Source organism: Dendropsophus ebraccatus, chromosome 9 (genome assembly GCF_027789765.1).
Source record: "Dendropsophus ebraccatus isolate aDenEbr1 chromosome 9, aDenEbr1.pat, whole genome shotgun sequence".
NCBI lineage: Eukaryota > Metazoa > Chordata > Amphibia > Anura > Hylidae > Dendropsophus > Dendropsophus ebraccatus.
Window position 1 is genome coordinate 104,772,179 of NC_091462.1, and position 288,358 is coordinate 105,060,536.

Sequence of the window (288,358 nt, forward strand, 5' to 3'; positions counted from 1 at the left end):
CTATTACCAGAGATGAGTCCGACGTCCACAGAAAATGACTGGAGCCGTCATTTTCTATGGGCATTGGACTCATCTCTGGTGAGCAGCGCGCACAGCTTCCGACGGCGATATCTCCGTCCGGGGACCGGGTCCAGGAGCGGGACTTCCAGGAAAGAGTAAGTATCCAGGGCTCCACGGGGGGTCAGGCGGGCTCTGCCCCGTCACACCGCATGACAGGTTCCCTTTAACAGTTCCAGTAAACACAAGCCTGTATCCAAGTATTCTGTATTACAAAAGACTGTTCAGTTAAGCTATTAAATTTATTTTACCGGGACTCATTGCACCAGCACCTATACTCATCTGCTACACACGTTGGGTCATTTTCCCCTTTCTGTGGGTGGCGGTACCGATAGTCCGGGTGGGTCATCTTCCACTCAGGACTACCGTGATAGGAGCCCAAGGGACCCATCACAGCCCGGCAGGTCACCGACCATTGGGGAACAGTACAGCCAGCCCTAACCTAAAAGCAAGTGTAACACCAAACCTGTGTGCTGAACTAGCACTGGCATCACAGCATTACCATCACTGGCTGAGCAGTACAGCTACACCGACCAACCACCACAGAATTGGCGTCACCGGTCGATTACCACATTTCTGTATGGAAAAGCCTTCTATATAGTTGGGCCTATATGTCTACACAACCCTGAAAGGTGAGTGATGCTATACACCAATTCTGAAAGGAGCTTGATAGCAATTCTGTGGTATGCTACACCAGAAGGCGTCTTCCATTTGTTCTTCCATACATGACATCAGTGTATGACCCGACAGGGACTCGTCCAGTCCCATACACAGCAGACATACCTGATACTACTGATAAGACCAAGCCGCAGCACCACATAAGACCATAGCCAAGTACACTGAGCAGAATAGCTCCAATACAGAGGTATACCACGATGCATATGGATCTAAGAGGACGGTAAGATACATTATCATTGTAGGTGACAGCTGCACTGGAAAACTACTAACACCATGACATCCCGATGGGGCCGAGGTATCATTTCCCTACTCTGAGTCAGGACTGAGAGATACTGGCGATCCAAGGTATGCCGCAGACAGTGATACTACATACCCGAAATAGTACAGTATGAAACTGGGGGTCGGGATGCCTTGCTAGAAAAACATAGAGTTACAAGTTACAGGTACCAGACTTCTGGAGGAGAAACATTGATCCAGGGACTTATTACAAAATTTCGAGCCGGGAAGGAATTTTACCCCTAATATGGGGCAATTGGCATCTGCCTCTTAAAGAGAAGACATCACCTGTGTGAGTCACTAGATGTAACTGCACTGTAATCACTATACTATCACTACAAAGGGGTAATGCTAGACTGTACAGTGGTTTTTATTCAGTAGCAGTACTGGTGATAATTATCAGTCACGGTCAGGATGTGACGGTATTATTTTTCCCTTGTGGTAATATAATGGAGAACTGATCACTAAGTTTAGATTTATCGCTATCACTAGTTCAGTTCTGAAACTTTACTAAGCCCTTACAGGCAACATATTTTATCTATTGAGCAATGTATGATTTCCCATTGTGATTGATGCAATAAATTCCCCCATATCACTATCATGGGGGAACTTGCACAATCACAGCCCCACCCTCTGTTGTAATGGAATATATTACAGCAATTTCTTCTGTATTTCCTTTCTGACACATCAGACATAACCGATCCCCTGTGTTATGCCTCGTGCGGGATCTAAGGGGGCTGTCACTGCCAGGAACAGTGTAAAGGATTATGGTTTCTCTCTCTGTCCATGTCTATGGAGTGTGTCGGCTGGTGCCATGCCTACAGCTCCTCCTCCTCCCTCACAGCACACACCCTCACAGACAGAATCTGCAGTTGCATCTCCCTCCTCCCTTACATCCGCTTACACTTGATGGAATTCTTGATGGGTGTAAGCCATGTTAAAGTCCTGTCCATTGTTGTAGATGGGTCTAGCAGAGGATGGGGAACCAGCAGCCCTCCAGCTGGTGCAAAACTACAATTCCCATCATGCCTTTAGATGGTTTTCTACCTGGATATCTTATCTTGCATAAATAAGTGATAACTTCCCCACTGTGTATCAACTCTTTAGTTATTTAAAGGGAACCTATTGGCTGTTTCATGCTGCCCAAACCATAGGCAAAACAGACACAGCGATCTTCACCACACCACACTTAGGGCCCTATTCCACCGGACGATTATCGTTCAGATTATCGTTAAATCGTTCGAATCTAAACGATAATCGTTCGGTTGAAATGCAGTTAACGATTAACGACCGAACGAGAAATCGTTGATCGCTTTATAAGACCTGGACCTATTTTTATCGCTGCTCGTTCGCAAATCGTTCGCATTGAATAAGACGTCGTTCGGTTGTTCGCAGTAGATACGAACGCAATAGCGAATAAATAGCGAAGAAAAACTATCGCAATTACGATCATAAGTAACGATTATCGTTCCATGGAAATGACTGAACGTTTTCAGGTCTTTCACAATAGCGGTCGTTTGAGATCGTTAATCGTTAACGATTATGCAAACGATAATCGTACGGTGGAATAGGGCCCTTACTCTGAACCTGTCAGTCAAGCCCAGAGAGCCGCCTCCTTGACTTTAAACCAAGTTCCTGACTCACCTTTAAGGCCATGAATTCTTTGAATGGCTGCCACAGTTCACAGTAAATCATAGCGCACTGTTATGAGGGTGCCAATGCTTGTATTCTGGTCCCCATGGTTCGGGCAGCATGAAAGAAGCTGACAGATTGTCCTAAAGGCTATGTTCACACACAGTACTTTTGCTTACTATTTTGGCTATTTGCCATTAAATGACGACCAGCCACTTAATTTCAACTGTGTGAGAGCATAGCCTTTCTGTGTTTTCAATCCACTCCTGGTTCTGGTTGCAAAATACTGAGCAGAAATACTGTGTGGGAACATTGCCTAAGGGTGCGTTCACACCTACAGGATCTGCAGCAGATCTGCAGCAGATTTGATGCTGTGTTCAGTTATTTAAATGAAATCTGCTGCAGAAAATCAGCTGCAGATCCTGTAGGTGTGAACGCACCATAAAAGGGTATTTCCATCTAATAGAGTTACACTTGTAGGACTTGTCAAATTCAATATTTTTGCCAATACATTCATTTAGCAAACTTGTCTCCTTCACCTGTTATGCTGCTCTTTCCTTCCAACTGCTGACAGCTTGTTGTCTAGGTTACCAACCTCCACTCTGCTCTAAAAGCAGTGGTCTGGCTGGTATATACATAGCTATAGTATACATATTAATATACAGTATATTAAAAGGTATATATACACCATGGGGAAATCAAACTGGTGTTAAAGTAGAACTGGCTCAGTTGCCCCTAGCAACCAATCAGATTCCACCTTTCATTTTCCAAAGAGTCTGTAAGCAAAGAAAAGTGGAATCTGATTGGTTGCTAGGGGCAACTGAGCCAGTTTCACTTTATACCATGTTTGATAAATCTCCCCCTATATCCCTATAAATTGACATTATAGCTACTTATTCACCAGCCAGACCACTGCTTTTAGAGCAGAGTGGTTGTCAGTAACCTAGACAACAAGCTGTCAACAATGGGAGAAAAAGAAGTATTAGGAGGAGACAAGTTTGGTAAATGAAAGTATTTGCAAAAAGAATTAACACAATGAACCCTTCACGTATAACTATGTTGGTTGAGATAGGAATACGCCTCCAGGCTGGGTTCACACTATGTATATTTCAGTCAGTATATATCATAGTCAGTATATTTTAGTCAGTATTGCAACCAAAACCAGGAGTGGATTAAAAACACAGAAAGGATCTGATCACACAATGGTGAAATTGAGTGGATGGCCGCCATATAACAGTAAATAACTGCCATTATTTCAATATAACAGCCGTTGTTTTAAAATAACATTATATGGCGGCCATCCACTCAATTTCAACATTGTGTGAACAGAGCCTTTCTGTGTTTTTAATCCACTCCTGGTTTTGGTTGCAATATGAGGACCACAATACTGACTGAAATATACGTAGTGTGAACCCAGCCTTAAAGGGGTAGTGCACAAAAAAAAATTTCTTTCAAATCAACTGCTGCCATGAAGTGCCAGAGATTTGTAATTTACTTCTATTAAAAAATCTCAAACCTTCCAGTACTTATCAGCTGCTGTGTGTCCAGCAGAAAATTATGTTTTCTTTCCTGTCTGACACAGTGCTCTCTGTTGCCTCCTCTGTCCATGTCAGGAACTGTCAGAGAAGGAACAAATCCCCATAGAAAACCTCTCCTGCTCTCCAGACTGGAAATAATACCACTTCCTGCTGGGCATACAGCAGCTGATAAGTACTGGAAGGTTTGAGATTTTTTTAATAGAAGTAAATTACAAATCTCTGGCACTTCATGGCAGGAGTTGATTTGAAAGAAAAAATGTTTTGGTGCACTACCCCTTTAAGGTTCTTTGCTTACTGGCAGTGAATTAGAACACATGGGATTTATCAAACATGGTGTAAAGTGAAACTGTATAAAAAATGTTTGCTGAAGTGCCATAACGATATAACTTTAACTTTTCATATATCCAAGACGCATGAGTAAGGGGTCAGCCCCGAAACGTCGCGTCACGGCAGTAAGGAACGCCCACTCCGTTCTATGCACACCCAGAGAGCCCACAGCTACCAGCATGAACCATCATGTGACTACTACTGAGAATAAAACTGAAAAATTCAGCAACTGCAACGTGAGTCCATCTCTGTTCTGTCTTGGATATAAGAAAAGTTAAAGTTATATCGTTATGGCACTTCAGAAAACATTTTTTATACTGATGCACATGAACGGGCTTGTGGCAGCCTGATAGACTGTAGTGCACACTATACATCATTGGCTGAGAAATTTATGGGACATTACACTTGGTTCACACAGATAGTTCTTATTTGAGACGTAAAGTGAAACTGGCTCAGTTGCCCCTAGCAACCAATCAGATTCCACCTGTCATTTTCCAAAGAGTCTGTGAGGAATGAAAGGTGGAATCTGATTGGTTGCTAGGGGCAACTGGGCCAGTTTCACTTTACACCATGTTTGATAAATCTCCCCCAAAGTGTGTAAATTAGACATATCCGCCTCTTAATGAAAAACATTCACACAAGAGAGACGTTTTCTATGGGGATTTGCTGCTGCTCTGGACAGTTCCTGACATGGACAGAGGTGGCAGCAGAGAGCACTGTGTCAGACTGGAAAGAATCCACCACTTCATGCAGGATATAAAGCAGCTGATAAGTACTGGAAGTCTGGAGATTTATAGAGAATAAATTTACAAATCTATATAACTATATGAATCCAGTTGATTTGAAATAAACCTGCACATCTCAGGAACAGAACAACGTATCAAGAAACTAAACTGTACAAAGATGTGTGATCAGAGCACCCTAGTCTATTTAATGGCAGATTGGTTTTTGGGACTATAGTCCTCTTTAGGGTGCCCCTACACCATAAGGCCCCACACACCTTCAATAACTGACTGTCTGACCATCAGTTATATCTCCCGCCCTCCCTTCACATACACAGAAACGGTCCAGCCTTCCCCTGTTTTGGGGAGGGGTAAGCCGAAACAAGAGTGCTCTTGTTATGGCTTACCTCTCCCAGAACAAAGGGGTCGGCTGTGATTTTCCATCAGGCCTGACCCCTATCACCACTGACGTGGTTGTTCTATACACCTTATACCGGCAGCCAATTACATGGCAGGTTTGTCTGCTATAAGTCTAAGGTGTATACTAATGTCGGCCCAAACCCACTGGCGGGATCATTTGACAATATAAGGTGTATGAAGGCCTCCTGACTCTCCACTGAGAAATAATGATGATGGAGGTAAGGGTCAGGCATGATGGGTTTTGACTGTCCAACCCTTTTGTTTTGGTAGGTATAAGCCAGAGTCTCAGAAAACACAGGAACATTCTGCAAATATTCATGTGTATGGGTGCTTCTCTGATTTAAAGTGACATTTAAAGGGGTATTCCACTCAAACATAACTTTTAGGTTGCTGCCCATGGTGAGACTAACAATTCCTTCCATACTTGTTATTGCCTACTCAGCTCCCTTCCCCCAGTTCTGAGCTGCTACTTCCTGCTAAAGACACAAAAATCTGCGTGTAAGCTTTTCTCTCTGTCTCCCTCCTCCCTTCTGAGACAGCTGATGTCAACAAGTCCCTGGCTGGCTGTACCTGCAACATTGTAGCTTCTTTGTCAATCACAGTGAGTTTATTAGAAACTTGAACTCAGCATAATCTTCCCAGCATTACAAAGAAGATACAATGTTGCAGATACAGCCAGACAGGAACTTGTTTACATCAGGGAGAGGGGAGAAGTGGGAGACAGAGAGAAAAGCTCACACACACACATTTTTGTGTTTTCAGCAGAAAGCAGCAGCTCAGAACTGGGGGAAGGAGACCGAATAGATAATAAGAAGTATGGAAGGAATTGTTAGTCTCACTATGGGCAGCAACATATCCAAAGTTATGTTTGAGTGGAATAACCCTTTAAGCTCTATACATAAAAAATGAAAATCCCTTTAAATGAAGCAGCACGGCTCAGACTGCTAAATTGAGAATCAGACTTCCAGATTTGGACTCTATCTGGTCCCTCAGGTGATATTTATATCTGCATATAATTCATGAGCTGCTAATTCTGTTCTAGCTTTCAGAGGCATTGCTGACTGGGCTGATCCTCTGCGCCGTGTCCCATACCTGAACCCTGTGATGACTTGGTTGATAGGCAGGCTGGGTATGCCCTGGCACCTTGCCCGCCGGCTCTTGGGTTTCATTAGTGCTCTCCACGTCTGCTCTGTGATGAGGAATCTCTTCTTCTTTCTCCTGAACGACTCTTTTCCTCTCCTGAACGACTTCTTTCTTCTTCGTCTCCGCTTCGCTCAAGAGCCTATTCAGCCGTTCCATCATCTTCTCCACCTCATCTTCGTCCACCTGCAGGCTCTTGCCATCGGAGCTGACGGAGGCCCTGGAGGAGGAGGAGGTCAGAGATGACTTCCTGATGCTCTCAGGCACCGGCTCTTGCTTTGGTTTTATGGACAGGACAAAGAGGAAAAAGCCGAATATGGTGAGGCACAGAGACAGGATCCACACTTCATCCATTTTTTCTTCCTTGGCCGTTGACTTGAACGTCCTCCTCTATAGCGCCAAGAAATAAAATGTAAAAAAAAAAAAAAAAAAGCTGCCAAAAATTCACAATTTCTATGAACAAGATGGAGGTCAGATGTCGCCTTTAACCGACGGCATAAAAATATCTTGTAGAATATAAATCCAAAAACGACGTAACAGGTAGGTAAAGGGCCGATCCCAGATGGAGGGGAGGATTAGTCCAGGTTCCTTATGATGGTTGTCACTTTCCCGTGTGTTTCTTATCCAGTTTCTTATACCTTTCCTGTTAACCCCCTCTTCACACACTGGCCGTCTGCAGGAGACTGTGGCTATTTACTGCACATAGGGCAGGGCTTGTGGTACCCAGGGGCGGTGATTGGAAGGGCAAGCTAATACCCCCCACCTCCTTACATGAGGCCGGGCCATAGAAAAGACCAGATCTTGTTAGTGCACGCTATATATAACAGATGTTCGCTGTGTTATGGAACTACAACTCCCATCCTGTCCCAGGGAATTGTACGGTAGCTACACAGCCGTAAATCGTTGCATTCTGGTTTTAGGTTTATAAATAATTGTGGCATAATAATTTACAGAATTAAATATTGGGATGTATCAATCAGCCGTAACATTAAAACCACTGAGAGGCGAAGTGAATAACGCGGATTATATGGTGACAATGATGCCTGTCAGGATGGGAAATCACAGGCAGCTAGTCATCATTCAGTTCTTGAAGCAGGAAAAATGGTGAAATGTATAAAAATCTGGGGTACAATGATAAGGTGTAGGTGACTTGGGCAGAGCACCTTCAGAAGAGCAGGTATATAGTGGTTAGAGAAGAAAGAACGGAACCTTACATACCCAGATTCAGTACAAACTTTTTGAAAAGTTCGTGGCAAGTTCTTAAAGATGGTGGCAGCACAATTTAATACACAAAGAAAAAAGGGGCATGCTCACCTATCTGCGCTCCTCCTATGAGTCTGCAGTGTATCTTGCCGCCTCCAGCCCGCTCAGCCAATCACAGGACAGCACTGTGGCCAGTGATTGGCTGGGTGGGCTGTCACTCTTGTCTCAGTCAGGAAGTAGGGGGTGGCAGCTCGGTACATAGGGGGAGCACGGACAAGTAAGTATGATGAGCGAACTTGCTGAACCGCACTAAAACAGTTACACGACTGCAATTGTTTAGCTGCTTTAGTTCAGTCCATTTAAGGTACAATGAGGATGAACCTGAACTTTAGTTCGGCGAACTTGACGAATTGAACTTTAGAAGAGTTCGCTCATCTCTAGTTAGTACCTATCCAAGGAAGTACAGCTAGTGACTGGGGCGCCCAAGGTTGTTTGCTGTGTGTGTGGGTGGGGGTGAAGGCAAGCCCATCTGGTCTGATCCTACAGGGCTGCCGTTAAGTAAATTGCTGAAAATGTTTCTGCTGGCTGTGACACATTTGTATCAGATCACACAGGTCGATCACGCTTTTGTGTAAACTAAAAAAAGGATGCATTTTGATTCGTTGGAAAAATGGATCAAAACGGATGCATGTAAACAGATGAAAAAACGGCAGATATATCTTCCCTCCTGATGTAGATGAAGACATATAAAAAGGGAAAGATCGATTCACCAAAAGGTTCTCACCGCTAGGGTGCCTGGTGTGTGTAGTATGTTGTGAAAACCAATCCATGCCCTGTTTAGGGAAGTAATAGTGTCCTGCATAAAGTAGGTTTCCTGAATACTGATAATGGTAGGTAACTAGGAGAGGAGATACTGGAACATAGCTGTACAGCATCCGTACATCTCAAGATATATAAGTTACTTTATCAGCTAGCAGTAATCATAGGACCAACATTATTCCCATACACCCAACACTCCCCATCCAGACAAAGACATACGCAGTAACAGGACTGAGAGCAGTGTGCCAATAACTCAGAGAAGGATCCTAACCATAATGGCAGTACTTAGTGTGGTCACTGGATGGCAGCAGAGTACAACAAACTGGATAAATGTTCTGTATTCTGAGAAGTATCAAATGTAGCTTTAGGTGAGCAGGTGAGGACCCCAAAAAGTCTCCAAAAGAGCAACAGCCAAACCTTCTGACATCCGTCCAGATAAGCCAGACAGAGTGGGGGCACCAGCCCGCCATGGAGTCCAGATTTTAATGCAAGCAAGCAGCGGTATAGAAAATGGCCACCAAGCAGTGATGTACCTAACATGATGACAGACCACACAGCTGCTATGGGGCCTGAGCGATAAGGGGCCCCTGGCCCTGGCAAAACATGGTCTGCCCTTATGGAACGCCTCTTACCCCCTCCCCCCCCATCACAGCAGGAATGCACCACCTATCACCCCGGGAGGTGACAACAACCCTCCTGATCACAGCACTCACCTGGCTGGCGCAGTGTTCCTGCATTCTATTAACTTTCCTGGCTAAGTAGGGTTCAGGGATGTCACGGCACTGACAGCACAACCCCCATGGGGGCCCAATACAGTTTTTTGCTATGGGGCCCCATTCTAGCTACACCCCTGCCACCAAGCGCACATTGTCCCACATTTACTAAAGCTTAGACTAGACAATATCAAAATTTAGACGTATTAGGCCGCCCCCTTTTTTCGTACAAGGCCGGAAAGTGTCTAAAATGCACAATAAATGTGGAGAAAAGTCACACTTTGTGTGACACTTTTTCAGTTAAATTCTGCCAGACATATTAGTAAATCTGGGACATTGTTTATCCTTTACTCCTTCTGGAAGGTGTCAGCCTTAAACCCCTATGACACGGGCCGACATAAAGGAGCAAACAAGTGCTGTCAGCTCCTCGTTCCCCGCTCGCTGTTGCCGCTATTACGCGTGGCGTCCAGGGGAGGCCACGGGGAGCTGCAGGGGGAGGCTGCCCGTAGAGGATAGCGGCGGTCTGCAGCCTCCTATTCCATGGAGCGATGGCAGCAGATCGCTGCTATCACAGTCCTTTGTCTTAACATGTAACATGTTGAAAGACAAACGACAGCAACACTCAGCCGGCATCTCATGTCGGCCGATCGTTGCCTTCTATTACACGGGCGATTATTGGCCGTAACAGCCAAATACGTCCGATCTAGGCCAGGGATGGGGAACCACCGGCTCTCCAGCTGTTGCAAAACTACAATTCCCATCATGCCTGGACAAGCTAAAGCTTTACATGATGGAAGTTGTAGTTGTGTAACAGCTGGAGAGCCTGAGCCTGACCCCTGTGGAAGGTATCTGTAATGTACTGGCAGGCTGCTATGGCCACTGCATTATCAGGTCACCCATCCTCTCCCTTGTATAATCTCTCCCCTATAATAACATGTCACCCATAGAGATGCTAGGGGGGGTGGTCTCCGGTCCGGGCAGGCTGGGAGTTGTAGTTTCCCCCGTCCTACAGAGAGCCGCCCCTCCAGCCCTGACCCCCCTGTATTCCCAGGACTATGCCGGACTCTGACGGAACTGCCGCTCCGCTCTCTGTTTCCACACGGGGAACAAACGGCGCGGACTGTGCGGGGGAGTGAAATCACAGGCGCACCGCGGTAAGCATGCCTTGTCAGGAAGGTGCGAGTATGCCGGCCTGACATGTATGTATATAGTGTGTAATGTATGTAATGTATGGTGTGTGACTATAAGTGACATGTATGTATATAGTGTGTGTATGTAATGTATGGTGTGTGACTATAAGTGACATGTATGTATATAGTGTGTAATGTATGTAATGTATGGTGTGTGACTATAAGTGACATGTATGTATATAGTGTGTGTATGTAATGTATGGTGTGTGACTATAAGTGACATGTATGTATATAGTGTGTAATGTATGTAATGTATGGTGTGTGACTGCAAGTGACATGTATGTATATAGTGTGTAATGTATGGGGTGTGGCTATAAGTGACATGTATGTATATAGTGTGTGTGTGTGTAATGTATGGGGTGTGACTATAAGTGACATGTATATAGTGTGTGTATAATGTATGGGGTGTGATGATAGTGTGTAATGTATGGTGTGTGAATATAAGTGCCATGTATGTATATTGTGTGTGTAGTGTAGTGTATGGGGTGTGACTATTAAGTGCTATGTATGTGTGTATGTATATATATATATATATATATATATATATATATATATATATTAGTGTGTGTGACTGACTATAGGTGCCAGCATGCCGGCTGTAGTGGAGGAGGGGCCCCCAGCAGCTGTATACATCCTGTAGTGACTGCTGTATATAGATCATGTGATGTGGTTTCTCTTCTCAGCGCTGATATGAGGCGACGAGAGGAATAATACTACAGAGACATGGAGGAGGTGAGGAACTATAAGGACTATGATAGTACAGGGCTTCATAAGAGTTATACAGACACCCCCAAACTACCTCTAAGTACATACAGACCCCCAAACCACCTCTAAGTACATACAGACCCCCAAACCACCTCTAAGTACATACAGACCCCAAAACCACCTCTAAGTACATACAGACCCCCAAACAAGATCCCCTCAATACATTCACACCCCAGACCTCCCTATATAAACATACTCCCTGAACACGACCCCCTAAATAAAAATATACCCCAAACATGACTCCCTATATAAATATAGACCCCAAACAAGACACCATAAATAAAAATAAACCGTATAAAAACAGACCCTGTAAATAAATATAGTCTCTATAAATAACTACAGACCCCACACAAGACCCCCTAAATACAGTCACATCCTGGACCTCCCTATATAAATAAACTCCCAAAACAAAACCCCCTAAATAAATATAGACCGCAAACAAGACCCCATAAAAAATACCCCAAACCTCCCTGTATTAATACAGACCCAAAACAAGACCCCTCTAAATACCTTTACACCCCAGACCTTCTTGTATAAATACGGACCCCCTAAATAAATTCACATCCCATATCTCCCTTTATAAGTATATACTCAAAACAAGACCCCCTAAATAAATATAGACCCCAAACAAGACCCTCTAAATACATTCACACACCCAAGCCCTCCCTAAAAAAATACAGACCCCAGGACAGACGCGCGAAATACAGACAAGACCCTCTGAATTTGTACAGACCCAAAATATGACCCCCTAAATACTGTCCTTATACAAGGACCTCTGGAATATATACAGATAAGACCCCCCCAATATGGCCGTAAGTGGGGCACAGTAATGGCTGCATGCTATTTGAGTGCTGTGGGTTTCTATCCACATGTGTGAGATCTTTGTGATCCAGATCCCGTCATGTATTGTCCTGGCGGTCTGAGGATGTGCAGTCTACTGCAGCTCGGTCTGTGTATAGTCCTGTATATCGCAGACACTGGCCTCACACTGCTGAGTTGGTGACCTGCAGTCATAGGAACAGCTTTCCATGACCGAATCTCTCATATGTTCAACCCTCAGGCTCCTAAGGGGACGTTTGAAGATGAGCTGGAATGGTGTATCCAAAAGCTGGAAACTGGACTCCTGCGCCATAGTCCAACACCAACGCAGGGTAGGTGATCGGTGTGTGATGGGTCTCTAGACTCTGATAGAGTATCGCATCCTGCAGAGGCGAGAATGGGCTAAGAGAAGCTGCACTGATGGAACGACGCCCCCCTGTGGTCCTGTAAATGTAGTAGCAGAATACAGTGTGCTGTGTATGGTCATCTGTATTCTAGCTGTGGGATGGGCTGTCATAAAACAGCATATATGTCTGCTGATGGGCGACAGGGAATCAAGCAACAACATCCTGCATAACCCCTTTTAAATTTTTGAGTTAAAGGGAATTCATGAGATTTGCTGCCTTATTCTTCATAGAGTGACCCTCTAAAACTGCTGCGGCAGGAGGAAAGAGAATGATCTATTGATGATGTTATTTCCACAGTGGCAGAGGCTCAGCGTATACTACAGCTCCTACGCTCCCGGAAAGCTCCCTTTGTGAAGAAGAGGAGGGTGATGAGCCAAGTGTTTGGAAATTACCGTCTTAAGATGGCGGAGGAGAGACGGGCGCAAGAACAAGCAGGTGAGTGTGGGAGCTGGTTAAAGGGCTTGACTGAAATGTTTGCACGGTTTGTGTCCATGGCCGGGTTTTGGTGTTGCAGAGGTACAAAATTCAACGCTGCTATGGGCTCTTTGTGGAATAAAAGTAGACCCAATCAAAAGATAGGTTATATAGCAAGGCAGATGGAGGTTTAAACTCTGAGGGTGGCTTCACACGTACCAGATTTGCAACGGATTTCACATCTGTCCCGCTCAGCCAATCAATGCACAGCCTCACCGCAGTCACTGATTGGCTGAGCGGGAGTAGGGAGCCTCAGATGCAGCTGCAAGGTGGAGCTTGTATCGTATGCTGAATGAAAATTCCAGGATTCGCAGTGGATTTTGCTGCAAACTCGCAGCGTCGAATCGGCTGCAAATCCGGTACATGTGAAGCTACTTAAAAACTATAAATGTACCTTTCACATGAAAAACTAAACTCTTGATATGCTATAGAAACATCAAAAGTTTTGATCATTCAGGTTCTGAGTATTCAGACCCTGATCGATTGCTAGGAGAAGCTGAGAGAAAAGCACATGGATGAGCACACCTCTCTCTGCTCCTAACCAAGGCACACCCTTACACTATGAAACCAACTGGGTTGGCACAGAGCTGAAGAGACTGGTTTTAGCGGGCACTTCTCCCAACCCATCAGCTCTCTGACCATTTAAGGTTCCCATTAGGGATGGTACGAACCCGAACCCTCGGTAATGATTCCCACTGTCTGCCCGCTCCATGCAGCAGGCGGATCCAGCGGGAGGACCGCCTGGAAAACTGGGATACAGCCATAGCCTGTATCCCAGTTTTCCAGGCGGTCCACCCGCTGTATCCGCCTGCTGCACAGAGCGGGCAGACAGCGGGAATCCGATGCCGAGCATTCTGGTTCATCCAAACCCGAACCTCGGCGGGTTTGGACCATCCCTAGTTCCCATTGAAGTAAACAGGTTTATCTGGACTGCTTAGAGCTGTCGCTTCTGTGGCAAGAGAGCACCATGTGTGGCCTATACTCTCTTGGGGAGTAGGCCTAAAACGACCCCTTCTCAGTTTTGGATCAGACCCCATATGCTGTAAAGATGTACTCCGGGCAAGTAACTGACACACTGACACTCCAGTCTGACACAGTGCTCTCTGCTGCCACCTCTGTGCATATCAGGAACTGTCTAGAGCAGCAGCAAATCCCCATAGAAAACCTTTCCTGCTCTGGACAGTTCCTGACATGGACAGAGGTGGCAGCAGAGAGCACTGTGTCACACTGGAGAGAATACTCCACTTCCTGCAGGACATGCAGCAACTGATAAGTACTGGAAGACTAGAGATTTTTAAATAGAAGTAAATTACTAATATAGCTAATATGGCTTTCTGAAACCAGTTGATTTAATGAGAACCCATTTAATAAGGCTTATTTATTAAAACCTATAAATAGAAAGAGTAGTTTCATCCACAGCATTCACTTACTGGCAACTTCCTTTCCCTTTAAGCTAATAATCCCCCAGAAGCCACCATTCAACAAGTGACTGCTCGGGATATCCAAAGTGTTGCGTATAGAAAGAGTTCAAAGGATGTACAGAGTGGCGCTGGGCCCTGTATCACACGTTCTAGCGGTGATTTTACCTTCAACTTCTTCCCTGAGCAAGAACATCAGGATACAGAGGGTAGGCCTGAGGAAGCAATGGAAGGCCATACCAACCCACAGGTTAGCCAGGAAGGCAGGGCTGTATGTTTAGATGGCGGCCCAGAGTTCACCTTCAATTTCCAGATGACAGATGAGGCGTGCTGCACTTCAGAAGTTTCTGTTACTCCACTGTCCACACATGACTCCCTAGGTGACCACAGTGGCAGAAACCATACAACTCCAGCAGTTGCACATGTAAGTTTATCCCAGGCCTGCTCTAGCTCAGACAATGCAGCCAGAAACTCTAGGGATATGGCTGATCAGACTGATAAAGCTGTAGAAGAAAATACTGCAGAGTCTCCAAAGAAGAAGAAAAAGAAAAAGTCTAAGAACGTGTCTGCTCAGAGCAAAGTGGAGGAAGGTAGAGGAATCACTGAGCCAGGCCCACACCAAGAGGAAGAACCTAAGGGACTAGCAGAGAAAAAGTCCAAGTCTAAGAACGTGACCGCTCAGGCCCAGAGCAAAGTGGTGGAAGATAGAGGAAGCACTGAGCCAGGTCCACACCAAGAGAAAGAACCTAAGGTAGCGGCAAAGAAAAAGTCCAAGTCTAAGAACGTGACCGCTCAGGCCCAGAGCAAAGTGGAGGAAGGTAGAGGAAGCACTGAGCCAGGCCCACACCAAGAGAAAGAACCTAAGGTAGCGGCAAAGAAAAAGTCCAAGTCTAAGAACGTGACCGCTCAGGCCCAGAGCAAAATGGAGGAAGGTAGAGGAAGCACAGAGCCAGGTCCACACCAAGAGGAGGAACCTAAGGTAGGAACACAAGGGATTTAAGAGAAGAGCATGCATGGGCTGGTGCCTGTTGGAGCACTATTATTGGGCAGGATTGGTATAACTATGCCTCTGGCAGGAAGTATGGGTCCTGACCCCAAACCATAGCAGCCATAGTCACTAATACTAAGCTTGTTTCCAAATCTGCCAAACCCAAAAGGTTCTGTGCACGTGGCTGTATTCCAGCAAATGTTTAGTGCCAAGGATGACATCTGTACCTGGCACTAAATATACAACACCTGCCCTGCATTGGAATAGGCCATGAGCACAGAGGATTAGTGTGCAGGTCAGGCCATGTTCACACCTCGCCAGACTTTATAGCAAAAACGTATGAGAAAAGGATGCTGATGTTAGCCTGATGTGTTTCCGAGGGCCCTGTTAACTTGTATGGGCAGTACGTAGTAATTGTGTAGCTACGTTCTGTTCATTTCACAGTGTTTGGGCAAAACTAAAAAGTTTGGCAGACTATGCTTTTGAGTCATGCACAAAAAAACGTATGCGTCCGGGAAATGGATAAAAAGACCACATCCTGCCCATTCAAGTCAATGGGGCCATAGGCAACACCCTGGGCTAAAGTCAGCATCCTTCTCACATAGGTTTCTAATGTATTGCTTGGTGTGGGCCAGAAAACGAGGTGTGAACATAGCCTTATAGAGTAACCTCACAGTCACATTCCTAATATTGCTTTGTACAGGATAAGAAAAACATGGATGCCATACCTGGCAAAATAGGCAAATGAAACAGTGCCATACCTGTCTATAGGTTGCATGTGGAATTGCAGATTAGTCAATAGGGTTCGGCTGCAGGAACACACATGACTTGTGGCAGCTTTCTTCCAGAAACAGCACCTCTCCTGTCCTCAGTTTGGATGCGGTTTTGTAGTTCAGTTTCAATGAGGTGAATGGAGCTGGATTGTAATACCAGACACAACCTGAGTACAGGGGTGGTGCTCTTTCTGCGAGAGTGTAGAAGTGCCTTTACTAATCCTGAATAACCCCTGTAAGTAATGTTGTGCCTCTGTATCCCCAGTCAGGAGCTGAGGAGCTGCGGAGGGAGCTGGATTGGTGCGTGGAGCAACTTGAAATAGGACTACAGCGTCAGAAGTCTACTGCCAAACAGGGTGAGAGTTTACCGCCGCTCACACTAGTTCTACAGTAACAGCCTATTTTTAAATCTTTATTTAAATATTTTATCCTTACTTACATTTCAAGACAAGAAAAACGCCATATCACAATGTATTACAACAAAATTACCTCTCCCTTCCTCCCTCCCCCACCCCAAAAAAAAAAATAAAAATAAAAATAATAATAAAAAAAAAAATATAAAAGAATGAAAATAAATAAATAATAAAAATAAGTATATAAAAGAGGCAAAATCCAAACCACAAATATTTACACTTTAAATATCTTCCATTTTTCTTTCTAAACATTAACCTCTCAGATTTTCTCTCTGCCATTGATTCCCATTACATAGACATTGAGTTGATCTTTCATTGGTCTATTCCTATACTCAATTACCATAACATTGTACAACCTTCCAGAGACTGTTTCGGAGGCCCCCCCCCCCACTCCCCTAATTACCCCCTACTAGTTATTTACCCATAATGAAATCTAGACAACCCCAAAAAAGTAGAAAGAAGAGCACAGAAGAGAAAAACCCTCCTCTAATGAGAGAATCCTATCTCCCCAAGTTGGGCCGGAGGACGGAAGGACACGGACCCACAGGGTCGCAAGGTCAAGTCAGGTCACCATTCTGACGCCAGGTACCCCCAGTCACTTGAAATACACGTTATAACAACTATTAAACTAAAAAAAACAACAAGTACATATACGCATATATATAGGGGATCTTCACTCCGAGGCAGAAGTGCATATATAATGAACCACTAAACCCCGTTGTTACTCCCCCTTAAATCACACTCCAGCTTCTCATTATTAACCTTAACTGATATCAATAATAGTAAACTCCCAGACTCAAGGGCATCACTTCAAGCCCCGATCCATATATAATGAACCAACAGCTCTCAGTATCACCCCTATTATGCTTTAACCGGAAGTTATCAACTGATATTAAAACGTACTCATTATTTAAATTTCTTAGGTAATCAAGCGTCACAGGTCCATGGCTCCTCCCATAGTATTCCGCTCGACCTCACGCCTCCAACTAGGCCACTACCACCCCGTCCCCCTTCCCCCCAAAGCGGGACCAGACCCCTCCTACACCCCTTATCCCATCATTATGCTCTTTCGGGGGTCTCCGATCCAGTCTCCAGTTCACAATCACCAAATCCTTAAATCACTAGGCTTTACCTCTTTTCACAAAAAAACAAATAAATATAAAAATAAAAATAAATAAATAAATAAATTTATTTTTAAAGTAATCTCCTCTCACTCCCTCCCTCTCTCCCACCCCTCCCCTATTCATCACTTATATCAATACCCTCCTCATTCATCCATACACCCCATGTTTTTTTAAATTCCTGAACTTTCTTACTTTTGTTTGCTTTTATTTGTTCAGCAATTATAACTCTATACATCTCCCTTCTCCACTCCCCTACTACCAAGGGCTGTGGTGATTTCCACTTCCGTAGGATGCACATCCTTGCTGCAAAAAGAGCTTTATGCAATACCTTTTTTTTTTTTAACAGAACATTCTAATTTTGTTAGATCAGATAGCAGATATAGTCCGGGATCTTCACCGATCTCAATCTCTAGTTTGTTTTCTATCACACTTTTAATATTACTCCAATATCGGTGCAATTTCGGGCATCTCCACAATAAGTGTAACAAATCCCCACCTTCGCCATTACAACGATTACACACATCAGTTTGCCGGAATTTCATTTGGTATAATTTTTTCGGTGTATAATGAGCTCTATAAATAATAAATAACTGTGAAATCTTGTGACTAGGTATTTCACTACACCACCTAACTGCTGAAAATACATTATCCCAATTTACATCTTTCTGATCCATATCCCTTTCCCACTTTTCTTTAAATCCCATGTGCCTTGTGACTTTACTATTTTCATCATTTTTCTTTAATATCTTGTATATTCTCCCTGTGATTGCCTTTGTGGCTTTAGTCACATTCTCCCCAAAAACCCTGTGTTTTTGTACCAAAAAAATAGTTTTATCCTCTGTACAGTTTATCGCATGTGCAACTTGCATATATCTATATAAGACCAATGGTATATCCCCATACTCGGTAATAAGTGTATCTAGTGATTTCAACTCACCCTGAACATCAAATAATTGCGTTACTTTAGTCACCCCCCATCTCCCCCAAAATGTGTAGTCACGTATTTTGTATAGTTGTGCAATTTGTGGATTCCCCCATAGCGGAGTGAACTCTGTACTGTGAATTAAATTAAGCATTCTTTTTGTACCAAACCAAACTTTACTCATCATATACCATAATGGCTCAGTTCTTCTACCAAATCTAATTCCGGTCTCTAAAATAGTAGGCAAATCCGGTAGGAAATTATTACAAGTTCTCTGCCATTTACCAGTGCAATCAAACTTATGCCACCGAACTATATATGCCATTTGTGCAGCTAAGTAGTACTTATCAAACTCTGGTAGTTTTAGTCCCCCCTTGTCCCTATCCTGAGACAAGGCCGCATACCCAATCCTAACTACCTTACCACCCCATATCAAGGTGTTACACATCTTTGTTATTTTTTTAAGGTGTTCTTTATCTATCCATATAGGGCTGTTAGATATAACATATAAAATTTGGGGCAAAATCACCATCTTGACCAAACTTACTCTTGCGGCCATACCAATAGGTAGTCTATTCCAAACTCTGATCTTCTTATACAATTTATCTATAACAGGAAACAAGTTTTCTTCTAGAAATTGATTTAAGTCAGTCGTTATATTAATACCAAGATATTTACAAGGTTCACCCGGCATAATTACATTTAGTCGGCCGCATATACCCCTATCCTCTTCTGACAAGAACATAACCGATGACTTTTGCCAGTTCACTAAGAACCCTGAAAAGCTACCGAACTCATCAATTAAACTCATGACCCTAGCTAGAGATGACTGGATGTTAGAGACAAAAAGCATTTTCTCGTGCGTCTTATTGGGGGACACAGACACCGTGGGTATAGGCTGCTGCCACTAGGAGGCTGACACTAAGAAAAAACAAAACAAGTCGGCCCCTCCCAGCAGGCTATACCCGCCCACTGGCACTGAGCTAATTCAGTTTAGCTTAGTGTCAGTAGGAGGCAGACGCAGGTCTGGTTGCTCCAGACCAGTTTCTGCTTGTGTTTTTTTCTGTAAATTTAACTCTTTCCTTTTACAGGTCGGGGCACGGTGGGTCATTTAAAGACTCACCCTGATCCCCCCCTCATGCAACCAGGGCACAGACCCTAACTGGAAAGGGGCTGTTTACCCTAGGTTGCCACCGGCCGGACCCAGCGCCCAGGACACAGACTAGCCCTGCTGTCTGTTTGCTCCTTATGCGGACTTGCTCCGCCAGCCCCTGCCCGCCCAGCCCCCCAAAGCTGGGCGGGCAGGGGCTTCCGGCTCCCGTGTCCCCCGCGTCCTCTTGCGGCGTTCCGGTCTTATACCGTCACCGCATGCGGGGGTCGGGTCCTGGGATGCCGGTCTTGTAGTTGCCGGGTGCGGGGCCTCCTCTTCTCCTACGGGCCGCGACTTCCGGGGTCCGGCCCGTGACTTCCGGTTTCGCGGCCTCCTCTGTCCGCACGCCGCTCTTCCCGGTCCTTTTTTTGTATTTCCCGCGCGCGGTCTTCTTTCCCGCGCGGGCCGACGCCTGACGTCACCACGCACGCACGTGACGCGTCACTCCGCTCGTGACGCGCTCCTGTGCAGCCCGGTCGGTACAGCAGACTGCAGCTCCCCGGTCGCAAGAGCCCTCATTCTGTGGGACTACAGCCCCCAGCCTGCCGTTCCTGGCCAGCTTCTTCTGCTCATCTTGCCCTCAGCAGCCGTCCTGTGCCCTGACCGGACCTCGGCCTTTTTTTGTCCGGATTTGTCTGGTAAGGCCTCTCTGGGACTCTTATGCCTGGTTGTCTTTTCTATTACTGTCCTGAGTTTTTCACTGTATGTTTTTCTGTTATTCTGCAGGCTTTTTGGTTACTTCTTAGTCTCCAACAGCTGCCTGCCTGAAGGAATTCACTAGCTGGCTGGTTTTTCTAATATAGATATATATATTTAATTTTTTTCATTATGTCTGACTCAAGATCTGAATCCACACGCCGCCAGCATCCTCCTCCTTCCTCTGTTACCTACTATTTCTGTACGTCTTGTAACACTAAATCTGCTTCTGGCCACTCTCAGCCTCTCTGCGCTGCTTGCTCCATGCAGTCCTGTTCGTCTTTGTCCCCTACTCAGGACCCCCCACCGGAGTCTGAGGAGTCTGCCCCGGCCTGGGCGCGCTCTCTCTGCCAGTCAGTGTCGCAGATGGCTCAGTTGTCTCAGTCTGTGGCGGCCGCCCTCGACCGCCTGTCTGCTACTTCTTCAGCGCCCGCCCAATCCCGACCGGCAGTCAGTGGCGTCCGTCCCGGCAGGAGCCGCTCCCACAAGCGTCCTCGCCGTGCCTCTTCTCGCTCTTCCTCTGGCTCCCCTGGAACTAGCCTGGCCCCCACGCATCTCTCTCCTAACAGGCGATCCCATTCGCCAGGAGATCTGTCGGATTCAGAGTCGGTTTCCAACTCTGATCCTGAAGATGTTTCTCACGCGGCTTCCACTGTGGACAGCCTTGTGGCCGCAGTCCGCGATACCTTCCAGTTGAAGGATGCTCCGGACCCATCGCCTGCTGATGAGGTCTTTTTCCATAAAAGCGGCCACCGTGTCCGCAGCACTTTCCCCAGTCACAAGGAATTTGATGACCTGTTTTCCAAATTTTGGAAGACCCCAGACAAGTGTTTCTCTAAGCCTAAACACTTGTCGGTTCTTTATCCTTTCCCCGAAGACCTCGTGTCTCGCTGGTCAGGTCCGCCTTCTGTGGATCCCCCGATCTCTCGGCTGACCAAGGTCACGACTCTTCCGCTGGACAATGCGTCGTCTCTTAAGGATTCCACTGACAGACGCACTGAGTCCTTAGCTAAGTCAGCTTTTGAGGCCGCTGGCTCCTCTCTCCTTCCCACACTTGCTTCCACTTGGGTGTCTAAGTCCATTTCTGTGTGGGCTAAGCAACTGAGGGACGGCCTTACATCTGGCGTATCGGCCGAGGACTTGGCCGACCTCGCCCAACAGGTTCAGGACGCGGCTCAGTACCTCTGTTCGGCTTCTCTGGACGCTGCAGCCTGTTCGGCTTTTGCATCGGCCAATATTGTAGCCATTCGCCGGTCCTTGTGGCTTCGGGAGTGGCGGGCTGACAACGCTTCCAAGCGTTCTCTCACCAGTCTTCCTTTTGCGGGCTCTCGTCTCTTCGGGAAACGTCTGGATGACATAATTTCCGATGCCACGGGGGGGAAGAGTACCAATCTTCCCCAGCAGCGCCCCAAGCGTCAGGATCCCCGTCGCAAACCAGGCTCCTTTCGTTCCTTTCGGTCGCTTCCGCCGTCTCGCTCCGGAAAGTCGGCGGCCCCTCAGAACAAAAGGTCCGGTTTCTCTAAGAACCGTTCTTCCTGGCAGGCGCGATCTGCCGCCTCCCGCCCACCCTTTAAGCCTGGCACCTCCAAGCCCTCCTCCTCCTGAAGGTTTTCCTCCACCCGGATCTCCTCAGGTGGGCGGCCGCCTCCTGTTGTTCCGGGAGGTCTGGCTTGCTCATGTTCAGGACGCCTGGGTGCGAGAACTGATCTCACAGGGTTACAAGATCGAGTTCGTTTCCGTTCCCCGCGATCGTTTTTTCCTTTCTCGTCCTCCCAGGTCCCCTGCCCTGGCGGACGGTTTTTTCCAGGCCATTCCTTCCCTCCTCTCGAAGGGAGTGATTGTTCGCGTCCCTCCTCTTCAACGGTTCCGCGGGTTCTATTCGAACCTATTCGTGGTTCCGAAGAGGGACGGTTCGGTGCGTCCGATTCTAGACCTCAAGCGTCTGAATCGTCACGTCCGACTATCTCACTTCCGGATGGAGTCCCTGCGTTCTGTGATCGCATCTCTGGAGCCAGGCGAGTTTCTTTCTTCGGTGGATATTCAGGACGCGTATCTTCACGTGCCGATTTATCCTCCTCATCAACGTTTCCTGCGTTTTGCAGTAGGGGAAGAGCATTATCAGTTTGTGGCTCTTCCGTTCGGCCTGGCTTCGGCTCCGCGGGTTTTCACGAAGACCATGGCGGCTGTCATGGCTCTTCTTCGGGCTCGAGGTGTCTCAGTAACTCCTTACTTGGACGACATACTCGTCAAAGCCCCATCCAAGGACCAGAATTTAGAGAGCCTCCACATCACCCTGGATACGCTCTCCCGCTTCGGTTGGCTGCTCAACCGTTCCAAGTCCTCCCTGGTCCCTGCCCAGTCCATCGTTTTTCTGGGGATGCGGTTGGATTCAGTACAGGCCCGCGTTTTTCTTCCAGAGGACAAGTTGCAGTCCCTTCAGGCCAATATCAGAGCTCTTTGCAGCCACCGCCCTGTGTCCATACGTTCCTGTATGAGGGTTCTGGGGAAGATGGTGGCGTCTATGGAGGCGATCCCTTTTGCCCAGTTTCATTCCCGCCCCCTGCAGCTCTTCCTGCTGTCACGGTGGGACAGGTCACTCCCCTCTCTAGATCGGAGGGTGAAACTACCGGCTCGCCTCCGCCAAGACCTTCAGTGGTGGTTACGGTCTCCGAGCCTCTCTCTGGGTCGCTCCTTCCTTCCCGTTCATTGGCAGATTGTGACCACCGATGCCAGCCTGCGGGGCTGGGGAGGGGTTTGGAACGATCTGACGGTTCAGGGAACCTGGTCGGCCAAGGAAGCTTGCCTCCCCATCAACATCCTCGAACTGCGGGCGATTCGGCTCTCCCTTCTGCACTGGCAGACACAGCTCCACGGTCTCCCCGTTCGGGTGCAGACAGACAACGCCACTGCAGTGGCTTATGTGAATCATCAGGGCGGGACCCGCAGCAAGGCCGCCATGATGGAAGTGGCGCTGATCCTCTCCTGGGCGGAGGAAACCGTGCTTGCCTTGTCCGCTGTTCACATTCCGGGTGTGGACAACTGGATGGCCGACTATCTGAGTCGTGCACGGGTGGATCCAGGGGAATGGACCCTGCATCCCGAGGTGTTCTCCCAGATCTGTCGCAGGTGGGGGACACCGGATGTGGATCTGATGGCGTCTCGCTTCAACCACAGACTGCCGAAGTTCGTCTGCCGGACGAGGGACCCTCTGGCTCTGGCCTCGGACGCCTTGGTGATTCCCTGGCGTCGGTTCAGCCTCCCTTACATCTTTCCTCCGCTCCCGCTTCTGCCGCGGGTGGTGAGAAAGATAAAGTCGGAAGGACTTCCGGTAATCCTCGTGGCCCCGGACTGGCCACGGCGCGCCTGGTACACGGATCTCGTGAACCTCGCCGCCGACGTCCCCTGGCGTCTACCAGACCGACCGGATCTTCTCACTCAAGGTCCGCTCTGCCACCCGCGTTTAGCCACGCTACGTTTGACGGCGTGGCTGTTGAAACCTGGATTCTGAAATCACGTGGTTTCTCTGATGCGGTCATTAGGACCATGATCAGGGCCCGGAAGCCTGCATCGGCAAGGATTTATTATCGTTGTTGGAAGGCTTTCCTCCGTCACTGTGAGGCCTGTTCTGCGCCTCCACTTCCCTTTTCTCTGGCGCAACTCCTGGCCTTCCTCCAGGCAGGTCTGGACGCAGGCTTAGCTCTGAGCTCTCTTAAGGGCCAGGTTTCTGCCCTTTCAGTTTTTTTCCAGAGACCATTGGCGTCAGTTCCTCAAGTCAGGACTTTTCTCCAAGGAGTGGCGCGCATTGCACCTCCTTATCGGCACCCAGTTCCCCCGTGGGATCTGAATCTCGTCCTGGATGCTATGCAGTCCCCTCCGTTTGAGCCCCTCCGGGAAGTGCCTTTGGCCATCTTGTCCTTTAAGGTGGCTTTCCTGGTGGCGGTTACGTCTGTCCGGAGGATTTCGGAATTGGCAGCCCTTTCTTGCCGCCCTCCCCTGCTGGTGTTGCACCAGGACAAGGCGGTACTTAGGCCCGTGGCTTCTTTTCAGCCCAAGGTGGTTTCGCCTTTCCACCTCAACGAAGATATTGTTCTTCCCTCTTTCTGCCCGGCCCCCTCTCATCCAAGGGAGCGCGCGCTCCACAAGCTGGATGTGGTCCGCGCCCTGCGCATCTATCTCTCCAGGACAAAGTCTCTTCGACACTCGGACTCACTCTTTGTCATCCCTGAGGGTCCTCGAAAGGGGTCAGCAGCGTCTAAGGCGACCCTGGCTCGCTGGGTCCGCTCCGCCATCGCTCAGGCTTACCGGAGTAAGGGTAAGTCGCCCCCGTTCCTGATTGCAGCTCACTCGACTCGTTCGGTTGGGGCTTCCTGGGCCATTCGTCATGGGGCCTCAGCTCTTCAACTCTGTAAGGCCGCCACGTGGTCCTCGCTGCACACCTTTTCTAGGTTTTACCGTGTGGACACGTTTGCATCGGCCGATGCGAGTCTGGGCCGCATGGTCTTGCAGGCAGCAGTGGCTTCTTCCTCTTCTTAGCTCCACTCTGTCTCTTCCCACCCAAGGGACTGCTTTTGGACGTCCCACGGTGTCTGTGTCCCCCAATAAGACGCACGAGAAAGGAGGAGTTTTTACTCACCGTAAACTCTCTTTCTCGTAGTCTTCATTGGGGGACACAGCACCCACCCTCTGTTGTCTGATTAAGGTTGCCTGTTGGCCTGTGTTGTTTTTCAGATTTTGAGTGTGGACTGTTTTTTCTTTATGGTTGTTTCGGCTCCTCCTACTGCTTTTTCACTACTGAATTAGCTCAGTGCCAGTGGGCGGGTATAGCCTGCTGGGAGGGGCCGACTTGTTTTGTTTTTTCTTAGTGTCAGCCTCCTAGTGGCAGCAGCCTATACCCACGGTGTCTGTGTCCCCCAATGAAGACTACGAGAAAGAGAGTTTACGGTGAGTAAAAACTCCTCCTATATCGTCTGCAAACATAGACACTTTTTCTTCCCTATCCCCATATTGGAAACCAGTAAATTCCTTATTTTCACGAAGGGCAATGGCCAAAGGTTCCATAGCCACATCAAAAAGAAGGGGGGAAAGAGGGCAGCCCTGTCTTGTACCTCTAGAAAGAAAAAAAGCAGATGACATTTGGGAGTTTACTAATACCCTCGCGCTTGGGTCTCTATACAACAACTGAATCCACTTAATAAATTCATCACCCAAGCCCATCTTCCTCAGTACTGCCCATAGGTAATTCCATTCAATTCTATCAAATGCTTTAGTAGCATCGAGTGTAATGATGGCCTTACCTCTGGGAGACTGGCCACCCTCCTGAATATTAGTAAATGCTCTCCTTATATTCCTATATACCCCCCTCCCTTGAATAAAGCCAGATTGGTCTTCATGGATCAGCAGACTCATGACCTTATTCAAGCGATTTGCCAGAATCTTAGCTAACACTTTAGCATCAGAATTAATTAGTGATATGGGGCGATATGACTCTGGGCTCCGAGGATCCTTCCCTTCCTTGGGAATCAATGTAATGATCGCTTCTCTCATTGATTGGGGCATATACCCTACTTCCAAGGAATAATTAAAGACTCCCAACAACTCATCCACAATCTTACTTCCCACTCTTTTATAGATCTCAACAGGGATTCCGTCGGAGCCCGGAGCCCTACCATCACCCATACCACCCAATGCTTGAAAGCACTCAGCCCTAGTTAGTGGAGCATTGAGTATTTCACGTTCTTGTGGTGACAAACATGGCACCTGGAACTTATCTAAGTAGGCCATTATTTCCTCTTCACTTTGGTGACATTCTGATGAGTACAGGTTAGCATAATATTTTACAAAAGCTTCAAGAATTCCTTCAGTTGTTGTAACTATATTATTGTTATCTTCTATAGTGACAATAGAACGCTTATTTTTTTGGGTTTGAATAATTCTTGCCAGGTATTTACCTGGCACCTCCCCCTCCATTCTATATCTTGCCTGCAGAAACTGATTTCTAATTTCTACACTCCTAATCCTTTCTTGATCCCATCTTGCCCTCTCCAACATCCAGTCATCCCAACTCTCTTTTGTTTTTTCGATTCTGAATCTACTTTCCTTCTCATCTACTACCTTATATAATCCTTCGATTTTCCCTCTATTTTCTTTTTTTTTGGCCGCTATTCTGTGGTGTAGTATTCCCCTTAATGTAGCTTTATATGCATCCCAAACAAAATCTGGTTTTGATGATCCTTTATTAACGTCAAAATAGTTTTGGGTTAGTTCTACAGTAACAGCCTAGTTAAAGGGGACTTCCATCATTATATTGATTAGGGATTTCTAATATAAGAAATTACCTGATATATAATTTTTTTTTTAAAACCCCTCCCTTCCCCCTTCGTAATTTACTCAATAAATTATGTCCATTCTTCTTCCTGCTCGTACATCACATGACCCATCCCAGACTCTTCCCTCCACACCCAAAGAACATACAAGCAGGGATGACACCACTACAGCGTTGTCTGCAGTAGTGAAGGGGAAAGCCACTGCGCTCCCTGAGGATTTCATTGCATTTCCATAGATAATGGAGAGAATGGGTGCAATTTTGCATGTGCATGTAAAAAACTTTTCATGTGAGCAACGGAGGGAGGGGCTAACTATTTAAGAAAAAGTTCAGACAACCCATAAGAGGGGCGGGTGATTCAAGTCGCATCGTGGAGTAGCATTAACCTAATTTTCAGCTTCAGCTAAATAGTATTATCTTAGTATAGATATATGTTTATCCCAGGCAGGTTTACATTCACTTAAGGCCCTATTACACAAGACTATTATCATCCGTATTCGGCCGATAATCGTCTTGTGTAATAAAAGCCAACGATCAGCCAACATGAACGATGTCGGCTGATCGTTGCTGTTGTTTATCTTTCAACATGTTGAAAGACAAACGACTATGATAGCAGCGATCTGCTGCCGCCGCTCCGTGGTGTAGACCGCCGTTGTCCTCTATAGGCTGCCTGGATGATCTAGTGATCTGCACTCACCCACTCGCTGCTGACATGTGTAAAGCGGTGGAAGCGAATGGAGAAAGAGGAGCAAGCAAGCACGGACATCGCTCCATGTAATAGGGGCTTTACTCAACTACCTGATTACCCTAATATCCTTCTCCTCTGAAGTCTTTACTAACAGAACTGCTGATATGATACTCTGGTAAAGGAGTCCTTCCTCCCCAGTGCATTATTTTACGTATGTGTTCAGTTGCCATCACTAGGGCGGACCATACACTCCTGGCCTCCTATGCTAGCCATATAAAACATAGCTGATTACTTGTGCTTTCTTATAACTCATAGAACAGTAGATTTCCCTCTTTATCAAGGAATAAAAAAAAATGGCTGATAGGTATCATGTGTTCTTCTCAAATCCTACATTTTTAATGAATATTGGGGGAGATTTATCAAACATGGTGTAAAGTGAAACTGGCCCAGTTGCCCCTAGCAACCAATCAGATTCCACCTTTCATTCCTCACAGACTCTTTGGAAAATGAAAGGTGGAATCTGATTGGTTGCTAGGGGCGACTGAGCCAGATTCACTTTACACCATGTTTGATAAATCTCCCCCGTTGTGTTTTCCGCACAGTGTACTATATAATATAGTTTTTGTGTATGCTTGATAATCCTTCTCTGTACTTTTGTATATGTCGGCCTCATGGGCAGTGGAGGAAGCGTTACGCGCTATTAAGACTCTGCGTAGTGAGAAAGTGCCATTAGTAAAGAAGCGACAAGTCATGCGAGTAATGTTTGGCGATTACCGTCACAAGATGGAAGAGGAGAGGATCAAACAGCTGAGACTGATGCAGGCCGGTAAGTACCAGAACATGTAGTCAGATATGGATGAGGACTTCACCTGGTTACAGTGTCTGAGGTCTTCATTGTGTCTGCTGACACTATAATGGTGCATTTACACAGAGAGATTTATCTGACAGGTTTTTGAAGCCAAAGCCAGGAATGGATTTGGATGAGAAATCTCAGTCTTTCCTTTATGACCTGTTCTCTGTTTATAGTCTGTTCCTGGTTTTGGCTTCAGAAATCTGTCAGATAAATCTGTCTGTGTAAACGCACCATTACTGACTACGAGGTTTAGGCTGGGACTGGGTGATCGACAGCAAGGGGTCTCCTCCGAGTTATACAAACAAAATATCTTGTGCCACTTGCTATGTATTTTTTATTACAGATGAAACTCGGCTGTTCAGGAAATAGCCATGTTTTTTTTTTTCAAATTAACTGGTGCCAGATATTTGTTATTTACTTCTCTTTAAAAAAAATCTCTGGTCTTCCAGTACTTATCAGCTGCTTTATGTCCTGCAGGAAGTGGTATTCCTTCCAGTCTGGAGAGCAGGAGAGGTTTTCTATGGGGATTTGCTACTGCTCTGGACAGTTCCTGACAAGGAACTGAAATAAATTACAAATCTCTTTCTGGCACCAGTTGATTTGAAAGAAAAACACCTTTGGTGAACTACTCCTTTAAAATCAGTGGTAGCAAAGTCACATGCGAACTGCAACAAAATTCATAAGAAGAATTCCTTTTGTGATGGCCATGTCGCAGTTGCAATGCAACACCATTCACTAACATTACATGCAACCTCATGCAATCTTTGTATCTTATAACTAGAGACGCCATGTTTCCTTTAACTCCAGTGTCGCTGTCACCCTTCAAAAAAGTTGACATTTCAAAAGTTTTGATCATTTAGGATCTGGGTGTTCAGTGCATTTACTCAGTACTTTAGGTATAGACTTTCTATAGAGTCCATCTTGTGTAGCAGGACGAGGAGAAGTGCGAAGCCGGGCGCTCCTCCTGTTCTGTTTTAGTGATTGGTGGGCGTCTGAATACCTATGGGGACATTAACAAAGCGTACGCCAGGGAGAAGGTGGCCCCTTCTCCCTGGAGTACGCTCCGCTCGCCCCATGGGTGGGCTGGCGGAGCTTGCGGGGTTGTGATAAGGCGGGGAGGAGGCGTGGCCTCCTCCCGCGTCTCGAACAGGCGTAAATCATGATCAAAATCTACACCTGCTGGAAGCCTCTTAGTGAATCCTGCTGGGGAAAAGGGGTCGGGGCCTTATTTTAGACCGGTGTACTTGTACGCCGGTCTTCATAAATCACCCCCCAGACACCAAGTGATCAAAACTTTTGACGTTTTTTTTTTTTTTTTTTAAATTTAATTTTTTTTAGCGTGACATTTAGAGATGAGGGAGTCAAGGTTGGGGTTTGTACAAACCCGAACCATCAGCATTTGAATCACGCTGTCTTTCTTGGGAAGGTGGGAACAACCCAGGTCCTAACTGGAAAACAAGAATACAACCCATAGGCGGGACTCGAACTGTCTCCACTTTTCACACAGAACGGGAAAACGGCGGGATTCAAATGCCGATCATTTGTACTAACCTGAACCTCGGCCCGGCTTGCTCATCTCTAGTGACGATGACACTTCAGAGTTCTGTTCTGGATGATTCTATATACAGTGGTGCCTTGGATTAGGAGCATAATTCTTTCCGGGACCGTGCTTGTAATCCAAATCTACTCTTATACCAAAGCAAATTTTCCTATAAGAAATCATAGAAATGCAGACAATTGGTTCCACACCCCAAAAATAATGATTCATTATTCTGAAAAACCTGTAAAACAAATGAAACAAACATTCAGAAACAGCAGAATCTGTGATATTATAAGTTACTGTACAGTAATAGAGAGGATGGGAAACACAAGGGCGGACAGAGACTGCAGGGAGCATGAAGGAATGAGCAGGGCAGATGTGGGCACATACATGCAGCGCTCTCTGTCCGGGGAGAGAGGGGTTACAGCTATGGAGAGATTACCTCCACAGTCCTGTCCCCTGATGTAACCCCCAGCCTGAATTGGATCTGCTATGATTTGGAATGTGAGGGAGACTTCCTGGGTCAGAGTACACGACTGTACACGATGCAGAACATGCCCCTCCTCCACTCACGCTCCCACCCAGTATAGGGAGCTCTTACACCAAAGCAATGCTCTTAAACCAAGTCGCAATTTTGAAAAACTGTGAGCTTTTAAATCAAAACGCACTTAAACCAAGTTACTCTTAAACCAAGGTACCACCGTAGTTTCTTTATAAGGATTGGGCTTAGCTTTTTCTGACACAGAGATCTAAATCCCTTGTACAGACAGTAGGATTATTCTGTCATCAGCCACCGCTATGGGACGCATGCTGCATCTTCCAATTTAATAAGAAATCTGTATGCTGTAAGGTGACTGTTTATCTCCCTGAGAGTAAAGGAATCGGGCATGAAGACACACCTGACCATTCTCTCTCCTGACATCTGGGGAGAGTTGGGAGGCCTCCATACATGTTGGATGTTTGGCTGACTTCATGGTAAAGAATGGCCAGCTTTAGTCTTCCACAATACGTACACAATGAATCTGCAGCAAAATCAACGTGGGGATTTTGTCACAGATTTGCACAGGATTCCACATATACACCAAGGGTTAATTTCAGGGCCTAATGCACTTTGTACAATACTCCTGAGGCAGACTTATATGTGTTCCCTGATGTAAGCCCTGTTTGCCTGATGGGCAGGATTGTCCGGGCAGCCCATAAAAGATAGCTGCGGTGTGCTGCCACCGCTCCTATTCCACGGAGCGACTGCAGCAGATCGCTGCTATCAAAGTCGTTTGTCTTTCAACGTGTTGAAAGACAAACAACGGCAAGGATCAGACGACATTGTTCATGCTGACTGATTGTTGCCTTCTATTACACAGGACGATTAACGGACGATAATCGTTTCATGTAATAGTTCCTTTAGTCATACTGGCGTGAGGCATGGGGGCGAGTATTCATGTCAGACAGGTGTACTTGTACACTGGCCTTGATAAATCCCCCCTCTGTGTGATCACGGCTTTTGACTGTATTCTTATTTTCTACAGCTGCTAAATCGGCAAAGATGACCGAAGTGACTGCGACTGCGAGACAGAACAGCAGCAAGGTTTTCCGGAAGAGTAATCACACATCCTCAAGAAGTGCCGCACCTAGTTTGGCTGCTCCTGCAGACGCTCAGGGGTCCTCCGATACAACAACAGGACAGTCGCCTGCCACTCTGCAAGGATTCACCTTCACACCTTCCCAGGAGGCCTTCTGCTTTAACTTCTTCTAATTTGAAGAAGGGCTCCACAGGGCGGCCATTTTCTTGTGGACTAATTTGCACTTATATGGCCGGGGTGGGAGGAAATAATGTGCCTTCACATGGACAGCTGAACAATAAGCCAATGAATGAGAAATTGGTATTATTGGATATTACACAGTGTATTATATACATTTTTAGTTTTTTTTTAGCTATAAATGGAAGGTGTTTTTTTTTTCTGGATATAACGCCTATTTATGCTGAATAAAATGATACAGATATGAGCGTCCCTGAGTGTGTTTGTTTCTCTCCTGTGGGATTGGGCATTGGGCTCTGTTCACACCATTGTGATGGTTTATGTGTCTTACTCTGCACTATGCTAATAAGTCATCATGTAGTTCACATGAAGTCAGCTGACCCAAGACAGGCCACTACATCTAACACAAAGGTGTCAAACTCAGGCCCTCCAGCTGTTGCAAAACTACAATTCCCATCATGCTCGGACAGCCAAAACTAAAGCTTGTCTGTTCAAGCATGATGGGAATTGTAGTTTTGGAGGACCTGATTTTGACACCCCTGCTGTAACACATTAAAGGGGTTATCCAACATTAGAAAAACATGGCCACTTTCTTCCAGAGACAGCACCACTCTTGTCTCCAGCTCCGATGTGGTTTGCAATTAAGTTCCATATACTTCAATGGAACTGAGTTCCGAACATCACATAATCTGGAGACAAGAGAGGGGAAAAAGTGGCCATGTTTTTGTAGTGCTGGATAACCCCTTTAATGAAACTCCATTACCAAACCTACACCCATACTGGTCACGAGAGTGGCACTGTCCCTGGAAGAAAGTGGCCATGTTTTTGTAGGCTTTTAAAAGATATGAAAAGAGTCAGCCTTGTGATCACATGACCCAGTTATAGTAATGAAGCGCATGGGTGCTACCGAGCTGTACGACTAGTGATACAAGTGCATGATATAGGCAAAAAAAAACTGTAATGTCTTAAAGGGGTTATCCAGCACTACAAAAACGTGGCCACTTTTCCCCCTACTGTTGTCTCCAGTTCAGGTGCGGTTTGCAATTAAAAGGGGTTATCCAGCGCTACAAAAACATGGCCACCTTTTCACCCTACTGTTGTCTCCAGTTCAGGTGTGGCTTGCAATTAAGCTCCATTTACTTCAATGGAACTGAGTTTCAAAACCCCACCCAAACTGGAGACAACAGTAGGGGGAAGGTGGCCATGTTTTTGTAGTGCTGGATAACCCCTTTAAAATACAATACAAGTAGTATCCAGTTTGACCACTAGGGTGTGCTGTGTGATTAACCTTCAGCTATGGCAGACCTCAAGCTGTTGCATCGGAGCTGGCAGCGTGTTTTGCCAGCTACTTACCATCCATTCGCTCAGTTTTTTTCCATGGTATTAAAGCCATGTGCTGTCACATAAATTCGGGGATCTGCACTAATCCCTTCCAGACTGTTTGAATATCTGTTTTTTGTGGATGTGATTCATAATGGACTGGAAAACTCCTCCTGTTCTGTAGCAATAAATAATCAATCTGTCTACATAGTGTATACTGTGCCAAATGCAGTAACCTAAAGCCTGGTATAAAAGGGTCATACTGCAAAATAAGGGCTAAATCAGGTCTGTGGATGCCCCTTTAAGGGATTATCCAGCACTACAAAAATGTGGCCACTTTTTTTCCAGAGACAGGACCACTCTTGTCTCCAGTTCAGGTGCAATTTGCAATTAAGCTCCATTCACTTAAATGAAACTGTACAGAACCACACCTAAATTGAAGATAAGAACGGCCATTTCTGGAAGAAATTACACCATGTTTTTGTAGCGCTGGATGAGGGAACCTTGAGCATGCTCGAGTCCATCCGAACCCGATCGTTCGGTATTTGATTAGCTGGGGCTCCTGAAGTTGGATAAAGCTCCAAGGTTGTCTGGAAAACATGGATACAGCCAATGACTATATCCATGTTTTCCACATAGCCTTAGGGCTTTATCTAACTTCAGCAGCCACGGCTAATCAAATGCCGAACGATCGGGTTCGGATGGACTCGAGCATGCTCCAGGTTCGCTCATATCTCTGGAGAACCCTTTTTCCTTTCAGAACTAGAAACAGTGCCTCATAATGGCACAATACAGTATCATATCATATTGCCATGCAGCTGTCTATAATACTGCAATACAGTGTGCAGTGATACAATGCTTATGTATTCTGCAATACAGTGCTCAGAGAGTACAGTAATACAATGCCTATGTATTACTGCAGTACAGTGCTCACATAATACTGCAACATATGGTCCAGAGAATACAATGCCTCTGCAATACTATGTCCAGAGAGTACAGTAATACAATGCCTATGTAATACAGTGCCCAGAGAGTACAGTAATACTGCAGTACAGTGCTCAGAGAGTACAGTAATACAATGCCTATGTAATAATACAATACAGTGCACAGAGTACAGTAATACAATGCCTATGTAATACTGCAATACAGTGCCCAGAGTACAGTAATACAATGCCTATGTAATACAGAAATACAGTACCTAGAGAGCAAAGTAATACAATGCCTATATAATACTGCAATACAGTGCCCAGAGAGCAAAGTGATACAATGGCTATATAATACTGCAATACAGTGCCCAGAGAGTACAGTAATACAATGCCTATGTAATAATACAATACAGTGCACAGAGAGTACAGTAATACAATGCCTATGTAATAATACAATACAGTGCCCAGAGAGCAAAGTAATACAATGGCTATATAATACTGCAATACAGTGCCCAGAGAGCAAAGTGATACAATGGCTATATAATACTGCAATACAGTGCACAGAGAGTACAGTAATACAATGCCTATGTAATAATACAATACAGTGCACAGAGTACAGTAATACAATGCCTATGTAATACTGCAATACAGTGCCCAGAGTACAGTAATACAATGCCTATGTAATACTGCAATACAGTGCCCAGAGAACAAAGTAATACAATGGCTATATAATACTGCAATACAGTGCCCAGAGAGCAAAGTAATACAATGGCTATATAATACTGCAATACAGTGCCCAGAGAGCAAAGTAATACAATGGCTATATAATACTGCAATACAGTGCCCAGAGAATACAGTAATACAAAGTTTATGTAATGCTGCAGCACAGTGCCCACATAGTATACTGATACAATGCCTACAGAGTACTGTACTACATTGTCCACGTAATACTGCAATACACTGTAATATAACTGCTACATAATACCACAATAGCGTGCTCACATTGTATTTTAATACAACTGCTACACAACACATTGTCCGCATACTACTATAATGCAACCGCTACATAATACTGAAATACAGTGCCCACATAATAACACCGTATAATTTCCACATAATACCACAATATAGTGCCATCAAAATACCTCCGTACAGTACAATAACAGTGATGTAAATTGTGTTGAGAAAAGCAACCCTCTGTCGCCCTCTGCTGGGCCTTCAGGGCACAATACCACCTGGAGGAGGCAGAGGCCTTGGGGCAAAGGACTGCATCGTAAACCACAGAAGATGGCATCTATGAGTGACACCCGCCATCATCTCCACTTACCGCAGCGTTTGTTTTTTTTTTCCATCTTCTCCACCGATAAATAATCTAATAATGGATGAGCTAAGTGTTGCTAAAAACATGATGTCATGTGTCGGCCGTGGGGCCCCTGGGGTTCTACTGACTGTAAGTGTATGTATAATGCAGGAGATGTGGAGGTCCCTGGAGGGTGTAACCAGCTGGTCCTGCGGCCATGTGCACCATCACCGAGACCTCTCAGTGTCTACAAATGGATTTCACTGTCACCTAATGTCCCTGTGATGTCAACCAGGGTCCTCTGGGGGATACACAGGAGGTCACGTCTATGGATCTAGATGGGGCTGGATGCCATAATAGCCACCATTATAGAAAAATGTTGAGTGGAAAAAGTTGGCTGACAATAAGGTTGGATTGTGGTGCTACAGGGCTGTGATAGTAGTGCGGGTCAGGAATGGGTTAAGCAGCGGTGGATTCTTCTCCAGGCCATGTGTTTATTTTGAAGCGCCCAGGAATGTGGCGCACCTGCTCCCTCTATTGTTGTGATGGAGCAGTGCGGCCTACAGAGGGTTGGGTGTGTCTCCAGAGTGACACACCCGGAGTTTATATGTGCCTGGGGGGAGGTGTAATCACACTGACATCCATTGTCACATTCATGTGTAATTCACCAAGTGCAGTCATCTGAACGCAGTCATTGTCAGGACACGATTACAGGAACTAGCTGCGGGCACAGAGGTGAAACGTAAAGAACGGGATAAGCACCGTCTACACACCGTCATACGAGAACAGCTGTGCTTAGTGGAGGTCATCACCAGTCCTACCTGTACAGCCTCCAGCGTGTGTAGCCTAGTCTATAAAGACCCTTTCATTGAAGCCCATTACGCTAAACAAACCTATAATGTCTTAAAGATGACGCCTTGGAACATGAACATGGCCCGGTCCCATCAGGACCTTCTAATATCTCCCACCTCTAGGGGCTCCTAAGGTCCTCATTTTACCTACACGTTCTAAAACAACCGTATAGACAGACCACAGATACAACATCTAGACTGACCACAGACACACTTTCTCTAACATCACCTCTTCTTCCTAATGGTCTTCCACCATCAACTCTTCACCTTTTGATCTTCTAACATGACCTTCTCCAGCTCTTGATCTCCCACCATTACTTCCTCCACCTTAAAGTCTTTCAACATGACCTCTTCCACCTTCTGATTTGCTAGCATGAACTCTCCTACATCTCTATCTTCTAAATTGACCTCTTTCACCACTTAATCTTCCAACATAACTGTCTTTCAGCTCTTGATCTTCCACCATTATCTCCTTTACTTCCTTACCGCCCAACATGACCTCTTCTGCCTCTTGATTTTCACCATTACCTCCTTCACTTCCTTACCTTCCATGACCTCTTCTACCTGTTGATCTTCTGACATGACCACTTCTACTCTCTATCTTCCATTATGATCTCTTCAACCTCTCGACCTTCTCACGTGACTTATTCCACATCTTGTTCTTTGAACATGATTTTTCCACCTCCTAATCTTCCATCATGAGCTCTTTCACCCCTTGGTTGATCTTTTAACGTGACCTCTTACATTTCTCAATGTTCCAACAATGACCTCTTTACTTCTGGATTATGCAAAGTAACCTCTCCCCCCCCCCCCCCCCCCACCCTCCTTCTGTAGCCGCAAGCGATGGTTGGTACTCCTCATGTACTTACACGCACCTGCATATACAGGATACTAGTACAGAGCCAAACGAACATCTCATTTATAGTCACTAAGTACCTCATAATGTTTCATCATAGCAAAACAATGGGACCCACACTGTGTACCAGGAGTGTTACAGTAGATCTATTCATTTATATAGGGGCATTATTATAGTAGTTATATTTCTGTATATTGGAGCAGTATTATAGTAGTTATATTCCTGTATATAGGAGCAGTATTATAGTAGCTATATTCTTGTATATAGGAGCAGTATTAAAGCAGTTATATTCTTGTATATAGGAGCAGTATTATAGTAGTAATATTATTGTATATAGGAGCAGTATTATAGTAGTTATATTCTTGTATATAGGAGCAGTATTATAGTAGTTATATTCTTGTATATAGGAGCAGTATTATAGTAGTTATATTCTTGTACATAGGGGCAGTATTATAGTAGTTATATTCCTGTATATAGGAGCAGTATTATAGTAGTTATATTCCTGTATATAGAAACAGTATTACAGTAGTTATATCCTTGTATATAGGAGCAGTATTATAGTAGTTATATCCTTGTATATAGGAGCAGTATTATAGTAGTTATATTCCTGTATATAGGGGCAGTATTATAGTAGTTATATTCTTGTATATAGGAGGCAGTATTAAAGTAGTTATATCCTTGTACATTCTCTGTTATATTCTCTGTAAAACATCTTGGCTATGACATTACTGCACCCTGATGTTAGTAGCAGATGTGACTGGAGATGCCATTTAAATCTCCTGGGATTCAATAGAGGTTTGAGAAAATTTCTACAATTGGAATTCATGGAAGGAAGAAAGTTTTACTTGTTACTGATGTACAGAGGCTTCAGCTTCAGCCATAACTAGTATGATCCTAGTTGTAAAGTATCGGAGCAACATCTGCCTCAGCAGGTTAATGATTCCCCTATAATATCAGAGATCTCTCCATCCTCATCAGAGAATGCAGCCATTGTCATCACTATTGAGGGTTTTAATATTGTGTTTTGTTATGGCCAGACAATGAACCCTAGAACTCTGTTAACACTGAGATTCTTGGTTTGTGAATAGAATGGCAGCAATACAGTGACAACTGGCATACAGACAGTGACGGTCTTCACTCTGCACAGAAATACAGATCCATAATCACTGTCACTGGGTTTATGCTGTCTTAAATGAGGGCACCACAAACTAGTGACAGAAATACAGAACAGATCGGTGTATTACTTACATCATTCTGTTCAGCCGTTCTCCTAATATGCAGGAGAATAGGATTCTTGCCACACCCCTCTCCCCGCCCTCCAGCTGCTGATTGACAGGTGACTGTCTACATACAGCATGGATAGATAACTGCCAATCAGCAGCTGGTGGGTGGAGTTTTCTGCTGCTCATGAATATCCAGGACTACTGAGCTCATGCACATAACAGAGAGGACTACTTATTGTCCATGTTATTCAGGAGGAGATCTCTGAATCAGCTGCACAGAACAATGTAAGTGATACATCATTCTGTTCAGCTTCTCTGTCACTAGGCTTTCCTACCCTGAGATAGGACAATGTAACCTACTGACAGAGTCTCTTTAAACTTTCCTACTCGATTTGCTTATGTTTATAGGTCACAGATGGCGAGGGTGCGCTCCTATGCGGTGACAAGTGGTGTGAGAGCGCAGACACAAATTGTAGGCTGCGAGGAGGCGCGCCCTGTGACCGCTGACAGATGTCACCACACTGCTTCCTGTGGTTGCTCTTGGTTGACATGGTGAGTGATTGTTATTCAGCTAGATGCCTGGCTGCAGCAGTACAGGGGACCTCATAGCCGGCCTGGTTTTTATGCACAGCTTTATGGTGACTGATGGCAGAGAAGGACGGCGGTGACCCGCACACGTCCCTGGCTGCGGGGGGGACACATAACATGGCCTGACAAGTAGCAGGCAGCTGTCACCTCTGAGGATACAAGGTGGCTGAAGCTAAATATAGACGAGCACTTCACATGTCATCTGCTCTTTACTCTCCAGGACGGTGAGTCTTTTATTGGTATTAGCGCCATAGACCAAATCTGGCGCCGCCATCAGTCTCTGATCGCGGACAACCAAAACTTGTTATGGATCATTGTTTTAAGGCTCAATCACTAAAAAGCTCTTCGACTTTCTAAGACTTTGCATTTCGCTTATCACCATTTTTATTATCTCTTTTTTGTCGGTGAATTGGGACATTCGTGTCTTGTTTTTGCAAAGGTTGAATATCTTATCCTCCATCCAGACACAGCTGACATTTGTTACAGTGTATCAGAGCTCTCACCAGTAAGGAGTTCAGCTCTTAGGGCCCTATTCCACCGGACGATTATCGTTCAGATTATCGTTAAATCGTTTGAATCTAAACGATAATCGTTTGGTTGAAATGCAGTTAACGATTAACGACCGTACGAGAAATCGTTGATCGCTTTATAAGACCTGGACCTATTTTTATCGTTGCTCGTTCGCAAAACGTTCGCAAATCGTTCGCATTAAATAAGACGTCGTTCGCAGTAGATACGAACGCAATAGCGAAGAAATAGCGAAGAAAAAACAATCGCTAATACGATCATAAGTAACGATTATCGTTCCATGGAAATGAGTGAACGTTTTCAGGTCTTTCGCAATAGCCGTCGTTTGAGATCGTTAATCGTTAACGATTATGCGAACGATAATCGTACAGTGGAATAGGGCCCTTAGGCTGCATTCACACGTTCAGTGATTTTCCCGATCCGGGATTGTGGTCCGGTAGCTACATGTCCTATTTTTAACATAATGGATCATGGATCTGTGAAATCACGGAGTGTCTGAAAAGCCCAATAAAAAGCAACGGGCTGTAAAATTTTCCGTGAGCACGGACAACTTCCCGGAACGTGTGAATACATAATCTCAACTGGTTTAAAGGAGATATATAGGCTTAGAAAAACATGGCTGCCTTCTTCTAGAAACAGTCCTCAGTTTGGGTGTGGGGTTTTACAGCTCATTTCCATTGAAGTTAATGGAACTGTAATACCGCACACATAGAAACATAGAAGATTGTCGGCACAAAAAGCCCCCTGCTCTATCTAGTCCGCCCGTTTAGTATTTCCCTTCTTATTCTCTTCAGATAGATATATGTATATACCAGGCAGGTTTACATTCTGTTATTGTAGATTTACCAACCACATCTGCTGGAAGTTTGTTCCAAGTATCTACTACTCTTTCAGTAAAATAATATTTTCTCACTTTGCTTCTGATCTTTCCCCCAACTAACCTCTCACTGTGTCCTCTTGTTCTTGTGTTTTTCATTTAAAATATTCCCTTTTGAACCAATATTACTTATCACACATAATGTCACATTAGGTGTCACTATACTGATGCTGTCACCTAAAGTGATGTCACTGCACTGTGGATACACTGATGACATCATATTAAGCAATGTCACTGCACTGATGATGCCACATTACTGATGCTGTCACCTAAATTAAAGTTACCACAGTGATGATGTCACATTAAGCAGTATGTGTGTCCAGCAGTATGTGTGATACCACTGCACTAATGATTAGGTAATGTCACTAAATTTTTATGTTGTATTAAAGGGGTATTCCACTCAAACATAACTTTTGATATGTTGCTGCCCATGGTGAGACTAACAATTCCTTCCATACTTGTTATCATTTAATCATTTAGTCAAAAATCTGTGTGTGAGCTGAGGTAAACAAGTCCCTGGCAGGCTGTATCTGCAACTTTGTAGCTTCTTTGTAATGCTTAGAGGGATAATCACATCAAGTTAATCAGCAACTTGACCTCAGATTAAGCCTCCCAGCATTACAAGGAATCTACGATGTTGCAAATAAAGCCACTTGCTAGCATCATCTGTCTCAGAAGGGAGGGGGGAGGAGGGGGAGACAGAGAGAAAGGCTCACACATAGATTTTTGTGTTTTCAGCAGAAAGCAGCAGCTCAGAGCTGGGGGAAGGAGACTGAATAGATAATAACAAGTATGAAAGGAATTGTTAGTCTCATCATGGGCAGCAACATATCAAAAGTTATGTTTGAGTAGAGTACCCCTTTAAGTAATATCATGGAACTGATGATCTCATATTAAGCAGTATCATTACAGAGATAATGTCACTTTACATAAAATGATGTCACAACACTGATGATGTCCCATTTCATGTCATTATTAATAGACAGATGATGTCAGGATCCTGTCTAGTGATCAGAATGGGTTTCCAGCAAGCAGAGATCTTGAGAATGGTTATACACAGATGCTATCCAGTGCAGTACATAGTCTGGATGTCTGCGGCCGTGCTGCTATTATCATAGACACCACCTACATACTTGTGTGTTAGGCATGTGCACTTTATATAGCTACAAAGCCTGGTGCAGCCAATCAGACGATGGCACTAATATTATTCTATTAGGGAGACCTGTATCCTGAAAGCACCTGCACACAGATTCTCCCACCGCCACATAAATAGTATTTACCGCCATAGAACTATATACTGCTATTTTACTGCTTACCCATGCTATTCTGCTGGGGTCAGTCCTCACCGACTGCTGGTAAACTTGTATATACAGTGGAACCTTGGTTTAAGAGTAAGTTTTTCAAAATTGTGACTTGGTTTAAGAGCATTGCTTTGGTGTAAGAGCTCCCTGTACTGGGTGGGAGGGGGAGTGGGGGAGGGACATGGTCTTTATAGCGGGGTCTACAGCACTGTATTTTAACCATGGAAGTCTCCCTCATCTTCCAAATCATAGCAGATCAATTTCAGGCTGGGGCTCACATCAGGGGACAGGACTGTGGGGGTAATCTCTTCATAGCTGTAACCCCTCTCTCCCTGGACAGAGAGCTGCATGTATGTGCCCACATCTGTCCTGCTTATTCCATCACATATTCTGCTGTTTCTGCTATTATTTTCTGGGGTGTGGAACCAATTATCTGCATTTCTATGATTTCTTATGGGAAAATTTGCTTTGGCTTAAGAGTGGATTTGGTTTACAACCGCGGTCCCGTAACGAATTATGCTCGTAATCCAAGGCACCACTGTGTATATATGTATGTATGGATTGTCCTCATATTACATGTTCTTTATTAAGCTGCCATATATTCCCTTTAAGAACAAGCCCTGAAGTGATGTCACAGCCCTTATGATGTAACTGCACCACACTGATGATGTCACATTAGGTGTCACTACACTGATACTGTCACATAAATAATGTCACCGCACTCACATCACATTACGTATCTCTTTACTGGTAATGTCACATGTAATGATGTCACCACAGTGATGATGTCACAGGTGCCACTATATCGATACTGTCTCATATCGTGATGTCACCACACTGATGATGTCACAGATTCCACCATACTGCTGCTGTCACATATTGTGATGTCACCACGCTGATGATGTCACATTTGGTGTCACTATACTGGTACTGTCACAGAAAATGATGTCACCACACTGATGATGTCACAGATTCCGATATACTGATACTATCCCATATCGTGATGTCATTACACTGATGACGTCATAGATTCCACTATACTTATACTGTTATATATTGTGATGTCACCATACTGATGATGTCACAGGTGCCAGTACTGATACTGTCACATATTGTGATGTCACTGGTTTCACTATACTGATACCCTTACATATCGTGATGTCACCACGCTGATGATGTCACAGGTGCTACTATACTGATACTGTCACATATCGTGATGTCACCACGCTGATGATGTCGCATGTGCCACTATACTGATACTGTCACATATCATGATGTCACCACTTGATCTTTTTTATAAAATGGGATTATCATCAATAGGCAGTGGTACTTCTGTAACTATAAGTCCTATTGAGGCCAATAGGAGAGCATTGAGGTGTCATCATAGCGGTAGACGCAGGTGACATCATGTGAAAGCGGACGGACGCTGCACTACACAGAGATTATTGTGGGCTTTCACCGCTCATTCATGGAGGTTTCCATATGGGGCGAGCTGTAGAAAAAGGCTTCACGCCTTGCCAGCACAGATGGGGGGTGACTCATTCGGGGCCAGGTTTTTTGGAAGAGGGCGTCAGGAAGGAAGAGGGAAATAATAGGTCTTCCTGAGGCATCGGCGGGCTTCAGCCTTCCATTTTCCTGCACAGAATCTCTATAGATAAGCAGGCAGTGGACAAGAGACCGGGAACGCTGCCAGGACTGCCCACCATTCCTGGTTACGCCACAGGCTAATTGGGCATCTGGTTAATCTGTCAGAAGCCAAGGGCAGATCTGTAAATGCACAATTCATTAAATACAAGAGAAGGAGGAAAAGACCCAGGTGGGTGGCACACATATCAGACACATGAATGCTACGCCGCCTGGATGGAAAATTCCTACATTGGCCATGAATGCCCACCCGCTTATAGACTGCATTCCCAGACATGGGACCCTCGTCCAGTACTCTGGGGTGGCTTGATGCATTAAAAGGGTAGTTCATCCAAAAATATTTTCTTTTCAATCAACTGGTGTCAGAAAGTGCCAGAGATTTGTAATTTACTTCTATTTAAAAAAAAAAAATCTCCAGTCTTCCAATACTTATCAGCTGCTGTAAGTCCTACAGGAAGTGGTGTATTCTTTCCAGTCTGACACAGTGCTCTCTGTTGCCACCTCTGTCCATTTTAGGAACTGTCCGGAGCAGCAGCAAATCCCCATAGAAAACCTCTCCTCTCCAGACTGGAAAGAATACACCACATCCTGCAGGACATACAACAGCTGATAAGTACTGAAAGACAAGATTTTTAAATTTTAAGTAGATTACAAATCTCTGACACCGGTTGATTTGAAAGAAAAAATTAGGGGTGAACAACCCCTTTAACTTCTTACTAACCAGTAACACCACAAACATGGCGGTGACACAAGTGATACCGCCGCATACCTGGACATCGGAGCTGACATATCTGATCCTGATTTTGGCAGAGAGTCGGGGTGCCCCCATATACATTAGATCCCATTGAAATTATCCAGATGTAGGGTATGTTGCTGATTTTGACCTCCCTGTTGATTGGGAAAATCAGTGGTGTGTGAACAGGCTCCCAGAAACAGGAGTAATCTCGGTGCCTTTCTTCAGGTCGATCAATCTCCATTATTTCCATCTGATTGTATTACATGACTTTAATCTATACGTCGGTGGAATAAGGAGCTGACTGTGCGCAGATATACAGTACAATGGATGTGGTGGCAGGCCTGTCAAGATTAAAGGGATGTGATGACTTTACTGCAGGCTTTATCTATGGAGGATAGAGATGAATGGTGGGACGAGTAGATTAGGATTATCACCCAGACACAGCCTCCTCATCTACTATATGTATACAGCGTATACTGGCCGTGTCTAACCTCCTGCTGCTGGGCGGGGAGCAGGAGCCAATACATGACCCAGTTACACCTCCGCACCCATGCATTAGCAGTAAGGCAGGGGTCATAGGTGGTCCTGGCCAGTCCTAACATTTTCTATGATAATACATATATATTGCTGGACCCCTATAGCCATTATAGGGACCACTGGACACTGTTGTATACATTATAGCCCTGCTCGGTTACACGGCCAGGCCTGGTTTTCCTCTCACCGAGGATTACGGTAAAATAAATCCTATAGTGTGGAAAGAGGAACAAGAAGCTGCTCTCTAAACACAGGCGGGCCCTAAAAGGAGAGCTGGCATGTGTTAATCGAATGGCATGGGAGCGAAATGTAAATGATATGTCAGTGTCACTGTGGTTATAGCACTGATACTGCAGATAGGAACATGCAGCTGAGCTGGGCTTTCCTTTTCCACCCCTGCCCCCCTATTGGATGACTTCTGTTTAGCAAAAACATGTGTGCGTGTCTAAGGGCTTAAAGGGGTACTCCAGCGACAGTTGTTTTCTTTCAAATCAACTGGTTGTATTAAAAAAAATCTCCAGTTTCCAGTACTTATCAGCTGCTGTATGTCCTACAGGTGTATTCTTTCCAGTCTGACACAGTGCTCTCTGCTGCCACCTCTGTCCATGTCAGGAACTGTCCAGAGCAGTAGCAAATCCGTATATAAAACCTTTCCTGCTATGGACAGTAAATTAGAAATCTATAAAACTTTCTGACACCAGTTGATTTGAAAGAAATTTTCTTTTGCTGGAATACCCCTTTAAAGGATGTATTATTTAATTCTACTGGTTACATAGACATGGCCCTATCCTGGTATCTAAAGACCCACTGGGTGCACTTACCTCCATTTATGTAGTTTCCCCATAAAATAGGATGCCAGTTTACATGTATATGTATTTCTTGCATGTATATTTCATAGCCACAGACCTTGGGGTCTCAACATGTGTATATTGCAGACTGGAACACAAGGCCAGATCAAGTCTAGAGGCAAAACATGAGTGGGTATAAAGGAGGGGAATGAAGGGTATAAGGCTGCCCTGGTGCTTAAACTCTTCTGATACATAATCCAGTGTACATGCGCTCTGAATGGGAAGAGGGGGATAAAGCCGCTGCCAGACACCTCTTCCCAGGAACAAAAAGATGAGGGATTTGAAATCCAACATGTCCGATCAGTGGTATATTCTGAAGCAGCTCGGCCTCAATGCAAAGATCTGTGACAGGGCCCCAGCTATAATGCTTTAATTATAGTACTGGAGAGATGAGCGGGAGAACTTATGCACCCCTCCGAACCCTCTATAGCAGGGGTGGGGAACCTTCGGCCCTCCAGCTGTTGCAAAACTACAATTCCCATCATGCCCTGACAGCCGAAGCTAAAGCTTCAGCTGTCTGGGCTTAATGGCAATTGTAGTTTTGCAACAACTGGTGGGCCGAAGGTTCCCCATCCCTGCTCTATAGTCTATAGCATGGATGGGGAACCTTCGGCCCTCCAGCTGTTGCAAAACTACAATTCCCATCATGCCTGGACAGCCAAAGCTAAAGCTTCGGCTGGCCAGGCATGATGGGATTTGTAGTTTTGCAACAGCTCTAGGGCCAAAGATTCCCCATCCCTGGTCTATAGCCTAATTTGTCTTATAGCCAACTTTACCTCCACAATATGTGACTAGTAGTACTATGCCTAAATAATGCACTCCTAAATAACTAGATATTGCCCACCTAATAGTGCCATACAGTGCTGAAATAGTAGCGCCATAGTACTGGTACACAATAATACATCTGCACAGTGCAAAAATAATATCATGTCTGTAATGAGCAGCCAAGGAAGATATTTAGATTGGGCCGCATGTAGTGAGGAGTGGGTATGGGGACCACAAGGAAAGGAATATGTCTTGAGTTTTATTGTCCCTTAACACTATTCAACAACAAATTTATGTAAAGCAACACTTAAATATATACATAACCCTGCTGCTAGCCCTGCATCCTGTCTGCCATGGGATCCTGCAGGGGCACAGCTGTGTGATGAATCCTCCGGCCCCTGAGTGCCCCTCTAAGCAGATCACTTTATAACCACAACCCTTTTATCAGATTCTGCAGCGCTCACACTGTGCACAGTAACCGGGAGGTCAATGCGGCAGCTCCAGCTCCCTCCATCCTCCGCTGTCTGATTTTATTATATTTCCATTAGTTCAAACTGCTGGCGACATCTATTCACTGCCATTCTCAATTGTCTGGGCTGTGAGGAAATAAAAACAGGCTAATGATGGTTTGGGGGTCCCCCGAGAGACCACCCCCCTCCCCCCCCAGATAATCAGACTTGGCATTATCGCTTGGATTATACCCTTGTTATGTTCCGGTGAGTCAATTGATTGTTATTTGTCTGTCTGCTGTCAACAAATGAAGAAGAAAGGTGAGGAGAATTAAAGGGATAGTCTACCTCGGAAAGAAAATGTACAATGTCTCACAGTTAGAGTCTGCGTAAAATGTGCAGTGACTTTGTGACTACTTTTCTTTACTCGTCTTGTCGCAATTTTGAGTTATGTGTTGGTTTCTTGTCCATTTGCGCCCAAAGCTGAGCTCAGCTAGATTGCTGACATCAGAGAGCAATGTACTGTGACAGTTACAAATTAAAATTTTGACTGTTAGGTCACATGTCTGGCAAGGGGTGGAGCTTAAGCAGCAAAATTTTGAAGGCAGCTTTGTATGTAACTAGAGAAGAGTGAGAAAACCTAATGTTATATAGATGTCTAGCCATTGTATCCTAACTGGCTCCTGTCTTGACTGAGAAGGCAGCTAAATGCCTTTTCGCCCTCATTGTTTACCCAGGAAAAGCGCCATACATGTTTTGTGGCCATGCTTGGTACTGCAGCTTTCTATTCATTAGAATAGGACCGAGCTGCTGTGAACTAGTTGCAATAATTTTTCTTTAAGCTTTTTTGTATGTCTTTTTCAGACAGCCATTATACCTTGCAGAAGGGTTGTCACCCAGCTTTCCCAGACCCCTGAATGACATATATGCCTAGTCATGCAGTGATCCCATACAGTTATACTGGTACATATTTAGGTATGCCTTGGAGAACCTTAGAAAAAGCGGGTGAAAGGCAGCATATTGTCTGCTACCCAGCATTTCGTGAAACAAATACAAGGACGACTCAGGGCCCTATTCCAAGGGACGATTATTGTTCGCATAATCGTTAACGATAAACGATCCAAACAACCGCTATTGCGAAAGACCTGAAATCGTTCACCCATTTACATGGAAAGATAATCGTTACTTATGATCGTTCTTGCGGTCGTCTTATCGTCGCTATTGCGTTCGTCTCTACTGTGAACAACAGAACGACATCTTATTCAATGCGAACGATTTGCGAACGAGCAACGATAAAAAAAGGTCCACGTCTTTTTAAACGATCAACGATTTCTCGTTCGGTCGTTAATCGTTAACTGCTATTCAAACTAACGATTATCGTTTAGATTTGAACGGAATAGGGCCCTTAGTGACTTATATCTGGGTAGTATAAAGCATTAACATCATTTACATGTGCAGGTTGAGGAACTATTGCTGGCCCTGGCATAGTAGGCCTCATCTGCCTCACAGCAGGAGGCCTTGTTGCCCATGGCAACCAATCAGAATCCATCTTACATCTGTCCAGAGTGGTGTAGGAAATAAAAGCTGATCCCTGATTGCTTGCTAGGGGCAACAGGTTAGTTTATAAGGCCTAAAGATGGACTGGGTGTTGCTATAGGGCAGAGAAGGGAACCACCGACCTTCCAGCTGTTGCAAAACTACAATTCCCATTATGCCTGGACAGCCTTTGCATGATGGGCATTGTAGTTTTGCAAACCCATCCCCTACCATAGTGGATGCCAGAGTTAAAGTGACTGTACCACCAGGCCCAGGCTGAAGCACTGGAGACGGGCCGACCCACCCCCAGTGGGAAGAAACCCCAGCCCCTCCATGACGTGACTCCATTAGAATCAATGGAACCTTATCATGGAGGGGCTAGGGTTTCCTCCCACTGGGGGTGGGTCGGCCCACCTCCAGTGCTTCAGCCTGGGCCTGGTGGTACAGTCACTTTAAAGCTTGTATCCCTGGGCCCCACTGCCAAATCTATAAAAGGGCCCCTCCTATCCATGTGCTGCTTATAATACTGGTGCCGTTGACCTTCTCAACCCCTACAACTATGCTCCTAGGAAGTGTTCACACCCCAGGACAAGGATCTGATGTGTTGGATTTCAACATCACAATCCTTTTGTTTTCGGGGAGATAAGCCACCATCACAATTATCCGACTGTGGCTTTCCCTATCGAGAACACATGCACGCTCAAGCAAACTGAGCGTGCATGAAATTGCAGGTTGTTGGGAGAGTGAGGCTGAACGAGCATCTGGCTGACAGCTATTACATGTGTATGACCCACAATGGGGGCAATGTTCCTAGGTTCACTGACGTTGAAAAACATGTGATGGTGTCTCCGCTGTGTTTTGGTTGATCTCCCTGATTCCTTTATATGACCCACTTTAGACATTGATGATATAAATGTTCTCATTGTTGTAAAACCTCTTCCAGCCTTGTTCACACAGTGCGAGGGTATTTCACACATCATAATTGATTTTCTGAAAATTTCTGCAAAAAAAGCTGTAATAGCGGAGCACTTCCCGGCTATCTAATGTGAATTCTTAATTTCCCCTTTAAGTAAAATAAAGCAGGAGCAAAACCTCAGGGAAAATGGCATAAGTGTAGGCGGCCATTATCAGGGTGATGCGGGGTCACGGCCTGGTTTTATTGTATTTGTCACTGAAATAATAATCACATCAGGCAAAGGTATTGGCCTATAAAATGTGTTTGGATAAGGCAGAGTAACCTTGGTGAGCGATGGGATAGCAGATGGGGATTAATGCAGCGGGCCGGCCTGCCAGAGCACAAGCACGCACGGCAGCTCCTCTCAATTTAAAGGGACATTTAATTCTAGTGGGGAGGTTCCATGAGCCACTACAGCAGTGGTTTCCAACATGCGGCTCTTCAGCTGTTGTAAAACTACAACTTCCAGCAGGCCCTGACAACCTGACCATAATATGCACTACAGCTGTGGTTTCCAACCTGCGGCTCTCCAGCTGTTGTAAAACTACAACTCCCAGCAGGCCCTGGTAACCTGACCATAATTCGCACTACAGCTGTGGTTTCCAACCTGCGGCTCTCCAGCTGTTGTAAAACTACAACTCCCAGCAGGCCCTGGCAACCTGACCATAATTCGCACTACAGCTGTGGTTTCCAACCTGCGGCTCTCCAGCTGTTGTAAAACTACAACTCCCAGCAGGCCCTGACAACCTGACCATAATATGCAATACAGCAGTGGTTTCCAACCTGTGGATTTCCAACTGTTGTAAAACTACAACTCCCAGCATGACCTATCAGCCTGATACACTACAGTAGTGGTCATCATTCAGCAGGACTAACACTTCCTCATAATACATTGCAGTTGTCCCCAATCTGTGCTATTGCAAAACTACAAGTCCCAGCAAGCTGACAGCCTGCCCATAATGTAATAGAGTAGTGTTCTACATTCTGTGGCCCTCCAGCTAATGCAAAACTACAACTCCCAGCATGCTGACAGCCTGCCATAATGTAATAGAGTAGTGTCCTACATTCTGTGGCCCTCCAGCTGATGCAAAACTACAACTCCCAGCATGTCCTGATGACCCGACCATAATGCACTGCATCAGTGTTCTCCAACCTGTGGCTCTCCAGCTGTTGAAAAACTACAACTCCCAGCATGCCCTGACAGCCTGGATATAATACACTATAGTACTAGTCTCTATTGTGCCATTTAACAGGGTTAACTCTTTCCCATAAAGCACTATATAATAGTTCCCTCCAATCTGTTGCTCTCCAACTACTGCAAAACTACAACTCTCAGCATGTCTGACACTGTGCCCATATAGTGGTGGTCTCTATGATGTACTACATAAAGTTGCTGGGGGTTGTAGTCCTACAGTTTAGAGACTAGTGCACTACAGAATAATTCAATGTGAGGGTTCCCATCATTACAATAATATACACATACACATGCAACAATTGTCAGTTCTCTATGTAGATGGGCAACTTTAACCCTGGCAGTGCTGAGACTTATAGTTCCACAACAGCTGCCCCCCACTGCCTCCCTGTATTTACATAACATACAGAGTGCCCCCCCCCCCCCCCCCTATAATCCTCTCCTGTAACACCACAGTGCATTCTCTATACAATGTAACAGTTCCTGTCCAGTGTAGCCCTGTGAGCTGATACATTGTGGCTGGCACCCCAGGGGGTGTAAGGACTCAGGACCCCCAGCCCTGGCTCTCCCCTTCCTCCTCCCTGCTCTCTCCCCCTCCCTTCCTTGCAGGCTCTTGTTTCTCTCTCCCTCCTCCTCCCTTCTCTCCTCCCCTCATCCTTCCCTGGCTGCCTCACATCTCCCTGCCGCCCGTCTGGGGCTCGATAGACACCCGATCCCTTCTAACCAGTGGCCCTCTGAGGTCTCACCCTGAGCTGGGAGGGGTGGGGGGAGAGGAGCACCCTCCCTGCCCCCTCTGCACACACTCACAGGAGACCCTTAGCTTGGCACAGAGAAGACCCCTGCAGGAAGGAGAGGAGTCCAGTGGGGTGAGTGTGGGTGGCTTTTTCCTTTTTTAGGGTGTGTGGGTTTGGGGGGTGTTTACAGGCACATGAGGATATGTGGGGAGGGGGGCCCTTACCCACTCTGCCACCCTGCAGATGCCCAGGGGCCTGTTGCATGAGATGTCTGGAGGAAGAGGCCTCTTTTTTAGGGTGTGGGGATGCCCCCCTCCTCCTCCATCCTTGTTTATTATACATATTGATACATTGTATCTCTTTATTTCCTCTATGAACTTGCACACAAGGCCTCCCTGCACCATGCCCTTCCAGCTCAAGAATTCCAGTGGGCAGACTATGTTGGCATGTAGCTCAGGCTTGTTAAAATATCCTTCCCTCCCTAAAATACCTCCTGGCACAGTGAACTATTTGTGCTGGATGCAGTGCTACCTCTGCAACTTCTATATTATTCCATGGAACTTACCCCACCCTATGCCCAGAGCATGGCACCAGTGCCCACCCCCAGTGGCAGCTAATGCTATCTATATGGTGGGTACCATAAGGTAAACTCTAGTCAGTATTGGGGATGAGATTGCAGGATCCATCTTGCTCTGTAACCTTTTGTTCCCTGGAGGGTCTCGGTGCCTGCGGGTGGGGGGAGGTTGTGTGCAGGAAGTTTAGGTTGTGGCAGCACTTATCCCCTGCTATCAGATGCATTGTAGTCAGTGGATTGTTAGCAGAGGCTTGCACTTCTTTTCACAATTTGGGACTTCTTAACCATTGGCGCGCTGGACGGATCTACTAAGTATTCTGTATTGATCGCTTTATCCCTGACCGGTTGTAAACGTGTAAAATGTGGAAAAACCAGCTGTTATATTTTTGTATTTTTGTAGTTGTTGGTGGGGGTGTTGTTTGCTGTGTCTCGCTTTACGTGTAAACTCCTCAGCACTTAATCCTTTAGCCTAGAAGCCATGACGTCCGTGTAAAGGAGGAATCCGTTGTTATTTGTGTGCCGTAACGTTGCTTCACTCCGCATTATGATTTGCAACGCACACGTGTGGGCTGTAAACATTGGGGCGGATAGAAGGATTGTGGAGGATAGGGGATCGGGGAAATTTATCAAACATAAGAGAACATACAAACTTCATGGAGACTGGACGCCCATGTTGGAAGGGAAGGCTTGGTGACCTGCAGATCATCAATGTGTCCCTATGGGGGAAAGTGTGACAGGGGTCTGAATTCTTGCCATTGCTGTGAACAGTTCTCCCCCTCCTTATAGGAATACATTGCCTTTTACGCTAAAAGTGGAGCCTAATAGTGTCATCCCTATGGATGTATATATAAATGTATATATCGTGTCATATAGTTCCAGTGAGCAGTGATATCTTTATATACTGGATCTGTGGGACAAGTCTTGTAAGACAATTAGTGTCCATAGAGAGAAGCGTGAGACGTCACTTCTGGATGTATATATATATATATGTATATATATACAGCAGCTGAGATACGCTGTTTACCTTTCTCAGCTTGTGTCAGTAAAGCACCAAGGAGACGTACGCCCTGGAGGATTGTTCTCAGGAGCCTGATATTCCTTATTGTCATATTAAGTCTTCTCATCTGCGGTCTGGGCTTGTGAAGAAAGATGGGAAAACTCAGACACCAATAAAGTCTCTGTAAGGGTCGTCACTCAGCTTTTCCAGGCCCCTGAATTTGTCTGTATATGAAGAATGTTACGGCTATGGTTGAAATAACTGACCGAAAGACTGATGGAACAAAGCCTTAGGGTGCTTTACACTTAATGAACAAAAGCTGAGTCACTTTGTACATACATTACATATCCTGTACTGATCCTGAGTTACATCTGGTATTATACTTCAGAGCTGCACTCACTATTCTGCTGGTGGGGTCACTGTGTTCATACATTACATTACTTATCCTGTATTATACTCCAGAGCTGCACTCACTATTCTGCTGGTTGTGTCACTGTGTACATACATTACTGATCCTGAGTTACATACTGTATTATACTCCAGAGCTACACTCACTATTATGCTGGTGGGGTCACTGTGTACATACATTATATTACTTATCCTGTACTGATCCTGAGTTACATCCTGTATTATACCCCAGAGCTGCACTCGCTATTCTGCTGGTGGGGTCACTGTGTACATACATTACATTACTGATCCTGAACCAATGTTGTGTATTAGGATCCTTCTTTCTGCTCTTCTACTTGTGAAGTTTAGTTCTAAACTTCTGGGAGCGGATATACCTCGGGCCCTGGTGTAAAGAGGCGGTGATGTTGGGTTGCTCAGCAACATCAGACGTCACGGAAAGTAATCATGGCACCGGGCAGATATACTCATCATGTTCATTAATGAAAAAATGTGGAAAAACATTGCACAGTCTGGCCAGTGAAGGTATACAGAGCGGAGCCTGGTATATACAGCCATAGGTCACCTAAGCAGGTTTAGCTATTTGTGCTCCAAACGCTTCATTGTTTTAAAGAGAGATTCACCGTCCTGACATGTAGTAAGAAAAACACCGCCAAACCTCTCCACAATCACATGCTAAATATTTGTCTTAGACTGCAAACTGGGAATAATAATAATAAGCGTTTGAATGTACAAGGTTTACCTGTCTACAACACATTGTTGTCTAGACTAATAGTCACCTGATGCTTTACTGGCAAATAGGGGGCAGTGTTATAGTAGTTATATTCTTGTATATAGGAGCAGTATTATATTAGTTATATTCCTGTATATAGCAGCAGTATTATAGTAGTTATATTCTTATATATAGGGGCAGTATTATAGTAGTTATATTCTTATATATAGGGGCAGTATTATAGGAGTTATATTCTTGTATATAGGAGCAGTGTTATAGTATTTATATTTCCGTATATAGGAGCAGTATTATAGTAGTTATATTCTTGTATATAGAGGCAGTATTATAGTAGTTATTTCTTGTAAATAGGGGCAGTGTTAAAGTAGTTATATTCTTGTATATAGGAGCAGTATTATAGTAGTTATATTCTTGTGTATAGGAGCAGTATTATAGTAGTTATATTCTTGTATATAGGGAGCACTATTATAGTAGTTATGGTTCAGGGCAGAAAAAGAGCGCTGCACCTTACACCTAACACTGACACTAGTGCCTCTCAGCTGCATAAAAAACATCAGAATTGACTGACTGGCACAGTGTGGACTTAGTGTAGGGAGCCATGTGTATCAGATACCTGCACGCGGTACATGTGGCAGTGTGGCTTGATTAGTTCATACACAAAATTTTTATGTTTTTTATGCAGCCGAGAGGTACTAGTATCAGCCATAGGTGTGAGGTGCAGCACTCTTTTTCTTCCCTGAACCGTATTTTGTTTCTCTCTTTTCTCAGTGTTTTTGCACTCCTCCTGGAAGACCCACATGACTGCAATTAGCAGGAGACACCTGAGTGCATGTGCTTTTATCCCTCCTGTTTGCCCCATTCTATCTGCAGCAGCAATGGTGAGCGCAATACCTTATCCAGACTTGTGCTGTTTGGGGCAGTATTATAGTAGTTATATTCTTGTACATAGAAGCAGTATTATAGTAGTTATATTTTTGTTCAAAGCTCCTATAATGCAGATTTTAGAGGATTTCAGCTCTGAGAATTGTCAGATTGGGAATGCTGCTCTGGACCAATATACAGTATGTTCAGCGGCCCTCTTCGTCACCTCAGAATGCAGTTTACCCCTTTAGGTTTTAGCAGGCAGTAGTTTGGATGCCTCTGGGCACTATAGAGTGTATGTGCTGTCCTCTCCTGCTTCTATTAAATCTGTGACATCCTGACTTTGCTGCCAGTCTCCTTAGACTTTATCACTACGTCAGAATAAATTCCATGTGTTTGGACACGGCCCAAGAAAGTGTGTGGTGCTCTGCTGACAAGCGAGCCTCAGGAACCTGCTATGACTTGCCTTGTTCTCCTACAGGAAGCAGAACTGAGAGAAAATGTCCTTATAAAGACACTGTACTGATCGCCACACTGGGCCCATAAAATAACGGGACAAGGCCTAGGCCAAGGTGCTAGCAATAGATGTTAACTGGGATTAAAGGGATTTCCTAGTTTAATCTAAGTATAATGAAAACTTTATAATGCGATTCCATTCAGTGACAGTAAGCAAGATCAGCACTGGTTCCATGTGGCCCTTTGGGTGTTTGTGAGTATAATAATAATTCACATTGCATTGTGAAACATTGCCCCCCAGATTGTCTTACACCTGTCCAAGCTGCAAAGAATAACTCAACCAGCACTACCTGCAACTATTAAGAGGTTGTGCACCACAATGGAAGGTCAGGGAGAAGTAACATTTCCTTTATTTTATCGTACTGCCCGTATTCCACTCGGCTTCTGACCACAGTATAGTCATGGGGGAGCTGTGTGGTTTATTGCAATTACTGTAAGTTCCTCTTTAATAACGCTGGAAAAATGAACAACCGTAATAACATAGGGATGTGGGTTGGTTGTGATTGTGATTTACGTATACTGTGCATTATATGACGTATGTATGGTGTGAATCAGCTGAATACAATATAGTAGCCATATTCTCGTACATAGGAGGCAGTATTATAGTAGTTATATTCTTGTATATAGGAGCAGTAGTTATAGTATTTATATTCTTGTATATAGGGGCAGTATTAGGCTGGGTTCACACTATGTATATTTGAGGCTGTATTTGGTCCTCATGTCAGGTCCTCATAGCAACCAAAACCAGGAGTGGATTGAAAACACAGAAAGGATCTGTTCACACAATGTTGAAATTGAGTGGATGGCCGTCATATAACAGTAAATAACTGCCATTATTTCAATATAACAGCCGTTGTTTTAAAATAACAGCAAATATTTGTCATTAAATGGCGGCCATCCACTCAATTACAACATTATGTGAACAGATCCTTTCTGTGTTTTCAATCCACTTCTTGTTTTGGTTGCTATACAGCCTCAAAAATACAGCCTCAAATATACGTAGTGTGAACCCAGCCTTATAGTAGTTATATTCTTGTATATAGGAGCAGTATTATAGTAGTTATATTCTTGTATATAGGAGCAGTATTATAGTAGTTATATTCTTGTATATAAAAGCAGTATTATAGTAGTTATATTCTTGTATATAGGAGCAGTAGTTATAGTAGTTATATTCTTGTATATAGGGAGAGTATTATAGTAGTTATATTCCTGTATATAGGAGCAGTATTATAGTAGTTATATTCTTGTATATAGGAGCAGTATTATAGTAGTTATATTCTTGTATATAGGAAGCAGTATTATAGCAGTTATATTCTTGTATATAGGAGCAGTATTATAGTAGTTATATTCTTGTATATAGGAGCAGTATTATAGTAGTTATATTCTTGTATATAGGAGCAGTATTATAGTAGTTATATTCTTGTATATAAAAGCAGTATTATAGTAGTTATATTCCTATATATAGGAGCAGTATTATAGTAGTTATAGTCTTGTATATAGGGGCAGTATTATAGTAGTTATATTCCTGTATATAGGTGCAGTATTATAGCAGTTATATTCCTGTATATAGGAGCAGTATTATAGTAGTTATATTCTTGTATATAGAAGCAGTATTATAGTAGTTATAGTCTTGTATATAGGAGCAGTACTATAGTAGTTATATTTCTGTATATAGGAGCAGTATTATAGTAGTTATATTCTTGTATATAGGAGCAGTATTATAGTAGGTATATTCTTGTATATAGGAGCAGTATTATAGTAGTTATATTCTTGTATATAAGGGGCAGTATTAGTTATATTCTTGTATATAGGAGCAGTATTATAGTAGGTATATTCTTGTATATAGGAGCAGTATTATAGTAGTTATATTCTTGTATATAGGGGGCAGTATTATAGTAGTTATATTCCTGTATATAGGGGTAGTATTATAGTAGTTATATTCTTGTATATAGGAGCAGCATTATAGTAGTTATATTCTTGTATATAGAAGCAGTATTATAGTAGTTATAGTCTTGTATATGGAGCAGTATTATAGTAGTTATATTCTTGTATATAGGAGCAGTATTATAGTAGTTATATTCTTGTATATAGGGGCAGTATTATAGTAGTTATATTCTTGTATATAGGAGCAGTATTATAGTAGTTATATTCTTGTATATAGGAGCAGTATTATAGTAGTTATATACGGACAAGAAGAGAAAATAGCGCTGCACCTCACACCTATGGCTGATACTAATGCTTCTCAGCTACATTTAAAAACCAACTCCAGGATGTTGGTATATAATTTGATCAAACCATATTGCCCCATGTACCAGCGTGAAGGTCTCCTGGCTCACATGGGTCCCTACACTAACTCACCACCGTGTCAGTCAGCGACCGCCATCCCCGCAAGACGTACACAACCAGGGAAGGGAGGCCATAGAACGGCCCTGCAACCCCACTGTCACAGGACGAACACCCAGAGGCCCCCGTAAATCCCAGCAGGCACCGCCGGCGGAGAAAGCTGTCACCAAACAACACAAGTGTGTACTCCAGCAGGTAGAATGGGAAGGATAGGAGGTACAAGTCATGTGTGCACAGGTGTCTCCTGCTAATTGCGGTCATGTGGGTCTTACCAGGAGGAGTGCAAACACTGAGAAAAGGGAGAAATGTAAAATACAGACAAGAAGAGAAAATAGCGCTGCACCTCACACCTATGGCTGATACTAATGCTTCTCAGCTACATTTAAAAACCAACTCCAGGATGTTGGTATATAATTTGATCAAACCATATTGCCTAGGAGACCTGCACGCTGGTACATGGGGCAATATGGTTTGATCAAATTATATACCAACATCCTGGAGTTGGTTTTTAAATGTAGCTGAGAAGCGTTAGTATCAGCCATAGGTGTGAGGTGCAGCGCTATTTTCTCTTCTTGTCTGTATTATAGTAGTTATATTCTTGTATATAGGAGGCAGTATTATAGTAGTCATAATGTGAATCATTCTGCCAGTACTCTGTATAGGGTTACAGTAAAAGAGGTGGTACGTCTTGTTTGAAGATTGTATGAAGGTTGTATGAGTTAGCCCATTTTTAGATTGTTTTAGTATGGCTCTCTCTTGTACTTACCCCATGTTATAGTATTGCATTGCATCAGTCTTGTCTAAGGCCTAGTGTCCAGTATCTCAAGCAAGACATCTCCAAGACTTCTTTATATGACACAATGAACATATCCAGACAATGAGTGCGAGATAACTCCGAATATGTATATACTTCATCATTATAAAGTAGTATTGCGTTTCGGTCTCCCATCTTCGCTTCTTTCCTTTTACTTTTCTTCAACAGAAATCTAGACACAGTCTTCACAAGAGTCGGAAGTCTTCTTTGCCTTCATCCACAGGCAGGGCCGTTTCTTTAGTCCAGAACAGGCCATGAATGTCTCTATTTACAGCCACATGAAGCCTTCTCTGTCTCCTCGATGAAACAGTGGAGGTTGTATTCAGCATGTCCTCAATTCTTTACAATGCTCGCTTGTCTCCCTTCCTGTCAGGATTACATGAGAACGTAATAGAATGAACAATACCGTAACTTTAGGCCGGACACGTGTAGACAGCCACCTGTTGTACTGCACATCCCAGCAGGTCTTTGTGCATGCCGAGAGTCGTAGTTTGGCCAGTTTGGTTTTTCTCAGTGTTGCACTTATACATGTCTGAGAGAGCTCAGTGACAACCAACATGGCCACCAGTAGTGATCCTAAATAACAGATGGTGACATATCTCTAATCTATTAAGGTCCCCAAACACTTTCAGGAACTGATGGTAGCCAGTTATATCTCCCAACCGACGCCGGTCACCCCCATCCCTATAAATAGGAACGTTTGGCATGTTCAGCACTCTCGCTGTGGCTTATCTCTCCTAAAACAAAGGAGTTGGCCTTGATTTTCTATCACACCCATCCCCTATGTCCACCAACATCATCTGTCGGTGTAAGGTATACACCTTAGTTGACATCCGAATCTGCCACAAGCACAAGTCTAAGGTGTATGGGGACCTTTAAGTAAACAGATTTGATGGCTGGATGTCAACCCCTGTAGGATGCATAATGAGGGCCATATTTATAGAGTATCACTGATGTAAATTACGTCCTTCTCGAGATGCTCAACTTCTTACATAACTCAGCAGTAACCCTCAGGTCTTTCCTGACAACAGTGTTTAGTTGTATAGAAAAAGTTGTCAGAGGTCCGTAAACCAGTGTCGGGCAGGTATAAGATTTTCATGGAGTTTCATGGCCGCCTGTGAATTTCCTGTGCATTGTCTGTAAGCCCCATGGAAGATCCTGCACTTTTAATATAAGCCATAGCAGTCCTGTAGTTTCCGGTCAATCGGAACAATGACCATTGATATTACACATAGGCCGTACAGCTGCGGACAAGAGAACACCTACAGTGACAGGAGCTCAACTTAAGAGAAGTTAACGGGGTTTGATGCCCTGAAACGCATTGTTTTTTGTTGTTTCCGCCTCCTAACTTGACAAAGGGGTTTGACACCCTAAAACGCGTTGTTTCTGACACTAGGGATAAACAATCCTTTATGGTTAGGCCCTGTCGGATTCCCTAATGTTGCTTGATCCAAATAACAGTAAACTAGCAGATAGGCACTGGCTTACATTATTGATCCCACCGCCATCGGCCCATCTAATAGGACTCTAAGGAATAGGACCCTAAGAAAAAAGTAAAGGACCTTACATGTCTGCCAGAGCTTGGGCCACAGAAATAGATTTCTTCAGCGTATTTTCATCATGTGTAACATGAGTTGCCTTTCTTACACACATATTACATGCATTAAAATAAAGATTCCACTACAGTGCTTCCCTGTCTGTGGCTTCTTTGGAATATGGGACGTGGGAATAAGCCCTAAGGATAGATGCAAGGCCTCATATGTAGGATGTAAAGATGATGCCCCGTCTGTAACCCATCAATAGGGTATATACAGGAGGTACAGTCTATAGGGTATAAACACAAGGTCCTATCTATAAGGTGTAAACAGGAGGCCCCTGTCTATAGGGTGTAAACATGAAGCTCCATCTGTAGGGTATAAACAGGAGGCCCCTGTCTATAGGGTGTAAACATGAAGCTCCATCTGTAGGGTATAAACAGGAGGCCCCATCTATAGGGTATATACACAATGCCTTGTCTATAGGGTGTAAACATGAGGCCCCATCTGTAGGGTATAAACAGAAGGCTCTGTCTATATGGTGTAACATCAGGCCCCGTCTATAGTGTATATACTCAAGGCCCTGTCTATAGGGTGTAAACAGGAGGCCCCATCTGTAGGGTGTAACAGGAGGCCCCGTCTATAGTGTATATACACAAGGCCTTGTCTATAGGGTGTAAGCAGGAGGCCCCATCTGTAGGGTGTAACAGGAGTCCCTGTCTATAGTGTATATACTCAAGGCCCTGTCTATAGGGTGTAAGCAGGAGGCCCCATCTGTAGGGTGTAACAGGAGTTCCTGTCTATAGGTTATATACACAAGGCCTTGTCTATACGGTGTAAACATGAGGCCCCATCTGTAGGGTATAAACAGAAGGCTCTGTCTATAGGGTGTAACAGGAGGCCCCGTCTATAGTGTATATACTCTCGGCCCCGTCTATAGTGTGTAAGCAGGAGGCCCCGTCTATAGTGTATATACTCAAGGCCCTGTCTATAGGGTGTAACAGGAGGCCCCATCTGTAGGGTGTAACAGGAGGCCCCGTCTATAGTGTATATACACAAGGCCTTGTCTATAGGGTGTAACAGGAGGCCCCGTCTATAGTGTATATACACAAGGCCTTGTCTATAGGGTGTAACAGGAGGCCCCGTCTATAGTGTATATACACAAGGCCTTGTCTATAGGGTGTAACAGGAGGCCCCGTCTATAGTGTATATACACAAGGTTCCATCTGCAAAAACCTGAGTAACCCAATATCATGGGGACTGGTAATCCTCACTGTTTGGTCTCAGTATTTGCACTGCTCTGTTCTATGCAAAGAATCGTGGCTCACTGATTACATTGTATTTGCATGTCAACAAAAACAACTTTATTGCTTACCATGCGCCAGTTTGCATGGTGTTATTGTGCATTGCCTTCTAGGAATATGGGAGCCCTACTTTGTTATAATGATCAGGTGGTATGACGTTCCTTAGAGGGTATTTGTTCCTTCACACGTCTGTTGGGAAATCGTTGAGACGTGTCAGGTGATGTTATCTGAAGAGTCCGTGAGACTCGCAGGAATGAAGCTTCAGATACAGTCGGCTTCACCTAGAGATTTCCTTCTCCGTACACATCCAAAGCTAAACTCTGCTGGCTTCTTGTTAACAGAGAGCAATGCATTCTGGGAGCTCAGGTGACAGCTACATAGTCACATAATTCAGTGTTCCCCAACCTGTGGCTCTCCAGCTGTCGCAAAACTATGGGCCCTATTACACGGGATGAGTATCGTGCGAAAAATCGTTATATCGTCCAAATTTATGCTGGCAACGATCGAAAAATCGCTCCTATTACACAGAGCAATTTTTAACGATTGACGATAAATGATTGCAAACATAACCTGAAATTGTTCACCATATTACACAAAACGATGGTCGTTACTATGATTGTTATTGCGGACGTTACTACGATCGTTTACTCCTTGTGATCCCAGCAAAACAATGAACAATGTGCAATTACACTGAGCGATTAGTGAACAAATGCGGAAGTTGAGCGAGGTTCAGATCTAAACTAACGGTCAACGACGGGAACGATTTTTCGATCGTTGCCTGCAATTACACAGAATGATTATCATTTAAATTCGAACACTATAACGATTTTTTGCACGATTATTGTCCCGTGTAATAGGGCCCTTAGATCTAAACCTAAAATTATCGTTAATCGTTTGCTGTAATTCCACATTCGTTCGCTCAAGTTCTGCATTTGTTCACTAATCGCTCAGTGTAATTGCACATTGCTCATTGTTTTGCTGGGATCAGATGAAATAAATGATCATAGTAATGATTGCAACAACAATCGTAGTAACGATCATATCTAACGACCATCGTTCTGTGTAATATGGTGAACGATTTCGTTTTCAGTTGTTTAGTCGTTAGTCGTTAATCGTTAAAAAATCGCTCCGTGTAATAGGACCCTATGACTCCCATCATGCTCTGGGAGTTGTAGTTCAGCAACTGTTGGAGAGACATATTAGGATTTTTTTTTTTTAACGATAAACAATGGCAAGCGAGATTGTTTATCATTAACCTGAAATCGTTCACCATATTACACAGAACGATAATCTGATCCCAGCAAAAGAATGAACGATGTGCAATTACACTAAACGATCAGTGAACGAACATGGAACTACAGCGAACGATTAACGATGATTTAAGGGTCAGATCTAAATCAACGACACTCAAGTGATTTTTGCCTGCAATTACACAGGACGATTATCATTTAAATTTGAACGATATAACAATTTTACGCAAGATAATGGTCCTTTACTGCGGTGATCACAAGCTATACCTATAGTTTTTTATGTAGATTTTTCAGTAACTTCTCTTTTTTATGTGTTTGACTCCCCTGCAGTGCCACCACAGGGCAAATAGAGTATTACACAATTCTTATTAAAATCAGTGGGCTGTCCATGTAATACATGGACATGCAGAGTCCTCCAAGGCAAGAGACACAGGTTGTATATTTTGGTTGTTAGGTGAAGGTTCAGAATGGGGAAGGCTCCACATTCTCTTTTAACTCTGAATTCCACTATAGGATGTTCCATTTTGGATTTTCTAATTGCTAAGATCCTTAATGATCAGCTGTAATATGTGGGAAATCCAGGAGCAAGTGTTCAATTCCTTTGCAGCGCCACCACAGAGTAAATTAAGTATTACACTGCTTTAATTAAAAATGATAGGCTGCCTATGTTCTGCATTGACATGCTGAGTCCTCCAGAGCAAGAGACACTCTTTGGCAACTAGATGAGAATCCTGAACAGGAGCTTCCCACTCTATTAGCTCAGAATTCCATTATAGGGTATGCTTTTTCTAAATGCCCCCTTGACAGGATGCCCAGCGGTCAGCTGTAACGCTCGAGAATCTTGGTAGTAATTGTTTAATTCCCCTGCAGCACCACAACAGGGCAAATCAAGCATTACACCATTTTTATTCAAATTAATGTAACACATGGACATGCTGGGTCCTCCAGAGCAAGAGACACTCTTTGTAGAAGAATGATTTTGGCAACTAGATGAGAATCCTGATAGGGGGAACCCCCTTCCTTTATTTAAAAAAAAACCTTGCTGCCAGGATGCTCAGCGACCAACTGTGATGTGTTCAATATTAAGAATAAAAGAGTATTCTGAAGATTTTTTTTTTCTTGTAAATGTGCTCGGGGTATAGTTTAATAGAAGAAAAAGTATACTTACCCCCTATTCCCCCACTGTACTCATTAACTCTGTATCGATTTCCATGCTGCATTGCACTTTCTTGTGTCTGTGCCACACAAGGACCTTCCCACTCAGCCAATCAGGTCGAAGACAGGACATCGCTGTGGTCACTGATCAGCTGAGCAGGAAGGTCCTTCTTAGGACTAAGACATGAGTGCAGCGCGACAGGGTATTTCTTAATGTATTTTCTATGGTGCAATATTCCTGTTTTTTTGCTCTTTTATAGCTTCCCTGATCTGACATTTATTTCTTTTCCTTTTAGATTTTGGGATGGCATGATGTATATTGGCTGAGGAGATGCTTTTAACCAAAATTGGACCACATTTCTTGTCATGTGTGGAAATACCCAGTGACTTCTCCTTCAGAGGATTTCCCTGCTTGGTTTTTAACGTGAGGACCCGGGGTATCTCAGACTTTTTGTGATTGTTTTTTTTTTATTTTTTTTTTTTTATAAATTTGAGGTGTTTTTAATCAATTACAAAAATGACGACCTCGTCCATAAGGAGGCAGATGAAGAACATTGTAAATAATTATTCAGAGGCTGAGATTAAAGTCCGAGAAGCCACCTCCAACGATCCCTGGGGTCCCTCCAGCTCCCTCATGACGGAGATCGCTGACTTGACCTACAATGTGGTGGCTTTTTCAGAAATCATGAGCATGATCTGGAGGAGGCTGAATGACCACGGGAAGAACTGGAGACATGTTTACAAAGCCTTGACCCTGCTGGATTATCTCATCAAGACCGGTTCTGAGAGAGTGTCCCACCAGTGCAAAGAAAACATATTCGCCATACAGACGCTCAAAGACTTCCAGTACATTGACCGGGACGGGAAAGACCAAGGGATTAACGTGAGGGAAAAGTCAAAACAGTTGGTGAGCCTCTTAAAAGATGACGAGAGGTTAAAGGGCGAAAGAGCCCAGGCACTTAAGACCAAAGAGCGGATGGCTCAGGTGGCCACGGGAGTCGGGAGCAACAACCAGATTAGTTTTGCCCGTGGGTCTAGTCAGCCCAACCTGTCCACGAGCTACTCTGAACAAGACTACGGGAAATCTGGTGGTTCTCCGGCATCTTACCATGGATGTAAGTATCAGCATATTGAATTATAAATGCTTTTTATTGAATTGAAGGAACTCTAGGATTAGGATCACATGGTCACAGATGGTCCTCTGGTAGGCCCAGCCTCCAACAAGATAATGGGGTGCCAAACGTTCAGGAGAAGACAACCCCATTTGGTGGTCATTTTGGAGCCAGTTGCATCTATTTCTTGGGATGCTTTCCATATAACCTCGGTGATGATATGTCCTGGTGGACCCAAGATGGGGATAAGTTATAGACAACATAGTCACGATTCAGAGGGTGGTCTACCATATAAAAAAAACATGGCTGCCTTCTCTCTAAAACTGTGCCACAGTTGTTCACCGATTGAAACTGAGCTGCAATACTAGACACAACACGTGGACAGGTGCTTGTTGTTGATAGTTGTCACTTCCTCCTTTAAAGGGATTATTCAGGGTTAGAAAAACAGGTATTTTCTAACAAAAAATGCACCACACCTGTCTTCAGGTTGTGTGTGGTATTGCAACTCAGCTCCATTCAATTCAATGGGACTAACTTTCTGACACTTGTTGAGTTCCCTTTTAACCACATTTCACAGTTTTACCTCACAAGTTGTCACAGTCCTTTGCTTTACTGTTTTTGTGTATCATTATGTGTCATTCACCTCCAGAGCTGCTTTCATAATTCTGCCCGTTAAAGCAGACAGCTATTTAGCCCATTGTCAGTCATGTGACCTAAGCTCTTTGTCGTTTGATTTCCCATGATACACTGCTGTCTGGTAAGCGGGATATATTTGAATTTAGCTTTAGTGGTGGATAGAGAGGACATATATAATGTAGACATATAAGATATACTCGTGTTCTGCTTGGATACAGCTGTGACTCTAGAGCTGGTTTGATCACTGACATATTTATACGTGTAATGCGCCATTTCTATACATACAATGTCAAAATACCCAAATCCCACTCTCCACCCTCCTCCGCCATTATTACTCCTGGTTAATCCAATTTAGCCGCCCTTTGAAGTGGAGAATGGCGTTCTGCCGGCCGGCTCTCCGAGTCTAAATGAATTATCCCTCAAAGAAGTCACCGCTAAAACCGCCTCCCTCCTTATTTTCATCCCTTAGGGAGAAATTGGCTGCTATTTACACTCACTTTAGTGTTTTAGACCAGGGATAGGGGATCTTTGGCCCTCCAGCTGTTATAAAACTACAATTCCCATCATGCCTACACAGCCAAAGCTTTAGCTTACCAGGCATGATGGGAATTGTAGTTTTATAACGGCTGGAGGGCCAAAGGTTCTCCATCCCTGTCATAGATGCGGCTTTACCCAGCTTTCCCATGCTCCTGAATGGCATATTTGCCTAGTTATGCAGCAGGGGATGTAATACCGAATGTGAAACTAAGGCTGTGTTCACATGTTGTGGTAATGGTAAAAAAACCAAAAAAAAAACGCTACAGTCTTGATGCGATAGTGGACAATCAGATTACTGCAGTGTGTGTGAACACGGCCTTAGGGGCATGAAAAACTCAGGTGGGAACCAGTATGGTTACTGCTCATAGGAAGGATTTTATACAGCTTTCCTGTAGTCCAGAGTGGTAGATGTCCACAGTAGGTCATGTATCATTGCATGGTTAGATATCAGTTGTAAATGGCCATCGCTACGACTCACATTGGGGATTCGACCCAGCTTTCCTGTAATCCTGAATGGAAAATGATCATACTGGCACAGATAACTGGATAAATGTGCACTTTAGAACATGAGATGCACTCAGCATAAGTAAGGATGTCACCCAACTTTCCTGTAGCCCTGAAGGGAAGATGTACTTAGTTATACAGCAGGTGATGTAGCAGCACTGCGTTATTCGATAGATGTGCCATTCAGTAGCATAGGGATACTGGGTGTTAATTAATATGACCCACATTGGAGACTTCACTCAGCTTTCCTGTAACCCTGAACGGGAAATATACGTAGTTACACAGTAGGTTAGTAGGTAGATGTGCAATTCAGAAGAATCAGACTATGGCCACAGCAGGGATCTCAACCAACTTTCCCGCAGTCTTTAGTAATACAGCTGCTAATGGATCTCAGGATTATTAGGTAAATGTTCCATTCAGATGATTATTGTGTGCTACATTCATCCAATTGTGTCTTTGTTGTCTCACCCTACATCCAGTCATGTGTGATGTCCTATCAGGTGAGTGTGTCACAGTACTCTGCTTCAGCTGGGCTGCATGCTTGCTTGTGTAAGGCCGGGGTGCCCGCTGCGGGTGGGGGAGCTGCATGGTACATCCCCCCCCCCCACTCCCTCAATAAACAGACCCAGTCTTCATTAGAAGCTCGCTGATTCCAGCTCACATAGACTGCTGATTGTACCGGGACTGGCTGGGCCCGCTCCTATTGTGGCCGCCATGTGACTTGCCAAGAGCTGCAAAAAAACCCCCAAAAACAGCATAAAAACCACATCAAATACAAAAATCCTTTAATCCGGAAATTCAGAGTCTAGACTATCCGGAATAGCCCAGAATTTATTTATGTCATTGTCATCTGATTGTATAACATCTTCATACACTGGAAGCAGAGATTGGATTATAAAGGGATTGTGTCCCTGATCATCCAGAGAGGCCAGTTAATGCCGGATTAAAAGAATTTTAACTCCATTCTATGTTTGATTGCTTTGCATGGCATGACGTGGCACTTCCCTGTCACTACATTATTACCTATAGTAACCCTTCTTCTTTGTTTTACTGTATAATATATATATATAGTTTGTGCCTTCAGTTCCCATGATGTGGCCACCACCTGCGGGTCAAACCAAAAACATATAGCGGCCCATGACCTCACAAGTTGTAGTTATTGGCCACACAATGTGTATAGAGTGCATCTGTTTGCAGACACCATAGAGCTGTGATGTGTCCTGTAAGGTGTGAGGTGCGAACCCCATATCCCTGTGATGTCTCCTGTGGTATCAGCATCCTGTAAGGTGTGAGGACCCCACATCCCTGTGATGTCTCCTGTGGTATCAGCATCCTGTAAGGTGTGAGGTGCGAACCCCATATCCCTGTGATGTCTCCTGTGGTATCAGCATCCTGTAAGGTGTGAGGTGTGGACCCCATATCCCTGTGATGTCTCCTGTGGTATCAGCATCCTGTAAGGTGTGAGGTGTGGACCCCATATCCCTGTGATGTCTCCTGTGGTATCAGCATCCTGTAAGGTGTGAGGTGAGGACCCCATATCCCTGTGATGTCCCCTATGGTATCAGCATCCTGTAAGGTGTGAGGTGCGGACCCCATATCCCTGTGATGTCTCCTGTGGTATCAGCATCCTGTAAGGTGTGAGGTGCGGACCCTATATCCCTGTGATGTTTCCTGTGGTATCAGCATCCTGTAAGGTGTGAGGACCCCATATCCCTGTGATGTCTCCTGTGGTATCAGCATCCTGTAAGGTGTGAGGACTCCATATCCCTGTGATGTCTCCTGTGGTATCAGCATCCTGTAAGGTGTGAGGTGCGGACCCCATATCCCTGTGATGTCTCCTGTGGTATCAGTATCCTGTAAGGTGTGAGGACCTCATATCCCTGTGATGTCTCCTGTGGTATCAGCATCCTGTAAGGTGTGTGGACCCCATATCCCTGTGATGTCTCCTGTGGTATCAGCATCCTGTAAGGTGTGAGGACCCCATATCCCTGTGATGTCTCCTGTGGTATCAGCATCCTGTAAGGTGTGAGGTGCGGACCCCATATCCCTGTGATGTCTCCTGTGGTATCAGTATCCTGTAAGGTTTGAGGTGCGGACCCCATATCCCTGTGATGTCTCCTGTGGTATCAGCATCCTGTAAGGTGTGAGGACCCCATATCCCTGTGATGTGTCCTGTGGTATCAGCATCCTGTAAGGTGTGTGGACCCCATATCCCTGTGATGTCTCCTGTGGTATCAGCATCCTGTAAGGTGTGAGGACCCCATATCCCTGTGATGTCTCCTGTGGTATCAGCATCCTGTAAGGTGTGAGGTGCGGCCTCCATGGATTGGACTTGTTTCTCTAGCACATCCCAAATCTCATTTTAATTGATTCATCTGTGGGGAGTCTGGAGTCATCATATTGTACAATGGTTACGTAGGTGGTCGGTGTCACAGTAACATCCACGTGATGCCTGGACACAAGGTTTCCAGCAGAACATTGCCCATCACACTGCCCCCTCCATCCTGTCTTCTTCCCATAGTGCACCTGGTGCCATCTCTTCCCTAGGTACGTGACACACACGCACCCAGCCATCCACATGATGGAAGACGTAATCCATCAGACCATACGCCTTCTTCTATTGCTTCGCACTCCAGTTCTGGTGCCCATTGTAGACACTATCGGTGGTGGACAGGGGTCAGCATGGGGACTCTGACCTCTCTGCGGGGGCCCATATACAGCTGTCCTGTGATCTGACTCCTCTCTATCACAGTCAGCAGCTCTTCTTAATAATGGAACCTCAGATTATATGAGATTATTAGTTTATATAATACCAGATTACGGTATATGGTGGAGATTATTTGTCATTTTCCTACAGTCACTGTAGCAAATCTGTTTTTCTTGATGGGAAATGATCTGTAGCTCGTAAACCACCAGCCCACAAGTCGCAGTGAGGTTGGCACCTGACAGGATACAGCGAGGTCGTCACCTGACAGGATCAGGTCGTAGTAGGGTTGTTTCCTGCAGTCCCTGAACTCAGACCCCTGCAGATTAACAAATTAAAGTGACCTAAATTAATGGCTTGATATCATATGGTCACTGTGACCTGTTAGACGATTGAACAAGGATGGCCCCTTTAAGAACAGATTTGTTAATTTTATTAGAGGTTAAATCCATACATCTACACACATATGGCAGGAAATATGGGAAGCAATCCTACATAGAGCCCTGACCTCTTAGGATTTGAGTAGAATTGACTGTGTGACAGGTGCCCACATATGCCATCTCCCTGCTGGCTGGCCGGTGGCTGCAGCTCTGGCAGTACGGAGAATAGACAGATGGCGCGTTGGGAATCCTGCTTTAGCGATTAGCAGAATTTGGAAGTAATTTCTCATGTGCTGGAGGCGAGCGGGAAAAACCGGCCTGTGGTATCCATCAATGGGGGGCGGGGGAATCCCAGATACAGGGGCGGCCAGGACTGCCTGGTAACAGGTGGATGTTACTGAAGAGCGAATATTGCCCGGGCCCGTCACAATATCACAGTCCTATCTGTATCGCTGGGAAGCCCCTTTAAGATTCTCTGTCTATTTTTTATTGTTATATCTGTATCTGGGATATTGGGCAACATCCAGCATGGCCACCATTATAGCACCTACAAAGGCCGTCACCAAGATTTTTTACATATTACACATTTGAAAATTGTCAAATTTTCCAAAGAGAATGAAGGTGTCGTCCTTAGAGGGGCTGTCATGGCAGGACATGGCAGGTTGACCCTATTTTGGGTCCTTCTCTCCTCCCTGTATGTATTGCAGTGCTCAGGGGACACAGTCCGTATCCATTCGCCTCTTTCTGTCCCATCAGCTGTGTATGTCCTTGTCATAGGAATTCCGGGAATGAAACCTCCTGACCTTGTACATCCCATATCCCTGCCCTGGCTTCCTGTCTGTGGGGCGCTGTTGTATTTTAAGGAGATCTAAGCTGCACCATACAAGGGTCTATTCCTCACGTCAGTGCAGTGCCAGGCCGGACAGCTGTGTGTCTGCTGCGGTCTGTACTCCGTGTCTATGTGTCCCTACGCATATTCCCACGGTTTGGTGGACAGCGAGAGGCGGAGTTGGGGAGGAATACTTAATCCTGCTACAAATCTTTTTCCTTGTTTTATATAAGACTGGGAAAGCTGGTTAATAAACCAGTGCGGCCTCCCATCTTCCAAAGAGATTACCACCCAGCTTTCCCAGATTCCTGAGATATATAACTCTCTCACTTATCGACACGCAATGTTGATTTTCACGAACAGAAGTTGTACTGTGCACTGATCCATAGAGTCACTGTGCACGCTGATGCATCCAGGATACCGACCTGATGTGCTGTGTATGGCTCCTGGCCTACAGAACATGAGAAGTGGTACCATGCACTGGTCCATAGATGCTGATACATCAAGGATACCGACCTGATGTGCTGTGCCTGCAGAACATGAGAAGTGGTACCGTGCACTGGTCCATAGATGCTGAGTCACGGTGCATGCAGATACATCGAGGATACCGACCTGATGTGCTGTGCATGCAGAACATGAGAAGTGGTACCATGCACTGGTCCATAGATGCTGATACATCAAGGATACCGACCTGATGTGCTGTGCCTGCAGAACATGAGAAGTGGTACCATGCACTGGTCCATAGATGCTGATACATCAAGGATACCGACCTGATGTGCTGTGTATGGCTCCTGGCCTACAGAACATGAGAAGTGGTACCATACTCTGGTCCATAGATGCTGAGTCACGGTGCATGCAGATACATCGAGGATACCGACCTGATGTGCTGTGCATGCAGAACATGAGAAGTGGTACTGTGTAGCGCCACACAGTGCTTATAGATACCCTGCCGGGGTATCACTTGTAGGTACCCTGCCGGGGTATCACTTATAGGTACCCTGCCGAGGTATCACTTGTAGGTACCCTGCTGGGATATCACTTGTAGGTACCCTGCTGGGGTATCACTTGTAGGTACCCTGCTGGGGTATCACTTGTAGGTACCCTGCTGGGGTATCACTTGTAGGTACCCTGCTGGGGTATCACTTGTAGGTACCCTGCTGGGGTATCACTTGTAGGTACCCTGCTGGGGTATCACTTGTAGGTACCCTGCTGGGGTATCACTTGTAGGTACCCTGCTGGGGTATCACTTGTAGGTACCCTGCTGGGGTATCACTTGTAGGTACCCTGCTGGGGTATCACTTGTAGGTACCCTGCTGGGGTATCACTTGTAGGTACCCTGCTGGGGTATCACTTGTAGGTACCCTGCTGGGGTATCACTTGTAGGTACCCTGCTGGGGTATCACTTGTAGGTACCCTGCTGGGGTATCACTTGTAGGTACCCTGCTGGGGTATCACTTGTAGGTACCCTGCTGGGGTATCACTTGTAGGTACCCTGCTGGGGTATCACTTGTAGGTACCCTGCTGGGGTATCACTTGTAGGTACCCTGCTGGGGTATCACTTGTAGGTACCCTGCTGGGGTATCACTTGTAGGTACCCTGCTGGGGTATCACTTGTAGGTACCCTGCTGGGGTATCACTTGTAGGTACCCTGCTGGGGTATCACTTGTAGGTACCCTGCTGGGGTATCACTTGTAGGTACCCTGCTGGGGTATCACTTGTAGGTACCCTGCTGGGGTATCACTTGTAGGTACCCTGCTGGGGTATCACTTGTAGGTACCCTGCTGGGGTATCACTTTTAGGTACCCTGCTGGGGTATCACTTTTAGGTACCCTGCTGGGGTATCACTTTTAGGTACCCTGCTGGGGTATCACTTTTAGGTACCCTGCTGGGGTATCACTTTTAGGTACCCTGCTGGGGTATCACTTGTAGGTACCCTGCTGGGGTATCACTTATAGGGCATGTTGTGAATAGCTCCCTCATGATAACACAAAAAAGTTCTTGGAGAGAATATGTAATTTGATTTAAAGGGGGACTCCAGCAAAAATATTTTTCTTTCAGATAAACTGATGTCAGGAAGTTATACAGATTTGAAATCTTCCAGTACTTATCAGCTGCTGGATGTCCTGCAGGACGTGGTATATTCTTTCTAGTCTGACACTGACAGAGTGCTCTCTGCTACCACCTTTGTCCATGTCAGGAACTGTCCAGAGCAGTAAAACCTCTCCTGCTCTGGACAGTTCCTGACATGGACAGAGGTGTCAGACTGGAAGGAATATAACACTTCCTGTAGGACATACAGCAGCTGATAAGTACTGGAGAAGTAAATTAAAAATCTATATAACTTTCTAATATCAGTTGATTTGAAAGACCACTTTTTTTTTGTACCCTTTTAATTTTAAATCTACAAAAACATCTAGTATTTTTTTAAACAATTGTTGTACCATGCTTTATGTTATTTTCTACAGAGCTGCATTTAAAATTCTGCTGGTTGCCCACTTTAGCTCCACCCACTGTCAGACATGTGATGTAACAGCTGAGCATTTAAAGGAGCCATTACAAAATTAAAAAAGTTTGAACTCCCCCAACCCCCATCAATGGAATGGAGGTCAGTCATGTGACAATAGGATGAAGTGGCATTGGGAAGGCTCAGCCACCACAATAATATTCATCAGATTAAACAGGACACCATCCACATGTGTCACTTACCTTGGATGTGGTTACGTGTGTACTGATGTGATTTGGTCTCATAGTGATTTTTGTCTATTCCTCAGCTACCTCGCCCCGAGTGTCTTCAGAGCTAGAACAGGCCCGACCCCAGACCAGCGGAGAGGAGGAGCTACAGCTACAGCTGGCGCTCGCCATGAGCAGGGAGGTGGCTGAACAGGTGAGTGTGGATCCAGAATTACATGACGGTGGCACCACATGTCCCAGCACATCTGGTATGAGCCCAACAGGGGATTATGGTGGAATGAACACTGTTAACACTATATGTCCATAGGAGGAGCGCATCCGGCGAGGAGATGACTTACGACTACAGATGGCGCTGGAGGAAAGCAGGAAAGACACTATTAAATTCCCGAAAAAGAAATCGGTAAGATTACAAATGGCAGCTTCACCAGATGTGCTAGGCTGTGTTATGGTCTCTCCTCGGGCCATTTGCTCTACTGCTCAAAATGCAAAAGATAAATAGGCTGCATAACCTCACACCCAAACAGAGGATAGGAGAGGTGCTGTTTCTGGAAGAAAGTGGCCCCTTTTAAGGGTTGGCAATATTCCAAATGACACACTGCACAATCTAGTCCATGGGGCCATTCAGATATTGTAGCTCAGGGCAATTGTCATTTCCCATCCCCTTCATTGTAGTCAGTAGCTTAACTGAAATGTTTAAGAATGCATATAAGACTCATCGCTATTTTTTCTCATTCATAATGTGTTTTAAATTGACAGCAACCACAGACACAGACATCATTGTTGGATCTCATGGATGCTTTGCCTTCAGGAGCCCCAGCACCTCAGAAGTCAGAACCATGGGCAGCAGTGTCAGCAACAGCATCAAGTAACCAGCCAGACCCCTGGGGGGGATCGGCTGCCTCCACCACTGCCTTAGATCCCTGGCAGTCTTTTGGTATGTCCTCCACTGTCATTCTATTGGAGTGGACAACATTATAGCTATAATATACTGACTACTGTAATACTGCCCTTGTGTACAAGAAAATAACTACTATAATACTGCTCCTATGTACAAGAATATAACTACTACAATACTGCTCCCTATATACAAGAATATAACTACTATAATACTGCTCCTATATACAAGAATATAACTACTATAATACACGAACTGGAGAGAATGGAACGGCTGCACATCCCATCTATGGCTGATACTAATGCCGCTAGGCCTATATTAAAAATCAACACCAGAGTGTCTGTATATGAATTGATCAAGCCATATTGCCCCGTGTACCACCGCGCAGGTCCTCTGGTCCACACGGGTCCCTACGCTAACTCCACACCGTGTCGGTCAGCAACTACTATAATGCTGCCCCCTATATACAGGAATATAACTACTATAATACTGCTCCTATATACAGGAATATAACTACTAAAATACTGCTCCTATATACAAGAATATAACTACTATAATACTGCTCCTATATACAAGAATATAACTACTACTGGTGAGACCCACATGACCGCAATTAGCAGGAGACACCTGAGTGCACATGGTTTTAATCCCTCCTGTTTTTTCCCATTCTGTTTGCTGCAGCTATGGTGAGTGTAATACCTTATCCAGACTTGTGCTGCTTGGGGGCGACCTTCTCCGCCGGCGGTGCTGGCCGGGTTCTGGTGTGGTGTTTTTGGGTCTGGTCCTGTGGCATGGGGGTCGCAGGGCCGTCCCATGTCCCCCGTTCCCTGGCTGTGCACGCCTGCGGGGTTGGTGGCCACTGACTGGCACGGTGTGGACTTAGTGTAGGGACCCATGTGTATCAGATACCGGCACGAGGTACATGGGGCAGTATGGCTTGATCAATTCATACACAAAATTCTGATGTGTTTTTTATTTAGCCTAGGGGCACTAGTGTCAGCCATGGGTGTGAGGTGCAGCACTCTGTTTCTTCCCTGAACCGCATAACTACTACAATACTGCTCCCTATATACAAGAATATAACTACTATAATACTGCTCCTATATACAAGAATATAACTACTATAATACTGCTCCTATATACAAGAATATAACTACTATAATACTGCTCCCTATATACAAGAATATAACTACTATAATACTGCTCCTATATACAAGAATATAACTACTATAATACTGCTCCTATATACAAGAATATAACTACTATAATACTGCTCCCTATATACAAGAATATAACTACTATAATACTGCTCCTATATACAGGAATATAACTACTATAATACTGCTCCTATATACAAGAATATAACTACTATAATACTGCTCCTATACAGTATACAAGAATATAACTACTATAATACTGCTCCTATATACAAGAATATAACTACTATAATACTGCTCCTATATACAAGAATATAACTACTATAATTAGCAATTTGTAGAGCAGGTCTGAGTTAGCACCAAAGTTCGTATAGTATCTGCTGTATACCCATGAGCTAGGATCATCTACGTGAGGAATCTAGGCAATAAAGAGCAGCATGGAGGTGCAAAAAGCTTATAACAGGGTAAATTGAATCCAAACGAAGAGAAAAGAGCTTGCACTCACCAAAAATCGTTGCAAATCAATCCATTTATTTAGTCTTGACAGACATGTGTGGGGAGGGGGAGTGAAAGCAGGGGCGTCCTGCCATCAGGATGCCCCTGCTTGCACTCCCCCTCCCCACACATGTCTGTCAAGACTGAATAAATGGATTGATTTGCAGTGATTTTTTGGTGAGTGCAAGCTCTTTTCTCTTCGTTTGGATAACTACTATAATACAGTGGTGCCTTGTATTACGAGCATAATTTGTTCCAGAACCGAGCTTGTAATCCAAATCCACTCTTAAACCAAAGCAAATTTTCCCATAAGAAATCATAAAAATGCAGACAATTGGTTCTACACCCCAAAAATAATAATTTATTATTCTGAATAACTTGTAAAACAGATGAAACAAACATTCAGAAAAAGCTGGATATGTGATATTATAAGTTACTGTACAGTAATGGAGAGGATGGGAAACACAAGGGCTGAAAGAGACTGCAGGGAGCATGAAGGAATGAGCAGGGCAGATGTGGGCACAGTATAGCAGCACTGTCTGTCCGGGGAGAGAGGGGTTACAGCTATGAAGAGATTACCCCCACAGTCCTGTCCCCTGATGTAAGCCCCAGCCTGAAGTGGATCTGCTATGATTTGGAAGGTGAGGGAGACTTCCTGGGTCAGAGTACTGTGCTGTAGACCCCGCTATGCAGACCATTCCCCTCCTCCACTTGCGCTCCCACCCAGTACAGGGAGCTCTTAAACCAAAGCAATGCTCTTAAACCAAGTCACAATTTTAAAAAAACTGTGAGCTCTTATACCAAAACGCTCTTAAACCAAGTTACTCTCAAACCAGGTACCACTGTACTGCCTCCTATATACAAGAATATAAATACTATAATACTGCCTCCTATTTACAAGAATATAACTACTATAATACTGCCCCCTATGTACAAGAATATAACTACTACAATACTGCTCCTATATACAAGAATATAACTACTACAATACTGCTCCTATATACAAGAATATAACTACTATAATACTGCCCCCTATATACAAGAATATAACTACTACAATACTGCTCCTATATACAAGAATATAACTACTATAATACTGCCCCCTATATACAAGAATATAACTACTATAATACTGCCCCTAGTTACAAGAATATAACTACTATAATACTGCTCCCTATATACAAGAATATAACTACTATAATACTGCCCCCTATATACAGGAATATAACTACTATAATACTGCCCCTATATACAAGAATATAACTACTATAATACTGCTCTTATATACAAGAATATAACTACTATAATACTGCTCCTATATACAAGAATATAAGTACTATAATACTACTAATCTGAGGATTTATAAGACTATACTGTATTTCCTGCAGATTACAGGAGTAAGGGGGGTTGCGGTATAATGGGACTAGTTCGCTTCCAGTTCGTGTAGCTTTATACTCTGGTAACTAGTCGGCCACCTGCCCCTTCGGTTACTTAGATACAGAGGAGCTTAGTGTTGGAGTCGGCCTGACATGACATCATTCATTGGGAAAGTTTCTTGGCGATTCTGACACATTCCTCCATGTAAGGTCACAGTGTTGCAGAAGAAAAATATCTGGCAGGAATGTGAAGGAGTCTGCGTCCAGGATGTGCACACTGGTGTCTGAACACACGTCTGACTCCCTTAAAGGGAATGTGTCACAAAGTTAAAAAAAAACATGAAAGTCTTAAAATTGAATGTGTTATTTTTTTGCTAATTTATATGTGCATTTTTTTATTTTTTACATGTAAGGAAATATGAAAAATTAACTATCTAATTTTCCATATTTCCCAGTGATGGCCACCAGGGGGAGCTCCAGGAGGAAAACTGCTGGTAAAAGTAACCTGATATACGGCTGTGCTGAAAAAAGAGGCTGTCTCTGCTCATTTGCTCTGACATCATCACCTCCCTCCTCTTTTCACAGGAGAACAAAGAGGGGGAAGGTGATATGTGTACTGCTGGGCAGCACCATTTTGTTGTTGTCTGCACAGAAGTACAAGTGTGTCCCTAGCTTTTCATAATACACCTCAGCTGCTGCAGAACCTCATAATACACCTCTGCTCAACCTGCTGCAGAACCAAATACAGTTCGCCTGCCCACACTCACCTTCCTCACTGCTCATAATACAGGAGAGTACAGGGTATTGCTCTCTGGTGTCAGCAGTGTCACGCATTACACAGGTAGGGAAGATATATATGTATATATACACAGTGGTGCCTTGGATTACGAGCATAATTCGTTCCGGGACGGCGCTTGTAATCCAAATCCACTATTAAACCAAAGCAAATTTTCCCATAAGAAATCATAGAAATTCAGACAATTCAGACACCCCAAAAATAGTGATTTATTATTCTGAATAACATGTAAAACAGATGAAACAAACATTCAGAAACAGCAGCTGGATATGTGATATTATAAGTTACTGTACAGTAATAGAGAGGATGGGAAACACAAGGGCGGACAGAGACTGCAGGGAGCAGGAAGGAATGAGCAGGACAGATGTGGGCACATACATGCAGCGCTCTCTGTCCGGGGAGAGAGGGGTTACAGCTATGGAGAGATTACCTCCACAGTCCTGTCCCCTGATGTAAGCCCCAGCCTGGAGTGGATCTGCTATGATTTGGAAGGTGATGGAGACTTCCTGAGTCAGAGTACAGGGCTGTAGACCCCGCTATGCAGACCATGTCCCTCCTCCACCCGCCCTCCCACCCAATACAGGGAGCTCTTACACCAAAGCAATGCTCTTACACCAAGTCACTATTAGTCCACTACTAACTAATCTACTACTAATTAATCTACTCTTAATCCAAGTTACTCTTATACCAAAGTATCACTATATATATATCTATATATATATATATATATATATATATATATATATATATATATATATATATACACATACATACACACAAGAGTATAGGCTATTGCTCTCTGGTGTCAGCAGTGTCACACATTACACAGGTAGGATATATATATATATATATATATATATATATATATATATATATATACACACACACACACACACACACACACACACACACACACACACACACACACACACACACACACATACATACATACATACAGGAGAGTACAGGCTATTGCTCTCTGGTGTCAGCCGTGTCACACATTACACAGGTCGGAGCGGTATACCCTATTTTCCGGCGTTAAGGCGATTGGGCATATAAAACGACCCCTGACTTTTAAGCAGATTGTCAGGGGTTCGCCTTATATGACGGAAAATGTTAACCCCTGCCTGACCGCAGCCCTGCAGGGGTTAACTGCAGCTAAATTGAAAAACAAAACATTTAACTCACCTAGGGCCCGTTCCCGGCACAGGCAGTGTGACGTACACTACCTGCACCGGAGACTGAGATAGTCGAACCTCTCCCCGGTAGCCGAGCGTCATCGAGACGCTCAGCCGCCGGGAGAGCTTTGGAAGAATGAGAGAGGCTTCGGGAACTTCCGATGCCTCTCTAATTCTCCCGAAGCTCTTCCGGCAGCTGAGCGTCTCCGAGCCTCTAGTGTACGTCACACTGCCTGCGCCGGGAACAGTACCGGAGGCAAAGAACGGGCCCTAGGAGAGTCAATTTATTTTTTTTTATTTTTTTTTTTATAGTGGTCGCCCCATACAGTGGGGATGGGGCAATTTTTGAGCCCCACACCGTATGGGGCGACCATACGCCGGAAAATACTGTGTGTGTGTTTGTGTGTATATATATATGTACAGGCTATTATATACAGCCAGGACAGGGGGGGTTATATACAGCCAGGACAGGGGGTGTTATATACAACCAGGACAGGGGGGGGGGTAGTATATACAGCCAGGACAGGGGGGGGGTAGTATATACAGCCAGGACAGGGGGGGTATATACAGCCAGGACAGGGGGGGTATATACAGCCAGGACAGGGGGAGGGGTATATACAGCCAGGACAGGGGGGGGGGGGGGGTATATACAGCCAGGACAGGGGGGGGGTATATACAGCCAGGACAGGGGGGGGGTGGTATATACAGCCAGGACGGGGGGGGGGGGTATATACAGCCAGGACAGGGGGGGGGGGTATATACAGCCAGGACAGGGGGGGGGGGGGGGTAAAAACGGCCAGGACGGGGGGGGGGGGGTATATACGGCCAGGACAGGGGGGGGGTATATACGGCCAGGACAGGGGGGGGGTATATACGGCCAGGACAGGGGGGGGGGTATATACAGCCAGGACAGGGGGGGGGGGGGGTATATACAGCCAGGACAGGGGGGGGGGGTATATACAGCCAGGACAGGGGGGGGGGGGGGGTATATACAGCCAGGACAGGGGGGGGGGTATATACAGCCAGGACAGGACAGGGGTATATACAGCCAGGACAGGGGGGGGGGGTATATACAGCCAGGACAGGACAGGGGGGGGGGGTATATACAGCCAGGACAGGGGGGGGGGGTATATACAGCCAGGACAGGACGGGGGGTATATACAGCCAGGACAGGGGGGGGGGGGGGTATATACAGCCAGGACAGGGGGGGGGGGGGTATATACAGCCAGGACAGGGGGTTATATACAGTCAGGACAGGGGGTTATATACAACCAGGACCTGTGTGTGTGTGTTTATTTCCCCTTCTGACCTCACAGACAACACTGCAGCTCTGGTCACAGATCTCAGGCAGGAGCTTTTGCTTACCAGGCTGCACAGAGCTCCGTAGCAACACTCCCGTCCCTGCCGGTCTCTCCCATCCCCCAAGCTGATCCATGTGAGAAGAGGAGGCCGGCTCCAGAGAGGAAGGAGACTCTCTGCCCGGCTACTGACACACAGGTTAGGTTAGGCAGAGCAGCAGCAGGGACCTGGGGCAGGGGGCACCTATGATAAGAGGCTCCAGCACTCCTTACACTGTGAGGGGGAGCCCGTCCATCACTCTCCCCTTCTGCCTGCTCCCGCTGTCTGGCTGCACATAACGATCACCGGCACTGATGTCCCCCTCCCCTGCACTTCAGGACTGCCGGCCGCACACACAGGACTTTCTGTAAGTAGTGGACTTCTGTAACATGGCGCCCCCTCCCTCCCACAACTGTGTACTGCGCATGTCAGTACACAGCTTCTGAAACACAATGTAAGTGAACGGGACGGACTCCGTCCGTTCACTTCAATGTTATGTGTGTGCCGTACAGCATCTGTGTAAGTGTCGTGAAATGACGTCATACACAGATGCTGTTCAATATGGCAGCCCCCTGTGCAAGCATCACAGTGTTTTAAAACACTGATGACAGATGTAAATAAAAAAACTAAAATAACTAAACCACTTAACTTTTATAATTACATTTTGTTAATAAATAAAAAAAAAAGTGACACTGTCCCTTTAAAAAACAACAACATTGTATGGTGCAATCGAGAGCTCCTGTAATGAGCCGGCGGTGGGATGACTCGTCTCATCTTATATTACATATAGACTCAGTGAACAGGACCCTCGCCTCTGGGAACATTTTTGGAATTTTTGGGGGAGAGGGAGAGATGTGTAATGTCTGTTCATAGTGCCGCCATATCTGACATACTTCTCTATACAGCAGGTACAAAACCCCCTGATCCCTGGGGGGCAAGTTCGGCTTCTACAACGCAGTCTCTTCCCAAGAAACAGGATCCTTGGGCACCTCCACAGGGGGCAGGAACAGCCAGTTCCACAGCGGACCCATGGGGACCTGCTCCAGCAGTAAAGACAAGTACAAGCACAGGTAGGGACGCCAGGACTTTGTGTGCTGCTCACACCCTGACCCCAAAAGTCTCATGGATCCCTTCTGCTCCTTAAAGAGGCTTTTCAGCTTCAGGATGGAAACAAACAATGTTTCCATTCACTGACAACAAGCAGTAATTTGTGACTTCTGACTATACATAAGTGCTCTAAAACATAGTTTCACCCCCCACAGGAGGTTCCTCTTTTGACCCCTTCAGCAACTTAAACGGGACGGCAAAAGATGATTTCTCCGACTTCGACAGCCTGCGATCCTCCTCCAAAGTATCAGGTAAATCACTGACTGTGACAAGCCTAAAAAACAAAACACAAGGGCTGCCATGCATGAAGTGGTGCCGTCTTTACAGCCCCTCCTCCTGGCTCCACAGGCCACACCCACAATCACTCTTCACATTTTTTATGGTCTAATCTACTTTTTTGTTTAGTATGGAAAGTCCGAGCAGTTCAAGAAGTTCAATTTCCTAAAACTCCTGTCAGTACCGTGGACATTACTTTGTTAGTCCTACAGCACTGTGCTTGGTCTTTCTGTCCAATGCTGTAAAGAGAGTCCTGTTTAGTGTACTTTGTGAGTCCTGTTCATACTACTATAGCCAGTCTTTATGTGCTTAGCTTTAAAATGTCACTGTCGTTTAAATTTTTTGACGTGTCATAGAGACGTGAAAATTTTTGATTGGTCCGGGTCTGAGTATTCATGTCTCTAAGTAAAAAGTTTTTTAAAACCACAGTTACACTTTTAAGAGAGTCTTGGGAATAGTCCTTTGTGAGTCCTCTTGTTTATACTACTATGGCCAGTCTTGGTGCATAGCTTTACAGACAGTCCTGGGAATAGTCCTTTGTGAGTCCTCTTGTTTATACTACTATGGCCAGTCTTGGTGCATAGCTTTACAGACAGTCCTGGGAATAGTCCTTTGTGAGTCCTCTTGTTTATACTACTATGGCCAGTCTTGGTGCATAGCTTTACAGACAGTCCTGGGAATAGTCCTTTGTGAGTCCTCCTATGTACAGCACTGTCTTTCTGCGCAAAGTTCTGCAAATAGCCATGTGAGTAATCCTTTTTCGATTTCCTGTGTACAGTACTATGGCCAGTCTTGCTGTGCATAGTACTGGACATAGTCCTTTGTCAGTCCTTCTGTATAGTTATAGTTGTCTGTACATAGGTCTGCAAATAGTCTAGGGAATGGTCTTTTGTCAGTCCTTTGAACAGCACTATGCTCAGTTGTCTTCTGCACAGTTCTATAGATAGTCCCATATATAGTCCTTTGTCATTCCTATGTACAGCACTATGCGTGTCCCCAGTGTATCACCTTACAGGCAATTGTGTGAGTAGTGCATTGTCAGCCCAGCACTATGATCACAGCCCTAAAGGTAGTCCTATGCAAAGTATTATGACCAGTCCTCGGTGCATAAGCCCTACAGCCAGTCCTGAGAATATTGCTTAGTCCTTTAGCCATATGGCTGTTTTTCCTGGGCATAGCTCTAAAGATAGTCATGTGCATGGTGTTATAGTTAGTGCCCAGTGTATAGCCCTACACAGTGGCGTAGCTACCATGAAGGCAGGGAAGGCGACTGCTATGGAGCCCCTGCAGGAAGGGGGCCCAAAGAACCTTGCCCTGCCTTATGGTAGGTACTGACACTGTCATCCGACCACTGTGCCCGCTCCCCTAGGGGTCCAGTGGAAGAGGGACCCGCCACTGCACTGTTCAGCCCCCTCACAGTAGTGCCGAGTCAGCGGGCTGAACAGAGGAGCAGGACCTGCCAGGACCTGACATACTTCTATGTGAAGATCAGGAGGAGGAGGGGGAAGCCTGGGAGCTGTAAGTGCTGTGTATGTGTGTCAGTGAGTGTATATATGTATCTGTTGGCATATGTATATGTCAGTGTGTGTATAAATGTATCTGTGTATATATGTATATGTCAGTATGTGTATGTATCTGTGGCTATATGTGTGTGTGTGTGTATGTCAGCAATGTCTGTAGCACTGGTGTATATGTGTGTGTTTGTGTATGTCAGTTGTGTCTCAAGTGATTGACAGGTTTGCTCCCAAAGATGTTCTGCCGCAGCTTCTATTAATGCTGGGCTCTAATAAAAGAACCCACCATTTTCTTTTATTTCTGGTTGAGTATTTCTTATTACACTGAGATGATTTCCCTGTGTAAAGTCTACTCATGGTGTATACATATGCACTAGGGGGGCGTACAGGATTTATGGGGCCCCATACAGTTTTTTGCTATGGGGTCCCATGAATCCTAGCTACGCCCCTGGCCCTACATTTAGTCCTGTGAATAGTACTTTGTCAGTCCTCCTGTGTACACAACTATGGTGAGTCCTCCTGTATATAGTCCTACAGTCAGTCCTGTGAATAGTGCTTTGGCAGTTCTCCTGTGTACACAACTATGGTGAGTCCTCCTGTATATAGTCCTACAGTCAGTCCTGTGAATAGTACTTTGTCAGTCCTCCTGTGTACACAACTATGGTGAGTCCTCCTGTATATAGTCCTACAGTCAGTCCTGTGAATAGTACTTTGTCAGTCCTCCTGTGTACACAACTATGGTGAGTCCTCCTGTGTATAGTCCTACAGTCAGTCCTGTGAATAGTACTTTGTCAGTCCTCCTGTGTACACAACTATGGTGAGTCCTCCTGTATATAGTCCTACAGTCAGTCCTGTGAATAGTACTTTGTCAGTCCTCCTGTGTACACAACTATGGTGAGTCCTCCTGTATATAGTCCTACAGTCAGTCCTGTGAATAGTGCTTTGGCAGTTCTCCTGTGTACACAACTATGGTGAGTCCTCCTGTATATAGTCCTACAGTCAGTCCTGTGAATAGTGCTTTGGCAGTTCTCCTGTGTACACAACTATGGTGAGTCCTCCGGTATATAGTCCTACAGTCAGTCCTTTAAATAGTGCTTTATTGACTCTCCTTTGTACAACACACTGGTCAGTCCTCCTGTGTACAACACTATGCTGTCCGATGGGCTGTCCTCCAGTGCATAGCCCTATAGTATGACCTTTTGAGGTCTTCGCCTTCACAAATAACTTTACAGTCAGCCCTCCGTACAGTGCCCTGCAGCCAGTCGACTCATACACCTCCATTTCCCATCATGCTTTGGTGCCATCAGTCAGTAGCAGCTGCAATAGCTGATTAATTCAGCTAGTGCGTCCTTCCTACAAAGTTAAACACAACTTGTCTTGCATCCAGAACATTCCTCTGGCGGCCGAGACTCTGCAAGTATTTTCTGCTTGGAAAGTGCATGGTGAAATATGATGCATCCCAGGTGCCTGGGAGAGTCCAACATCTGGCAGAATGGCTGTCTTTCAGTGTACGGCAGCTCTGGATGGAGTGTGGGGTCAGAGGGCACACATGTGCTGTGTAGTTTTGGGACATTCAGAATGGAGAGGAAGAGGCCCGCTATCTGACACAGAACATTTGTTATGTAATGTGCTACAGCTGGGAACTTTACCTTAAATTACACGCAGCTTGTTCTTAATATAGCTTGTCTTAATTTAAGGTGGGGGAGGGGGGGGGGTCTGTGGTCTTGGCAGCTCTTGTGGCACCACCTCTTCTAGAATAATAAGGTCCTTAAAATATATTAAAGTAGGGAAAACTGTTCTTTAATATGTCACTTCTAGTCCGAGATATGATCACTTGAAGTTATAGGCCCAAAGCCTGAGGCTGCACTACTGAGACATTCCTAATAATGTCAGGTGCATACATGTCATTAAAGGGAAACTATGAGCAGGTTAGAAGCATGTAACCTGCGGATAGCTTCCTATAGGACATGGGGCTCTTAGTCCCTTACCTTGATTTTCGATGTTGTTTCCAAGATATTCTGAGTTTAATCCTTATGCAAACAGGTTGGTTTGGTGCCCTGGGGGCGGGGCTACAAGCACTAGTGCACCAATAGCAGCTCACCCCTGTTACTGAATATAAGCAGAGCGGGCTGGCCAGGGCAGATCGGTGCACTAGTGGTTGTAGCCCCTCCCCCAGTGCACCAAAACAACCTGTTTGCATATCTGAATCTCTCAGAAACAGCGCAGAGGATGAAGGTAAGAAACACCCTTTCATCCTCAGAATCCCGTGTCCTATAGGGCCATCAAATTAGATTAGGTTAGATTCTTCTAAACTGCTAATAGTTTCCCTTTAAGAGCTTGTGTAAATCCATGCGTCCTTACAGTCTTATGTTTTTTCTTCCAGCTGACTCCATATCAACTTTACCATCCCTGCGTAGCGGCACCACAAGTCCTGACCTCTTTGATTCGCAGACCACCACTACCACAAGTACCAGCAAACAGACCATAGCTCGGAAAACCCCAGAGTCTTTCCTGGGACCTAATGCTGCCTTAGTGAACTTGGACACGCTGGTTACCATGCCTGCTCAGCCTGCCCCTACGTTCAACCCATTCTTGGCATCAGGTAGGAGTCCAGTATTATGTTAGATGTAGCAGAGCTGAACGTTGGGACCCATCTCGGTGTGATATCACTTAAAAAGATATGATTTTTTCCCTTAAATTATACATAAATCTGTGCTGTAGTTGCAATAATCGATTTATTAGGCATCCTGAGTAGCAATTAGGTTAAAGGGTCGGAATCTCAGATTTTTTTTCTTATATATGTTTTGACACACAGTCGCCAAACGAATTCTTGCCACCTGCAACCACCACTAGGGGGAGCTAAATAAAGACAGATTTATTGTTGAGCTCAGCAGAATATGTCTCCCTTAGTGGCTGCTGCATGTACTACAGCTTTATATACAGTATATATATGTATATATATATATATATATATATATATATATATATATATATATAGCTTATGCCGTTTTTATGGATCACGGCATGTAGGAGTGTAAGGAGCCGGAATGCGTCTTGTGAATACTGATCGAGTAGAACAGAGGGGAGATTTGACCCTTGCACCAGTGGCGGACAAAGCCCTTCAGTGTCTGGAGACGGTCTATATAAGAGGGTGCAGCACTGTGTTGGTTTGTAGGGTCACCCGTCTCTTCAGTACTGAATAGTAAGTGAGTTCCTTTTTTTAATTATTCTGGAGTGGCCTGAAGCTCATGATCGGCCCCCGGCCCCCTGGGACGTCCATGTGGAGGAGGCTCCCCGGTTTCACTGAGACACTGTAATTGGCTCTGGCACCAGGCCAGGGACTCTTAATACAGGAGAAAGTTTCTTTCCTGTGTTTTTCCTGTCTGCCTGGAAATCGGAAATGACCTGTTTACATTGGGGATTCCTGAAATACCTTGTAAGCCGCCCACACTCCCTCCAGTCAGAGCGGCATAAAGAGGCCTCTCACAAGGCCAGGCCAGGCTCTCCTGCCACCCACAGGAACTTCTCAGGGGCGTCCCGCATCTTTTTCTCCTTCTAGAATAATTTAATCATTTCGTATGTCTTTCCGATTCCTGAGCTGCATGCGGCTCACACATCTCTTTCCCAGGCCTGTCAGAGTTATAAGAATATCTATAGGGGGTTCTTGAAGGGGCCTCTGCCCCAAAGCCCCGTGATAATGGTACTAGATACATCCGGGTTCTGTTATATGCTATAGATTTTGTATTGAAGCTCAGGAGCTTTCAGGTTACTCTTCAAGCAGTGGGATATTCTGTAGATGTGTAATTCTAGAGCACAGGCCCCCTCTGGGGTATACATATACTATGCCTCCTAGTGAAAAGAGGGACACATTGCAAGAGATTTCTTTTTTATTAAGCCGTACCTCTACCTCTTCATTCAAAAAACCCAATTTTGCTCAGCCTCTATGCACATGGCTCTAGAGGAACTTGTGGCTCTCCAGCTGTTGCAAAACTACAACTCCTATCATGCCTGGACAGCCACAGCCAAAGCCTTGTAACAGCTAGAGAGCCGCAGGTTCCCCATCCCTGCTCTAGGGCCTCTATGAGTGACCCTATGGACTCTTTTCCTGACATTATGGCCTCATTGACTAATTCTTTGGTCATCATGCACACACTGGCCACTATGAGTAAGGGCTGTATTAGATGGACCACTCGCTGTCTGTGCTATTACACTCACCGACATCGAGTGGGGGGCACCTCCCGCAGCCGCCCGGACGGGTGCCCATAGAAAGGAGTGACGATCCGCTGCTCCTACTCTGTGGAGCAATCTCCAGCAAACCCTCACTTTTGGGATTTTATGCATTGTGCGTGTCAACCAATCGTTGCCTTTAGACATGAGCTATTACACTAAACGTTTATCAGGCGAAATGGCTGGTAATCGGCCTAGTAGTGGCTAAGGCAGACATTATGGCCTCCAAGGCAGAGATTGTGTCCTTTATGCCCTAAGCTCTCACCTCTATGCAGAAGAATGTCCTCTATGGCAGACACTATAGTGGGAATTTAGTATACTACCATATGTACATTTTGCAGTAGGGGCGGACTCCTGGTTCTGGGACTTTACCATTAGATGGCCACGCACATTGACTTTCTTTCTCCTTTCAGGAACCCCTGCGCCGGCATCTACTCCAGCCGTCAATCCTTTCCAGGTGAACCAGCCGCAAGCTCTCACCCTCAACCAGCTGCGTTCCAGCCCAATGATGGGAGTCAGCCCGTCCTTCAACACAGTGCCAGCCATGGCTGCAGAGGGCGCCGTACCACCGCCATTACTGGGAATGTCCACATTACCGGCAGTACCGCCAACAGGACTTGGGATTAACATGAACATGGCAGCCACCTTGCCCCACCACAGCTCAGCCATCCCACCCTCCACAGCCCAAGCCATGAATGCCACCAATCCTTTCTTGCTATGAAGGCCACAGGATATTGTCTATCATGTATAGTAAACACTACACCGCTAAACTGTCGTCGTCTTCTTCCAGTGCTAAGAGTAATGTCTGGCGGTTTCCGTCCTGTGGGGTGTGGGAGATGTGGGCCCCGAGGGGCCAAGCCTCTAGCTAAGGATGAATAAACCGAAGCTTTCTATCACATCTAATGTTTCACGGACACCAAAGCTGGACGGCGGCCTCCTGTCTATCGCTTGTCACATGGTCTTCTTTTCCACCAAGGCTCCGTCACTCTCACCGGGATACAAGGCTTGGAGGAGGAAAAACACATACATGGATTTGTAAGATTTGTAAGAGAAAGTGTTGGGACTGAGTATTTCTAAAGACAGAGAGTTTATCCTGTTACATATAAGAAAAACCGCGCCGACGCGGACCTGACGAGAATGCATCGCGTGCCTATAACATGACTTACGCGGTTATGACCTGCGGGTTTTAATGCTGATGAAGACAGGTTTCTGATTAGAGCTTGTACTGTGCCCCCCCCCCCCCCAATCTAACAGCCAGACATAATGCAGTGTAGCGTAGGCAGCCATCTTGTGAATTAAAGGGGGATTCCAACTTTATGTACATAAAACGCCATCAGCTTTTTAAAAAAATATATATTTTGTTTCCTCTGCTCGCTGTCGGCCAACAAGAACCCTTCTTGTACATCTCACAGCTGAGGGTTTGGTGAAGTTTCAGCCTGACTAGTCTTGATCTAGACTGAACCGATACATTGTAACAAACCATCGGGACAGCAGAGAGATTTGTGTTCCGGATGGGTCTAGATCAGTGATGGGGAACCTTCGGCCCTCCAGCTGTTGCAAAACTACAATTCCCATCATGCCTGGACAGCCTTTGGCTGTCCAGGCATGATGGGAATTGTAGTTTTGCAACAGCTGGAGGGCCAAATGTTCCCCATCCCTGGTCAAGACAATTGTAACAAAGCCTGAGCTGTATCGGAGTTCAGCTCCTAGATGTATATAGTAATTTTTACTTTCACTGACAGCAAGCAAGATGGAAACTTCTTTATTGATATAAAATCGGAAATCACCTTTAAGAGTCATGTCAATGCAGCGTGAACATGTGACCTGAATGATTCTAAGCTATGTGATAGACTGAAACGTGTGGGTATAGGTGACGGCGAGGCCTGTACTAGATGGTGACATACTCACCCATAGGTGGCGCTGAGGACATACTTGCCAATAGTTTTGATTTTGGTGGCATAAACCCCGCCCAAGAGTGGCGTTCTTAGCCGTTCCTGGGGGCGGGGCCTAAATGTACCGATTTTGGCAAGTATGTGATATATTGTATCTAGCCTTGGACTCACTTGGCTGTCGCATCGAGAGCCGCATCCCTATGGAGACTGATGCATTCATGACTGTTTCTTCATCCGATAAAAAATGGCCGCCTTTAGAATAATAACCCATTGCTGCTTTAATCTTCTCTCTCCACTGACTGGTGCACTGGCGTTGTACATCAGGGTACAGTAACCCCCACAGAGGGGCTGGTATAAAAGACAAAATGGCGGCGCTGCCCATAGCAACCGGTCCTATGAAATGACAGCTGTTTGGTTGCTATGGACAGTGACGCTGGCAGCGTCCTCCCCTTCCCCTGCTCTCTTAGGATTTGGTTGTCACAGTGAGTCACTCAGTGCCGATCTCATCATACTTTTTGTTGGTTGTTTTTATTTTCTTGGAGTGAAATCTTCAGGGATTTAAAGTCATTTCAGTTTTATTTTTGTAGCCAAAAAAAAAAAAGTCAATTATTCAGGAAAGGGATTCCATTCCTCCATGTTTGATGGGGTAACATGGCCGCACAGGAATGAGTAGAATGGTATAATTCTACTTTACACCAGTTTGATAAATCTCCCTAAGGGTGCGTTCACACCTACAGGATCCGCAGCAGATTTCATGGTGCAGATTTAATGCTGTGTTCAGTTATTTAAATAAAATCTGCTGCGGATCCGGTAAGTGTGAACGTACCCTAAAAAATAACTGTATAGCAGCGGTTAGGCTGGGCTCACACTGCGCTTTTGCTGTCTGTTTAATGGATCAGTTTAATGGAAAAAATGGATGAAAAAACGGATGTATATGTGTGCAACCGTTTTGATCAGTTTTTTCCATTGTCTTCCATTATAAATAAAAACGGATTAAGGCTATGTTCACACAGTGTAAAAAATACGGTAAACTATGGCCGTAGTTTTTGGTCGTCGCACAGAACATAGCAGTCAATAAAACAACGACCGTAGTGCTGACACCTAGCGCCCACTATGGCCCTTATTCAATGCAGGCGTAGAAAAAAAAATAACTCGTCAATTTTCCACAGCTGCAGTTTAGCAACCAGCGGCCGTCTTTAACCCTCTGTTCACACAATGTATGGCCGTACTTTGCACAGGTGCCCACAATCCAAATAGAAATAAAATAACGGCCACTGTTTTACATTGTGTAAACATAGCCTAAAACGGACCCGTTTTTTTTTTTTTATTTATTGTAATACACATCAGAAAAACCCCCCGAATCAAAACGCTTTTGTTTAGCGTACACAAAAAAGTGGTCAACCACGTTTTTGACTGGGTTCACACTATGTTTTTGTAGTTCGTTTAACAGATCTGTTTTTAAATGGTTACTTAACCACGTTCTTGTGTACCCCAAAAAAATCCAAAAAAAATATTCCCTGTTTTAAAGGGAACCAATCAGCTCAATTGGCCTGTCAGTGTGCTCGGAGGGAATGATTGACAGGCAGAGAGGCCTGTTACTGGCCTCTCTGCCTGTCAATCATCCCACCGAGCATGCTGACAGGCACAGAGCAGTGACTACACACGGGCGTGAGCCACCCAGATGACTACCTGCCCGTCTCTTCCTGCCACGCTGGCCATGACAGGCCTTCACACCCCAAACAAACAGTAAAATTGCAGTGTAAACTGAGCCTCACCGCGCAGTTCTCCCGTGCACCGATTTATGTCCGAGAATCTGTAAGGCTCCTCAAGTGTTATATTCTCCTATGAGATCTGTGTCCTCATGACAATACTTCCTTTCCCTGTGCTATGGCTGCCCAGGAACATGGCACCTCATTACAACCTGGTTTCTAAAAGGTGGCCATGACCTTAGTGTTCCTATGATGACACTTACCTGTCAGAATAAAGGAACAGGAAGTCTTGTCATAGGGACAAGCTTGGGTTATCCTAAGATTGAAAAATATCCCCCTATACCCAGGACAGGTGATAAGTATCTGATGGTTGGGGGTTTCCCACCATTCACAGGAAGGGAGGTCAGTTATGGAGTAGAAGCGGCCATGTTTACGGGACTTCAGCCGTCATAGTCTGTGGGGGTCCCAGCAGTCAAGCCCCAAACTTTCAGGCAGTTATTTTCTATCCTGTGCATAGGGAGTAACCCCTGAAACCTCATATATGAACAGACTACGGTGCCACACCTGTCCATAGGTTATGTCTGGTATTGCAACTCAGCTCCAAAATCAGAAATGGGGAACTTTTGGCACCTCCAGCTGTTGCAAAACTACAATTCCCATCATGCCTGGACAGCCGAAGGCTGTCCAGGCATGGTGGGAGTTGTAGTTTTGCACCAGCTGGAGGGCCGAAGATTCCCCACCCCTAATTTAAGTGAACTGGAATGAGTTGCAATACCACGCCCAACCTTTGGTCATGGGTGGTGCTGTTTGTGGATAAAAGCAGACCTATTCTTTTGAATCCTGGACAACCCCTTTAAGACAATACTGGGTGATCCCTAACAAAAAGGCACCTACATCCCCAAATCTCAAAACCATAACATAGAATGCAATGTCGCCAACATATCAGGTGCACCTGCACTGACTACCTTTGTTACCCATGGCAACCAGTCACATCACATCGCAGCTTTGGTTCTCTTGCAAAGTGAAAGCTGCGTTGTGATTGGTGTTTCAGTCATCGCTATATGACAAGCAGTCACCCATGGCAACCAATCAAATTCCATCTCTCCTCTAAATAATGAAAGCTGGTTGCCATGGGCAACTGGTTTTCATATAGCAATGACTAAGATCCCAATCCAATTTCAGGACCTTAAAAAAAAAAAAAAAGAAAGCTGGTTACCATGGGCGACGCCTCCTCTTCTCCTTTGCAGCGGTCAACAAACGGCCAAAAAAAAGCGCCATTTTCTATTAACCCCTTATTTTTAACCCGAGCTCCACTGCGCCATGTTGGATTTTATGCCATCCCATATGGCGATACGTGATCTCATGCGCCCCCCACAGACTAATAGGTGCACTGCAATCTACCAAAATCGGGCGGTGCAATAATTTGCCACGTGGCGTATTATCATACCACGAAGTTGGGTAAAGAAAAGGAAAAAAAATTAGCCTGGGACCGTAATTTGTCCGATGAATTTGTGTAACCAGAAATTTTACATGTCCAAAATTATTATTTGAATTATTGTTCAATGTATTTTTAAAAAAAAAAGTTTTTGTAACGCTGGCTTCACACAGCGCAATTTGCTCAATTATTTGACTTTTTTTAAAAATCTAAAACAAAATTTTTTTCTTTATATTTAATCTAATTTTTATTTTTAAGCTGTGCGCTTATGGCGCTGTGTGAAGCCGCCGATGTAAATCTGACATATCGATGCATTGTAAAAGCAGATGATGGCGGACGCCTTGTCCCGCTGTCACGTGTTACGTGTACCGGTCGGCTCTGCAAAGTCTAAGTTATTTTTTTCTTTTGTATTTACCCCCCCTCCTTCACTTAAAGTCCTATTTTTACGACAAGATGGACTCTGAGACTTTTCTGTGAACGCCGATATAACGGCCGAATACGACTGCACCTATGGCGGACTCCTGTGGCTGCAGAATGAGAGTTGTAATCTCATGCAAGATAACACCAATGACCTCCCTGGGATCCGAGTGTCTGGTCTTTTTGTCTACATTACTGCAGTATATACTGTACACTGACTTATATGCTGATATAGCAGACCCGAGTGTGTCATATAAAGGGGCACTCCGAAGATAAACTGGTGTCAGAAGGTTATATAAATTTGTAATTTACTTCTAATTAAAAATCTTCCAGTACTTATCAGCTGCTGTATGCTCTACAGGAAGTAGTGTATTTTTTTCAGTGTGACACAGTACTCTCTGCTGCCACCTCTTTTCATGAGAGGTTTTCTATGGGGATCTTTTACTGCTCTTGACAGTTCCTGTCACAGACAGAGGTGGCAGCAGAGAGCACTGTGTCAGACTGGCAAGAATACACCACTTCCTGCAGGTTATACAGCAGCTGTTAAGTACTGGAAGACTGGAGATTTTTAAATAGAGGTAAATTACTAATCAACACCAGTTCATTTGAAATAACTTTTTGGTCTTTCCTTAGCACCCCTTTAATTCTTTACTGCCCGATTCATGCTAAATACATACTCAGCTCTGCTACATCTGTACATATTAGATATATAAATAAACCTCAGTGTAATTGCTGGTGGTCTATGCACTGAGGTCTACACATTTCTCCTATTCTCAAATTTACACAATTTTTTGGCAAAATTTTAAATTGCTAGATAGAAAAAAAAAAATACTACAGGTAAGAAAACCTGGGTGACTACAGTGTTCAGCAACAGCTCTACTCCACTATACAGCACCTTATATCTCAGCTTCCTGGACTCATTCTTCAAAGAGGTTATTCAGAATAATAAAAAACAAACAAACATAGAAACAGCGCCACCCCTGTCCTCAGGCTCTGTGTGGTATTACAACTCAGCTCTATTCACTTCAGTGGAACTAAGCTGCAATACCATGCACAATCTTAGGATAAGAGAGGCGCTTTTTCTGGAAGAACATAGCTAATTTTTTTTACTATTAGTGGATAACCACTTATATCTTAGAGGAGAATAGTCCGAAATACAAACCTCCTCTACCCCCATAGTATTGCCACCCAACATAAATGTACAAGTGTCACACAGTTTTTTGGGGGGTGTTGCGTTTTGCAGGTTGTAAAACACCATGTTTTTTTTTTTATATATATAGACATCTTTGGCATGCTTTTTTAAAGGCATTTTCCCCCTTTAAGTACGAGTACATGCTTTTTTTGTTGTCTATTACGAATCATGTGATTCATTGATCATGTGATTTGAGGATTTCTTCTGAATTAGATGTTTTTAAACAGGCAAAAAACAAAGTAGGTCAATGAGAGAAACTCCATGGCGGCAGCAATCCATGGGTCCTGCAGCGAGGGCTGAGTGCGGCCGCTCTCCTGTGTCTGCCATCAGCCGTCGCCTTGCCGCCTCCTTAGCCGGGGCCTATCGATTCATGGCTGCAGCAATTAGGAATCCTGCCGTGTAATCGTCAGTGATTTGTGTCCCGGCTGAGGGAGCGGTCGGATATAATTCACCACAATCGCCTCAAATCATTCATTTAAAGGATTGAGTGACGCCGCCACCGCTAATCCCCGGATTGTGAAAGGTTTGTGATTATATTACCTGGACGTGTCAGGAAATGCAAGAACTACCAACCGGTCTTGCAATTTTAGTGTTGACGTTACCCCCAACTGTGACCATTGTATGGCGGCACACAATACCGTCATATAGCACCCACCCAATATTGTATTACAGTGAGCGCATAACACTGCCATAAAGAGCTGAGATAATAGTGTAATATAGTACACACAATACCGCCATACAGTACCCACCCAATATTTTTTTTATACTTAACGCACAACACTGCCATAGAGAGCTGGACTGCCAGGATAACACTTACACAATACCGTCATATAGCACCCACCCAATATTGTATTACAGTGAGCGCATAACACTGCCATAAAGAGCTGAGATATTAGTGTAATATAGTACACACAATACCGCCATACAGTACCCACCTGATAATGTATTATACGGAACGCATAACACTGCCATAGAGAGGTGAGATAATAGTGTAATATAGTATATACAATACCGCCATACAGCACCCACCTGATATTGTATAATAGTGAATGCATAACACTGCCATAGAGAGCTGAGATAATAGTGTAATATAGTACACACAATACCGCCATACAGTACCCACCCAATATTTTATTATACCTAACGCATAACACTGCCATAGAGAGCTGAGATATTAGTGTAATATAGTACACACAATACCGCCATACAGCACCCACCTGATAATGTATTATACGGAACGCATAACACTGCCATAGAGAGGTGAGATAATAGTGTAATATACAAGGCTGTAGCGTCGGAGTCGTAAAGTCGGAGTCGGAGCTAGTTTTGGTTGGAATCGGAAAAAAAATGTACCGACTCCAACTCCAGCTTTAAAAAAATCTTTAAAAAATGTAGAATTGAATTTTGATATGAATTTTACAAATTTTGCTTATGAATATATATTATGAGCAACATTCTAATAAGACACTGGCCCTATTACATAAGGGTGGTCGGGGAATATATCAGTAATAGGACACTGGCCCTATTACATAAGAGTGGTCGGGGAATATATCAGTAATAGGACACTGGCCCTATTACATAAGGGTGGTCAGGGAATATATCAGTAATAGGACACTGGCCCTATTACATAAGGGTGGTCGGGGAATATATCAGTAATAGGACACTGGCCCTATTACATAAGGGGGGTCGGGGAATATATCAGTAATAGGACACTGGCCCTATTACATAAGGGGGGTCAGGGAATATATCAGTAATAGGACACTGGCCCTATTACATAAGGGTGGTCGGGGAATATGTCAGCAATAGGACACTGGCCCTATTACATAAGGGTGGTCAGGGAATATATCAGTAATAGGACACTGGCCCTATTACATAAGTGTGGTCGGGGAATATATCAGTAATAGGACACTGGCCCTATTACATAAGGGTGGTGGGGGAATATATCAGTAATAGGACACTGGCCCTATTACATAAGGGTGGTCGGGGAATATATCAGTAATAGGACACTGGCCCTATTACATAAGGGGGGTCAGGGAATATATCAGTAATAGGACACTGGCCCTATTACATAAGGGTGGTCGGGGAATATATCAGTAATAGGACACTGGCCCTATTACATAAGGGTGGTCGGGGAATATATCAGTAATAGGACACTGGCCCTATTACATAAGGGTGGTCGGGGAATATATCAGTAATAGGACACTGGCCCTATTACATAAGGGTGGACAGGGAATATATCAGTAATAGGACACTGGCCCTATTACATAAGGGTGGTCATGGAAAAGTTGTCGGTCACTATTGTTTCTGAGCTGGAAGAGTCCATTGTGTGGGGGGAGATCTGTGCTGTTCTCTTCCTGGATGCTGGATGACTGTATATGAGCAGCAGTGTAATATGAAGGTATCCTGTGTAATATAGAGAAGGAGGAGAAGATATAAGTAGTGTAGTAGTAACCCTCTGTCCTCAGTGTGGTGTTTTCTCTCTGGGAGAAGATTGTGTGTTTTTCTTAAAGGGGTAGTCCACCCAAAAAATTTTTCTTTCAAATCAACTGGTGCCATAAAGTGCCAGAGATTTGTAATTCACTTCTATTAAAAAATCTTAAGTCTTCCAGTACTTATTAGCTGCTGTATGTCCAGCAGGAAGTAGTGTTTTCTTTCCTGTCTGACCCAGTGCTCTCTGTTGCCTCCTCTGTCCATGTCAGGAACTGTCCAAAGCAGGAGCAAATCCCCATAGAAAACCCCTCCTGCTCTCCAGACTGGAAATAATACAACTTCCTGTTGGGCATACAGCAGCTGATAAGTACTGGAAGGCTTGAGATTTTTTAATAGAAGTAAATTACAAATCTCTGTCACTTCATGGCAGCAGTTGATTTGAAAGAAAAATTTTTTGGGTGGACTACCCCTTTAAGTGTTCTATGGCTGCAGCTGTGTGGGTGTGGGTGTGTGTGTGTACTATGACTACAGCAGGCTGTGTGTGTGTGCTATGACTGCAGCAGGCTGTGTGTATGTGTGCTATGGCTGCAGCAATCTGTGTGTGTGTGTGTGTGCTATGGCTGCAGCAGGCTGTGTGTATGTGTGCTATGGCTGCAGCAGGCTGTGTGTATGTGTGCTATGGCCGCAGCAAGCCGAGTGTGTGTGTGTGTGTGGTGTGTGCTATGGCTGCAGCAAGCGGTGTGTGTGTGTGTGTGTGTGTATGCTATGGCTGCAGCAGGCTGTGTGTATGTGTGCTATGGCTGCAGCAGGCTGTGTGTATGTGTGCTATGGCTGCAGCAGGCTGTGTGTGTGTGTGTGTGTGTGCGTGCGTGTTATTGCGTGCCCCCACAGTGACCTTCTATATCACTGTGTGACCTCTATATCACTATGTGTGACCCCTCTCTATATCACTATGTGTTACCCCTCTCTATATCACTATGTGTGACCCCTCTCTATATCACTATGTGTGACCCCTCTCTATATCACTATGTGTGACCCCCTGTATATCACTATGGCCAGGGCCGTTTCTAGTGGCGTGCGGGCCGGGAAACCGCACGGGGCGCCAACAGCTAGGGGGCGCTGTTGGCACCCCCGGGACCTTACTCCACTACCCCCCCGGCGCTCACCTGACCGGCCCGCCGCCGCCTCCCTTGGTGTTTACCTGACCGGCCCGCCGTCTCCGCTAACACCAAACCCCCCCCGGCGCTCACCTGACCAAATGCCGACTCCGTAACATTACTCCCCTCCGGCGATCAGCTGAGCGCTCGGCACCTCTTCAGGCCGCCGCCCGCATCTTCTCCCAGAGCCTGGCCGTGCACACTCCATCCAGCAGGCGCAGTGATATGACGTCACTGTTACTGCTGGAGGATGTGTCCTGCTCCGCACAGGCTGAAGAGAGAAGATCCGAAGATAGAGGGACCCACTCTATCAAAGCATTATGTGAGTATAATGGTTTGTTTTTTTTGTGTGTTGGGCAATACAGGGGGGATTATTATAGCGCACAGCACAGGGGGGATTATTATGGGGCACAGCATAGGGGGATTACTATGGGGACAGCACAGGGGGATTACTATGGGGCACAGCACAGGGGGATTACTATGGGGACAGCACAGGGGGATTATTATGGGGCACAGCATAGGGGGATTATTATGGGGCACAGCACAGGGGGATTATTATGGGGCACAGCACAGGGGGATTATTATGGGGACAGCACAGGGGGATTATTATGGGGCACAGCACGAGGGGGATTACTATGGGGAACAGCACAGGGGGATTACTATGGGGAACAGCACAGGGGGATTACTATGGGCAAAGCACAGGGGGGATTATTATGGGATAGAGCACAGGGGGGAATTACTATGGGGACAGCATGGGGGGGATTACTATGGGGCAGAGCACGGGGGGATTATTACTATGGGACAGAGCACAGGGGGAACTATTACTTAATGTGGGGGCACAGCAGGGCAGGGGGCATTATTACTATATGGGGGTACAGCAGGGGACATCATTACTATGTGGGGGTACAGCAGGGGACATTATTACTATATGGAGGGTACAGCAGAGCAGGGGATATTATTACTATATGGAGGCACATCAAGGGGCATTATTACTATATGGAGGGTACAGCAGAGCAGGGGACATTATTACTATATGGAGGCACATCAGGAGTCATTATTACTATATAAGGGCACAGCAGGGCATCCTATATACAGGGGGCAACCCACATACCTACTGACTTTACTGCCCATAACACACAAAAAGTGTAAGGAAGTTTCTGGAAAAGTGTGGAGCCTAAGATGTTTGTCTGTCAGGTTCAGAAGAGATGAATTGTTGCTGCAAGAAATCTTCCCGGAGGTCTGGGCTGGACGGAAAGAAAAGTGACGCCTCAGGTCCAAAAAGACATCACATGTGAGTGAATGAATGCCTTTTTTTTCAGCTTAAAAAAGTTGGGTAGCACTGCTTTATGCATAATACTCACACATCTTCTTCCTAGCCCCCAAACATCACTCATGGAGGGGGGGCACGTTTTATCAAGATTCGCCCTGTAGTCAAAATTACCTAGAAACGGCCCTGACTATGGCTGACCTCTATATTACAGGGATCTGGCATTGTTAGCAGTGTTTCTTTAAGTATGGTGAATATTTAGTTAGAAACATAGAAGATTGTCAGCAGGAAGAGACCACCTGTCCCATCTAGTCTAGTTGTGAGTAGTTCAGGACATGGAGGCTGGAGACTGGCTGCATCCACTGCACACACAGGAGAATCCGCTTTATATGTTTCCTTATTCCCTCAGAAGTCGCCCCAGGATCATGTAGGACATTAGGGAGAAGCTGCTGAGCCAGTGTGATAAATAACTCCCCTGGTATATGACCGGCCATTTATGAAGGAGCAGGAGTCGGGAGTCTGAGTCGGTCCTGATAAAATTCAGGAGTCGGAGTTGGAGTCGGTCCTGATAAAATTCAGGAGTTGGAGTCGGAGTTAGAGTCGGAGCTGCGGCTTACCGACTCCACAGCCCTGGTAATATAGTACACACAATACCGCCATACAGCACACACCCAATATGTGGACACAGAACACGGCTATATAGAGCTGACATAATACTGTACTACAGTGAGTACCTAAGGCTACGTTCACACAGAGCAAAAGGAGCGCATTACGCAAGGAAATATTTCCGCCTGAAATCAACTGACGTTGAATTCCGAGCAGAATATAAGCAGAATGTAAGCAGAATCCCTGCGTATTCTGCTAGGAAAGTGTTCAGCTCGTAATCAGCTCATGACAAATTCAGCGCGGAATACTCGAGGAATTCGCGCTGAATCTGCATGTATTCAGCGCTGAAATTCAGCGAGTATTTGGTGAGTAAACTAGACTATACCAGAACATATACTAGAATCCTCCTCCCCCCCTTTTCCCCATTTCCGCGCTGATTCAGCGAGTAATTTCCGCTTGTATTACGCTTGTATTCCGCGCTGAATACGCGCGTATTCCGCGCTGAAACAGAAAATCAGAGCCCCATTGGTTTGTATAGGCTTCCGCTAGTGGAAGAATGAACATGTTCATTCTTCTGGCGGAAAGCGGATTAGTTCAGTGCGGAAATTCCACTGTGTGAACTGCAGAGCAGAATTTCCATTCAACACAATGGAAATTAGCTCTGCACCTATTTTAACGGCTGAAATTTCAGCGCTGATTCAGCGCAGAAATTCAGCTGCTTTTGCTCAGTGGGAACGAGCCCTAATAGTCTAACACAGTGCACACAATACACTAATTTACAGCCCACTGATTTCTATTGGGCTGTTCACACTAGATTTACACAACTGCATTTTTTGCGGATTGCGGACGATTGCAGACATCATATACGGTCCTGAAAAACTACTGAATGTGTGACTGTAGCCTTATAGTAAACACATAACACTGCCATAGAGTGCTGCACACAATACTGCTATATATATATGGTATTGTACTAGAGTGAACAGATAACACTGCCATAAAGTGCTGCACACAATACTGCTATATATATGGTATTGTACTAGAATGAACAGATAACACTGCCATAAAGTGCTGCACACAATACTGCTAAATATATGGTATTGTACTAGAGTGAACAGATAACACTGCCATAAAGTGCTGCACACAATACTGCTATATATATGGTATTGTACTAGAATGAACAGATAACACTGCCATAAAGTGCTGCACACAATACTGCTAAATATATATACACTATTACATGGTATTACAGTGGACAGATAACACCACCATAGAGTGCTGCACACAATACTGCTATATACATTATATTACATTGTATTTCAGTGAACAGATAACACTGCCATAGAATGCTGCACACAATACTGCTATATATATATTACATGGTATTACAGTGAACAGTTATGTAAAATGACTACATAACAGTGCCATACAGTATCAGCACAGCAGGGCCATATAGTAGCTACAGCACATAATAGTGTCATAATAGATATCATAATAGATATAATTTATAATGATACTGTGTCAGCATAATAGTGCCAGTAGTAATACCATACTCTAAATACATGTACTGCCGTACAGTCCCAAATAATGTATATGTAGATGTGCAGGTACAACACTATGGTATAGGGAGAAAAAAGTGAAGTTAACATGCAGCTTTATATTTTTTCTTTGCATTTTCCAGAGAAAAATAAGCGTGGATCGCCACCTACTGGTAAGAAAATGTAAGTGAGATCATCATTAGACGCTTTGGTTCTGTGATGGCTACACAGGAGATTCCGAGTAATACAATCCTCTATGATCATACGCGGCTTTCTAGGAATCTAATTATAGTCTATGGTGCTCAGTGCAGGCCACAAGTGTGCTCAGATATGAAGCACAGCCCTGCCGCCCCCTCTACCATAGCCATCCCTGGATAAAAGTGCTGCAAATGGTACTGCTAAGTATCTAATCAAAGCACAGGAACGGTATAATATATTAATTGGGGGAAAAAAATGAATGAAAAACTAAAATATGCTGGAATCTCTATGTTTATCTGAAACACATCATTCTCAACCAACTGCCTTCTGCCCCACAGTGTCAGGTTTCCGTCCTAATGGGGTAGTACAAGTCCCAGGTCTCTGCTCTGGGTGGAGCTGGCTTATAGTGTCCTTCCTACAGAGCTGAGCGTCTGTCAGTAGAGAGCGGCTTGCTGACACTGTGCTCTACTGCAGGTCCAGTCTTGAGTTATCTGTCCCTTTTCTAGGGTGGTTGACTGTCCTGTTTTGGCACAGCACACAGCACAGGCACAGCACAAGTCCACAGCATAGGCAAGGATGAACCTTGTCTCCGTTTACCTTGTCTCCGGGTCTAGTCTAGTCTAGCAACCCATAGTGGTTGGGTAACTAGCTGCAGGAGCAAACTATGTACACATCCTGCCTGGCCTGTAGCCAGACACTAAATAACTGGGTAGTGTCTAAATACCGTACCGTAAAGGGACCTTGCTGGGCACACAGACAGCTCTCCAGGCAAACCCTGCCCCGTCCGGATTTCATTGGCTGCTCCACTCCGGGCTTCCTAGCAGCCAGATTTATCTGACAGATTTTGGAAGCCAAAGCCAGGAATGGATTTTAACAGAGGAGAAATTTCAGTCTTTCCTTTATGACCTGTTCCCTGTTTATAGTCTGTTCCTGGCTTTGGCTTCAAAAATCTTACAGGAAAATATGTCTGTGTAAACGCACCATTAGTTAAATTCCTAATGCACATTAATTATGGGAAATGCACATATACTGCTATTTCCCTTAATTTAGTAGATCAGGCAGGGTTCAGATTCTGTAAAAAACCATGACGTCACAAATCAGTTGTAATTCCTATGGAGTGTCCAGCAGGGGGTGCAGTATATGTAGAAGTCTATGGCACTGTATTGTGTCTATGGATGTCTATGTAAAGTAATGTAATGTAATGTACACTATGCTTTATTGATTGAATTCATTTATGGAATACTTTGGGGAGCAAGTGTCCTTGCTCCCCAAACTATTCGATAAATGTATTCAATCAATACATTTGGAGGACACTGAGAAGGGAGGGAGAGAGGTGCCTGTGCGTATAACTACCCCCCCCCCCTTTCCTCCCTGCTCGGTGCTGGAGGACACCTATGCACTGTACTCCTCCTCCCATCATCTGCTCATAGTATGAGCAGATGATAGGGGAGTAGTAGCAGGGCCATCCCCATCACCTCCCCCCACACACATATTCACTGTACTACTCTTCCCTCCCATAGTATGCGCAGATGATGGGGGAATAGTACCAGGGCTATCCCCACATCCCTGCCATCGAGCAGATGATGGAAGGAGTAGTACAGTTCATATGTGTCCAACACCGAGCAGGAAAGGAGGTAGTTAGATGCACAGGCACCTCTCTCCCTCCCTGCTCGGTGCCCTTCAAATGTATTGAATGAATACATTTATGGAACACTTTGGGGAGCAAGGACACTTGCTCCCCAAAGTATTCCATAAATGTATTCAATAAATAAAGCATAGTGTATATTACATTACTTTACATAGACATCCATAAAAACAAGACAGTGCCATAGACTTCTACATATAGTGCTCCCCCTGCTGGACACTCCATGAGAATTAGAACTGATTTGTGACATCATGTTTTTTTTTTTTTTACAGAATCTGAACCCTCCCTGATCTACTAAATTAAGGGAATTAGCAGTATATGTGCATTTCCCATAATTAATGTACATTAGGAATTTGTCTAACTTTCCATAAGTAATAACATATTAAAAAATACTTTTGGCCTAACCTCTCCTTTAATTCATATGTTGGTAGTAACCCAAAGCCGACTCCCAACCCTAACCCTAAAACTAAACGGCAGGGTCTGATTTTGGCTGCTAGGAAGCCCGGAGTGGAGGCTTGCCTGGAGAGCTGTGTGCGTGCGCCCAGCGAGGTCCCTTTATGGCATGGGATTTAGTCACTACCTAACTGACAACTAAAGGGAAGTACTTACTATAGAGGGAAGTGTGTGTGTGTATCTAGACCTAATGGTGCGTTTACACAGACAGATTTATCTGACAGATTTTTTAAGCCAAAGCCAGGAATGGATTTAAAAAGAGGATAAATCCCAGTCTTTCCTTTATGACCTGTTCCTTGTTTATAGTCTGTTTCTGGTTTTGGCTTCAAAGATCTGTCAGATAAATCTCTCTGTGTAAACGCACCTTGCGTTATCTACAGCTGTGCTGTGAGAGTGTGACATCTAGTGGTTGGAGTAAGGAACAGCGGCCACCTATCCTAAGCTACTTTTACCAAGGTGTAAGAGAAGAACAAAAACACGTAGTGGGACAATACAGTAGTTCCTAGTACTAACCCCAGTGGCGTAGCTACCAGGGTCGCAGCAGTCGCCGCTGCGACCTGGCCCACCACGAGGGCCCCCCCTTGCCACTGCACCCCCCCCATGGATCACTCTTGTGACCGCAAGCATTGTTTTGCTTGCGGTCACAAGAGCAGGCTCGTCCGGGCCCAGGCTGATGCGCAGCTGCCGGGGGTGTCCCATCCTATCCCCGGCAGCGCTGCGCATCAGTGAACTCCCTGTGCCGCCTGGGGCCCTGACTTCAGGCACAGGAAGCGCACATCAGAGACGCTTTTTGTGCCGGAAGTCCCAGTTCCGGCATACAGGGAGTTCACTGCGCGGCGCTGCCGGGGATAGGACGGGACACCCCCGGCAGCCGCGCATCAGCCGGGGACCAGACGGCGCCTGAAGAAGGAGAAGATCGCCGGGGGAGCGAGCTGTTAGGTGAGTTTGTGTGTTGTTGTTTTTTTTTTGTAATTCTGCTTAGCATAGAGGAAAGAGGGGGGCATCTCTAAGGGATGGGAGTGGGGGGCATCAATAAGGGATGGGAGTGGGGGGCATCTATAATGGGGGAGAGGTGGGCATCTATAAGGGGGGGAGAAGAGGGGGCCATCTATAAGGGATGGGGAAGAGGGGGCCATCTATAATGGGGGGAGAGAGGGGGCCATCTATAATGAGGGGGGCACCTATAAAGGGGGGAGAAGAGGGGGCCATCTATAATGCGGGGAGAGAGGGGGCCATCTTTAAGGGGAGGTAGAAGAGGGGGCCATCTATAAGGGATGGGGAAAGAGGGGGCCATCTATAATGGGGGGGAGAGAGGGGGCCATCTATAATTGGGGGAGAAGAGGGGGCCATCTATAATTGGGGGAGAGAGGGGGCCATCTATAAAGGGAGGGGAGAGGGGGGCATCTATAAAGGGGGAGAGAGGGGGCCATCTATAAGGGGTGGGGAGAGGAGGCCATCTATAAGAGGTGGGGGGAGAGGGGCCATCTATAAGGGGTGGGGGGAGAGGGGGCCATCTATGAGGGGAGAGGGAGCCATCTATAAGGTGGGGGGGGGCAAAATGCAGTGGGGACCATCTCTATATACTATAAGGGGGGTCACATAGTGTCAGGGCTACCCACTAAATGAGGGTGTAAAGGGGCCATTACAGATGTGCAGTGTGTAAAGAGATGAGGATGGTGCCAGAGTGAGGACACTAATATGTCTGTCTGGCAGATTCTGTGGATTCGTGGCTCGGAGAAGTTCTCATAATGGCCGAGGGCAGATGGAGAAGAAGAAAATGAAAAAGGAAGAATTCTGAGAAGACGTCTCCTGTGAGTTACTTGATATAACTGCACTGTAATGTATATGGTGTATACAACCTGTGTCGAGCTGCGTCCATCTCTATATGACTGGATGAGGTAAAAGTGATCTTTGTACAGTGGATCTTATTCAGTAGCAGCGGTGGGGTTAGTCAGTATGTGGTGGTGTTAGTCAGTAGCAGCGGTAGTGTTAGTATGTGGTGTTATTAGTCAGTAGCAGCGGTGGTATTAGTCAGTAGCAGCGGTGGTGTTAGTCAGTATGTGGTGGTATTAGTCAGTAGCAGCGGTGGGTTAGTCAGTATGTGTTGGTAATATTTGTTACTTGTTATCCGGTACTGTGTTTTATTGGTCTTAGTATACTGGATTTGGTCAGTAACAATATGGTGGTGATGGTTGTAGTGTGGCGGTAATATTTGCTCCTTGTATACTGGTATTATTGGCAATATTGGTCTCAGTATACAGGATTTGGTCAGTAATAGTATGGTGGTAATATGTATGGTGATAATGTTTTCTCTTCCTATATGCTGGTGTTATTGGTAATATCTGTCTTGCCGCATATATATATATATATATATTACATATATATATTATATACAGTGGTGCCTTGGATTACAAGCATAATTCGTTCCGGGACTGTGCTTGTAATCCAAATCCACTTAAATCAAAGCAAATTTTCCAAATTATAGGAAATGATAGAAATGCAGACAATTGGTTCCGTACCCCAAAAATAATTTATTATTCTGAATAACGTGAAACAGATGAAACAAACATTCAAAAACAGCAGAATATGTGATATTATAAGTTACTGTACAGTAATGGAGAGGATGGGAAACACAAGGGCTGACAGAGACTGCAGGGAGCATGAAGGAATGGGCAGGACAGATGTGGGCACATACATGCAGCACTCTGTCCGGGGAGAGAGGGGTTACAGCTATGAAGAGATTACCCCCACAGTCCTGTCCCCTGGTGTAAGCCCCAGCTTGAAGTGGATCTGCTATGATTTGGAAGGTGAGGGAGACTTCCTGGGTCAGAGTACAGGGCTGTAGAAACCGCTATGCAGACCATGACCCTCTTCCACTTGCGCTCCCACTCAGTACAGGGAGCTCTTAAACCAAAGCAATGCTCTTAAACCAAGTCACAATTTAAAAAAACTGTGAGCTCTTAAACCAAAACGCTCTTAAACCAAGCTACTCTTAAACCAAGGTACCACTGTATATATATATATATATATATATATATATATATATATATATATATATATATATATACATACATACATACACCTACCAGTAGCATCACTTGGTCGTGAAAAGGGGGGGCAAGTTGACCTCTCGCACCAGGGCCCAGGAGTAGAGATGAGCGAACCGGGTTCGGGTTCGAGTCGATCCGAACCTGAACGTTCGGTATTTGATTAGCGGGGGCTGCTGAACTTGGATAAACTGCAACTCAGAAAATAACAGAAGTCACCGGCAGACTCCAAGTGCGGTAACCTGGACATGAATCCGCAGAACATACATGCAGGAGACTCAGTACATGCTTTTGTACTCTGCTTCATAAGAACAGTTGAGTCATCAAGTACACAGTCACTAATTCAACGTCATAAATGTACCTCCTGTCCCTAAGAAGGTCAGTCCTAGGGGGCGTTTTCACAGAGATTTATCTGACAGATTATCAAAGCCAAAGTCAGGAACAGGCTATAAACAGAGAACAGGTCATAAAGAAAAGACTGAGATTTCTCCTCTTCTCAAATCCATTCCTGGCCGTACTTTACATTGTTGGCTATGGCTAATTAGAATGCAGGCACACTCGAATGCACACGCATTCTAATTTTAAAGAAGTGATTTTCATCCGCCTGGTACTGCAGTACGGTCCAGGGTGAACTTCACATACAACGGCCGTTCTGTGACACGGCCGTACATGAAGAACTGATCACTATTACAGGAAGGTCAAAATGATTACAAACTGTGAGTAACTAAAACCTAAGTGCGGAAAAATGATCAGATGAAAAGAGGGAGTGGCCTCATTAGGGAGGAGGCGTCATTGGATACACTAATGGTGTGTTTAAATTTTTTAAGCCAAAGCCAGGAATCAATTTGAGAAGAGGATAAATCTCAGTCTTTCCTTTATGACCTGTTCTCTATTTATAGTCTGTTCCTGACTTTGGCTTCAAAAATCTGTCAGATAAATCTCTCTGTGTGAACACACCATAACATACTAGAAAGGGGTAAAGTTTCTGACCTTACGATGGGCAGGAAAATGATGGATTTTAGGCCTCTGCTTACATGGTGTGTACTGCCACTTGAAGTTCACCTGATGTCCACCAGATGGCGCTGAAGTAATAGGAATTATGTATTCTCGTTCTAAAAATAGAGATCACTGTGAATAATCCCTTAAAATTTATACAGTTTTCAATGTTTATAAACTAAGCTGGGCTCCCCTGTGGTGAGAACAATAAAGTAACGTAACAATACATCCATACAGCATGTACTCCCAGTAGTGGTCTGGCGGTGATAGTGGCGACCAGCTGACAAGCGGGCACCATTCACAGCGGGGCGAGGAAGGTAGACTCGAAGAAATTAATTCCAACCATAGAGACAATTAGAACTGACGTGTGACGTGCAGGGCAAGGTAATGTATATGGTTAGCAAGATGCATCGTATTACAGTCTCCATCTGATTATCTTACAGTTTTTGCACCCTTATAATGGCTCCACCGAGTGTACAGAAGAGCGGCGGATTTAGTGACTGCCAGGCAGACAGCGACACATAAAATGGGTAAAGGCGAGGTGGTGAATGAAGGTTCCCCACCAGCACGGTACCGAGGACAAGCAACTGGCAACAACATTATATGACTAACCCCAACTGGGTGAACTGGAACATCATAATCACCAGGCATTATAGGAAGCTCCACCCGAAGACGCAAGATCCCTGGTTTTATCTGTCTCTAGGAAAGCTGGTTGACAACTGGCAGGACAGAACCATCGCCAACTCCATAGGTGGTCAACCTGCCACATCATGGGGGCCCAGGTGTAGCCACTGACTCCATCTCTATATAAAAAGTGCATCCACATACCCTGTACATGTGGTACTCGGCCAGTAGTTGGGCTAACCGTGACGCCAATTCTGTGGTGTACGGCTAGTGATGGTGGTTTTCGTGATGCTAGTGCTTGTCCAGCACATAGGTGTGATGCTGGTACCTGCTTTGTAGATGGCCGGTTTGTATCCCCAAGATGGTCGGGGACCTGCTCGGTTGTAGTGGGTCCTTTGGGCTCTTGTCCCGGTAGTCCTAAGTGGCAACTTACCCACTCGGAATATTGGTACCGCCACCCACAGAAAGGGGGAAATAACCCAAGGTGTGCGGTTAGTGTGTATAGGTGCTGGTGAGGATAAAGGATGACCAGTCCCAGTGATATAAAAAATAGAACAGCTGTGCTGTAAAGTCTTTCAGCGGTACAATGCACTGCAGTAGAATAGATAACTACCAGTGTGGCAGAACCGCACAGATACGGTAATACATTGTATAGACACATCTATATAACTTTTAATGTACTTTTAATAGAAAACTAATTTTCCTTGGGTCCCCTTTAAGGGCTAAAACTGGACAGAACAGGCCTCTTATAGGCTGAGGGAGTGGGATGTAGCTGGCAATCAATCTCTTACCAGCATAATGTAACACAACACATAAATAACATTAAACACATTAATATTAAATAACGACCAAACTATTTGAGAAGAAAACGGACTGTAACAAGACCTTAAGATATAACAGTTGTCATCCTCGCAGGATGATTCGCTCATAACCGTGCAGCCAGATGCTGCGTGCTAGACGTATCACAGAAAAGGACTCAGACCTAAAAAAAAACTTTTAAAAAACTGACTGCACAATTTAGTGAAAGGGGTTATCCAAGAGATCTACTTGATGAGTGCAGAAGGGATGTCTTGGATAAACCAAGAGAAGACACGCATACCATTTGTGAGTACATCCAGCCACTTATCCCCCTTCATTGGAAGGATTCTTAATAAGCACTGGTATATTCTTGGGAGAAATCAGTCTAATGTAAAAGAATTTAACAATTCTCCTTTACTATCATACAGAAGAGGTGATCATTTAAAGGACAAGTTAGTGAAATCAGCGTGATGGGCAGAGATACAGTATTTAAAGCGACTCTGTACCCACAATCTGTCCCCCCCAAACCACTTGTACCTTTGGATAGCTGCTTTTAATCCAAGATCTGTCCTGGGGTCCGTTCGGTAGGTGATGCAGTTATTGTCCTAAAAAACAACTTTTAAACTTGCAGCCCCGTGCCCAACGGGAGTATCTGTGCCCTAACTTTGCACCACCCCTCCGTCCCTGCTCCCCACCCTCCTCATCATTAGGAATGCCCCAGAACATTTTCTCCATGCTGAACATTGCACAGGTCCTTAACGATCCAGCGCATGTGCCGGCTGCCACAGGTGGGGAATAAGAGGCAATCTGCTTGGAGCATTCCTAATGATGAAGAGGGCAGGGAGGAGGGACAGAGGTTGTGCCAGCCTAATGCATACACAATCTAGGCCACGACCATTGGGCACGGGGCTGCCAGTTTAAAAGTTGTTTTTTAGGACAATAACTGCATCACCTGCCAAACGGACCCCAGGACAGATCTCAGATCTGGGATTAAAAACAGCTTTCTGAAGGTACAAGTGGTTTGGAGGGGTCAGATTGTGGGTACAGAGTCGCTTAAACCACAAAAAAAAAAACAGGCTCATACCCATGTCTGGGCTGTATAAATTGCAAGCTTATGGAGAAAGGTCCCAATTTTATACATCCGATGACTAAGAAAGAATATGACAATAAACATTCTCTGACCTGCAATTCTGATTTTATTATTTATACTTTGTGATGTCCATGCAGTTTAGTCTTTGTTGGTGAAACTTCCTATGATTAAAAAACTTGTTTAAATCACCACAGATATACAATAAGAAAATGCAAGAAAGACTGTTTCAAAGCACTTCTGGGAAGCAGGACATTCCGAAAAGGATTTAAAGGAGAACTCCAGGTAGAGTTTAAAGAAAAAAAAAAAAAAAAGTAAAAAAGTGTTTATTAATAAAAGGCTCCCTCCCCTAATAAAAGTCCAAATCATCCCCCTTTTTCCCATTTTATAAATATAAATTAATAAATAAACAAATAAATAAACATATTTGGTATCGCCGCGTGTGTAATCGGCCGAACTATTAATCACATTCCTGATCTCGCACGGTAAACGGCGTCAGCGCAAAAAAATTCCAAAGTGCGAAATTGCGCATTTTTTGTCACATCAAATCCAGAAAAAATTTAATAAAAAGCGATCAAAAAGTCGTATTTGTGCAATCAAGGTACCGATAGAAAGAACACATCATGGCGCAAAAAACAACACCTGACACAGCCCCATAGACCAAAGGATAAAAGCGCTATAAGCCTGGGAATGGAGCGATTTTAAGGAACATATATTTGTAAACAATGGTTGAATTTTTTAAAAGCCATCAGATACAATATAAGTTATACATGTTATATATTGTTGTAATCGTAATGACTTGACGAACATATATAACAAGTCAGTTTTACCATAGGGCGAACGGCGTAAATGCAAAACTCCCCGAAATCAAAACAAATTCGTTTTTTTTTTTCAATTTGACAGCGCAAATTATTTTTTTCCGGTTTCGCAGCATATTTTATGGAAAAATAATGCGGTCATTGCAAAGTACAATTGGTTTCGCAAAAAATTAACGCTCATATAAGTCTCTAGGTGAAAAAATGCAAGAGCTATGGAGTTTTAAACATAAAATGGAAAATGCAAAAGCGCAAAAACGAAAATTGGCTTTGACCTTAAGGGGTTAAACTTTTAATGTACTTTTAATAGAAAACAAGTTTTTCTTATCCGGAGTTCCCATTTAAGATTCATGTTGGTTGATAGGATCCTACCCCCAAAAAGAGGTGGGGATAGAATAACTATGTTAAAGAAAAGAGAACTCCAATGTATTTTCAAATTAAATTCTTTAAAGGGGTAGTGCGGCGCTAAACAATTATTCACTAAATAACACACATTACAAAGTTATACAACTTTGTAATGTATGTTATGTTAGTGAATGGCCCCCTTCCCTGTGTTTCCCCCCACCCATGCCACCTCCGGAAGTGTAGTGCTCTATACTCACCTGATGCGTGTCGACCCCCGTCCGCCATCTTGCGACAATGATGTAATCTTTGGGCGGCCGGCCAAACCGCTCCGACCGTCCCTCGTGCCACGGGGAAGATGGCCATTCACTAACATAACAGACATTACAAAGTTGTATAACTTTATAATGTGTGTTATTTAGTGAATAATTGTTTAGCTCCGCACTACCCCTTTAAGACCATCAGGTTTAAATGTTGAATATAAAACACCAAGTGCGATGTTCAAGTAGGTCAACCCTGAAATGGGATTTGTGGTACGTGAAACATCTCTCTCGGTGTACAACTCAAGGCCCTATTCCACGGGCCGACAGTAAGGAGCAAACGAGTGCTGTCATCGTTCGTTTGCTCCTCGTTCGCCGCTCGCTGCTGCTGCTATTACACGCGGCAGCAGCGAGCGGGTGAGTCCGAGGAGGGCCAGGGGGAGCTGCCCAGGTGATCGTTGATCCAATAGGATATAGCGGCGGTCTGCTGATCGTTGCTATATAAGTCGTTTGTCTTTCAACATGTTGAAAGATGAACGACTTCAACAATCAGCCGACATGAACAATGTCGGCTGATCGTTGCCTCCTGTTACACGGGACGATTATTGGCCGTAACCGCCGAATACGGCCCATGATTGTTCTGTGGAATAGGGCCTTTAGTGTATATATGTATATTATAATGATTAATTATATTGATCTAATCATACATTCTTTGTATTTTTGTATTATAGAAATTGAATAAGCAAAGACTGGATGACGGCCGACCGAGTGGACCAAGAAGGGAGCATGCAACAATTTTCTTATATCCCTTACTTTGAAATCGCTATGTGTGACCAGCTGCAAAAGATTTAGGAAGCGGCACTTACGTATGAAGGGACCTGGAGAGGTCTAGATGGGCAAAGGGTTAAACCAGCTGTACCTCAACTGGAGAGATCCAGGGGAGTTGAACGCTGGCGGAGCCTGGAACCCATAACGGAATGAAAGCCGCGGAGGGCGTATGAATTCCTACAGCAGCATGTGAATGGGAACACTAAGCTAATGCGTTATCTACAAGGTTGCTACTTATCTCAGTGCTCCGAATCCCCGGAATGGTTCCACAAGATAGGATCTGATCATCCAGTGATCTGCTTTTTTGTTTATATTTGAAGTTTTCAAGCTGTTTACTATATTTTAAATTTCACTTGATCACTAAGGGGTTAAACACTGAGAAACCAAAAAGTTACCACACATGGACTTTAACACATATGGACACTGATTTCTCCCTAATAAACAGGGGGAACGTACGAGATGGACATTTCACTCGACCAATGAGATTGGACTTTCACAATCATGGACATTTGGACACACCAATCTCGGTGGAATTGTATATTAAGTACATAGGTATAAAATGTTGTATTGCACTTGGTTTGTTGAGCTTGAAAAAGGCCGTGTGAGACGGATGAAACAGCGATTCTTTGCTGTGATGCACATTATGGTTATGCAATAAATTTTTTCTCAAGTTTGGGAATGCTGCTGGCTTCATTTTGGATATCTTTCTATCCATCATCCATTTATCTATCTATCTATCTATCTATCTATCTATCTATCTATCTATCTATCTATCTATCTATCTATCTATCTATCCATCATCTATCTATCTATTTCCTATCTATATATCTCATCTATCTACTATCAATATGCAAATTACACCTAGCAATGATCTGGTATCTGATTGGCTGTCTGCTTTCTTTATGACATCACAGAGTGACATCAGCCACACATGATGACATACATGAATGATAAGGTGCTGCAGATTTCGGAACTCTTCAGAGTTGGAGTAGGAGTATAGGTGTAAGTATCTCCCCCTCCCCTCCCCTCCCCCACCCTATGCTCCGCCCTCTGCCCCCGAGCCTGGTGTCCCCCAAATATCACACAATAGAAAACTTACATAGGTGAGTGATCGGCTAGATCCATAGAAACACCAAGAAGCCGCTCTAAAAATATTTCTTGTCTCTTCCTCAGGTTCTCTTGTTGTATGACAGAGATCGCTATGTTGGCTATGAATGTAAGGGCCTGTTCACACTGTCCCAGACTCTATGTATCTCCACTGCAGTCACCAGGACACCATGTGTCAGCCTGTAGGGGGCGCTGCACCCATCACAGCCACAGTTACTTCCTCCAATCTCCACAATTCTTCCTATTTCTGACCATGAAGAGAATTGATGGATTAGAGATTGGGGAGATTTATCCTGCTGTCCTATAGGAAGATGCTTCTCACTGCCCCTAGCAACCAGAGCTCTCATAGCAACCAATCACAACCCAGCTTTTATTTTACAAGAGCAATGTGAGAAATGAAAGCTGAGCTGTGATTGGCTGTTGTGGGCAACAAGGAGAATCTTACTGTAAGATAGAGCCATAAAGCTCCAGCAAGGTACCTGCTGTGTGTATATATATATTTCATCAAGAGTAACAGCTGAAATCTTCCAATGATACTAACTTGCTTTACCCTGTTTTATCATTACAGAAATGGTCTACAGTGTGCGACTTGCACTGTAAGTATCACCATCAACCCACCCCCCAATGTCCTACCACGCCACCACCCATCCTATGCCATCAACTCATCCACCACCATCCTACATCGCCCCACCCCCACCATCCTCTGTCCCCCGCCATCCCCCACCCTCCGCAATCCCCCCACCCCCACCATCCTTCATCCCCCCACCATCCTCCATCCCCGCTACCATCCTCCTCACCATCCCCCTGCCAGTCTCTCCATGATCCTCACCACCATTACCCCCCACAATCCTCCCCACTATCCTCTCCGCCCTCCCGCCATCCTCTCTGAACTCCCTCCACGCTCCCCATTTGTCCCCCATGTAAACAATAGAATTCTACAACCAACATGGGAGAGGGATTCAGTGTTTTACTTATATTCAACATCTCAGTAAATCTGTTTTTTTTTTTTTTTTTGTTTTTTTTTTACAGCTGAGGATCCAGATCCCTGGGTCAAGGACCCTGATGAGCTGTGAGTATCACCCCCCCCCACACACACACACACCGCCACGTATGGTAACATCACAATGCCCTGCCTCATGGGGCCGGGGCTTCTATCATTGTGATAGGTGTCCATGCTCTGGTATAGTAAACTGTGCGTTGCTGGTTACTCTTTGTCCATTAAAGTAAATGATGATAATGTGCATGGCCGCTTAATTTCATATCCCCTATGGCCACTTATGTCCTTATACCTTATGGCCACTTATGACCTTATACCCCATGGTCACTTTCTGAAATAAATATGGGAAGTTCTGTGTATCACTAGTTGTGGAAGACTTGTCAATATGTTTTTTTATTCTGGTTTCTCCTACAGATGGCTGTTGGTGGTCCCTCCATACTCTCAGGTTGTCAGGTATGTGTAGTCTTCCTTGTAGAAGGGAAAAAATTCAAAACATCTGAATATTTTATATAGCTAACCCTATATAGCTGCTAAAAGATATTACTAATCATCATTTTTCCCCACGTTATAACAGGATTGACAAATACAATATCGATGAGGACGAAGGACCTAATGAGGCGTGATTATCACCCCCCTTTCACACCTCACCCCACGGCCACTTATATCCTTATACCCCATGGCCACTTATCTCCTTATACCCCATGGCCACTTATCTCCTTATACCCCATGGCCACTTATCTCCTTATACCCCATGGCCTCTTATCTCCTTATACCCCATGGCCACTCATGTCCTTATACCCCATGGCCTCTTATCTCCTTATACCCCATGGCCTCTTATCTCCTTATACCCCATGGCCACTCATGTTCTTATACCCCATGGCCTCTTATCTCCTTATACCCCATGGCCTCTTATCTCCTTATACCCCATGGCCACTCATGTTCTTATACCCCATGGCCTCTTATCTCCTTATACCCCATGGCCTCTTATCTCCTTATACCCCATGGCCACTCATGTTCTTATACCCCATGGCCTCTTATCTCCTTATACCCCATGGCCTCTTATCTCCTTATACCCCATGGCCTCTTATCTCCTTATACCCCATGGCCACTCATGTTCTTATACCCCATGGCCTCTTATCTCCTTATAACCCATGGCCACTTATCTCCTTATACCCCATGGCCACTCATGTTCTTATACCCCATGGCCTCTTATCTCCTTATACCCCATGGCCACTTATCTCCTGGGTATTGTGGGTAGTTCTATGCATCACTAGTTGTGGAAGACTTGTCAATATGTTTCTTCTTCTGGCTTCTCTTGCAGATGGCTCTCCTTGGTCCGTTTGGCCCCTCACGCTTTCAGGTATGGTGGAGTCTTCCTTGCAGAAGGAAAAGTAATCCAAACATTTAAATATTTTCTGTAGATTCCATTTATGTTATGTTATCCTAACCTGTCTGATTAGGCAGAGAATGGCTGTGTGTTATAGGACAAATATGGTGTCAGGAGGATTATCCTCTATTAAATGATTGACTTATGGCAGTGCTCCCCAATCTGTGGGCCCCCAGCTGTAGCAAAACTACAACTCTTATGCTGAACTCACAGCTGCAACTACAACTCCCATCCTTGTCTGACAGCTGGGGGCTACCACACTACAACTCCCATTCTGGTCTGACAGCTGGGGGCTACCACACTACAACTCCCATCCTTGTCTGACAGCTGAAGGCTACCACACTACAACTCCCATCCTTGTCTGACAGCTGGAGGCTACCACATTACAACTCCCATTCTGGTCTGACAGCTGGAGGCTACCACACTACAACTCCCACCCTTGTCTGACAGCTGGAGGCTACCACACCACAACTCCCATTCTGGTCTGACAGCTGGGGGCTACCACACTACAACTCCCATCCTTGTCTGACAGCTGAAGGCTACCACACTACAACTCCCATCCTTGTCTGACAGCTGAAGGCTACCACACTACAACTCCCACCCATGTCTGACAGCTGGAGGCTACCACACTACAACTCCCATCCTTGTCTGACAGCTGGAGGCTACCACACTACAACTCCCATCCTTGTCTGACAGCTGGAGGCTACCACACTACAACTCCCACCCTTGTCTGACAGCTGGAGGCTACCACACCACAACTCCCATCCCTGTCTGACAGATAGAGGCTACCAGAGCATGATGAGGGTGATAGTTGTGAAGCTGCCTTACATGAGCAGGTTAATTAGGTTGCCTGCTAGGGTGTAACCTGGATGCACAGCTGTCAGGCAGGTCAGTGTTGTAGAGCTACTGACCTGCCTGACCTCCCCGTCCAGCATCTCTCCATCCCCCTGTGGTAACTCACCCGTCCAGGGGGTCCCAGGAGCAGCAGAGCACAGTATGGTTGGTGGAGGGGGAGGAGCCACAGATGACACCTACTCTCTGCACGGAAGGTTCTGGCAGGTAATGCACAGCCTGTGTGATCTCCTGTGTGCTGTGCAGACTCAGTGCTGGCGGCCACACATCTTCCTATATAGTTTTATGGCCCCATAACTATCTGTGCAGCCCACAGGAAGCCTGCCCTGGCATGACTGTCAAGGAGGTCCCATCAGAATGTATGGGCCCTCCTCCTCCTGCAGGTCCTGTCAGTAACAGGCTCTTCTGTATACAGAGCAGGCTGCCTGTGCCTGCAGCTCAGAGATCCAGCGGCCATGTTCCCTGAGTGGGGGCCGGCCCTGGGAAGGACCGGCCCGGGGGGCATGAGTCCCACTGCCCCCCAGCCCAGCCCGCCCCTGCCAATAGAAGACACTGATACAAAACCTGTCTGCACACACAGGCGCCATCTAGTGGTGCCAGTCATGGGACATATCCTGCTGCACAAAGATGCCACCTGATGTGAAATGCCTGCTAGAGAGTCGGTCAGTGCGCTCCTCCCCGGGGGGGGGGGGGGGGTCTCTAAACCTTCTTCATGTCAGCTTTCTTCTTGTTATTCCTTAGGATAAGATCGTTCTGCTGCTGCTACCGTCCGACCATCGTGGACTAAACTGTGAGTATACAAGATTTTTCTGTAGTCATTCCACACAATATGGCCCTTACCTACTGCTCAGAAATGTCAAAGATAGTAATAGATTTTGCCACCCACACAAGAGATGTGATCAGCCGCTGAGTGGGCGTTTCCCGCTCCTCGGCTGATTGCTGAAACCTTTACACCTGCCGATTATTGGCCGTATGTTTTTAGCAACACTCCTTGCCAATAATCGGCCCGTGTAAAAGGGGCTTAAGCTCAGCACATTTTCCTACACTTACACAGTTAGGCTATGTTCACACTATGTCAGACTACGGCCGTTGTTGCCAGGGCCGGCCTTTGGGGTGTGCGAGCTGTGCGGTTGCACAGGGCGCATCACTCCTGGCCAGCTAGGGGGCGCTCTGGCAGACAGACGTTCTGTCTATCTGCCAGAGCGCCCCCCTAGCTGGCCGCCTACCCTCCTTGCATAGGGGTTGGTTTGGGGCGCTCCAGAAGATAGACGGGCTAGGGACCTGACAAATTAATCTTCCGGGTAGGTCCCGGTAAGCTCCGCCCCCTGCCGACAAGCTCCGCCCCCGGCGCCCACCGCGGGATGATGACTCTTTACATGCCCCAACACAGCCTGCTGTGTGCCAAGATCCCATCAGTGTGGTGGCCTGTGATCTCTGCCCGGCCATGTGCCTCCTCCTCAGCAATTTGTGCAGCCTCCAGGATCCTGCCCCCCTGCTGTAAGTCTGGTGATTCTTCTCCCTCCAATCTACCTCTTTATCCTCCTATCTATCTATCTATCTATCTATCTATTATCTATCTATCTATCTCCTATCTATCTCCTATCTATCTCCTATCTATCTATCTATCTATCTATCTCCTATCTATCTCCTATCTATCTCCTATCTATCTCCTATCTATCTCCTATCTATCTCCTATCTATCTATCTATCTATCTATCTCCTATCTATCTATCTATCTCCTATCTATCTATCTATCTATCTATCTATCTATCTATCTCCTATCTATCTATCTATCTATCTATATCCTAACTATCTATCTATCTCCTATCTATCTATCTATATCCTAACTATCTATCTATCTCCTATCTATCTATCTATCTATCTATATCCTAACTATCTATCTATCTCCTATCTATCTATCTATATCCTATCTATCTATCTCCTGTCTATCTATCTATCTATCTATCTATTATCTATCTATCTATCTTCTTTTTCTTTCTCTCTGTGCAGAGTCTGTATACACTGTGGCAATCTTCATGTACACAGTTCTGACCCTGGTGCTTAGTATACATGTAGTGCCACAGTATATACAGACACTGGCATCTCTCCTTGCCTTCTAGGAGTTTTTTTTTTTTTTATAAATAAAAATGTAAAAAGAGAATTGTCCATAATGTTGTTTAAAAAACAGTGCATAACTACTACCCCAGCATACCCCAACAGCTGAAACAGTACATAACTACTACCCCCAGCATACCCCAACAGCTGAAACAGTACATAACTACTACCCCCAGCATACCCCAACTGCTGAACAGTGCATAACTACTACCCCTAGTATACCCCAACAGCTAAACAGTGCATAACTACTGCCCCCAGCATACCCCAACAGCTAAACAGTGCATAACTACTGCCCCCAGCATACCCCAACAGGTAAACAGTGCATAACTACTGCCCCCAGCATATCCCAACAGCTAAACAGTGCATAACTACTGCCCCCAGTATACCCCAACAGCTAAACAGTGCATAACTACTGCCCCAGCATACCCCAACAGCTAAACAGTGCATAACTACTGCCCCCAGCATACCCCAACAGCTAAACAGTGCATAACTACTGCCCCCAGCATACCCCAACAGCTAAACAGTGCATAACTACTGCCCCCAGCATACCCCAACAGCTAAACAGTGCATAACTACTACCCCTAGTATACCCCAACAGCTAAACAGCGCATAACTACTGCCCCCAGCATACCCCAACAGCTAAACAGTGCATAACTACTGCCCCCAGCATACCCCAACAGCTAAACAGTGCATAACTACTGCCCCCAGCATATCCCAACAGCTAAACAGTGCATAACTACTGCCCCCAGCATACCCCAACAGCTAAACAGTGCATAACTACTGCCCCCAGCATACCCCAACAGCTAAACAGTGCATAACTACTGCCCCCAGCATATCCCAACAGCTAAACAGTGCATAACTACTGCCCCCAGCATACCCCAACAGCTAAACAGTGCATAACTACTGCCCCCAGCATACCCCAACAGCTAAACAGCGCATAACTACTGCCCCCAGCATACCCCAACAGCTAAACAGTGCATACCTCCTATCTATCTATCTATCTATTTCATATCTATCTATCTATCTCCTATCTATCTATCTATCTCCTATCTATCTATCTATCTATCTATCTATCTATCTATCTATCTCCTATCCATCCATCCATCTCCTATCTATCTCCTATCCATCCATCCATCTATCTCCCTCCTATCTGTCTATCTATCTATCTATCTCCCTATCTATATCCCAACAGCTAAACAGTGCATAACTACTGCACCGAGCATATCCCAACAGGCCAAGTCCAAATTTGCTGTTTTTTAGTGAAGTCACATCTCAGAGAAAATTTCAAAAAGTGATGAAAAGGTCACATATATAACAGTTGGGGGGGGGGGGGGGTAGATGATAGATAGATAATAGATAGATAGGGGGAGATTTATCAATCATGGTGTAAAGTGAAACTGGCCCAGTTGCCCCTAGCAACCAATCAGAGTCCAGCTTTCATTCCTCACAGGCTCTTTGGAAAATGAAAGGTGGAATCTGATTGGTTGCTAGGGGCAACTGAGCCAGTTTCACTTTACACCATGTTTGATAAATCATAGATCGTACTACTATCGGGGGTCGGGTGGTTTGGGGGGCTGGGGTTTAGAGGTGGCACTCGTTGTAGTAGGATTTAGTATATCGTATCTAAATACTACAGCCTCCCGTCATGTTTGTGGTTTTATTGTGGGAGGCTGTAAGATTTAGTGTATGTCACCATAAGGGGGTATCAACAGGGGCGGGGGGGGGGGCGCCAGAAGAAAGTTTTGCACGGGGCGCCATCTTCCCTAAGGCCGGCCCTGGTTGTTGCCGATGGCAACAACGGCCGTAGTTTTTTGCGGGGTGGAACAATGCCTTAGTTTCAATGGGATCACGGCCGGAGGGTAGACACATCGTATACGCTCCGGCCGGGATCCCGTGCGGCCCCGCAAATAACTGACTGTTTTCTGCGGCTGCAATTCAATGAATTGCGGCCGTAGGAAACCCTGTCAGTTCACACTATGAAGCGAGCGGCTCCGGCCGCTCGCTCCATAGTGTGCAGGGGGAAGCTCTGATGTGGGCGCGCGCTGATGCGCCCACATAAGAGCTCTGCGGTCGGACAGATCATCCAGGCAGACATCGTATTTTTTCATTTAATAACGGCAGTTGTTGCAGATTGCAACACTGGCCCTTATCAAATAAAACAAATACATTGCATTGATTTAAATGGAATCCCAGCCGCAGTGTATACACTCTGTATACACTCTGGCTGGGATTTCTTGCGGCCGCACAAAAAACTGACATGTCAATTTTGTGTGGCCACTATTCATTGAATACCAGCCGCAAAAAAACTGACATTGCAGACAATATAAAGTTCAGCTCCGGACGCACTTTACATTGTCTGCTATGGTAAATTGGAACGCAGGCACACCTGAATGCGCCCGCATTCCAATTCAAAAGAAATTAAGTTCATCCGGCCGATACTGTAGTGCCGGCTGGGATGAACTTCACTGACAGCGGCCATTCTGTGAATTAGTAGATGGTGGAGACCGTATGGAGTGCCCAGAAATGGATGCTCTATAGTTATGGCTGGTTGCCCCCACATATCAGACATTACTGTGTTGTTAGAATTTGTGAAGATTGTTTACAGCTTATTCAGTTCTAGTCCAAGAATATTCTGTAATATTATCATTATTAATTTCTTCATCTCAATAAAGAGCCATTAGATGTGAGCTGTAATAGAAGTATAAAGTATCCTTCACCTCTTCGCTTATCATTATTGTTTGGTGTCTCTCTGATCCATACAGATTTATAGAAAAATACAGTAACATCTTCACCATCTGGCATCACCATCTGGCATTACCACCTTTAACATCTGGCATCACCATCTGCCTATAACATCTGGCATTACCATCTTACCATACCTGGCACCCTCCTCTCCGCATCTGGCAGGCACTGCTTATACTGTGCTGAATGTTCATTGGCTGGCAAGGACACACCACGGGCCCACGAATGATGACCGACAGACCTGGTACATACACATGTACTTCATCCTCTCTAGAATTCTTGCTGCGGTTAAACCTTATTTAAACAGAATTCTCCTTTAACAATTGGTTATAATAAATATTTATCTTTAGCTGTATCTTGTGTTTACTTCCATTGTCGCTGCTCATATTACAATTACTCTGATCATCTAAAACAGGGAAGGGGCAGGGTCATCTTTCCCATTGGGCAGGAGGGTAGGCGGCTGCCCGGGGGGCCATCACTCTTAGGGCTGTATTAGACGGCTCGATATTTAGGAGCAATATGAGTGCTATTATGGAGTGGGGGGGGAGTGGGGAAGCCGTAAGGAGCAGCTGAAGATCGTCCAGGAGGCCCATGGAAAACAGCAGTGCTCTGGGGCTGCCGCTCATATTACACGGAGCAATGGCCAGCAGACCGTCGCTATCGTTATCAAGACTTTGGTTCATGCAGAAAGGTAATGATCAGCTGACATCGTGCATATTTGCTGATTGTTGCCTTTCTTCATGAGCTGTTACACCAAACGATTATTGGCCGGAACAGCTGGTTATTGGCCAAGTAGGGCTGATATTCACTTAACGTAATAGTACCCATAGGGGGCCCCTCTGTGCTCTGAACTGACTGTAAAATACTGACTGACAGACAAAGCAGGGATAAGCAATTCGCTCCTCTGTCTGTCAATGTCATTCTCTCTTGTAAGAATGGGTCGGGTCGGGTCATGGAGATATCAGCACCCGAAGCCCGGCGCGCGCTGACAGCTGACAGAGTCAGATGCCCATAGAGAATGAATGGGGAGTCCGATGCTCCATCATTCTCTATGGGCATCGGACTCTCCTGTCAGCGCGCGTGCCGGGCTTCGGGCGCTGATATCTCCGTGACCCGACCGGCTCAGGAAGCGGGACCCAGCGAGTATAGGGGGATCTAACAGGGGGTCGGGAGCCTGTCACCCCGGCACGGGGGGTGACAGGTCCTCTTTAACCAAATTAACTAAGAGGAGGAGTCAGCACTGGCAAAATCACAAAGTACGCAGCGGCTATATAGCCCCCACAGTCAGCCGCTGAGCCGCGATTGACGTTTGGCACAAGATGGCGGACGCGTGTCGGCACGGATCAGGTATGTATAATGCACCACACTTCCGGGTACACGGGTGGGGGTGGTGGGACACGGGGAAGGGGGCCATTCACAGACATAACATACATTACAAAGTTGTATAACTTTGTAATGTGTGTTATTCTGTGAATAATTTTTTACCGCCGCACTACCCCTTTAAGTACCGGCCGGATGATCTTTCGGCCGCAGAGCTCTGATGTGGGCGCATCAGCGCGCGCCCGCATCAGAGCTTTCCATAGCCCAAAGTGAAGCAAGCGGCCGGAGCCGCTCGCTTCGCTGTGTGAACTGACAGGTCTTTCTGAAGCCGGAATTCACTGAATTCCGGCCACAGAAAACTGACATGTCAGTTGTTTGCGGCGGCATAGGGGATACGATGTGTATACTCCGGCCAGGATCCCATAGAACAACAGACATTGTTCCACCGTGGTAAAAGTGCGGCCGTTGTTGCCATCAGCAACAACTGCCGTACTTTTACATAGTGTGAACATAGCCTATAAGAGCAAAAACTTCTTAGAAAATCTTGTGTAATGAAAATACCAGATACTGACACACAATTATACCTCAGTAGGAAAAACTATTTGCCTAGAACTTATTAGGTTTTATCAGTAAGCTCCATAGAGAGGGAGAAATTAATCATCACGCAGATTTGTGCCCCATCCGTTGTGAGGGTGGAGCTGGGGGAAGGGAAACATCCCCATCAGGGTTAGTTACAGAATATAGAGGTGTGGTGATAGTTGCTGTCATGTTCTGGGCTGTTACTGAAAACACCTCTTTTCTCTAAAGCGGGGGAACAGGGGCGATAGAATGTGATCTGCAACTGTATTAAACATGATGGGATTTTTTTCTGTACTCGTGACATTTTAAGGCGGTGGCCGTTATACACATACATGCTATATTTATCAAAACTTTCTGTTCCACCACCCTGATGCAGGTCTCTCGCTAATTCTGCATCAGTTAGCTTTTACTCTCTCCTCTTTTTTTTTCCCCAAGACGTTTTGACAGCTTCCACCTGCGTGGAGACACATCTTACTTTTATGGTTGCTTTCTAATTCGCTACATGCTTTTTTTCTTTCCTATCTTCAGGGTCATATTCCCAATCACCTTCTCTCTCCATCTGATTGGCTATATGGCTCTAGGCCAAGGCCATGCTATCCCATCCGTTGTCCTCTATAACTCCCCCTCACTGGACTCTAACTCGATCCCAGATTTGGGGGTTGAGGGCATCCCTTCCTCAACATTTGCAAAGTTTCCAACTTCTACATCCTTAAACCTTATCCTCCCCTTTCCACTGACATACCATCTGCTTGGACATCCATCCCAATGACTTGTTTTCTTCCCTCCGCAGTCTACTCTGCACCTTACCCATCTCGACCTAGTTTCATATGTTATCCTCCCGTCCTAGTAGTCCTCTAGCTTCCTCTACCACTACGGGGTAGTGCTGTTGGGACAGTCTTCTAGGGTTCAAGGATACTCCAGAAACCCTTATCCTCCGGGTTCTGATAACAGATCCAGGGGGCCAATGCAAAAAATAACAAACATCATACCCTCCTTTTGGTTGTGATACACTATAACAGATCCAGAGGGCGAATACAAAAATAATCAACATTAGAAGGGCGGTGCAGAGTTCTGGTCCAGGTATAACTATACTGCAGGGTTCTTCCTAAACAAATGGCTTAACATGCACTTTTACTCTATAACATGCAACTAACCAGACCTTGGCGCCCAGGAACAGGGACACACAGAGCATTGTAAGAAATAAGCTTTCTTACTGTCAGGGCCCCCGGGAACACAGAGACACAGGACAGTGGGCCCTATGGCTAAGACCCCCCCACACTGTCCCTACCTGCTTGCAGAGCAGGCCTCAAATGACCGTCCGAAACTGGGCGGCGTTCCCTTTGCTGCAGTAAGTGCAAACACAAAACAAGACGAGACAAACTAACACAATAAAGAATAGTCGGCGGGCAAGGTTGGCAACAAACGGGCAGAAGAAGTACAGAGTCAGAATCCACAAGCAAAGTCAAGATCACGAAATCCAGGTCAGAAACACTAAAACACGGAACGGAGATACAAGGAAAGGTACAAGGAACTAAACCCAATAACAGACAGTAAATAAGGTACACGGTGAAACAGAAACCAGAGACAATAACCAGGTAACTAGAGGACAAGGCAAGGAACACTGAACCAAAAGACAAAGGCAAGAAACAAGCAAAGGGATCAGGAACTAGGAATACAGACAATCTGAGGAAAGGCTGGATCTAGCTGACAGACAAGCTGAACAATGCTATCAAGAGCTCAGAGTGAAGGGAGAGGCACAGGTATAAGGGATCAGAAGTCCCGGACTCCAAGCGGATAGGTGGAGCAGGAGAAACACACAATAAATAACAGAAAGCCAGAGGTGACGAGACCTGTCAATCACACCACAGCAGACACAATTATAGAACAGACCACAACAAGGAGAGTGCATGGAAAACTGAGAAAACATGGACCGGATAACAAGAGACAAGCAGAGAACATAACAAAACCAGGCACGGACTTAATGCCAAAAGTGCAATCTTTGGCGCAGCGGTCGGATCTTCACCGCAGAGGGTGGCACTAATGCCTTTTCAGGCACGATCATGACATTACCCCCCCTTTTATGAGGGGCCTCCGGACCCTCACCAGACAAACCAGACCTAGGAGGGAAAGGACCTCTTACAATGCATGTCTCAACATCGATAGAAATATCATCGTCCGTCTCCCACTCATCAGAATCAGACTCCAAGTGAGAGACAACCGGTCTCCTGACAGATCTCCCATAACCGCTCAAATCTGTACCAGTTCCAGAGCCAAATTCGGCTTTACATGAGGACACAGACACGGTACCATCACCAGGATATACAGAGCCAGTTTCCACATTGCATGAATTAGACATAGTATCTTCGGCGGGACACACAGAGCCAACTTCCACATTGCATGAATTTACAGATATAGCATTGGCAGGTTCATCAACAGGATAATGCACGTCAAAACCACCTACAAGTACCTGTGCGCCCAGATGACTATCCTGGTTGTCATCTGCACGCTGATGATCTGGCCTTGAGGGACGCTTGATACAATAGCTGATGAAATGTCCACTGTCACTGCAATAAAAACACAGTCCATTCCTTCTTCGGAGTTCTTTACGGGCCAGGGATCTTTTAATTTTGCCCAGTTGCGGAGGTTCCTCCATGGTCAACAGAGGACGAGACATAGTAGGCAAAGGTTTGGAGGGGAAAGAGGAAGGAACATCAACAACACAGGGGTGGTCTTGGCGTGGTCTTAACATGCAATCATTGGTTATCGCCAGGGAAATGGCCTCTTCAAGGGAGCTAGGGGTGGGGTGACTAACCCAAGCTTCTTTAAACGTTAAAAATGTGTTCAGGTCTCCTGAACACATGTCAGGCTCCTTGAGCGTGACCACTGGGGAGGCAGGCGTGGTAGCAGGTAGCTGCTGGGCCAATATCTGGACTTGTTTGGCCAGATCAAAAACAAGAGTAGCAAGACCCTCAAAACAGACAGATAACTCCTGTGCTGTGTCCATTACTGGCCACAAGTAAGGAGTAAAAAAGTTTATGGCTCTTGATAATATTAGGGCCCCCGGGAACACAGAGACAAGGACAAGTGGGCCCTATAGCTAAGACCCCCCCACACTCTCCCTACCTACTTGCAGTGCAGGTCCTAAACAACCAGTCCGCAACTGGGTGACGATCCCTGCACTCAAATAAGTGTGAACACAGACAAGACACAGGACAGACAAACAAGGTACAATGACAGCAGACAAGGCAAAGTCACAAAGACACACAGAAGGACAGGACCAAGAAAGCAGCAAGGAACGGAGGACCAAACGAACGGAGGAGGAAACGGTGAAGCCAAAGCCAGAACAGTGGAGCCAAAGCCAGAGAAGAAGCAAGAAGAACTGAGCACTAAGCAAGGTAAACTGAGGACTAAGGAGAACACTGAACCAAAAGACAAAGACAAGAAACAAGCAAAGGGATCAGGAACTAGGAATACAGACAATCTGAGGAAAGGCTGGATCTAGCTGACAGACAAGCTGAACAACGCTATCAAGAGCTCAGAGTGAAGGAAGAGGCACAGGTATAAGGGATCAGAAGTCCCGGACTCCAAGCGGAAAGGTGGAGCAGGAGAAACACACAGGAAATCACAGAAAGCCAGAGGTGACGAGACCTGTCAATCACAGCACAGCAGACACAATTATAGAACAGACCACAACAAGGAGAGTGCATGGAAAACTGAGAAAACATGGACTGGATCACAGAAGACAAGCAGAGAACATAACAAAACCAGGCACGGACTTAATGCCAAAAGCGCAATCTTTGGCGCAGCGGTCGGATCTTCACAACAGAGGGTGGCACTAATGCCTTTTCAGGCACGATCATGACACTTACCGTTTACAGCGCTGTTTTCACATGAGGTCTGTGCGTTCCTTCTAGGGTTGCCTTCGTGGTCCAGGTGTGCAGTATTCGATTGAGGTGTAGAGGCCACGCCCCACGTTGGGCACCAGTTACTGCTAGGGTGAGACTTAGAATAAAAGTCCCTCAGATATACCTGGGTCTTGCCAAATTGGTAGCAAAAGTAGTGTGGCAGCTGCAGTCTGCCGCGAGTATCAACCAAACACATGAGACCGCGCCAGTGTTCACGCTGATTCTGTTTATTATGGGAATAACCCTTAGTTTATATCTTAACAAGAAAACTTCAAAATGTAGGAGGAGGAGAAGAAGGAGGACACAGGCTTGTAGAGCGTTACACAAAGCATGTATACATTTTAAGAATATAACACATATAAATTAGACTCTCAACTCCACACTCCTCCATCATCCTAACCCATTCCTGACCTTCTAGTTTCACCAGGCAAGGTGTATGTGTGCGTGGAGGGTTTGCTCAACTTTTCTGTCAAAAGCAGAAACTGATCCCGGTAGAAGGAACAATCACCTGGGCCGCTAAAGGGCACACACGTACACGGCTGATAGGTCATCATGACAGGTTCTCTTTAAATGGATGACAAGTTTTTCTTCTTATTCTCGTATTACAGGAGATGGAGCGGTCACAAGGGCCAATACAGATGCCGGTCAGAGAAGCAGATGCCGGCAGGTCTGAAGCTTCTCTCCACTCGGCTTGTCCGTTGTTATTGCTCGTACGGCTCCGGTGGCGAATGCATCACTGAAAGGTCAGCCACATGCCCTATCAATAAAAATATATTGCAGCTGCTTACAGTAATTGCTTGGGCTTCCTCTGGGCTTTGACAGATCAGAAACTTCTATTTTCTCTGCGCAAGAAATTATTTATGAACCACACACTTCCTCCAAGACGTCTCAGCTGTTTCTATAAGTTGGCTCAATTTTTCACTGCTTTATCCTTGGGTCACAATACCTTGTAGCCTTCCTCTGGCAGCCGCCATTGGGTACACATGCCTCACCAGTCTCCTCCTGTGGTGGTTAACCCCTGGTGTGGTGTTATGTCGGAGGAGAGGCCGGAGGTGACTCAATGCCGGAGGTGGCTGGCCGAGATACAGCCAGACCTTGTAGTGTTATTTCGTGACGCCAGTGCCAGGTGGGCACACAGGTGCGATGGCACACCTGTGTTTATTTGACAAGGCCGCTTGTACCTTTTTCCCCTGTGGTCAGTGTCCTACCGGGCTGCTATGGGGTCCCTTGGGTTAGAGTGATCACAGATGGCCTGAGTGTTATAGTGACCCTCCCGGACTATCGGATCTGCCACCCACAGAAAGGGGAAGTGTCCCAAGGTTGCAGTGTGTGCTGTGTTGGTGGAAAGTGAGAAATCATAGTGTCTCTTTAACGTAAGGAAGGCTGTTTTACTAGTTGCAAATGTACATCAGGTCATACAGATTCAACAGTATGAGGTTTCTCTGGATAAAGCACTTGGTAACACACTTGACAATAGTTCTGGACAAATACTTGACAATACAGCAACCTGATCTGTAGTAGAAGTGCAGTGTAGGATATATATATAGTCACACCGACTGGGGAGTGTGCTGAGTGATACGAAGAAACAGAGTAGTAGAGAGGAGGATGCCGTGAGAGTCCCAGCCCAGGTAGTACTGTGCTCTGCTGGGATGTTGGAGGATGAGGTAGAATACTTAGAAGAAGAACAACACCTGTGCCCGTGTATTGACCTTGAATAGTCTTCACACCACCTTATGCCCACTAAACTCGGCTAAACCTTCCTAGAGGGTGACACAGGCCCCAGACCTAGTTACCTGGGATGAGCGGAATGCTGAGGGTTCCCTGCTGACACCTGCGCTGTGAGATAGAATTCCTAGGCTTACTGCAACTTTGCTCTATCTAGCTCAGTTCCTAGCTCTTTGGCTTTCGTGGATACTGTCCTGCTCTGTGACGTCTCCTTGTCCACGGAGTGGGTTGAGGTTGTCTTTGGCTTGTCCTCTCCTAAGAGGGGTTTAACAGTGCATAGTGCTGTGTAGCGTTACTTGTGAGAAAGTTGTTTGCAGCGTACTGTCTTGCGTCCTTCCCATACGGGGTTCTAGCTAAGACAGCTTTGAGGGTACGGGGACCTGGCAGAGGTCCAGGGCCCAGATAGGACCACTGTGGAGAGCTATCTAGCTTGTGTCCTTCCTCCACAATGCCTAACACGAAAGACCTTTGCTCCACCTTCACCCATGTGACTTACTTCCCTAGTGTAACTAATGTGTTCTGTGAGTGAGTGAAGAGTGCTACAGAAGAAATAAGAAAAGAGTTGATAGGAGAGAAGAAAAACAGGTTCCTACTGGTCTGCAGATTCAGGTGACACATAAAGAAACAATCCCTTTACATTCTTCAGCTGTGGGGCTTCCAAATACACATATACAATACAGCGACATCTAGTGGTGAACGTTAGTACTACTTTCATCACCACACAAGTACAATAAGTACAGACTTTTGCGATGGGTGTATATAACTGAAACACGCGTGGTAGGACACCACCCTTTCCCTAACCATGTCCCTGCTTAATCTAAGCCTCTTATCATATTTACTCACTTTACCAGGTATTTAATGGATTGGCTTAAAGGGGTTCTCTATTTCAAAACAATAAAGCTTGGTAGACTAGGCTTCCGATTTTTGCACCATCCAGTGACAACTATAGAAAGCCTGGTGATATAGATTCTGCTATTGTTAAGTAAGAACACTGGTGATTCCCCAATTTCAGACCCTTTGAAAAGTGTACTCTAATGTAAAAGAATTGTTTTCAGATCATCTGTTGTCAAAAAGTTAACAAGATCTGTAAATGACTTTTAAAAAAAAAAAAATCTCAATTGTTCCAGTACTTGTCATCTGCTGTGGTGTATTCTTCCCAGTCTGACACAGTGCTCTCTGCTGCCAGCTCTGTCCATGTCAGGAACTGCCCAGAGCGGGAGAGGTTTTCTATGGGGATTTGCTACTGCACTGGACAGTTCCTGATACGGACAGAGGTGGCAGCAGAGAGCACTGTGTCAGACTGCAAAGAATACACCACTTCCTGCAGGACAAACAGCAGCTCAGTTTAACATATCCATTTTATGGAAAAAACTTTATTAAATTAATTAAATTAAACATTATTAAAAAAAAAATCTAAATCTAGATCTAGATCTAAACATCCGTTTTTTAGCATACACAAAAATGTAGTTCACCAACTTTTTCTGTATGTTAAAAGTAACTATTTAAAAACGGATCGGTTAAGCAGACTCCATAAACACTGTGTGAACCTAGCCTTACTTTCTGTCACCAGTTGATTTGAAAATATTTTTTTTCACCAGAGTACCCCTCTATCTAACCTGCTGATATGTCCCTATAGAGCACGAGGCACTGACAAGGAAGGTCATTTTCTTGTCCAGATCTTGGCTGGGGCTGGTTGAAGGGTTCTGACTTGAGAATGGAGTGGGGGATCTGACAAAAAAATTACTCTGGGCTGGGGGTGGGGGAACATAGAAAAGAAGTTTTATTTACCTGTCCTTGTGCCCATGCAGAGTTGCTTCCCGATCCTGGACCCAAGCTGGCTGTCTTCTAACCCCCCCCCCCCCCCCCCCCCCCCCGGCTATTTCATGACTCAGTTAACAGATGCCTTGCTCGGCCAGTCAGTGACGGAGCAGCAGTCACTGATTGGCTGAGCGGGTTAAATCCCACCTGCTTGTGTCGTTCAAACTGGGTCATGACGTACCTGGAAACTGGGAGAAGAGGACACCCAAAGGGGTACGGGAGCCCAGCGATGCAGCGCTGTGCAGGCAGGGGAAAAAGGTGAGCATATTATCTTTTTTAACCCCCCCCCCTCCCTCCACATATAATGATTTTTTCCTTTAAAGGGGTTTTACTTACTCTCCCCCTACTCACAGGATAGGGGACAAGAATGAGACTGCAGCGCCCCCCCCCCCCCCCCATCTCTAGATTGCCGCCCTAGCTCCTTTGTTATAAATGGAGGGTTGGCCGGCAAAAAGCTGAGGTAGGACTGCCCAAAAATAGCCGAGGTCGGACCCTCCACGGTCTCATACTTGTCCTCTATTCACAGTATGGTCAAACTGTAAACCCCCTTTAAGGGTAGAGTGTGCAGGCTAACTTAAGGGTTGAGTGGGGGGAGTCTACAGTAGGGTACCTGTAGGGATCTGAATTAAAGTAGGGGTCACCTGGAGTCAGGTAGAAGACTGCAGGGGCATGGCCTGGGATGGAGTTGGTTCCCAGGAGTCCCCCTCTCCGTCTAGTCCACTGTATGAATCATCGCACTATTATTACTCATCCTATACAGGAATTCCCAGCTCTGGTATTCCGGTGATATCCGCATTATAAATAGAGATAAGCGGCAATTATTTTGGTTTGCTGTAAATTTTTAAATTGTCAGGAGTCATTCTGCCCGAGCGCCGTCCTTCCCAGAGCCAGACACTGAGAGCTTTGATCTCTACCAGAATGAGTCACATTCCTCACCATGCGAAGAGTAATGACTCATCGCTGCGCCTAGCGACCGCTCAGAACCACGTTCACCCTCCGCCGGGCAGGAGCCGCAGCCAGACCCCTCTACCTGCTCACACACCAGCCCCTCTGAATCCACTGCTGTACAGCTGCTATACATTCTGATCAGCCATGTCTTAGGGATATCTGTTCCTGGAGAAACTGCGCAATATATAATATAGAAACAATTATATTACAGTATCTTATCTTATCTACATTTACCACAATACATTTTACCAGCACCCAGTGCAATACAGCAATGGCAGCCAGCAGAAGATGTAGATGTGGCTATAGCTGCTTACAGAGTTATAAAGTCATGTTTGTAGGGATGCCTACATGGGCAGGAGCTTACTAGAGGGGGATACATACCGGTGCATTGCCCTCATCAGGAGCCTTACTACAGGATGGATTATCTTTATGGGTTGTAAAATTTACCTGGGGTGGAGGGTATGGAGGCTAACTACTAGACTAACTACCTACACGGGGTGAAGTGCCTACATGGATACTATCTGTTGGGCAGACTAACAACCTAAATACCATATGGGGACACAGAGGCGACCTTACTACTATATGGGGGCACAGAGGGGCTTTTACTACTACCATATATGGCTGCACAGAAGAAGCCTAACTACTATATGGTGGCTTAGTGGGACCCAAGTACAATATGGCTGCACAAAGGGACCTAACTACCATACGGAGGCATAGAAGGAATGTAAATAATTTATGGGAGAACACAGAGACCTAACTACTGTATAGGGGCACAGAGGGGACCTTAATACTATCTGGGGCACAGAGGGGATTTTACTACTACCGTATATGCCTGCACAGAAGAAGCCTAACTGTTATATGGTGGCTTAGTGGGACACAAGTACAATATGGTTGCACAAAGGAACCTAACTACCATACGGAGGCATAGAAGGAACCTAAATACTTTATGGGAGAACAGAGAGACCTAACTATTGTATGGGGGCACAGAGGGGATCTTACTACTACTGTATATGGCTGCACAGAAGAAGCCTAACTACTATATGGTGGCTTAGTGGGAGCCAAGTACAATATGGCTGCACAAAGAGATCTAAGTACCATACAGAGGCATAGAAGGAACCTAAATACTTCATGGGAAAACAGAGAGACCTAACTACTGTATGGGGGCACAGAGGGGACCTTACTACTATATGGGGGCACAGAAGGGATCTTACTACTACCGTATATGGCTGCACAGAAGAAGCCTAACTACTATATGGTGGCTTGGCTTAGTGGGACCCAAGTACAATATGGCTGCACAAAGGGACTTTCGGCTCTTTCTGGCGGCTCCATAGGAATGAAACAGAGCCGCGGGTCACAGGCTCTAATAAAAAGGAAGGAACCTAAATACTTTATGGGAAAACAGAGAGACCTAACTACTGTATGGGGGCACAGAGGGGGCCTTACTACTATATGGGGGCACAGAAGGGATCTTACTACTACCGTATTTGGCTGCACAGAAGAAGCCTAACTACTATATGGTGGCTTGGCTTAGTGGGACCCAAGTACAATATGGCTGCACAAAGGGACTTTCGGCTCTTTCTGGCGGCTCCATAGGAATGAAACTGAACCGCGGGTCACAGGCTCTAATAAAAAGGAAGGAACCTAAATACTTTATGGGAAAACAGAGAGACCTAACTACTGTATGGGGGCACAGAGGGGACCTTACTACTATATGGGGGCACAGAAGGGATCTTACTACTACCGTATTTGGCTGCACAGAAGAAGCCTAACTACTATATGGTGGCTTGGCTTAGTGGGACCCAAGTACAATATGGCTGCACAAAGGGACTTTCGGCTCTTTCTGGCGGCTCCATAGGAATGAAACAGAGCCGCGGGTCACAGGATCTAATAAAAACAAAGAAGCAAGGGGCCAATCTGGAAATTGCCGGGGGTACGGAGTTTGAACCCCCCGCAATCTCTTGTCCCCTATCCACAGGAAACATTTCTTTTGCCTGGACAACCCCTTCAGGGGGTTCTTTCTCCCAGAGGCCCGCTGATACCTGGAGTCAGCCCTGTCCCTCCCTCACCTCCCTGCCCTGTATGATTGATGTACAAGACCCAGTACTGAGAGCTAAATCATACAGGTGAGGGACGGTGGGGGAGGCAGGAGGCGTGCATGCTGCAGATCAGCCCAGCCTCTATGACACTTGAGCTGACATGATTTTATAATTTTGCAGGTATCATCAGCCATCCGGCGGCCACATCTGCAGCTCTGGGCCTGATATATGCAGACTCGGTCATCGATATAAATGTCCCGGACAATCTATTTAATCCCTGTATAATGAAAAGTACAGCAATGTTCACATATATATATTTTACTTTTCACCATATTCAATATCTTCTGATACACTGTAACAGCTCAGGAGAGAGACGGTGCTTCGGATGTGTTTAGCTCACAGAGCATTGCCGAGACTGGATGCAACTATAACAAACCCTCAGCTGTGAAAAGAGATGTGTGTGCAGGGTTTTACTTATATACAGGTAAAAGACACTGTTCACACCAGCATCGGAGACTCCGTCACAGATGACGGCATTTTTGACAAGAAAAATAACGCTGCAGTCGGCACTGCTATTCCTGTCAGGATGACACGCCGTGGTGGAACTTGACGGATCCTATCGTAAGTCAATGGGGTCCTCAGATGTGATGGATCCAGCAGAGTAGATTGGAGGTCGCAGCGCAGATGTGCACAGCGCCTTAGGTTGTCAGGTGACTGTCAGATCTGCAGAGCGATTCCCCTAAATGAACTGGGGTTGTGCAGAGCGGAGTGATGACGTCTGCCGCCAGTCACGGGGGGAGGGATGGAGCACGGCCCCCCGTCCACTGCAGCAGAAGTTTTTTCAGATTATAAGCTCCAGGGATCTTAATTTCCGTGTGACAGGAACGCCCGCAGCTCAATGACTTTTTTTGCCTTCTCTTCCATATTAATTTGGAATAATGTGAGAAGCGTTTTTCACGCTGGGCTTGAGTCATTGTTGCTCCTCAGACGTCAGTCCTAAAATCCTGTCTGTTTCGGCTGCAGGATCCTCCAGAATACAAAACAGTCCAGGAGCTGGCGCTCAATAGACTTATCCCGTACAGTGTTGTGTGACTCCTATCTATTATCACTGAGATTAACCATGTCCGTATACACAGGACTGGCCAAATCCACCCATCTAGCCATCTAATAGGGGTCACCAGACTCTGCCCTTACAGCAGATGTTTGGGGACGAAGGATTAGGCATGTTGGATTGCAACATGCCCGTTCTGTTGTTCACATGGGAGATAAGTCGCTGCCAAGGTGTCTGGCAATGGCTTACTCCATTCTCCCCATTCAAAAACACACTAAGCCGAGCCAGACATACATGTGTAGAGGGAAGAGAATAGAGAAATAACTGCTGGCTGAATGAGCGATCAGCTGACAGCCATATGGGCAGCTTCACTGACATCATCAGTGGAGTGACATCATAAGTCTGCTGTCATCTGAAAGACCTATAAACCATAGTACAGCGATCCATACCAATCTGTTTCTGGGAAATTAATATGCCTCCCATTATAATATACCCATCTTTTCTATAGTAGTGAAAGGCAACTCTACCCTCTTATACGGTATCATAGTGAACAGTGTGCTGTGTTATATGAAATTGCACACATAGTAAAGTAGTTTGTCAGGCAGATGAGTGATGGCCTCAAAGGTTATCTGGAAAACTGCAAATTGAAAAAAATGTGTTTTCTCCTCATCATTTAGTATTAATAATGAACTCACAAAACATCAGAAAAGGTAAAAAAGTAGTAAAATACTGCCTCCTATGTACAAGAATATAACTACTATAATACTGCCTCCTATGTACAAGAATATAACTACTATAATACTGCCTCCTATGTACAAGAATATAACTACTATAATACTGCCTCCTATGTACAAGAATATAACTACTATAATACTGCCTCCTATGTACAAGAATATAACTACTATAATACTGCCTCCTATATACAGGAATTTAACTACTATAATACTGCCTCCTATATACAGGAATATAACTACTATATTACTGCTCCTATATACAGGAATATAACTACTATAATACTGCTCCTGTATACAGCAGTGTAACTACTATAATACTGCCCCTATATACAGGAAAATAACTACTATAATACTGCTCCTATATACAAGAATATAACTACTATAATACTGCTCATATATACAGGAATGTAACTACTATACTACTGCTCCTATATACAGGAATATAACTACTATAATACTGCTCCTATATACAGGAATATAACTACTATAATACTGCTCCTATATACAGGAATGTAACTACTATACCCAGCAGCCACCCCCACCCAGCAGCCACATTCACATTTATTGTCTGGCTCAAGACCGATCCACAGATCCAATCCACATAGTGCACATTTGGAGCGGTGCAGGTCTCTAAATCTCACCACCCACAATAGTAACTACTATAATACTGCCCCTATATACAGGAATATAACTACTATAATACTGCTCCTATATACAAGAATATAACTACTATAATACTGCTCCCTATGCAGTGTCCCAGAACAGAGTTTCTTCTCTTGTTGTTTCCTTCAAAGTATTTCTTTATATCTGAGTCAGTGAAAATGTTATTGCCTCTGTTCTGGAAAACTATGGTCCACTGCAAACTGTATGATGTGTCACCCCTCTCAGTATTCAGGTCTGCTGTTTCACTAATTTCATGTATATTTGGTCCTATATGTCCTAATGGTGTGATGATGCAATGGCTTGGTGTCACGTGACTGTCCCCTGCTTCCATTGTAACCCCAATGGCCATCGAGCTTTGGCTGGGGATACCATGTGACTTCCTGTCCTACCTCAGTCTTCTCTCCACCTTTAGGGGAGAAGGGTGTGTTGCTCTGTTGTTCCTGAGTCCTATCTCCTACCTTCAAGGGGATAGGGTGTGTGTGACATCTCTCCACTGCCAGGAAAGCGATACGTGTGCTCTGCTGCTCCAGTGTCACAAGAAGTGTTCCGGTCCAGTCGGGACCTGGCTGTGTCTTTATTCTCAAGTCTCAAGATCCTCATCTATACTAAAGATCTGGGTGCCGTTCTTCAGTCATTCCTCTCATCATCTTCTCTAATCATCAACAGCAAGTATTCATCTCAGTTTCATTCCGCCCAGCATCTCAACTTCAGTATCACTACTACTCCCATCATCCAGCACGTTACTCTCACAGCCTATTGCAGCATCACCCATTACTCGGCCTTATCCAAGTCTGCCTTATTCCTGGTTGCATCCGGAGAGACTGTTGCTATGAGTTACCACCGTTATAATAAATATACAACTACCGTTGTTTCTGAACCTTGGCATTGGTGTAATTATTGGTGCCCTGACTAAGGACAATGAAGAATTGCTCGGCCTCCGCTTGGTCAGGTTCCCAGTCTACAGCTGCTATCACTCATGCCCATACCGTGACATACCATCAGGCAAGTGGCTAACCGGGTCCCTACCCAGTAATACCACCTACTACTACTCTCAGCGGAGTGGCCCAGCGCACCTATATACAAGAATATAACTACTATAATGTAAACAGTGAAGACAGAGGTCCGGGCACTCACCGATCTTCAGGAATCTTTATTCAGGCACAGTATACATCAGGGAAGGGAGGACAGGTGAAAGTGCGGGCGTACGCTACCCCAGGACAGCTGTTTCCCGGCTGATTGCCGCTTCCTCAAGCTAGGGTATTACCCTAGCTTGAGGAAGCGGCAATCAGCCGGGAAACAGCTGTCCTGGGGTAGCTTACGCCCGCACTTTCACCTGTCCTCCCTTCCCTGATGTATACTGTGCCTGAATAAAGATTCCTGAAGATCGGTGAGTGCCCGGACCTCTGTCTTCACTGTTTACATTACACATTCTTCTGTTGTACGGAGCACCCCGTTGGAATTTCTGTGTCACTGCATATCCTCCTGCTATCACAGCGTCAGTGGTGCCGACCGCATTCTGCTTTAGAGACTATAACTACTATAATACTGCTCCTATATACAAGAAAATAACTGCTATAATACTGCCCCTATATACAAGAATATAACTACTATAATACTGCCCCCTATATACAAGAATATAACTACTATAATACTGCTCCTATATACAGGAATATAACTACTATAATACTGCTCCTATATACAGGAATATAACTACTATAATACTGCTCCTATATACAGGAATATAACTACTGTGGGGAATCCTCTATCACATTCCCCCTTCCTATGATTCATGAATACTGGTGAATGGCTGTATATATAAGGTAGCAGCCCACTCTGCAGGATAATGTATGAATCTGCTGTCGCCATCCGTCGTTGCACCAGGTTTGGTCGTCACCTGGCATGGTAGCATGGAGGATGGGTGCTGTGATGCTTTGCCTTCCGTCTGCGGGCGGCTGTGGGGCTGTGTGCCCCCATTGGCTGGCTGCATTACACACTGCTCAGGATGACACAGAACCCTGGTTGTAGCTCAGTAGTGCAGTGATTGGAGGGACTGTGCAGGATTCATTCACAGAGAAGGAGCTGAGGACCAGAGGAGGCAGCATCCTCACAAGGTATGTACTGGGGGGGATTTGGACTTGTAGAGGGAACATATGTCAGACTCCGTATAGCAATTCTTTCTGAACATACATATAGCAAAGGCTCCAGGTACTCAGGGACTTGCTGGACTGACCCCTGAATGATAATGTAGAAGTTTTATGTGCAGTACTGTGTAAATACAGAAGGTCCAACCTGTGCCAAACATTCTCAACTCTGCTACATCTGTAACGGCGCGGTCTCTAGAACAAGTATAGAGCCTCAAAAGTTGTCATGTATACACAGGCCATGTTCTTATATCTGTATGAGAGCTATGGAGAGGTTATATGGTATAGTGCTATGTGTATGATGTTATATATGTGTATATTGTTATATGTGTATGTTATATATGTGTATATTGCTGTGTATAATGTTATATATGTGTATGTGTATAATGTTATATATGTGTATGTTTATATTGTTATATTGTTATATATGTGTATGTGTATGTTATATATGTGTATATTGTTGTGTATATTGTTATATTGTTATATATGTGTATGTTATATATGTGTATGTGTATAATGTTATATATGTGTATATTGTTATATATGTGTATGTTATATATGTGTATGTGTATAATGTTATATATGTGTATATTGTTATATATGTGTATAATGTTATATATGTGTATATTGTTATATATGTGTATATTGTTGTGTATAATGTTATATATGTGTATGTTTATATTGTTATATATGTGTATATTATATGTGTATGTGTATAATGTTATTTATATGTATATTGTTATATATGTGTATTATGTTATATATGTGTATGTCTATAATGTTATATATGTGTATATTGTTATATATGTGTATATTGTTGTGTATAATGTTATATATGTGTATATTGTTATATATGTGTATAATGTTATATATGTGTATATTGTTATATATGTGTATATTGTTGTGTATAATGTTATATATGTGTATGTGTATATTGTTATATATGTGTATGTGATATATGTGTATGTGTATAATGTTATGTATGTGTATGTGTATATTGCTGTGTATGTGTATATTGTTATATATGTGTATATTATTATATATGTGTATGTGTATATTGTTATATATGTGTATAATGCTATATATGTGTATATTATCATATATGTGTATGTGAATATTGCTGTGTATGTGTATAATGCTATATATGTGTATATTATTATATATGTGTATGTGTATATTGCTGTGTATGTGTATAATGCTATATGTGTGTATATTATTATATATGTGTATGTGTATATTGTTATATATGTGTATATTAGTATATATGTGTATGTGTATATTGTTATATATGTGTATAATGCTATATATGTGTATATTATTATATATGTGTATGTGTATATTGTTATATATGTGTATATTATTATATATGTGTATGTGTATATTGCTGTGTATGTGTATAATGCTATATATGTGTATATTATTATATATGTGTATGTGTATATTGCTGTGTATGTGTATATTGTTATATATGTGTATAATGTTGTATATGTGCATGTGTATATTGCTGTGTATGTGTATATTGTTCTATATGTGTATAATGTTATATATGTGCATGTGTATATTGCTGTGTATGTGTATATTGTTATATATGTGTATGATGTTACCTGCTCTATATAACTGCTCTCTTCTATATTATACTCACTGAGATATATGGAGCTGTTTACCAGTGACTTGTGGTCACTGAGGTTCGATAGACTTGCAGGGTAGAAGAGTCAGGCAGAGATTTTTTGGGGGTCATCACTAGTAGCCCCCATCCCTCCTAATGGCAGAGTAGACAGCCTCAATGTACAGAGATCCTTCCCTCCAGATGTTTCCCCTATTGAAGCCATATTTAGCATTCCCAATCTGCATATTCAGCCCATCACAAAGCTTTATAATGAATTCAGCAGCTCAGATCTACAATGAATGATGATCTAATACAGCCCTCGAAATCCACAGTAAACACTAAACTTTCTTAAAAGTAATGTCCACACAAAAATCTTATAGAAGAATTGGAAACATTGTCAATACTTTCTATTACCTGTCCTGCTCATTTCTCTTAGGGCCCTTTTCCACAGGACGATTATCGTTCGCATGATCGTTAACGATAAACGATCCAAACGATCGCTATTATGAAAGACCTGAAATCGTTCACCCATTTACATGAAAAGATAATCGTTACTTATGATCGTTCTTGCGGTCGTCTTGTCGTCGCTATTGTGTTCGGCACTACTGCGAACGACCAAACGACTTCTTATTCAATGCAAACGATTTGCGAACGAACATCGATAAAAATAGGTCCAGGTCTTATTAAACGATCAACAATTTCTCGTTCGGTCGTTAGTTGCTATTCAAACGAACGATTATCGTTTAGATTCGAACGATTTAACGATAATCTGAACGATAATCGTCCGGTGGAATAGGGCCCATAGAATAGCAGAGTAAAGATGAAAGCTATGCTGGTAGTGTGGAAAGTTATGCTCTCTGTGGAGTAGTCACAGCCCCGCCCACCTGTAGATCGGCATAAGATTCGGCAGAGTGCCAACACTACAAAGTTCTAAATTCTATTATATGTGATAATAATTGTGTACATCTGTCTTCTCCAACCTGTGGTTGCCCGGTTGTAAAACTTATGATGCATGATGGGAGTTATCATTTTGCAACAGAGAGTTATCATTTTGCAACAGATAAAGGGCCACAGGTTGGAGAGTACTGATATATATATATATATATATATATATATATATATATATATTTCCCATGTATCTCCATTTTTTTTGTTGTACTATGTGTAGTACTGCGGTTTAACCAGAAGAGGTCACTGTTTCTATTTAACAGTAGTGAAGAACAAGCACAATTGTAGTACAGACAATCTCAGCAATGGTAAAAAAAAAAAAATCATCAGTTTGTATCCAGATTAGGAGTGAGTTTAGACTCCACCAAGCTTCGATATCCTGGTACAACATCTCCTGATATAACTTGGAATGACATAAAGGAAACAGATAACAAAAATGATGTTGCCCTTTAAAATAACAAAATTGTGAGGAATCTAATTCTAGGAGATACAATGAGACAGACAGAGCTAGTGGTCAGCAAGCAGGGGAGGGGACCTGATCCTGAACCAGGACAGGGCTACCTATTGATTGATTCCTATGTATAGGATCATAATACTTAGATTCCATGTGTTATCTTGCAGGGCTCCAGAAAGATGGCGGAGCTGCAGAATTCGGTCCTCCTGAGCTTATGCATCTACAATGACTCCAATCTGACCGGCACAGGGACGCCATCTGCAGGTAACTCGCCATCATTGACGCCCATCTGTGAGAGTTGACATTGGATTGGTTTTTTTGACTTACAGGGTCTTCTGCTCATAACACAGTAATTCGGAGACCCCCCTATGATCCTTAAAAAGAAGAGATCTCAAGTAAAGAGTACCTAACGTTACACAGTTACATGATAGAGATCACACAGATTTATAAATGAATCCATGTATACATCTGTCTTCAGTAAGCTCCCCCTAGTGGTGGCTGTGAGTAGCTGGAATTGAATCAGATTAGTCTGTGTCTCCGCAGGGGATTTGGAGCTATAGCAGGAAGATGGAGCATTTGCAGCTATACGGGTGTATATCACATCGATCCGCTGAGAATTCTAGGCCTATTTAGATAAAAGGAAGGCCAATGATAGACGCGTTTTAAGGATGTGTTTATGTTACAGTATGAATGTCTGGCGGATGTATCGGCATTCTGCATTTGATCTCTTGTAGAGATTAAAGCCCCTTGATCAGGAGTGAGAACCGCAAGAAGATGGCATCCAATTTGCCTTAATCCCCATAAGATGCCGTCTCTATATCTTCCTCATTACCTCTCCTAGAAATGCATATCAAAGCCTGGATAACAGCCCGTAATCAGCCGCCAATGATGCAATACGGGAAACCGTCCAGATATTAACCAGTCACTCGGGGGTTAAGGAGACAGATGTCTATTAGTGTTCTCAGCAGGCAGAACGTCATCAAAGAGTGAACATGTATACAAGGATGGTGCCCTGGGGGGAACGCATGCTGCCGACAACCCTACCTGGGCAGGTATCCATCTGGAGAACTAAACTGCTATGTGGGTAGACGGGAGCGACAACCAGTCTGTAGTGCAAAGAAGAGGAAATCCTGCTCCCCTATATCTCTATAGCACACACAGGAGAGGAGATCCTGCTCCCCTATATCTCTATAGCATACACAGAAGAGGAGATCCTGCTCCCCTATATCTCTATAGTACAAACAGAAGAGGAGATCCTGCTCCCCTATATCTCTATAGCACACACAGGAGAGGAAATCCTGCTCCCCTATATCTCTATACCACACACAGAAGAGGAGATCCTGCCCCCCTATATCTCTATAGTATACACAGAAGAGAATATCCTGCTCCCCTATATCTCTATAACACACAGAAGAGGAGATCCTGCTCCCCTATATCTCTATAGCACACACAGAAGAGGAGATCCTGCTCCCCTATATCTCTATAGCACACACAGAAGGGGAGATCCTGCTCCCCTATATCTCTATATAACACACAGAAGAGGAGATCCTGCTCCCCTATATCTCTATAGCACACAGAAGAGGAGATCCTGCTCCCCTATATCTCTATAGCACACACAGGAGAGGAGATCCTGCTCCTCTTTATCTCTATAGCACCCACAGAAGAGGAGATTCTGCTCCCCTATATCTCTATAGCACACACAGAAGAGGATATCCTGCTCCCCTATATCTCTATAGCACACACAGAAGAGGGAGAGCTCCTCTATATCTCTACAGTACACACAGAAGAGGAGATCCTGCTCCCCTATATCTCTGTAGCGCACACAGAAGAGGAGATCCTGCTCCCCTATATCTATATAGCACACACAGAAGAGGAGATCCTGCACCCCTATATCTCTATAGCATACACAGAAGAGGAGATCCTGCTCCCTTATATCTCTATAGCACACACAGAAGAGGAGATCCTGCACCCTTATATCTCTATAGCACATACAGAAGAGGAGATCCTGCACCCCTATATCTATATAGCATACACAGAAGAGGAGATCCTGCTCCCCTATAATTCTATAGCACACACAGAAGAGGAGATCCTGCTCCCCTATATCTCTATAGTACACACAGAAGAGGAGATCCTGCTCCCCTATATCTCTATAGTACACACAGAAGAGGAGATCCTGCTCCCCTATATCTCTATAGTACACACAGAAGAGGAAATCCTGCTCCCCTATAATTCTATAGCACACACAGAAGAGAATATCCTGCTCCCCTATAATTCTATAGTACACACAGAAGAGGAGATCCTGCTCAGCTATATCTCTATAGCACACACAGAAGAGGGAGAGCTCCTCTATATCTCTATAGCACACAGAAGAGGAGATCCTGCACCCCTATATCTCTATAGCACACAGAAGAGGAGATCCTGCACCCCTATATCTCTATAGCACACAGAAGAGGAGATCCTGCACCCCTATATCTCTATAGCACACAGAAGAGGAGATCCTGCTCCTCTATATCTCTATAGCACATGCAGAAGAGATTACAAGCCTCTATGATGTCTTCCATACACTGCACAGACAAAATAGGAGAACCTGCTCCCTTATATCTTTAGAGTACAGCATCAGAAGCAGAAGCAGTGTGGAGGACATTATAGAGCAGTACTGAACAGTGCAACTGTGATACAGCACTGGGGTTAGGTATAAAGTGTCACTGTTGTTTGTAAAAACTTTTGGCATGTCATAAGTTTTGGTCGGTCCGGGTCTGAGTGTTCAGACCTGGACCGATTAGGAGAACCATTGCTTAGCTGTCTCCTCTCCCGATCTGTACTGGTGTGAACACTCAGACCCGGATCAATCAAAACTTATGACATGCCAAAAGTTTTTACAAACAACAGTGACAATTTAAAACTTACATGAGCATTCAGCCATTTCCCTGAGTGTATCTCTGCTACTGTCTCACTTGAGTGAGGCAGTGAGATTGATAAGGGACGATTCTGATAAGTGAAGGAGGCATTTTTGTCTAATAAGATACATTACACAGTTTCTTATATTTGGTTATATCACTGATCTATGCAAAGCTTGCTAAAAAGTTAGGGTACTATTACACAGGCCAATGGGGGCCCGATAATAATTGTAAACGAGCGCCGATCTGCTAAATCGACGTTCATTTACTGGGCCTATTACACGGCCCGATAATCGTTTAACAAGGGATGCATGGACATCGTCCTTGCAGCCCTTGCCTAAACTCCATACTTTACCTGTCCATGGTCCAGGGCTCCTCTTGCGCTCTGCTTCTCACCAGGTCCCGTACGCTGCAGCTCCAGAGCGGTGCGGCCAGTGGTTGGCTGAGCGGCCTGTTAGCTCAGACAGGCCGCTCAGGAGCTGCAGCGTACGGGACCTGGTGAGAAGCAGAGCGCAAGAGGAGCCCTGGACCATGGACAGGTAATGTATGGAGTTTGGAAATCGTCAGCCACTGGGCCCCCATGGTAGGCATCTCCCCTGGTATTCAGTTTCGGACTGGCCCACCAGAGGATCCTCCGGTGGGCTACCAGCTTTAGAACTTGCACTAACACTGACTGGCATGTCTTTTCTTATTACTTCTTCATTGGTAGACCCCTAGGATCATTTCCTCTGGTGGGTCCCAGATACCCCAGTCTGACACTGCTGGTATTCCCCTCCCTCAATAGAAAGTGTCTGCCCTGGTAGCCTTTTCCTTGGTAGTAATAGCCCCCCCCCTCCCCATGTAGGCAACCCCCAAGTGGAAAAAAAATCCATACTCACCTGGCTTGAGCTCTGCAGCACTTCTCCAGTTCCTTTTCTCCCTGCTCTGCGAGCGCACGAGCAGCCTCCTATGACACAGACCTGCCTGTGGTCACAAGATTGACTGGCAGGGCGGGGAGCCAATGGCTCCTCTCTCTGTCATCACAGCCCTGCATATAACCACAAGTGCTCATCAGGAGTTAAAGGGACATTTGCAGCTCGGCCAGTGGGTGCTGCAAATGTTGACAGCTCAGTGTATTGCAGGAGCAGGCCACTTGGCTCTCTGATGTGGAGGACCCCTTAGCAGCCGCTATGGATGCTACGGCGGTACATTGCCCCTGCCAATGACCTATAAGTGACCTATACATTTTCCGGTGGCATAGACAGTGATTTGACATATAGGGTCCCACAGCATGGCAGAGTGGGGGATGGGGTGGTCTGTGTCCAGCGTCCCCCACAGTGGTGGCGAGGCTTCTCTCCTCCTAATCTAGGGAGATTATTTCATCCAGAGAATCACTATATGAAATGACATTTAAGCCCCCGACGTGTTTTTGTTGTGATGGCTCGGGTAATCTTGTGACTTAATCGACCAGAATGCTGGGTACGTTTTGATGCAGGATGAGTCACCGTCTCCTTAATCCGTCCGTCTGATCCCTCAGCGCTGACAGCTCGCTATACGTCTCTTCCAGACAGAACAATACAGTCCGCACTCCACCGCCACGCGGCTTATCATTTCCTTATTAAACGGACCGGCGCTACAAATAAATTAAGTGGATAATGCGACTTTCATTAAAACTTCTTCCTGATTACAAGACGCCGCCACTCCGATCTGTAAAGAGTCTGCAGTGATGGGGGAGGGGGGGGCGACAAGTCCTGTTCATTTGATTAAGATTTGATGCTGAAGGACTCGAGAATATTATGTTAACCCATTTGTCCCGGGAAGTCAACAGAGAGATTCCAGCATGGTGGCCGGCCAATCGACCTAGAGAATGGAAGAGTGGACAGAACATGAGGCAGAGGGGCTGCAGAAGACAACATATATATAATCAAATTATATCACCATATAGTGCTCAAATAATACCAACATATACTTATAAAATAATACCCCCATGCTGTGCTTAAATAATACCAACATACACATAAAATAATACCCCCATACTGTGCTCAAATAATACAGCCCTGCAACGCTCAAATAATACCACAGTGCTCATATAATACCACCATATAGTGCTTAAATAGTACCACTATACAGCGCTCATATAATACCAACACATAAAGCTCAAGTAGTACCACTATACAGTGCTCATATAATACTAACATACACTAGTAAAATAATGCCATCATACAGTGCTCAAATAATACCAACATACAGTAATAAAATAATACTGCTATACTGTGCTCAAATAATACAGCCTTGCCATGCTCAAATAATACCACCATATAGTGCTCAAACAATACAGCCATACAATGATCAACTAATACCATCATGCACTGGTCAAAAAATACACCATAAAGAGCACACATAATATCCATGTACACTGGTTAAATAATAGAGCTATCCAGTGCTCAAATAATACAGGCTTAGGTTAAGTTCACACTACAAGATTTTTCAGCCATCATTGCTGGCGGCGGTCAGAAAGACGCCCGATATGTGCTGATGACGGACATCTATCATGACCTTTATAGTTGCCCATAAGGCCGTCGGCAATGACAGCCAAAAAATCCCATATTATGAACATAGCCTAACAATTTTCACATAATAACACCATACAGTGCTCAAATAATCCTACAATACAGTGCTCATATAAAACCGCCATACAGTGCTAAAATAATCCTAAAATACAGTGCTCATATAAAACCGCCATACAGTGCTCAAATAATCCTACAATACAATGCTCATATAAAACTGCCATACAGTGCTCAAATAATCCTACAATACAGTGCTCATATAAAACTGCCATACAGTGCTCAACTAATCCTACAATACAGTGCTCATATAAAACCGCCATATAGTGCTCAAATAATCCTACAATACAGTGCTCATATAAAACCGCCATACAGTGCTCAAATAATCCTACAATACAATGCTCATATAAAACCGCCATACAGTGCTCAAATAATCCTACAATACAGTGCTCATATAAAACCACCATATAGTGCTCAAATAATGCTACAATACAGTGCTCATATAAAACCGCCATACAGTGCTCAAATAATGCTACAATACAGTGCTCATATAAAACCGCCATACAGTGCTCAAATAATCCTACAATACAATGCTCATATAAAACCGCCATACAGTGCTCAAATAATCCTACAATACAGTGCTCACATAATAACACCATACAGTGCTCAAAGAATGCTACAATACTATGCTCAAATAATAACACCATACAGTGCTCAAATAATCCTACAATACAGTGCTCATATAAAACCGCCATACAGTGCTCAAATAATGCTACAATACAGTGCTCATATAAAACCGCCATACAGGGACCAAATAATCCTACAATACAGTGCTCATATAAAACCGCAATACAGGGACCAAATATTAGCTCCATATGTAACGTTATCCAATACTAATGCTTACAATGTCTAAATGATACTGCTGTACGACTATTACAATTTGTGGTAGTCGCAGCGAGCTACAGGTGCCAGGTTATCCATGACAGCAGATGTGTCCGCAAAGGTCGTAGCATGGACTGTTAGTGTCCATCGATTGACACGTCTGGCATAGCTGTCTGGGTTAAACCCTAAGGGTCCTATTACACGAAGTGATTTTTAACGATTAACGATTAACAATCACAAACGAGATTGTTTATCGTTTACCTGAAATCGTTCACCATATTACACAGAACGACGGTCGTTAGTTACGATCATTACTATGATCGTTATTGTGATCGTTATTATGATCATTTGTTTCTTTTGATCCCAGCAAAACAATGAACAATGTGCAATTCCACTGAACTATTAGTGACCAAATGTGAAAGATTGTGGAATTACAGCGAACGATTAACGATAATTTTAGGTTCAGATCTAAATCAACGCTCAACGACATACGAACGTTTTTTCGATCGTTGCCTGCTATTACACAGAACGATTGTTGTTTAAATTTGAACGTTATAACGATTTTTCGCATTATAATCGTCCTGTGTAATAGGGCCCTCACTGAGGCCAAAAATCAAACTGCTGGGAAGGCACACTGCTTTACTGCATTACCCTGTACAGTAATTATAAAAGCAGCACTCACTGCTCAGCCTGAGCCTCCTGCTTCAGGGGTAAAGTAATAACCCTTCACGGACCGTACTGTTCCTGTTGTCTCAGGTAAAAGGTTTTCTATCATCGTCTTTCCCTGTATATCCCTTGGGCATGGAGTAAAGGGTGTCTATACACTTCAGAGCAGATTCTATATACTCCTGTCAGTCATATTACACGCATCACGTCTTGCTGTATACTGCGCCGGCCGCTCATATACACACTGCATAGATCATGCTATTATTATCTAGGGTTATACACAATGTAGGGAATACAGAGGTAAAGAAAGAAGAATATATTAGAGGACTTTACCTGGTATAATCATATACATCTCCTGTATATAGTCATATGGCGCATGCTGGTATAACCTCGGTATCTCCTGTATATAATTATATATATACAGCTGGTATAACCTGGGTATCTCCTGTATATAATTATATATATATATATATATATATATATATATATACACACACACAGATGGTATAACCTGGGGATCTCCTGTATATAACGATATATGTACAGCTCGTATAACCTGGGTATCTCCTGTATATAGTTGTATATGTACAGCTGGTATAAGTTATACATCTCCTATATATAATTATATATGTACAGCTGGTATAACCTGGGTATCTCCTGTATATAATTATATATGTACAGCTGGTATAAGTTATACATCTCCTATATATAATTATATATGTACAGCTGGTATAACCTTGGTATCTCCTGTATATAATTATATATATACAGCTGGTATAACCTGGGTATCTCCTGTATATAATTATATATATATATATATATATATATATATATATATATACACACACAGATGGTATAACCTGGGGATCTCCTGTATATAACGATATATGTACAGCTGGTATAACCTGGGTATCTCCTGTATATAGTTGTATATGTACAGCTGGTATAAGTTATACATCTCCTATATATAATTATATATGTACAGCTGGTATAACCTGGGTATCTCCTGTATATAATTATATATGTACAGCTGGTATAAGTTATACATCTCCTATATATAATTATATATGTACAGCTGGTATAACCTTGGTATCTCCTGTATATAATTATATATATACAGCTGGTATAACCTGGGTATCTCCTGTATATAATTATATATATATATATATATATATATATATATATATATATATATATATACACACACAGATGGTATAACCTGGGGATCTCCTGTATATAACGATATATGTACAGCTGGTATAACCTGGGTATCTCCTGTATATAGTTGTATATGTACAGCTGGTATAAGTTATACATCTCCTATATATAATTATATATGTACAGCTGGTATAACCTGGGTATCTCCTGTATATAATTATATATGTGCAGCTGATATAACCTGAGTTATCTCCTGTATGTATGTACAGATGGTATAACCTGGGTATCTCCTGTATAAAGTACATATATATGTACAACTGGTAGAAGTTCTACATATCCTGCATATAGTGATATGGGGCATGCTGGTAATACCTGGGGATCTACTGGTTTAGGTTCTCTCTCTATACACACACACATATAGGACCAAATTTTACAGCATAATATACCGGAGCGGAGCCAATAACTTTACAATTTTGACATCAACTCAGTTGCTATGACGACGGCTGGAACGTGCCTGTTTGCCGAGCGATTGGTGTTGTGGACGGGGGGCCGCTTGTGTTCTCCGCCTGGTGCTGCGCGGCCACAATGGAGATTTATACCACAGCAGAAAATGACTGAATTCACATAATAGGAGAAGCAGCGTGGGGACTGGAAACCATGGTTATTATAAGACCCCGAAGCCATGATATAAACGTGTGCATGGCGGCTGGAGGGGGTGGGGGCGGCTACACATTTGTATAACAATAAAGAAGATTTATGCTTCTCTAGGACTCTACCGAATTTAGTCTATTTATAGCCAAGGCTGCCTATATACAGGCTGGCAGCTGCCCCCGGCTAACAATGCGCCAGCATGGCTGCCTCTACGAGTACTGGCCTGTTATGGTGCATCATGGTCAGAGGACCTTGGACCCTCAGCCATAATCTGCAGGATAACCTGGCAACAGGTCTTGAATTCCCCTACAGCGCCTCGATAGGTTAAATGAAGTATAACATGGTTCCCAAGACCCTGACTAGCTGAGAGCTGTAACACCTCCTCGCTCCCCCTGCCATACACGGGCCTGGTTGAGGCTCAACTTCCAGCTAACTGTCAATCAATCAGGGATAGGAGGGGGAGCAAGGAGGTGTTACAGCCCTTAGCACTTGGATGTCCTGGTGAAGGCCTGAGGAGCAGAAGCATTCTTCTATGTTCTGGAAGCACAGACAGATATATTAAAGATACCATAGGTCTCCGTACCCTAACAGCTATCTAACAGTGTCAGCAGTCTGGAACGTAAATTGCAGCCGACATGGCTGCCTATTTTCAGAAACAGCGCCACTCTGTCTTCAGTTTGTGTGTGGTACTGCAGCTAATCTCTATTGAAGTGAATGAAGCTGGGCAGTAATAGCAAAGGAGAGAAAGCCACTGCCAGACACCTCTGCTGGTGACCTATCTAGGATGAACAAGAGGCAAAAAAATCCAACACGTCAAATTATTCTCCTCCCAAACATCATCTGATGGGGACACCCTGTATACATTAGACAATGGACCGGTCCCACCAAAAGCAATGGGTTTTGTCAACACCTCTGTAATGTGTGTGTGTGGGTGTGGCGGGGAGTTTGATCCACAGCTGACATATACCTGTCCTGTGAGATTTGTAATGGTAAAAGATTCAATTAACCTATAGTCAATCCCCATTCCTGATCTTTACGTGAGAGCTGAGATAGCGTCTCCTGTTTCCTCCGCTTATATGTCAGTGTTACTGAAGAGGATTTCTTTTCTTTATCTTAAGGTCAACAAGCATAACATAACATGAAAGAAAGGATATATAAGACACATCCTCCCCAATACACTCAACAATACAAACACGTTTATATATATATATATATATATATATATATATATATATATAAGAATCTCGGACACGATTTTCAGGTTTTCTTGGCCTCTTAATGTATATAGATTACTCTATATAACAGCGGCAAACACTACAGAGTGCTACCCTGCTGGGAAATGTGCACTGTAATAATATAGTACACGGGAAATCTGTACTTTGTACTGCCTCCTATATACAAGAATATAACTACTATAATACTGCCCCCTATATACAAGAATGTAACTGCTATAATACTGTCCCTATATACAAGAATATAACTACTATAATACTGCTCCTGTATACAAGAATATAACTACTATAATACTGCTCCTATATACAGGAATGTAACTACTATAATACTGCTCCTATATACAAGGATATAACTACTATAATACTGTTCCCTATATACAAGAATATAACTACTATAACACTGCCCCCTATATACAGGAATATAACTACTATAATACTGCCCCCTATATACAGGAATATAACTACTATAATGTAGTGGGGAGAGAAAAGCGTCCGGCACTAGCTGATAATGGGAACACTGAGTAAGGATATACAGGACAGGGGATACGCGGCTGTAAGCGATAGTGTCCTAACCACTGAGTTGCGGTGCAGAGGCTAAGCAAAGGGGAGCAAATGACAATGTAGAGAAATAGAGTCTCGCACTCACCAACTTCAAAGATGCAGGTGGTTTATTTCAGACACATCGGAGCTAGTGCAGCAGGGAGAGGGAAGCTGGAAAGGCAGGTGCATTCACAGAGGAGCAACAATGTTTCACGCCCACTAAGGCGCTTCGTCGGGCTAGGTTCCTAGCCCGACGAAGCGCCTTAGTGGGCGTGAAACATTGTTGCTCCTCTGTGAACGCACCTGCCTTTCCACCTTCCCTCTCCCTGCTGCACTAGCTCCGATGTGTCTGAAATAAACCACCTGCATCTTTGAAGTTGGTGAGTGCGAGACTCTATTTCTCTACATTGTCATAACTACTATAATACTGCCCCCTATATACAAGAATATAACTACTATAATGTGAAATGGAGAGAAGAGTGCAGCTGCACCTCACACCCATGGCTGATACTAAAGCCGCTAAGCTGCTTTAAAAACAAACACCAGGAATTTGGTATACAATTTGATCAAACCAATACGCCCCGTGTACCACGTGCAGGTATCCTGGTTCACACGGGTCCCTACGCTAACTCTGTACCGTGTCAGTCAGCGACTGCCTCCCCCGCAAGGTGTGCACATGCTGGGAAGTGAGGCCATGGAGTGGCTCTTTTTCTTCCCTGAACCATAACTACTATAATACTGCTCCTATATACAGGAATACAGGTGTAAGCGCCCGCTATCCCATCTGTCCTCCCTCACCTATGGATTAAAGTCGCAATAAACTCAGCTTGGAAGCCTGGTGAGTGCCCCAGTCTCTCTTTTCTACTACTCGCATAACTACTATAATACTGCTCCTATATACAGGAATATAACTACTATAATACTGCTCCCTATATACAAGAATATAACTATTATAATACTGCTCCTATATACAAGAGTATCACTACTATAATACGAACTGGAGAGAATGGAACAGCTGCACATCCCATCTATGGCTGATACTAATGCCGCTAGGCCTATATTAAAAATCAACACCAGAGTGTCTGTATATGAATTGATCAAGCCATATTGCCCCGTGTACCACCGCGCAGGTCCTCTGGTCCACACGGGTCCCTACGCTAACTCCACACCGTGTCGGTCAGCGACCGCCAACCCCGCAAAGCGTGCACATGCAGGGAAGGGAGGCCATGGAACGGCCCTGCAACCCCAATGTCACAGGACCAGACCCAAAAAGCCCCACCAAAACCCAGCCAGCACCACCGGCGGGGGAGGCTGCCCCCAAACGACACAAGTATGGATATGGTATTACACTTACCATTGCTGCTCTCACAGAATGGGGAAGACATAAGGTCCAGACATGTGAGCACAGGCATATCCTGCTAATTTTGGCCATGTGGGTCTTATAAAGGAGTGCGAGCTGTTCAGAGAGGGAGAACTGTGAACTACGAACTGGAGAGAATGGAACGGCTGCATATCCCATCTATGGCTGATACTAATGCCGCTAGGCACGGTGTGGACTTAGTGTAGGGACCCATGTGTATCAGATACCTGCACGATGGTACATGGGGCAGTATGGCTTGATCAATTCATACACAAAATTCTGATGTGTTTTTTATTTAGCCTAGGGGCACTAGTATCAGCCATAGGTGTGATGTGCAGCACTCTTTCTTCCCTGAACATCACTACTATAATACTGCTCCTATATACAAGAATATAACTACTATAATACTGCTCCTATATACAGGAATATAACTACTATAATACTGCTCCTATATACAGGAATATAACTACTATAATACTGCTCCTATATACTAGAATATAACTACTATAATACTGCTCCTATATACAGGAATATAACTACTATAATACTGCTCATATAAACAAGAATATAACTACTATAATACTACCCCTATATACAGGAATATAACTACTATAATACTCAATGGCGGATTATAATGTAGGCGGTTTGGGCGGCCGCCCGGGGCCCGAGGCTCCGGGGGGGCCCATGCCTTGCCGCCCACATTATAATGCCGCCCGGGAGGCCCCCTCGCCACTGCACTTTTGTGACCGCAAGCATTGTTTCGCTTGCGGTCACAAGAGTCTCCGGCTGCCTCCGTCTGATGCGCGGCTGCCGGGGGTGTCCGGTCCTCTCCCCGGCAGCGCGCGCATCACACAGCTCCTAGTGCCGCCTGGGGCCCTGTCTTCCGGTACTGGGAGCGCACGTACCGGAAGTCAGGGCCCAGGCGGCACTAGGAGCTGTGTGATGCGCGCGCTGCCGGGGAGAGGACCGCCCCCCCGCGGCAGCCGCGCATCAGACGGAGGCAGCCGGAGAGAGGATCGACGGGGGAACGCAGGGTAGGTGAGTTATATTTTGTTATTTTTGTGTTATTTACTCACTGGGGGCATCTATAAAGGGGGGGCAGCTATAAAGGGGGGGAAAGGGGGGGGCAGCTATAAAGGGGGGGAAAGGGGGGGGGCAGCTATAAAGGGGGGGAAAGGGGGGGGCAGCTATAAAGGGGGGGAAAGGGGGGGCAGCTATAAAGGGGGGGAAAGGGGGGGCAGCTATAAAGGGGGGGAAAGAGGGGGACCATCTATAAAGGGAGGGGGAGAGGGGGACCATCTATAAGGGAGGGGGGAGAGGGGGACTATCCATAAGGGGGGAAAGAGGGGGACCATCTATAAGGGGGGAAGTGGGGGACCATCTATAAGGGGGGAAAGAGGGGGACCATCTATAAGGGGGGAAAGGAGGACCAGCTATAAGGGGGGAGAGGGGGACCATCTATAAGGGGGGAAAGAGGGGGACCATCTATAAGGGGGGAGAGGGAAGAGGGGGACCAGCTATAAGGGGGGAGAGGGAAGAGGGGGACCAGCTATAAGGGGGGAGAGGGAAGAGGGGGACCAGCTATAAGGGGGGAAAGAGGGGGACCAGCTATAAGGGGGAGAGGGAAGAGGGGGACCATCTATAGAGGGGGAAAGAGGGGTACCAGCTATAAAGAGGGGGGCCATCTATAAGGGGGGAAAGAGGGGGACCATCTATAAGGGAGGGAAAGAGGGGGACCATCTATAGAGGGGGAAAGAGGGGGACCAGCTATAAAGAGGGGGACCATCTATAAGGGGGGAAAGAGGGGGACCATCTATAGAGGGGGAAAGAGGGGGACCATCTATAGAGGGGGGAAGAGGGGGACCAGCTATAAAGAGGGGGACCATCTATAAGGGGGGAAAGAGGGGGACCATCTATAAGGGGGGAAAGAGGGGGACCATCTATAAGGGGGGAAGAGGGGGACCATCTATAAGGGGGGAAGAGGGGGACCATCTATAAGGGGGGAAGAGGGGGACCATCTATAAGGGGGAAGAGGGGGACCATCTATAAAGGGGGACTATCTCCTATAGGATTAGCACCCTCCTCTCCTGACATCCTCTGTGCTGCTGGGACCTCCCCTATAGATCAACATCCTCCTCTCCTGACATCCTCTGTGCTGCTCGGTCCTCTCCTATAAGATTAGCACCCTCCTCTCCTGACATCCTCTGTGCTGCTGTGACCTTGGGGGGGGCAACATCAGGGGACCAGGTGAGGTGGCGATATGTTTATTGGGGGCAGTGGAGGTGGGGTGGGCAATGCTTACTGGGGGTAGCAGCAAGGGACCAAACATTATGTTTATTGGGGCCAGCAGGGAGGGGAGGCAGGCAGTGTTTATTGGGGACAGTGGGGGGGGGGGGGGACGCAGTAGCAGATTATAATGTGGGCGGATTGACTGGGGGGGGGGGGCCCAGGTTGGGTGGACAGCCCGGGGCCCAGAGTACATTTAATCCGCCACTGATAATACTGCTCCTGTATACAAGAATATAACTACTATAATACTGTTCCTATATACAAGAATATAACTACTATAATACTGCCCCTATATACAGGAATATAACTACTATAATACTGCTCCTATATACAGGGATATAACTACTATAATACTGCTCCTATATACAGGAATATAACTACTATAATACTGCTCCTATATACAAGAATATAACTACTATAATACTGCTCCTGTATACAAGAATATAACTACTATAATACTGCTCCTATATACAGGAATATAACTACTATAATACTGCTCCTATATACAGGAATATAACTACTATAATACTGCTCCTATATACAAGAATATAACTACTATAATACTGCTCCTATATACAGGAATATAACTACTATAATACTGCCCCTATATACAAGAATATAACTACTATAATACTGCTCCTATATACAATATAACTACTATAATACTGCCCCTATATACAAGAATATAACTAGTCTAGTCTCTGTCGCTGTCTGACTAGCTTGTCTCGGGGTTGACAGCCTGCTCAGCCAATCAATGACTGAGATAAGACAGCACCGCGGCCAGTTATTGGCTGAGCAGGCTGTTACTCCTTGCTGTTACTTAAGCTCGTCTCAGAAGTAACAGCGGCTACACACAATGGGCGACACCAGCAACATAACATATTTGTTAGGTTTTCTTATATGGCAGCAACATTTTAAAATGTGTGAGCGCTGGATAATCCCTTTAAGCTCTTATGGCGGTGGTATTACTCCCTCAATATCTGCCCCAGGTCTGGATGGTTTTGTCGATGCATGCTCATTTTCCATGCCATGTAACCAAGGTAACTGTTCAATGCCCTCCGATCCTGGTTAACATTTATTTCGCCTTTCCTGACCGTTGTGTCAACACACTATGTCACCTCACAAAATTCCATCCAAAAAGGCAACTTTTCAATCACTTGAACAATGTTGACTTTGTTATATTAAACCAGATATGGGAAACCATGGCTCTCCAGCTGTTGCAAAACTACAATTCCCATCATGCCTGGACAGCCTTTGGCTGTCCAGGCATGATGGGATTTGTAGTTTTTCAACAGCTGGGCTGAAGATTCTCCATCCCTTAAAGGGGTTGGCCACTTCATAGTAAAATAGTTCGGTGTACAGTATTAGTAAGTGTACTCACTGTATATACTGACAGCAGCTTCCTGTGTACTCACTGTATATACTGACAGCAGCTCCCTGTGTACTTGCTGTATATACTGACAGCAGCTCCCTGTGTACTCACTGTATATACTGACAGCAGCTCCCTGTGTACTCACTGTATATACTGACAGCAGCTCCCTGTGTACTCACTGTATATACTGACAGCAGCTCCCTGTGTACTCACTGTATATACTGACAGCAGCTCCCTGTGTACTCACTGTATATACTGACAGCAGCTCCCTGTGTACTTGCTGTATATACTGACAGCAGCTCCCTGTGTACCTCATAGAGATAATATCAGACTCCCCTCATCCAGGCTGGGCTGCCCTGCTCTGTGGTGAGTTTTTCCATAAAATGGCCGACAAGGAGGAGCATGTGGAGGAGCAGTGTTCACCACTGAACCTGTTTATGCCTGGGGGGCGGGGCATGGTCACATGGTCCTCCATGTCGGCCATTTTAGAGCAGAGCAGGGCAGCCTGGAGGAGGGGAGTCTGGTTTAGCTCTATGACATACACAGGGAGCTGCTGTCAGTAAATATTGTGAATACACTTACTTTTACTTCCGAACCCAAGGGGAAAACCATTTACTGTCTTTTGTTCATAGTTAGCTACATAGTAAGATAGTTAATACGGTTGAAAAAAGACACATGTCCATCAAGTTCAACCAAGGAGGGGATGAATACAGGGAAGGGGGAGGGGTGATAGGTTTTATACAAATGCATTTAAGTTATTTTGGTCTAAGAACTTGTCTAGGCCGGTTTTGAAGCCCTCTACTGTTTTGGTTGTGACCAAATAAAATAACAAATAAAGTTTTTCTTTTTTTTAATTTCTCGGGATTCCTGTATATTAACCCCTTAAGGTCAAAGCCAATTTTCGTTTTTGCACTTTTGCTTTTTCGACTTTATAATTAAAAGTCCATAGCGCTTGCATTTTTTCACCGAGAGACCCATATGAGCCCTTTTTTTTTTTTTGCGAATCCAATTGTACTTTGCAATGACAGGCATTATTTTTCCATAAAATATGCTGCAAAACCGGAAAAAAATCATTTGCGCTGTCAAATTGAAAAACCACCGAATTTGTTTGGATTTCGGGGAGTTTTGCATTTACGCCGTTCGCCCTGTGGTAAAACTGACATGTTATGCATGTTCCTCAAGTCGTTACGATTACAACGATATGTAACATGTATAACTTTTATTTTATCTGATGGCTTTTAAAAAATTCAAACCATTGTTAACAAATATGTTACTCAAAATCACTCTGTTCCCAGGCTTACAGCGCTTTTATCCTTTGGTCTATGGGGCTGTGTCAGGTGTCATTTTTTGCGCCATGATCTTTACTTTCTATCGGTACCTTGTTTGTGCATATGCGACTTTTTGATCACTTTTTATTACATTTTTTCTGGATTTGATGCGACCAAAAATGCGCAATTTTGAAGTTTGGGATTTTTTTTGCTCTTACGCCGTTTACCGTGCGAGATCAGGAATGTGATGATTTAATAGTTCGTGCGATTACGTCCCACTAAACACCAGGGATATGAAGGTTTGACAGCTGCATTGAAGTGCTTAATTAGCCATCGTGGCAACGGGACCCGTTCCGGCTTATAGAAGCGCTCCCCGGCTGCAGATCACAGTCGGGAGCGGCGCCGTTCAGAGTGGGGTCCCGGCGGGACTCCTCTCTGAACTCCCCCCGCGGCACCATGATGTACCAGGTACATCATGGGTCGCTAAGGGGTTAAGGGAGGGTCCTGAGCAACAGACAGAAATTAGATGTAGGGTTAAATTTGATAAAAGGGGCAACATGCAAGAGCTTCCACCATTGACCGGACTCCATTCTACATCGCCTACAAAGTGTGGCCCAGCTGGTCAAATAGGCAGATAACAGGGTCCATATCTGTGGTCCTCAAACAACAAGATAACTTGGGGCCATGTTACCACCAGCAGATCAAGTCATTTAGATGTCATAATGTCTATATAGCAGTTTCTTTGTAGGAAAGTTTGGTGACAACCTTCATAATAGCAGCCATATTGGTTGTCACTAGCGATGAGCGAACCTGGAGCATGCTCAAGTCCATCCAAACCCGATCGTTCAGCATTTGATTAGCGGTGACTGCTGAACTTGGATAAATCATGGATATAGTCATTGGCTGTATCCATGTTTTTCAGACAACCTTAGAGCTTTATCCAAGTTCAGCAGCCCCAGCTAATCAAATGCTAAACGTTTGGGTTTGGATGGACTCGAACCCGAACCCGGTTCGCTCATCTCTAGTCGTCACCCATGTATCCTAGAAACAGAAGACGACTTAAGGGATAAAAATGTCTTTAAAGGGGTTGTCCAGCAAAAATCTTTTTCTTTAAAATCAACTAGTATCAGAAAGTTATATAGACTTGCAATTTTTTCCCCATACTTATCTGCTGCTGTATGTCCTGCAGGAAATGTTTTATTTTCAGTTGGACACAGTGAACTGTCCAGAGCAGGAGAGGTTTTCTTTGGGGATTCCCATAGAAAGCCTCTTCTTCTCTGGAGAGTTCCTGTCTCGGCCAGAGATGTCAGCAGAGAGCACTGTGTCCGACTTATAATAGAAAACATTTCCTGCAGGACATACAGCAGCTTATAAGTATGTGGAGAATTGAGATTTTTTAATAGAAGTTAATTACAAATCTATATAACTTTCTAACACCAGTTGATTTGAAAGAAAAAGATTTTCACTGGACAACCCCTTTAAAGGGGTTTTACACTCAAACAAAACTTTTGATATGTTGCTGCCCAGGGTGAGACTAACAATTCCTTCCATACTTTTTATTATCTATTCAGTCTCCTTCCCCCAGTTCTGAGCTGCAGCTTTCTGCCGAAGACACAAGAAGTCTGTGTGTGAGCTTTCCTCTCCGTCTCCCCCTCTCCCCTCCCTTCTGAGACAGCTGATGTAAACAAGTCTCTGGCACGCTTTATCTGCAACATTGTAGCTTTTTAGTAATTCTGGGAGGGATAATCACAGTAAGTTCATCAACAATTTAGAATAACCCTCCCAGTGTTACAAAGAAGCTACAATGTTGCAGATAAAGCCTGCCAGGGACTTATTTACATGAGTCGTCTCAGAAGGGAGGGGGGAGGAGGGGGGAGACAGAGAGAAAAGCTCACACACAAATTTTGTGTATTCAGCAGAAAGCAGCAGCTCAGAACTGGGGGAGGGAGACTGAATACATAATAACAAGTATGGAAGGAATTGTTAGTCTCACCATGGCCAGCAACATATCAAAAGTTATGTTTAAGTGGAATACCCCTTGAAGAAGTCTAATTTATTCTTTTTCATACAATAGAGAATGTGTTGCTTGTTCCTTCTGCCCATTGATAAGAGCTCATACACATTAGGAGTCTATGCTCAGATAAGTATCGACCTCCCCGAGGACAGGGATCAATGTCTCTGAGACACAGGTAATTCCTTGTGTGAATGAAGATGAATGGAGGGACGTCTGTTGCTAAATACAAATAAATTACAAAATTATGTTGTAATTAAACAGTTGAAATAGACACAATATTGAAAAATGGTGCCCAGGCAGAATAACAGACTGATGTCAAATAACAGACAGGAACGGGTATTGGGATCATGTGTATAGCAATCGAGTATGAGAGATGGAGCTTTGTATATATATTACTTATCATGTACTAATCCTGTATTATACTTCAGAGCTGCATTCACTATTCTGCTGGTGGGGTCACTGTGTACATACATTACATTACTGAACCTGAGTTACATCCCGTATTATATTCCAGAGCTGCACTCACTATTCTGCTATAAGGGTCACTGTGTATGTACATTACATTACTGATCCTATACTGATCCTGAGTTACATCCTGTATTATACTCCAGAGCTGCACTCGCTATTCTGCTGGGGGGGGTCACTGTGTACATACATTACATTACTGATCCTGTACTGATCCTGAGTTACATCCTGTATTATACCCCACAGCTGTACTCACTATTCTGCTGGTGAGGTCACTGTGTACATACAGTACATTACTGATCCTGAGTTACATCCTGTATTATACCCCAGAGCTGTACTCACTATTCTGCTGGTGAGGTCACTGTGTACATACAGTACATTACTGATCCTGAGTTACATCCTGTATTATACTCCAGAGCTGCACTCACTATTCTGCTGGTGGGGTCACTGTGTACATACATTACATTACTGATCCTGAGTTACATCCTGTATTATACTCCAGAGCTGGAATCACTATTCTGCCGGTGAGGTCACTGTGTACATACATTACTGATCCTGAGTTACATCCTGTATTATACTCCAGAGCTGCACTCACTATTCTGCTGGTGGGGTCACTGTGTACACACATTACATTACTGATCCTGAGTTACATCCTGTATTATACTCCAGAGCTGCACTTACTATTCTGATGGTGTACATTCATTACATATCAAGTCTTGATCCTGGACTACACTTCTTAGCATGCATATAACCAGGGTGAGGGTTGTTGAGACACTGAACAAGCAGGGAATGATGAAAGATTTCAGCTCTGAAGCCTGCGGGATTATGAATGCAGCTGTGTAATTTATGATGAGTGGGGTAGACAGAGAGGCTGCTCAGACCAGTTAGCCCAAGGTCCTACATACATAATCAGCAGCTTCATTACACAACACTCCTCTCCATTCTCCTATCTCTGATGCAAGCAGATAGCTGTACGATGCGGCAGATGTTACCGTCTCCTCGTGATGCGTGACCCTTAATAACGCATTTAATGGATAAAGGTTTGGGCTCCATTTCCTCCTCTCCTGCAGCGCACTGGGCCCGGGCCCTGCACAGCTGTCTCCCTGTAATATGTGAACACCACCGAGGATATAATTAGGCAATTACAGGAAAATATTGCGTGCGGAGCTGCCTGCCCGCAGAATGTACAGTCTTCTGTCACCTACACTCAGCGCAGCACGTGGATTGTGATCTGGACCGCTAACCATGGGCGCCAGTGTGTGGGATCACTAGCTAAACTAATCTTGTGGGATGCTTTAGTAATGCCCAACCTACTGCTAACCAGTACTGTACCCAAGGATCAGGACCTGAAGTGATTAAATGATGAGGTGATGTTATTGGGCCCCGGAGAGCCCCCTCCATGGTGCAGTTTTTCTCGTTTTCTCCATTTCGAGGGTGGGACCAGAGCTGGGATGTTTGGCAGTAGCACATACACCTGGACTTCCTTTCCCTTAGTTGCCTGGCCAACTAGAAAAGGAGTTTGTAAGGTGCTATGTAAGCATAAAGAAAAGAACCTGTAGCAAGACAGCAAGGAAGGGGTTACATCACAAAAGTCTAAGTTGTGAACTGCTGCTGCTGCTGAGGACAAGCTGAAGGGGGGAGAAGAGGGGATTACATTCAGGAGGCAGCTCTGTGTGCACAGAAAAAAAAGAAAACATGAGTGATTACACATGGGACAGATACCTAGAAATGTATTGCTAGTACAAGAAGGAAACATTGATTTACCTTTTAGGGATAGCATGGACCCCCTGTAGGGGGACAGGCAGGCTCAGGATACATGCACACAGCCCAGACTCACTCTTCCATCCATTTCTCAGGTTATTCATACATTTCCAGGAGTTCTAAGGACATGTGTTCCAGACTGATTTCATGGGGTAGCCAAGTATTGGATAAACAGAAGTACATAAGAAAGAGACAGTCACCGGCACTACTTAGTCTTTCTTTGGGTACTTTTTACCATATAAGTTAAAACAGGGGTGTGAGTTCAATACGGAAAAAATGCAGGGGGTGCTCACCGCTACTGTGAATGCAGATTACTGTAGTAGACATCAGAAAAAAAGAGAGAATTGTAGAGGGCACTCACCATTAAAAACTTCAACTTTTATTTAAAATCTTCTTAAAAGCGCCATAGCAGGACGAGCATAAGACAAGACGCTAACTCCTTCTAGTCAGTGCGGCTGCGTGACAGCTGTCTCGCGTAAAGAGACCCACGTAGCGAGACTCCTCTAGAAGGAGTTGGCGTCTTGTCTTATGCTCGTCCTGCTAAGGAGCTTTTAAGAAGATTTTGAATAAAAGTTGAAGTTTTTAATGGTGAGTGCCCTCTACAATTCTCTCTTTTTTTCGGATAACCAGAAGTGTGACAGGTCCCCGGGACTTGTACTGCTCATTACTATATATTTTGCATGATTGAGCAGAGCTGTCAATCATACTGCTCAGCATTGTAATCATGTAGTCATTGACTTCTGCTGACTCTGATTTCCTTTGTTTCTCTTTCCAGTGTTCAGCAGAAGACAGGACCACGACAGCATCGTCCTTCCCGTCATTTTTGGAATCATATGTTTGGTGGGCACCATTGGGAACTGCATCGTCATCTACACCATCACCAAAAAGCCAAAGGGAAACCACAACATTGCCGACATCTTTATCGTGAGCCTGTCGGTGACCGACCTCCTCTTCTTACTTGGAATGCCTTTCCTGATCCACCAGTTACTGGGCAATGGCGTCTGGCATTTCGGGGCAACCATGTGTACCATCATCACCGCTTTGGATGCCAACAGCCAATTTGCCAGCACTTATATCCTCACCGCCATGTCAGTCGATCGCTACCTTGCCACGGTTCACCCCATCCGATCTTCGTATGTGAGGACAACCTGCGCGGCCGCCATGGTGATCCTGCTGTTGTGTCTTTGTTCTTTGATCACCATCATCCCGGTCTTCATGTACACTCAGCTCATTGAGCTCCCAGATGGCAATGCCGGCTGTGGCATCATCCTGCCCAACCTGTCGATTGATATCTATTGGTACACGCTCTATCAGTTCTTCCTGGCTTTCGTCATTCCTCTCTTAGTCATCTGTGTTGTCTACATCAAGATCCAGAAGCATATCTCGTGTGTGGTGGTCCCTCTACCCCAAAGGAATTTCCGAGTCCGATCCAAGAAGATCACGAGAACGTCTGTGACTATCTGCTCTGCCTTCTTCATATGTTGGGCTCCGTATTACATTCTCCAGCTGGTGCACCTCAAGGTGGAACATCCCACCGTCATGTTTCTGTACGCTTACAATGTGGCCATTAGCCTTGGCTACGCAAACAGCTGCATAAACCCCTTTATATACATTGTCTTAAGTGACACCTTCAAGAGGCATCTGATTAAAGCGGTGTGCCCGGGGCAGCAGCAGAGAAGAGGGGAGCGCCATGCCACCAGTGAGGTCAGCCCCTCCGTCAGGATATGCTCCGTGCCAACCCAAGAGACTTCCTTAAGCATGATGTATTCCAACAACATAGACAATTACATATCTCTATCTGTTTCTGTTCCGTGAACCAACCGAACCGATATATAGCACAACGTGACAGCACAAAGGACAACTACTCCGGGGTGGAAGCTAAACCCATTTCTTAAGAGCCAAAAACATGCTGCTATAGTCAGTGATTACTAAGATTGTCTCCCTCTCTGGAGGACCCATGTGGTTTGGCATTACCTAGAGCATAGTGTAATTCCTCATTCCTCCTGTGGTGGTGCTGTAAGGAAAATGAACACTTTCTGCCAGATTTGTTAAAGATTTGCCCGTCTTATCAAGTAAGGATTGTCCAAGGTGTCAGGACAAAGGGGCTAATATGCCCCTCAACATTGAAGCTGTAATACCAAGAAGGAAAAGCTGTAGAGTTATGGAAATCACAGGATCAGTAGATATATTAAAGGGGTTGTTCACCCAAAAATTTTTCACCAGAGATTTGTAATTTACTTCTGTTAAAAAAAATCTCCAGTCTTCAAGTACTTATCATTAGAGATGAGCGAACCGGGTTCGGGTTCGAGACGATCCGAACCCGAACGTTCAGTATTTGATTAGCTGGGGCTGCTGAACTTGGATAAAGCTCTAAGGTTGTCTGGAAAACATGGATACAGCCAATGACTATATCCATGATTTCCACATAGCCTTAGGGCTTTATTCAAGTTCAGCAGCCACCGCTAATCAAATGCCGAAAGTTCGGGTTCGGATCGACTCGAGCATGCTCCAGGTTCGCTCATCTCTACTTATCATGTCATGCAGGAAGCGGTATTATTTCCAGTCTGGAGAGCAAGAGAGGTTTTCTATGGGGATTTGCCACTCTGGACAGTTCCGGACATGGACAGAGGTGGCAGCAGAGAGCACCGTGTCAGACTGGAAAGAATACACCACTTCCTGCAGGACATACAGCAGCTGATAAGTACTGGAAGACTGGAGATTTTTACATAGAGGCACCAGTCTTTCTGGCACCAGTTGATCTGAATGTAAAAGATTTTTGGTGAACAACCCCTCTAATGATATGTAAATGATGAAAAAAAAAATGCAAGCAAAATATTCAAAACTTGATTTGTTCAGTTACGCAGATGAGCGTGACGCACAGGAATAAACACGCACTTGGCAAGCGATCAAAGTTACGATCTGAGGAATGTTCTGCCACGGTGAATGCTTTGGACGCAGGAATCACCGAGATCGGCTGCTGGCAGTTCCCTTTATATCTGTTGACCAATGAAATTCCAGATGAGCTTGGTAGTACCGCGGTAGCATGTTTAGTTTTGTGTCTCTTGACTTCATGATTTGTGTGCCCAAGTACATTTGGTGTGCAGAACATTCCTCAAAAAAACATTAACGTCACTGGTTATGTTCACACTACGTGACCCGTGGCCGTGGCCGTGGCCGGGTCACGGAACGGCCGGTCTCTGCCCGGATCATCCCGGCCGGTACTTAAGTACTGGCCGGATGATCTTTCTAGCCGCAAGGTTCTGTTGCGGGCGCATCAGCGCGCAACCGCATCAGAACCTCCCACAGCACACAATGAAGCAAGCGGCCGGAGCCGCTCGCTTCATTGTGTGAACTGACAGGGTTTCCGACTGACATGTCAGTTATTTGCGGGTCCGCACGGGATCCTGGCCGGAGCGTATACGATGTGTATACGCTCCGGCTGGGATCCAATAGAAATGTAGGCAATGTTCCACACTGCATAAAGTACGGCCGTTGTTTTCTGAATACTATAGGGATCACAAGTCAATAGCTTGTCTCCTAGCTTGCTGAGCCAGAGTCAAGGTGGTAAAGTAAAAAAGTGAACCAGGCTCTGTTGCCCCTAGCAACCAATCAGATTCCACCTTTCATTTTCCAAAAAGTCTGTAAGGAATGAAAGGTGGAATCTGATTGGTTGCTAGGGGCAACTGAGCCAGTTTCACTTTACATCATGGTTGATAAATCTCCCCCAAGGTGTCCTCATTTCTGCCCAGGTTACAGAATGTACATGTCACCCCTGGGGCCGTATACACCGCTACAGCCGTTCCGTGCATGATGTGAATGTAAGCCGTGTGCGCCATTTATATATTGTGTCAATATATAGAACGTTTTGCAATTATATTGCAGTATCTACAGAATGTCTGACCTTTGTACATTGTCACCGCAGGTGTTGTACTGAACGCCGCCATCTCCTTTTTTTTTTTCTCTCGATGCCACAGTGTAACATTGCAGAACAAAGGATGCGTGAAGCGCGGGGCGAAGCAGCGGGGTCTTATTGTACGGCTGTAGCTTTTGTCTTTGGAAATGATAATTGTTTCATCTGTGAAACTCTGCTGCATAGTATTTTGTATGGAAATAAAAAAAAACAAAATGTGATAAATTGTAGATGGTAAGAAATAGCGCAAAATTTACGGCATAAGGGGGGAGGGTAAAGTGCAGTATCAGGCACCGGTGGCCATGCCTGGTACTGCAGCTCTGACCTTACATGGCACCATTGTGGAGACTCACTACCATGTTGTTATAAGTGGTTTTGTGTAGCGCAACCTGTGTTCTCTGAAAATAAGACATATCTTAAACTTTTTGGGACTTGTTATGCTCTGTCCCCACCTGCTCAACGCAAGCTGCAGGGGAGGCAGGAGCGGTAAGGCTCTGTTCACACAGAGTTAAACTGATGGAATGCCACCAGCCTCTGTGTCATAATGGCAGTGTATGGGAGGCTCGCACGCCTCCTTTTTTTGCGCAGAAGAATGGACATGTTCATTCTTCAGGGCGGAGAGAGGAGGCGCGCGAGCCTCCCATACACTGCCATTATGACACAGAGGCTGGCAGGATTCTATGGCGGAGAATTCCGCCGGTGTGAACGGAGCTTCAGAAGATGACGGAGGATAGAGGGCAAGGGGGCCAACTACAGAGGGTGGAGGGAGGTCTACAGTAAGGAGACTACCTGCAGAGGGGGAGGGAGGTATACAGTATGGAGACTACCTGCAGAGGGGGGAGGGAGGTATACAGTATGGAGACTACCTGCAGAGGGGGAGGGAGGTATACAGTATGGAGACTACCTGCAGAGGGGGGAGGGAGGTATACAGTATGGGGGAATAACTACAGAGGGTTATGTATACAGTATGGGGACTACCTGCAGAGGGGGGGAGGGAGGTATACAGTATAGGGGAACAACTACAGAGGGTTATGTATACAGTATGGGGACTACCTGCAGAGGGGGGGAGGGAGGTATACAGTATAGGGGAACAACTACAGAGGGTTATGTATACAGTATGGGGACTACCTGCAGAGGGGTATGTATACAGTATGGGGACTACCTGCAGGGGGGGGGGGTATACAGTATAGGGGCTTCCTGCAGAGGGGGGGAGGGAGGTATACAGTATGGGAACTACCTGCAGAGGGGGGAGGTATACAGTATAGGGACTACCTGCAGAGGGGGGGAGGGAGGTATAGAGTATGGGGACTACCTGCAGAGGGGGATGTATACAGTATGGGGGCTACCTGCAGAGGGGGATGTATACAGTATGGGGACTACCTGCAGAGGGGGGTGTATACAGTATGGGGGAACAACTACAGAAGTGGAGGGAAGGTTGTTCACTAAAACATTTTTTTCAAATTAACTGGTGTCAGAAAGTGCCAGAGATTTGTAATTTACCTCTATTAAAAGAAATCCAGCTTCCAGCACTTATCAGCCGCTGTATGTTCTACTAAAGTGGTGTATTCTCTCCAGTCTGGGGAGCAGGAGAAGTTTTCTATGGGGATTTGCTGCTGCTCTGGACAGTTCCTGACATGGACAGAGGTGGCAGCAGAGAGCACTGTGTCAGGCTGGAAAGAATACACCACTTCCTGCAGGACATACAGCAGCTGGAAGACTGGAGATTTTATAATGGAAGTAAATTACAAATCTATATAACTTTCTGGCACCAGATGATTTGAAAGAGACATTTTTTGGGTGAACTACCCCTTTAATGAACCAGGAAGCTTAGGATGAATAAGGCATAATATTTATAACAAGATGAAATGATATTTGAGTACAGTAATCAGTTTTCCTATCCAGGCCATAAAGGGTTTCACTTTGTTTATGTTGCCTGGAGAGGTAATGATAGCCCTGAAGAGGCCGTTCCTGGTATAGAGGGGACGTGTCACCATGCTGCCGCCTCGGTAATTACCTGCTGATTTCTATAGGTTTTGCTTCTATTGTGATGTATAAAAGCCACCAGACAACCGGCAGATAATTCAGGAACATCCAGAGCAGCTCTGAAGGCTGGAGACGACTATAAAGAGGAACATATGGATGGAAATTACATATATCACCTCACATATACCAGTCTTTCAGGTTTATCATATGCCAGACGCAGGGGCGTAGCTTGGATTCACGGGGCCCCATAGCAAAAAAAATTTTAAGGGGCCCCCTTCCCCAACATAAAGCACTGCGCATATATATATATATATATATATATATATATATATATATATATATATATATATATATATAGTATATGCTCTGTGATGTGGCCAAAAAAATAATATCTCTTGTGGACACAGGCAGAATCCTGGCTGCAGCCACAAGAGTGACTGGCAGAGCAGAGAGCCAATGGCTGCTTGCAATTACAGTCCACTGTTTTTACCTATAAGGGTCCATTAGGAGCCCTTATGGTTAAATGCATAAGTGCAGGATCGGCTTACCTTCTGCTTAACCCCTTATGTACTGCAGTGTGACCCAATGTTCAAAAGACAAGGAGATCTCTGCTTTACTGCTGGTGCACTGATAACCCCTGACCTCTGCAGGAGCTCTGCACATTTTTCTACTTGATTGCAGCAGAGGAGAACAGAGGTCAGAGGTTATCAGTGCAGTAAAGCAGAGATTTCTGTCTTCTGCTTGTTAACCCCCTTTTTTGTGTTGTAGCATGTAAGTGAACACTGGGTCACTTACACACTGCAGTACATAAGGGGTTAAGCAGTACATAAGGGGTAAAGCAGAACGACCTGCTCCCCCGGACTCCCCTCCTGCATGGGCCCAATAGCAACTGCCTACCCTGCCTCTATAGTAGCTATGCCACTGACCAGACACAGCGCCATGTTCTAGTACGCAAAGCTGTTACAGAGCCATAGCATTCTTAGTCACTCTGTCAGTAGGTTTATGGTGTCCTGTCTCTGGGTAGCATAACCTAGTGACAGAGAAGCTGAACAAAATAATGTATCACTTACATTGTTCTGTGCAGCTGATCCAGAGATCTCCACCTGAATAACCTGGACAATAAGTAGTCCTTTCCATTATGTGCATGAGCTCAGTAGTCCTGGATATTCATGAGAAGCAGAAAACTCCGCCCCCTCAGCTGCTAAATGGTTATCTATCCATGCTGTGTATAGGTAGTCAACTATCAATCAGCAGCAGGGGGAGTGGTGAGGCAACAATCCTATTCTCCTGCATATTAGGAGAACGTCTGAACAGAATGATGTAAATAATACACCGATCTGTTCTGCATTTCTGTCACTAGTTTATGCTGCCCTCATTTAAGGTGACATAAACCTCGTGAAAGATTCCCTTTAAAGGGATAATCTATCATCCACCATCCAGAAGGGGGGGTTCATCTAGTGTAAAAGGATATAGATTTGTTCTGCTGATGTATTAAGCTCACAGAGGATTGTCTAGACGTGTGATTTACTACCTGTGGCTCTCCAGCTGCTGCAAAACTACAACTCCTAGAATGCCCTGACAGCCAAAGGCTGTCAGGGCATTCTGGGAGTTGTAGTTTTGCAACAGCTGGAGAGCCGCAAGTTGTAGTTCACAGGTCTAGACTGATACATTGTAACAAACTACCAGAACTGATAAATTTGTGCAATGTTTAGCTCACAGAGGATTGTCTAGACTGGCTCAGACAGAGATGTCATTCGTTAAAGCCCCGGGGGCCACTTACTTATAGCCCAGGGTCCTTGGCCGTCCTGGCGTTCTATCCCCAGAGCCGTATGAGGAAAGTTAATAAAGTTACATGAGTGAGTTTTCTCCGTTTCATCCATCTTCCTCCTGGCACCTCGCCATCCTCCCCGCTCTTACTGACCTTCCGTCAGTGCCACAAGCCGAGAACTGAAATCTGAAAATCGGAGAATATTAGCATTTCTGTACGGAGCGGTGCGGGAGTGACATTTAATAAAGTGACAGGGCTAATCTGATTCTGCCAGTGTTAACGAGAGATTGTCGATGGCAAAGTATATTATTACTGCTGACTGGTACTGCGGCTTCTAGAGTACATAACACCTGGAGGGATAGCCGTCACTGACATCTGCAAAACTAGTCACAGAATGCCGCCATATATTGTTTTGAATATTTTTTCTTTCATTAATGCGCTAGGTCTTATTTTAAGAGGATGTCTTATTTTTCCATGAAGAAGGATTCACATGTCACATGCACAGTAGAGACAGAGTGTACAGTATGGCGGCTTCCGGCCACCAGGGGGAGCTCACCACAACAAACTTGTACAGCACAGCAGGGACAGCATACGGTATGGCGGCTTCTGGCCACCAGGGGGAGCATACCAGAGCACACTTGTACAGCACAGCAGGAACAGCGTATGGTATGGCGGCTTCTGGCCACCAGGGGGAGCACACCACAACAAACTTGTACAGCACAGCAGGGACAGCATACGGTATGGCGGCTTCTGGCCACCAGGGGGAGCACACCAGAGCACACTTGTACAGCACAGCAGGAACAGCGTACGGTATGGCAGCTTCCAGCCACCAGCTTTGGCTGTGCAGGCATGATGGGATTTGTAGTTTTGCAACAGCTGGAGGGCCGAATGTTCCCCATCCCTATCCCTGACATTGTCCATCATTACCACCATATATCCTCATACAGTCATATAGTGCCATAATGTCACCATATAGTGAATCATTACCACCATATATTCTCCTATATTACCATAATGTTACCACCAACCCCCATGTGCCCCTATCAGGCCGACCTTTCCCACCTGAGACCACAGTGTGAACACTACCATAACCCAACTTACTCGATTTCCTATCGTTTCCTAAGTTTTTACACCAGAAACAAGTTTGCGCAACAAAAACTCAAGATCTTGCAAGAAGAAGGCGCTTAATATTCTGTCCGTCAGGCTGAATGGGCAGATTATTATTTACGGCCTTTGTTCCCGCACACAATACTTGTCTTCAGCCGCCGTGATTTTCTGTGTGAATTGGGATAATTGCGGAGATGCTTTATGCACAGCGACACAATGGTGGAGATTAGCACAGGAGTATCGCTTCCCCGTCCGCAACCGAGGAGCGCAGGTGACTGTCCCCTGTGACAGGTCAATGAGGAATCCAAGTGTCAGATCCTCACAAGGGCCCTCCATTACTAACCCCCTCATGGCTGCCCCTCCTCCACTTCATAGCAGAGCACAATGCTGGGAGCTGTCCAGTGCTGAAGCCTGGAGACAAAGTATATACAGGAAAGCCTTATGATTGGAGATAAGCAAACCGGGTTTGGGTTCGAGTCCATCCGAACCCGAACGTTCGGTATTTGATTAGCTGGGGCTGCTGAACTTGGATAAAGCTCTAAGGTTGTCTGGAAAACATGGATACAGCCAATGACTATATCCATGTTTTCCACATAGCCTTAGGGCTTTATCCAACTTCAGCAGCCACCGCTAATCAAATGCCGAACGTTCGGGTTCGGATGGACTCGAGCATGCTCCAGGTTCGCTCATCTCTACTTATAATCCCTCTGGATGTGGATCTAGATTGTGAGAATAATAAGAAATATAAAATGTGTGTGATGCTGTGTAACAAGAAGCCGATCATTCACTATCAGACCCTCGGGATGTTTAGGCTGCTGGCGACAGCTGAAAATATGAGCAAAAACAACATAAAGGTAAGAAATGATACACAAAGACAACAAGACGTATCCAACAGGTAAGAATCAATAGCGGCAGCCACACAGGAATGTCCATGACTCATACTGCACAAATGTGATCAGTCCTCACTAACATAACAAGTGCCGCTATACCGCCATATACTCTGAGGAATAGAGTGTACAGCTTACACACAGAGGGGATCTATACAAGAGTCCAGTAATTATGTACCTTATCTGATACTACTCCACAGCTGCACTCACTATTCTGCTGGTGGGGTCACTGTGTACATACATTACATTACTGATCCTGTACTGATCCTGAGTTACATGTATTATACTCCAGAGCTGCACTCACTATTCTACTGGTGGGGTCACTGTGTACATACATTACTGATCCTGAGTTACATCCTGTATTATACTCCACAGCTGCACTCACTATTCTGCTGGTGGGGTCACTGTGTACATACATTACTGATCCTGTACTGATCCTGAGTTACATCCTGTATTATATTCCTGAGCTGCACTCACTATTCTGCTGGTGGAGTCACTGTGTACATACATTACATTACTAATCCTGAGTTACATCCTGTATTATACTCCAGAGCTGCACTCACTATTCTGCTGGTGGGGTCACTGTATACATACAATACATTACTGATCCTGAGTTACATCCTGTAATTCTTTTTATTAGAAAAATATAAAACTTAACAAGTATAACTACATAAACATAACCGCGGCTCCATCGGCCAGAACAAAAACAAATACAAAGCTTTCTGCTTGCAACAAAAACAACAAATCAATAAATTCTGAAATAATAATCATATTTTCTATAAGGGAAACATCCCTCACACCTGCCTCACCCGGCCAGTCCAGCTTCATAATAAAACACTACCCCCCCCCCAACTTACCCTTACTACTACTATTACTACCCCACCACCGCTACTACCTACCCCACACTCACACCTCACAGCACACAGAAATAATATAGTAAAGACACTCTGTCTAGACCAAAACCAAATTTTTTTTTTTTTTTTTTTAATTATAATGCGCACACACACACACACACACACACACACCATACCCTGCAAACCCAAGACACAAAGCCCCCCCCCACTCACACACATACACCCCAGCATAAGTCACCCACCAAGCCCCCCACTTCCAGATACATAACTCCCATCCAACAACACACACACACATACACTATACAACTTTAACAGTTATGAAAGTATCCCAAGAATACGAGGTCCGGCTGCCTTATAAGACACAAATACTGATAACGCAACTCATATAATAATGCAAATCATAATAATAATAATGCAAATGCAAATCATAATAATAATAATGCAAATCAATAAATTACAGCAACCATATCGCACATAAACCTATCTACTACACTAACTATAAGCCCCATTTCCCACACCCCAAATCTGGACATGAGTCTGGGTCCATGAGTTCAGTTTTTGTCCCTCAGTGACCCATGCCAGAACCCCAATACCCATCCAGGGAACCCCCCCCCATCACCCCACCCAACCTATCCTATACCCCAGAACTTATACAATAACTATAGAATGAAGTATACACCATAACAATATCCCATAACACCAACACATTATGACATAACAGCAAGGCTCAAGTTCGGTAGCCTGTAAGCCCTTTACTGTTTATTAATTGTTAGAAAACAAAAAGCTAACGTGTCATGCACAGCCCCCCACCAGGATCGGAGGATGGCAGACCGGGTACCATAATAATTTATAACCTATCCCTGACTATTCACCCTACCCTCTCCCTACTACTATCCTTAAATATTAATCTAACCCTCACACTCTCCCTACCTCTGTCCCTACCTGCTCTGTCCCTAACCAGAATTATGGTCCCTCACCCAGTGGGCTCAGTACCTAGGGCACAGCAAAAGAAAAACCCCTCCACAGGAGAGAAGCCCTACTTGTACCCAGCCTGCCATACTCCAAAGACCTGATCTTCCCAAGGTCACCAGTGATGTTCCTACAGACCTCCACCTCGGAGAGGACTCTACGCTGTGTAGATACTAGACACCGTGCGTTCCACGTGTGGTACCTAACCACTAAGCTGACTAGAAATAACGTGCAGCGATCTCGGCCACCCAGGTTCCTGAATGTCCCATAAGCCCACTCCGGATAGGTGAGGCTGAGTAACTGACTCCAACCTATGGAGGAGCCCACCCTGGTGTAAACCCCTATATTGAAGGGACAATGAAGCAGGAAATGATCCATGCTTTCCAGCGTATTTCCACACTCCTCTCGGGGACACCCCCGATCATCGGAGGTCCTGCACTTCAAATTGTCCCTCACATATAGCTTCCCCTGGAAGCAGCGCCAGGCCAAGTCCCAAAACTTCTGGGGGATCCTCTTGGAGTTCAAAAGACTTAACCCAACCCTCAGATCCCGACCTGGGCAATCCCTGAGCGCCAGGGGCTTCTGGAAATGGGTCAACAGAACCCTTTGGTCAAGGAATTTCCTCGACTGAGTCCTGATCTCCCACATTCCCAGACCCCACCGACGTATCATCTTCAGAGTCGGGGTAGCGTAAGCCGGGAGATATCCATGGGGTGTACGAAGGTCCTTCACTCGCCCTCCTGTCTCCCATTCCTGGAAGAAAGGCCGAAACCATTCCCTGCAGGAGAGTACCCACGGAGGAGCCCTCTCTTTCCAGAGGTTTGTGATGTTAGCTTTCAAGAAGGTGTTCACTAAGAACACCACAGGGTTCACCATAGACAAACCCCCAAGTCTCCTCGTGCGGTACGTAACCTCTCTCTTGACCAGGTTCAGCCTATTCCCCCATAACAACTGGAAGAACAGGCTGTAGATCCTAGTATAGGAAGCCTCTGGCAAGATACATACACTGCCCAGGTAGATGAACAAAGGGAGCAGGTACGATTTGATCAGGTGTACCCTTTCCCTGAGGGTCAAAGACCAACCCTTCCACTGGTCCACCCTCCGTGTGGCATCCTGGAGCCTACCATCCCAGTTTTTAGTGGGGTAATCACCCTGGCCAAATGTGATGCCCAATACTTTTGCTGACTCTTGGGGCTCTGGAAGGGTGTCCGGGAGATCAAACCTGGGATCTCCCCCTCCCAGCCAGAGACTCTCACACTTGTCCCGGTTGATCTTGGACCCGGATGCCTCCGAGTAGCGCTCCACTTCAGACATCACCATATCTGCCTCCCCTCTCGAGGATACAAAAACAGTGACATCATCAGCGTACGCCACCACTCTCAGGGTGGCTTCTGGTTCCTCCAGGCTCATCCCGACCCCTGCCAACGGTCCACAACCAACCCTCCTAAGGAAAGGGTCGATCGCGAACACATACAACAGTGGGCTCAAAGGACAGCCCTGGCGAACACCAGACCCAACCTCAAAAGAGCGGCCAGACCAACCGTTCACCAGCGGGAAACCCTCTGCCCCTGCATACAAGGTCTTAAGCCAATTGACAAAAGTAGCTGGTAGGCCATATCTCAGAAGGACAGACCAGAGGTACTCGTGGTTCACCCGATCAAATGCTTTGGCCTGATCCAAGGACAGCAAGTACCCCTTCCAAAGACCCGCACTACTCCGCTCCACTGCCTCCCTGACACTAAGGACAGCACTTAAGGTGCTTCGGCCTGGAACAGAGCAGTGCTGAGCCTCCGAAAGAAGCCGGGGTGCAAACTTCACCAACCGATTAAACAGTATCTTGGCCAGAATCTTCCTGTCCGCATTGAGAAGAGCTATGGGCCTCCAATTCTCAATACGGCTCGAATCTTTACCCTTTGACAGAAGAATCAGGGCTGACCTCCTCATTGACCTTGGCAGAGTGCCCGAGGAAAGACACTCATTGAAGACCTCGGTCAAGAGGGGAACCAAGAGGTCCCTGAAGGTCTTATACCACTCAGATGTTAAGCCATCTGGACCTGGCGACTTCTTCAGGGCAAGCCCTTCAATCGCCAGTCTAACTTCCTCTTCCCTGATCTCTTCTGCCAAAACATCAAGAGAGGAGTCTACCCCTGGCTCAGGAAAGGTCTCAGCCAGGAAACCCGACATCACATCCCAATCTAGATCCTTCCTCCCCAAGAGGTGTGAGTAAAAGGATCTGACGACCTCCAGGATCCCTGATCTGGACCGGTTCAGAGATCCCGTACTATCAACCAGTCCAGTCACGATCTTACTACTCACTGACATCTTACAGTTTCTGTAGGGGTCGGGCGAGCGGTACCTTCCGAAATCCCTCTCAAAAACTAAAGATGCGTGCCTATCATACTGACACCTCATGAGCAAGGCTTTCACTCTGGAGATCTCTTCTCTACTACCTCCAGTCGAGACGAGATGCTCGAGTTTCCTCCTCAGGCCCTGATACACACGATACCTATTCAGAGACCTGAGGCTCGAGAGCTGGCGGAAGAACCTCGCAACCCGCTTCTTGAATATCTCCCACCACTCTGACTTACTACTACATAGGCCCAGTAGAGGTACCTGACTCTGAAGAAAATCCTCAAAGGATTGTCTTACCTCTGCTTCTTCCAGGAGGGACGAATTCAGCCTCCAGTAACCTCTACCCATCCGGAGGGTCTCTGAAACATTCAGGGAAAACAAAATTAGACAGTGATCGGAGAACTCCACCTCAACCACGGACACTGCGGAAGAGACGGCTTCCTCCTTTAAATAAAACCTGTCTAATCTAGACCTGCAGCTACCTCGATGATAGGTGAAACCCACGTGGCCCGAGGGTGTCCGGATGTGGGCATCCTCTAGGCGAGCTTCCCTAACTATACTAATCAGGGCCATGCTATCATAAGCCAGCTTGTCTTTGGCGCCTCTCCTGTCCTGAGACCTCGTGATAGTGTTGAAGTCTCCACCAAAGATCACTTGCCGACTCGTAAAAAGAAAGGGCTTAATCCTCATAAAAAGGCTTTTACGGTCCCACTTAGTTTGTGGGGCATAGATGTTAATGAGCCTGAGCTCTTGCCCCTTCATGAGGACATCCAAGATCAGGCACCTCCCCATTTCTAACTCAATAACCCGTCTGCATTCTACAGGAGCGGTAAAAAGGACCGCCACCCCACTATACGGCTCAGCCGCAAGAGACCAGTGTGAAGGCCCATGCCTCCACTCTCGCTTGGCTTTTACTAGCAAGTCTTGGTCTGTCAACCTGGTCTCCTGCAAAAACAAAATGTCGGCGTTAATACGACCGAGAAAATCAAAGGCTGCAAATCTAGCCGTATCAGACTTAATGCTGGCACAGTTAATGGATGCCAGAGTCAATGGGGTGAGTGCCGCCATCATGGGTGATTGAGTTAAACAGCCTTACTTATTTACTTTTTCCCTTTCTTCTTACCCCCCTCCCCATCAGAGGATGACCCTTTGGACTTTTCTTTAATCCTTTTTAAGGATGTAGACAAATCCATCCCTGGATCCTCATCTCCAGACCCTGGGGCCACCTGACCTCCCGAGGAAACTGCCTCTGGAGAAGCAGGCTCGGCGCCCCCTGGAAGCTCCTCCACCTCCAAACCCCCTTCTCCAAGGGTCTGGTACCTATTGGATAGAACGATCAGAGGGGGGTTAGTCGGGTCTTCCTTAGACACATGGCCTGTAACACCAGAGGAGGATTTAGAGGAAGCACCAGACTTCCCTTGACCCTGCCTCCTTTTGCCACACTTAGGTCTTTGATCTTGCCCTTTCCCACCATCCTCATCCAAACTTTCATATTGGGAGGAACTTGAGGAAATGGCCCTCTTGGCTTCTTCCTTACGAAGTCTCCTTATCTCTTCGCCTAACTCGGTATCCCCCAGAGCCTCAGCTGTTCTCTCTGAGCCAGCGCCAGGAGCAGGACCACTGACTACTCCTGGCATCAGGGAACTTCCAAGGTCCCTGCTCCTTCTGCGCTTCTCCTCTCGCCTGAGCTTAGAGGGGCTCTTGTTTTTCACCTTCTTCACTGGCCCTGGTGCCCCTTCTCCTTTGCTGGTTCCCTCCCCAGGAGAGGCAATTTCAAGGCTCTCCCCATCCCGGGCGGCCACAGCATTGGAAAATGAGCGGGGACACCGGCTAAACGGGTGACCAAGGTCACCACACAGGTTACAGCGAATCCGGCCACAGCTGGCAGCCAGATGACCCTCCGCACCGCACAATGCACAAATCAGTTTAGTACAATTTGCGCTAAAGTGGGTGGGATCACCACACCTGTGGCACAGCTTCGGCTGCCCCTGGTAAAAGACTTGGATTCTGTCGCGACCCAAGAAAGCAGCCGATGGTATGTGTGTGACAGTGTTCCCTGAACGACGGAGACGGACGGAAAACGTCCAGGCCCCAGACCATATGCCATGCTCATCCAGATTTTTCTTGGGGACATCCGTCACTTCCCCAAACCTGCCTAGCCAGGTCATGATGTCATAACAAGAAAGTGACTCGTTACGTGTCAGAACGGTCACCTTCTTGACAGAACTCTGACGAGATACCGCCTTTACAGCGAAATCCCGCCACATGGGCTCATCCTTCACCAGCTCGTGATTAGACCAGAAGAGCTCAAGTCCCTCTGGCTTCACAAAGCTGATGTCGAATTCAGAGGTACCGTAGGGGTGGATCAGGGCAAAGATGTCATTCGCCCTGAATCTCATCTGGAAGAGAAGCTCCACCACCTTTGCCCTGGATGGGCACGCATCACTGCCTCTCCATACCAGAGGGACCACATTCCTACGGCCCACCTCCTGCCCATTTGTAGGGAGGGACCAGGTTACCTCCCCATTTTGCTCTCGGAAAGCCCCAAGCCCATGTCTTTCTATATAGAAGGACAGGTCGACCTCCCGCCCCTCTACTTGGAGCGTTCTATCCCCTTTACGCAAAGCCTCCAGGAGGCGTCGTTGTAAGTTACCTTCCCCAGGGTTTAGAGATGAGGATCCCCTAGGACCCCCAGCAGTGACATTTGCATAGCCCCTGGAAGGAGCGGCCACCGCTGGGGGGGCAGCCGGACCACCCCCACCCCCCACAGCAACATTAGCAGAAATAATATTTACATTTACAGAATCAGAACCAACAGGAGACACAACACTGGAAGTAATCTCCTCCTGCCTAGCTGTACTGGACTGACCCGGGTGTAATCTGGCTGGCTTTAGTATATTTCTGCTGCTGCTGCTGGCTGTCACACTGGCATCCCTGGCATCCTTGGGCTCATGGGACTTTGCAGCAGTCCTCCCTTTGGGAATTTTGGAGGAAGCTACTTTGTCACCGTGTTTGCCCTCAGCCTCAGCCAATACCCCTGCTTCAATTTCTTTAACAGCCAGCAGCATTGCTAGGTTGGTATCATCCGCACTATTGTCAAGTCCCTGCTCCTGCTGTACCAGTCCAGTAGCTGCTGAGGTGTTTTCATGTGAAACGCCAACAGTTTTTATGTTCTCTTTAGCTCCGCCCCCAACAGCCCCACCGCAGCACTGCAACTGAGTAGGGACAGGTACCGCGGATGAAGCTGCTGAGAGCGTCGCACCAGACGCCTGGACACTCCCCCCTCCGCCTGCAGAGGAGCATCTCTCAGCAACAGACCCGCTATGGGAGCCGCCCGCTCTCTTGTCTCCACTGCTGCCCGGCCGCCCGAGCTCCACACCAGCCCTTGGTGCCTGGGCACTCCCCTCCTTGCCTGCAGAGGAGTGCGGTACACCACCAAAGCCCCCTGGTTGGAGGCATGCCACCTTGTCCGCTACATTGTCCGGCCCCTCGGCCGTCCCTGCACTTGCACCAGCCTCACTACCTTGACAAGTGGGGCTGGCGCTCTCCGCCATCTTTACTGTTTTCTTCCCGGTTTTCTGGCCCCGCTTCACATTTGTAGAAGCAGGGACGGGCAGACCACTGGGGGCTGCTCCCTGAACTGACTTTGAAGTCGGCTCAGAGGGCGCAAAAGGAACATAAACAAGATTTACTTGCTGTGATGGTTTTCTTGGTATTTTCTTCTTTGCAATTTTGTCTTCTCCCAAGTCGTCTCCAAAACTGAAATTATCCAGGTGCACCGGTGACTCCATGCTGATAATTTGGGCCATCAGCGCACCTCCGCCATCCTCCTCCTCACCAGCACTTTCATCGGATGATGGTAACGCCACCTGTGCTGGAGGAATGCTGAATTGGGATGTGTTCACACTCTGTATTGGCTGTGATTCAGCTTCCACAGCTTCCCCACTTGCCGCCACAGAGACCTCAGCTGATTCAGCTTCCATGTCTTGCTCATCATCATCATCACTGCTCTCTTCATCCGCTGAGCAATCACTCTCATCCTCCTCTTTTTTGGGGGACTTCATTTTAGTAAACCTGTCCTCATTCAGCAGTTTTTCCCTGAAGACATCGCTGCCCTCCAGGATGGTCATCCTCTGCAGCTCCAGCTCTCTCACCTCCTGCTGCAGAGACTTCACTTTTGCTGTGAGTCCAGGCTTTTGCTTTTTTGGGGCTGAGCTGACTCTGTGTTTAGCAAACTTCAGGTCTTCTCTTAACCCCTTCAGTCTCTTTCCCAGCTGCTCATACTCTGCAAGCTTTGCAGCTATCCTGGTGCCATAGGTGGCTGCAGACTCCCTGGGCCCCCTGAGACCCCACTGCTCCACCACCTGACTCTCCTGGGAGCCCCTCCGTGCAGCTGCACCTGCACCCCGTCTTCCGCTCACCTTGCTTGCAGGCTTTTCCTCCACATTAGAAGCCTTGCGGCTTCCACCCGTCGCTGGAAGGGCTGGGTCCACATTGCTGCGAACCCTACTGGATCTTCTTACCCCTCCAGCCGGAGCGCTGGCCGGTAGCTTACACTCTACACCCCCCGCCGGCCTTGACCGGGAGGTGGAGGTCAGGGGATCCATGCTGAAGACTCTCCCAGGAAGCTGCCACCTTCCTGGGGAAGCAGGTGGTAAATCAGCCTCTCTCCTCCTGGAAGTCTGGAAGTGTGGAACTCAGCAGCAAACACAGACACACCCTGTAACCACACCCTCCAGAGCTGCACTCACTATTCTGCTGGTGAGGTCACTGTGTACATACATTACATTACTGATCCTGAGTTACATCCTGTATTATACTCCAGAGCTGCACTCACTATTCTGCTGGTGGGGTCACTGTATATACATTACATTACTGATCCTGAGTTACATCCTGTATTATACTCCACAGCTGCACTCACTATTCTGCTGGTGGGGTCGCTGTGTGACAGGCTTGCTCATGGAAAGTGACCTCTAAGCTGCATTATGTATAAACAAAACATTTTATGTAAATTATCCCCTCTAATACTTCTACAGAGAAGGAATCCGAGTCTCATCACTCCACAAAATCGATTTGTTTGCCAGTTGAGAACAATGGAGGAAACAATGTGACGTGTCAGGTTCACTGTCTGCGAATCCAAGGGAAACTAAATTGGCAAATAATGGTTCACTCCACTTATCCCTGCTGGGGGAGGGGGATATACAAAAATTATTTTGAGGAAGAAGAACACTGTATTCATAGAAAGTTTCCATGATACCCAATGATCACGGAGATAAATGGGTTTTCTATTACTGCAGAGAAATGAGTCGAACGTGTAAAGCGGCTTTTATAGCTAAAATTCTAAAATATTTTTATAGATTTTTTTCAAATACAATAATTATATCGGGGATGGATATATATATATCTCCTTGATATAATGATATACAGTATATATAAATAAATAAATATATGTATATATAAATGCCTTAGCACAGGGATGGGTTTTTTAAGCCCTGCAACAGCTGGAGGGCCAATGGTTCCACATCCTTTGCCTTAGCATGTACTGCATCAGTTTGTAACCTAAATACTGCCACCATGTGGTAGTATGACCCTATGACACACTGAGGAATTTAGATATGTGGGGTAATAAGGCAGGACTTGACATCTAATTGTTTACACTGTACAGGGAACTGTGGTCTGCACTCACCAGCCAGGTGTTGAGGAATAATGATTCCACTCCACTCCCTCACCAGTGTATCATAGAGCAGCCCCTGCTACACTCACAGTCAGCGCTTACACTGGAGCACTCTTTATCAAAGTACAAAACCAGCAGAGATCGGCTCCTGCTACACTCACAGACAGCGCTTACACTGGAGCACTCTATATCACAGTACAAAACCAGCAGAGAACAGCTCCTGCTTCACTCACAGTCAGTGCAGACATATGGAGTACTGTACAGCAATGTACAAACCAGCAGAGAGCAGCTCCTGCTACACTCACAGTCAGCACTTATATTGGAGAGCTCTATGTCAAACTACAAAACCAGCAGAGTGGCTCCTGCTACACTCACAGTCAGCGCTTACATTGGAGAGCTCTATATCAAAGTAAAAAAAAACAGCAGAGAGTGGCTCCTGCTACACTCACAGTCAGTGCATTCATTGGAGAGCTCTATATCAAAGTACAAAACCAGAAGAGAACGGCTCCTCCTACACTCACAGTCAGTGCCCATACAGCAATGTACAAAACCCAGCATAGAGTGAGCCGCTCTACACTGCTACACTCAGTCACTGCCCACACAGGAGCACTCTATTACAATATACAAACCAACAGAGAGTGACTCCTGCTACACTCACAGTCAGCACCCACACTGGAGCACTCTTCAGCAATATACCAAACCAACAGAAAGCGGCTCCTACTACACTCACAGTCAGCTTTCAAGAGTCAGGATGAAGATACACCAATTTTTTAAATCAGTGTTCCCCATGTGGCTCTCTAGTTGTTGCAAAACTACAACTCTCATCACGCCCTGACATCTGAAGGCTGCTGGATGAGGAGACTATGAGCAGGAAGGAGTTACTGGTAGTTTAAGGTAAAGGATACTATGTAGCTTCTTACTCTGTAACACGTTCTACTAAATGCATTAACCCTTTCTGCAGAGCTCTGGATGGTGAGTACCCTGAAAGGGAAGGGATGAACTGCAGATATGAGAGGTCTAATTAGGGAGAGGCCCTGGGGGGATGGGGGGTCTGGAGCTACATACTGTATCCTATGGCTTCTATATACACTCGTCAACATTGAAACTGCAATACCAAGAAGCAAAAGTTGTGGAATTATGGAAATCATAGGATGGGTAGACATGTTAATGATATGTAAATGATGGAAAAATGGAAACAAAATATTCAAAATATCTTGATTTATTCACAGACATACACTCGCTTACACACCTTAGCATAATATCAATGTGGTTATTAATGGTTGTCTGAGGAAAGTTCTGCCACGCTGAATGCACCTGGGCATGTAAATCATCAAGATCCGCTGTGAGCAGCTTCTTCTCCAATTGACGACCAACCACGTTCCAGACTTCTTGGATGGGAGAAAAGTGTGGAGGCCCTGCAGGCCGTGGTAGCAGGTCGAGGCCACTCAGGCTGCTCAGTGTCTCCTGGGACACGTTGGGGGCCGTACCACCAAATCAATGTAACTCCGAGCTGTTGGTGAACTTGGAACAAAGACTTGAGGGGTCCAGCTACCATACGTTAGGCCTCTCGACACCATAATCCCAGAGGCAGAACAACAGAGATGTCCCCTCATGAAGGCCTCTTCATGGTCTCCAGACCAATCTCCGGTTATCATTATGAGACAGAAGCAGGAGTCATCACTGAGGAGAATAGACCCAGCCTTCGCTGCCATCTTGCTCTGCACCATGATTGCTTGTAGGATGGTGGTGTGAGGCCAATGGATCCCCTGAGGCTGGACGTCTAGCTCGTAGCAAGCTAATGGGTTCCTCAACCACTGGGACTGAACAGTGCCGGATTCCTGTTTCCTATCTGCTGGAGTCTCTCAATTCAAGGATTTTTCTTTTCCTCGAAAAGTGGCAGTAAGTGAACAGGAGCTCAGGACCTGACATTTTATCATTTGCTGATCTAACCACACTTGCTACTTCCTAGATTTCCATAACTTTACGGCTCATCCTTCTTGATGCTGCAGTTGCAATGTTGAGGAGATTATAATAGAGGCGATGAACTCTGAGCCCCTTTAGTGCCCTTCTGTGCACCGGCCCCCATTCTGCACAATCGCCATTCATTGCTGCCACGGGGCTTTACATTGACAGACAGGTGCAAAATAGGCAGTAAACATCCTACGGGCACCAAGGGGGTACTGAACGGAAGGGTACTAAAGGGGCAAGGAAAGCATCAAGCCGTGATGCTCAGTAATTCTCTGCATGTAAAAAAAATAGCATCTAATAGAATAAAGATTGAATAAAACAAAGTAAAATTCCCACAGATCTTTATTTTTCCAGGAGTTTCATGTTGAACTTGAATGGTCCTTCCTGATTCTTTTCAACTTTGGCTCATCTGTCTCGCTGTCATGTTAATAGTGGTTGCCTAGGACACTGACCACTGTTATGAGCTATGATAGTGGTTGCTGGGCAGTGATGAGACTGGTGGTCGGGACCTGGTAAGTATGTTTTTACTATTCATATGATTCCCTCTGACATCTCACATGTGTTCTGCCAGTGGGAGACACAGCAGAGCGGAGGTCATTCAGCTTGGCACTGCCACCTCCTGTCCTTGATAGCCCTGTCCCGGAATCGAGGTAAGAGCGGGGCTGAGCTGAAAAAGGGGAGATGAGACAACCCCTATGAGTGGGATGAGCTGCAACACCAGATACAGCCACTACTGAATGTATGGAGCTGTGCCTTGTAGCAGGTGGAGAGGCTGCTGTGCTCTGTAGATCAGGTGATTGGTAAGATGATCGGTAGTTGGACCCCTCACCGATCACATAGTAATAGTCTGCCCTTAGGAGGGCCATTAATAAAATAATACCAGTATACAAGTGACAAAATCACCATTACAGATGAGCAAACCTTGAGCACACAAGGGTCCGTCCGAACCTGTGGGTACAGTGTTTGATTAGCGATAGCTGAAGAAGTTGGATGAAGCCCTAAGACTACCTGGAAAACAAGGACACAGCCATAAAAGAAATAGCTGTTATCGGAGTTGAGAGTTCATGTGTATGAGGGGATCAGAAGAATTGGCTTTTAGCCAAACCCAGTGGTCATGTATATAGGGGTATCAGCAGAGAGAGCTGTCAGACAGACATTCATGTGTGTGAGAAGAAGATCAGGATAGCTACCAGTCCAGATGAGGGGTCATGTGTATGATGGGATAGGAAAAGATAGAATTTGGCCAAGCCAAGTATTTATGTGTATGGAGCCATAGAGAGGTAACTGTCTGCTGACCTGAGGGTTCATGTGTAATGTGTATGGTGCCATAGAGAGGTAACTGTCTGCTGACCTGAGGGTTCATGTGTAATGTGTATGGTGCCATAGAGAGGTAACTGTCTGCTGACCTGAGGGTACATGTGTAATGTGTATGGTGCCATAGAGAGGTAACTGTCTGCTGACCTGAGGGTTCATGTGTAATGTGTATGGTGCCATAGAGAGGTAACTGTCTGCTGACCTGAGGGTACATGTGTAATGTGTATGGTGCCATAGAGAGGTAACTGTCTGCTGACCTGAGGGTACATGTGTAATGTGTATGGTGCCATAGAGAGGTAACTGTCTGCTGACCTGAGGGTACATGTGTATGGTGCCATAGAGAGGTAACTGTCTGCTGACCTGAGGGTACATGTGTAATGTGTATGGTGCTATAGAAAGGTAACTGTCTGCCGACCTGAGCGTTCATGTGTATGGGGGATAGAGAGATGTTGGCTGCTGGACAACCCTGTTAAAGGGGTACTCCATCGAAAATCTTTTTCCCAGTAATTGAAAAAGATTACAAAGTTATATAACTTTGTAATATGCTTCAATCACCTATCTGCCCCCCTTACCTATCTTTTCCCCCTCAATACCCCAACAGGAAGTGAAGTAAACTCATTCTTACCTAATGACTGTTGACCCCAGGCTGTTCTGTGGCAGCCATTTTGTGACAATGACATCATCAAGAGGGAGGCGGGTTTAAGCTCTGTTAGGCCAGCCTCCCTCTGTCAGATGACTCAGGCTGCTCAGCACTGATTGGCTGAACAAGATGTAAGCTATCTAAAAGTTTTACAGAGTCAGTTAGACATCGCAGGAGACAAAGTGCATCATGGGAAACCCCAAACCAGGAAGTGAAGAAACAATGAAGCCACCGACTGGAGCTTCAGGGACCTGCAAACAGCGGGAAATTCAAACGGAGTCAGGAGGCATAGTAAGTGGGAAAACTATGTTTATGACAGTGCCCCTTTAAACACAGTGAGGACTAAACTATAGTAAGTGCATTAATAGTGGACCTGATCCTCACATTTCTGGGAGTACCCAGGAAATCTTTTATTACTCCTTTATTAAGATAAGTTTTTCTAATAATAATACAAAAAAAACTGAAATGGTGACTGTACACAACAAATGACAAAGAGCAGCAACAAAAACAACAACGTAAACCGCAAGCTAAGAATTCCAATAAAAGGCAACAAGCTGAGAGAAATGATTTTAAGTATCAAAAAGTTGACAACTTAAGAATAAAATCCTCTGACGCTACGAGAAACCAAAGACTCCAAAGTCAACATTTATAATGATGAAAAATTGGGCAAGTAGGAATATAACGGGAAGGAAAGAAAAGAGAATTTAGGAAAATAAGACATAAGGAACGAGGCAAAGGAAAGATAAGAGGCGGCTAGCTGCTTACAAGTAAGAACATCATCTGATTCTGCTTCTAGAACACAAGTGGCAAACTAGCCGACCTCCAGCTGTGGCAAAACTTCTAGTCCCATCCAGGGCCGGCGTTAGGGGGGGGCAAGCAGGGCAAATGCCCAGGGCCCCCATCCCCCAGGGGCCCCCTCCCGCAGTTCCAGTAGGAGAGCGTCCTGCAGCGTCTGGGAGTGATCCCTGGCTGCTGCTATCAGGGGTCACGCAGAGGCTGCAGGACGCTGCTTGGTGTCTGCTCCGTGTGTGTAGCTCCCCCTCCCCCTCCCTCCAGCTCCTCTTACTGCACGTGACTTCCTCCTCTGGTGTGGAGCTGTCGGGACGATGGAGGAGAGGATAACAGCCTGCTGCATGGTACATGAGGGGGATTCACCACTACACCCAACATGCTAGACAGAGTAAGTATACTGTACATGTAGTGTGTAATGTGTATGAATGTAAGTGTATAATGGATGAATGTAGTGTGTGTTACATGTCCTGTGTATAGTGTATGGACTGGATGGTTTGTATCTGTATAATGTGTTTTCATGGATGTGTGAGTGTATATATATATATATATATATATATATATATATATATATATATATATATATATATATATATATATTAGTGTGTTTGTATTAGTACTGCTGACTCCCAAGTGTTGAGGTGAATAGACTGTGTATAGGAGCTGCAGCCATTCTCTGGCCTCATCAGTCCTATGTAATTGCTGCCGGTGACCACTGAGGCCGCTGATTGGCTGCAGCTCCTATGTATATAAGGTAATACGGTGTATTTTATTGAGAAAAATAATAAGGTGGTATTCAGTCCTTAGGTGGTGGTCACTGTATGCTGGTAATATTGGTCTGTATATAGTGTATATATAGTCATTACTGCCATAGATTGACTGCCACATAATGACACTATATACAGACCAATATTACCGCCATACAGTGACCACCACATAATGACTATATACACTATATACAGACCAATAGTACAGCCATAGAGTGATCGCCACATAATATTGGTCTGGATACAGAGTCATTATGCAGTGGTCAATCTATGGCGGTAATATTGGTCTGTATATAGTGTGTATATAGAGTTATGTGGCGGTCACTCTATGGCGGTAATATTGGTCTGTATAAAGTGTCATTATGCAGTGGTCACTCTTTGGCATTAATATTGTTCTGTATATAGTGTATATATAGTCATTACTGCAATAGATTGACTACCACATAATGACACTATATACAGACCAATATTACCGCCATACAGTGACCACCACATAATGACTCTATTTATACACTATATACAGACCAAAAGTACAGCCATAGAGTGACAGCCACATAATATTGGTCTGTATACAGTGTATTAAAGAGTCATTCATTATACAGTGGAAAGTCTATAGCGGTAATATTGGTCTGTATATAGTGTATATAGAGTCATTATGGGGCGGTCACTTTATGGTGGTAATATTGGTCTGTATATAGTGTATATATAGAGTCATTATGGGGCGGTCACTTTATGGTGGTAATATTGGCCTATATATAGTGTGTTTTCTTCAATAACGGTATGGAGGTAATATTTGGTCCTGATTATAGTGATTTTTTTATTTTATTTTTTTAAAGCAATTCATATAAATAGTTCTTGTGTTTATACCACTAGCGGCAGTCCTGGCATGTAGCGGCAGTCCTAGAATGTAGTGGCAGTCCTGGCATTTAGGGGCAGTCCCAGAATGTAGCGGCAGTCCTGACATGTAGCGGCAGTCCCAGAATGTAGGGGCAGTCCTGACATGTAGTGGCAGTCCCGGCATGTAGCGGCAGTCCCGGCATGTAGCGGCAGTCCCAGAATGTAGTGGCAGTCCTGACATGTAGGGGCAGTCCTGGCATATAGTGGCAGTCCTGGCATGTAGGGGCAGTCCTGGCATATAGCGGCAGTCCCGGCATGTAACCTTCTGAACTGAGTAAGGGGCCTAATACATGGAGCGAAAATAGTCCGAATCAGGACGCTATCGCTCTGTGAGGACACCGGGGAACATGATCAGGTAGTATATATCACAGACAAGGCCTGAGGGCACCGGGGAACGTGATCAGGTAGTATATATCACAGACAAGGCCTGAGGACACTGGGGAACATGATCAGGTAGTATATATCACAGACAAGGCCTGCGGACACTGGGGAACATGATCAGGTAGTATATATCACAGACAAGGCCTGAGGACACTGGGGAACGTGATCAGGTAGTATATATCTTTATTGTTTACTTTATACAGCAAGGATTGCACACACATCACTAATGATATACTGTATATATACACATAGGGGGAGATTTATCAAACATAGTGTAAAGTGAAACTGGCTCCGTTGCCCCTAGCAACCAATCAGATTCCACCTTTCATTACTCACATTCTAAGATGGTGGAATCTGATTTGTTGCTAGGGGCAACTGAGCCAATCTCCTCCATAGCTTTTGCTGCATCATAAAAGAGCCATGTAGTAGGCTCTCTAAGCGAGCTCCATTCTACCAGATTGGCGCTCACTTCTGCAGAATATCAGGCCGTGTAATACGGCCTTAAAAGTGGCCGTACACTTCCAATAACTGCTGGCTGAACAATCCTTCAGCTGACAATTATCTGTCCCATCCGGTCCCGTCCTCCCCATACACAGAAATTTGGCACATCTGAGTGTTTCTGTGTTCTCTATGAGAGGGGAAAGCCATAGCCATACAGATCTGATGGCGGCTTATCTCTCTGAGAACAAAGAGGTTGGGCGTTGATTTTCCATCAAGCTTGACCCCCTATGTCCACTGATATCATCTGTCAGAGGACTGTCCAGAGAGCCCCATACACCTTACGCTGATGGCCAAACCCACCAGGAGCAACAGGTACCACCAACAAAAGAGTAACATGTATGGGGACCTTAAATTGTTGCTAAAATATTTCAGCATTTGGGGCCCCACCTTCAACTTTGCCCAGGGCCACATCTAGTCTAAAACCGGCCCTGGTCCCATCATGCCTGGACAGCCAAAGCTTTAGCGTTGGCTGTCCAGGCATGATAGGAATTGTAGTTTGGCAACAGCTGGGGGCCTGCAAATTTGACACCTGTGTTCTAGGAAATCAAAAATACAGACGTCTTCCATTGTCGACTTTTCTTTTTACAACCAATCAATCTGACCAATCCATGTCGACTTGGGAATCCCAATGGAATTTTTAGTCTTGAAATAAAAAAAAATTGGTAGTGTGTATAGATCCTATTACAAAAACTGCTCATTTTTGTAAGATCCAACCCCATTCTCTTTATTCTTGAGGAAGGCAAATAGAGATGAAGTAGATCCTATGAACTCTTGTGGTATGTGTATCAGAGGAAGTTGGAGCTATGTCTCTAGGAGGTACCTGGAGTCTGCTAAGGCTGTGCCTTAAAAGTCATGTTTAAAGCTCAAGTGTCAAAGAGGTGTGGCCAAGCTGCAGCATGCATGCTTCCTCTCTCCCCCACAGCTCCCTGTCTTGAATGAGGTACAGGGCATATCAATAATTCAAAGTAGGGAGAGCATAGTGGCACTTACTTTAACATTGGCAACACATGGTAGAATCATAGCCTTGCTTTAGTAGGTTCTACAGCAGTGTTCCACAGGTGGTGCAAAAACTACAATTCCCATCATATCTGCAATATGTTGGGTACAGATTTGCACCAGATACAGCCACTACTGAATGTATGGTGCTGTTCCTTGTAGGAGGCGGAGAGGCTGCTGTGCGCTGTAGATCAGGTGATTGGTAAGATGATCGGTAGTTGGACCCCTCAGCGATCACATAGTAGGGGCCATTAATAAAAAATAACCCAACGCTGGCTGTCAGGGCATGATGGGAGTTTTATTCTGCAACAGTTGGCAGGTCACAGGTTTTGGATCCCTGATCTAAATGTGTCCGTCTTGGCGAGAAGACCCCTTTAAAAACCCTTTAATATTTTTCTATGTACTGTTGTAAATATTGTAATGATTGTGACTTCAAGAGGCTCGTCGAAGGAAAAATCTCTTTCATCCTACGAGACTTCTATGAAAGACATTAAAGAGGAGACCAGAAACAATAAAATATATTCAGCCTCGTTGGGAGAGAATTTAGCAGAATAAAGGCGGTATAATTACAGCGAGCGAGCGAGGCCGGCGGTGCCCCGAAACATCTTGTACTACCGAATAATAGAGACATTTTTCACCATTAGGACTGGAGCTTCAGTAAGAGCTATATTTTTCTTTGATTTTACAGGAAGGATTATTGGGGTCAGCTCTTTTTGTACCGACACGACAAAAATGACACAATTTTTTTTCCATTAACATAAAGGAAAAATATAATTATCATAGGTGCTTATTGGTTCATATAGAGCAGGGGGTAGGGAACCTTGGCTCTCAAGCTTTAGCTTTGGCTGTCCAGGCATGATGGAAGTTGTAGTTTTGCAACAGCTGGAAAGCCAAGGTTCCCTACCCCTGATATAGAGGATATAAGACCATGCGTGGCATCCAACAATATCATAGATGATTCCCAGATCTTGGAGGTTTCTGCAAGATGAGATAGGAAGCCAAGTGGATATGCCCATCGTAAAGCCAGTCAATGGAGAACTTCAGGCACAGGATCAGACGGTAGCCTGCTCTGGGGGAAAGTAAGGGGATCATAGTGGGGTCAGCTCTAGCTAATCATCAGAGGGGGTCTCAGGTTTTCCCAGTGGGTGAGGGCTGCATCTCAACTTCTTCAGCCACTGGTAATCAAATGTGGAACGATCGGATTTGAGCATGCTCAAGTTGCACTTATCTCTAGCGGTGACCATACTGTCATAAACAGGAGGAGGCTATGATGGTTTAGATGATCACAATGGATCACTTGGGTTCATGAACAGGGGGATGCAAAGAACAAGATGAAACTTTTTCAAAACTTTTGTCTTTATTAAAAAAATACATTTGCTTCAGTCTGAAAGACATTAAAATGTATAAAATATACAATAAAAAGCTAAATAAAAACACAATGACAAAGAATACAATGATATATAAATGAGAACAATATGGGATACGGTATATGGTACAACCATCGGCTGGTTAGGAGGAATTATTGACTAATTAAAATCCTGAAGCTGCTCAGAGAGCAAGAGGAAACAACAAATGAAAAAAGCCAAAAAATCCAATACAAAAAGCAGTCTTGTTACAACGCACCACTAAAGAGCTGGAATCTCAGGGCTGCATAGTGGGACTTCTCAATGCTTGGCAAGTATTATCATTTTTGCAACAGCAAGACACTCACTTCATATCCGAAAATTAATACTCCCCCCCCCCCCTTCCAGATCGATGGTCTGTGTCACACGTTGAATATTGAGTGTGCCCCACCTGAAGGGAGCTGGAGGCTAGACTTCTGACTTGACTGTGCAATGTGCATTATGGGTTAGATGTTACCACCGAGTTCGAAGCCTCGTTGGAGCTGGTGTAGCCGAGTTTCTTCAGGTCCTTGGTCACAACACTGAAGGAAAGAGTGAGGAATCCTTGCGAGCGGACCCTGGTGACTGCAAAGATACAGAAGAGTTGAGAAGTCAATATAAGACTGAGGCTAAACATGTTCTATAAAGCAGGTTCTATGGTAAAGTGACTGCACGCTGGGGTTGGGCTACTAGGACCACAATCATCAGCTGTTCTCTATAGTATTAGGCTGGATTCACGCTATTCTAATACAGATGCAAGGTTGTATATGTATAATGGCTGCAATTCTCAATTCGACTGGGATCAGTGATCTGTACTGAGCAACAGTATACATGCTATAAAGGTAGGCTATGTCCATTCCATAATGACTGTGTATATACCGTACATATAGTGGATGTCTCCAACCTGTGGCTGTGCAGCTCTTGTGAAACTACAACTCCCAGCATACGCTGTTCGGGCATGCTAGGTGTTGTAGATTCAGAACTGGGAGGTTGGAGACAAATGATACAGATAATGGAGGTGGTGTTAGAGGATATATTGTGTTTATAGCCGGCTCTATCTATTGTCAGCTTAGTGCTCAGTATCAAGAAGCCTCTGCCGGTATACGCAGCCAATTCTTCATTCTTCTCCACATGTCATCGCTGTACGTCTCCTGTCACAAAAACAGGACATCTGTTCTCATCTCCTAAATAAAGGAGAAAAAAGGCAAAGCCGAGCGTCTGATTGTGTCGACGTCAAATCTTATGTAAGATCGTCCCCCAGGAAAGGAAATAGAAGAGAAAATGATCCCTTAGTAGCCATCCCATTCTTTACTTCCTAAGACCTAATTCATCCTTCCAGAAAGCATGGGTGACGGCAATTCAGATGTTTTGGCTAATATCCAGCACTCCTAGAAATAGATTTAACTAAGAAAAAGCTGGACAGAATCCCCATCATCTATTATCAAGAGGGTCAGCATCATTGCTTTACATAGACGCCTATGGATCAACTCCTGGGTATCAGTTTCTATTAGCTGATAAAAACTGCTCTAGCACAGTGATGGCCAATGTTGTACGCCACTGTACAGACCAGGCAGGAATGGGTGATATGATGTTACTATGCTACCTACAGTTATACGGTCTGTACATAGAGCTGGATGAGTACAAGCAGAGGCCGAGCTCTAACCACAGAAAAGTCTCAGGATTGTTATTGGAAGCTGCATTACGAGCCTGTGAGTCAACGTGTGACAGATAACATTATGGGAAGATATGGAGGATTAGTTAACTGTCCCAATGTAGTCGTTGTGCCAGTCGCTTCTTGTGTAAATCAAGCTCAGGTCTATGACATCTGTTGTGGTCTCAAAGAATTCAAAAAATATCCCTCATTTCCAATATCTGGACAAGATCCACAGGAATCTCACAAGCAGCACATGTTCTAGAAGATCCTGTATAACAATATAACTACTATAAGGGTGCCTTCAAACCTAGCGACTCGCAGTGTAAATTACGCTGCGAGTCGGGTAGGCCCTGGCAGATCACTTTCACTACATACACACAGCGGTCTGAACGACCGCTGCGTGTATGTAATTCTGCCGGCCCCTTAACCCCTTCAGCTGCCGCCCGGCTCCCGCTCTGTATACCTGTATTACCTCTCCTCGCTGCACGGGTCCCAGAGTACTGCTCTCCCGCCCGGCCAATCAGTGTGTTGCCCTGCCGCAGCCACTGATTGGCCGGGCGGGAGAGCAGTACGCCGGGACCCCGTGCAGCGAGGAGAGGTAATACAGGTATACAGAGTGGGAGCCGGGCGGCAGCTGAAGGGGTTAAGGGGCCGGCAGAATTACATACACGCAGCGGTCGTTCAGACCGCTGCGTGTATGTAGTGAAGGTGATCTGCCAGGACCTACCCGACTCGCAGCGTAATTTACCCTAATACTACTTCCTATATACAAGAATATAGCTACTATAATACTGCTCCTATATACAAGAATATAATATACTATAATACTGCTCCTATGTACAAGAATATAACTACTATAATACTGCCTCCTATGTACAAGAATATAACTACTATAATACTGCTCCTATATACAAGAATATAACTACTATAATACTGCTCCTATATACAAGAATATAACTACTATAATACTGCTCCTATATACAAGAATATAACTACTATAATACTGCTCCTATATACAAGAATATAACTACTATAATACTGCCCCTATATACAAGAATATAACTACTATAATACTGCCCCTATATACAAGAATATAACTACTATAATACTGCTCCTATATACAAGAATATAACTACTATAATACTGCCCCTATATACAAGAATATAACTACTATAATACTGCCCCTATATACAAGAATATAACTACTATAATCCAAACGAAGAGAACAGAGCTTGCACTCACCAGAAGATCGCTGCAAATCAATCAATTTATTTAGTCTTGACAGACGTGTGGGGAGGGGGAGTGAAAGCAGGGGCGTCCTGATGGCTACAGACTGTTTCCCGTGGCTAACCACGCATCTTCCAGCCTGAGGACTGAATAAATGGATTGATTTGCAGCGATCTTGTGGTGAGTGCAAGCTCTGTTCTCTTCGTTTGGATTTCATTTACTCTGTTATAAGCTTTTTGCACCTCCATGCTGCTCTCCATTGCCTAGATTCCTCACGTGCATGATCCTAGCTCATGGGTATACAGCAGACACTATACGGACTTTGGTGCTAACTCAGAACTGTTCTACAAATTGATAACTACTATAATACTGCTCCTATACACAAGAATATAACTACTATAACATATTCAATGAAGAGAAAAAATAGATGATCACACATTTAAAAATGCTTATGAATGCCCATCTGCTTTTCAGCAACATTTAAATTCTAACATGAGGAGTTAGTTACATGTTGATCATAGTGCATAAGCCCACACACCACGTCAAGGTTCCTGATAAAGTGTGGGTCCCTAACTTAAAAATGGGGCAGCCATACATGGCGACCACCACCGCAACAGCCCAACGGGAGGGAGCAGCCCAGTTACCCAGCAGCCCCAGTGGTGCCGGACATAGCCCCCGGCTTTGGGCCGCACTACGTGCAGACAGAGCGCCACCTAAGCAATGGCCCCAACAATGGAGACAAACACCATAAAAAACAAGGAGAAGTAGATGGAACTACTATACTAAGTGGTGTACTCTTTTCAGACAGTAGAGCAAGAGATGTTTCCTATGGGGATTTGCTACTGCACTGGACAGTTCCTGACATGGACAGAGGTGGCAGCAGAGAGCACTGTGTCAGACTGGAAAGAATACATCACTTCCTGCAGGACATACAGCAGCTGATAAGTATGGGAAGACTTGAGATTATTTAATATAAGTAATTTACAAATCTCTGCCACTTTCTGGTACCTGTTCATTTGAAAGATATTTTCTTTTGTTGAACTACCGCTTTAAGATAGATGCTCCTGCCAGTGGATCTCTAGTGACGTTCATTTGGGGGCAGTCTCTGGTTGCCGTCTGCTCAGTTCACCATCTGTGGTGGGTGAGCGATGCTGCTGTAAATGACTTAGCAGCATGATGTGCCAATAAAGAAAAAAAATAGTTGCGTAATTAGCGACTTGTATAATTCTCTTCTAATGAAGCTTTATGCTGCGCTGTGCTCGCCACTAATGGATTACATAAATTTTCAGTCTTTGTACGTCCAGTGGACACTCTATAGGTGAAGGTGACCTTCCTCCCGTACAGGGAGGAGATAATTACCAAATCATTCTGTTCTCGGTGACTTCTTAAAGGAAGAGGAAAACAGCAGGTCAAGACTAAAGGGGGCACCGCCACATCCTGAGACCATAAAGACACATAGCGCATATTATAGGTTATTTATAAGATTTTATATTTAAAATATAGAAATGTTTTTATACAGATCTCTTTTTGTAGTTCCTTTTAGCCCCTTCATGTTCCCCCAAACACCCTTCATATACAGAAATAGGTATGTTTGGGATTTTCTGTTGATATGCAAAAAAGTGCTCCACACCGATGAGGGGCAACACCCCGAAACAGCTGTCTCTGGATGGATACCTGGCCTTGGTTTTTCCCTTGTCATTACATTGACTAATAGGGCCACTTAATATGGTGGTTTTGGTGGTTTCCTTACAGGAGCCGGCTGCTAGTGAAAGCGCTCAAGGCAGTGAAATCCAAGGTGCATTGCCCCCTGGGAAACATGAATATGCAAAAGAGGAGCCAGTGGAGCCTCATTAAAGAGTCTCAAAACACAGGAATAGCAAGATATCCCTCCGGGAAGGACCCAGCCAAGGGGTGTCTCCTGTAAGGAAACCACCAAAACCTACTAGGATTTGCTCCCACCTAGCCAGAATCCTGCTCCACACTGATGAGGAGCAACACCCCAAAACAGCTGTCTGCGGATGGATACCTGCCTTGGTTTATCCTTTGTCATTACATTGACTTATAGGGCAACTTAATATGGTTGTTTCGGTGGTTTTTCCTGGCTGGGTCCTTCCTGGAGGGATATCTGGCTAGGCCTGTGTTTCGAGACTCTTTAATGAGGCTCTGCTCCACACTGATGAGGGGCAACACCCCGAAACAGCTGTATGTGGATAGTTACCTGGCCTTGGTTTTTCCCTTGTCATTGCATTGACTTAAAGGCCCACTTAATGTGGTGGTTTTGGTGGTTTCGTTACAGGAGCCACTCCTTGGCTGGCTCCTTCCCGGAGGGATATCTGGCTAGTCCTGTGTTTCGAGACTCTTTGATGAGGCTCCACAGGCTATTCTTTTGCATATTCATACTATCTGGATAGTAAGAACTCTACCTAGTAGTACAATTGGTATTGTGGGTGTATTGCGAGTGCACTACTTGGTTGGCACCGGAAAACCAATAAATATATGTATTTTTAGTAGGCTTTCTAGCATACTCCCTTAGAACAGCTAAATCATAACTCTTTAGTATTGCGTAGATCAATATATAATATATATTGATCTACGCAATACTAAAGAGTTATGATTTAGCCGTTCTAAAGGGGGTATGCTAGAGAGCCTACTAAAAATACATATATTTTTTGCATATTCATGTTTCCCAGGGGGCAATGCACCTAGGATTTCACTGCATTGAGAACTTTCACTAGCAGCGTTGTCGTTTGACTGGTCTCCCTGAGATCAGCGATCTGTTTCTCTTATGGCTCTACAGAAAGTAAAACGAATCCCAAAATGTTCTTCACCTATATAAACAACAAAAGACTTAAAACCGAAAATGTTGGTCCCCTCAAAAATAATCTGGGTGTAATGGTGGAGGGGGAAGAGGAAAAGGCCAATCTACTAAATACATTCTTCTCTACTGTATTCACAGAGGAGAATCCCATAACAGACGAAACGACTAGGGATAATATAAATCCTCCCATAAATCTCACCTGCCTAACACAACAAGAAGTGGGGAGACGCCTTAAAAACATTAAAATCCATAAGTCACCGGGCCCAAAAGGTATCCATCCTAGAGTTTTGCAAGAATTAAATACTGTGTTGGACAGACAGTTATTCCTATTATTTAAAGATTCTATTACGACAGGGATTGTTCCACAGGACTGGCGCATAGCTAATGTGGTAGAAATATTCAAGAAAAGGGTCAAGGAGTGACCCTGGAAACTACAGGCCCGTAAGTCTAACATCTATAGTAGGTAAAGTATTTGAGGGGTTTGTAAGAGATGCTATATAGTATCTTAATGAAAATAATCTTATGACGCAGCACCAGCATGGATTTATGAGGGATCGGTCCTGTCAGACTAATCTGATCGGCTTCTATGAAGAGGTAAGTTATAGACTGGACCTGGGGGAGGCTGTGGATGTTGTGTATCTGGACTTTTCAAAGGCATTTGATACTGTGCCGCATGAAAGGTTGGTCTACAAAATGAGGATGCTGGGACTTGGGGAAAACGTATGCAAATAGGTAAGTAACTGGTTGTGTGATAGAAAAAAAGAGGGTGGTCATTGATGGAACATATTCAGATTGGGTTTTAGTTACTAGTGGGGTACCACAGGGGTCAGTGTTGGGTCCACTTCTTTTTAATATTTTTATTAATGATCTTGTAGAGGGGCTACAGAGTAGAATCTCCATTTTTGCAGATGATACTAAATTGGGTAAAGTAATCAGTACAGAGGAGGATAATATCATATTACAGAGGGATTTGGAGAAGCTAGAGGCTTGGGCAGAGAAATGGCAAATTAAGTTTAATGTGGATAAATGTAAGGTTATGCATTTGGGCCATAGACATAATAAGTACAGTTATGTGCTAAATAGTAAAACACTGGGTAAAACTACTTCCGAAAAGGACCTGGGGGTATTGGTGGACAGTAAACTCAACTTTAGTGATCAGTGCCAGGCAGCAGCTGCCAAGGCTAATAAAATAATGGGATGCATCAAAAGAGGTATAGATGCTAAAGATGAGAACATAGCTTTGCCTCTTTATAAATCACACCGGGCACCGGTATATAAGAAGGACATAGGTGAATTGGAGCGGGTGCAGAGGAGGGCCACAAAAGTCATTAACGGAATGGGTGGGTTACAGTACCAGGACAGGTTATCACGCTTGGGGTTATTTACACTAGAAAAAAGACGTCTTAGGGGCGATCTGATCACAATGTACAAATATATGAATGGACGGTACAGAGATCTTTGTAGTGGTCTTTTTACTCCTAGGTCTGTAACCATGACAAGGGGGCATCCTCTACGTCTAGAGGAAAGAAGATTTCATCATCAGCATGGACGCGGGTTCTTTACTGTACGAGCGGTAAGACTGTGGAACTCTCTGCCACATGAGGTTGTTATGGCTGATTCGTTAAATAAGTTCAAGGGAGGCCTGGATGCTTTTCTTGACCAATATAATATCACAAGTTATGGGCATTAGATTTCCGGTGATACGTTGATCCAGGGATTGTTCTGGTTGCCATTGCAGTCGGGGGGGGGGGGGGGGGGGAGTTTTCTCCCTGTGGTGGGACGGTTGTCATCTGCCTCATAGGGGTTTTTGCCTTCCCTGGATCAACACAGTAGGATTTTCCTAGGTTTAACCTGATGGACTCTTGTCTTCTTTCAACCTTATTTACTATGTTACTATATTACTAGGCATTGCTCCCACCTAGCCAAAATCCTGCTCCACACTGATGAAGGGCAACACCTCAAAACAGCTGCAGGTGGATGGATACCTGGGCCTTGGTTTTTTCCCTGGTCATTACACTGACTTATAGGGCCACTTAATATGGTGGTTTTGGTGGTTTCCCTACAGGAGCCACCTCTTTGCTGGGTCCTTCCTAGAGGGATATGTCCTTTGGAATCACCTTTGCTACATGCTAGGGTGGACTCTTTATGCTTCTGCCTGGACTCTTTGGACTTTGGTTTCAGGGTTCCTCAGTGTACAAAGAACTGCTGGACCCCATTTTCCTTAACCCCTGTGTCACTTCTTTCTCTCTCTCTCTCCTTGTTCTTATTGCTGGTGAATGATTCAAGTAGAGTTTTTGGGGCCTGGTGGTTTAGTATGTTTGATACTACACTATGCTGTTGTCTCCCATCTACTGGATACCTATGTGGACCTTTCCTTTGATGTGTCCATTGCCCAGTGTCACGATAACCAGGAATCACCATGTTGCAATACCTGCTCACGCGACCCCTCACTCATACAAGTCAATAGGGAAGCACTGCGACCCACAGGCTGCAGAAAGTCTATCCTGGATAGATTTTTTTAAAGCAGCAAGCTCACAGGGCAACCCCATTCACTTGTATGAATGAAGGGGTGACAAGACCAGGCTGTGTGACTGGGAATAGCAGTTTAGCCCCAGCCTTGCTGCTCCTCTGAAGAGTCACTGTGCCTATGACACTTTAGAGTGGCAGTAAAAAGTTGCTGCCCACTTTGCAGGTCTCCTTTCATCTGGGAAGACTTTCTGTAAGACGTTGGAGTTGTCCGTGAGGATTTTCTACTCATTTGTAAAGTTAGTCACTGATGTTGGGAAGTGGCATGGCTCACAATCTCCATGCCGGTTCACCCCAAAGATGTTGGATAGGGTTGAGGTCAGGATTCTCTGTGACCAGCCAAGTTCTCCCCCCAACCTCCCTATATAAACCTCACCGTCATGCCGGGACAGATGAGGGCTACTCCTAAGCTGTTCCCACAATGATGGAAGCGACAATCATCCACAATGTCTTGGTATACTAAAGCATTTCCCCTTCAATTGAAGTAAGGAGCCAAGGCCAATGCCTAAGCACACCCCCATAGCACTATCCCTCCGCCACCAGACTATACAGCTGCCATAATGCAGCTGGGCAGGTAGCGTTCCCTGGCATCGATCACACAGGATTGACTCTCCATTATCCCGCACTTGATCTCCGGTGGTCCCAGCGATCAATCAGACCCCCAGTGATCATACACTGAATCCCTATCCTATAAAGGGAGGATAAGTACCGTTATTAGGTCAACCCCTTTAACATGTGTACTATCGAAAAAAAAGAGACGGTCCTCAATGTTACACTTAGTTACAGGAATAATTTAGATCCAGTCCCCAATTTGCAATTATACTGTCGGAGCCTTGCTGCGTAAATATGTTTAATTCTTCTTCTACAAAGGTAATTCATCCATTTTGGTAGTGTCAGCAGCATAAGGTGCGATATCTAACAAGTGCTTAAAAATAATCAGACAAAAATGAATAATTTATAGGCGACAAATGCATCCAGAATGTGACTCCCAGAGCTGAACCAGATCCCAGTATTAATAAGGAATACAGAGAACTCCTGAACAAGGGCCATGCCATCTGTGCTGTTTAGGTGCACCCACAGATTCCAAGCTCATGACGCGTCTCATAGGCCCTATCCACACATTATGCTCTGGAAGTTGTTACGTATGCATCTTTCCTGAACTGTATCCAAAAGAGCAGGGATGGGGAACCTTCGACTTTCCAGCTGTTGCAAAAGTACAATTCCCATCATGCCTGGACAGCCAAAGCTTTGACTTACCATTGGAAAACCCCTTTTATTTAACCCCTTGCCGCAAAATGACGTTTGGGGAACGTCATGTAAAACAAGTAGTTCCCGCAACATGACGTTCCCTAAACGTCATGGCTTCCCTGCCTCCCCCCGCTGTCCCTAACGGTGATCGGGCAGCGGGAGGAGGCTATGTCACACAGCATCCTCCCGCTGCCTCTGCCTGGAGGGGTGCCGCGCTCCCCGCGGGCAGTTAGCCCCATAAACGCCGCGGTCAATGCGACTGCAGCGTCTATGGGGAGATTCGGTGTCCTCCTGCCGATCGGGCGGCGGGAGGAGGCTGCAGCACGTTGCCTCCTCCCGCCGCCACTTCTTCTATGTCCCCCGGCCCCCTTCCCCAGTCCTCCGATACCAGCGGATCGCCACTATTACCGTTATAGCGGCGATCCGCCGGTAACGGGTATTACCACCGCTGCCGCCAACAGCTTTCATCTCCCCCCACCGTGAATCCAGGGATGAAAATGAATAAATGATCAAAGCCCCATGCTCTCTGCCACCGGAGGTAGCGGAGAGCACGGGGCAGTGATCGGGGACCCCCCCGTGTGGTCCCGGTACAGGTGATCAGCGGTATATACTATATACCGCTGATCGCCTGTTCCCAGTGCAAAGAAGCCCCTTTTATTCCCTGTCACCATAAATGATTGGTGACAGGGGATAAAAAGTGATACTGTGCCCCCCCCCCCCCCCCCCAAGTCGCCCCCCACCCCCCTACCCCTATATTTTACCTGATCCTGGAGCTCCTTCCTCCTCGACGGCCAGGCTGGTTGTGAAGTGCGCAAGCAAAATCTGAATTAAAAAAGCTAATAGGCGCTCCCTTCCTTCTGAGCCCTCCTGTGTGCCCATACAGTGGTTTACGCCCACATCTGGGGTACCATTGTACTCAGGAGAACCTGCGTTACAAAATTTACAGTCTTTTTTTTCTCATGTTCCTTTTCAAAATTAGAAACTTTAATCTAAACGTATACATTATTGGAAAATTTTCATTTTCCAATTTTTTACGGCCTAATGGTGAATACTTTCCTCAAGCCCCTGTAGTGTCAAAATGCTCATTATACCCCTAGATTAATTCTTTAAGGTGTCTAGTTTCCAAAATGGGGTCACTTATGGGGGTTTCCAGTATACAAGCCTCCTAAATCCACTTAAAAAAAAGAACTGGTCCCTAAAAAAAATCAGTTTTAGAAACTTTCACAAAAATGTGATCATTTGCTAATAAATTTCTAAGCCCCATAACACCCTAAAAAAGTAAAATATGTTTACCAAATTATGCCAGAATAAAGAGGACATATTGGTAATGTGATTTAGTAACTAATTTATGTGCTATGACTTCCTTTTTTTAGAAGCAGAGAATTTCAAAGTTCATAAAATGCTAATTTCTCATATTTTTCATGATATTTTGATGTTTTTCACAAAAAATACACAACGTAGTGACCAAATTTTGCCAATAATATAAAGTGCCATATGTGACGGAAAACAATCTCAGAATCGCTAGCATATGTTAAAGCATCACTGAGCTATAAGCGCATAAAGTGAGACAGGTCAGATTTTGAAAAATGGGCTTGGTCATTAAGGCCAAAACAGGCTTTAGAGACAAGGGGTTAAAGGGGTTGTACACCTTTAAAGTGCCAGAGATTTGTAATTTACTTCTATTAAAAAATCTCAAGCCTTCCAGTACTTATCAGCTGCTGTATGCCCAGCAGGAAGTTGTATTATTTCCAGTCTGGAGAGCAGGAGGTTTTCTATGGGGATTTGCTACTGCTCTGGACAGTTCCTGACATGGACAGAGTAGGCAACAGAGAGCACTGTGTCAGACTGGAGAGAATACACCACTTCCTGCAGGACACACAGCAGCTGATAAGTACTGGAAGACTTAAGATTTTTTAATAGAAGTGAATTACAAATCTCTGGCACTTTATGGCACCAGTTGATTTGAAAGAAAAAAAAAATTGGTGAACAACCCCTTTAAGAATAAAGTAAGGAACAGCCTTACCTTCTCGGCCATCCCCTTGGGCCACAACTTTGGGGTCTGTCAATTCTGGCCGATGACCTGTGAGCCAGCTGTAAAAGAAATACAAAGACATGTTATACAGGCAGACTCTGGCAGCAGCTCATCTCCCTGAAGAACAAAAGGATCGGATACTTTATTTAGACAGACTCTGGCATAGATTTATCTCCCCTATGAACAATCAATTGGTTATGACTACTCTAAGCAGACTCTTCTAGTGGCCTTTCTCCTTTTAGAAGAAAAAGACTGTTTATGACTGCTACAAAGGTCGTATTAGATGGCCTGATGTGTGGGGATTTTGCTAGATCGTTGCTTGCTTACATGGCTTATAAAGCTCAATAATCACACTGGCAGGGCGGCATGGACATGGTTAGTGATATCCATGCAGCTCTTGCCTTAATCAGCCGTTGGCGGGGCACCAGCTATTGCACAGGAAGGTGTTTTTAAAGGGAATCTGTCACTAAGTTTATGGTGCCCAAATGAGGGCAGCATAAACTAGTGATATAAATGCAGAACAGATCGGTGTATTACTTACATCATTTTGTTCAGCCGTTCTCCTAATATGCAGGAGAATAGAATTCTTGCCACACCCCTCCACCTGCTGATTGACAGCTGACTGCCTATACACAGCATGGATAGATAACTGCCAATCAGCAAACAGTGGGCGGAGTTTTCTGCTTCTCATAAATATCCAGGACTACTGAGCTCACGCACATAACAGAGAGGACTACTTATTGTTCATGTTATTCAGGAGATTTCTGGATCAGCTGCACAGAACATTGTAAGTGATATATCATTCTGTTCATCTTCTCTGTCACTAGTTTATGCTTGTCTTAGATAGGAGTCAGGACAGCAGAAACCTACTGACAGAGTCTCTTTAAATATGTGAAAGACCACGATCGGCAGATGAGGGAGTGTGGGTTTGCTCCTCGGCAGAATCTTATCTTTACTACACAGGGCGATATCTGCCTGATTCGGCAGATCATCATTCCATGTAATAGGACCTTAAAGTGTAACTGCCATTTAAAACAACTTTGAAGAAATCAATAATACAAGCGAATATAAGAAAGTCTGTAATAAGTTTCCTTCTGTACTAACAATGCTGGTTTCCTACCAACCCCCTCACTTCTTATCTGTTCATTATCAAGAAAAAGCCGTCTGCATCACAGACAAGGAAAGTGAGGGCGGGTTTACATTGCTTATTACATCCTATGGAGGAGCCGAGGGGGATGAGTGAGAAGGAAGAGGAGACAAACAGCCCCTGCATTGGGTAGACTTTATGGCCACAGAAAATGCTGGATTTACATGTTACACGTAGATTGCTCAATGCTGGTCTGGGGACTTCTGAAGGTTTGCTACAGTATGGTAGAATTTCAGGATTTTGTTTTATTGACCATGTAGTGTCTAGGAGGCAGCACAGAGACTAGTCTGTACCCACAATGCAGCTGATCATAGGGAAAACTGACACAGGGATGGAGCTTGCAGGGGAGTAACCAGGGGAAAAAAATGGCATAAACTATTGATAGAAGGGCCAATATAGTCCTTCTTCTCATATACATACACAGGACAGGGCATTTAAACTTGCAGCCCGGTGTCAAATTGTTGTGGCCCAGAGTGTCTGTGTCCTAGGCCTGCACCGCCTCTCTGTTCCTCTTCCCTGCCTTCTTCCTCATTATGAACAGACCTGGGCAGGATTTCTACTAAGCATCACCTGTCTGAACACTGCAAGTGGTGGATCATTAAGGCCTATGTGCAGTGTTCAGACAAGTGATGAATAGGAGAATTAGGAGGGACGAAGAGGCTGTGCAAGCCTAGGGCACACACACTCTAGGCCACGCCAATTTGGCACAGGGCTGCAAGTTTAAAAGTTGTTTTTTAGGACAATAACTGCATCACCTGCTGAACAGACCCCAGGACAGATCTTAGTTTAAAAGCAGCTATCTGATGGTAAAAGCTGTTGGGGGGGGGGGGCAGATTGTAGGTACGGAGTCACTTTAAGGGTGATTCCAAGAGTGATAGAATACGGTAACCAGGATTCTAAGGAGGAAAGTAGAAGACTGAGGTAAGAATGATTTGGCAGGAGTGCAGGGCAGGGATGACAAGAAGAACGAGTAAAAGCAAAGAAACATAACTAATAAAACAGTAATCAAGCTAAATGACAAAGTTGCAAAATTTTTTATTTATTAACAAATCGAGCCAATGATAATGGAAGGCGGCGTGTCACAAATCCTAATCTCATTTACATTCATACGAGTTTCCACGTAAAACCGGTAAAAAGACTGCAGTGCGTCAGAACTCTTATTTACCGGAACAGAAATTCAGATGAAACCGGCTGCATTATGCCGTATGGAGGAGAGTGCAGGAGATTACCGGTCGGGGACGTTATCAGGCCGTCCCGCCGCTTACTGACTGGATGGGAAGACACAAAAGAAAACTCACTAAATTATTCCTTCCTCGCACAATGCGGCGGCTCAGCCATAATATAACCCAAGGAGAGACCTAAAGCGTCTGTGCTTAGAAGAGGAAAGTGCTTAGCAAGCCGCTCTATAGCCCACAGGCAGGTTACGCCTCTCCGACTTCAATGCCTACAAACTTCACAGACGTCACTTAATAATGGCCAAAAGGGATTGTGGGAAAATCCGCAGCCTCCATGACAAATATTAGCAAAGGCCGGTGGCTACGACGTTAACACTGAGCGCTGCCGGAGAATGAGTCTGTTATGTAAAGTTGTATTCTGTGTCTCTATAGTCTACAAAGTCTTGTCTGTAAGTATGGAGTTTCTCCTTCGCTTTCTATCGGAGGATTGTAATGCTGTGGTTTGCCTGAAGGGGGTGGCGGAGGTTTGAAAATAGAATGACCATAGTGAGCGATCCCTTTAAGCTTCAGGTATCATTATCTCGAAAGGACACTAGAAAAAAAAGAAACTGAAATGATTAAAGGGGTACTCAGGCGAAAATCGTTTTTCTTTCAAATCAACTGTTTTCAGAAAGTTATATGGATTTTTCATTTACTTCTATTTAAAAATCTTCTGTCTTCCGGTACATATCAGCTGTTGTATGTCGTGCAGGAAGTGGTGTATTCTTTCTAGTCTGACACAGTGCTCTCTGCTGCCACCTCTGTCCATGTCAGGAATTGTCCAGAGCAGCAGAAAATCCCCATAGAAAACCTCTCCTGCTCTGGACAGTTCCTGACATGGACAGAGGTGGCGGCAGAGAGCACCGTGTCCGACTGGAAAGAACACATCACTTCCTGCAGAACATACAGCAGAACATACAGCAGCTGATAAATATTGGAGATTTTTAAATAGAAGTAAATTACAAATCTACCGTATATAACTTTCTAAAGCCAGTTTATATGAAAGAAAAAGATTTTCGCTGGAGTACCCCTTTGATTTTAAATAATGATCATTGTATTTCTGACGCATGGTGGATGATTACATTTCCGTAAGTGCCTGGTACTGAATGATATTCTTTTGTACCAGAATGAAATAATCGGATCATCTCGGTTGTTGCGCTAATTGATTCATTAAGCCTATATAATTATTAGATGCATTGTTAGTCTGCGCTCACTTCCATAAGGACAATGCATGTAAGGCCTTTGGGTATTTCTATTGTGTGACGGTAATTTATATAGAACAATGGAATGTGAAATAATGTTAGTGTGGTGCTGCAAATGGACTGGTATATCACACCAGAGAAAAGCAGGGACTATGAACGGCGTATTGAGCTGGCCAAGGTTACAGGTGGTCACTGTGGAGCTGATAGTAGTGGGAGCTACCTATGATACAATGTGTAAAGCCCCAATTACTCGAGGCGATCAGCGGAAGCAAGCGAGCGCCACCCTGTTAGGTCAGCGCACGCTTGCTCCTTGTTCCCTGCTCGTTGCCAGCGCTATTACATGCGCCAACAGTGAGTGGGTAAGTGCTGTGGGGTCCGTGCGAAGCTGCAGGGGGGCTCCCCCAGATGATGAACCCATAGGAGATAGTGGCGGTGGGCTGCTGCTGTTCCTATTACACAGAGCAACCACAGCAGATCATTGCTATCCTAGTCATTAGTCTTTCAACATGTTAAAAGACGTTGAAAGACGATCACCCAACACCTTGCATGTCGGCCGATCATTGCCTCTTATCACAGAAGCGATTATCGGTTTCGGGCTCCATAGACTTACATTATGAGCCCGACTGATCATGTGACACAGAGCTGGGAGAGGACGTGCTTAGCGCAGCCTTCTCCCGGCTCGTTCTCCCAATTGGTACGGATCTGAACACTCCGACCCGGACCGATCAAAACTTTTTACATGTCTCTATGACATATCAAAAGTTTTCTACGATGACAGTGACACTTTAAGGTCCCCATAGACCCTGGACTTTAGTCTTCTGTACCGGCGGGTTCTGCAGTCAGTAGGAGCTGTATGGGGCTCAGTTTGAAGGAACACCGACAGATGATGTTGGTCGTGATAGGGATCGGGCATGATGGGAAATCAGCGCCTGAGTTCTTTGTACATTTGTATCATATGGTTATAAATAACATTTCTTGATGGCAGCCATACACATTTTAGTACTGGCCATCGGGGTTTATCAGACCGGTGATTCATCACCAATAACCAACATTCTGGGATCACTGCATACCAAAAAAAAATCTAATCAATATTTCAAACAGGGCCGACTCCTTTCCAGATGATGGCGGACTACCATTGCTCAGCTACCATGAGTGGGTTACCTCTCCTCTGACAAGTGATTGTCCTTTGTTTCGAGATGGGCACTAAGAAGTGACGATCAGCTGAGTCTTGGGTTGTATAGAACACAGGGTACCATTCTAGGATACGTATTACACGTGTAATCTGAAAAGACTGTTTCGACAAGCGTCCATATTGTAGTTATAGACCCACAAGACCACAGCAAGGAACCTGAATGCCATACAGTCCTGCTACTTCACGTTTGCATTGATAATGGAAGCCATGACACAATGGCGGACCCACCACATGCTGAATACCACTGGTCCCTGATGGACTACACCAATTTATAATGGGGCCCCTGGGTTTTGATACCTGTCTTATCTGTTCCCGTTTTTCCCCTGATATCACTGGTCGGAGTCACCACACTCCTCATTTGTTGCTGCTAAGATCTTGTAGAGAATTCTTGGCCAATTCAGAAAGCGACATCTGCCAAAAACCGCTAATCCAGCTGTTAAGGCGTCCTGGCCTGGTATGTTGGGAAGGAATTGGCGCTTGTCACCACTGACTGAGTAATGTGCCAACACAATAATCACAGCTTAGCCGGTGGCGTTGTCACTGATCTGCTCCAGAGTCAGACAGCCCTCCGCTGGGACCTTGTATCATCTCTGTAGTAATGATAATGAGTCTGTGAGAGTACATGGGGCAGATTAGCAGCTGATTTCTCCTGCAGATTTTATTACCAGCCAAGAGGATGAGATGCCAGCAAGTTCCATAATGTGGTATGGAAATACTCGGCAGTAACTTCATGCTGGGTGCATTTACCAATACTCTGAATGTTTGCAGCAACCTGTTCTCTTGCTATGCTATAAGCATTAAAGGGGTCTGCTGGGCGCCTGCTATTGTAGGACCTTTCTGGTTCCTGACCTTGGCTTTGCTTGGCTCTTTGGATGCTCTGTCTGGTACTTATAGGACTTTCCTGTTTCACAACCTTGGCTCCATTCCTGACCTTGAATATTTTGTTACTTTGGGCTTTCCTGGCTATTAAGCTTATTCCTGATTACTTCTTCGGATGCTTTAAAACTTGTATTTGTACTTTTTTTGGTCTCTGACCTTGCTCTTAATTACCACATTGGATAGTCTGTCTAGTACCTTCAGTACTTTCCTGGTTCCTTCCTTGGATTCTCTGGTACCTGTAGTATTTTCCTGGTTCCTGAGCATGCTTCTAGTTCCTTCCTTGGATTCTCTGGTACCTGCAGTACTTTGTTGGTTCCTTTCTTGGACTCTTTGGTACCTGTAGTAGTATCCTGGTTCCTGAGCATGCTCCTGGTTCCCTCGTTGGACTCTCTGGTACCTGTAATACTTTCCTGGTTCCTGAGCATGGTCCAGGTTCCCTCCTTGGACTCTCTGGTATCTGCAGTACTTTTCTGGTTCATGAGCATGCTCCCGATTCCCTCCTTGGATTCTCTGGTACCTGTAGTAATTTCCTGGTTCCTGTGCGTGCTCCTGGTTACCTTCTTGGATTCTCTGGTACTTGTAGTACTTTACTGGTTCGTGAGCATGCTCCTGGTTACCTCATTGGATTCTCTGGTACCTGTAGTAGTTTCCTGGTTACTGAGCACGCTCGCTTGCTCCTCGTACCCTGCTCGCTGTTGACGCTATTACACATGCAGACAGTGAGCGGGAAAGTTCGGGGGATGGCCAGAAGCTGCAGGAGGGGCTCTCCGGATGATCTTTCGTGTAATAGGGCCTTAAGGAGATGTAATCACCTCTCAATACAGCTGTCTCGCAGATGAACCTTGAAGGGACTATTCAACTGTAAGAAGAACGGAAACTTCAACTTTGCTCAAAACCAAATCAAATCAAAAATCCTACATTCCTAACATTGACACTGAACATTAATGGAGTCTGGGGCTTCACAATACCCCCCCTTACACCACGCCTTATTGATGGAATACCCCTTTAAATACAAAGGCAGTGTAATAAACTATATTATAGTAAAAGAAAGGTAATAAGAATCCTGTTTATTGCCCAAGGTTGTAAAATATTCACGATTTCACGAGGGCTCTAAATGTCGGTGCATAAAAAATTTACAATGAAATAATATTCTTAAAACAGAAGTATGAGGCGCTGCCAGCCTCCCCCACTGGGTTTTAATCTGTTAGAATTTAGAGGCTGGAGTAAAGAAATGTCACAAGTGTTTCCCTGTGATATTGTTCATTATAACAAGGCGAGGCGTGATGGCGCGGGAGGCGAGACGCTGCGCTCTGTATAACACGCTGCCTGCAGGAGGTTGGGACTTGTATCCTGGCAATGAATGAATCGACTGTAATGTCCTATGGGGCTTGTCTGATTAACACAGTCATCTATTACCTGTCCTATTACCCGAGCAGCCGGTGAGGGGTGCCAATCCCCTGCCCACTCCTGTGGCATCAGAACACCTTACTTGTCATTTAACCCTGCAGCTGTCCAGTAATGCAATTTACTGAAACAAACTTTGAGTATATACAGAAAAGTTAAAGTTACAGGATACTAGTCTGTCTGTAATACTTTGTCTTCTCTTTCTCTTTGCCTATAGGAGTGGAATAAATAAAAAAAAAGGGCTTCAGGATCAGACGACAAAAGGTTTGATTGTAGTCTGTAACCATGGAGATGCATATGCCTGCACAGGAGCTGTAGACTACAATGTTTCTTCACTGCATTCACACTGATTACTAAAAAGGGAGGAAGCTGCTAAAGATGACCATGACCAAGAAACTAGCGGTCAGGGATATGGTGACTAGTCCACAACACTCAGAGAAACATGCAGACAGTCAGATGTGGCTCCTAATCTACTGGTTTGAAACCACATCATCTTCTGGTGCCAGCTGCAACTGCACCCCTGTCGTGCCCCAGCTGCATCATAACAGGAGGCGTCACGAAGTGGCAGGAACCAAATACACAAATATTCTCTATTATTACAGGGCAGAAAGCTCAAACCCCAGTCAGGGAGTGATTTATTAACCGTATCTTATCATTTCCTCTCAACATTATGTTGTTTCACTGAGGAAGTTTCCTACAATTTAGGATATTCAGCTTCGGCTCTTCAACTGTTGTAAAACTACAATTACCATCAGACCTGGACAGTCGAAGCCATATGTTTGGTTGTCCAGGCGTGATGGTAGTTGTAGTTTTGCAACAGCTGGAGGGCTGAAGATTCCCCCATCCCTGACCTATAGGCAGGAAAAGCAAACTGAAAGATGTACCAAGGTAAATAGGGTGGCACATCTACTGGAAATAAAGGTGCTATTCCAATCAATGGGCAAAAAGCATAGAATGGGAAGCACTGCAATTATGTTGCCCACCTAAGACTAGATCTCATAGAGACCAGCGAAAATCTTTTCTTTTTTTTTTCCAAATCTACTGGTTTCCGAAAGTTATACAGATTTGTAATATACTTCTATTTAAAAATCTCAAGTTTTTCCATACTTATCAGCTGCTGTATGTCTTGCAGGAAATGGTGTTTTCTTTCCAGTCTAACACAGTGCTCTCTGCTGCCACCTCTGTCCATGTCAGGAACTGTCCAGAACAGGAGAGGTTTTCTATGGGGATTTGCTGCTGCTCTGGACAGTTCCTGACATGGCAACAGAGAGCACTGTATCAGACTGGAAAGAAAACACCATTTCCTGAAGGACGTACAGCAGCTGATAAGTACTGGAAGTAAATTACTTACTTCTGAAACCAGTTGATATGAAAGAAAAAGGTTATCCATAAAGGGGTTATCCAGCGCTACAAGAGCACCACTCTTGTCTCCAGTTTATTGTCCATTAAAGTGAATGGAGCTTAAATGCAAACCGCACCTGAACTGGAGACAAAAGTGGTGCTGTCTCTGGGAGAAAGCATGTTTTTGTAGTTCTGGATAACCCCTTTAAGGTGCTTAGATACCTTTGATTGCTGTTTGCAGAACGCTCATTTGACTGATAGCTATTCTTCCCTATACATGTGTATGCTCTGTTTAGCTGAGAGTGCATGTTTTCTTAAGGTGGAAAAAGGAGTAGGCTGCTCCCTTGACACCTAAAGAATCAAGTAGTTAAAATCCAACATGTCCGACCCTTCTTTCCCCTATCATCATCTGTTGGGGGAGCAATGGCACATGAGATAGATGGCTGATACTATAGATCCAGCTTACTTTGGTCTCATTGCATAATGGCACCTTTCTTCCCATGATGCTTTGCAGCACAGTCTCTGACTCAGTTGTGCCGGTGCTTCGAGCCCCTAGGGAGAGTTGTTGAGTCTCATTTCTTTCTTCGCTAAGTCACAGATGATACAGCTGCCGCCCCCCTAGGTGACAAAGGAAATGCTGGTGCAGTCATAGGTTTGTCATGCGCCATCTTCCCCATGGTTGGCCGTGTTACTTCCCTTATTTTCCTGTGGAGTCTACAATCATAGAAGGAAATTGGCCTAGATTTTCATTTTCTGCCTTTGTTTGCTTCTGTCACTTATGGAGAATGCAATGCCCCAGTGTATTGGCAACAGCAGTAGGTCAGCAGTACGCCCACGCGCCGCCCCGGCCGATCGCAGAGCCCTCATTGTCAGATCTCCCGTAATGAGCCGCGACGGCCGTCATTCTTTGTGTCTTCTGGAACAGATGCAAAATAAAACTCCTTGGAATCACAGCTGAGGAAGTGATCTCTGCCTGCGAGGCGGTAATAACACTGACAATGGCCGCCCAGCCAGACACAGGAACAAGATACAAAATGTGCAAGGAAGTTAGCATGAAAAGCCCAAAGAAGAGAAAAACATTGGCTCTTCTCATCGCCTTTAAAGGTGAACTATCATCATGTTAGACTAATCTATCCTGCTGACAGCCCCCGTTGCGCATTGGGGTATGTCTCTTGCCTTCTTCCTCGGCACTGTTACCGTGCAGTTGATAGTTGAATCCGCGTCCCAGACCACCATTAGGAGCACTGCCCCCCCTCATCGCTCCATGCCGGCCCACTCCTTCTAATGATAGTCCATGGAGTGGGTGTGCCAGAAAGTTATGAAGGGGGCAGTGCTCCAGGCCATGGATTCAACTACTAACTGCACGGGAATGGTGAGAGGATGAAAGGACATACCTTCCTCCTCGGTGTCCCGTGCGCATCAGAAGAATAGTATAACCTGCTGATAGTTCCCCTTTAATCCATCCTAAAGAAGACCCATTCATTCTCCTGACTTGTCCCCAAAACTCTGCACCTTTTCTTAGCCCTCCTGTGTAATCCTCTCGGAAATGTTTAAATAAATGGACAAGTGGGCGTTACCATTCCCCTTGTCAACAATGTATAAATAAATGGACAAGTGGGAGTTACCATTGCCCTTGTCAACAATGTATAAATAAATGGACAAGTGGGAGTTACCATTTCCCTTGTCAACAATGCATAAATAAATGAACAAGTGGGAGTTTCCATTCCCCTTGTCAACAATGTATAAATAAATGAACAAGTGGGAGTTTCCATTCCTCTTGTCAACAATGTATAAATAAATGAACAAGTGGGAGTTTCCATTCCCCTTGTCAACAATGTATAAATAAATGAACAAGTGGGAGTTTCCATTCCCCTTGTCAACAATGTCATACTGATCAGACAGCATCAAGGTGTACAGGGACACACCTCTGTGACAAAGTAAATTGTATCGCCTAGTTGTCAAATTTATTCATACTATTTTTTTCAGGAGGAATAAAAAAGGGACTTTAAGATTTAAGAAAAAGTGCTTATAATTTACTGGAAAATGAAAAAGTAGTCATTTATGCAAAAATGTCAGGAGAGATGACAGACCTTCTTTAACTCCTCTCTGATATTTGATGGAATTATGGGAAGGGCTTTGGAGCTAAACTTGTCCCATACTCTTCCATTGTCAACTGTTATATGGGTGGAGCCAAGAACAGGCAAGTGCAGCAGGGGAGGAGCCAAGAACAGGCAAGTGCAGTAGAAAACTGACCCAGATGAGGCCAGTAAGGCATGGGAGGAGCCCAGATGAGGCAAGTACAGCAGAGAAGGCACCCAGATAAGGCAAGTACAGCAGAGAAGGCACCCAGATGAGGCAAGCAGAGCAAGAGAGAAGCCCCAATTAAGGTACGAACAGCAGTAAACAGTTAAGGTAGTGAAGGCCCCACATCAGGTGGGTATAGCAGAACAGCCCCAGTTTAGGCAGGTACAGCCAAAGTAGAGCCCCAGATCGGGTATGCACAGCAGCAGAGATCCAGATACAGTACAGCAGGGGATGAGCCCTTGATCAGGTAAGCACATTGGGGGTGGAGCCCTAGATCAGGTAAGCACAGTGGGGGTGGAGCCCTAGATCAGGTAAGCACAGTGGGGGTGGAGCCCTAGATCAGGTAAGCACAGTGGGGGTGGAGCCCTAGATCAGGTAGGCACAACAATAGAGCCCTAGTTAAGGCAAGTACTTCAGGAGTTGAGCCCCAGATCAGGTAGGTACAGCAGGGGAGGAGTCCCAGAGCTGGTAAGTACAGCAGACATATACTTACCATTGTTCTGTTTAAGTCTATGTTGCTTTTTAGTTTTATCTTGTTTTAACCTTTATACACAAAGTGTCTTTCAACATTGCTACACAGAAACAGAGCTCATTAGTTGCTATCAAGTGCCATCATAATGCTATGTATTCAGCCAGTAAAAGTGTGCATTCAGTGAACCCAGTACAGACATTGTAACTCCAGATCAGTAAAGCAAAAGTTTTCTCTTAGTTTAAGAATTTAGCAACGAAATCTCTTAAAGAGTGGAGCCAGAGATCTGGATAATAACCCTGAATGAGCACAACGCGCGTCATCCCCTAGACGATGAGGACCTTGTATCAGCGACCTGTAGGTGAGAATCTAATGGTGAAAAACAGAGACATCTGCTTTATGGTTCACTGCTGGAAACGTAAAATAAAATTTTTTAAAAGACGAGTTTAACCGAGAAACTTTTTTTTTCCCCTTTACGATCTCAGATTGTGGAGGTTATTAGCGGTGATACTTAGTAGAAGAGAAGACAAGTGAAATGACACTAATGATAACTTCTCTGACACAGATTCCTCAATTTTCTTCCTGTGCTGATGGTTTTCATGCTGGGTGCTAAACGCTCTGCAAAGTGCGGCACGCTCAGCAATTTCCTCGCGGAGGGAAGAAAGCCTCGACCAGCTGCTTGTTATAAAGCAAGACAATGGTGAGGTAACCCTATCGGCTCTGCTACTTATTGCTGCTTCAATGCTCCATGCTGGCAGCTTCAGGAAGGCCTTGTCTTTATATCATGTCTCATGGTTTCCCCTTGGATGTCACCTCCTTATCCCACTTCAAGGTGGTAATCTCGCCCAGTTCAAAAGTCATAAGGGTGGAGTCACCACTTAAAGGGGGTGTTCACAAAAAAATGTTTTTCTTTCAAATCAACTAGTGCCAGAAAGTTATATAGATTTGTAATTGACTTCTATTAAAGAATCTCAAGTCTTTCAGTACTTATCAGTTGCTGTATGTCCTGCAGTACATCGTGTATTCTTTCCCGTCTGACACAGGGCTCTCTGCTGCCACCTCTGTCCAAAGTCAGGAACTGACCAGAACAGTAGAAAATCCCCCTAGGAAACCTCTCCTGCTCTCCAAATTGGAAAGAATTCTACTTCATGCAGGACATACAGCAGCTTATAAGTACTGGAAGATTTGAGATTTGAGATTTTTTTAATAGATGTAAATTACAAATCTCTGGCACTTTCTGGCACTAGTTGATTTGGTTAACTACCCTTTTAATTGTGCACAAGGAGCATTTTACTAATACATGATCCAGGCGCCCATCAGATGTGATTTCATCTGGTCCATTGCTTGTCGTTCTGCTTTCTACTTGCCAGACTGACTTGTCTTGGCGGTGTTGGCCTGCTCAGCCAATCACTGATAGAGGTGGGACGCTGCTGCAGTGGTGACTGGCTGAGCAGGCAGTTCCTGATAAGGCAAAAGCATCTTGGGAGGGGAGGAAAAGATGAGTCGGGCACCAAGGTAGGAATGTACATTACATACAGGTTATCAGTTTATCTGCATCTTACTTCACAGCCACCCTGCACGTATGAGACCTATTGTACTCTATGGGCCAATGCACAAGTTCGACCCTAACACAACTATTACAGGCGGCCCACAGATAACACTACTTGGGCCTTCAATACGTTACAGGTCTGTGATTTTGCAGACCACAAACTCACTATGGCTGTATGCAGGCGACCTAAGTCCCTAACTTTATAGGGATAGTGCTAGGTGGCAACTACCTCTGCTGCAACACCAGCGTCCACAGGGGGAGTGACCAGATCACAGGTGATCACAGGTTCCAAAACTACAATTCCCATCAGGCCCGGACAGCCAAAACTTTGGCTTTGGCTGTTGAGGCATAATGGGAATTGTAGATTTGTGGACAAGATGGTTCGGAAAACCTACTGCTGCCACACCATCACACTATGTGAACCCATCATAAAAGTTCTTTAGAGCTATATGTATCCAGGATGTTGCTGGATTCCATATACATGTATTACGCACATTGCGTCACAGAGACGTATATGGAGGGCTGGTTAGTGGATGACTAAGTACAATGATTCCTACCCAGACAGAGCTCCCGATCCGCCTCTCTCCTTAATATGAGGCGCTCTCCCTGCGGGATCTGACGCCTGCCCTTTACAGAGTCCTCCCACACAGCTAAATACCACAAGAGGTCTCGGCGCTGCTGGTAATCCGCTCAGCATCTTCCCATCATCCCTTTATTTGCAGTATTACAGCTGGGACGTCAGCGAGTTGTAATAAAGCAGTGACTTGATAACGCTCTACTATCAATGTACGTCAGGCGTCCTGATAGACTGGTAGAAGCCATCCCGATGTAATCCATGACTCCTAAAGGGAAATAGTCACGAGGGAGGTGAATTACTGTAACTGAACACCTGGCTCCTAGAAATCACAGCTGGAAACCACCAACAAGCAGGAGGACGGAATCATTGTCCAGGACAGCAGACTGACATCCAGCAAGTGTAAGAGTATATTCACATGGTGCCGTCGAACCTCAATGTTTCTTCTGATTAAAAAAAGAAAATTGGGGCAAATGGTGGCCACACCATCCGAATATACTGTAGGCGTTGAAAGGGTGAAGTTTCTCCTGGAAAAGAGCGCCATGAGGTTGTGATGTCTTATCAGCTAGCTCTCTGGTGCCACCTATTGGAGGTAGCATTGCTGTTTAGAGGTGTTTTAAAGGGGTACTCTTTTTCTTTTTCTTACATATCAACTTGTTTCAGAGCGTTATATAGATTTGTAATTTACTGCTAATTAAAAATATCCAGTCTTCCAGTACTTATTAGTTGCTGTATGTCTTGCATTCTTTTATTTTTAGTCTGACACCGTGTTCTCTGCCACCATCATCATAGACAACCTCTTCTGCTCTGGACAGTTCCTGACATGGACAGAGGTGGCAGCAGAGAGCACTGTTTCAGACTGGAAAGATTACACCATTTCCTGCAGGACATACAGCAGCTGATAAGTACTGGAAGACTGGAGATTTTTAAATAGAAGTAAATTACAAATCTATATAACTTTCTGAAACCAGTTGATTTAAAAGATTTTTTTTTTACTGGAGTACCCCTTTAACAAGAATGCAGATCTGTCAGCAGCAAGCCTGCTTATTTATACCAGTTTCCCCCACCTGTGGCTCTCCAGCAACTGTATAACACCAACACCTTGGGCCCTGAGGACATGATGGGACTTGTAGTAACAGTAAACATGTATAAAATCTGATGTTTTCTTCTCTAGTCACTGCTAAAGCCACAAGGGGAGGACTGCTGTTACTAGAGAGCAGTGCAATGTTCCAGGATTAGAGCTCAGCTCTTAGCTCCTGTGTGTATTTACATTGGGGGTGAATGGAGAAGAAAAAACGCCTCTCTACCTCCCCTCTGTCCTGGTGCACGTGTCAGGATTTACTGTAGTCGCGGATATTCCATTTTCAGGACCTGTAATAAATGACATGTGATTATCCGGGACCCCTGGAATAGCTCTTACCGCTTTCAGAGCTCATTAACCCATTGAAATAAAAATTGCTGTGAAAAACAACAATTCATTTAAACACAAAGAGGCTTCGAAAAAGCAAAACCGCCCACTGTAATGCGGCACACACGATCCTGCTCAGCGACACGTCAGCCCGGGCCCAGTGTGTGGCCCCCTTTATATGGGATTGGTATAAGGTATAGTAACAGTAATGAGATGCTATTAATCCTATTGCCATAGCGTCTTATTACAGGAGAACGGCCTGTCCGTCCTGTCAGTGTAAAGTAATGATCCCCGCAGGGACAGCACTGAGGACCTCGCAGTCACGGTATACAGCCAGGTGTCAGTCATTGTTAGCTCACGTGTAGCTTTCCCGTAGAGTCATTGTGTGGGTTTTAGTACAGCTAGGTTAGCTGAAAGACGCATTTTTCAGAAGTCATTAAAATTAAGCCGATCTTAAATTAGGCCCCGCCCTCTTTCCTCTGTCAAAATTCCCTAAGAGGCGCGCACCTCTTAGTGAATCTGGCCGGCCAGGTGCCTGAAACTGCACCCAGTGTAGATTTGGATCATGATTTACACACACGTAAATCAAGATAAATGAGGAGCGGGAGGACTCCTGCAGTACCTACCGTTCTTAGGGCAGACTCCACCAGGGATCACAGGAACCTATAACCCTGGTATCGCCATGATGGAGACTGTGTCTGTCTAGTCAGCTGGCTATTAGGGCACAATAAGTGTAAGTGCATGTTCACATGGGTATAAGTTAGGTACGGAGTATGCAATAACCTCATAAGCTCCCTCTAGTGGCAGCTGCAAGAGGCCATCATTTTACAGTGTACGTCTATGGCTATATAGAGGGTTTGGAGCACTGTAAAGATAAAAGGCTCTCTGTCTATTATAAAGATGCATAAAGTGGCACTCTAGCAATTTTTTATTTCTTTCAAATCAACTGGTGTCAGAAAGTTACAGTAATACCACTGTTCTTGAACACAATCAGTTCTGGAAGGCTGCCCCGGAACCGAGCAGTTCTAGAACCGAGCTGTGTGTTTCCATAGGGAACAATGTAAATGTCTTTAATTGGTTTATACACTCCATGGGTGCAGGTGCAGAGCGCCCGGCCCACACAGTGTGAAGACTAGCAGTAGGTAGCCGTGCATCTTGCATCTTGGATCCTTGCCATACTGACAGGAATCCCTGCTCTAAATGGTTGTACCCAGAGCGAGGCAGAAACGGGCACCTGTTTGGACTTGCCGAGCCGTGGGGAAAAGCTCCTCCAGCTTACTCCAACTCCGTGGACCCTTCTCCAGGCCGCTGGTGCCCTTACTCTGGCCGCCCTCCCCACAGCTGATCCTGCTGCCGCCAGCCAACGCTTTAGCAGCCGAAACCCATCTCCAGACTGTCGGTGTTGAAGCACGGGTGTGGCGGCCTGGATATTGGTCATTATGACGGAAATCCCCGCCCCTGTAACCTTGGTGTTCCCAATCACTCAGTTATCTCCCCTGATTTTATTTGAATACTGAAGTGTTCGAACACGGATTATTGTATATAGATTTGTAATTTACTTGTATTTAAAAATCTTCAGTCTTACAGTACTTATCAGCTGCTGTATGACCTGCAGGAAGTGGTGTATTCTTTCCAGTCTGACACGGTTCTCTCTGCTGCCACCTCTGTCCATGTCAGGAATTGTCCAGAGCAGCAGCAAATCCCCATAGAAAACCTCTCTTGCTCTGGACAGTTCCTGACATGGACAGAGGTGGCAGCAGAGAGCATAGAATCAGACTGTAAAGAATACACCACTTCCTGCAGGACATACGGCAGCTGATAAGAACTGGAAGACTAGATATTTAATAGAAGTAAATTACAAATCTATATGACTTTCTGAAACCAGTTGATTCGATAGAATTCTTTTTTCATCGGCGCGCCCCTTTAAGAAATGAATCAGCGTATAATATTGGACCTTGTGGTCACCATGCCAGAGCAAGCCCAACTGTGTGCAAGCGTGACCTATGGGGGGCAGTATTATCCATCAGATTGATAGCTGTAATGGTTTTGACACTAATGTCTCCTGATACTGGGAATAGCAATGTTTTATTCATCGGCATCCAGTAGAATAGCCGATAGAGGAATATGAATGAGCGTTCTGAAGGTATTTCTAGGTAGTTGTGGATTCGGTTTAGTATAATAAATCAGGCATTCATTTGTTCACTATTCATTCCAATGTATAATATGGCTTTGTCGTGCAGCAGAGAGAGTGTGCGGCACTGTATAGTTCAGGTGATGAAGGCTGGAGAAGATGGATGCCCCCGCCTGTGCTCCCTCTTAACATGCAGTAAAACTGATTCATACTGCTGAGCTGCTTTCTTTCTCCCTCCTGGTGCTGGCAATAAAGGGATAGAAGCGACGCGTGTCTGTACTGTGGATAAAGATAGACGCCAACTGTGCTTTCTTATCTGGCCATGTGAGACTGACTGGTATAGACTGTACTGGAGTGGCAGAAATCAATGATACCAATGAAGCACTGGACATCACTGAGGTGCTATCTGATGCCCGGAACCAAGTCAATGTAATGACAAGGGAAAAACCAAGGCCAGGTATCCATCCACATACAGCTGTTTCGGGGTGTTGCCCCTCATCAGTGTAAAGCAGGATTCTGGCTAGGTGGGTGCAATGCCTAATAAAGCAGTGAATGCTCAATGCAGTGAAATCCTAGGTGCACTGCCCCTGTGGAGCCTCATTGAAAAGTCTCAAAACACAGGACTAGCCAGATATCCCTCCGGGAAGGACCCAGCCAAGGGACGGCTCCTGTAAGGAAACCACCAAAACCTACTAGGAATTGCTCCCACCTAGCCAGAATCCTGTTCCACACTGATGAGGGGCAACACCCTGAAACAGCTGTATGTGGATGGTTCCCTGGCCTTGGTTTTTCCCTTGTCATTACATTGACTTATAGGGCCACTTAATATGGTGGTTTTGGTGGTTTCACTACAGGAGCTGCCCCTTGGCTGGGTCCTTCCCGGAGGGATATCTGGTTAGTCCTGTGTTTTGAGACTCTTCAATGAGGCTCCACGGGCTCCTCTTTTGCATATTCATTCAGGTGCATTGCCAGGGAGCAATACACCTAGGATTTCACTGCATTGAGAGCCTTCACTAGCAGCCGGCAGTGTTATCGTTTGGTTGGTCTCCCTGAGATCAGCGATCTGTTTCTCAAATGTACCTTTCAGACTGCTGAAACACATGGCCATCACAGCAGCACTGTATACTACCACCAGAGAAACCACTATATGCGCTGGGAAAGCGAGAACACGGAAGTTTAGAAAACTCTTCTTTTATCAACACAAAAAAACTGATTGGAAAAAAACACCAACAAACTTTTCCAGAGACATAAAGAAAGCCTATCTAAGAGTAATGGCTCATGAATAATGCACCGCGCTCTTTGAGATTGTAATGAGGCCCCAACACATCACCGCGGTGTCTACAGAGCTTACAGGGTACAGAGCGATGTGCACACCGCCATCTCAGGAAACAGCAATCTCATTACGAGACATTCTCAGTCCTGTAAGCATGCTGGGGTACAGTCCTATGTATTTGGGGTACAGTCCTGTGCAGCCTATATATGTGGGGTACAGTCCTGTGCAGCCTATATATGTGGGGTACAGTCCTGTGCAGCCTATATATGTGGGGTACAGTCCTGTGCAGCCTATATATGTGGGGTACAGTCCTGTGCAACCTATATCTGTGGGGTACAGTCCTGTGCAGCCTATATCTGTGGGGTACAGTCCTGTGCAGCCTATATATGTGGGGTACAGTCTTGTGCAGCCTATATCTGTGGGGTACAGTCCTGTGCAGCCTATATATGTGGGGTACAGTCCTGTGCAGTCTATATATGTGGGGTACAGTCCTGTGCAGCCTATATCTGTGGGGTACAGTCCTGGGCAGCCTATATATGTGGGGTACAGTCTTGTGCAGCCTATATCTGTGGGGTACAGTCCTATATATGTGGGGTACAGTCCTGTGCAGCCTATATCTGTGGGGTACAGTCCTGTGCAGCCTATATATGTGGGGCACAGTCCTGTGCAGCCTATATATGTGGGGTACAGTCCTGTGCAGCCTATATATGTGGGGCACAGTCTTGTGCAGCCTATATATGTGGGGTACAGTCCTGTGCAGCCTATATATGTGGGGTACAGTCCTGTGCAGCCTATATATGTGGGGTACAGTCTTGTGCAGCCTATATCTGTGGGGTACAGTCCTGTGCAGCCTATATATGTGGGGTACAGTCCTGTGCAGTCTATATATGTGGGGTACAGTCCTGTGCAGCCTATATCTGTGGGGTACAGTCCTGGGCAGCCTATATATGTGGGGTACAGTCTTGTGCAGCCTATATCTGTGGGGTACAGTCCTATATATGTGGGGTACAGTCCTGTGCAGCCTATATCTGTGGGGTACAGTCCTGTGCAGCCTATATATGTGGGGCACAGTCCTGTGCAGCCTATATATGTGGGGTACAGTCCTGTGCAGCCTATATATGTGGGGCACAGTCTTGTGCAGCCTATATATGTGGGGTACAGTCCTGTGCAGCCTATATATGTGGGGTACAGTCCTGTGCAGCCTATATATGTGGGGTACAGTCTTGTGCAGCCTATATATGTGGGGCACAGTCTTGTGCAGCCTATATATGTGGGGTACAGACCTGTGCAGCCTATATCTGTGGGGTGTAGTGGTAATACAGCTCACACAGTGTGGTGCAGTGCTGGTTTAGTCTTCATCTGCTGGAGGGGTTCACCTGTAATATGCATTCGGCTGCTTCACGCTGCTCTTATTTCCACAGACCACAGATAATGTATGTGAAGACAGACGAGGGTCTCAGCGGGTTAAATGGCTCCTGACATTGTTGTTTTCTCTTCGAGTCAATCTATTCAACAGCGACTAGTACACATGACTGTCCTCAGCAGAAACTGAATTTATTTTCACAACAGGGTTTGAGTAAAGAAGGCGACTGCAGAAAGTGACGGCCACTTAGACAAAGTGACAGGACAATGAAGAAGAAACCACAAGAAACGGGGTTCATTGCTGGAACGTAGATGAGAATGCAGACTATTACTTCAGATACAACAGGATGATGATGATGATGATGGTGGAGACAACCCAACCACACAGCTGGTGAGGCTACATCATCACATAACCATGAAAATGTATCAGGAATTCTGGGCAGAAACCGCAACATCTGCCTAAACTACATAACTCAGAGCAAGTAACATAAGCGGCGATGATGATATCACTTTACCTTGTGAACTTCTGAAGCTTGGAGGAAGACTCCGGGACAAACATGGGAATAGTCTTTTTATGTCTGAAAAAAAAAAAAGAAAATAATAATGAAAAACAATGAAACTGAAAAAGGGTGCACAGAATATAAATGTTAGCACTAAGGGTGTATGTGTGCAAACTTCAGAGCTGCACTCACTATTCTGCTGGTGGGGTCACTGTGTACATACATTACATTACTGATCCTGAGTTACATCTTGTATTATACTCCAGAGCTGCACTCACTATTCTGCTGGTGGGGCCACTGTATACATACATTACATTACTTATCCTATACTGATCCCGAGTTACATCCTGTATATTACTCCAGAGCTGCACTCACTATTCTGCTGGTCACTGTGTAAATACCTTACATTACTGACCCTGTACTAATCCTGAGTTATATTATGTATTACACTCCAGAGCTGCACTCACTATTCTGCTGATTTGCAACATCCATTATAAGCAGAAATAACAGCCCAGATAAGACCAGGCCCTGCTGTAAGTAACAGGGTTTTATGAGGTCGCTGTCCCGTCTTGGTCAGTGATTGGCTGAGCAGCCTATCACTTCAGAGACTGGCCCTGAAGTTCCAGCGGCGGCTGCGGGGACTGGGCAGAGGCCAGGAAGATACCGGGGACCGGGCAGAAGCAATGGAGAGCATGGACAGGTATGTATAAACTATTATTTTCTTTACACATTCATCAGCCTTCGGCGTAGTTGGGGGCTGGTGATTTTTAGGCAGGACCATAAGGCACGATCAGCCGATGGTTATTGTCTATATTACATGGAGCGATAACCTGCTGGACTATCCTGATTTGGCAGATCGTCGCTCTGTGTAGTAGGGCCCTTACACCATGCCTGTCTTGTATACACGGTGTTATGCACTAAATAAGAATAATGTAGAATCGTCCTTCCCTCCGGAGCTGAGCTCCCGATTCCTCACGTCAGCCACTTTCGTGCGCTCTTGTATGGTTATTATCCGCTTCATTATAAATCTGCATATTGCAGATCCAGAGAAATGTCATTTGCAGCATGTAATGTGAAGCTTCTCGCTCAGCGGCGTCTCCTTCCAGAAGGTCAGCAGAGTGTAAGCTGCTGAACGAGAGGAAAGTCACGCTCTGGGGTCAGCACGGAGGATGAGACTGATGGGGGAATCCATGGGTTACAGAGGGTCCTCTATCTATTGGAAGCAAAAATCCTGCTCTGTCCGGTCATGGTACATCGGTGCGCTCCATTACTGTCAATAGGAGAGACAGGGGTCAGCCATGTTGGATTTCACCATGTCCAACGCGGCTTTCTGTTCTATTTTTGCTTGAACTATAAGCAAACTCGGAGTTAAGACGAGTACTCCAGCAAAAAGTGCCAGAGATTTGTAATTTACTTCCAGTACTTCTCAGCTGCTGTATGTCCCGCAGAAAGTGGTGTATTTTTTCAAGTCTGGAGAGCAGGAGAGAAGTTTTCTATGGGGATTTGCTGCTGCTCTGGACAGTTCCTGACATGGACAGAGGTGGCAGCAGAGAGCACTGTGTCAGACTAGAAAGAAAACAACATTTCCTGAAGGACATACAGAAGCTGATAGAATAATAGAAGTAAATTACAAATCTGTATAACTTTCTGGCTCCAGTTGATTTGAAAGAAAGAAAAAAAAAAAGATGGTGCTGAACAACCCCTTCAATTTCCAAGGCTACAGAATAAGTAAGTTTGGTTGTAGCACAGAGTTTTGCCTCCGGAGCTGTGCTCTTCAGTCATCATCTCTCTTCTCATGCGTAGACAGTGATCGGCACAAGCAGTAAATCCACCATATTAAGCGCACCTACCTGTGCCGGTTATGATTCATCGGCAGTGTCACAGCCGTATACTGGAGCTTTGGGAAGTAATCCCGTATATCAATGTGTGTGATCTGAAGGCTCCAGACTTAGAAATGACAGTGACTCAGTCTTCTTCCTCCTACTCCTATCCTGAAATGTATTGTTAACCCAGGTCCTACAATTCTCTTAAAAGGCATCTCCACCCACATCCTATTTATAGATGAAAGCCATTAAGAAGGCACTTACCTGCCTGGGGTAACGGGGAGGTGAACCGCTCCATAGCCCCTTACTACATCGTTCCCAAAGACGTCCGGTCCGTAGACGCTGACTACGATCTGGGGCCCTAAAACACAGAAATCAAAATAATTTAATACAAATTTTCTTGCACCAGTTGATTTTATAGAAATTTTTATTTTGGTGAACTACCCCTTTAAAACAACTCAAAATCCCCCCCCCCCCCCCCAAACCACTTGTACCTTCAGATAGCTGCTTTTAATCCAAGATCTGTCCTGGAGTCCGTTCTTCAGGTGATGCAGTTATTGTCCTAAAAACAACTTTTAAACTTGCAGCCCTGTGTCAAATTGGCTAGGCCTAGAGTGTCTATGCCCAAGCCTTGCACCACTTCTCCTCCCCCCCCCCCTCATCATCATTAGGAACACCCAAGGCAGGATTTCTCCTATTCATCACTTGTCTGCACACTGCACATGGGCTGGATTGTTAAGGCACAGTGCAGTGTTTAGACAAGTGGTGATTAGGAGAAATCCTGGCCAGAGGCATTCCTAATAATTAGGAGGGCGGGGAGGAGGGACGGATGGGCGGTGCAGGCCTAGGACACAGACAATCTAGGCCACACCAATTTGACACAGGGTTGCAAGTTTTTTTTTTTTTTTATGTTTTTTTAGAACAATAATTGCATCACCTGCTGAACAGACCCCAGGACGGATCTTGGATTAAAATCAGCTATCTGAAGGTACAAGCGGTTTGGGGAGGTCAGATTTTGGGTACATAGTCGCAATGTGATACTGTCGTGGCCAAGATCACAACTGGCGGCCTGTCAGAGCATGCTGGGAGTTGTCGTTTTGAAACTGCTAGAGAGCTTTGGCTGTCCAGGCATGATGGGAATTGTAGTTTTGCAACAGCTGAAGGGCCGAAGGTTCCCCATCCCTGCTCTAGGTATATAGAGAATTAGTAAGTCTGCCTCAATATCAGTGAGGAGTTGATGGCTACAGAAGAGACAACAAGGCATTTGACATGTTTAATATGTAGTCAGTAAACTCGAGCAGCGGGGGGCATCTACGAGGAAATGCGCCCTGATGCAAATGCACCTTTGTTCGGTGAGGAGGCAGCGGCCTGGTAAAGCCTCAGCAGGAACTGAAGCAGTGAATGGAGATAAAGAAGAACAAGGACTGGTACTGAACATCAGAGTTTCCGGCCCTGAAGAAGAAGCTGGGACATGAAAGAAAAGGACGTGCGACCTCTCAGGATGGCTCTGCATACAATCAATAGTCAAGAGGCTTCACATGTAACCGGGCCGCAACAGAGAGAGACCCCAGGGAAGGACGGCTGCCTCCCCTGATGAATATAGGCATGCTTTGCATCTATGAGGGATGGGGGCTGTGATGGATCTCATCAAAGCTGATTTATAAAGTGGGAGAAGGGAATTGTGACATTAGCATAAAGCACATGCGCCACTCTGATCTCCGTCAACAGGAATTAGGGCAGACCCTCCTGCGCCAGGCAAGACCCCCCCAATGGGCTATAAAAGACATCACCCGTCACGTCTTGTTCCCTCACTCTGTATATGACTAGAAACAATAGGTTACGCTAGTTGTGGATATCAGTATAAGAAAAAAATGACCTAACAGGCAATGACAATATGAGCAACACATGATACCAGGGCAGGGCCACTCCGCTTCCACTGCTGGGCACATCCGACTGATGACATCCGTACTGATATCCTGTTTGTCCTGACCCACTGACTCCTGGATTAGACTCCATTATAAGTTTGTGAACCAGACTGATGTATGTCTCCTCATCTGTTAGGGTGTCTCCTAGGTTCCATCTTATACACTTCTATTCTATCTGGACTCTGGGTTGCATGTTGGCAGTGTAACCTTTGTAGCGCCCCCTTCTGATTGATAACAGCTGCAGGTATGTCCACCAGAGTCTTCATGGATTTTATCACACACTTCAAAACATTGTGACTACAATCTCTGTACATTGCTGCAGAACAGGTTGGAGCTATATAAATAAAGGGAGAATATTGTGGTGTTGTACTGTGAAGATCTACAGTGGCCGGACAGCGAAATATGGAGAGAAGAGATGCTACTTCACCTCATGTCAGTCACCATTCTATCTATTTATTGCTAAAGGAAACTTTCAAAAAATCCTGGCTCATTTAAGCCCGCCCTGCTGAAACCACACCCACTGCAGACTGCTGACCCCTACGACCTGGAAGTTTTTAAGGTAAATAACTAAACGCAAATCTAAAAAGCAGCAACAAAGGAGGAGGTCCAGGGACACAAAAAGCTGGAGGAAATTACTAAGGAAAAGGGACAGATTACAAATGATTCTCTATTCCAGGGATGGGAAACCTTTGGCCCGTCAGCTGTTGCAAAACTACAATTCCCATCATGCCTGGACAGCCAAAGCTTCGCTTTGGCTGTCCAGACATGATGGGAATTGTAGTTTTGCAACAGCTGGAGGGCTGAAGGCTTCCCATCCCTGCTCTATTCCAATAATAAAAAGCTGTCTCTTTAACTGTTGGAGAACTACAATTCCCAGAAGTTGTAGTTTTGCAATAGCTGGAGAGCCTGAGGTTGAAGCACTATAATGATTATATATTACTACGCTGTTTTACTGTTTCCATTTTTGTGTGATTTTTATCTATAAAAAAAGTATTCCTTACCATTGCATTATAAATAACTAGAAAGGGAAAGCCTAGGATTGAGCACCACCTGGTGGTAGAATGTCGGCATGACAAGGTTTCACACAATCCTCAAGGTCACCTGGCCCATTCACTGGAAAGGTTGGATTATAATAGCAATCATATTGTTATCCAACTTTTCCATCAACGATTTCAAGTAAAAAATGATGCAATATTAGCATATTAGAGAATAATCTCTAGAGAATAGTTCTATGGAAGTACTTACAGCCATACGGGTTGGTGCTTTTAAATGTTATCTCAATAGGGAAGTTCCACACAATGCTTCGGTTCGCAGTTCGGTTCTTAGAAGCGATTTGGGATATTCCTTCTTCCACCCCCTAAAGAATGATAAAAGATGAACTACTGAAATGGAGGATTACATCACATCCATGGCTGTATATAATGATCAGAGACGTCAGACATCACAACAGCGCAATTCCATCAGAAGATGTGGTGTGAGCCACCAAATGTGAGCAGCCGGCAGATATTATTTTATCTCTGCAGTTGAGTCATCACTCAGCTTTCCCAGATCCCTGAATGACACATTTCCCTGATTATGTAGCCATAGACTACAGTATTGATGTGTAACTGGGCAGATTTGCATGGAGGGTCCTCGCATAGATCATGTGACCGATGAACACATGGGACGCTCTTTCTTACAGAAAATAATTTCAATGGGCCAGCTTTGGGTGTGTGTGAATAAAGTCATGGTTGTTGCACCTTATTGCTGTGTTGCACTCTTGAGTGTTTTGCAATTACAGTCCTTTACTTTGTAATATAACTTTATTAAAATAAATGTATAGGGTTTTTTTATCTATCATTCAACTTCCATTTAGCGGCAGCAGTAAGGGGTGACACCGGACCCTCTGCTGCCACCAACATTTCTGTCGGGAACTGCAGTACATTTGCTTTAAGTTTTTCACATGGCTAGAAGAGCGCCAAGGTGGGACAACCGCTGCTGCGGTCCTGTTTTTTTTTTGTTTATTACAGGGCCGTCCCCACGCACGCTGCCATTCCCAGGCATCGGTGGTCAGGAAGCCAAGAACAGCCAAGTTGGCGATGTTATGCAGTTTAAAGGGGTTATCCAGCAATACAAAAACATGGCCACTTTTCCCCCCTACTGTTGACTCCAGTTTGGGGGGGGGGGGGGGGTGAAACTTAGTTCCTTTGAAGTAAATGAAGCTTAATTGCAAACTGCAGCTGAACTGGAGACAACAGTAGGGGGAAAAGTGGCCATGTTTTTGTAGCGCTGGATAACTCCCATTGACGCTATCATAAATTATGCATCTATATGCTACATTGTTTCTGTAATGCCCAAGTTATAGTAACAGTATACTGTAGCTCGCACGGCTATGCTGTGTCTGCAATTCCCATCAACCCCTACAGAAACTAGATAGATGTGTAACATAGTAGCTTTGGCTGTTCTGGCTCCCAGACCACCCAGAAAGAAGGTGGTGGTGGGACCCACATCAATTTCTTGTATATCCTGTGGATATGCTGTAAATATCCCAATGGGAATACCCCTTTTATTCTGAGGGCTGGTCTATAATCTGATTATACTTAAAGGGGGAGATTTATCAAACATGGTGTAAAGTGAAACTGGCTCAGTTGCCCCTAGCAACCAATCAGATTCCACCTTTCATTTTCCAAAGAGTCTGTGAGGAATGAAAGGTGGAATCTGATTGGTTGCTAGGGGCAACTGAGCCAGTTTCACTTTACACCATGGTTGCTAAATCTCCCACAAAATGTCTAATCTAGGATCTGAAATTAATTTAGGGTCTAAATCTTTTTTCTTTCTTTTTCTCTGATCTGGGGTCTGAAATAACGTTGTCTGGTCTGCCGCCCTTTTAATACTGCAATGTAAGGCAGTGTGACGGCAACCAATCAGAGCTCATTTTCTTAAATCATGAACCTAACCTATAGGTAGGTATGGACTTTTGTGTGCGGTCAGCATGGGGGCCACACCTGAAGATCCCATTGATTCTAATAGAAGCTTCAGGGTGTAACTATGTAAAAGTGGGACTTTTCTTACATACAGTTCCCAGTCTTAAAGGAGAAGTCTGGCCTCAGCAAACTTCTGACAGACTGAAGAGGCAGGGGAGAAAATAACAATCATGTACTGCTTACCTCTCCCGGTGCCCACGATTCAGCGCCTGACCGGCTCCAGGACCCCGCCAGAAGGCATTTTTCCTCGAGTTGTGATGACGTCCTGACAGGGAAAATGCCTGTCCTGACTGATGGACTGGCCGCTCAGCCAATCAGAGACTGCAGGAGCATCCCGCCCCAGTCACTGACTGGCTAAGCAGGCAGTCTACCAGCTGGGATGTAAAGTTGGCTCTGCTGGATATCCCAAAGCCCAGCGGGGCCCTGTAGCGGCAATCTGGTGCTGGAGAGGCGAGTTAGTATTGTTTGTAATGTTCCCTGCCTGCCCTGAGATTTGAAGGAATATGCCTGTGGCCAGACTTGTCCTTTAATAACGAGATATTTAAAGGAAATGTACCATTAGGAACATCGCCGTACATGGGAACCGGGCCGAGGTTCAAAAAAAGGACCGTGCTGGCGACGTTACATACATGGGTAATATTTCCCGGCGTCATTTCATTATAAATCAGTTTAAATCTTCACAGTACAGTACTGACACAGCTGCGCAGCTGTGTCAGTACAGTGACGCAAACTGTCCGTTCCGTTGCACATCGTCCATAGTTACATGTGTAAATGTAGACATGCCCTACGATTACATCAAGAATGAAACACGTGTAACATGGACGGATTTTGATCAGAATTTTAGGCACAATAGTTATGCTGTGTGTGAACTCCGCCTTATGGTGACGGCCAAGATAGGAGGGTTCCGCGGGGTACTTACAGAGGTGGGGGCCCAGTCGTGTCCGTACACAAAGCAGTACTTGCAGTAGAGATCATCAAACTCTGGGAACTGGAGGAAAAGAAAGAGAAATGTGAGGAAAGAAGAGTGCGAGGAGCATGGCCGGAGGAGAGAAGAAGCCCCTCACTAAGACTCACAACTATCTTATGGCGGACCCCGGGGACCATGCTGGCCCTGGTTATGGGGGTCTCCGGTGATGATGAAGATTCAAGGCGCACACCTTATCCACCATAGTGTATTATACAGGATGACCAACACAACGTTCACCGCCTGCTAATCCGGCTAGTGCAGGCGGCCATATTACCAGCATTTCCAGACTATCAGATGCCGGATGATCCCCCTTTAAGCTTGTCGCCCATAGCAACCAATCAACATGCAGCTTTCATTCTCTCAATACAGTTTACAATACACTCCTGCTCCCCATCTGTTGCAAAACTACAACTCCCATCATGCCCTGACAGCCGAAGCTAAAGCTTCGGCTTTCAGGCATGATGGGAGTTGTAGTTTTGCAACAGCTGGGGGGCTGAAGGGTCCCCATTGCTGGTTAAGAGAATGAACAGTGCCGGACTATTAGGCATTGATCAGGAATTCCGGACTACTGGGTGAAGGACTGGGCTTTCTCTTATTATGGGTCAGTATACAGAGGACGGGTCTCGCGATACTACTAGGCCTCACCTCCGCGCTCTCAATCTGTCCATTCACGTTCAGGAGAAAGACGCTCGGATTAGAAGCCATAGCCGGCGCCGTGACCGGAGACCCGGGCGAAAAAGGCCGGAGAAGGATTCAAGCACGGAAAGTAACGGCGATAATGCAGACTGCGGGGCGTTGCTAAGGGACGCGCCGACCATAACAACAAGAAACTACGGCGAGCGGGAGGGTCAGAACTCCTAAAGCGTTTAGCAGTCACAGAGGAGGACGGCGGATTACTGATAGCTATACATTGTAGGATAGACGTGAGGAGAGTGATAGTGTGCAGTGTGCCGCTACTCTGTATAGCAGAGCTGGTTACACAATGATATGGCGGGATGTATACTGGTGGTATAGGGAGAGTTGCCATTGAGTCTATATTGTAAGCTGATTCTTGACTCCACCAAATACCTTCAGCTTAGGTGAGAAGGAGGAGGGGATGAGGGGCTGCTGGGATAGCCTGTATCCACAGCCCAATGAGCTTTATTCTGGTATATGAGGTCATTATAGGCAGAGACCCAGTCACATGCTGCATTATACTCCAGAGCTGCACTCACTGTGTGTGTGTCTATAATATGCTGGGGGTCCTATACTGGGGTCTAAAATATGCTGGGGGTCCTATACTGGGGTCTAAAATATGCTGGGGGTCTGATACTGGGATATATAATATGCTGAGGGTCTGATACTGGGATATATAATATGCTGGGGGTCTTACACTGGGGTCAGTAATATACTGGGATATATAATATGCTGGGGGTCTTATACTGGGACCAGTAATATGCTGGGGGTCTTTTAGTGGGGCCTGTAATATGCTGGGGGTCTAATACTGGGGTCTATAATATGCTGGGGGTCTAATACTGGGGTCTATAATATGCTGGGGGTCTAATACTGGGGTCTATAATATGCTGGAGGACTTATACTGGGACCAGTAATATGCTGTGGGTCTTATACTGCGACCAGTAATATGCTGGGGTCTATAATATGCTGAGGGTCTTATACTGGGGTCAGTAATATACTGGGATATATAATATGCTGGGGGTCTAATACTGGGGTCTATAATATGCTGGAGGTCTTATACTGCGACCAGTAATATGCTGGGGGTCTAATAGTGGGGGCTGTAATATGCTGGAGGTCTAATAGTGGGCGCTGTAATATGCTGGTGGTCTGATACTGGGACCAGTAATCAGGGCTGTGGAGTCGGAGTTGGAGCTAGTTTTGGCTGGAGTCAGAGTCGGAGTTGGAGTCAGAAAAAAAATGTACTGACTCAGACTCCAGCTTTTAAAAAAAATCTTTAAAAAATTGGAGAATTGAATTTTGATATGAATTTTACAAGTTTTGCTCATGAATATATATTTTGAGCAACATTCTGATAGGACACTGGCCCTATTACATAAGGGTGGTCGGGGAATATATCAGTAATAGGACACTGGCCCTATTACATGAGGGTGGTCGGGGAATATATCAGTAATAGGACACTGGCCCTATTACATAAGGGGGGTCGGGGAATATATCAGTAATAGGACACTGGCCCTATTACATGAGGGGGGTCGGGGAATATATCAGTAATAGGACACTGGCCCTATTACATGAGGGGGGTCGGGGAATATATCAGTAATAGGACACTGGCCCTATTACATAAGGGTGGTCGGGGAATATATCAGTAATAGGACACTGGCCCTATTACATAAGGGTGGTCGGGGATATATATGAGTAATAGGACACTGGCCCTATTACATAAGGGGGGTCGGGGAATATATCAGTAATAGGACAATGGCCCTATTACATAAGGGGGGTCGGGGAATATATCAGTAATAGGACACTGGCCCTATTACATAAGGGGGGTCGGGGAATATATCAGTAATAGGACACTGGCCCTATTACATAAGGGTGGTCGGGGAATATATCAGTAATAGGACACTGGCCCTATTACATAAGGGTGGTCGGGGAATATCAGTAATAGGACACTGGCCCTATTACATAAGGGTGGTCGGGGAATATATCAGTAATAGGACACTGGCCCTATTACATAAGGGGGGTCGGGGAATATATCAGTAATAGGACACTGGCCCTATTACATTAGGGTGGTCGGGGAATATATCAGTAATAGGACACTGGCCCTATTACATAAGGGTGGTCGGGGAATATATCAGTAATAGGACACTGGCCCTATTACATAAGAGGGGTCATGGAAAAGTTGTCGGTCACTATTTGGCAGTTTGTTTCTGAGCTGGAAGAGTCCATTGTGTGGGGGGAGATCTGTGCTGTTCTCTTCCTGGATGCTGGATGACTGTATATGAGCAGCAGTGTAATATGGAGATATCCTGTGTAATATAGAGGAGGAGGAGAAGACATAAGTAGTGTAGCAGTAACCTCTGTCCTCAGTGTGTTTTCTCTCTGGGAGAAGATTGTGTGTTTTTCTTCAGTGTTCTATGGCTGCAGTAGGCTGTGTGTGTACTATGACTACAGCAGGCTGTGTGTGCTATAGCTGCAGCTGTGTGTGTGTGTGCTATAGCTGCAGAAGGCTGTGTGTGTGTGCTATAGCTGTAGTAGGCTGTGTGTATGTGTGCTATGACTACAGCAGGCTGTGTGTGTGCTATGGCCGCAGCAGGCTGTGTGTATGTGTGCTATGGCTGCAGTAGGCTGTGTGTATGTGTGCTATGACTGCAGTAGGCTGTGTGTATGTGTGCTATGACTACAGCAGGCTGTGTGTGTGTGCTATGGCTGCAGTAAGCTGTGTGTATGTGTGCTATGACTAGAACAGGCTGTGTGTGCACACTATGGCTGCAGCAAGCTGTGTGTATGTGTGCTATGGCTGCAGCAAGCTGTGTGTGTGTGTGTGTGCTATGGCCGCAGCAGGCTGTGTGTGTGTGCTATGGCTGCAGCAGGCTGTGTGTGTGTGTGCTATGACTACAGCAGGCTGTGTGTGCACACTATGGCTGCAGCAGGCTGTGTGTGGTGTGTGCTATGGCTGAAGCAGGCTGTGTGTGTGCTATGGCTGAAGCAGGCTGTGTGTGTGCTATGGCCGCAGCAGGCTGTGTGTGTGCGCTATGGCTGCAGCAGGCTGTGTGTGTGTGCGTGCTTTTGCGTGCCCCCACAGTGACCCTTCTCTATATCACTATGTGTGACCCCTCTCTATATCACTATGTGTGACCCCTCTCTATATCACTATGTGTGACCCCTCTCTATATCACTATGTGTGACCCCCTGTATATCACTATGGCTGACCTCTATATTACAGGTATCTGGCAGTGTTAGCAGTGTTTCTTAGTGTATGGTGAATATTTAGTTAGAAACATAGAAGATTGTCAGCAGGAAAAGACCACCTGCTCCATCTAGTCTAGTTCTGAGTTGTTCAGGACATGGAGGCTGGAGACTGGCTGCATCCACTGCACACACAGGAGAAGCTTACTTTGTATGTTTCAGAAGTCGCCCCAGGATCATGTAGGACATTAGGAAGAAGCTGCTGAGCCAGTGTGATAAATAACTCCCCTGGTATATGACTGGCCATTTATGAAGGAGCAGGAGTCGGAGTCGGTCCTAATAAAATTCAGGAGTCGGAGTTGGAGTCGGTCCTGATAAAATTCAGGAGTCGGAGTTGGAGTCGGAGCTGTGGCTTACCGACTCCACAGCCCTGCCAGTAATATGCTGGGGGTCTAATAGTGTGGCCTGTAATATGCTAGGGGTCTAATAGTGTGGTATATAATGTAATATACTGGGGGTCCTATACTGGGGTCTATAATATACTGGGGGTCTGATACTGGGATGTATAATATGCTAGGGGGTCTGATACTGGGACCAGTAATATGCTGGGGGTCTAATAATGGGACCTGTAATATGCTGGGATTCTGATACTGGGGCAAGTACTATGCTGGGCAGTGGCGTAGCTACAGGGGTCGCAACGGTCGCAGTTGCGACCCGGCCCGCCAGCCAGGGGGGCCCGGCTGGGCCCCCCATGCCACCTTGCTGTGACCCCGAAGCTCCTTGCAGTGGCGTAGCTACCACGGTCGCGGCGGCCGCTACCAAGGGGGGGCCCGTGAGGCCCCCCCTTGCCACTGCACTGGTCCCCTCCCACTCCCTCTTGTGACCGCAAGCAATGTTTTGCCTGCGATCACAAGAGGCGGCTGGGACGGGCCGGCTGACGTGCGGGGCTGGGAGCATCAGGTAGGCAAAAAGACAGATCCAGCGAAGCTCCGCCCCCTCCGCGGGAAGCCCCGCCCCGCCCCCACCGCGAGAAGCCGCCAGCGCGCGTGACTAGAAGACTAGAGGAACCATTCAGGTGAGTAAAGATTTTTTTGTTTTAAAGGACATGATGGGGGTGTAGTGGTATGAGGATGGAACAAGGGGATGATGGGGGGTGTAGTGGTATGATGATGATGGAACAAGAGGATGATGGGGGGTATAGTGGTATGAGGATGGAACAAGAGGATGATGGGGGTGTAGTGGTATGATGATGATGGAACAAGAGGATGATGGGGGGTGTAGTGGTATGGTGGTGGAACAAGAGGATGATGGGGGGTGTAGTGGTATGGTGGTGGAACAAGAGGATGATGGGGGTGTAGTGGTATGATGAAGGAACAAGAGGATGACGGGGGTGTAGTGGTATGATGATGAGGGTGTAGTGGTATGATGATGATGGAACAAGAGGATGATGGGGGTGTAGTGGTATGATGATGGAACAAGAGGATGATGAGGGGTGTAGTGGTATGATGGAACAATAGGATGATGGGGGGTGTAGTGGTATGATGATGGGGGTGTAGTGGTATGATGATGATGAAACAAGAGGATGATGGGGGTGTAGTGGTATGATGATGATGAAACAAGAGGATGATGGGGGTGTAGTGGTATGATGATGGAACAAGAGGATGATGAGGGGTGTAGTGGTATGATGATGGGGGTGTAGTGGTATGATGATGGAACAAGAGGATGATGAGGGGTGTAGTGGTATGATGATGATGGAACAAGAGGATGATGGGGGTGTAGTGGTATGATGATGAAACAAGAGGATGATGGGGGTGTAGTGGTATGAGGATGGAACAAGAGGATGATGGGGGGTGTAGTGGTATGAGGATGGAACAAGAGGATGATGGGGGGTATAGTGGTATGAGGATGGAACAAGAGGATGATGGGGGTGTAGTGGTATGATGATGATGGAACAAGAGGATGATGGGGGGTGTAGTGGTATGGTGGTGGAACAAGAGGATGATGGGGGGTGTAGTGGTATGGTGGTGGAACAAGAGGATGATGGGGGGTGTAGTGGTATGGTGGTGGAACAAGAGGATGATGGGGGTGTAGTGGTATGATGAAGGAACAAGAGGATGACGGGGGTGTAGTGGTATGATGATGAGGGTGTAGTGGTATGATGATGATGGAACAAGAGGATGATGGGGGTGTAGTGGTATGATAATGGAACAAGAGGATGATGAGGGGTGTAGTGGTATGATGGAACAATAGGATGATGGGGGGTGTAGTGGTATGATGATGGGGGTGTAGTGGTATGATGATGATGAAACAAGAGGATGATGGGGGTGTAGTGGTATGATGATGATGAAACAAGAGGATGATGGGGGTGTAGTGGTATGATGATGGAACAAGAGGATGATGAGGGGTGTAGTGGTATGATGATGGGGGTGTAGTGGTATGATGATGGAACAAGAGGATGATGAGGGGTGTAGTGGTATGATGATGATGGAACAAGAGGATGATGGGGGTGTAGTGGTATGGTGGTGGAACAAGAGGATGATGGGGGGTGTAGTGGTATGATGAAGGAACAAGAGGATGATGGGGGTTGTAGTGGTATGATGATGATGAAACAAGAGGAAGATGGGGGTGTAGTGGTATGATGATGATGGAACAAGAGGATGATGGGGGTGTAGTGGTATGATGATGATGGAACAAGAGGATGATGGGGGTGTAGTGGTATGATGATGATGGAACAAGAGGATGACGGGGGTGTAGTGGTATGATGATGAGGGTGTAGTGGTATGATGATGGGGGTGTAGTGGTATGATGATGGAACAAGAGGATGATGAGGGGTGTAGTGGTATGATGATGGGGGTGTAGTGGTATGATGATGGAACAAGAGGATGATGAGGGGTGTAGTGGTATGATGATGATGGAACAAGAGGATGATGGGGGTGTAGTGGTATGGTGGTGGAACAAGAGGATGATGGGGGGTGTAGTGGTATGATGAAGGAACAAGAGGATGATGGGGGTGTAGTGGTATGATGATGATGAAACAAGAGGAAGATGGGGGTGTAGTGGTATGATGATGATGGAACAAGAGGATGATGGGGGTGTAGTGGTATGATGATGATGGAACAAGAGGATGATGGGGGTGTAGTGGTATGATGATGATGGAACAAGAGGATGATGGGGGTGTAGTGGTATGATGATGAAACAAGAGGATGATGGGGGGTGTAGTGGTATGATGATGATGGAACAAGAGGATGATGGAGGGTGTAGTGGTATGATGATGATGGAACAAGAGGATGACGGGGGTGTAGTGGTATGATGATGAGGGTGTAGTGGTATGATGATGATGGAACAAGAGGATGATGGGGGTGTAGTGGTATGATGATGAAGGAACAAGAGGATGATGGGGGGTGTAGTGGTATGATGATGATGGAACAAGAGGAAGATGGGGGGTGTAGTGGTATGATGAAGGAACAAGAGGATGATGGGGGGTGTAGTGGTATGATGAGGATGGAACAAGAGGATGATGGGGGGTGTAGTGGTATGATGATGATGGAACAAGAGGATGATGGGGGTGTAGTGGTATGATGATGAAACAAGAGGATGATGGGGGGTGTAGTGGTATGATGATGATGGAACAAGAGGATGATGGGGGTGTAGTGGTATGATGATGAAACAAGAGGATGATGGGGGTGTAGTGGTATGATGATGAAACAAGAGGATGATGGGGGGTGTAGTGGTATGATGATGGGAGTGTAGTGGTATGATGATGGAACAAGAGGATGATGAGGGGTGTAGTGGTATGATGATGGGGGTGTAGTGGTATGATGATGGAACAAGAGGATGATGAGGGGTGTAGTGGTATGATGATGATGGAACAAGAGGATGATGGGGGGGTGTAGTGGTATGATGGAACAATAGGATGATGGGGGTGTAGTGGTATGATGATGAAACAAGAGGATGATGGGGGTGTAGTGGTATGATGATGAAACAAGAGGATGATGGGGGGTGTAGTGGTATGATGATGAAACAAGAGGATGATGGGGGTGTAGTGGTATGATGATGGAACAAGAGGATGATGGGGGTGTAGTGGTATGATGATGATGGAACAAGAGGATGATGGGGGTGTAGTGGTATGATGATGGAACAAGAGGATGACGGGGGTGTAGTGGTATGATGATGATGGAACAAGAGGATGATGGGGGGTGTAGTGGTATGATGATGATGGAACAAGAGGATGACGGGGGTGTAGTGGTATGATGATGATGGAACAAGAGGATGATGGGGGTGTAGTGGTATGATGATGATGGAACAAGAGGATGACGGGGGTGTAGTGGTATGATGATGATGGAACAAGAGGATGATGGGGGGTGTAGTGGTATGTTGATGATGAAACAAGAGGATGATGGGGGTGTAGTGGTATGATGATGAAACAAGAGGATGATGGGGGGTGTAGTGGTATGATGATGAAACAAGAGGATGATGGGGGTGTAGTGGTATGATGATGAAACAAGAGGATGATGGGGTGTAGTGGTATGATGATGGAACAAGAGGATGATGGGGGTGTAGTGGTATGATGATGGAACAAGAGGATGACGGGGGTGTAGTGGTATGATGATGATGGAACAAGAGGATGATGGGGGGTGTAGTGGTATGATGATGATGGAACAAGAGGATGACGGGGGTGTAGTGGTATGATGATGATGGAACAAGAGGATGATGGGGGTGTAGTGGTATGATGATGATGGAACAAGAGGATGACGGGGGTGTAGTGGTATGATGATGATGGAACAAGAGGATGATGGGGGTGTAGTGGTATGATGAAGGAACAAGAGGATGATGGGGGGTGTAGTGGTATGATGATGATGGAACAAGAGGATGATGGGGGTGTAGTGGTATGATGATGATGGAACAAGAGGATGATGGGGGTGTAGTGGTATGATGATGATGGAACAAGAGGATGATGGGGGTGTAGTGGTATGATGATGAAACAAGAGGATGATGGGGGGTGTAGTGGTATGATGATAATGGAACAAGAGGATGATGGGGGTGTAGTAGTATGATGATGAAACAAGAGGATGATGGGGGTGTAGTGGTATGATGATGATGGAACAAGAGGATGATGGGGGTGTAGTAGTATGATGATGAAACAAGAGGATGATGGGGGGTGTAGTGGTATGATGATGAAACAAGAGGATGATGGGGGTGTAGTGGTATGATGATGGAACAAGAGGATGATGGGGGTGTAGTGGTATGATGATGAAACAAGAGGATGATGGGGGGTGTAGTGGTATGATGATGAAACAAGAGGATGATGGGGGTGTAGTGGTATGATGATAAAACAAGAGGATGATGGGGGGTGTAGTGGTATGATGATGATGATGGAACAAGAGGATGATGGGGGGTGTAGTGGTATGATGATGGAACAAGAGGATGATGGGGGTGTAGTGGTATGATGATGAAACAAGAGGATGATGGGGGTGTAGTGGTATGATGATGATGGAACAAGAGGATGATAGGGGTGTAGTGGTATGATGATGGAACAAGAGGATGATGGGGGTGTAGTGGTATGATGATGGAACAAGAGGATGATGGGGGTGTAGTGGTATGATGATGAAACAAGAGGATGATGGGGGTGTAGTGGTATGATGATGGAACAAGAGGATGATAGGGGTGTAGTGGTATGATGATGGAACAAGAGGATGATAGGGGTGTAGTGGTATGATGATGGAACAAGAGGATGATGGGGGTGTAGTGGTATGATGATGATGAAACAAGAGGATGATGGGGGTGTAGTGGTATGATGATGATGGAACAAGAGGATGATAGGGGTGTAGTGGTATGATGATGGAACAAGAGGATGATGGGGGGTGTAGTGGTATGATGATGGAACAAGAGGATGATGGGGTGTAGTGGTATGATGATGAAACAAGAGGATGATGGGGGGTGTAGTGGTATGATGATGAAACAAGAGGATGATGGGGGTGTAGTGGTATGATGATGATGGAACAAGAGGATGATGGGGGGTGTAGTGGTATGATGATGAAACAAGAGGATGATGGGGGGTGTAGTGGTATGATGATGGAACAAAAGGATGATGGAGGGTGTAGTGGTATGATGATGATGGAACAAGAGGATGATGGGGGGTGTAGTGGTATGATGATGGAACAAAAGGATGATGGAGGGTGTAGTGGTATGATGATGATGGAACAAGAGGATGATGGGGGGTGTAGTGGTATGATGATGATGGAACAAGAGGATGATGGGGGGTGTAGTGGTATGATGATGAAACAAGAGGATGATGGGGGGTGTAGTGGTATGATGATGAAACAAGAGGATGATGGGGGTGTAGTGGTATGATGATGAAACAAGAGGATGATGGGGGTGTAGTGGTATGATGATGATGGAACAAGAGGATGATGGGGGGTGTAGTGGTATGATGATGATGGAACAAGAGGATGATGGGGGGTGTAGTGGTATGATGATGAAGGAACAAGAGGATGATGAGGGGTGTAGTGGTATGATGATGAAGGAACAAGAGGATGATGGGGGGTGTAGTGGTATGATGATGAAGGAACAAGAGGATGATGAAGGGTGTATTGGTATGATGATGGAGGGCAGGAGGATGAAAGGGGTAGTAGTATGGTGATGAAGGGGCAGGAGGAGGGGACAACATGGGGGGCATCTGTAAGGGGGATAAAATGGGGGGCCATCTATATGGGGGATAACATGGGGGGCATCTATATGGGGGATAACATGGGGGGCATCTATAAGGGGGAAACATTGGGGGGGCCATCTATAAGGTGGACTACATGGGGGGTGTATACAATAGGGTATGCACAGAGGGGGATATGTACTATAAGGGGATCACATAGTGTCAGGCTAGCTACTAAATGAGGGTGTAAAGGGGCCAATACAGATGTGCAGTGTGTATAGAGATGAGGATGGTGTCAGTGTGAGGAGACTAATATGTCTGTCTGGCAGATTCTGTGGATTCGTGGCTCAGACGTTCTCATAATGGCCCAGGGCAGATGGAGATGAAGATGAAAAGGGAAGAACTCCGATCAGAGAAGACGTCCCCTGTGAGTCACTTGATATAACTGCACTGTAATGTATATGGTGTATAGAGCCTGTGTGGAGCTGCATCCACCTCTATATGACTGGATGAGGTGATATTGGTCTATGTACAGAGGATTATATTCAGTAGCAGTGGTGGTGTTAGTCAGTATGTGGTGGTATTAGTCAGTAGCAGCAGTGGTGTTAGTCAGTATGTGGTGGTATTAGTCAGTAGCAGCAGTGGTGTTAGTCAGTATGTGGTGGTATTATTTGTTGTTATCTGGTACTGTGTTTTATTGGATTTAGTATACTGGATTTGGTCAGTAACAATATGGTGGTGATGGTTGTGGTGTGGCAGTAATATTTCCCCTTGTGTACTGGTAATATGGGTCTCAGTAAACAGGATTTGTTTAGTAACAGTATGGCGGTAATATGTGCGGTGATAATATTTCCTGTATACTGGTATTATTGGTAATATCAGTCTTGAGATATATATCTACCAATAGCATCGAGAAAGGGGGGGGGGCCCAAGTTGACCTCTTGCACCAGGGCCCAAGAGACATTAGCTACACCCCTGATGCTGGGGGTCTTATACTGGGGTCTATAATATGCTGGGGGTCTAATAGTGTGGCCTGTTTTATACTGGGGGTCTGATACTGGGATATATAATATGCTGGGGGGCTGATACTGGGGTATATAATACGCTGGGGGTCTGATACTGGGGTCTATAATATGCTGGGGGTCTGATACTGGGGTCTATAATATGCTGGGGGGGTCTGATACTGGGACCAGTAATATGCTGGGGGTCTAATGGTGGGGTATTACCCATACCCACTACGGAATTTGTGCAGAAATCACAGATGGAGACCCTTTGGGTGGACCGGGGATTGAGCTTCAGAATAACAGTCAATGGGACAGGCGGAACTTCAAGCAGAGTCTGCTGTGCGGAGGCAAGGGAGCAGGTAAGTATACTTTCTTAAAGTGACTCTGTACCCCCAATCTGCCCCCCCCCCCCCAAACCACTTGTACCTTCGGATAGCTGCTTTTAATCCAAGATCTGTCCTGGGGTCCGTTCGGCAGGTGATGCAGTTATTGTCCTAAAAAAATACTTTTAAACTTGAAGCCCGTGCCAAACGGGAGTATCTGTGCCCTAACTTTGCACCACCCCTCCGTCCCTCCTCCCCACCCTCATCATCATTAGGAATGCTCCAGGCAGATTGTCTCCTATTCCCCACCTGTGGCAGCCCGGCACATGGGCTGGATCGTTAAGGACCTGTGCAATGTTCAGCATGGAGAAAATGTTCTAGGGGCATTCCTAATGATGAAGAGAGTGGGGAGGAGGGACGGAGGGGTGGTGCAAAGTTAGGGCACAGATACTCCCATTTGGCATGGGCTTCAAGTTTAAAAGTATTTTTTTAGGACAATAACTGCATCACCTGCCGAACGGACCCCAGGACAGATCTTAGATTAAAAGCAGCTATCCGAAGGTACAAGTGGTTTTGGGGGGGTCAGATTGTGGGTACAGAGTCGCTTTAATCGTGTTTCCGCACCTCCCTGCCTTCTTGTGATTTTTACGTATCAAGGCACTATCTCTTTAAGTTTTTGGTTTGCCCATCTTCGCCAGGAGAGCAGCAATTCGATCTGTGACTGTAATCATTGTAATTTACAGGAGAGCTGTTCTCCTGATCTGTCCAGTCCCGGGGCCAATGTGTGATGCCCCATGGACCTGACTGGTTCCCTTTAATAGTATTTTATCCTGGAGAACCCCTCTAAACCTCTCCTTTGGATGGCAACCCCTCACAGACAACTTCCTCTATGTTCATTCCTTTGTTATTAAAGGGGTAGTCAGCAAAAAAAAAAAAATTTTTTTTGGTGTCAGAAAGTTCCAGAGCCTGGAGAGCAGGAGAGGTTTTCTATGGGGATTTGCTACTGCTCTGAACAGTTCCTGACATGGACAGAGGTGGCAGCAGAGAGCAATGTGTCAGACTGGAAATAATACCACTTCCTGCAGGACATACAGCAGCTGATAAGTACTGAAAGACTGGAGATTTTTTTTTTAATGTAATTTTTATTGAGATTTTTTACACATGTAAAAGACAAACAGAAAGGAGTGGTATCACAAAAAAACTCACACAGCTATACCTAACTAGACAAAGGACATGGGGAGACACGACAGGGAAGAGGGTGCAAGGGAGGGGGATGGAAAGAACTAACCAAAAAGAAGAAGTCAGGGTTTAGGTCAATAGACCAGAGCGCACACAGAACTCATCCCAAGGGGCCCAAACAGAGTCAGACAAGAGCAACTGAATGTTCAGGGAGGCTGTAAGATGTTCAAGGCTCCTAATGTCCTTAATTCTAGCTATGAGATCCTCATATGACGGAGGAGAGCACTTTCAATTATGGGGAATTAGCGATTTGGCCTCAGTCTGGTGGATCCAGGTATCCAGCATGGCATAGATTGATGCTGCAACCCGAGACCAGTAGCCTGCAATAAGAGGGCAGTCCCAGAAGATATGGAGTACGGAGGCCACCAATGCGTTACAATTAGAGATAAGCGTCCATCCGAACCCGATCGTTCGGCATTTGATTAGCGGTGGCTGCAGAACTTGAATAAAGCCCTAAGGCTATGTGGAAAACATGGATATAGTCATTGGCTGTATCCATGTTTTCCAGACAACCTTAGAGCTTTATCCAAGTTCAGCAGCCGCCACTAATCAAATGCCGATCTGCAAACTGGAACAGGTTCTTACTCAGCCAATTCTTTACCACTGGGGGGGGGGGGTCACAGATCTAAGATCCTTAAACAGCTATGGGAAGATTGTGGCATACAATGAGTCGTGTGTAAAAGTAAGCTTAATGGCCAGGTATTTTAGGGAGGTGGCAAAACATCTTTAATTAAAATTAGCCTGTGTAAGGGCTGTGGCGGCATCTTGGGGGCGCCTCAACGCTCCGCACTCCTGCACCTAGCTGTCCTGGCTGGCGCGCTTTTCCCTGCCTCCTAGGGCTTGCACGTGGCAGCAGTCACAGATTTAAAGGAACAGTGCATCCCTAATTGGTTAGTGCACCAATCACCTGCCCTATAAATAAAGCCCCTTTCTGACATTCCCTGTTGGAGCCTCTACATGCTTCCCATTAGTGTGTGGCCCCATGTCTCTGTGTCCTGCCCATTGGTCCTAGCCATTCCTGATTCCTGCCATCTGACTGCTGCCTTGGTTCCAGCAGAGAGCCCTGCTGTGTCCCAGCCTGCCTGCCTACCTGTCTCCAGCTGCACCTTGCCCACCACCACTAGCAAGCCAGAGGGTCGACTGCCGCAACAAGTTCATCGCACCTTGCGGTGGGCACTGGTGAAGACCAATGGCCCCTTAGACTCTGCTCCCTGGTGCTGCTTACGTCATCGCTAGTGGTAGTACAGTGGATCCACGTCTCCCGTCGTTACAGTAGTCTCCAACCATGGATCCTGGCAAGGTGCCTAAGATCTGTGAGAGAAAGTGCTCGCTCAGCAGCCACAGCAGATTAAGCAATTGTTAGCCGCCTTACAGTAGCATAAACAGGCACAACATGCTCCACCAGTGTCTCCACCTCCTGCGCAAGTGACATCTCCTCTTGGTCTGAGCTTACGTCTCACGCTGCCATCCAAATATGCTGGAGACCCGAAGATGTGCAGGGGTTTCGTCATCCAGTGCGCTACGCACATCGAGCTCTTGGCAAACCAGTTGGAAATGCTCTTAAGGTGACTTCTGTTACTAGCCTCCAAGAAGGGAAGGCCCTGGCCTGGGCAACACCACTGTGGGATCAAGATGATCCGGTTACTGCTAATCTCTGGGCCTTCCTGTCTGAGTTATGCTGTGTGTTTAAGGGAGCGGCCCAAGCGTCCTCTGCAGAGACTGCCCTCCTTAAAACAGGAACTCTTCTGTGGAATACTACCCCATTCAGTTTCCCACGTTGGCGGCCAAACTGGATTGGAACAACGCTACCCTGGTTGCCACTTTCAAAAAGGGCCTCTCTAGCCATGTGAAGGACGTCCTATCCTGCCGAGACCTCCCATGACCTGATGCATCTGGCCATCCGGATCGACATCTGTTTCTCAAAAGGAGAAAATTCGTCAAGAACGCGAGTCGTGTCGTCCTTGCCACACTTACCGTCTGGCATCAACTTTCCAGAGGCCGTCGGCTTGTGAGTCCCCACCAGTGTCTGAGGAACCAATGCAGGAGGAAAAAGTTTGTTTATCATCAGAGGAAAGGACTTGTCGTCGGGAGAAAAATCTGTGCCTTTATTGTGCCAGCCCTGATCACTTCCACTTGAACTGTCCAAAGTATCTGCAGCGTCCGGGAAAACTCCCGCACCTAGGTTCGGTGGGAGAGGCTTTCCTAGGGGTAAAAGCATCCTCTCCACATTTGTCCTTGCCAGATACAGTCTTGGCTCCATCTGGGCAACGTTTCCATTTAACCACCTTCCTGGATTTGGGCTCTGCAGGCAGTTTTATCGCAGCCTCCTTGGTCCAGAAGTGGCAACTTCCAAGACTGATTCAACTGCCCAGACCACTGTCCATATCCTCGGTCACTGGCAGGCCTGAAGCCATCCAGTACCACACCAAACTGGTGACACTTCAAGTAGACTGAGGAGATCTTGCGTTGGGGACCGGATTACCCTAACCGCTGTCTTAAGACCCCTCAGGTCCTTTGTCTCCGCCAGACTCTACCAAGCCATTGTCTAGTCTTCCAACCAAGTACCAGGACTTTGCGGACGTGTTCTCCGAGAAGCAGGCTGACACACTACAACCTCAACGATCATATGATTGCCTCATTGACCTCCTTCCCTTCACTACGCCCCCTTGTGGTAGAGTGTTCCCTATCTCAGTTGCAAAAACCAAAGTCCACTTACATTAAGGAGAACTTACAGTAGGGCTTTTTCCGCAAGTCTGAGTCTCCAGCTTGTGCTGGGTTCTTCTTTGTCCAGAAGAAGAACGGGTCCCTTCGTCCATGCATCGATTACCGGGGCCCTAACAAGGTGACAGTTAAAAATCGCTATCCACTGCCCTCAATTTCGGAGCTCTTTGATCGCCTCCATAGAGCTCGGATCTTCTTGAAGCTCGATCTTAAGGAAGCTTACAACCTGATCAGGATTCGTGAGGGTGACAAATAGAAGACCGCTTTTAACACCAGAGATGGGCACATCGAGTATCTGGTTATGCCCTTTGGCCTGTGCAACGCCCCAGCAGTCTTCCAGGAGTTTGTCAATGGCATATTCCGAGATCTGCTGTACATATGTGTCGTGGTGTACCCATGTGAGTCATGCTGCAACGTTTAAGAGCCAATCGACTACTGTATATGCCAAGTTGCAGAAGTGTGTTTTCCATCAGTCCAGCCTTTAGTTCCTCGGCTACATAGTTTCTGACCGTGGTTTGCAGATGGATCTGGCCAAGCTGTCAGCAGTTCTCCAGTGGCCACGCCCCATTGGACTTTGAGCCATGCAAAGATTTCTGGGATTTGCCAACTACTACCGGCAGTTTATTCCCCACTTCTCCACCTTGGTCGCTCCAATTCTGGCCCTTACAAGAAAGGGTGCTGATTCCAAGCAGTGGCACGTCGAAGAAGAACAAGCTTTTGCTAAGCTAAAGTCTGTCTTTGCTTCTGCTCCTGTACTGTCTCGCCCAGATCCCACCAGGCCATTCTCCTTGAAAGTGGACACCTATTCAGATAGAGACGGGGGTCATTGTTCCTTGGTCGACGGACATCCAATTTTTCACTAAGTCCTCCCCTTCTCCTCTGCAAAAAGGACATACTGGCGATGAAGACTGTTAGGGGAAGATGCTTAGTTTTGGTCGACTGGAAAGGTTTTGGTCTTGAAGAAAGATCCTGGGAGCCTAAAGCCAACATCCTGGTTCGAGATTTCATGAAGAAGTTCCTTCAGGTAAGAAAGAAGGGAAGGTTAAAGGAGGGGGGGAGGGTGTTACTGTCAGGGCTGCAGCGGCGTCCCTGTCCCCCACCTGCACCCCCCAGATATCATTATAGTGTTGCTAGCCTTTAGTTATTTTGAGCGCCTATTTTCTAGATATACGTGAGCCGCAAATTTTACATGTAGTACTGACAAAAAACATATTCTGCAAATACCCATAATCACATGAGGATGGTAGTCGAGATAGAAGGTTTTGAAGTCAAGCAGCTGATGGAAAATAAGCTTATAAACCCAGAATACGTGATCCGGAACACATAACTATGGATTGACACCTAATGTGCTGGAATAATAAGTGGGGTTGTAGCATAGAACGTCATAGATAGGAGCTATAAGATGAGTTACATCTCAGCCAACTCAAATACATGCGGATCCCATGGTCAGCCAAGGTGTGAACATAAGGATCATGTGTAATTCATTGACAAGGAGTAAAGGCAAAATAGAGAATATAGAGAGGGAAATAAAGAAACAGCCCAATGTACTGAAATACTCTGAGAAAATCGATGGCCCCCTAATCCTTGCCTCTATACATGTCAGGACCCCAGACTGTTAGTTATCATTTTAATTCATTATAATAATGTTACTACTCATATACTAGAAATGGTAGAAATCTGCTGACTTTAAATGGATACCCTGATTTACTTTTAGAAAATGTGAGTATTTCTTTAAAGGGGTGCACCGGTGAATATCTTTTTCTTTCATATCAACTGTTTTCAAAAAGTTATATGGATTTGTAATTTACTTCTATTTAAAATCTTGTCTTCCCATACTTATCAGCTGCTGTATGTACTGCAGTGGTGAATTCTTTCCAGTCGGACACAGCGCTCTCTGCTGCCACCTCTGTCCATGTTAGGAACTGTCCAGAGCAGGAGCAAATCCCCATAGAGATGGCAGCAGGGAGCACTGTGTCAGACTGGAAAGAATACACCACATACAGCAGCTGATAAGTACTGAAAGACTGGGGATTTTTAAATAGAAGTAAATTACAAATCCATATGACTTTTTAAAACCAACTGATTTGAAAGAAAAAGATTTTCGATGGAGTACCCCTTTAAAAGTTTGTCCAAGACATGACACATGAGTATAAATTCAGTTCAGTTTTTCTATAGCCATATATTTTAATATTTTGGTCTTTTACCCCCTCCTCTGCAGCGTTGAGGAGTAGGAGGATGATGACCTGCAGTGATGACAAAGTGCTAGATACCCCCATGAACTTAAGGCCGTGACAGTCCGGAGGAAGAGGCGGTGGTGAGCCAGCCCAGAAATAGAGCATGGGGCCAAAATCCTAGCAGAGGGTCTTTGGCCAGTACATCGACCAGGGGTGGCAAATGCGCCAAGAGACTGAGCATGCCCAGAACAGTTAATAGGAATTTTTTTTTGTGAAATGGGTGAGGACAAGACACGGGTGGTGTCTTGCCGAGCTAAGGCACCTAAATGCAAGCATCATCTGCAGTGAATCAGACACTGGAAAAGCCAGCAAGCATCCGAGGCTCCCTCTTCTTCTGTAGTCTCTATGCCAGCCTACCGCGTGACCAGCTGTCTGCCATCAAACTGAAGATGTTGCAGCAGCATCTTCACCAGCAGCAGCACCACCCCCACCAGCAGCAGCACCTCCAGCAGCAGCACCACCACCTCCAAACGCTGCACTGCCAGCAGCAGCACCGCCACCACCATAAGCAGCACTGCCAGCAACAGCGCCACCATCAGCAGCAATTAATTTACCCTGTTCCGTGATGATGACTGTATTGGACTCTATTACAGTTTAGGTCCACGTCCTCTTTAGGGAGGATGTTGCAGGGCTTTTGATGTTTTTTTAGTTGTCTAGTCATATAAATAAAGCTACCTTAATATAGCTTACATAGACAGACGCCATGGACGGCAGGGATGGCCATCCCCTTTACTGCACTGATGTCCATAGACTCCCAAACGGACGGCCACCACTGCTCAATAGTCAGTACAGTGTGGAGCAGAACTTTCTCACTAAGTACTCGGCAGGGGTTACCACCCAGTTGACAGCTGCTGAATCCTTTTAGGGTGACAGAATGTCTTTATTCGATATGATAAAAGTTCAGATGTTAATGGTTCGATTCTCTCCCGCAGTTTCTAACCATGGAACGTAAACTATATGAAAACCTTTGTTATCTGTTGTTGGAGCTGGTGACCATTCACCTTAATGACTCTTCAAGCACAACTCGCCTACATGCTGTCTAGTACATCACCTTCGCGCTGGCCGCATTGACTTGTATCGTCGGATATGTCGGCAACATTATCGTCATCTTCACACCGGATTGTTAATGAAGAAGAACAAATATAAAATCTGGTTCCTGCACTTAGCTCTGGCCGACTTCATCTTCCTTCTCTTCCTCCCGCTTCATGCCGTGTCTGAAATAAAGGATAGATGGCCGTATGGATTCACCGCCTGCAAATTCTACAGGTTCTTCAGTTCTGTTAATATGATTGCTGGGTCTACATCTTCACAGCACTGAATATAGACCGCGCCTTGTCCGTGGCTAAACCAATATGGCACTCCTGGAGGATTTGGTGCTGTATTTGTGCCGTTATCTGGGTGTCTGTCCTCTGTTGTATTTCTGCCATCATCTATAGTGATGTGCATGGGGAAGGTGAAAAAGCAAAATGTATGATATTGATCATAGGCTTTAATAGTTCTACCCCATCATTCAATGACTATGCTCTCGATGCTGAATATGATCATAGCTCACAGATGGATTTGCTGCAGATAATCTGTAAATTTGTGTCTGACAAGTTGCAAATGTCTAAAATAGTGGAATATGCCGCATGGAGGGAAGGTCTTTTTTGAGTGACTTATATCATATTACCACTTTCAGTTGTTGGTTATCTTATCCCGTTGTCTGTCATCCTCTTCTCCAACATCATCATTGCTGTTCACATGAAGAATTCTCGGATGGCGGCTCAGTCTAGACTGTACCGAGTGGTTATCATTGCAATCCTGAGCTTTTTCTGTACCAGGACTCTGTATGTTTTAGGGTTCATCATCTCCTTGATCTCTATGTACACCATGCAGTTCTCTCTCATATATAAGGTCAATATTACTATGCCATTGCTGAGCAGCATATTCGCTGTTAACTTTTATCTTAATCCAGTGGTAAGAAACACATACACTACCGTTCAAAAGTTTGGGGTCACTTAAACAATTTTGTGTTTTCCATGAAAAGTCACACTTCTTCACCACCATACGTTGTGAAATGAATAGAAAATAGAGACAAGACATTGACAAGGTTAGAAATAATGATTTGTATATGAAATAACATTGTTCTTCCATCACACTTTGCTTTCGTCAAAGAATCCTCCTTTTGCAGCAATTCCAGCATTGCACACCTTTGGCATTCTAGCTATTAATCTGTTGGGGTAAGCTGGAGAAATTGCCCCCCCACGCTTCTAAAAGCAGCTCCCACAAGTTGGATTGGTTGGATGGGCACTTCTGGCGTACCATACGGTCCAGCTGCTCTCACAACAGCTCAATGGGGTGGTGATCTGGTGACTGCGCTGGCCCCTCCATTACCTATGATAGAATACCAGCTGCTGCTTCTGCTGTAAATAGTTCTTGCACAATTTGGAGGTGTGTTTAGGGTCATTGTCCTGTTGTAGGATGAAATTGGCTCCAATCAGGCGCTGCCCACTGGGTATGGCATGGCGGTGCAGAGTGATCGCCTTCCTTATTCAGAATCCCTTTTACCCTGTACAAATCTCCCACCTTACCAGCACCAACCCCAGACCATCACATGACCTCCACCATGTATAACAGATGGCGTCAGGCATTCTTCCAGCATCTTTTCATTTGTTCTGCGTCTCACAAACGTTCTTCTTTGTGATCCCTCAAACTTGGATTCATCCGTCCACAACACTTTTTTCCAGTCTTCCTCTGTCCAATGTCTGTGTTCTTTTGCCCATCTTAATCTTTTTCTTTTATTGACCAGTCTCAGATATGGCTTTTTCTTTGCCACTCTGCCTTGAAGCCCAAAATCCCGCAGCCGCCTCTTCACTGTAGATGGTGACACTGGTGTTTTGCGGGTACTATTTAATGAAGATGCCAGTTGGGGACCTGTGAGGCATCTGTTTCTCAAACTAGAGACTCTAATGTGCTTATCTTCTTGCTTAGTTGTGCAACGCGGCCTCCCACTTCTTTTTCTACTCTGGTTAGAGCCTGTTTGTGCTGTCCTCTTAAGGGAGTAGTACACACCGTTGTAGGAAATCTTCAATTTCTTAGCAATTTCTCGCATGGAATAGCCTTCATTTCTAAGACTATCGAGACTGTCGAGTTTCAGATGAAAGTTCTCTTTTTCTGGCCATTTTGAGCATTTAATTGACCCCACAAATGTGATGCTCCAGAAACTCAATCTGCTCAAAGGAAGGTCAGTTTTGTAGCTTCTGTAACGAGCTAGACTGTTTTCAGATGTGTGAACATGATTGCACAAGGGTTTTCTAGTCATCAATTAGCCTTCTGAGCCAATGAGCAAACACATTGTACCATTAGAACACTGCAGTGATAGTTGCTGGAAATGGGCCTCTATACACCTATGTAGATATTGCACCAAAAACCAGACATTTGCAGCTAGAATAGTCATTTACCACATAAGCAATGTATAGAGTGTATTTGTTTAAAGTTAGGACTAGTTTAAAGTTATCTTCATTGAAAAGTACAGTGCTTTTCCTTCAAAAATAACAACATTTCAATGTGACCCCAAACTTTTGAACGATAGTGTATATGTTGAAAGTATCTTCAGTGAGGGTAAAGGGTCACTTTTGATATGTCATAGAGATGTCATAGAGACATGCCAAAAGTTTTGATCGGTCAGAGAGTGTTTAAACCTGTACCGAGGAGAACCGATGCCAAAAGGCTCTTACTGATAGCAATGTCTGTCTGAAACAGAATGATTTACTGTATAGCTGTCATGAAGGCCGCTGGTGGATCAGCTATGAATTACACTCTGCAGGTGGAAGTTCAGGTCTCCATGCCTACAAACACGCAAGAGACCATAATGCGCTTGACCCTCATTGGGTCAGAATTGGTACCCAGGAACTCCCCTCTACATGGACTTGCGGGGAGGGAAGATACTTGTTTGTACTGTGGGGGCCGCGCCGGGCCAGGTCTGGTTGTGTGGGGAGCTGGTGGGGTTTCCCCCTGCTGGTCTGGTAGCTGAGTGGGTCTAGGGTCACTTGGGTACTTGTCACGGGAGTCTGAAGTGGTATCGGACCAACCCCGGACAGTTGGCACCTCAACAACACAGTAAGAAACAACCCAAGTGTATAGGTGTGTGTAGGTCCAGGTGCGCAAGGAGGAAGCCAGAGTCTAGTGCGTTGGCAAAAATAGACCAGTTTACTGGAGGTAACAATAGTGCAATACAAGTAAACGGATATCTGGATACAGTCCAATGCAATACAGTTGTTACAGTTGGTAATAACTTAGGTGATCACAGTTGAGGTATAGAAGAGTTGAAAGAGACTACTTGCACTCACAGATGACTGGTTAGTCCTTGACTGCCTTATGCCCCCTAGTTGCGGGCTACCCGTCCTAGGTGGGTAGTATGAGCACCAGTCCTCGGTTGTCTGGGCGAAGCAGACTCATGGCCCTTCTCAGTTGTCTTGCACTGCGCAGTGAGAGATGTTCTGTAGCTTGGTTCCACTGGGGTCAGGTCCTATAGCTTTCAAGTAACTGCCCTGCATGTTTTAGAGAGGTTTCTGGTGTGGGCAAGGTGTATCCCTGTTTTGCTTCTCTCCCCTGGTGGAAGCTTAGCACTGCATAGTTAGTTGGTTACTTGCATAAAGAAAGTCTTTTTAAGTTGCTGTCCTGTGTCCCTGTCAGGGGACCTGGCTAAAGGCAGGCCCTGGCTTAACCTCAGCAAAGACTCCTCTGTTTGCTTCCTTCCACACTGAGAACTAGGCTAAGACTGTCATACCTTCTCCCGCCAAGAACTAACTCCTCCTACAGGGGCTAACTAAAACCTCATGTGAGTGGTGGGAGCTGTGTGTTTGTTGAGAGAGGATAGGATAGCATAAGAGAAAAAGCACCCGCACCTGTAAATTGTTAGAAAACAACACGTGGTACAAAACAGTTCCCTCAGCTGTGCATAAGGTTAGATAAAGGCAGTAGTGACACCTAGTGGGGGAAACCTGAGGGAGTTACTTGCTCAGGTGAAATAGACAGCACCCTCCCCTCAGACTGGTCACCCTGTACCCCCTGCCCCCCTCCCCTCAGACTGGTCACCCTGTACCCCCTGCCTGAGACTGGTCACTCTGTACCCCCTGCCCCCAGCCTGAGACTGGTCACCCTGTACCCCCTGCCCCCCCTCCCCTCAGACTGGTCACTCTGTACACCCTGCCCCCAGCCTGAGACTGGTCACCCTGTACCCCCTGCCCCCCTCCCCTCAGACTGGTCACCCTGTACCCCCTGCCCCCCCTCCCCTCAGACTGGTCACCCTGTACCCCCTGCCTGAGACTGGTCACTCTGTACCCCCTGCCCCCAGCCTGAGACTGGTCACCCTGTACCCCCTGCCCCCCTCCCCTCAGACTGGTCACCCTGTACCCTCAGCCTGAGACTGGTCACTCTGTACCCCCTGCCCCCCCCTCCCCTCAGACTGGTCACCCTGTACCCCCAGCCTGAGACTGGTCACCCTGTACCCCCTGCCCCCCTCCCCTCAGACTGGTCACCCTGTATCCCCTGCCCCCTACCCCTCAGACTGGTCACCCTGTATTCCCTGCCCCCTACCCCTCAGACTGGTCACCCTGTATCCCCTGCCTCCCTCCCCTCAGACTGATTACCCTGTACCCCCTGCCCCCAACCTGAGACTGGTCACTCTGAACCCTCCTGCCCCCCTCCCCATCCACAGACTGTTCACCTTTTACCCCCCCCCCCCCCTCCCCAGACTAGTCAAACAGACCCTCAACCCATAGACTGGAACTTTTTTAGCCATGTTTTTTAGTCAAAAAAGTGCGCAAGCACACGGAAATTGTACAAGATGTATCAAGGTGCAGCAGGGAAAAAAATGCGCAAATGCCAAAAAAAAATTGCAGATGATAAATGTGCCCCTCTATGTTAATATGGATTATTTCTCAATCATGTTATATCTAAACTGACCACTGGATGTCACTCTTGCATCAAAAAAGACAAGTGACTGTCCAGGCTAAACCTGCAAAAAAACAAAAACAGCGTCTCCATCCCCACCTCTCATTATGATCCTGCCCCTTTCACATATGCCCTGTCCTTACTAGAATCACAGGTAAAGGCTCATATAAGATACTCTCATACTCTCATATTTATTATGCTACACCAAGTAATTAGTAACCCTATCGACAAAAACATGATTACTAAAATACTGCTCCTATATACAAAAATATAACTACTATAATACTGCCCCCTATATACAAGAATATAACTACTATAATACTGCTCCTATATACAAGAATATAACTACTATAATACTGCTCCTATATACAAGAATATAACTACTATAATACTGCTCCTATATACAGGAATATAACTACTATAATACTGCTCCTATATACAGGAATATAAGTACTATAATACTGCTCCTATATACAAGAATATAACTACTATAATACTGCTCCTATACACAAGAATATAACTACTATAATACTGCTCCTATATACAGGAATATAACTACTATAATACTGCCTCCTATATACAGGAATATAACTACTATAATACTGCTCCTATATACAAGAATATAACTACTATAATACTGCTCCTATATACAAAAATATAACTACTATAATACTGCCCCTATATACAAGAATATAACTACTATAATACTGCTCTTATATACAAGAATATAACTACTATAATACTGCTCCTATATACAAGAATATACCTACTATAATACTGCCCCCTATATACAGGAATATAAGTACTATAATACTGCCTCCTATATACAGGAATATAACTACTATAATACTGCTCCTATATACAAGAATATAACTACTATAATACTGCTCCTATATACAAAAATATAACTACTATAATACTGCTCCTATATACAAGAATATAACTACTATAATACTGCTCCTATATACAGGAATATAACTACTATAATACTGCTCCTATATACAAGAATATAACTACTATAATACTGCTCCTATATACAGGAATATAACTACTATAATACTGCTCCTATATACAAGAATATAACTACTATAATACTGCTATATACAAGAATATAACTACTATAATGCGGTTCAGGGAAGAAACAGAGTGCTGCACCTCACACCTATGGCTGATACTAGTGCCCCTAGGCTAAATAAAAAACACATCAGAATTTAGTGTATGAATTGATCAAGCCATACTGCCCCATGTACCTCGTGCCGGTATCTGATACACATGGGTCCCTACACTAAGTCCACACCGTGCCAGTCAGTGGCCACCAACCCCGCAGGCGTGCACAGCCAGGGAACGGGGGCCATGGGACGGCCCTGCGACCCCCATGCCACAGGACCAGACCCAAAAACACCACACCAGAACCCGGCCAGCACCGCCGGCGGAGACTTGTGCTGTTTGGGGGCAGCTTCCTCCGCCGGTGGTGCTGGCTGGGTTTTGGTGTGGCATTTTTGGGACTGGTCCTGTGGCATGGGGGTTACAGGGCCGTTCCATGGCCTCCCTTCCCTGACTGTGCACGCCTGCGGGGGTGGTGGTCACTGACCGGCACAGTGTGGACTTAGTGTAGGGACCCATGTTTATCAGATACCTGCACGAGGTACATGGGGCAGTGTGGCTTGATCAATTCACATACAGAATTCTGATGTTTTTTATGCAGCCGAGAGGTACTAGTATCAGCCATAGGTGTGAGGTGCAGCACTCTCTTTCTTCCCTAAACCATAACTACTATAATACTGCTCCTATATACAAGAATATAACTACTATAATACTGCTACTATATACAGGAATATAACTACTATAATACTGCTCCTATATACAAGAATATAACTACTATAATACTGCTACTATATACAAGAATATAACTACTCTAATACAGCCTTCTATATACAGGAATATAACTACTATAATACTGCCTTCTATATACAAGAATATAACTACTATAATACTGCTCCTATATACAGGAATATAACTACTATAATACTGCCTTCTATATACAAGAATATAACTACTATAATACTGCTCCTATATACAGGAATATAACTACTATAATACTGCCTTCTATATACAAGAATATAACTACTATAATACTGCTCCTATATACAGGAATATAACTACTATAATACCGCTCCCTATATACAAGAATATAACTACTATAATACTGCCTCCTATATACAGGAATATAACTACTATAATACTGCTCCTATATAGAGGAATATAACTACTATAATACTACTACTATATACAAGAATATAACTACTATAATACAGCCACTATATACAAGAATATAACTACTATTATACTGCCCCCTGTGGACATGAATGTGAGCCGCTCTGGGCATATTTTTCTGGTCGTTCACCCCTCACCATTGTGCGGTATTACATGGTACCATCCCTCCTCCTGTTTCATTCCGCTCCATCTATTAACACAACAGGACGGAGAAGGATTGGGGAGATGTAAGTGAATTAGTAAATAATAATAATGCCGTCTGTGTAGACCAGTGAGCTGAGAAGGAAGGAGAAATGGAATCCACTGCTGAGTCACTACATGGAATTAATCAGACAAGTTGGTAAAACTCATTAAAGTAAAAGTTGCCCTGACAGGCGGCTCGGCGGAGGCCGTCATCTGATGTGCGAGACTTTAGCGACATAATGGAAAGATGCAAAGCTTTGAATGTAAATCACCCCTCCCCCGTCCTTACCTGCCTGGCTTAATGGCCTGTGCTAATGGTAATTCTTTATAACTTGGCAAGGAACATTGCGTCCCCCTGCATGTGGGATGCTCAGCACGGAGCACGAACACCTTATTACAAGGCTCAGAATTAGCTCTTCCTGCTAAACACTTGTTTCTGTAGCGGAATGACTGACACGATGTACGGGCTGCAGGAATAACGCTGAGACGGAGGATTGGTTGTTTTTGTTGTCGGCCGCACTTTGTCTGTTTTGATTGACAGCTGCATGTTATCATGTTAGGAGGGAAATCACAGTATAGAAAACCTGTCCGCTCTGCTGACATGTCCGCTGTAATGAATACTTGTATACCTATATAGGGCATCTGTTATTAACACTCTGGGGGGCATTTATGAAGTCTTAAATTAGGCCCCGCCCCCAATTGCCCCGCCAGATTTACCTCTTAGTGAATCCGGCTTGACCTGCGCTCGCTGTACGGGCAGGTGTGAATTTCTGCCATGACTTACCATTAAGCAGGTGTAAATCATGGTAAATTAGGTATAGGAGGAGGCCACACCTCCTTTCCACCTTGCCACGCCCCCTACCCAACCATCGGTTGGTGTATGCCAAGGAGAAGGGGCGAATCTGCACCCTCTCTCTGGCGTACACCAGGGACAGAACAATAGTAAATATCCCCCTCTGTGTTGTGCTGTTCCTCTCTTACTCCACCTGGAAATGTTTGACTACTTTGACAAATGGGAGTTACCATTCCTTAATAGGGCGTGTCCTCAGTCTGCACTGTCAGCATTGATTGGACATTGTAGATCATTGTGTTCCAAGTAAATTACTTAGTCTATTGGTCTGATAGTACCATAAGGGGTTCCTGCATACTCATGGAAGGATTATCACTTAAATTCGAATGATTTAACGATTTTGCGCACAATATTCTTTCTTTGTAATAGGGCCCTTAGGGTCCTTGTGTAGTGTCCCAGAACTTGTGCTGCGGCTGTCGCTGTGACACTTCAGCTGGTAATAAAAATGATTATAAATGAAGTGATTATAGTGCAGTTACATCCAGTGACTCACAGGAGGCGTCTTCTCTGCATGAATTGCAAGCTACGTTTTTGCTTTCCTTTTTTTTGCTCGGCTATCATGAAGACTTCTATGGCCATGACTTCTCTCTGCAGACAAACATTTAAGGTTCCTCGCTCCAGTATAATCTATATACAAACTCTCCAAGAGTATTGCTTCACACAGTAATCTTGCTCCCTCTGTGCCCCCAAATAAGCATTTAGGCCAAGTTTGTGCTTCTAAATAGTAGTCTGCCCTTTGTACATTCCCATATAGAATAGCCTCCCCCCTTTGTACCATCGCCATATGGAATAGCCCCTAGTTTGTAACATCCCCATATAAAGGCCCCTCCTTTGTAACATCCCCATGTAGAATAGTCCCCCCTTTGTAATATCCCCATATAGAATAGCCCCCCCCCGTAACATCCCCATATAAAGGCCCCCTCTTTGTAACATCCCCATAAAAAAATCAGCCCTCCCCTCTTGTAACATCCCCATATAGAATAGCCCCCCTTTGTTACATCCCCATATGGAATAGCCCCCCATTTGTAACATCCACATATAAAGGCCCCTCCTTTGTAACATCCCCATGTTGAATAATCCCCCTTATGTAATATACCCATATAGAATACCCTCCCCCTTTCTAACATCCCCATATAGAATAGTCCCCTCCTTAGTAACATCCCCATACAGAATAGGCACCCTCTTTATAATATCCCCATATAGAATGTGCAGCCCCCGTTCACAACCGCTGCAGAGGGTCGGGGGCGTTTGCCCAGTCCGCCATATTACTAATCCTGGTTAGGCGATATATGTGTATCTCTGTTCTAAACTGTGAGTATGATATTCTTCAATTCAGGGAAGAATAACAGAGGAATGGTGCGGGGGGGGAGCTGCCCACCAAGGTATTTCTGCTGCTCTGCCCAGTTTTACCAACCCTTTAAGGCCAGGAATACATAGCAACATTTTGGCAGCCATACGTCCTATGGGAAACAATATAGCGGGTGCACATGGTGATAAGGTTCCCGCATCCACCCAGCACAGATGATGGGACACTCACCTATAGGGGGCCCCTTGCTTGAGATTTCTAATGATTCTTTAGCAGGGTTCCTCTCCATACTGGAGGGTGACAGGAGTGATGAATGTACAATGCAGCTTCTCCCCGGCCATGATAAATAGATCTGAGCCAGAAGAGACTGCAGGAAAATGACTGGTGTAACTCCCAACCGGAACCGCACCGCAACCCGACTCACCTTCAGAACTAGATGCCGCAATGGCTAGGAACAGCATACAAAGCACACCAGCCCGCAGTGTACACAGTGTGATTGGACGATACATGTAGTGTGTGCTTTATACCGCAAGAAGTCATACATAAAAATACCTCTAACCTGTAAAATATATTCTCTGGTACATAGCGGTAGCACTACATAGGATAGGGGGCAGTATTATAGTCTTTACTCAAGAAAGCACACCTCGGCACTACTGACCAGTATATGCAGCAGCGTGTGAACTGTAACTGGTTCGCCCTCCGATACAGGTGGTGCTCAATCATCCAAAGTCACAGATGCATAGGAACAAAATCTTCATATAGAAGTTAAAGATGAGGCACTCACCCAGCCATCGGTAATAATGTTGCTTAACTTTATTCAAATCTCATCTCGGGAAACACAGGACGCGGTCGAGTGAGTGAGCGGGCGACAGCCTGTTTAGCGTGATGAAGTTCACGCTTCCTCTCGGGCCGCAGCCCGTATTATAGTAGTTATATTCCTGTATATAGAAGCAGTATTATAGTAGTTATATTCCTGTATATAGGAGCATTAGTATACTAGTTATATTCCTGTATATAGGAGCAGTATTATAGTAGTTATATTCTTGTATATAGGAGCAGTATTATAGTAGTTATATTCCTGTATATAGAGGGCAGTATTATAGTAGTTATATTCTTGTATATAGAGGGCAGTATTATAGTAGTTATATTCTTGTATATAGAGGGCAGTATTATAGTAGTTATATTCTTGTATATAGGAGCAGTATTATAGTAGTTATATTCCTGTATATAGGAGCAGTATTATAGTAGTTATATTCTTGTATATAGGAGCAGTATTATAGTAGTTATATTCCTGTATATAGGAGCAGTATTATAGTAGTTATATTTCTGTATTTAGGGAGAAGTATTATAGTAGTTACAGTCATGAAAAAGGAAGAAAATGAATTATTTGTTTTTTTCCATCTAGACATAAAAAGAATTATGTTCTTTACAAGGTTTTACAATTTGGTAACTACATCCTCAGATAACAAGAACACATAACAAATCACACGTCATTATTTATTTAACAAAAATGAAGCTATAATGGAAAAGCTATGTGTGAAAAACTAAGTACACCCCACTTCTCTTGGGAGTTTCCATAAAGTGCATTACTCTGGGAAGGGTGACAATGAGAACAAAGGCAAACTCCTGGGGTAACGTGACTATGGCGTCTGTGTTACACCCTAATGCATGGTGGTATCAGTATCATTGATGTCAATATCTGCGGTGACTGGAGGTGCCCTGTGACCGCCCTCCTATAAGCCTCACACAACTGATGATGAATGAGTTAAGTTTTTGGTTTCACGGGTAGGATCCCGTAAATTATTCATATTGTAGGCTTGTAGATACATCAGACATGCCTATTAGAATGCACTGGAAACGTGTAATCTAATGATAACACATGAGCTGAGGGGATTTCAGGCTGCAAAGGGAATTTCTGATCTCTCGAAAAATCAGGCGCTAAAACTAAGTTTGTAAGGAGGCCCAGAGCAGTTGTTGTGATATTCATGACCTCCTTGTGTTCCATGTTTGATGCTGGTAAGAGCGTTTTATCTGGATCACACACTATGAGAGCCCCCACCCCTCCATATACCGTACATATCACCATCTGACTGCCCCTAGGTGCACATATTCAGGGAGAAATAGGATGTAACTGCGAAAATCTGCTTGACAAACATCATAGTAGTTATATTCTTGTATATAGGAGCAGTATTATAGTAGTTATATTCTTGTATATAGGAGCAGTAATATAGTAGTTATATTCCTGTATATAGGGACAGTATTATAGTAGTTATATACTTGTATATAGGAGCAGTATTATAGTAGTTATATTCTTGTATATAGGAGCAGTATTATAGTAGTTATATTCTTGTATATAGGAGCAGTATTATAGTAGTTATATTCCTGTATATAGGAGCAGTATTATAGTAGTTATATTCTTGTATATAGGAGTAGTATTATAGTAGTTATATTCTTGTATATAGGAGCAGTATTATAGTAGTTATATTCCTGTATATAGGAGCAGTATTATAGTAGTTATAGTCTTGTATATAGGAGCAGTATTATAGTAGTTATATTCTTGTATATAGGGGCAGTATTATAGTAGTTATATTCCCATATTTAGGGTTCTGGTGTGGTGTTTGTGGGTCTGGTCCTGTGGCATGGGGGTCGCAGGGCCGTCCCATGGCCCCCGTTCCCTGGCTGTGCACGCCTGCGGGGTTGGTGGCCACTGACTGGCACGGTGTGGACTTAGTGTAGGGACCCATGTGTATCAGATACCGGCACGAGGTACATGGGGCAGTATGGCTTGATCAATTCATACACAAAATTCTGATGTGTTTTTTATTTAGCCTAGCGGCACTAGTATCAGCCATAGGTGTGAGGTGCAGCACTCTATTTCTTCCCTGAACCGCATTATAGTAGTTATATTCTTGTATATAGGAGCAGTATTATAGTAGTTATATTCTTGTATATAGGGAGCAGTATTATAGTAGTCATATTCCTGTATATAGGAGCAGTATTATAGTAGTTATATTCTTGTATATAGGAGGCAGTATTATAGTAGTTACATTCTTGTATATAGGAGCAGTATTATAGTAGTTATATTCTTGTATATAGGAGCAGTATTATAGTAGTCATATTCTTGTATATAGGAGGCAGTATTATAGTAATTATTTTGATATACATATAGGGTAGTATATTAGTTATTGGTGATTTTCTCTTATGCTTGATACTTTCACATTCTTTGGCTGAATTTTCTCGCCATCCTCCCTGTGACCATTGCGGTGTCAGGATTTGTATGCTTGATGAGCGGTCTCATTCCGCAAAGTGCTGTCTCACGTCCAACACTCTTCAAAACAAGAATTAAGAAATGAATCGGATTCTTACAACTCCAGGGACTGGAACGGGCTCTCTTCATGTAATCAAGCCGCGTTGTTGATGCCAGGTTGGGTAATTGGATGTGAGTGGTCTAGGTGTGCCATGGCGGGCTCCGGAGCGAGCCGCTCACTGATGAAGGATTTAATTAAGCTATCAGGATAATAGAAGGTGATTACTTCCAAGTAGACACTTAACTTTGTGTAAAAAGATTCAAAGTGACCTCTGGAATTTCCTTTTATCACATTAATTTTATATTAGCGAGTGAAGTGAGTCAGACATGAGATCCTTGATCATTAACGTGTCCTTGTAATTGATTGCGTATGATGTTATACATTCTGGGGCCCCCTTATTCATCGTACCTAATGATAGATAAAGTCATAGCTGCCATAAATTGCTACAGGACAGTGACACCTAGTGGTGAATTGACGCTGAAAAATGGCGGCAAGCCTATACAGGGATTAGATACTCCTGAACGTATCGCCTTGTTAGCAGTGATCCTTACAATGGGATGCACTGAACTATCCCGATCTCTTTATAACTGTGGCAAAGTATTAGAAGTAGGATATGAAAATCACAGATTGTCTTCCATAATTCTGCCGTGGCCCCCAGGGAACACATCTCAGCTCCATCTGCAGAGTCGAGGATGGTCATGTCTATTAAGGTCACTTCTCACAGAGAACTTGGACGGCACTGCAGAATAAGAGAACATCCGATCTGCTGAATATTCTCCTCACATCCCTTGTGTCTTGTATCCAGATAGAAAGCGTAAGACCCAGGATTTGTCTTAATATATTAAAGGCGCTGTAATCCCAGATATGTAATTTGCCTAATTCAGGATTTACACGCACTCCATTGATACTCCTCTATAGAGACTCTGTAGATAATAGGCTATGGAGTCCGTATGACATCATAATGATTGTGTCAATGATGTGACATCATGCCAATATCCGGCACTTGGTAACAATACTCCCCCTTGACTACTCAGTCATGGCTCCATCAGATTGCTCTGTGGTAAACTCTTGACTATGCCCCTAAATACGTGTGGGTCAGCCATATTGGCCCCCATACAGCTGTTCATCCAGATAGTCACAAAAGGAGAAACAGCCAGCTCACCTCTCCATGTAGTCCCTGTTCCACTTGGCTGTTATGTCCATAAGTCAGAAAGAAAAAAGGTCTTGGATTATTGTTTGAACACGAACCAATCTTGTACTTTATTCAAAAAACATCAGTCAGGCGTCAGGATACCCCAGGAGAGGAGGCCAAGGCTTTTTCTTTTCTGATTTATGAACATCACATCCAGATAGTTAGTCAATCAATGTGACTGATCCCTCCATTGCCCAGTGGAATATTTTGACCCAGGGCCGGCGTCAGCACAAGGCTTACCTGGGCAATTGCCGGGGCCCACAGCATCTCGAGGGGCCCGGTTTTCTGATGTTCAGCCTGCTCACAGTAGTGCAGGGTGAGAAGTGAACATCAGAAGACCCAGGAGACGGAGCAGGACCTGCACAGAGAGAGAAATGGGATAAGGACCTGATCACATGACCTAAAGGTCCTCAATAGAGATGAGCGAACCGGGTTCGAGTTCGAGTCCATCCGAACCCGAACGTTTGGCATTTGATTAGCTGTGGCTGCTGAACTTGGCTAAAGCTCTAAAGTTTTCTGGAAAACATGGATACAGCCAATGACTATATCCATGTTTTCCACATAGCCTTAGGGCTTTATCCAACTTCAGCAGCCACCGCTAATCAAATGCCGAAAGTTCGGGTTCGGATGGACTCGAGCATGCTCCAGGTTCACTCATCTCTAGTCCTCAACCTTACAGTGTGGAGAGCACCCGACAGAGAGGAAGAGGGAGAAGACTGAGCTGTAAGTGCTGTGTGTCAGTGTCAGTCAGTGTCTATGTCAATAATGTATGTTTGAACATGTTACTGGTGTCTTACGTTATTGTGCTTAGTGTGTAAATGAGGGGCCCGCTGAGGCTCTGTCACCCAAGGGCCCGCAAAAACCTGGAGCCGACCCTGTTTTGACCAATCATTTCTTTCTTGGACAGACAAGATGTGTGGATAAGAAGATGAAGATGAAACCCTCTATATTTAATAGGATCAGGGGATTGGTCATAGTGACAGCAAATAGGGTGTAAGTAGGCGGGGCTAGAACACCATGCAGCCAATCTGCAGTTACAGGAAATGAGTTGCAAGTAGGTGGGCCTGCAATACTATGCAGCCAATCTGCAGTGACAGGAAACGAGGTGTAAGTAGGCGGAGATAGAACACTGTGCAGCCAACCAGATTATAAGCATGATTACAGTGGCAGGATATGAAGTATAAGTGGGCGGGGATAGAACACAGTGCAGCCAATCAGAATATAAGCATGATTACAGTGCCAAGATATGAAGTATAAGTGGGCGGGGATAGAACACAGTGCAGCCAATCAGAATATAAGCATGATTACAGTGCCAGGATATGAAGTATAAGGCTACGTTCACACAGAGCAAAAGGAGCGGATTACGCAAGGAAATATTTCCACCTGAAATCAACTGACACTGAATTCCGAGCAGAATATAAGCAGAATGCAAGCAGAATCCCTGCGTATTCTGCTAGGAAAGTGTTCAGCTCGTAATCAGCTCTTGACAAATTCAGCGCGGAATACTCGAGGAATCCGCGCTGAATCCGCATGCATTCAGCGCTGAAATTCAGCGAGTATTTGGTGAGTAAACTAGACTATACCAGAACATATACTAGAATCCTCCTCCCCCCCCTTTTCCCCATTTCCGCGCTGATTCAGCGAGTAATTTCCGCTTGTATTCCGCGCTGAATCCGCGCTGAATCCGCGCTGAAACAGAAAATCAGAGCCCCATTGATTTGTATAGGCTTCCGCTAGCGGAAGAATGAACATGTTCATTCTTCTGGCGGAAAGCGGATTAGTTCAGTGCGGAAATTCCACTGTGTGAACTGCAGAGCAGAATTTCCATTCAACACAATGGAAATTAGCTCTGCACCTATTTTAACGGCTGAAATTTCAGCGCTGATTCAGCGCAGAAATTCAGCTGCTTTTGCTCAGTGGGAACGAGCCCTAAGTGGGCGGGGATAGAACAATGTGCAGCCAATCAGATTTTAATCATGAGTACAGTTACAGGAAATGAGGTGTAAGTGGGTGGGGACTGCACCTTCTGCAGGTAACAGAATATGAGCATCATCACAATGAAAGAAAAGTATTTATTATATGGATACAACACTAGCCAGTCATATTATCAACACAATATTACTGTTATTGACAAGTGAAGAGCACCCTCTAGTGGTTACATAGAAAAAGGAGTACATGCAAAAATTCCTCCTGTGTTTTTCTTTAGAGACCTCTGTTACTTGGTCTGCAGCAGAGATTTCCTGACAGGTGTATCCAGGAGCTGGTGGCCTGCAGGGTGCACACAGCTGGCGGTATGAGAGGCTGCCTCCCTAATGGTCTGTGACCCCGGCCATCATGTATTGTAATGGGGTGTGAGCTCTCCATCCATCAACACCCAGACCCTGATTATACCAGGACTACAACAGACTCTAGTGAGCCATCCATTACTTCATGTGCAAAACCAACCAGCTCCGCCACCCGGTAATGTGATATGGTACTGCCATCTGTACACAACCAAATGGTGTCTGATATAAACAGCTTTACTAATGTACTGGGTCATTATCTATCTATCTATCTATCTATCTATCTATCTATCTCCTATCTATTTATCTATCTATCTCCTATCTATCTATCTATCTATCTATCTATCTCCTATCTATCTATCTATCTACCTACCTACCTCTCTATCTATCTATCATCTATCTATCTATCTATCTATCTATCTCTATCTATCTATCATCTATCTATCTATCTATCTATCTATCTATCTATCTATCTATCTATCTATCTATCTATCTATCTATCTCCTATCTATCTATCTATCTCCTATCTATCTATCTATCTATCTATCTATCTCCTATCTATCTATCTATCTCCTATCTATCTATCTATCTATCTATCTATCTATCTATCTATATCCTATCTATCTATCTATCTATCTATCTATCTATCTATCTACCTACCTATCTATCTATCTATCTATCTATCTATCTATCTATCTATCTATCTTCTATCTATCTATCTATCTCCTATCTATCTATCTATCTATCTATCTATCTATCTATCTATCTCCTATCTATCTATCTATCTCCTATCTATCTATCTATCTATCTATCTATCTATCTCCTATCTATCTCCTATCTATCTATCTATCTATCTATCTATCTATCTATCTATCTATCTCCTATCTATCTATCTCCTATCTATCTATCTATCTATCTCCTATCTATCTATCTATCTATCTATCTATCTATCTATCTATCTATCTATCTATCTCCTATCTATCTATTATCTATCTATCTATCTCCTATCTATCTATCTATCTATCTATCTATCTATCTATCTATCTATCTATCTATCTATCTCCTATCTATCTATCTATCTATCTATCTATCTATCTATCTATCTATCTATCTATCTATCATGCTCTACTATGGATTGCTTCCAATAATCTTGCCAGGAATGGACAGTAGTCCCTGCCCTTACTCGTATAGTGTGACCCCCCCTGCGGTATGAAAGGGTTAAGTTACACCTTTACATTTCTTTCTTCCCCCAAATTGGCATTGTGCCTGAGCGGCTGGTAATCCTTTCTGACACCGCTGTACATACATGGATGTTACATGCAGATATACCATGCATGGGTGATCCGCAGTAGTTTTCGTAAGCTTTAGAATTGCCCAACCCTCCGCTCTCACGCTAAACTATGGGGACCTGTGGTGGTGGTATATTTGTACAATTCTGTAAGGTGATATATACGACTGTCTTATGGTCACTTTAACAAACTTTTGACTTAACACACAGACATGTCAAGAGTTTTGATTGTTCCTATATCTGGGTTTTCAGATCGCTAAAGCAAGAAGCCCACGGTTGAGCACTTCTCTCCCCGGCTCGCTGATCTCCCTGTGTCTTTGCAGAATTGACATGGAGCCTGTCACCTGCAATGAGATGGGGAGTGAAGTGCTCAGCCGGGTGCTTCTCCTGACTGTATTGTGGGGGTCTAAACACCCAGACCATGACGACCGATCAAAATCAGCAATCAGCAGGTTTGGAAAAAACATGAGGGCTATACACCACTGATATGGATGTTGTGTAAGGCTATGTTCAGACCCTGTAAGAGACCAGCCGAATTCCCCACTGCACACAATGGAGCGTGCGGGTGGAGCCGCACGCTCCATTGTGTGAACTATGCGGTGCCACTAGGGATCCCGGCCGGAGTGTATACTATGTGTATACACTCCAGCCGGGATTCCCTCCTCCTTCAGCACAACGTAAGTTTTGCACTAATCATGGCCGTTGCAACAACATCCGTGATTAGTAGGGAGCTTACGTTGTGTGAACATGGCCTAACATTGTTTTTTTTTTTTTTTACAAGAATAAGAGGAAAAAAAATCAGATTCAATGTTTAGTTAAAGCATTTTTTTTTTTTATGCAAACAAAAAACAAAAAAACACTTTACTCACCCATCAATTTGCCAATTGCCCCTTTAGGGCTCCCTGCCAGGCCTACATCGTTCATGTGATGCTGTGGCCAGTCACTGGCCCCGGTGGTTGCGTGCCTTACATCCAAGAAGAGACCACTGAGGACTAGGATTGGCTGCAGTGTCACATGTATAATGTATCTCATGTCTGATTTATAGGCGATTATTTTATTCATTTATTTTTATTTCAACTGTAAGCAATTTTCTAAAAACAACAGAAACCCCCTATATAGTATATAGTATAGACAAGGCATGTGGGGAGGGTCTTTTAGCTACAATATAAGTTGCAGGTTCCCATTAATGAAGTGTAAGGCAATTGCTATTCATGCAGCGTCATCATTTATGGGTTCACCAGAGGAGATTATATTAGCACTACGCCCCCTTGTGGCTATTAGTACAGGACACCCATATGTCCAGCAATAATCCCATCAGCTGTGACAGCTGAATTAGCAGCTAGCCGCCACGTGCCCGGCTTATGAAGCCCTTAACAAAGTAAACAGATAAGTGCAGAGCACCGCCATCTAATAAAGACAGCAAGAATCAATTTTCTGCTAATGCAGAGCATCCATAAAGGGCTGCAGCTCTCCCTAATGACTACCTGTCAGGAGGATGTGTACTGAGCACGGACATGGCATGTTTGTCAGAGTAACCGAAGTGCCAGGTGCCCGGGCTGAGATGGAAAACATACATATTATAGACCAAATATAAACTCCGCTTCAGCGGGCGGGATGATTAGTCACCTGGGCTATCCTATTAGTAACGTCTTCATTTTGGAGGTGACCTGCTTTGCTGATTGACACCAGATCCCAGGCTTTGTATACGTCTTCACTATCTGCACTGTTACCTGATGTTACATGAAATTTGCTGAGAGCACCACTGTCCACCAGGGACCATGGACTGGATCCTTTATAGACAATAGACATATGTGGTGCTGTGTGAGAGTTATTCTGTGCTGCACTGTATTATATCTACGGTGCTGCTGGTGCGGTGTTCTGTGCTGCACTGTGGTATTTGTATGGTGTGTATTGTGTGGTATTGTGCCATTTGTTTGGTGCTGCAAGTAGTAATATAACCGCTGCATGGTGATATTTTATGGTGCTGCTACAGGGGTAGTATTCTTTGTTGCACTGTGGTATTTCTATGGTGCTGCTGGGGGAGGGGGGGGGTGTTTTGTGCTGCACTGTGGTATTTCTATGGTGCTGCTGGGGGGTGTTCTGTGCTGCACTGTGGTATTTCTATGGTGTTGCTGGGGGGTGTTCTGTGCTGCACTGTGGTATTTCTATGGTGTTGCTGGGGGGTGTTCTGTGCTGCACTGTGGTATTTCTATGGTGTTGCTGGGGGGGGGGGGTGTTCTGTGCTGCACTGTGGTATTTCTATGGTGTTGCTGGGGGGGGGGTGTTCTGTGCTGCACTGTGGTATTTCTATGGTGCTGCTGGGGGGGGGGGGGGTGTTCTGTGCTGCACTGTGGTATTTCTATGGTGCTGCTGGGGGGTGTTCTGTGCTGCACTGTGGTATTTCTATGGTGTTGCTGGGGGGGGGGGGTGTTCTGTGCTGCACTGTGGTATTTCTATGGTGCTGCTGGGGGGGGGGGGTGTTCTGTGCTGCACTGTGGTATTTCTATGGTGTTGCTGGGGGGGGGGGGGTGTTCTGTGCTGCACTGTGGTATTTCTATGGTGCTGCTGGGGGGGGGGGTGTTCTGTGCTGCACTGTGGTATTTCTATGGTGCTGCTGGGGGGTGTTCTGTGCTGCACTGTGGTATTTCTATGGTGCTGCTGGGGGGTGTTCTGTACTGCACTGTGGTATTTCTATGGTGCTGCTGGGGGGGGGGGTTCTGTGCTGCACTGTGGTATTTCTAACGTGTGTATTGGGCAGCATTGTGGCATTTGTAACATCACTATGAATTGGCTGGTGAGGCGCGAGTAGAAAAAGTTTTAGAAGATCTGGTATCACCCAAACACCAATTTGGTAAAATGTACCACTGACCACCAGGGATTGGGAGATGTACCACTTTACCGAAACCATAGTGTATATATACCCTGGGCAGCCACAATGTAACCTGGGAGCCCCATATGTGGGGGCTAGCCGGCTTCTTATGGCTAAGAACTAATCAACCCCCAACAAGTGTCCAGGGCTCAGTAGATACTATAGCATGGGTGTAACTGCTTTGGGTAATGCTATGGTACTGTGGGATATAGGCATGGTGGTAAGATTCATACTGTCTCTGGCTATTTCTTAATATATAGAACCTACAGGGCCAGTTTGTGGTTCTCATGAGCTTCTATAAAAGATAACGGGAGAATATAGATCTCTTGTGGTTTCTGCAGCTCTGTATGCAGTCTATAGACCTAGGGGATGATAAGAAGGGCAGGTTGGGCAGGCTCAGCACCAAGCCGATCCTTGTTTCCCAGCATATGCTATATATATTACATGGTCTACTTGTCCCATTGAATTCGACAGTCATAATGGTCACAGAGATATCATTTAGACACATGTAGAAAAGTAGCCTTAAAGGGATATTCCACTCAAGCATAATTTTTGATATGTTGCTGCCCATGCTGAGACTAACAATTTCTTCCATACATGTAATTATCTATTCAGTCTCCTTCCCTCAGTTCTTAGCTGCTGCTTTCTGTTGAAGACATAAAAATCTGTGTGTGAGCTTTTCTCTCTGTCTCCCCCTCCCTTCTGAGACGGCTGATGTATTCTGATGTCAAGTTGCTAATAAACTCACTGTGATTATCCCTCCTGGCATTACATAGAAGCTACAATGTTGCAGATAAAGCCTGCCAGGGACTTGTTTACATCATCTGTCTCAGAAGGGAGGGGGAGGAGGGGGAGACAGAGAGAAAAGCTCACACACTGATTTTTGTTTCTTCAGCAGAAAGCAGCAGCTGAGAATTGGGTCAAAGAGACTGAATAGATAATAACAAGTATTGAAGGAATTGTTAGTCTCACCATGGGCAGCAACATATCAAAAGTTATACTTGAGTGGAATACCCCTTTAATATTCTAAGCGCCAGTGCAAAATGTGTAACCAGTCACCCATCCACCATGTGCGACTTCCCCGATCTCTACACCCACTATTGGTGCACCCGAGTATATATTAAAGCGCTCATCTGAGATAATCAGGTCAAGTACACAGACAATACATAGAGTGGCATAAAGGCACTTCCTGGTTCTGTGGTGTCACATGGTGTATCACATGGTCCTTTTTAGCCAGTCAGCAGCTCTGAAAAGGACTGATAGGGGTAATTTTATGGTTGTGACTAAATCCCGTACCGCAAAGAGACTTCAATGGGTGCGCGCACACAGCTCTCCAGGCAAGCCCCGCCCTGGCCGGATTTCATTGGCTGCTCCAGTCCGGGCTTCCTAGCAGCCAAAATCAGACCCTGCCGGACCCTCAACTCTAATGCGAATGTTTAGTTTTAGGGTTGGGGGTCGGATTAGGGTTACTAACAACATATTACTTAACTATACCCTGCCCACACAACAACCCTAACCTTAACCCTCAGGGTTGGTGCTAATCAGAAAGGTTAGGGTTAAGGTTGGGGCTGTGGGGAGGGTTAGAACATGACAAATCAGTGGGATGTAACCCTAATCTGACCCCCAACCCTAACCCTAAAATTTAATGTTCGGATTAGGGCCGGGGGTCAGGCAGGGTCTGATTTTGGCTGCTAGGAAGCCCGGAGTGGAGCGGCCAATGAAATCCGGACAGGGCGGGGCTTGCCTGGATAGCCGCGTACGCACGCCCAGCGAAGTCCCTTTACAGTACGGGATTTAGACACTGCCGTAATTTTATTTTTCACATGACTTCGTGAAAATCTCCCTGTTTGGCACTCTAAATTAAAGGGACAGTTTAGGCAAAACTGATAATATCTAGTGCAGGACCTGAGGGGTGGGGCAAGATTTATCTGTTTGTGTTCTTTAAACCCTTGTATCATGCTCCATCGCCTCAGGCTCTATTCTAGGCTATACATATAACCACTACAAGTCTCCCATCACAGTGCATGTGTACAACTGCTGCACGTTCACATTCAGTAGCAGAAAATCCCGGGGATGCTTGCATTGTATGGTCAGCTCTCCTGTCACAAAGTCTGGACTGCAATTTTGCCGTATGTATTGCCGTATTGATTTAAACATAAAAAATATTAAAGGGGTCATCCAGTTCTACAAAAACATGGCCTCTTTTGCACCACTCTTCCAGAATGGGTGGGGTTTGAAACTCAGTTCCATTAAAGTAAATGGAGCTTAACTGCAAACCGCACCTGAACTGGAGACAAGAGAGGGGGTAAAAGTGGCCATGTTTTTGTAGCGCTGGATAACCCCTTTAAAGCGACTCTGTACCCCCAATCTGAACCCCCCAAACCACTTGTACCTTCAGATAGCTGCTTTTAATCTAAGATCTGTCCTGGGGTCCGTTCGGCAGGTGATGCAGTTATTGTCCTAAAAAACAACTTTTAAACTTGCAGCCCTGTGCCAAACGGGAGTATCTGTGCCCTAACTTTGCACCACCCCTCCATCCCTCCTCCCCACCCTCTTCATCATTAGGAATACTCCAGGCAGATTGTCTCCTATTCCTCACCTGTGTGAATACTGAACATGGGCTGGATCATTAAGCACCTGTGCAATGTTCAGCATGGAGAAAATGTTCCAGTGACATTCCTAACGATGAGGAGGGTGGGGAGGAGGGACGGAGGGGTGGTGCAAAGTTAGGGCACAGATACTCCCGTTTGGCATGGGCTACAAGTTTAAAAGTTGTTTTTTAGGACAATAACTGCATCACCTGCCGAACGGACCCCAGGACAGATCTTGGATTAAAAGCAGCTATCCGAAGGTACAAGCGGTTTGGGGGGGTCAGATTGTGGGTACAGAGTCACTTTAAGTGAGTATATTGCAAAACTGCTTGCGATCACAATCCCTGTGGATTTCTTAAAAAAAAAAAAAATAAACATTTGCAACGGGTAAGTTTAAAAGCCATATATAGCACCCTAGAGGCTATTTGTCCCTATAACCTGGGTGTAGCTATAGGAGACTTAGATGTAGTAGTTGCACCCATGCTTAAAGTGTCACTGTCCTCATAAAAAAAACTTTTGACACATCAAAAGTTTTGATCTGTCCGAGTCTGAATGTTCGGACCTGTACTGATCGCAAGAACGAGCCAGGAGAAGACGTTGCTGAGCACAGTCCCCTCCGAACTCTGTGTCACATGATCAGTTGGGCTCTGGATGTTGTCACTGACTGACAGCAAGTAGAGATCTTGAAAATGGCGACAAATCGTAGCATACGGTACATTAGACATGTACAGAACTCCGCAGAACCCAATAAAACAGACTGTCAGCACACAGCAGAAATAAGGATGCCGTCTTTCCACAAATACATTATTTCTATTTTATTTATACTGCTGATATACAGATATTGTACAAGTCTTCATCTGTCAGCACTTCTGCATACTGTGTCTCTGCACAATAAAAAAGTGCCAGCTTAAAAATATAAAAACAAACCCAAAGAAAACAAACCAAAAAAATTAAAATAAAACAAAAACCATTCAAATTAAAAACTCGAATCAATGTGATTGAGGCTATATGGGAAGTTGTCTCCGTATTTCGTTTATAAAATCAAACAAATCAAAACATTTTTATTATTTTTTGTTTTATTCAAACCATCCGCCCTTCTCTATCCTCCAAAATGAACCCCTCCCCCGACCGCCGCTTATCGAAAGCCCTCAACGCCCACAGGGGCATTCGTAGACCCGTCTATCCAGTGGTTCATCAATGTCACAAGCCCTTGTATCCATAAAAGCTATAACGGTTTGTCCGTCACTTCGCTTGATGTGTTAGAAGCGTCGACTAGTGCAGGATTTTTCAAAGAACTTTTAATATCTGTAAAATCTCTGTTCTTTTCAGAATTGTTGCTATGAAGATGGTCTAGTTGCTTAATTTCTAAGGCCCCCGTATCGGGCCTGGAGTCCACAATGACTATGGAGGGAGAAGTGGGGCGTCCACCCTCCGGTAAAAGTTCTGAGAAGCTGTTTGTCTCCAGCTGGTCTAAAGAATAGCCGGGAATGATCAAGTGTTCGTTGCGACAAGGTGCTTGGGTCCGCCTCTCAGTTTTCGATTGCTGTTCTACAGCCTGGCTGTCACTAAGGTCTACAGAGTCCCTGTATGCTGTGGATTCACACGACGGTGTCCGCCTCCGTAACATCATGCTGTTCTCCAATGCTTTGGTACGTGAAGCTGTGCCGTTCTCGTCCTCCATGGGAGGATCTATAGAAATACAAGGCGGGCTCATCTTCTTCTTCCTTCGAACCCCATTGATGTACTCTGGGTCGGACCGTATGAGAATAGAAGAGTTATGTTTGTCATCGATGGACAGATCAAAGCAGGAATCCCCATCATCATCGATGGAGGGGCAGATCTCGATTGAGTGCCTCCTTTGGTCTTCCGCCCACATGGGCTTTGCTAAAAATCCTTGAGTATCAACACTGTAGAACTTCTTCAAGTCTTTGCTGCTGGTCCCACCCAGGCTAGCTGTGCTATTGCAGTTCTTAAGTAGTGAAGGAGAAGGAGGAGGAGATGAAACTTGGGAGATGAATGGAGAAACGGAGTGACTTCTATGGTTGGATTGTCCTCTCCAGCTAGTGGCCAGGCTGTTAATGTGGCTGACCTCTTCGTCGGCTGGATCGGAGGACTCTAATGTGGACTCGTCTGGGTTGGTGTTGTCACTGCTCATGCTTGAAGGACGACTGGGAATACTGTGTTGGCTATATGTATGCTTGCGAGTATGAACGCTGGAATGTCTGTGGAGGGGAGATAGTTTAGGGGAAGATTGCGGGGTTCCCTGCAGAGATAGGGGCGTTGGGCAGAGCAAGTTGGGAACAAGGTTATTTAGTGAAGGTGTTTTCAGATTGGAAGTCTCTGCCGATTCCAGTTGAATGCTGTCCTTGGAATCGCCATTCTGATAGTCAACCGAATCCATGTGTATGGCCTCCTAGGGGACAAACAAGATGTCCATAAGGATGCAACTGGCATGTAATACTACACAAATCTTTTAGCGCTGGTTAAATGCGGAGCGTCCCTTTAAGGAGCAGCTCTGTTTTAAATATTTCTCACAAGTGGTGCTTCCTTTTAGGAGGGGGCTCTGAGGTACTCTCTCTGAGTTAAAGCTATATGGACCCTTGTTGTTTTAGAAATGAGACCACCAAACATTGTGAACTAGAGATAAGCACAACGCGAGCATGCTCGAGTCTGAACATTCGACATTCCAGTACTGGTGGCTGAGGATGGATGCAGCCCTAGGGAGTCTGGGAAAACATGGATACAGCCATAGGCCATTGGCTGTGTGCATGTTTTCCCAGACAACCTAGGGCTGCATCCAGCTTCTTCAGCTATTGGTATTCAAATGTCGATTGATCAGACTCATGCTTTAGTTTTGCTCATCTAAGATGTATCTTATAGCTGGACACCACTATTGGAGATTGCCATGTTTAACATAATCACCGTTACCTGCCGTCGAAGCAATCTGTTCAGACTGGGCGACCTGGAGGCGGGGCATGGAGGTGGAATTTTAGGCATGTCATCACTGTCCACATGGCAGCTCGGTGACGGCAGAGGCTGATGGTCCACAGGTGTTTTCAGAGAGTTGCCAGATTCGGTTGGTTGGGAATGGACTGACAGAAGTGATCCTATAGTAAGAAAACACGGTAAAGAATCATTCCAAAGGCATGACAAGTGGACTCCTCTGGTGGCAACCTATCTCTCCAAGAACAAGGATCGGACAGTTGAACTCCGACATGCCCAATCCTTCTCTGCCCCATAATCATCTGTGGAAAAAGAGCTGGGACACCAACATACACATCAGATAATCAGCAGGACCAGATGACACTTGTCTAATGAGTATGAAGGAGGTTGGCTGAACCCATTGATCTTGGGTACGCGAGTGTTCTCATTTGACATTCGGCAGTCACTATGGAGCACCTGGAAGGAGGGCAGCCATTCCTGGTTTGTTTTATCCCTATTTAATGGGTGAAATCCTGCCCAGGATTGTGGTCTTCATGGTATTAACAAACACAAGGTAATTCACTCACAAAATAAACATAGCCACCCCGGGATCTCCTGGTCCAAGTGTTTACAAGTGTGGTCAGTGTCAGGAAGCTGCCGAGAGGGTTCTGATTTTTATGGTTGCCATAGACCTTTTTCCTTTCTCTCTATAAAATGAAATATCGTAAAGCATCATCCTACCTTCTGGATAGCTGTCCTCATAGGCCTCTACTTCCCGCAGAGGGTACGATGACTTTGCTGGCAGAACGGGACGAAACATGTAGCTGTCATTGGGTAAGGACATCATTCTGGACACAGAGACCTTTCTGACTGTCAGCAGGTTTTGGGATCCGGTTCCGTCCCTCATGTAGACATCGCCATCCTGTAAGGAAGACAGGACGTTAGCTTTAAGGTAATAGAGGTTTCCCTTAAAGGGGATTTCCAGTCTGTGTTTCAATTACTTTCTATTTTCAAGATCTCTAATTGCTGTCGGTGATTCCAAACATTTGTCTTTACACTCAATGGCTAAGAAATATTCCTGAACGTGGCTGGGGTTGTATGTCCGTACAGGTGAACAGCAATCACAGACAGCAGAGATCTTGAAAATAGCTGAAATTATGTGTGTGCGTGTGTGTGTTGTTGGTGGTAATGGTGTGTTATATAATATTGGAAATATAAAAAGATTTATAAAATCTCAAATCTTCCAGTACTTGTCATCTTCTGTGTGTCCTGCAGGAAATAGTGTTTTCTTTCCAGTCTTGAGAGCAGGAGAGGTTTCTTATGGGGATTTTCTGCTGCACTGGACGGTTCCTGACATGGACAGTGGGGGCAGCAGAGAGAACTGTGTCACACTGGAAAGAATACACCACTTCCTGCAGGACATACAGCAACTGATAAGTACTGGAATACTTTAATTGAAGTGAATTACAAATCTCTGGCACTTTCTGACACCAGTTGATTTGAAAGAAAGGAGTACCCCTTTAAGTTAACAAATTAAAAAGAAAAATCACTCCATTAAACAGCACAGACAACAACGTCAGCAAAGCAGGTTGCACATAGATCCTCAGGGGCGGGGCATAGATCTTCAAAGGTGGAACATAAGAGGTGAGGAGCTGTCATTGCAGCTAACAAATATATGAGAAGTTGTGACCTCCTCGCCCTCTCAAAGAGGGGAAAGAAAAGAGCTTAGAAGGTAGAGGCAAAGAAGCCACGGAAAGCATTGCTTGCGGTTACCACACAGGACATATAGACAGAGAGCAGGGGATTCACCTCGGGCCCATAGCTGCAGGGCAGGAGGGGAAGTGGCAAGGCCTGCTGACAGGGCACAGGGGAGCCTGGTCTTTTCTCTTTCCGTAGGATTGAACCATCCAATGTATCAGGAATCAATAAAGTCACATTCTCGTGGCTCAGTGCCCCCTTCAGTGCAAAATTAGGGAAAAAAGTATAGATTAAGCTCATGCTAGAATGGATTATAAGATCAGAGGTGACTCTGACACCAAGACAATGCTATCTAATCTACCACCATCATGTTATAGAGCAGAAAGAGCTGAGAAGATTGATCTACATCTCTGTGGGAAAAGATTTAGTATAACTTGTAACATGTTGATTGAATCCCTGCTCATTCTGTGATAAGGAGTCCAGTGGGCGGGGTCACTCAGTGGACTGGACTCCTTAGCATCAGAGATTTCAATCTTTATGCTGAATCTTTTCCCATAAAGATATATATCAATCTGCTCGGCTCCTTCTGCTCTATAACACGATGCCGCTAGCTTAGGTAGCATTTTCATGGTGACGGGTTCCTTTTAAAGGGAACTGGTCACATTACACAAGCAGTCTTATCTGTTATAGAGCAGGAGGAACGGATCAGATTGATATATAATTTGCGGAGAAAGATCCAATATAACATGTAGTTTTTTTCACTTTAATCTCTCGTTCTGGCTTAGGAGTCCAGTGGCCGGTCTTCTTACTGCCCATTGGTTTTTAAATGAAAGAGCAGAGATTCAAGTGAAAAAACAAACAAACATGTTATGTTGAATCTTTCCCCCGTAACTATATATCGATCTGTGCTATCATGTGATGCCCACAGATCAGACTTCTTATTCAATGTGATGGAATCCATTTAATTACCCCCAAACCCAACTACTGCCCCCTTCAGGAACACTTCGGCATACACAGCATTCTGTAATCTTACCCTGGCTTGCTTCAACAACACTGGTAGTTCTTTCTTCATAGACACCTGACCCCCAATGATCGCCTTGCCATCTAAGGTTGGGGAGCCTGTTGGGCAGATGGGGGTGACGGCTCTTGACATCTCCAGCTCAATCTCTGCATCCATCTCTGCGTCTTCTTTGGCCTCTTTATTGCTTTCCTCGAGATGCTTCATGAGAACGGCCACCACCACGTTAACCAGGACGAACTGGGCAATCAGGACGAATGTGACGAAATAGACTGGGGATATGATGGGCAGGTAGGTGAGGCAGTGCTTGTCGTCACTGTGGCATTCGCGGAGAGTGTCCTAGAAGGGGACAAAGTCACATGTGGTTATTTCATTGATGCCAGAGAGTCCAATGCAGCGATTGTTCGTGCGGCCCAGCATGATTAACTGTGCCTTGTGCAATCTCCCTGACTGGTGCTTTTTACGGCAATGGACGGATGAAAATCGGGTCATGTAAAAGGAACCTTTAAGCGGGATGGACATGCACATTCCACTCAGCCAATCAATGTGCTGCGGTAGGGCAGCACACTGATACGCTGAGCGGGACGTGCACCAGGGAACCCCCGAAGCAAGCCGGATCCTGAAGCATATGCTCCGGCCGCTGGGGGTTAATGGGGCAGTATCCTGAGATACTATGGCTTCCCATAGACATTACAGGGCAGGGATCCGCAGAGGATTTCGATGTGAATTTGCAGCGAGAAATCCGCTACGGATCCGCCCTGTGTGTTTGTAGCCTAATGTTGTATTAGACCTGGGGGGTAAGCGAGCATCGATGTAGCCTACTAGACAGCTCGATAATCATGCAGGCAGGGATTATTAGTGATGTCTGTGCATCCCTTGCTTAGATCAGCCGCTGGCTGCACATTACCTATTATGCGGAGTGATGTGCGGCTGGCGGACGATGATTTTTAAACACGCTGAGAGGCAAAGATCAGCTGATGAGATGCTCACCGGCTGATCACTGTCTCTATTACATGGAGGGGGGGGGGGGCTTTGTGTAATACGGCCTTTAGTGACATCATAGACAAGCTAGTCTACCCTTTCCGTGAAAAGCGAGTGACACCATACACAAGGTAGGATACCTCTTCTCTATAAATCTAATGTATGAAATCATAGACAAAGCAACTGATCCCTTTCCTGAAAATCTAGTGACATCATAGACACGGCAGCCCACCCCTTCCCTATAAATCTAGTGACATCATAGACACGGCAGCCCACCCCTTCCCTATAAAATCTAGTGTCATCATAGACACGGCAGCCCACCCCTTCCCTATAAATCTAGTGACATCATAGACACGGCAGCCCACCCCTTCCCTATAAATCTAGTGACATCATAGACACGGCAGCCCATCCCTTCCCTATAGATCTAGTGACATCATACATACAGCTAGTGACATTATAGATAAAGTCAATCCCATCTCTGGAAAACTAGTGACATCGTAGACAAAGCAACCAACCTCTTGCCGAGAAACCTAGTAACAATACAGACAAAGCAGCTAATCCCATCCCTGAAAACCTAGTGACATCATAGACAAAGCAACCAATCCCTTCCCTGGAATATTAGTGACCACATAGGTAAAGCAGCCTACGCTCAGCTTTCGGGAGATGTAAGCGGTAACTCCCTCTCAGTGGGGTCCTCTCTCTGTCTGCCAGGGATGAGACGCTATGGAGGAGCAGGATCTGACTCATCCCGAGCAGCCTGATGTGGAGGTGTCTATAGGTAAATATTAATTATGTCAGTATGTTCTCATCCCCCCGGTGTTTAGTAACAATATGAATCACACAAATATTCTGCGTATCTCTGCCAGGACGTTCCTGCTGGAGGAAAAGTGTTTAAAGGGGCTCTGTGGTTTAGAAAACGCGTTTAATGAATCTGAGTTAATGGATCCTCATCTCAGTAGAGCCATACAAAGAGCGTCCAGGGACAACCCATTAATTTTTAAGGGCAATGTGTAATGCTTCATTCCTCCTGTGGTGGCGCTGCAGGGAAATGAAACACATACTGCTAAGATTTCCCATAAATGATTGCTGGGGGGCACACCATAATCTGCTTATTGTCATGGGACCCCTCTAAGCCTGGCCTAGTCCTGTGCACCCAGCCTATTGTTACTACTTCTTACCTTCATGATACCGTTCCAGTTGTCGCCCGTTGAGACCCGGAAGAGGGTCAGGAAAGCCATTCCAAAATTCTCAAATGTGGCGTGTCTGCTGAGACCCTCGCAGGGGTTTTCTTCATTGCACACTGGAGAGAAAGCAGGATTATAGATCATTATTATTATATAAAATTATTTGCTGATGGTCTGCAGCTACAGATCCCTGTGACTACACTGCAGATTCTGGCTGCCACAATCCTGATCTGTAGTATCAGCGCCTTATACCTTGTGTAGTGTAGCTGAAATAATCCTGCAGTACCAGTAATGGCCACAGGGGGCACCAACGTTGTAATTTATAGATCATATTGGGCAGTAGTAGTATATACTGTTTCATAGTTACATAATATAAAAAAGGAAACATTTAATTTTATGTTGTTGGGATACAGAGCCTGTAAACTTGTGTATCTCAGCTGTCATGTTGTGTGCTAAATTATGTAGCTGAGCCCATCATGTGTGATACAGTCTGCTCAGCCAGTGTATCTAAGCTTATGATGTGTGATACAGTCTGGTCAGCCAGTGCATCTTTACCTATGATGTGTGATACAGTCTGCTCAGCCAGTGCATCTAAGCCTTTGATGTGTGATACAGTCTGCTCAGCCAGTGCATCTAAGCCTTTGATGTGTGATACAGTCATTGGTTAGATCCACAGTCCATTTGAGCTCTGCAGTCACTATATGTCATGCTACAAGCAAATCTAAGTCTTCAGATTTAGTGCCTAGGGCAGCAGCAGCTGGTAATACGGCCCTGGCTACAAGCAGAATGTTATAACTTTTATGAGTGTCCGGTTTCTCTGGCAGTCGGGGCGACTCATAAAGCAAACAGATGGTTTATGTATCTATAAGATAAATCTGCGGTATAATAAATGTGTGGGATCTGCCGTCCTCTCTAATCGCTGGTGCGATTTGGCCTGGACCAGGAGATAGACGTCACACAAGGAGGCCGCGCACCTTTCATGGTTCTTGTCCGCTCGGTAATTAGCTATTTATTTGTCAGGACTATGGATCTACGGGAGAGGCGTCCGCCTGGGCACAAGCTCAGAAGTCTGTCAGTAATGGGGGAGCACCGAACAGGAGAGAACCTATGAGATGAAGCTGTTCGGTCAGTCTCCGTATCTGTGCTTGACGCATTTTAGTTTCTCCTTCATCCATATAGAAGGTTTTAATCAATTAAATATTCGGCCCAATTAACACTTAATGACTGACCCATTTGTTTCATTTATGTTTATGACTTAAAGGAGAAGTCTAGCGAAAAATTTTATTAAAGTATTGTATTGCCCCCCAAAAGTTATACAATTCACCAATATACACTTATTACGGTAAGTGCTTATAAAGTGCTTTTTCCCTGCACTTACTACTATATCAAGGCTTCACTTCCTGGATAACATGGTGATGTCACTTCCTGGATAACATGGTGATGTCACTTCCTGAATAACATGGTGATGTCACGACCCGACTCCCAGAGCTGTGCGGGCTGTGGCTGCTGTAGAGGATGATGGCAGGGGGACACTGAGGGACACAGGGCACTGGAGGGACACTGAGCATCCCCCTGCCATCATCCTCTCCAGCAGCCACAGTCACACAGCTCTGGGAGTTGGGTCGGGACATCACCATGTTATCCAGAAAGTGACATCACCATTTTATCCAGGAAGTGACATCACCATGTTATCCAGGAAGCGACATCACCATTTTATCCAGGAAGTGACATCACCATGTTATCCAGGAAGTGACATCACCATTTTATCCAGGAAGTGACATCACCATGTTATCCAGGAAGCGACATCACCATTTTATCCAGGAAGTGACATCACCATGTTATCCAGGAAGCGACATCACCATTTTATCCAGGAAGTGACATCACCATTTTATCCAGGAAGTGACATCACCATGTTATCCAGGAAGCGACATCACCATGTTATCCAGGAAGCGACATCACCATTTTATCCAGGAAGTGACATCACCATTTTATCCAGGAAGGGACATCACCATGTTATCCAGGAAGTGACATCACCATGTTATCCAGGAAGTGAAGCCTTGATGCAGTAGTAAGTGCAGGGAAAAAAGCATTTTACAAGCATTTTCCGTACTAAGTGTATATTGGTGATTTGTATAACTTTTGGGTGGAAATACAATATTTTTCGCTGGACTTCTCCTTTAAAGGTGCAGGTGGAGCAGCCTATATGAGTACGCTCTACATACAAAGTAGTCCCTGTACTACTGAAATGCGTTGTTGATCATCATCATTGACCTGTTCTAGCCTGATAAGTACAGTAGTAGTGAGTCTGACCCCAAAATATACTGTCTACTTTGTATAATGTTCTTGTGGATGCAAGCTCATCCTTTTAGACAGAGTATGTCCTGGTACTTAAAGGAGAAGTCTGGCCATTTCTAAAATCTGGCAGCCGGCAGGGGTAGGGGGGAATTTGATAACCAGTAAGAACTTACTTCTCCCTGTGCCTGCGGTGAGCAGAAATACACCTGCCGGAATCTGGGATCTCTGGCGTTGACACCTGACAACTGAGATGAACTGGCCTCTCAGCCAGTCAGTGACCAGTCAGCGGGACACTGGACATAATCCAGTACAGGCATTTTCCCTGGGTCATGACATCATCACAACTTTGGGGAAATGCCTTCCGGCGGGGGTCCTGAGGCCGGTCTTGTCGCTCACCTCAGGCACGGGGAGAGGTAAGTTTCTACTTCTGATCAAATTCTCTAGGTCCCTGTCAGCTGATGGATTTTAAAAATCGCTGGAGTTCTCCTTTAATATAAAGCTCCTCTGGCTTTCAGTTCATCCATTTGGACCAGCCATACCCTGATAAACCAATGTCTATTTAGCAATTTGGATTCAAATCCAACATCGTAGACTTTTTATGGCATGATAAAGTAGTAGTCAGTCCAAGCACAAAATGCAATGTCTACTTCCTATAAAGCTCCTGTAGATACAAGTTCATCCTTCACAGATTTGAAACGCATTGTCTACATTGTTTAACGCTCTTTTGGATTAGAATGCATCCTTCTAGACCCCGTGTGGTTTGATAAAGTAAAAAATATGACTTTGAAACATGTTGGATACATTGCATAAAGCTCTTTTGGATTCACATTCAGCTTTTTTAGACCTAGTAAAAGCTGAAAAAGCAATCCGTATAACGCCAAAACGCGCTGCCTGCTTTGCATAAACTTCAGGTCATTCTAGGCCAGCTAGTATTCCCATACTACTGGTTACTACTCCATAAAGTGCCAGTTTCTTCTCTTGTCTCATCAAAAAATAGATTTTTTTTAAAATATCCATACACATTTTGTTTTTGTTATAGACTTAGGGGATAGTGGCCTCCACCTCGCAATGTCATCTATTATTAGGAAATGTGATTTTACGGTGATGGAGGATCTTATTGATAAGTTCCTTCCATGAACCTCACGGGAACAGTCAGCAGCTGTGAATAATCTTAGATTTCAACAGTCACTGCAAATCCACTGATAGTGAGCAGATGTGGCTTCTAATCTGAGGATCAGAGACTGTTTCCTGATAAGGCTGAGACCCCGCCAGCTCAAACTATTTTTACAAAAACTTTTTTTAGTTTAGCTATAACAATTCAACAAGTTGGCTCCAAGATCTTCGAGATCTTTGGCTCACTCACCAAGCTTCCCAAACAGCTCCACTCCCAGGGCGGCGTAGATGAAAAACAGGAGCATGAAGAGAAGGCCGAGGTTTCCTACCTGCCGAGGAAGACACAAGGTAGAGTTATGGTAGGAAATGTACTATGTGATGTGCTGTGAAGAACACCTACACTACCTGCACAGTGTTGTGTAGACCTAGAAGATCATCTGTGCAACTCGACTGAAATCAGCTGAGCACTGGTAGGTAGTGTTGAGTGGAGATGATGAACTGTTCAGATTTGGTAATTTTCCCCAAACAGGAATGCTCAGGATTTGATTGCATAAGCTGAATGCAGCCCTAGGGCTGCCAAGAAAACATGGATCCAGCCATAGGCCAAGACTTCCTAGGGTTGCATCCAACTTCTGTAGCCGTGAGGAGTCAAATGCTGGGCGTTAGGGTTTAGACAACATTGCTGAACCTCAACAGTTTGGCATCTCTGCTCAACACTACTAGCTGGTCATCCTTGGAAAACCACCAGTAGATCACCAATATGATATTTACCTGTAGATCCCGATTGGTAAATTACTTCTTGGCCACAATCGGGATCACCCTTTGATTAACCTTCTACAATGCATGGGTAGATCCCAAGTTAATCATTAACTTGTCATTTTACAGAACTTTACTACTAGATCACCATTGGTAAGTCAATGGTTAGTCTGTTAGCCTAGAAGATCATAAATTCAAGTGATTGAAAACTTCTACTGGATCAACCAACCAGTGGTAGATCAATCTTGGAAAATCTTTAGTGGGTCACCCCTATGAAATGCCCCAAGTGATAAGCTAACATTTGTTCAACCATAAGGACTAGAACAGTAGATAGTGTTGAGCGGACATGAGGAAACTGCCCTGGTTCTGCAACTTCTGTGAACCAGAACTCTCTACATTTGATTCCCGGCATTTGAAGAAGTTGCATGCCGCCCTACGGCTTCCAGGAAAACATAAATACAGCCATAGGTCGTATCCATGTTTTCCAGGACTCCCTAGAGTGGCATCCAACTTTTCCAGATGCCGGGAATCAAATGCTAAGTGATTGGGTTTTAACAAGTTGCAGAAACCGGGCAGTTTCCACAAGTACATCCAACACAAACAGTTGATCATCCTGAGATTGTAACCGGGTTACATCATGTAATAAAAAATAACATGGCAACTTGGGGAAATCCGGGTAGAAAGAGTCTATAATGGAAAACCCACCAATGTCCCATGTCCCATTGGTGGTTTATCCATTATTGACTCCAAGCTTCTTTCTTTCATTTGGGCCAAAGTTTCAACCCCGTATGGAAGTACCATGGCCAAAGCACAGTGGGTTGTTGGTGTCCCCTAGCTACACCTTTATTCTTCCACCAGAAAGTGGTAAATGCCAATAGGCAACAGATTGCAGATAAAAGTTAAGTCTATTGCATCTCACCAACCCAAAAAAGTTTACATCAACAACAAAAGCTAATTTCTTATCCTATAAATATCTGGAAACATTTCGGCCGGATGGGATTAAGACTTTTGAAAATGACAATAGAGATGGGCTAGAGGACAAAGAAGCCAGAAAAGACTCAGGGGGTGGTGAAACTTTTTCTAACACAGTCAAATTTTTGCCAATAAGGTCAAAGTTTCACCTTTGGGATAGGGTGAAGGGTTCACTCCCGGTGAGCGAAGGACACCTGTCATATATTCCTTTACCAGTGCTGCACTTAATAAGATGATTGCCGAAGAAGCAAACCTTCGTCCGTCTCGAGTCACTTGATATTCATTGAGGGAAGCCACCAAGAGATGTCCTATTACCACAGCTAATTTAGTTGTATAGTGCGAACTAGCAGGTCGGCTCAAGGACTCTGAAGAAAGATGACAGCCGTGGAGACCGCCTCGTCCGTGCATGTTAATGAACTCAAACTTAGAAGTGTCCACCTGATACTGGCACCGGGCTCCGGAGAGGAAAAGAACGGTGGGAATATACATATGTATTTATGTGATACAGGAACACCAAGCTCCCCATGTCTCCTCTATGTGACTATTCTTAATGGTCCAGTTATGGTGAGAAGATTGTAAATGGTGGAAACTTCCCAATCCAGGCTAAATCTATTTTATTTTATCGTTGAGTTCAACCTCATTTTGTATGTAGACATTTCTGCATGAGAGACAATGACGCTGACTAGAGATGAGTGAACTTGCCGGACAATCGTCATTTGAATTCTACTGCCTGGAGGAGGTGGATGCAGCCCAAGGACTGCATGGAAAACAAGCATACAGTCTGTGCAAACACAAACTTTCAGGAAGTTCGCTCATCTCTAATGCTGAAACTTGGGGTACAGGATAATGACACGTGGGGTACAAGACAATGACAGTAGGGGTACAGGATAATGACACTTGGGGTACAGGATAATGACACGCTGACACTTTGGGAACAGTATAATGACACTTGGGGTACAGAATAATGACACTTGGGGTACAGGATAATGACAAGCTGACACTTGGGGTGCAGGATAGAAACAGAATGACACTTAGGATAATGACACACTGACACTTGGGGTACAGAATAATGACATGCTTACACTTGGGGTACCTGGATAATGACACGCTGACACTTGGGGTACAGGATATTGACACTTAGGGTAGAGGATAATGACACTTGGGGTACAGAATAATGACACTTGGGGTACAGGATAATGACAAGCTGACACTTGGGGTGCAGGATAGAAACAGAATGACACTTAGGATAATGACACACTGACACTTGGGGTACAGAATAATGACATGCTTACACTTGGGGTACCTGGATAATGACACGCTGACACTTGGGGTACAGGATATTGACACTTAGGGTAGAGGATAATGACACTTGGGGTACAGGATAATGACACGGGGTCCTACTCTAATAAAGGAGGGGCAGTGGATGGTGATATATGGACCCCAGGCATTTAGTTACTAATAAGCTTTGATCTGAATAAACACACGGCCACCATGACAGTCCACCACCTGCACGATGAGCAGCCCTGATGCCCCCCAGCTGGGCACGTGCCCTCCATGCCCACCTTTCCTGTTGGCCATGGCACTCTTCTCCACAGTGAGGACTGCAGACATAATGTCTCTGGGAGAGGAGTGCTGCAGGCGGGTACTGGCCTCCTAATTCTGCACATCTTTCCCCTGATCCATTATTTCTGCGCCATCAGCCCACACCATGGCATTTCAGTCATCCGAGCACATAATACCCAGGGAGGCCTGTCAAGAAGGATTTTTCAGGAAGCTGTACGAGTGCCAAGCTGCTGCAAGGGCAGGGGCGCCACCGTCTTGTTCTCCAGCTGCTCATGACTCAGTGATACTACATGAGGAGACTCTGAGCTGCCTCTTTGCTTTGTCTGAAATATCATCAGTAAATTCGGGTCCTTCTTACACAGCTTTCCCAGATTCCTGAACGGCAGAGGTGCCTCACTACATGCTGACACAGGACTGGGGGCATATTCCTGCATAACATAGTAAACCTGTCATTTAAGAGTATGGGAAAAGAGAAAAACATCTGCTCTGAGGGTGGAATGGCGTCCGTATTGGATGTAACCCAACTTTCCCAGAAAGAGACATAGGGTACCTCCATCACCTCAGGGGTTATTCCACATCTGAATTCCCAGACCAGATACTGTTATGTGCACACAGTACTGCACTATATGGCAGCACTATTTCTCAGCATATCGGGTTGGACTGGCCCATCGGGGAGCAGGGAAATGCCCCGTTGGGTCCAGGCGGTGGTCCTCCCTGTTTAGCAGCTCCAGGATGATATAATCCCCCAGCACTGTTGCACACACCTGTCCCCCACCTCCTCCTCTCAGGCTGCCTCCATCTGCTCTATGTGCTGCTGCTGGCAGTCAGGACACAGGAGGAGGGGAGGGAGAGGGGCTTTGGCTCCTGAAGCTGCAAGTCTGACAGCATGTGAGCTGTACCTGGTGCTTTCCTGTACCTGAGGTAAATCTGTGTGTACTTGAAGTATGTATGTGTGAGTCTGTGTGTATGGTGTATGTATGCAAGTGTGCGTGTATCACATATGCCAGAAAGTGCCAGAGATTTGTAATTTACTTCTATAAAAAAAATCTCAAATCTTCTAGTACTTATCAGCTGCTGTATGTCCTGCAGGAAGTAGTGTATTCTTTCCAGTCTGGATAGTATAAGAGGTTTTCTATGGGGAATACGGTGGAATAGGACCCTTACTATTTTAGGTTATGTTATATGTAGTAATAATATGACTCCTTATAAATAAGCCTAAGGTACTCAAATCCTACAGTATACCATGCTGCCATATGCCTTTTAGTTACTAACATGTAATATGTACTAATATGCACTATGTAT

General features: G+C 45.2%; 5 protein-coding genes and 2 long non-coding RNA genes across 19 annotated transcripts in view; 4 read left to right on the forward strand and 3 right to left on the reverse strand.

Annotated features, from left to right (window-relative positions):
* The first annotated feature begins 10,633 nt into the window (after positions 1 to 10,633).
* C9H8orf33 (chromosome 9 C8orf33 homolog) lies at positions 10,634 to 32,065 on the forward strand. 3 transcript variants are annotated; one of them, XM_069984193.1, is made up of 8 exons: positions 10,634 to 10,679; positions 11,399 to 11,447; positions 12,541 to 12,631; positions 13,004 to 13,141; positions 14,634 to 15,577; positions 16,625 to 16,715; positions 28,354 to 28,500; positions 31,594 to 32,065. In XM_069984193.1, exons 2-8 carry the CDS (start codon positions 11,439 to 11,441, stop codon positions 31,818 to 31,820), a joined length of 1,647 nt encoding a protein of 548 aa, XP_069840294.1. In that variant the 5' UTR covers positions 10,634 to 10,679; positions 11,399 to 11,438; the 3' UTR covers positions 31,821 to 32,065. The 3 variants fall into 3 exon arrangements, with proteins under 3 accessions (XP_069840294.1, XP_069840293.1, XP_069840295.1); XM_069984192.1 differs by lacking the exon at positions 10,634 to 10,679 and adding an exon at positions 10,682 to 10,724; XM_069984194.1 differs by lacking the exon at positions 10,634 to 10,679 and adding an exon at positions 10,684 to 10,701.
* A 6,976-nt stretch (positions 32,066 to 39,041) lies between these two features.
* On the forward strand, positions 39,042 to 87,993 carry EPN2 (epsin 2). Of its 6 annotated transcripts, XM_069984187.1 has the most exons (11): positions 48,139 to 48,185; positions 54,462 to 54,571; positions 63,768 to 64,586; positions 66,740 to 66,760; positions 72,945 to 73,057; positions 73,172 to 73,264; positions 73,621 to 73,798; positions 81,005 to 81,169; positions 81,362 to 81,457; positions 85,380 to 85,598; positions 87,637 to 87,993. In XM_069984187.1, the coding sequence occupies exons 3-11, from the start codon at positions 63,989 to 63,991 to the stop codon at positions 87,942 to 87,944; spliced, it is 1,791 nt and encodes a 596-aa protein (XP_069840288.1). In that variant the 5' UTR covers positions 48,139 to 48,185; positions 54,462 to 54,571; positions 63,768 to 63,988; the 3' UTR covers positions 87,945 to 87,993. The 6 variants fall into 6 exon arrangements, with proteins under 6 accessions (XP_069840289.1, XP_069840288.1, XP_069840290.1 ...); XM_069984188.1 differs by lacking the exons at positions 48,139 to 48,185; positions 54,462 to 54,571 and adding an exon at positions 39,042 to 39,112; XM_069984189.1 differs by lacking the exon at positions 54,462 to 54,571 and having other exon boundaries at positions 48,166 to 48,185.
* LOC138801402 (uncharacterized) lies at positions 58,426 to 113,385 on the reverse strand. The gene is made up of 3 exons (XR_011364610.1): positions 113,056 to 113,385; positions 107,197 to 107,318; positions 58,426 to 58,593 (listed from the first exon to the last, which is right to left on the reverse strand). It is a non-coding gene; the product is annotated as an uncharacterized lncRNA (long non-coding RNA).
* Positions 113,386 to 113,630: 245 nt separating this feature from the next.
* LOC138801401 (uncharacterized) lies at positions 113,631 to 121,436 on the forward strand. The gene is made up of 6 exons (XR_011364609.1): positions 113,631 to 113,659; positions 114,093 to 114,132; positions 114,475 to 114,513; positions 114,635 to 115,420; positions 117,041 to 117,089; positions 121,176 to 121,436. It is a non-coding gene; the product is annotated as an uncharacterized lncRNA (long non-coding RNA).
* Positions 121,437 to 126,284: 4,848 nt separating this feature from the next.
* On the forward strand, positions 126,285 to 163,996 carry LOC138801835 (melanin-concentrating hormone receptor 1-like). The gene is made up of 3 exons (XM_069984935.1): positions 126,285 to 126,380; positions 141,251 to 141,347; positions 162,957 to 163,996. The coding sequence occupies exons 1-3, from the start codon at positions 126,285 to 126,287 to the stop codon at positions 163,994 to 163,996; spliced, it is 1,233 nt and encodes a 410-aa protein (XP_069841036.1).
* Positions 163,997 to 164,133: 137 nt separating this feature from the next.
* B9D1 (B9 domain containing 1) lies at positions 164,134 to 231,280 on the reverse strand. 4 transcript variants are annotated; one of them, XR_011364467.1, is made up of 10 exons: positions 231,098 to 231,279; positions 230,405 to 230,473; positions 227,768 to 227,879; positions 224,862 to 224,958; positions 222,790 to 222,852; positions 202,817 to 202,884; positions 169,855 to 170,028; positions 168,106 to 168,210; positions 166,083 to 166,269; positions 164,134 to 164,310 (listed from the first exon to the last, which is right to left on the reverse strand). XR_011364467.1 is itself a non-coding variant. In XM_069982127.1 (7 exons), exons 1-7 carry the CDS (start codon positions 231,155 to 231,157, stop codon positions 191,781 to 191,783), a joined length of 594 nt encoding a protein of 197 aa, XP_069838228.1. In that variant the 5' UTR covers positions 231,158 to 231,277; the 3' UTR covers positions 191,300 to 191,780. The 4 variants fall into 4 exon arrangements, 3 of the variants coding, with proteins under 3 accessions (XP_069838229.1, XP_069838230.1, XP_069838228.1); XM_069982127.1 differs by lacking the exons at positions 164,134 to 164,310; positions 166,083 to 166,269; positions 168,106 to 168,210; positions 169,855 to 170,028 and adding an exon at positions 191,300 to 191,905 and having other exon boundaries at positions 231,098 to 231,277; XM_069982128.1 differs by lacking the exons at positions 164,134 to 164,310; positions 166,083 to 166,269; positions 168,106 to 168,210; positions 169,855 to 170,028; positions 202,817 to 202,884 and adding an exon at positions 191,299 to 191,905 and having other exon boundaries at positions 224,866 to 224,958; positions 231,098 to 231,280.
* A 42,074-nt stretch (positions 231,281 to 273,354) lies between these two features.
* Positions 273,355 to 288,358, reverse strand: part of CACNA1H (calcium voltage-gated channel subunit alpha1 H) — a 440,438-nt gene continuing 425,434 nt past the window's right edge. For 2 of the 3 annotated variants that reach the window (XM_069984196.1, XM_069984195.1), the window contains exons 30-36: positions 284,016 to 284,094; positions 280,352 to 280,473; positions 278,208 to 278,531; positions 277,286 to 277,432; positions 276,218 to 276,398; positions 275,483 to 275,661; positions 273,355 to 274,967 (exon numbers count right to left, since the gene is read on the reverse strand). In XM_069984196.1, the coding sequence (XP_069840297.1) occupies positions 273,780 to 274,967; positions 275,483 to 275,661; positions 276,218 to 276,398; positions 277,286 to 277,432; positions 278,208 to 278,531; positions 280,352 to 280,473; positions 284,016 to 284,094 (2,220 nt within the window). In that variant the 3' untranslated portion in view covers positions 273,355 to 273,779. The remainder of the gene's footprint in view (positions 274,968 to 275,482; positions 275,662 to 276,217; positions 276,399 to 277,285; positions 277,433 to 278,207; positions 278,532 to 280,351; positions 280,474 to 284,015; positions 284,095 to 288,358) is intronic. The other variant, XM_069984197.1, reaches the window with a different exon arrangement.

What these genes read in the sequence shown, in the direction of transcription:
- C9H8orf33 (XM_069984193.1), top strand. An exon ending in TAGTCCAACACCAACGCAGG is followed by an intron (nt 12,632 to 13,003) that starts GTAGGTGATCGG and finishes TTATTTCCACAG; the next exon opens with TGGCAGAGGCTCAGCGTATA. An exon ending in GCTGAGACTGATGCAGGCCG is followed by an intron (nt 28,501 to 31,593) that starts GTAAGTACCAGA and finishes TATTTTCTACAG; the next exon opens with CTGCTAAATCGGCAAAGATG.
- EPN2 (XM_069984188.1), top strand. Translation starts at nt 63,989, where the DNA reads ATGACGACCTCGTCCATAAGGAGGCAGATGAAGAACATTGTAAATAAT. An exon ending in TCCGGCATCTTACCATGGAT is followed by an intron (nt 64,587 to 66,739) that starts GTAAGTATCAGC and finishes CCCTACATCCAG; the next exon opens with TCATGTGTGATGTCCTATCA. An exon ending in AGATCCCTGGCAGTCTTTTG is followed by an intron (nt 73,799 to 81,004) that starts GTATGTCCTCCA and finishes TTCTCTATACAG; the next exon opens with CAGGTACAAAACCCCCTGAT.
- LOC138801835 (XM_069984935.1), top strand. Translation starts at nt 126,285, where the DNA reads ATGACAGCAGACAAGGCAAAGTCACAAAGACACACAGAAGGACAGGAC. An exon ending in AACGAACGGAGGAGGAAACG is followed by an intron (nt 126,381 to 141,250) that starts GTGAAGCCAAAG and finishes GTTATCTTGCAG; the next exon opens with GGCTCCAGAAAGATGGCGGA. An exon ending in CACAGGGACGCCATCTGCAG is followed by an intron (nt 141,348 to 162,956) that starts GTAACTCGCCAT and finishes TTCTCTTTCCAG; the next exon opens with TGTTCAGCAGAAGACAGGAC.
- B9D1 (XM_069982127.1), bottom strand. Translation starts at nt 231,157, where the DNA reads ATGGCTTCTAATCCGAGCGTCTTTCTCCTGAACGTGAATGGACAGATT. An exon ending in AAGCTTCAGAAGTTCACAAG is followed by an intron (nt 202,885 to 222,789) that starts GTAAAGTGATAT and finishes TTTCTTTTACAG; the next exon opens with CTGGCTCACAGGTCATCGGC. An exon ending in CCAAGGGGATGGCCGAGAAG is followed by an intron (nt 191,906 to 202,816) that starts GTAAGGCTGTTC and finishes GTATCTTTGCAG; the next exon opens with TCACCAGGGTCCGCTCGCAA.